The 231312-nt window shown below is 43.2% G+C and overlaps 4 protein-coding genes across 8 annotated transcripts; 3 read left to right on the forward strand and 1 right to left on the reverse strand.

The window, feature by feature from the left end:
- Window positions 1-346: 346 nt before the first annotated feature.
- Window positions 347-7612, forward strand: tmem218 (transmembrane protein 218). The gene is made up of 3 exons (XM_055046702.1): window positions 347-739; window positions 2074-2176; window positions 7174-7612. Exons 1-3 carry the CDS (start codon window positions 621-623, stop codon window positions 7306-7308), a joined length of 357 nt encoding a protein of 118 aa, XP_054902677.1. The 5' UTR covers window positions 347-620; the 3' UTR covers window positions 7309-7612.
- Window positions 7613-12877: 5265 nt separating this feature from the next.
- robo4 (roundabout, axon guidance receptor, homolog 4 (Drosophila)) lies at window positions 12878-33537 on the forward strand. Of its 2 annotated transcripts, none has more exons than XM_055046904.1 (19): window positions 12878-13081; window positions 19800-20126; window positions 21359-21516; window positions 21739-21859; window positions 22483-22621; window positions 23496-23623; window positions 24936-25051; window positions 25130-25361; window positions 25460-25581; window positions 25997-26168; window positions 26252-26449; window positions 26548-26590; window positions 27835-27947; window positions 28406-28726; window positions 28813-28917; window positions 28993-29128; window positions 29962-30189; window positions 30256-30602; window positions 31578-33537. In XM_055046904.1, exons 1-19 carry the CDS (start codon window positions 12880-12882, stop codon window positions 31757-31759), a joined length of 3390 nt encoding a protein of 1129 aa, XP_054902879.1. In that variant the 5' UTR covers window positions 12878-12879; the 3' UTR covers window positions 31760-33537. The 2 variants fall into 2 exon arrangements, with proteins under 2 accessions (XP_054902879.1, XP_054902880.1); XM_055046905.1 differs by lacking the exon at window positions 12878-13081 and adding an exon at window positions 17842-18001.
- Window positions 33538-40731: 7194 nt separating this feature from the next.
- On the reverse strand, window positions 40732-198256 carry robo3 (roundabout, axon guidance receptor, homolog 3 (Drosophila)). Of its 4 annotated transcripts, XM_055046880.1 has the most exons (26): window positions 198103-198256; window positions 106986-107312; window positions 79156-79313; window positions 77799-77919; window positions 75859-75997; window positions 75582-75709; window positions 66452-66576; window positions 63996-64167; window positions 60660-60865; window positions 55060-55141; window positions 53884-54052; window positions 52024-52312; window positions 51726-51942; window positions 51275-51399; window positions 50954-51137; window positions 50452-50682; window positions 49943-49982; window positions 49669-49808; window positions 49309-49593; window positions 48642-48786; window positions 47975-48166; window positions 46097-46290; window positions 45895-46002; window positions 45118-45285; window positions 43833-43975; window positions 40732-41576 (listed from the first exon to the last, which is right to left on the reverse strand). In XM_055046880.1, exons 1-26 carry the CDS (start codon window positions 198254-198256, stop codon window positions 41565-41567), a joined length of 4254 nt encoding a protein of 1417 aa, XP_054902855.1. In that variant the 3' UTR covers window positions 40732-41564. The 4 variants fall into 4 exon arrangements, with proteins under 4 accessions (XP_054902855.1, XP_054902854.1, XP_054902853.1 ...); XM_055046879.1 differs by lacking the exon at window positions 40732-41576 and having other exon boundaries at window positions 41587-43975; window positions 46097-46287; XM_055046878.1 differs by lacking the exon at window positions 40732-41576 and having other exon boundaries at window positions 41587-43975.
- Window positions 198257-222677: 24421 nt separating this feature from the next.
- On the forward strand, window positions 222678-227741 carry LOC129370714 (myb/SANT-like DNA-binding domain-containing protein 2). The gene is made up of 4 exons (XM_055046882.1): window positions 222678-223127; window positions 223528-223783; window positions 223888-223951; window positions 224117-227741. Exons 1-4 carry the CDS (start codon window positions 222696-222698, stop codon window positions 225003-225005), a joined length of 1641 nt encoding a protein of 546 aa, XP_054902857.1. The 5' UTR covers window positions 222678-222695; the 3' UTR covers window positions 225006-227741.
- The last annotated feature ends 3571 nt before the right edge of the window (window positions 227742-231312 follow it).

The raw sequence follows: 231312 nt of genomic DNA on the forward strand, positions 1-231312 counted from the left end.
AAATGTAAGCTACAAGATCGATTTGCTGCTTAGAATTTAGCATGTTCGGATTAAACAATTTGATGTAAAAATAGACCGATATGTTAATTTTAACACACAACACATACATTTTTATTTATTCTTTTTTTTTTTTTTTAAGTCAAAAGGTCGTAGTATCTATATCTATCTCTTTGAGGGTGAGCGATAGATATGCAAACCCCGCCTCCCAGGCGCACCGTTTTGCCGCGGCGGGTGAAAATGGGGCGTACCCATACGTTCCTACTTCGTCGTGTTGCAGGAACGACGCATTTAATTGGACAGCTCGCTCACATGTGACTATCCAATTACACTCGAGCTTGTGGTTACTAGGAAGCGCGAGACGCCAGAAAGAGACTCTTCCCCATCAACTCTTTCTCACCTTACATTGCAATTTTCTGTCGCAACTTTTACAGAAACGGGATTCTGTTATCGCGGCCGCACGAGTCGCTTCTGCAGCCAGCGATGACGGCGTCCTCAGCACAGTCCGCGACCCGCTCGTTTAAATGCGACGGCAGGATTTGCCCAGCTAGCTTGTGCTGCTAACGCGAGCTAGCCACAAGAACAGCGACGACGCCTTCTTCCAGCTGCAGTTGTCAACCTCGATGACCGATATGACGAGCACCGTGTTGCAAGTCGGTACCGGTGTTGTCGTCATCGTGATCGTTTGGATCGCAGCTCTTGTGGTAGGGGCCATTCTGCTGAGAGCCGATGGATCGGCAAAGTGAGTCGAAGACACATGCACATTAGTGTGGGGCCAGATGGGTCACAAAGGGATTGTTGCTGTTTCTGTAAAGGTTCTGCAGCCACAATGGTGGCACGTATGACTGAACGACATGTTAAAAGTTGAGTCTGGCATACTGACAGGCCACTAAATAGTCCTGGCATGAAGTAAAAATAACATCCTCACATGTTGGCGGTTCATGATTGCAGTTTGTTGCAGTTGGAGGACAGGTTCAGTGTGTAGAAGAAGTCCAAAGGAAGCCAGAGTCGTAGAGTTTTAGAATTTTTCATCCATCAAATAAACTGAATGACAAAAGAAACATGCGATAGGATGGATGGAAGATTCAGCTTTTACTGAAAGTGGCATCTTGAGTTGGGCTTTGAGTATAGATAATAACCCAATACATTTATCCTACCTAACCTTTTGCTGCAAAGTGACCTGGCTAAAAAGCTACAGTTTTCCATTTACCTGGAAATGTTTTGCAGACGAACTGTCTAAAGTCTAGCTGATATCTAAACAGGAATGCGCCTATTCCGAGGCTTATTGTCATTTTATTGAGAGTATTTTAACCTTTTGCAACACATATTGGTTTGGAAATTCAGCAGAGGAGCAGAAGAAATCTTGAAGTCGCACGATGACCTGGAAAATACATGGATAGAGTAATGTGGGAGGCAAATAAGGTTATAGCAGACGACACTCACACCCTAAGATATTTATTTAAACTGTTTCCTTCAAGGCAAAAGTACTCAATTTCTTTATTGTGCAGAAACGGAACAAAAATTTCTTTCATATTGGAAGCAGACAGTTAAAACGTTAAGTCAATTAGTGGGAAATTCAAACCTCTTTGCTGTTAACGTCATTGTGTGCTGCCTGCTGACAATCCTGGGAACCGATTTTCTTTGGAGACGAACAAAACAGTCTGTCCGTCCTTCCAACTACTACATCTACAGAAATGAATTTGCACTGACATAAACAAACTATTTTAGCTCAATTTTGTTGAATCAGTGGCGCCCAAAGTCGATCCTTGAGGGTCAGCATCCTGTGTGTTTTCGTTCTCTCCCTGGTTAACGCACCTGGATGGGTTATTAGAAGGCTTAAGAAGAACATTGACATTCTGGAAAGGTTTTTGCTGCCACCGGGGAGAGAACCAGAACATGCAAGATGCCGGACCTCCAGGACCGACTTTGGGCACCACTGCTTTAAACGAACAGCGACTCAGTGGAATATCGTTGTCTTTGAATAGCTTTATTATGGCATAATGCTCAGGACACTGTCATTTACAGTTTTAATAAGAAACACAAACTGTTTGGTTTTTTTATGCTCGTGTCCCGCAGGTTAGGAGTCATCCCCACTACCCTCCTGGCTCTCACCATCACTCTGGTGCTGGTGTTTTTCCCTCGGAGCCCAGAGACGCCGCTTCCTTTCAAAGAGATAGAGGTAAACCACCAGCTGGTCAAACACTTGTGGGAGAAATACTCACAAGAACTACTGGGTTCTTTCTTCATAAATGTCTTCTCTGCCAGCACGGTAAACAGAGACTTCTCAAATTAGGATTAGAGACCATTCAAATGCTTCCAGATTCACAATAAGAAGCATTTACAGAACGTAGCTCATTAGAAAACTGAAGCAACTGTCTCCGGTGATCGTTTGAAGTATTTGAAATGTGTTATTAATATGTATTTGAGATCTTCGCTGAAGACCATGAACAAAAGAAGCAAAAACAAAATCTGATTCATGCAAACAAAATGGCAGTGAACTCAAGCACACAGTACATGCATGACACCATAGGAATGTGAACAGGTTAATATTAGTTATCCTGGTAGTGGGAAAGCAAGGCGGTTGTTCACTTTTTAAGTTTGATGGAAACACAGAGACTCAAACAACTTGAGCAAAACTACAATGTCCAGGAAGTCACTCCTGCTAATCCCCAAAGCCTGGGAGCATTAGCATTAAAAACTCAACCAGAAAAGGGAAAAAAAGTGAGCACATTTTGTTTTATGCTGTCAGGAAATGGTGTATTTCAGCGTGGATGCATCTAAAAGTTGTAGGACAATGGCTATTGAGGACTCTCAATCTAGTCACTTCAACAGGCTTCTTCTTTCCTCCTTTGTTGCCTTGGTAGTGGTTATGAGGTTATTGACATACATGCTGGATGACCCACCTGTAAACTTCAGTGATTTAGAAAAAGTCGAAAAGTTGTGCCTCAAGATATCATCATACATATTGATTGGTAAGCCGTAACATCTCACTTTAGGAAGAAAACTGAGAAATAAGAACCGAGGGCCTCGGTGAGACGTTTGCATCGGACCAGAACCGAGCAGCGGGAGTTCAGTGTTTCGCTCCGACAGTACGAACTCCCTCGCAGCTTCGGACAGTTTCTCCTCAAAACGTACCATGCTGTTCTCTGGCTGAAAAACACGCGGTGCGGTCTTGGCTGAAGCTGCAGCTCTAGAGCATTTGACGGTCATTTCATATTTACTCCATATCTGAGTAAAAATAAGGTGATCTCATAGCCAATTCATGAGGGACAAAACAGATATACTATTTTGTCCCCGCTGTCCTCTGAAAGCTCTCGGGTCTTTCCCATGATGGTGAAGAGGTTTAATTAAAAAGAACAAGTTATGATGGGGAGTATTTCTCTACAACTCATTGATGGATTGAGACTCCTGTTCCCTTTTTGTTGTTGTTTCCACTCACTGAAGGTATGAGCTCTGGTTAAGAGTAAGGCTGCTCAAGATAAACACCTACCCCAAAAGAAACCTTAATTCTGCTCTTCTGTAAGCCTTCTTCCACAGAACTGCAGGCCTGTAACTAAAGCCAGCGTGTGCGTCTCTGTGCATGTGCTCGTTGTGAAGGCCTGTTCTGCTTTATCTGAATCCAACAGCAACACAGAACAAACACTCCCCATGTTGCCTTCGGGTCGTGCCAGTAAGCTGTCCGGATTTGCCAAGCAAGCTGCCACCCCATCAAAATAGCAAAGCAGAGCCCTGTCCCGGCCAGCTCGTGCTTTGTATTCTCTGTACAGTGCAGATAGGAGAACAGCGATGCCGAGAGAACGGCTGCAAAATGGGAATTTCCGCTGAGTATTCCAAGTAGATACAGACCAAACTCTCTGTCGGACCGGGTTGGAATTGAGTTCCCAAGATTCTTCCGCACAAATGTTGCATCTCGCAGAAATACGAGCAATCGCCTAGAACGAGTCTGAATGCTTTAGCGTAGCCTGCACTCAATTAACTCGTCCCCTTTTGTCAGAATCGGTACCTGAACTTGTCATTTCCTGTTTGTGCCTTTGCGTTTCTGTGTGGATTAATATTCAGCAACCACGGGCTGAGACATGTTTAACCTCTTGCTGTTAAACAACAGTGAAATATCACAGTACCAATTAGGCCAGTGTTAGACTGGAGGTGGGGGTGGCTCATACAACACCCCACCCCCCACCTGCTCCTACCCAGTGGCACATTAATAAAACATGGCCCACACACTTTGGGCTCCTGCTTGCTGCGTAATTGGCAAATTAAAAAGTGAGATGTGTTAAATGCATTCATAAGAGATGGAATACATCATCAGCAGCTCTCCCAGACACACACACACACACACACACACACACACACACACACACACACACACACACACCACACACACACAACACACCCCCCACACACACACACACACACACACACACACACACTACTCCCATACCACAGCAGTCCTTATGAAATTTCTCTTTCAGCAGCAGTTGGGCTTCTGCTCGTCTTCAATCATACTGGCTTAAGGGTGTTTTCTCAGTTTGCATTCTCATCATCATGGGTGGCTCATCACTGAAATATTAACACAGACCCAGAGCTATCAGTGAAGCATAGAACCAGTCACTCCATGGCAACCTTTCCATCCTGGGGAGCTGCGACGTTAGACCTGAAGATCGTTAGTTTTCACGAAGTGCTGCCGATTTGCTTTGCGTCTCTTCATTGATTTCATTTAGGAGCGGCGCTACAAACAGCAGGATATAAACATAAAGAGACACTTTGCGCTTTAAGATGCCAGATTTTACCTTCTCCCTCGTTGTACAGCTCACTTTCACAATGCCTCTACTGCTACTGAACTAGGGTGTTTTGCTAAACATCAAAAATACGGAGATAAGCTAGATTCACGGATCTGTCATCTCGCAGCGTTTTACTGATGGGTCTAATTCATGTGAGAGTTGCATAAAATTTGGTCCAAATTCAGTGTAGTTCAGTCCACAACTCTATGGAACAGTCACATACTCACATTCACATCCAGTTACAGTAAATGGAGTGCAGGTTGATTCTAACTATGGTAAAATGAAATCAGAATCAGCCTCATTGTATCCAACAATGGACACAAAATAATAAGTCCAGTTCACTAATTTTGAAACCAGGCATTGATTAATTCCTTACTACAATCTACCTGCAATGCATGCAGCTACTATCAGTCCTAACTGAATGACAATCATGATAACCTATTTATGTCACGTTAACGAAGAACAGCTGAAAAGTTGCCGGGTTTTCTGGTAGAAATTTTGCTCCAACTCCTCCCTGAGTTATTTATATTTTCTTTGCCTGAAATGTTGAATAAACATTCATGTTGTTTCCGATGTCTGCTGGACTTCGGGTTGCGCCGTGTCAGCTGTTCGGGATTCCCTCCGTGTTTCCCCTCAGAAAGCACGAGGAGAATCCGCGCTTTCTGATTGGCTACCGGTCACATTCAACAAGCTGCGTTAAGCTCCCTGTCTGGGCAAATCCTGGATTTAGATCGGAGCGGCCACGACGCTCTACCATAACACACAAGTGACAATCTCACAACGAATAACATTCTAAGATTGTCGTTCGTGGTATAAAATCCTGTAGTTTGAACTATTGCATAAGGCAGTCGGATTCTTCTCTATTTAAATCTAATGATTACTGAAGGGCAACATACTATACAGACTTCATAATCTGCACTCTTTTGGTTGATTGCAGTATTTATTTCCACTTTGGCTTTATGTTTAGTTTTTATTCACGTACATTTATTGTTAATGGAGCCTGAGAATCTATTTTATTTTTGTTTTTGGTTGTTTTATTTATTTTGTGTATCAGTCCCAGTGTCAATTGTTCTTTTGAAAGTAAAGTGTATCTATCGTTGGCAGGAAATCGCATTTATTATTATGTAATTTCCATTAAATCAGGTCTTCAAACAATATTATCGTTCATCGCAATAATTTTTTGAGACAATTAATCGCCCAGCAAAATCTGTTATTGTGACAGACCTAGACAGCGCTGCACATTGATGTCCTAATGTCTCTCGGAGACATTAGGACAGCAGCACACTGCTGAAGCCCCGCCCCATTCAGCACCGTTACTCTAACAGTATGCATTATCTGGCTGCAGTGTGTTAGATATGGGTGTCCTGTTCGCAAGCAACCTCAGAGTATTAAATGCAGAACACATTTGGTCTCTCCCCTTCACCTGTTCAAAAGAGAACTGGTGCAAACAGAACTAGTCAAATTGTCACATAAAATGGAGTTACTGCATGAAGTCTTCAGTCTAACTTCACAGCTCACCGAGGAGAAAAGGCTTGTTGACCGTTTGTTTTGGGTAATATAAAAAAAAAAAGAAAGAAAGAAAGTCAAACCTGGATTTTTGCTTTTTAATTGCAGAAGGAAACAGGAAAAGTAGGATATGTTCTGCTCTGGAATGATGCCTTTCCTTCCCTCGATACTTTAAAGACACTCTGGCATTTAGGACATCAAACACCAGATGGTTTCATGAGGGGTTTCATCCCGTTCTTCCCGCACGCACACATCACGGTGACTTATTGGTTCAGTATTCTCAGCACATTCTCCAGATCCAGAGTGCAATCGTGCCTATCCCGGTAAATGTCCCCTGTTCTTTGCAGTAGCTGCTGCACGGACCTATGTTGCCCTCGGACAGAATAGCATTCAAGTTTTAAGAGAACCATGAATTTCTTACACTGAAGAAATTCATAATTTTTCTAACAGATACTGTACATCTAAGTAGATCATTTCTGTCGGATTTAATGTTAGTTAGTCTCAGATAAATGACTGCAGCCACGGTGTCTCTTTCATTTCAAACGTGGCTCAATACTGACTCACACTGTATCTCTAATAGCAGCAGACCTCACTACAGGGAGCCACAGTGCTGCTGGAGGTAGGCATGTACGGAGCCCTGCCCCCTTCAGCAGGGAACGCTTTAATCGCTGCAGGTTCCCCACAACAAAGAGACAGTAAGGAAAACGTTCAGACACAAAGCCTCAGCATCCATCTGTTCGAAGTCCTTTCATGACACCTAGTGGTTAATTGAGGAAATACTGGAGGGGAAAAAAAAAGAACGGTCATGTTCCTGGTTCAAGAATGTCTTGAAAAATGTGTAGCAATCCTGTATGACTCCAAATCCATTCATTCTTTCTTTTCACTACAGATAGTCGACACCTTCTTCATTGGCCGCTACGTTCTCCTGGCTGTGGTGGGGACAGTTTTCCTGGTGGCGTTCTTCATGCTACTGCCCTTGCACTTCCTGGCGCCGGTGCATGCTAAGGCTCTAAGGATGTACTAGGAGGCCAGCGTCATTGGCGGCTGCAGGGTCACATCCCCCCAGATACAGAAAACAGGGCTGAGGAGGAAGAAGAAGACCCTCTTCCTGTTGTGAAGAGCAGAACTGGAGGCTGAGACTGCTCTGAAAACGAATGAGGAGAGCCAGCAGTCTCTCAATGAACTTCTGAAACGCCTTACATTTCTTTTTTTTTAACTTGTAAGTAGCAGTGTTTGTCACAAATGTAACTTTTGAATTGTTTTTTTTTCTTAATTTCTAGAGTCAGTTTTCATCTCCTCTAAATAAACTAAGAGGTGCTGAGTGTTTATGTCCTGTGGGTGAAGTCCTTCCCTGTCACACTGTTTTTTTTTTTGTTTTTTTTTTGCCATGTCTGGTGTTTCATCAAACATAAACAAAATAGTAACAGAAAGATGTGAATCGCATTTTGTGGAACGTTAGTTCTGGAAGTACAGCACCTGTTTAGAGTATTCACCCTCTTTAATGTTTTAGTCTTTTATTTCTTTTACAATGATAAATAACACGTCACCTTTCTGACACAAAAGTTTACAAAAACATCTCTAATGTCAAACCTGATTTCCACAAATTAATGACAGCAAAGTAAAAATATGTCATAAAATTTCACAAAGTTTCTAAGTAGTCTCAATTCTCATCTCCCCTCTGTGCTCTGTCTGGGATTTCTCTCATTGAGCTAGATTTCTCCAGTTGAATTTCTGTTGGGCCCATTGGGGAACAGGAAGGAGTCATGAAAGATGAGGTAAATTTTATGGTTTAGCTTTGCAGTCTGCCTGTAGAAGGTTGTATTTTGGCAACAGCAGTGGAGGAAGAGAATGAAGCCACTTAGCCATGTGTTGACCATGCTTCAACAGAGCCCACACCCCCAGCAATCGATTGTTTCTCAATAACCGAGGGTCCAGACTCTGTACGAAGCAAAGTTTTTTTTGTTTGTTTGTTTGCTTTTTTTTACCAGGCTAATTTCAGAGAAGAGGACAAGTGGTTTTTGTTTCCTTGCTGTGCATGCTAACAGCTAGTTGAGATTGTCGACTAGCTTTTAGCAGTGCGGCCTGAATGCTCAAACTTGTAATCTTAACTTTTCAGAGCTTCTGTGCTTTGATGAAACAGATGAGTTGTCAAAGCCGGGCCCAGCCTTAACATCTGTCTGGCGCGTTACGATAATTACATCTCCAAGATCACATCAGTTTGATCCGAAAGCTATTTCCTGAGCATTTCAGTTTGACACAATGAAATCTTTAGCTATGGTTACTGACATTTTAGAGTGCGGTACGTCAAGCTCCATGCCAGCGATCACCAATCTGAAACAGTTGCGAAGAATAAAGCAGAAAGCCGTGTAAAAATATTGAACATTTCCACAGTTACTATGTAATTTATCAGGATTATTTTTTTTTGTTACCTGTCTACCTCTGAATAAAATCCAGTGCAGACAGTGCATTATGTGTTTCAAATTGAAAAACGACACATTTCAATTCACCTTTTATATACAACGTGTTATGATAAAATGAACTCATTTAACATGGATAAAAAACATAAACTTTTGCTTTGAGGTCTAATTACTGAGTTATTTAGAAGTTTTTCATCAAAATCACATCAGCCTTAGTTTTCTTCGCACCCGGATTGACTTTCAGACATTTTCAACACTTTCTTTAGCATTAATGTAGCACACTTGTTGCTGACACACATCTGGAACCTTTGAGGTAAAACGGCGCACGCCATTTCGCTGCGCAGGTGACTAACAGGTGACTAACAGGTGACTCCAGTGAGTAACAAGGTTTCGCAGCAAAAGGCCCCAATTACACGAGTCCCTCCTTCCCTCCCCAAATTCAGTTTTGTAGCGCGAAGCTGGAGGAGATGTGGAACAGAATTCCAACCACGACGATGAAAGAGAATCTGATGAATCAAAACCAATCCTGTTAGTTCCAGCTCACATCTCCATACTGTGTTCCTCTTCTTTTCTTTTTTTTTTTTTTTTTTGCAGAAGAATCCGACTGACTGATTTCACACAAGCTTGGGAACTGGAAGGGGTCGGCGGGGGCCACCAGGGTGGGATGGTGGATCTGAAACTATTCAGCGACGGGGGGATTTGTTACCTCTAATTGACCGCATGAGTACCACTAAACACGATCTAAGCGGTCACAGCGAGAAGCACCGGAAGAGGCTCAACGCAGGCAGCCAATCTTCTTGCTTCAACTCCGAAGGAAGCCGATTGGCTTTTGACTCGTCCCGCCACTGCTTTTGGCTTTTGTTTTCAACATCCATGAACAATGACACTGACACAAAATGAGATTTTGTTTGTTGAGACGGTTAAATCCCTCATACAATTTGGAGTTAAAATTCTTAACATAAAAACTTGTCTCTAATTGAAAAGTATCCCCCCAAAAAACAAACACAACAGCAACAAAAAATAACATTTGTAACTTCTTGTCCTTTTCAAGCCATGTCTCGGAGCATTTCTCCACTTCCTCCCTTCCTCTCAAACACGGTCTCGCACTTCCTCATTTTCCCCATCCGTTCCTCTCTCCCTCTGTCATTCCTTTATTTTAATCCGAGCGAGAATAAGTGTCTCCCAGGAGTGGGAAAATGAGCAGAACAAAGCATGTGGGGGTTCGAGAATCATTTGGAACTGGAAGATGCGGTCTTTGTGGCGCAGCCAGCTGGACATATAAAGAGACGGGGGAGGGTGGTGGTGCTGGTGGTGGTGGTGGTGGCTGTGGGGGTGACGGTGAAAGAGAAAGCAATGCAAAGCCAAAAGAGGTGTGAGCAACAAGCTCCGGGTGCTTAATGTTGGGACCACAGAGGGGACGGGGTTGCATTCCCACCGGGCCAGAGCCGGCATTCAGACGCATTCAAGCAGAACTTCTGGCTCGCGGTTCACATCTTCAGGCCTCTTGCCCTCTGTTTGGGATATGGTTACTGTCACCTCCCCACGAGATCCCCAAACCCCCAGAAAATCCACTGGTAAACTTCAGACAAAATGTTCACTCTCATCCCCGAAGGACGCCATTCGGCCGGTGCTAAATCGAGCAGATGGCAATGTTTGCAATCCGTTCACAGGGTTTGGTAAATAAAATCTGATTGGTGCTCCGTGTGGTGGCTGTAAAAATAGGAACGTAACATGAAATCTGATTTCACTAAGAGTGTAGCTGCTGAGGAGTGAGAAAAGAGAACGCCATGATGGACCAAAGCTTTATGCCGTGGCTACAGATTTTTTTTTTTTTCTCAGGGTTTTTATGTGCAATGAAGGAAGCTATTTTTAGAGCACTCGAGCTCTTGGAGTTTTCTCTCACGAGAAAAAATGTTTAACTCTAACGGGTCTCTGTGGGGCAAGATGAAGGCTCAGAGGGGGGTGAGGTTGCCCTCTAATGGCCCCATGGCTGTTCAGACACATCTCCCATTGAGGGCCAGAGAATGACCCCCTGAGGGTTTTTATATGACAGTGCTGAGGCAGTGTATGGCTCAATATACACCAGGATTAACAAGCCAATGGATACACACCTCAAAGGCCACAGCATTAGAGATTAACATTCTAACTGAGGATTACAATAGAAAATAGAAAATTCACTGTGTGTTTGGATGTATGTGATGTGATGGTAAAATAATGGTTTCCTGTTAATCGGAAATTAGTTTAATTGTCCATAATTAAAATAAATTGCTTTAAATTCCATTAAATTTGAAAATAATTTGTGTTTTAAATGAACATTATACTGTGGTGACCCCAACCCTAACTTATTGATTTTTTTTTCCTCAATGATTTTAGCAATGACTTAAAAATAAAAGCTGTCTTCACAGAATTGAAATTGAAACGTGAGGACATTTTTAAATAACGTGTTGCCGAAAACCAATTCCAAGCAAAGGCATTTCATCACATTTTGTCTAGTATGAAGCTGCCTGGCACCAGACCAGTCAGGGTTCTCATGCTGACCTTTATCCATTGACCTCATGACCAACAATGAGTAAAACCGGACCAGAGTAATGGATGAAGATGACCCTTTATCACTGGGATAGTCAGAGGATCATGAATCGCAGCCACACCCAAAGCAACACCACCGCATTGATAATAAACCTAAATCTGAGCCGCCAGGATCTCTGCCTGAGTGTGATACGGGACCGCATCGGTCGTCTTGGATTATTTTCTGACTTTTTTTTTTTTTGACTGAAACAATAGAAGACCAGAATTTCACCACCTTGCTGATGAAACTTTCAGACAATGTTCAGAGATTACCAGTTAAATTATGCCACGTCGTCACTGGTTATTTTGCTCAGACTTGTAATCTTAACTTTTATTTTCTTCACATGACGTTTAATTAGTTTTCAAAGTGCGTCTTTGTTCCTTCATTGTCACGTGAAGCACTTTGGCATCATGTGTTGCTCAGATCAGCGATTCATGATCCTCTGACTATCCCAGTGGTAAAGGGTCATCTTCATCCATTACTCTGGTCCGGTTTTACTCATTGTTGGTCATGAGGTCAATGGATAAAGGTCAGCATGAGAATCCTGACTGGTCTGGTGCCAGGCAGCTTCATACTAGACAAAATGTGATGAAAAGCCTTTACTGACACACGAGATTACCTCATTGTTGCTCTTTTGTCAGACCCTGCGATTCGGTTGGGCACGAAGCAACTTTCTCGGATCCGCAATCTGACAGGAGGCAGATGTTTGCGAGTTGAATTCTGTGCGGAGAAGATTCACTGCAGCTTCGACTTTTCTACACCGTCTTCATTTTACATCCATCTAATACTGTTTGCAGGTGGACGTGATGAATCTGTTTCCTCCCAGGCGGCCACTCAAGCCACACAAACTGCATTTGAATTGAGGGAAGACCATCCAGACATGGCTGACTTGCTACTTTTGTTTGGTTGTTGCAGGCAAGCCAAGATGATGTATGAGCCTCATACTGTGCAGACAGACAGCTACAAATTTTCCTGGCTAGTTGACTGGTGGGAGGCTGGGCTGGCGTCGGGCGCAGGGGGGGCTAGCTGTCAAAAGAAAGCAAAGGAACTGTTGTACGCGTTTCGTCGTCTTCGAGGCTCATTTCTCAACGATACTTGTGTTCAAAAATGTGCGTCCGATTTGTCTTACCTTTGATCAGATTGAATGCTGATTCAATCTAAGTGGGGGTATTCTGCGTTTTTGTTGGGCTTTCGTGGATTTTTTAATTTATTTTTAAAATGAGCAAATCTAAACATCTATTTTGCTTCAAAGCATTTCTCCCGCTGATCTGATTTTCAGAGATGGATCCTCCTCTCTCTTTCCCTTCAATCAATCAAACCAGAAGTCCCATCCGACCAGATGAATGGCGCTCCCCCTCGCCTCTCTCAGCATGGGGTCTGAAACTTGCGTTTGATCACTATTTGGCCCTCCTCCCTTTAACTTTGCTATTCCCTGGAGAAAAAAAAAAAGAAGAAGAAAAGAAACCCACAGAGGAGGGAGACTGGGATGAATGGAACATCTAGACTAACATGAGGAGGAAGAGGAGCTGAAGGAAATGAAGAGCGGGATCTGAACATTTAGCTTCCAGGGACAGGCTGAGGGTTAAACAAGAGTTCGACTTTTCCAGTGAAGATGCTCGTCCGTGGGTGGCTTCTTTGCGTATTCTGCCTTCACACCTCTGCCCGGTACTCACAACAGTGTAAGTTCCACAGCGTTTGTCTAATGGAAGCGGAACTGCTGGACGGGAGCTTAAAGAACCCGCTCACAGAGCGTATCCGTCACAGCGTGGGACAACAGGACACACCTCACAGACACAGGGCACACCGAAGAAAAGGTAAGGCTCAGGGAATACGCCTGGTGAACCAGCCAATAGGAGACTGACGTTGATTCAACTTTGGTTTGATTTGTCCTCGGATACATGACATTTTGAATGTTTCTGTTAATCAAGAAGTAAAGGGATCAGAACAATTTCTTTCAGAGCAAACTTGTCACTAGGCAAAACTGACAGAATTCATTCACTGACATTGTTATATTTGCCAATGTAAAAGTTTCTTCATCAGTTGCAGTTCTCTGAAATCTCAGTTTTTATGAAAAAGTATCTTTAGAAATTGTAATATGAGCAGAACTGTAAAATGCATTAGTCTTTAGCTTTCTTTTGTCTTTTTTTCATATTGAAATCTATTTATTATTACATTTTATGTTGGTTACTTTAGTGAAAATGTAGGTTTTATACTCGGCAACAATTGTTGCCGGTGGGAAACTGAATAGTCTGCATTATACAAATATGGCCTATTTATACATATAAAAAATGTTGTAAGAAAAGTTATGACATGCATAACGTTTTATAACAAAGAATGGTCACATGAGTGTTCAGAAATATTTTAGATACATATTCACTGAATGCCACATCCTGCAGATGTCATTGTTTCAATGTCCCGAGTGACCTTTGACCTGATTTGGTCATTTCACTAATGAGGCAAAGTGAGGGGAAAATGTCGGTATGAACAAACTTGCATCTGAGAGGACATTCCCCCTGTTGCACCAGAACAAGCACAAGAGCTTTGTCCTGAACTAGTTTCAGACACGGCGTCATCTTGTCGTGGTCATTCAGTGAACAGGCCACACTGTGTGGAAAGGGCTGGCTTTTGGGGGGGGGTCAGGGTGGAGTTGGGTTCAACTGTGGGACCGTCAGTGATGTGGAAGACGTCATTTTGAGGTTCTTTCACGTCGAGAAGATCTAAAATATCTGATAGTTTAAGCAGTGAGGGAACAGCAAGCAGAATAAACAGCAAAGCTATGGACACATAGCACAGAGCTGTCTATGTATTATACTAGCAGAAACTGGTTATATTCACTCTTCTAATGATCAAAATATGGATGAAGGGATGAGATTTTCCTTATATATCAGTAGAAGACACTTGAAAGAACGTATGTTCAAAATATTTTATTTATATTTGTTTATTAAAGTATTTTACTGACTTCCTCTTGTTCAGGTTTGTGACTGACATTTACCTCCAGCGTTACAGGCAGGAAGTCAAGAGGTCTGGTCATGTGACCTTTCACACTAGATGCATGAAATTGATACTGCTTAGAGTCGACTCACTGTTATTTTATCCAAAAACTTCAATCATCTGCCAAAAGTCAAAAATCATTTTTTTAGAGCTTCGAGAAGTTAGAAAAAAAAAAAGCCTGGCCACAATTGTTGCCGGTGGGATTAAACGGGTTGATTTAGCCCCATTGGAGGGTTTTCCATCATAAATGGCCTGGTTAACGTCATGCCACAGCATCTCAGTTGGACTCAACTCTAGACTTTGTGAACAAAGTATACTCTGGCTTACGGTCACAAAGTTATGGTCGGACGTTTTCCTTCAGGAAAGGCATGGATGTCATGGAGATCCTGAAGGGGCAGAGCAGCCCATGCTTGAGGCAAGTGAGGCCTACGGTGCTTTATATGTTGCTTTTGTTGCCTCCTGGACGAGCTGTCAATGCACTCTTGGTGTACTCTTTAATGGCCAGCCACGGTAGGGAAGGTTCACCCAGTTCCACGATTCCTCCGTTTGTGAATAATGGGTCTCACTGCGATTAGCTGGAGTCCAAAGGAAGTGTCTTTGTTACCCTTTCCAGGCTGATAAATGCCAGTGACTTCCTTAAATTTCTTTAGCTCAGGTCACAATGAATGTCCTTTCTTTTTCGATCTTTTGCCATGATGTCAGGCAGATGCCATTAAAGTAATTTCTTCATTCTCGGTCGGGCTGGGTGGCCTTAAAACAACATATTGAAGTATGTATTTTACCGTGAACGTTGTTGAAATATCCGTTAGAACTTAATTAAAAGATATCCCGGAAAGACATTCAATGTCTTTTTTTGGTTTTCACGCTCAGGTTTTATCTTCTTCAATTCACAAACGTCAAAGCACTGCGCATGTTTATGTCGACTTGCTTAAAACGCCATTCGTTTTGTCGAATGCTTCACAGATCTCAATGGACTTACGTTACGAACTCACTGTGAAGTCACTGTTTATCACACTCTTCACCACGGCTGACACGTCCTTTCTCTTCCGCAGCCCAATTCCCCATCTTTCGCTCATTTGCTACACTGGCCCTGACCTCGTGGTCAACAGCTCAGAAAAGAGCCCTTCCTTCAGCGAATCTCGGCCTCACAACATTCCCATGGGTTGTTGTTTTGGAAGGCGGGATTCATCCCTCATCCTTTCTAAAGCTTTTGTTGCCGCCTGAAAGCTGGCTGATGCCGAGACCATCAAGCCCACGTTGTTGGATCAATATAAACATCCATCACTTAGCCTCGCTCCTTTCTACGCCTCACAATGAACAGTTCACTACACAATGCTTTGTTTGTGTGAGCCATTGGAGGGAATGAACTAGTGGTAGTTCACTTATTTCTGGGTCACCCTAGAAGATTTTGTTTATCAGGAGGAGCGTTACTTTTGTGCCGCATGCGCTGCAGTTGCATCCAGACTCGTCAAACTTTTTTTTTTTTTTTGCGTTGTTAGCATTAGCATTATTTTGTGTTTGTGATTTGAGTTTTATTAGAACGTCGGTGGCAACCAACGCAAAATTGTGAAGTGAAAGGGAATTGATATAGTTTGGATTGTGTATATATATCCTGGAACCATGACAAAAAAAAAAAAAGATGAATAATTGGTCAATCAACTACTATTGTTGAAAGAAAGCGACAAGAATCCAATTTTTGGATTGGCTCAGATCAAAACTGACGTATTACATGGAGACATATCTCAGAATACCTGCAGCGTCACCAAACAGCGGTCCGACAAAGTTCTAACGTTGAGGTCCATAAAATGCACATCACAACTTTCAAGCTTTTATATGCTCGTCCTCCATTGTATTATTTTCCTTCTCCTTAATGCAATTCAGCTTAGTTATCCAACTTCACCTCACAACCAGGGTATTCTCATGGCACTTTACAGAAAAAGTCATTTCAGTCCAATCGCAGACGCATTCCCATTGTTCCTAATGATCAAACAATGCACTAAGCTCAGTTCATCATTAAAAAGTTTGCATCTAAGCAGTTTGCACCAAGGCATGCAGCGACAGTGGAGAGGAAAAACTCCCCATGTACAGGAACAAGCCTCCAGCAGAACCGGAACCCGGCTCGGTGCGAGCGGCCACCTGCCACGACCGACGAGGGGTTTGAGATCCGAAAAGAAGAAATTGAAGAACTGCTGCAAGGTTCATTTCTATGTTAATAAAAAATAAAATGTTGATGGCAGGAGAGGGAGAAGGTTTAACTGTCGGCAGCGTCGTCTCAGCCGATGCTCTCCTCGAGGAAGGAGCCACTGCTACACAGAAAAACAGACCAGGCGTACCCTCATCATAAGGATCAGGCCAACCTAACCCTTAGGATGAGGCATTAGAGGCAGAGCCAGGGTTACTCCCAAGCAAAGCATTCCTGTGTTGCATGAAATCCAAATAAAATACACTTAGGTATATGCAATAAAGCATGCAAGACACTGGATGTAAACCAAGTCATGTTGTCATTTCTATTGTTTTCATGTCCTGTCCTTACTCCACAGCTGTGTGAATTCAAACAGCACACAAAAATCATTAAAACACACGCATTTGCACATAACAGTTTAAAGAAGAGCTGGTTTAAAACTCAAAAGCCTTAAAACGCGCCGTGGTGTGTGGACGCAAAGTAACAGACTGTGGAGAAAATGTCCAGGGGCAGGAGACCGTGAAATGCAAACAAATCAGATGAACTCCGACATGAAGTGCCTCGTAAGGGCTGACATATGGCGGGGCTGAGAGATGCACCGTTTCCCTCTATTGTTGGAGAACAAACGGGCCAAGAAGCGTCCTGCCTCGTACAGTGATGGTGGCAGAGCTGCTCCGACAGAAACAAACCAAACAACAGCAGAAAGTTCAACACATCTGCTGCTCAAGTTTTCATTATGTGGCTGTGATAAAAAATGATATTAATTATGTTATTTAATTATATTAAATTAATAGTGAGACTAAACCTGTTGTGATTTTACAGTTCAAAATCAGACCAAAAATCCTTTTTTCTGGTCTGATTTTGTGGACTTTGAGTGGTTTATTATTGCTGCTGTGACCCAGCAGATATAACATCAGACAAGAAAACAAACTGTTAGAGCTCAAACTCAGCTTGTTCAACTTCTTGCATGTCCCTTCTGAATGAATTTGTCCTGGTTAGTTTCAACTAGTTTTACACTTTCATTTCAATCGGGAAGCTCTAAAACCATATGCACGACCAAAGCAGAAGGGAATGCATCAGAGGCTCTGAAGCTTGACATGCATCCTACCGGAACCTGCACGCTGTTTTTCAAAATAAAGGCACAAGACTCGCTGGGACAATAAAAAGACGAACGGGCTTGATTATCTCACCTCGTCGACAGTTCAGTGAGACACGACCGCACAAGGGTTGAAACGTTCAAAGCAATGTATCGCTTCTTGCTGTGAACCACGCCGGCCGGCGCCTTTTATTTTGAAACGGAGGCAAACCGGAAGTTGTTGACTGCGCGTCGAAGAGACTGTTTAGCTTTTGACGCTCTTTTCTCTCCAGGAGCGCCAAGTCAGGGGGGGTTAGTGGGAGAGAGTTTGTCCGTAAGTCTCAACGAAGACGAGTTAAATCCCAGCCGGACCTGAGAGTCCAGATAAAGAGTCTCAGATCATATTTTTACTGTTCAGGCCCCTAAACATGAGCCAGAGTGTTAGAACATGTCTAGTCGTCGCGCTGTTTGGGTCCCTGCTCTCCGGTAAGTTCACAACAATAATGGCATCATTTTTCTCTAAAGTCAATTTTGATTTTATTTTATTTGCTTCGCGTGTCTGTGTGAAGGACTTTTATCTATCTATCTATCTATCTATCTATCTATCTATCTATCTATCTATCTATCTATCTATCTATCTATCTATCTATCTATCTATCTATCTATCTATCTATCTATCTATGAATTATTCAGATGCATTTTGATGCATCATACTTCATTGACAGTCTGCCTGAAAACTTCAAAAAGAGGCGCAATTTACCTCCCTCAGGTTTTCCAGAGCCGTTCCTAAATGAAACAGGGCCCCAATCCGCACTAGGTTTAGGGAACCATCTGTTGAAAGAATGGTTTTATTTATTATCCGAGTTTAAAGTCGGCGATCGTTCCCCTGTTCGTAGTAGTCCTGTGAAATGATTTATCAAAGTAAGGTGTGCCCTGCTGGTTTCCAATCTTCTTCCTCTGACCGATGATGGAAGAGTTATATTTTCATTTATTTTTGAGCCGTGCGAAAATAATGGCTGACACTGTCGCTTCCTGTTTGAAGTGTTGTAAACCGTAAAGGAAGTGGAAATGCTTCTAGTGTGTCGGATGCGATGGGATGAAAAAAAGTCTTCCTAAATACTCTTTGGTTTCTTCAGAGTTCTGCGGTGCGTTTTGTTTGACTTGACGTTCCTGAGGCCCGCTGGTTCCCCGGTTTCCTCTCATGTCAGGAAGCCTATCACAGTCTTCCTGTTTCCTGCAGCGTGGTCATCCATGGGAAGTCCCGACAATGGCATTCCACCGGCGCTGGCTGCAAATAGCCATTGTTTGGGAGTAGCTGGGGTTTGGATGTGTTAACTGGAGACATTTTCTTATTGTGAACCATGAACTCAGAGATGTGCAGCTCTGATGGCTGTTTGGGTGCGACAAACTGACCCCGGTCAGTATATGAGCTCAGTTCAACCAGCAGGTCAGGTGGCATGGATTGAGCTTTTAGGTCCATGCTGTCCAAACTTTTTGTCAGGTGGGCAAAAATCATCAAGCAGAAAGTCAAATTATTATTATTATTATTATTATTAAATCCACCTTTTCCCCTGGTTTGCTTTTTACCTGCTTAACTCTAAATTAAACATACATCATTTTTTTTAATGCGAATAAAGCAGTTATTGTAAGAAAGAAACGCGTGCATGTGTGCCTAAATTCAAACGGTGTCCAGTTTGCAAGTTCGAAAGACGAATGCTTTGTGATGCACCTAAGAAGATTTAATTAGTCATTAATAATTTAAATAGAATTAAAAAAAATAATAAGAATAATAAAAAACATCTCCCATCTTTTCAAATTAGTAACTTTCTTGAATTTCAGTAGGGGGGAGGGGGACGCACGAACCCACTCCATCAGCCACAAATGGACTTTGGATACCTTTGATTTAATAAGTATGCAAATTTTTTTTAAAGAGTCAGTGTTGGGGCCTTTGGTGAGCTTTATATCATATTTTATTTATTTCTCCCCAAACTAGTTTTAGAGTTGTAGATTTATTTAGTTATTTATTTTTAAATTCAGATTTTTATCAAGTATGTAAATATGTATAAAACGTACTTCTATAACTTTTTGTGTCTGTATTAAATATCAACAACTCAAAGAAAACATTTTTTCAGGTGAATGACTACTGATTAAAGCAACAAAGTGTGCCAGCTTTACAGATCGCTTTGTGCTCGAGTTGCTTCTCATGACATGTTTCACATATAAATAAAATATAGTGTTATTTATACTTTCACAATCATCTGCGTCACCTCTGTGACCCCTGCAGGTAGCAGAGTCCGGGCCGAGGAGACCGAACCCCGTATAGTCCACCACCCCTCCGACGTGGTGGTGAGGCTGGGCAGCCCCGCCACGCTGTCCTGCCGCGTGGACGGCAGCCCCAAGCCGACCATCGAGTGGCTGCGGAACGGTCAGCCGCTCGGGACGGACAAGGGGGACGGCCAGGCGGTCCCCATGGTTCTGTCAGGGGGGAGCCTGTTCTTTCTAAATGTGGGAGGGGGCCAACGTGGCCAGACCCACGAGGGCGTCTACGCCTGCGTCGCCACAAACAGCGTCGGCAAGGCGACCAGCCGCAACGCCTCGCTGTATATCGCAGGTGAGATGGCGAGGGGTCTTAGCTGCAGCGGTAAACCGCTAATAAACTGAAATAAACATACATTTTACCCAATAACATTTCAAAACAGTTATGTGTTACATCATATGACAAATATATATATATATATATATATATATATATATATATATATATATATATATATATATATATATATATATATATATATATATATATATATATATATATATATATATATATATATGCTTTTTCATATATATAGCTTTTTCATTCAGTTTTTTTAATACTTGGTCCACAGTTGGTTGTTATTTTATCTATTTAAAATTATTTGTGGGATGGATTTTGGGGTTTTGGATTAGAAAAAAAGTGCTGTTTTCATTTTCTGCTTGAATTAAGTATTTTATGAGCTAGAAGAAAACCCCAACAAACAGGTAGCTCCACTTCAGACAGTTTGTAGTAACCGACAAACTCTAAAACTTGAGCCGTGAAGTTTCTGACAAAAGGAGACAGAATCTCAAAATCTTATTATCTCAAGACAATATAACAGTAAACCGTCTCAATACGAAAACAAGCTCCATGTTGTTGTTTTTTTGTCATATGATGATATAATAAAGTTTTGGCAGCACATTGAGTTCAAGACCTTACAAATTAATCTAATGCGATAACGAGGCTGCCAATGCAGAAATGTCTAGCTGAGATTTCTCCATATACTCAGAGAATAAAACTAATTTATAAATGTATAATAAAACTGTTATTATGCCACAAAAGCTCCAAATCTTCTCTTTAGATAACAAGAATATAGATAGTTTACAAAATGAGGTTGACTATTTATGTTGAAATACCAAGAGAATCATATTGAGCTCAGGATTTCACTGTCTCAGTATGGCACATCGACACTGAAATCATGTGAAAATCAACTAAAATTACATTAAATATTTGCCAGTATGTGTCTAAAATGGACCTTAAAATCTGACATTTTGAAAAGGACAATTTTTAGAAGATTAAATTGATCAGGTATGTGTGTTTCAGCATCAACTCAGTGCTTCAGAGATAATTGTTTTAGGGCAGGCGGGTATAATGAAGGCATTCGCAGGCAGAACGCAGTTACTGTGAGTCCAAAGTTTCACGCAAGACGGTGTATTAACTGAAATGTTGGGGACCACTGCATTAGGTCCCTGACAGAGTTTCAGGGCCAGAGCGAAGCCCGTTGTTCTGATCCAGCTCGGTGTAAATGTGTCTCCGTGTTCCTGCAGCCCTGAAGCAGGAGTTTAGCGTCCAGCCCAGCGACGCCGAGGTGGCAGAGGGGGAGGTGGCTGTTTTAAACTGTGGCCCACCGACGGGACATCCAGAACCTAACGTCATCTGGAAGAAGGACGGTGTCCCCATCAGCAACACGGACCACCACTACACTGTAAGCAGCTGCTTTGATTATGGAAACGTGTGAATATGTTTTCATCCTGAGGTTCGTGATTCCAGGGCAGAGTTTTGACTGATCCTCACACAGAAAAAAACAAATGGATCACAATCTGTAAAAGCAGTCCCTGCGTCCATGTGCTCCATGCTTGACGGTGGAAATAAAATGATCCACAGATGCTGTAGCTAGTTGATCTGTGCTGCTTGCTTTGCTCTGCAGAAGCTGAGTGGGAAGCTGATCATCGCGCCTGCAGAGAAGAGCCACTCTGGCTCATACGTGTGTGTGGCCCGGAACATCATGGGAGAGAGGCAGAGCAGGGCGGCTCGGCTCTCTGTGCTGGGTGAGGCCCGATGAGAACAACTGGGCTGAAGGCCCCGACATGCTTCATCCGACGCGGAACAGCTCACGCATTCGCTCACACCTTTCATACAACAGGGCAGACCACTGGGGGACACCTCCCCGCTTCGGTATACGTCGCCCCACGTCCCGTGTTTTGCTTTTACCAAACGGTCGTGGAGCTCGCGCCACACTTTCACAGTGAGCAATGACTCTATAATTTCCATCCAGGGGTCATTCACCATTTCCCAGTCTTATTTTCAAAGGAGATTTGATACCAACACCGTGGTCTGAGCATATTTCCACATTAAAAAACCGCAACAAACTTCTGTCCAATCACACCACACTTTGCACGGAGCTCTGTTGAAGCCTCGTGTTGAGTTCGGCTCTCTGCAAACCAAATGACACAGTTTTCTGTGGCAATGAGAGATGATTTCAGCACTTTGGATGAAGTATGTTGTTAAGCTCTACCTTTTTTTTTTTTACTTCATTTGGGTTCCTTTTTAACCCCCCAATGGGGAAAAAAAAATACCTCTCTCTTCAAACTTGTGACATATTTACACTGACTGGGGTTTTTGCTGTAGCACTTAAAGCAATTCACCAGGTTTCTTCTTTTATCTGCCGCAGGTAAGCCTGTGTTGGTGCTGAAGCCAGAAAACGTGTCGGTGAGGACGGGAGAGTCTGCCCATTTCTACTGCCAGGCTAGAGGGGACCCTCCTCCTACCGTGGCCTGGAGCCGAGAGCAGGGGCCACTTCCCAACGGCAGGTAGACCGCCCTCCGTCTACTTTGACATCTACTGGACCAACACTGTGTGCTGGTCCAGTGTTGGACTCTGTCCAGTGTCTGGCCTTCGTCAGTGACTGTTGGGATACACCCAGACCCACATGTGACCTTTAACCCAGTATGTATAAAATGAAGGAATGAAAGAAGAGAGCATCTGCGCTCCATATTGTTGCAGTCCAGTGTATTTACCTTCCTTATAAGTTGGATGAATTTGAATAATTTACCTTCGTAATAGATGAATTACTATATTTGTGACGTTCAATGCTTTCAGTTTGTCATTTGGGGAATGTAAAATGTGCAGGTCCTTGGATGGAGTTTTATTATTTTCCAAACTGTTTCAGTTTACAGAGCAAGAACTCCTTAGGCTCTCAAATCAATTAGGGATGCTACTAAAAGATAAACCAACAAACTAATCAAAAAAGTATATTTATGATTAAAAAAAAATCTTAGGAGGGAAAAACAGTTAAAAAATATATTGGCAGTCTTTGTTGTCGTTCTACTCCTGTTAAATTCACTTTAAATGCTTGTACTCTGGGTATTCACAGGGATTAAGGACCACCACAATCCGTGAATAGCAAACATTTACAAATAATCGAGATCCCTCTAAAAATGTTTGCCAGCTTCCCAAGGTGCAATTTCCTTCAAATATTTATAATTTTTTTTTCGTAGAGCAAAGACATATTTTCTATAAATACTAAACTCTGAACAGGAGGTGGTCCGCTGAATAGCCCGCTAATAGTTGGGATCACAAGTCTCCTCAGACTTGATGGTCTGAAGGTGAAAAGTATGAAGAACATCTGGCTCAGAGTTCTTACTCGAGACCGTCGATTCTTCCCTCTGCACGGTTTGTTTCCAGGTATCTCATAAACCCGGACCAGACTCTGCAGCTCCATTATGTGACGGTGCAGGATGCTGGGAACTACACCTGCACTGCTGCGAATCATGTCGGTGTCGTCACTGCGGTTGCACATCTTCAAGTTGAAGGTGAGCTTCTGTTCTCTTCTTTTACATTTATTTTGCAACTGCTTCATGTTAGAAAATACCTGCAAAAACAGACAAACTTCCCAGAAGCTTGTTTATTATTATGTTATTACTTCATGATAATAAATTCACAGCAGACATGGTGCATGCTAAGAGAGAGCTGGTGCTTTGAAAGCTAACTTGTATTCTGCAGCGCAGATGAACGTGAATTACCCTCATGCTATTAGCTTGCAAGGATGCAACAAAATAAACCAGATTATCATATAACAGTGTTGGGAACAACTGTTCCTTTGAGTTAATATTTGGGATCAACATAGTAAAATGGTCCATTTGCGAGTTCACAGTTCATTTGTGCCGAACAGCGCCTCCTGCAGACCAATCCGCATACTGAACATTTCAGAACGTGATCCTTTCAACCTGACATGGCGCCATTCCAGCTCTATGTCTGTTTCTTCAAGCTAACTTATGATGTTTTGTCAAGCCACATAAAACTAATCCACACACACACACACACACACACACACACACACACACCACACACACACACAGATCTCCGTTATCTTAAAACTAATGTAATCGTGAGGAAGGGAGAAATAGTACACATAGAATCTATATATTTCCAGGATTTATGAGCCTTCATATTTATTATTTACCATTTCAATTATTTCTTGTTTTAATTTGAGTGCAATAAAATATATTTAACAACCTGGCATGTAGTCACACACTAATCCATTTACTTGTTTATTTGACAGGCTGTAAATGCGCTGGCACATTTAAAAATAACACAGTCAAAATAAGCCCATGGCACCAAATGCAGCACTATATGACACGGCACAATTATATAAAAAATCAGTTCCTAGCACAATACAACAATGTGGCATAAATGGGTTGAAATGTTTTTTTGTTTGTTTGTTTTTTGTTCTTCAGGAATTGTGTGGTTGCGTCCATCCATCCTTCCATCTCTCTGTCCGTCTGGGCTGGTGTTTGTCCCCAGCAGTCATTAGGCAGGCGGCTGCTGTTTGACTAAGCAGCAGTGCATTTTCTTCTGCTATAGTCAGGCTAACATTTTGACATGATTAGTTATTTCCATCTAGCTCATGAAAAATGGTTTCCTTGGAATGAAAGTTTCAGTGAGGTCTATCTGATTTAGTCTTCTTTTAAGCCGAGCCGCGACCTGGCTCGGTAGAAATGACCTTCCACAGTCCTCACGATGGGCGAAGTTGCGACTTCTGCTTTCAAGCTAACTGTCGTTTTTTCTCTGTAGACCACTTGATGCTTTCTAACAAATGTTAATATGAAACATTGGCTGTTGCAGAGGCTCCAAGCACTGAACAGAAAGACTTCCACAGGGAGCTGTCAGCCTTACGAGTGACTCTGGAGAATCTCACCATCATCGCCTCGGAGTCCAACGTTTCCCTCGTCCAATGGAAGGTATGCGAATCCTGTTTTAGAGCTTTGTGGGTGGAGTGTATGAGTGTTTGATCTGTGTTTGGTGTTTCCTGTGACCAGCTTCAGTCCCTTCCAGCTCAGCCGCACTACCTCGACGGCTTTGAGGTTCTTTATCGCCCCCTGCTGCCCGTCAGCTCAGACTGGGCAGCGCTGAGGGTCTCGCCGCCGGGCTTCCAGGCTCAGGTCGGCCCCCTGAAGAGGGGCTATAAGTACGAGTTCAAAGTTCGTCCTTATGGGAGCAGCCTGTACGGAAGGGAGAGCAACACTCGGCATCTCCGAGTCCCTGAGAGAGGTGAGGGAAAGCTGGCTTCAGAAGCCCTCACCTGCACCTTTTCCTCTGCTTTTAGCCACCAATCAAACTATATTTAATTGGTGCCGCTTTTCGTGCAGTGCCCAGTGCGCCCCCTCTGGCCGTGTCCATAACGGTGAACCATGAGCAGAACAACACCGTCCATCTGAGTTGGGAGCCTCCTCCTCCCGACAGCCGCAACGGCGTCGTCCAGGGCTACCAGGTGACCGCTTCGTCTGATTCCTCTTCATCCATCGACAAACGCGTCATCAGCTGAGGACTGTTCTTCTTTTTTACCATCACATGTCATTTCTTTCTTCCTCGCTGCCCTACCTACTTCCTCTTAATATTCCTTTCTTCTTTTCTTCATTAGTTCCTTTGTTTTTTCCTTCCTTCATGTCATTCTATAGATACTTTCTTCTTTGTTTCCCTCTGTCCTTTTATCCCTTCTTGCTTTCTTCCCTCCTTTTTTCCCCTTCCTTTCCAAGAGTGAGCTTTTTCCAGAGTTTGCTGCTGATCCCAATCCAGTTAGGAAACATTCAGCTTTGCTGTTTTACCTGAGAATCATTCTAAATCGTGTTAGCAGTGTTTTTGAGACCACGAGCTTCATCTCATAAATGTGTGAGCTGCTCCTTTAGGTTTGGTGCGTGGAGTCCGACGAGCAGCAGTACCAGAACTGGACAGTGGACAGCGGCCAACACAGCCTGGATATCTCCACACTGGAACCCGGGAAGCAGTACTGGGTGACCATGGCAGCGGTGAACGGCGCTGGAGTGGGAACGCTCAGCGATCCTCACGGATTTGTCATCAGTGAGACCAGCAGCTTTTTCAGCTAATTCCTCCATCCTGTTCCTCTCTGTATCTGCCCACTCAGGATGTCTGTTTTTACTCAGAGCCACAGCTAGGGGGCGCCTCAGACCCAGACAGCCACAAACAGGATGCGTTTCCCGTGCTGGCCCTCCTCCAGGACCCGGTGCTGATTGGCAGCGTTGGCGCCCTCTTGTGGTGTCTTCTGATGATTGCAGCTGTTTTCCTGTTCAGACGCCACAGCAGCGCGGGTCAACTGTCACCTCACCACAGCAAGGCCAAAGGTGACTTTTCAAAAAATATTGACCGTGTGCTGGAGGCCGATCTTTCTAAAAAAAAACAAGAAATTGTGTCTTTATTTATTTGCCATTTTTCTCCCCAGGTCTGCGCAGATTGGCCAGTGAAGATCTTATCATCAAACACAGGTGAAAGTTAAACAGCATCATGTAGATTACACGTGTAATAAGAGATGAGCAAAAATCAGCTTTCTACTTGGACTTTTAACAGAATATGTTTAAAATAAAACAGTTTATATAAATCAGTAGGGCTGCATAATTATATCGATTACATGATATTTATAATTTTTTTGTCCACCCTCGGAATGTGTCAATTTTTCATCCGGGAGTATCGATACGCTAAACCATGGTGTTCCCGCCTCCTTGAGTCTCACTTTCAGCTTGTGCTTTAAGTGCACATGATAAACTACACACCACCTTTTTGATTGTGTTAATAGCCCAAGTAAAACCAGAGTTATGCTAAAATAAGTAAACCATATTTTTTCAGAAAGTCAGAGAAATGTCAAAAACCGGCTTTTCCTGTTATGTGAAAGGGAATGAACTTCCAAACATAAAAAAACAAAACTCAACATTAGATTCCTTTGTTCTTGGAAATCTCAAATCGTCAATAAATAACGATAGGCTGTATTTTGTTGCTAAGAAACGAAGTAAAGTGACAGAGAAGCGGAAAAGGAGCAGCGGCAAAAGCGACATTAATGCAAAGTTTGGATGTTGGAGCGACAGGTGGCATCAACTTGGTAATTAGTTTTTAGCTTTAGTGGTTTCTGTTCTGTACATCAAGGATTATGTGAAGAATGAACACGCAGCAGGCAGTGGTTTTGTTTTGAGCTGGAAAACAAAGAGGGGAAACCAGCAGCTGATCGATCATTTTTACTAGTATCAGAGACTGAGAGGACGGTGAGATCCCGGGGGTCTGAGAGGCAGCTACTCAGAGACCCCAGCAGGCGGCGCTGTGCAGCTGCAGGGAGTTGATCACTATGCAGCTAGCAGTAAACAGCTTACAGCCACGGCTAACTCTGGGAGCCAAGGAGAAAAAGCCTTTTCCCTTTAGTCCAAAAGACTTTTTTACTCCAAAATGCAGCTGCAGAATGTCCAAAAGAAAAACAGAAGTGCAAACATTTGCATATTGAGAGTCTACAAAGGCTGAATTCAATGTCTTTGTGCAATGGCAATAAAGTAAGTCTAACTCTTGCTAACATAGTTTCTATTTTTCTTCTTTTTTATGAAGTCCTGATTACTTCTTCTGATGTGATGTTATGAGAAAATACTTCTAATTATTGTAACTATATATAAAAATCATATCAAAAACTTGTTTTAAAGTCCCTGTTGATGTATCGTTTTTCTTCAACCAAATCTACCTTTCTGTCGTGCAGGATGGCCGCTCCAGATTCTCCGTGGACGTCCGGTGGCTGGCGGCCGCCCTTCAACCAGAAATACCAGGACTTGTGGGCCCAAGGTCACAGGCATCCTGGGATCAGGAGCACCAGTAAGCGACACACACACGGCTGAGAGCACGTGTGCGTTTCGTTCAAACAGTTTCGTTTGAACGAAACGGATATTTAGCTGATATTCAGAGGGGTCCAGTATTTTACGTGGTAATCGTCATTGTATGAGACATTGCATTCAGACAGAAAAATTGAGACGAGCGAGGAGAAAAAAAAATTCATCACAACTAATGTTGTCATAACAGTTTTTAACTTTAATTTTCTTCCTGATGTTGTTATTGAAGTTTAAATGAAACAGCAGATGGGATTGTTTGTCGTTTAGCATTTGGGTTTTTTTCTTTGCGTATATGGGAAACTTGAGTTTAGTCGCTTAAATGTGCCGAGAAAATACAAAAAAATAAATTGTAATAATGTAAATCAATATAATATAAAATATTATAATAGAGTATAATACAATATAATTTAAAAATATAGTATATTATAATTTCTGTTCGTCCAGGTCTTCCAGTCTCGTCCAAGCAGGACGGCAGGGTCGTGGACTCAGCTGTCCCCATGGTGACCGACAGCTGTGGAGTCTACGGGACGTTTTATGTGGACCTGAAGGGCAGCAGCCTGAAGACCTTCAGCAGCCCCGGACGCTGCTCTAAAGCGCCTCACGCCTTGCCTGTCCAGCAGGGGGCGGAGACGATCCAGATCTTCACCCAGCCCGACTCCAAGTCGTCGTCCCTCAGCAGCCAGGAGGCTCTGCCCTGGAAACAGGCCATCCGTCCTCAACCAAAGATGGGCGTGCTGAGGGAGAAGAAACCCCACGGGAAGCCAGGTGGTGATGCTAGCATTTATTTTTTGGGGGGTGGGGTTATAGTGTGATTTTTGATTCCGGTTCATTCTGACCCGTCTTCTCTGCAGAGCTGCACGCAGTGAACAGCGTACCGGTCCTGTCATCCAGAACCCAGGCCGGTCCCTCCAGAAGCTGCAAGCAGAGACTCAGCCACGTACCAGCAGGACGCCACGGTACACAGATGTTGTGCTTCTGTCGCACACAGGACGGTGCTGGAGCATCATCATGACTTCCTTCACTGTGTTCAGGTGGCGCTGCGCAGGGCGGGGAAGGAGCTGCTGGTTCCCGCTTTCTGCATTGCTCTGCCTCTCTGCACTTAGTGGACCTGCTGCCCCCCCCACCGCTGACGACCGCTGACAGAAACACCCTGTCGTCAGACGAGGGGTAAGACACGTCAGCATGGTCCAGATAAAAATGACGGAACAGCGAGGAAGTCAGAATAGTCAGAAAATTTCGCCAAAATACAACTTCTGTTTTTTTGTTTTCTAAAATGTTATGACCTGCTTTCATTTGCATTGCTTACAAAATGTTAGCATGAACACACGTTATTTTGATAAAATGACAAGTCAGTTTCTTAGCACCATGTCAACCAGCTGCTCAAAGCCGACCACCTGTCTGGAAGCTAGTTATCACCATTGATGTGATAAAGAAAGCTGGAAGGAAAAAAATATATATTGCCGTTAAAGCTGCAGCCAGGAGGAGGGTCTTTGTGCTCCTTGCTCCCTGCTGCACTACACCTGGTTTAACCCAACCTAGCCTGTGACAAATTCTAAGCATGGCCACTGATGATAAGTTGTTTCTCCACCAGCAGCACATTTAGCAGCGCGTACACGTGTTTGACAGCGCCAGCACCCTCCTCCTGAGTCTGATTTCTTCTTTTTGAATGGGAACCACAGCACTGAGAGGAGATGAAGAAACTCCCATCTTCTCACAGATGATCTGTCTCATACGTGTATGCCGTCACGTGGTGACAGTTGGAACAAACACGGAGAAAAAATGTTGAATAAGCTACATACTGCAGCTTTAACGGAAATAAAAGTAAAAAACAAAAAAATAAGTCCTTTCAAAAATATGGGGAACCAACTATAATGAGAGTTCACAAAACGAACTAAAATTACCTGGTAGAACTTAATTAATAGAGTGCTTAGCTGCAAGACATGTCAACCGTTTTCACTCTTACAGATTTCATGTTGTTTGTTTTTTCTAACTGTGTTCAGTTCCAGTCATTCCACAAAGCTGACAGAGGACCTGGGCTCCATCCCATCAATTAGTCCTCCATCAGGTTACCATGGACAAGCAGGACCCAACAAGCACAGCGGCGCCCCCTACAGCCACCTGTCTGCTTCGTCTTACTCTACGTTAATGGAGGCTGAGCAGAGTCCTTCCCTCACGGCGCAGGAAGCCACTGAGTACCTGGAGCTCAGTCCTAACCCAGAGAGATACAGGTAGGGATGTTTTACTCCTCGTTCTCTCCAGATGTGTGTCCTGACGGTCTGCCTCTGCGTCAGCAGCGTTCTGCCAGAGCAGCGTCCCTCCCTGCCCCACAGCTTCACCTCCACCCTGGGGAACACGTGTGGGCCAATCAGCTCGGCCGAGTCGGAGGACGGCGCGGCCGCCGGAGCCCGGCCGCTGCCGGCGGCGCTGCGTCATTCCGGCCTTCACAGCTCGCCGTCCTCCTGCTACAGTGACTGGGACAGCTCCCTGTGGAACACCTGGAGCTCGGCCATGGACAGCAACATGGACAGCAACCGCACCAGCCTCATCAGCTCGGTGGACAGCTGCTACACCAACGACAGCGCCGCGTTCGCTCGCCTGCTGGCCGCGACCGCAGAGACCATGAGTGCAGCCTCGCTGACGGGTAGGAGGGAGAGGGGAAGTTAGTGGACACACACACAAGCTCACCTGCGCAGACACACACATAAATGTAACTCAGACGTATAACGGTACACAAAATAAATCACTTTTGCGAGCTTTAATCAGCTGCAAACAATGAATCTTTTGAAATCAGTTTAATTTATTGTGGTTCTCAAACCTAAAAAAAAAAATAATAAAAGTAGAAAATGAGAACTGACTGGAGGTTCGGCTGGAATTTTCCCCATAAGTAAAGCAGAAAGCAGACATTTCTACTTTATATTACACAACTACTAAAACCATTTAAAAACCTCTCGACATTCCAACAACCGAGTGACCCAGCTGTACTCGAATGCAGCATGCATGGCTGTTGCTGGATGTGTGCTGGATAGATCTTCTTCACCTGACTGAAGAAGATGAAACCAAAGATCTCACAGTTTGCGGTGCAAGATGTGATTTATTTGTCTCTCCTCTAGATGGCGCCACTCAGCCGTGATGGCGCCATCGAGACAGACAGCAGCACTTCAGTCCACCTGCCTGCAGTATTAGATTTCACGTTTCTATTAAAATTTCTACTTTCCACTCCAGAATCAGCATAAACCAGAACAACAGTTGATGCATCTGATTATTTAAACGACCATAACTCGTTCGTATGTATATGCATTTGTGCACATGCCTGCTGCTTGAAGAGAGATGAATTCATTCCGATTCCTGCTCCCACTTATTTAAAATCTTTCATCAAACTGAAGTCTCAGATTTCTGCCCCTCTTTGTCACCTCATCCATCACTCTGCCCGTTCCCCACAGGATTCATTCCGTCCGTCAAACTCTCACTTTCGGCTCTTCTCCGCCGTGACTAAAACCACCTTAACTTCTGCTGACACGTGGCTGAACGGCCACTGCTTCTTTCATTTTATTCTCGTGAATCTTTTTGAGTCGGGTCGACGTCCTCAGCGCGGATTGTTGTCTTGTTCTGTGTTCAGACTTCTCGCCGCCGGCCTCCCCCCTCAGCGCCTTGTGCCCGTCGTTCTGTTCAGACGGCGACGCCTTCAGGGAGCTGGAGCCCATCCCCGCGTGGGCCTGGAGCATGGCCTGGGTGGAGGAGATGGACGCGCCGTACGGAGCTCACTATCCCAGCAGAAACACGAGGCCCTTCAACACTTAGAGGTTCTGCTGGGACCGTGTCAGTGAGGACAGAGGGAAACTCTCTGGATTGACCCGACGCTGCAGGTGGAGCGTTTCACCAGCCGGGTTCTGAAGATTCATTAGGAGCATTTCACTGACACTTCCACTGGAGATGCAAGCCTCATGCAGTTTGTAATAGTTTTCTTTTTTTTTTTTTTTTACCTCAGGGCACTTTAGCTACTACTTTGAATCTTTGAAATGACTTTCATGGTGCTGTGGAAGTTTTTTCTTTTATTTTTTATTCGAATTGTTTTCCCTGAAAAGGAGCATAATGAGACATTTCCCTGGGGAGGTTCTTAGCCTGGTTGTTCTCAAACGCCCAGAGAGAGATGCAGCGGAGACGGTGGAGAGAGACAGTCTCAGAAAAACGCGCTTCTTGTTTTCATGTGGGTCTTTGCAGGATTTCATCAAGACTGCGGTTGGAATCCATTATGGCATTACGGTTTTCTTGTGGTTGAATGAAAAGGATCGTATTCATGAAAAGGTTATTTGAAGAATTTTGAACGTGTTCCTAACCGTTGTCTTTTCTATTGTCTTTGGCACTTCTCTGTATGCTGATAATGTCCTAATTGCACAGTAGGCGTTGGCAGATACCCAGTCATTAAAGTTAGCAAAATAAATGCTATGTATATGTTTGAAAGTTTGATCAGAAAGAAAGAAAAAAAAACACCATCAATGTGTCAGAATCCCTCATATTTAATAACTATTGACAATCTGGACGCTGTCACTCACCTCTTAGTTTCTCGTCAGTCATTCGCTCTCTGTTTGAGAGCATGCTGCTCCAAAACAAGTTGACTGCTAATCAGGCTACTATTGTAATCACACTGTGTAGCTTAACACATGCAGTTCTGACATTTGTTTCTGAACTACTTTTTGTTTCGACCCATCCAGCCAGGGCCACTTTGTCCGCAATGCTAGGCTATAACGTGTTTTGATACGACTCGTTGATAACTTGGATTGCTGGTCCAGCTCGTTGTGTGTGTGCAGACAGAAGAAGCCGTCCTGCTCCATGAAATCCAGTGGCACATATTCAAGATGCAGTGAGAGCAGCTCCCTGCACTGCAACCTGTGTCTGAGCACAGCGGGCAGAGTTAAATCGCATGACACGCACACACACACACACGCACACACACACACACACACACATACACACACACAGGAAGCCCCCAACAGGACACTTCAGTCTCTCTATTACACACTCTCTGAATGTCAGAGTAAAAAGTGCAAAGGGCTTAAACTCTAAGTAGAACATTCTGATTTGTTCAACAAAATGGTTGGGTAAAAACTGTCTTATGGTTTTGTAAGCCCTGCAAAAGAAAATCAGCTATGATTGTAAAACGTGAAAGGCCTCCAGGGTCTGTCTGGAGTTGAGTCTGACATGTTCACAGACTGTAGACCAACAGCAGGTATCAGGAGCTGCGATCTAGATGCCAGGAGTGAATTGCAGCGACTCTTCTGGTAAATACATTTTTTTTAATGATTTTATAAAGTTTACATTATTCTAAAGTGCACATTTTCCTTATTAGAGATATAAACATTTAAAGTGTAATAAAGAGTTTAAATGACTGCTGTTGGGAGTATTTTTGTGTATTTAGAAGCAGATCTATTTGAAACTCGGGCTTTGCACCCAGACAGATGCGTTTTTACTAATAGTAGAAAACTTTAACATTTAGGAGAAAAAATCTGCTTTGTATTTTGTACATCTTGAATTAAAATGTGATTTTATAATATGAAATAAAAAGAAAATGTATCTTTTAATCTGAGAAGAAGTTTGTTCACTTGACTACAGTTAAGTTGTTCGGTAGCGAAACTGCTACTGAATAGAACTTTGAACTTTCAGAGCGCAAGACGTGCGGCATTTTGATTTACATACTAAAGAACTGAAGCGTCTGCAGGAGCCCAGTATGTCCTCATAAACTGCTTTTTGAAACGATTAATGTGGCTCACCACCCAGGGTGCCAATCCAACGGGGGCCTCCACACCATTCTGATTTGCAAAACCTTTATGTAAACTCAAGGAAAAAAGGGGCCCTCAGGGAGCCACTATTAATGCACGAAGCATCAGGGAGCCTCTCTTTAAAACTTTCAGCTCAGTTTTTTTTTCCCCCTCAGGGAAGTGTTATAGTCTTCTTCCAGGGCGTCTTGTTCAAATCCAGAGAGAGACAGGGAGAGACGATCCCCACTGGTTCCCTGTGCTGTTTTCTCCTGCTGGGAGACGTGGGAGCCACAGCAGCAGATGTCCTGCCAGGCCAGCCATGTTAACGGACGTATAATATCACTCCAGACGATCCCCGTGAGACCTGATTTCATTGGCCCCCTGGCAGCCCTGCACGGCCTGCGCAGAGCGGGAAGGTGACGGTTGGAGCTGACTCGTCCGTCTGACTCGATTAACCGAGGCAAACGATGCTGCCGCACCTGATAAAAGGCTTCTAGTTGCAAACGCGCCGAGGGGAGTAATTACACTTTCGTCTGTTTGCATTCGGAGCTAAACAGGAAGCGCGTGATTTTGTGACTTTCTCACGCGCTCACCTGATGCTTCCTGCTCCGAACAGATTGGGCGCTGATGAATCGGTGAGAGCTCTCGCGGAGTCGGCCTGATGTCGTTCCGGTAGAGGAGCCGGGAGGTCAGCCACGACTCCTCCACTGAGCCTGATTAATGATTTCCTCGACAGCAGCTTGTCGTGCCCCAGCAAAGCACAGCGCACTCTTTTTTTCTTCTTCTTCTTCCTTTTTTTTCTCCCCCCTAATCCGTGCCCGTTTGGGTTGCTTGAGTCAGACAAGACCAAGGATGTGGAGAGGAGGGAGAGCTTTACCATCTGTTTCATTTAGGAACTGCAGGGCAGCTCCTGCTCAGGGCTCGCGATTTATATGTAAAAAAAACAAAAACAAAAAAAACCCAGTTTGGAAATAGCAGAGCTGAAAAGCAGAGATAAACTTCTGCACGTCTTAACCAGGCCGCGCGGCTGCTGCTGCGGTCAGATTAAGCGAAGCCGACCTGCTGGTCAAAACAACCAGAAGACATGAAAAAGGACACGCGAACACACAAGGCTCTGCCCTGAACCCACGTCTGACCGGATTGTTTGTGCGTTTTATTTGTGCAGCATCCTGCCACAGGGATCAGCCCGTCTTCAGCGAAGACCATATGTTTGCACACGAAGCCCCGAGCTCTTCTGCACAGCACACACAACCCCGCAGTGAAAAACTGTGTGTCTGCTTGTCTTATTAGTACTCACACACACTCACACACGAACAAGGAACATCGCCGTTGGGATTTTTGCATCACAGATTTCAGTCTATGCCAAAGTACCAGCTTTATATATGTATATACAGCATGTCTACAAAGCAGTGAGGCGTGTCAGACGCTGCCTGAAACCATCTGCACACTTTACACACACCGATGTGCAACTTTACAGCGCGGCTTTTCCAGCAGTCAGCTTGTCTTAGCAAATCAATGATTCTCAGACTGACAGCTACTTGATGTTTGCAAAGGTTTGCAAAAGACCATTTGAAGTTCCTCACATTATTTTTTTTGTCACATTATAACCACAAACCTGACAGTATTTCCCTGATTTATTTCTTTCTTTTTATGTTTCACATCAAAAAGAGATGGAGTTTCTTGGGCAATCGCTGCCAAACAGCTCAAGCTCAGGCAAACTGGATGAGGATCTGCTGAGATTAATTGCCAAGTCTTGCCACGTAATTTTATTTGGATATAGCTCTGGACTTTGATTGGACGGTTCTTTTTCTTTCTTTTTTTTTCAACATGTTGTGTCCTTCAGTGCAGAATTGTCTGACGTTAACTCCATCGCATTCTTGTGGCAGCCATATTGGATTTTTAGGTTGAGGACACATCTCTAACCTTTCAGCAGTAATTTTAGAGTTCTGCTAAATTTCCCCAACCCATGAATTTGGACGTTGCAACATCAGACGTGTAGCATCAGCTCTAGACTGTGTTTTTTCTTTCCCTCTGCTGCAGTCCTCCTCAGTTCACACATTCATCTGTGCAGGATCCTTTCACTGCTGAACAGACCTGCCTGGTGGAGGTGAACCGGACGTTTTTGTTTCAACTCTTTTCAGATCTTTCCGATTCAGGTTGGTGCTCAGAGGGAGGTGGGAACAGGAATACATCAGTCACACAGGTTGGATTTACATCCACAGTTTGTCATACCAACAGCTCCGGGCGTTCATTTGGATCCAGTCATTACGCTCGCATCTGTATTTAGAAAACACGGCAGAGCTCTATTGATCCGTGAAGGAAATCAGGCTGGTTTCGCACGCCGCCGTCGGTGAAGGATATTAGAGGCCGTGAGGGGGGGAACAGAACACCGGGAGCAGAAACCTAATGAGGAAAATAGCTGCAGTGGTGATATTGGCGAAGCAGTTTGCTTATGAATGCATCTTCCATGTCAGTCCAGAGACAAGCAAGAGCAACACAATCACGGCGTATTCTGAGGTGGAACGTGGAACACAAGCAGCAAACCGCGTAGGACTGCATCGAAAGATGGAGCTGCTAATAGTGGAGACGTCCTCCCTCTGTCAGACAGAACGACACACACACACACACACCGCCATGTTGACTGACAGCGGCGCTCAGCTGAGCTGCTAACATTGTAATCATTCAATTAACTGCAAATCAATAACAGCCTTATGGATGAGGAGTTTCAGGATTGCTCTGTCGCTCACACACCTTTCTGACTACACACCCTCTGCTGACTGAACGTCTGCTGTCAGACTCCCGCCACGACCGCAGACGAAACGTCGCGGCCGGGGCTCGTCTGGGAGACAAGTTTTGAAGTTTTCCCAACTCGTTCACGTTGGACGGGATCGTGACCTAAATGCTAAATGTGTCGCGCCAGCCCACTCGACCTCGCCTCCACGCTGCTTTAGCGCCTCAATGGATGCGTGGCATCAGCCAAAAAAATAAAAATCTCCCAAACATCCATCTCTCCTGTCACCCTCCAAATTAACATGGAAATTGCTGCTTTGCATTCTGGGACGAGGGGAACAGAGATTTAAACACCTTCTTTTCACCCCTTGCCTCTGCTCGCTCTCGGGGGCCCGGGGCCCCTTTTTCTGCCGACCCGGGGGGCGTTCCAGCCATGACACCTACCCAGTGAATGAGTGAGGTGATTAATGGCTTAAGGGAGGAATGAAGAGAGGACTGGAGGATAGAGGGGACATGGGGAGGATAAAACGTGCTGGCTGCTGAAGGTCGGCAATGTAAATCTTGTCATGGCCAAACTGTGTGAAAGACCTACAGTACATTTTCATATGTTAATAGTGATGCCACTGATTGTGTGAACTGGTATGACTGTAACACATTTGCTCTTGTGTGTGAAGCATTTTACTTGCCGCATGCAAATGTTTTTTTTTTTACAAAAACAGTTTTTGACTGCTGAACCCCATCGCCTTAGAGAAAGAATTGAACGTAGCTGGGGGGAAATGATCGTGACTATGTGGGGCCCCTGCAGGTCGGACAGGGTTGCATGGAAAAGATCAAGTTGATCTCCGGTCTCACTCGTCATTCACACGTTAGTGAATGAAGTGGAAGCAGTCGAGTAGTGAGACCCGTTGAACGAAACCTGGACAAAGGAAACAGCAGTTTCTTCATACCCCAGTTCGTTCCATAGCCGAGAACCATGAGAACTCACTCATCCCAATTCTCCGATGACCTGGGAGCTGATTGTCCAGCATTATTTCAGCCAATGACAATTTAGTGTTTCGTAGACCGGTCGTGGTTCTGCAGCAGGTTATTACCGATACATCTGACGGACGCGAGCGTCATGCTGTTTGTCTTATTGTCTGCATTTTGTCTGTGAGAATCTCTGTGGGTTTCCCATTCCAGACTCGGCTTCCAACAGAAAACCAACAGCAGCCCTAGTGAGGGATCCACAGTGAGTGTTTGCTGAATGCAATTTATCCCGTTGAGGTCAGGCAGCTGCTTTTCACCACCCAGTGATCCTTCTTTGTGGTTAGCCACATCCACAGTGTCCGCCATAAACACGCTAACACTGTAAAACGTTGCAGCTGGGAAATGGTTAGAAATAATGCATTTTCTGGTGTAGTAGTGTAAAGGGGTGCACATATGCAATGATAAAAATCACAGTGATGATTTTTAGAATGATTACGATCATAGCCGCTGAGGTTACGGATACTGTATTTTTGTCTGCGGTTGTAATGTGACATGGGAAAGTTCAAGACGAGTGAACACGAGTCACACGCAGAGAGAAAATACGCAGAAATAAATAATTTAACAAGTTGTTTTGAGTCACAGGTCTGGCCTTTAAACGGACATCAAGAAGAAAACCAGCAATAAAAGAAAACCGTAAGAAATCCCAGTTACAGCGTGCAGGAAATGCAACTTTCTATTTTAAGTACAAAAATAAACTTGAGGGGTTTGGTTCACTTCACTTTGGGCAAAATTTAACTTAAATACACTGCAGTTGGTTAGATCGAAGCGTGTACTTGGCTAGAATGAAATAGTCAACGTTCAAACCTTAATCCCACTGAGAATCTGTGAAAAACAATTTCAACTTATTTTTGCATAAAAATGTGACTGAGTTTTACCGTTTTGGGCAGGAATGTAAGTCTCTAGAAGCTGGTAGAGAAGCTCCCAGTGAAAGGTGTTTGAATGAAGCGCTGACTCAGGTGGGCCGAATGCAAATGCATGCCACACTTTTTAGATTTTTTACAATTATTTGCTAATCTATATTGGTCCGTCACATAAAATTACAAGAACATGCTTGCAATGCGCTGTTAAAGTTCTTAATTTCGTCAAATTACAGCAGCGCTCTGTAATTATTCTGCACACCGGCTGCTGTATCCACAAAACAAAGACTCAGAGCGACTGACAAAGCAAATGCGCGCCGCACTTTTCAGACATTTGTCCCGCGTCGGCTCAGCTTAGGCCTGACGGCGACGCTGTGAGGGGGGTTTTACAAGTCACTGCCTGTTGATCACTCGATCACAGAGCTCTAACCAAACAACCAGACCCGGGGTTGTTTGCGTGTGGGTGTGTGTGTGTGTGAGCATGTCGAGGGCACAGCGAGCATCACAGACCCCCCATGGGGGTACGCCGCGCCTCGCTGGAGGTGAAGGGAGCACGCGGTATCCTCTCAGAGCAGAACGTTCCACCAATTTCATGCTCCTCAGTGTGCGCAGCTCTCATCCACATGCAATGCAGCGTAGAGTCAGACTGAGGCAGCGTGTGTGTGCAACGAGCAAGCAGAACGTCAGCAGTAACACAGTTTTGTTGTCTTTTTTAGATAGATCTTGCTGCTGCTGGAAAGTGTAAAGCGCTTAGTTTGTAAATGGAGCTGATGAAGCAGCTTTAAGCTGCTGCTTAGTGAGCAGTAGAACAGGCAGCAGCATTCGGCCTTCCTCCCTCAGTGAGCAGGTTGGTCTACTGTCTGTAGTTCAGCTGGATTTAGATCAGCTAAATGGGCAGAATCATGTAAAATTTACTGTTTTTGAGCTTGACATCATGTTTTAATGCTTTTGCCTTGTCAAAAACGTGCCTGGAGCGTTGCCTTGATACTTTCAATCATGTTTGAGAAATCCCTTAATCTCTTGTCCTGTGCAATTATGGATCTTGTCTTGTGCATTTGTGAATTACTAACAGAGCAACAGTCTTTTCCACCGTCCCACCGCATGATTCTGTTTGACGCGAAATTTAGCAACCTGGGTTCGGTTGGTAGCTAAAGGAACAAGACTTTCCACCAAGCTCAACTTTCAATTCAACAAACTGAATGCTGCCCAGTTTCAGCAGGCGAATGGCACAGAGTCAGATTGTGAGTTCGACTGGTTGGTTGTCCAAAGGACACAACCAGACACAATGGAGTTAGGAACGTTAATCTCAGAGGACTAAATTACCACAAACAAGATTGACAGTCTGGCAGCACTCAAGGGTCCAGCTGGTCATTTTGACTGTGACTTGATGAGGAAGTCGAGCGAGCGGCGTCTCCCTGCTGTCGCGGAGAATGAGCAGCTCAGGAAGTGAAGGGGAGAAAAAAAAAACAACACTGAATCATCCCAAAGCCATGAACAATATCTGTTTATTTATAAAATATCTTCTGTTTCCCACATGATTGCTGACACTGACTCAGGTACTTTAGTCCTCTAAAATTCAGGTACCAGGGTATCTAGAGGAAGTCCAAAGAACCTAAAAAGGTCAGAAAATGTGAACATACGGGCTCGGCCATGTCTTCTCACCAACATGAATGTTTTATCTTCCTTTAAGACTTTCTTATTCACACTAAACTGGCTTGATTGTTTTGGTTAAGGATGTGGTGTACATTTCTGCCCCACTGTGTTTTGGGGCAGAAATGAGAGGAGGACCGCTCACATAGATAAGAAGCAAGCGAGGATGCTTCATTGTTAGCACATATGGTAGTTTATGCTTTTTGTACTATTACAATGTTTTTCTAACGGTCTCTAATACCTAGCCTCGTAAAAACCGCCCTGTCGAGAACTGACTCTTAAATTTGGTGGCAGGCTGAATGGCTTCGTTCACTTCCAAACTCTACGACTACACTGGTAAAACGGCACGGAAAATCGACATTGTCGCTCACAACTCCTCCGCCTGTTCGCTGATTGGTCTGGAGGAAATTCAGCCAGAGAAATTGAGCTCAATGGGAGAAATCCTAGATGGGGCACTGATGAGAAATGAGAATTGAGGGGAATTGGGCAGGGAAGCAATCAGACAACTGGATGGAGAATGCATCTGAGAGAATAGCATCGCTTGTACTGTCCATCCATGCTTTCTGCTGAATTTCATTCCTTCTTTGATGATGTTCTTAGACAGGTGGCCCCGTTTGGTTCTCCAAATGTTGTCCTGGTGTCCTCACACCCACCCAGCGGTCTGTCCTCAGTAGGGGACAGTCTTGGGACTTGCTTGAACCCTTTCCCAGATTCAGGGCGTGTACAGCTTAAAAGAAGAACATGCCCTCAAATCTTGATCAGCAAATGTATTTTTATTGTACATTTACAAAACAACAAGAGTACAAAAAGTCAGCCCACAGACATTTGTTTTTTGTTTGTTTCAGAAGGAGAATAAGAAAATGTATTTTCAGAACTGCAGCAGCCAAGTCTCTCGGATGTAAAAAGGGGAAGGGTTGAGTTGGCGGTCGTTCAAGACGGGGGTACAATCAAACTTTCATAAAGCCTGTCAGTCAGCCAGCACAGCGCTGCAGAGAAACCAAAGGAATCATAGAGAAGTGTGACATTCGTAACGGACACCCAGGACGCAGGGATCCCGACAGGGAGGCGCTCGGGGCAACAGGCGTCGCTCCGGGTCGTTTTTGGCTTTTCCAACTCCTCTCCTCAACCAGCAAACACACTTTGTGCTTCTTATTTTCTGTTGTTTTGCCATGACAACAAGAGTGCAACAGTAGTTAATGCTTTACCCTAAAAGTTTACATATTGACAAAAAGAAAAAAAGTTGGCACATTCAAGAAAACGTTTTCCATGATAACACTTTTTTTTTTTTAGATTTTTTTTGTTTGATCATCATAAATACAATATACGTCTCTCTCCTTGTATCCAGAGCTCACAAAAGAACATTACAGACAGGTATTTACAAAGTAAGGAAAATGAATGAACTCAAAATCATAAATAATTATAGTAATACCAAAAGTCCGGGTTTTTTTTTACTCATTTCACAGCAGTAAGTGTAGCTTGATGAGAACTGGTAGCTTCTCCTCGTCTTCAGTCCGGTGTGTCGGTGGTGAAAAGATGGGGAGGGCCGATGGAGGCATCGCAGGTATCCTGACAGCTTCACTGAGCTCCTTATCTCATTTCCTAGAAGTAATAAAAACATACAATGTTTTTTTTTAATTATTTTTTTTTTTTTTTTTTTTTTTTTACGGGCGATGTAAAGCTTCATCGCTTCATCTTGATCAGCCAGGTATGCTGCTGAGTGCTCCACTTACGGGCTCATTTCTCTTTTCTTTCACTTTATGCAAAGATTTTAAAAATGCTCCCTGACATTTAAATTAAGAAAAACAATTCATTCGCTTTAAATAAATATACATAAAAGTGTATTGCTAAGGATCTATTCTTTGTGGTTTTATTTTTAGTAAAAAAAAAAAAAACATCTTAAAATTGGTTGCGTTTTAGTACTTCACAAAATTAACATAAAGAGTTATCAGGGAGGCGTCTAACTCTGCCATTTAAATTCAAAATTTAAATGTCAGAATGGATGATTAGTGCCAGATTTCAGACTTGTGGCTCTTTAGAAAAGACATTTGTTCCCATGTCTGGATTCAAAAGTAATGTTTTTATCTGGAAATTTGTACTGTGAGAAAGAGGTCAGGAAAAATGTGTGTCAGGTAACAACGCGGAGACCTAACAGACCGGTACCATCCCGATCTGAACCCACCGGACGTCTCAATGCTGATACGGCATCCTAAAAACGTCCTTTTCTTGGTTGCTAACAAACAGCTACATTTTCTGCGACAGAAATCTAAAACAATATAGTTTGTTGAGCTCTGTTGTGTTACATGTCACACAAAAAAGTCTGTGTCAGAAATGTCAAAATTCCGATTTTAAAAGCTTTGAAAAAGCCTGTTATGATTAATTTTGTTGCGTTAAAGTTAGCGTTTATTCATCTCTTGTGATAAAAGCTAGTGTCAGCTAATTTTAGTTAGCATTGTCAATGTTAGTATATTTCCTAAATCTGTCAAAAAATTCTAACAGCGATTTTTTTTTAAACAAAGTGTTACCATCGCTATATTCTGGAGTATATTTCAGTGGAAAATACATGTTTTTCGAATTTTGTAAGATTGTCTGACTCTTTCCCTGAATTTTCTTCGGAACATGTGCTTTGAAATAATTATCGGCATTATTGATGTTAAAAAAATGGGTTGTGTGAAACGGGAAAAAAATGCAAGTCAGGAACTGGAGAAAATGCTACATTATTTCATTAACATTTTAATAGAAAATGTTCCATCTGCCCCATCTAGGACCATCTATGTTGGTCCTAGACTGACCTTAAAGGTTAAAGGGCATCAGAAAGCAGTCAGACACCCCCACCCCTCACGAGGAAGAAGGAGCCTAATCCAGGCTTCTTGCACAAACAACTCAAACGTTGCGGGGGGCAGGGACATGCTTTCATGTCCATGGGAAGGTGTAAAAAGCCCAGAGAGGGTCGTCCGGGAGCATCTGGGGGGTCGGGTGGGGGTGGTCCCTGCTGCCCTGTTGATGGGTAGAAAAAGATACAGGATAGCTCTGTATGTGTGGTCATGGTTGCCACTTTTACAGGTCAGCTTTGTCTGTTCGCCTGACCCCTGACAGACTACACTGTCAGGGGTCAGGGGTTTTAGACCTGCACAAAACCGTACTGTGACACCTTGGGTTACAGCTTCAAAAAGAACAAATAAAGCACAACGATGCAGCGAGGAGAAGGAAGTGCTATAAAAATGAAACCACAGATATGTTCCAAATTTTAGGATACAACCTTTTTTATTTTTAAAATGGCAACAAAAAAAAAATGAATAAAATAGCAAATGTTCATGTTTTTTATTTGCATATAGTACATTGGGTAAAATAATAATCAATGACAAAAGAGTTTTATTTCCTTTCTTTTTCTCTTTGTTCCTATTCTTGAATGAAGACGTAGAAATTGAATTTCAGAGACGATTAAGCCTCGTAATGTTGTGGATTAAGCTGTAGCCAGACCGGCTTTCACCATCTACCTACTGTCACGTCTGACACAGTAAGTATTGTCTGTGCAGCTCAGAGTCCCTGCAGAGCTTTCCATTCCACTGGCGCAGCTTCCTCCGCCATAAAAGACACCGTCTCGTCACCGGAGCGCCCGCAGGGGGTGCATTTGAAGGAGCGCTCCCACGGAGAAGTGTGCCCTCTGAAGAGCACTCCAAATGGAGTGGTGGGCGTGTGCACTTAATCGTTTCCTACTGTAAAGCTTAGTGAGTAGAAAGTAATGCAAGATCTGCGAACCCAAGAGTGTGTGCGTGTGTGTACGAGTGTAACACTGTTTTTATTTTTGATTTACGTTTGTGTTGTTTACAAGTCGAGCAGAGATCTGATGTTTTCTACCTCGTTGTGTTTCCTGGCTGAGCTGAGGCCCCGAGAGCCGGTGGAGCCTCTGGAAGAGGAGCTGCCCGTGGTCGAGCAGTTACCCGACATCTGACTCCTGGAGAGGTAGCCGCTCTTACTGCTGTACACCACCACTTCCTCATCTGGTGGGGCAAAACAAAGACAAGACACAGAAACACAATGAAGGCTCCTGGTGAAAGATGCTTTAAAAAAAAAAAAGAATAAAATGTCATGTATCCTGTGTCAGCAGTGGTGAGCACAGTTCCGCTAAAGCGCTAACAGCAGAGCTAGTATTTGTATCTAGCGCCTTTTGCTAACACCTTAGCCTGCTTAGCTTCCCCCGTGTTCATTTTTCCGGAAACATTTGTGGCTTTCGGACTGAATAAAGTTTGACATTTGTGTTGAAGTTTTGGTTATTGACTGTTATAAATTTGTCAAGCAGTTTGATATTTATATTCACACACTTATTTTGAAACGGGAGAAAACGGTCTATGCAGCAGTTCCTTTGCGTTCTTCACCTGTGACGTGAAAGGCGTGTTCAAAAGAACACAAACATACAACAACTTGGTATGTTTGTGTCATTGACTTTACATTTGGACTATCAGTATGGAGGAAGTTGGTGCTTTAGCATCTACTAAATACTTTATTGGTGTAGCTCTTTAGAGCTAGCATAGCTAGCGCTTATGATTAGAGTTTAATGATTAGCACAGCTAAGTTTTTAGCTAGCGGTGCCCACCTCTGTGTTTCACTAACACATTTTAAGCATAACGATATCTGACTTGCTACTACTTTACCAGCTAGCTTCAGTTAGCTTCAGCTAGCTTCAGTTAGCTTCAGCTAGCTTCAGTTAGCTTCAGCTAGCTTCAGTTAGCTTCAGCTAGCTTCAGTTAGCTTCAGCTAGCTTCAGTTAGCTTCAGCTAGCTTCAGTTAGCTTCAGCTAGCTTGTAAAGTTGAGCTACTTTACCAGCTAGTAAAGTAGCCAATGACTGAACACCTGCATATTTCAGATACTCAGCAGCAATTTATGGATCACTGAACATGTTTTTACAGCCAACATCTTGCAACGTAACTGCTGAAGAGTCATTCAGAAAGAATGACACAGCAAAGTTGGTCTCACTTTACTCCCATGTGGAGGAGAAACACTGCAGTGCAGTAGCAGAGCATGACGCAGCGCTGTCTGCTATGGACCCTGTTTACCAACTGGACCCCCTGGAGACCGGTTCTGTTTGGAAGCGGGTCCCTCTAACCGTACGTGACGTGACGAGCTGCAAACGCTTCTTCTCACTGTCTGCGTGTTTGTGTCCCGAGCCTTTCCGCTGGTGGCTGTTGCTGCTGTACTCGCTCCTCTCCAGGGAGGACAGGGCGCTGTTTGCCAAGCTGCTGGTCTCCACACAGCCCTGGGGGCCCTGAAGCCTGTCCTCCTCTGGGGGGGGCTCCGGAGGTGGCGGGAGGTCTGAAAAACACAAAATGAGGAATATAAAAGAAGGAACACAAACCCCCCAAAAAAAACACAACGCTTAAGCCGTAATAAATAAATTCCTTCTAGTTTGCAAAGGCTGCCAGGCTAATTATAGTGTCTGTTATATAACAGCTGTATTTGCTTTCAAAAGAATACTTGGCTACAGTTCATTTAATTGCCTCACATTTAGAGAGCAAGAACATGGCAGAGCGCTTACGGCTCGGTTCTCATTTGGAAAATGAGTGAATTTGAAGGAGCAAAAACATTCTGCTTGTTAAAACAAAGAGCTCTGATTGTGACTCTCAGGCAGCCGGCCGCGTGTTTACTGTTCAGGATATGGCCACTCGGGCCTCTGCCGGTTCTCGCATCATTTCTGGGGTTTAAGCCGTAATTTATTTATTACGGCTTAAACGCTAGAAATGTTTGCGTATTTCACAGAGATCAATACATGGTCTCTGCACGTGTGAAATGTCTAAGTAGGATCTCTGACCTCCTGCCCTGCAGGCTACTGTGGTTTTCAGTGATACAACATTTCCTTTGCAAACACTTCCTGAATGCGAGAACATGTGAATAGAGAACAGCGGGTTTCTGAATGTTTTTCACCTCCTTGAATGTCTCTTCTGTACGCTGAGGTCTTGGACGCCTTTTTCTTCACTCTGGACTTTTGGTTGGGAGGAGTGCAGGTTTCTGCTGGAGAGGAGCGGCTGTGCACTGTGGCAGAAAGACGCGTTTTATGGAAGTCGCAGGCAGAAGCTGCTGAATGTCTGCGCGTGCGTGACCCCGGCGGTGCCGGCGGCGGCTTTACCAGGCGTAGTTGCGCCGTCCTCATTCACTGTCGGCGCCTGGCCGTGAAGGCAGCAGTGGGCGGGACTTTGGAAGTGCAGCGTGCCAGCCTCTGTTGAGCCGAGAAGCTGTTGGCCGCAGAGGCTGGGGTTGGACTGGGTGAGTGGCGGGCTTGGTGCCTGGGGAACTGGAACTGGACCGCAGGGTAACCTTCTGCTGTGGGATGGGAGGGCAACATGTCACTGACTGAGGCTGAGCTTTTAGGAAGTGGGGTTTGCAATGAAAGAATGTGGACAGTTTAGAATCTGCAGAATTATTCGTTGTCTGTTTTCTCCCATAATGACTGGGCATATCAATTTTCTTGTATCGATTGCATTGAGATATCGATTGTTTTGACAACCCTGATGTATACCTCAAACTTGAAATAACGTCACTGCTTTTACGCCGTCTGCGATTAAGTATTAAATACACGTCATGTTTTGTTTACAATTTCTCACACTGTTCCAAACTTTCTGCTTCTGTTTTTGTCTTTACTCTGTTTGTATTTTGCTTCACAAACCCGAGATAATGTGAAAACACCAAAGCTGAAGACTCAGCGTTTTGTTTCCATTCCCCCTCCCCCTACATAAATCCACTTCTTTATCAGCGCTTGCACTGTTTTGCTATGAATTTGGCAACTTTCCCTGAGCAGAATAGTCAACACTACATCAAATCCCCCGGTATAAACCGATCAAGATTTTGTTCAGAAAAAATTCTCACAGAAATCCAAGCAGACACAAGCAAACAACATGATCTTGTAGTGCATCTAGCAACAGCGTGCCCGTGAGAAATAAAACTGTCCTTTCTTTTAGTTTGTCCAAAGTTGTTCCCATTCAAGGCAGAGAAAGCATCAAACATCAGCTGCAACAAAATATGGAAAGTAGTTTCTGTAATATTCTGAAATATTTCAATCAAAAATGTCATTATGGAATATTCGGACAAAACTTTCTATGCATTATGCAATGAAATACCTCTCTTACAAAACTGGTTCTTTTTGCACAGCGGTGTTTGCAGTTTTCAATTATATATCTCCACTGTGAGGTGAAAATGGTCCTTTTCTGTCCTCTTGTCACCCATTCGGTTTGCGGCAGGAAGTCGTGGTTTAAATTTGGAGGTGAGGAAAACTGACAAACTTCAAGCAAATAAAACAATTTTTTAAAAAAAAAATCCAACTGCTCACAGCTGCATGTTTGCTCTGGCTTAGAATTATTGATATTTGCCTTGTGAATCAGACGTTGAGAAGAGTTTCATCTCAGTACTGCGCATAATGCATTGGTGCAAATTGACCTAGCATCAAGTTAGTGTACAGCTCAACATTGTGGAACAGCAGCGCTCGTGCAGTTTTTATTCTCTCTGTTAATGTTAAGTTTTAACACCAAACTTTAAGACAGCAATGATCAGCATGATGGGGAAAAAACCTCCTAAATTTAGACCACTCAGGAACTTTGAGACGAGTGGGCATCTGAATGCAATTAATGTGTCGCTATGATGCGTTGGTGTACTTTATTAAATCTTCCAGGCGCATGGTGACATTTTATAGCACAGGTATTACCTTCAGTTGTTATGAAAATGCTGTAGCTATTGAAAATCTGAGGACTTCAGCTCCAAGGTGGAGTTTCAGGTAAATACTGCCTGGGTCAGCGCTTAGGCACCTCTGAGTGGCTGCCATGGGAGATTCAAATGTCCTTCAAACATGCATGAGTCGAAGCAACTCTCCATTTTATGTCTTTGATTATGGAATAGTCTGACAACTTGGTATGAAGGTAAAACCAAAGAAAAATAAATGAGCTATGGGTGGGGGTGTTCCCATTTAAAAACACATTGTGACTTTTCTCTGAAACATGAAGTCTGGTTCGCGCACCGTGCCAGCTGCTGGTCAGCGGGGGCTCTGGCTTCCTCGTGGGGTGAAGGAGTCAGGGTCGCGGTGGACTGGTGGCTGTAGGAGGTGGCTGGCGAGGACGTGACGGTCCTCTGAGGGGGAGCGGGGCCGTCCTCGCAGCCTTCCATCAGGTACGTCCTCTCAGGAAGGGGCGGGCACCACTCCTCGTCCGACCTGCGGGCGACACAAAGGCTTCGTGCAGCATGTCGCAGCTCCGGCCGGACTCCTCGGTTCAGGAATACACTGACACAGAGCCGCTTGTTTGCTCTTTGGTTCCTTCAGATTCAGCAAGCCGTGAGGCTCCTTAAAGATTAATGATGTTCTTTCAGGCTCGACTCGAGTTAGCCATTGGCAGAACTGCAGGGGGCTAAGCTTCGTCTAGGGTGGCACTGCTGCTCAGCGAGTGATAAGAAAGATGCTTTGCTTTGAGGTTAAAGAGAGCCAGTGCTAAGGAGAAAAACAGCTAAATGACTTAGGCGATTGGCCGAGGCTGAGATAATCGGGTTGTTGAGGCCAGAGGCAAAAAAAACTAAACAATTCTGGGTTCAATACTCCATGTGCCTGGCAGAGCTGAGGCTGAATCTAAGCGATGGTCCAGCTGGGTAATTGGTAAACCTGTTTGTCTGAGAGAATCAGAAGTCTGCCTCACCCCATGTCCATGGCGTCATGCTGGAGCTGGCCGTCCAGCTCACACTGGTCCAGCTCGCCAACTGGTGGAGGCGGGGGCAAAGCCTCCATCCACGTCAGAGACGGGGTCTTCACCGCCTTCCCCATGGCCTTCTGCTTGGGCTTACCTTCTCATCCAGAACAGAAAAGAAAACCTTTTTCAAACAAAGCGCTGAGAAAATGAGTCACCCCACCATGGGCAGATATTCCTGTAGCATCCCACCTCCAGGATATAAATAGAGGCAGTTAATTTAGTTTGCATCAGGGCTTACGCTAATGATCGCTTTAGTAATCGATTACTCAAACGATTATTCTGGGTGATAAAAGACTTGCCATATTCTGCAGATGTTTTATTTTACCACTAAAGACTTTTTAAATAAAATATGGATGTACAAAGATATACAAATTATCAAGTAATTTAATTCCCTTTTTTCAATAAGAAAGTAACATATTTTATGTTTTATGTATTTACAACATGTAATATATTAAAAATGTATTGGGAAAGTAATATGTTAGAACATACAACAACATATTTCCAGTAGTACATCGGAAATTATATTTTATATTTGCCTTCCGTAGCGGAATTGCATTTTATTTGGGTTTTTCCTTTACATTTACATTAAGACCAAATCAAACTCAAGCCGTCTTACCAGCGCAGCGATCCGGCTGCGCGTACTGAGCAGGCTGGGACGGGCCGGGCTGGTGGATCCACTGCCCTTCGTCCTGCTGCTCCCCACTAAACGCTGCCCCCTGTGGCTGACTGGAGAAGGGCATGATGGAGGTGGTGGCGTAGGGGGTGGTGGAGACGTTCTGGCCGTAGGTGAAGCTGTGCAGGTCCTCGCTGGTGGCGTCGATGGTGCTGTAGATGGGACCCTCCGTGGAGCCCCCCATGCTGCACTTCTCCGTCTGATTCAGGTAGTTGGAGATCCCAGCTTCTGTGTGAGGGCGGAGTTTGTTCTCAGCAAAAGGTCGGTCGCTTCCCTTCAAGCGCGAGGTGACGGCTCCCCTACCGTTGTAGTATCTCTCAGCCGCGTTGTGATTGGCCGTGCAGCAGTTGACGGCCTCCTTGCTGCTGTGGACCAGGTTGGTGGTGGGCCAGGAGTCTGCCAGCCACGGGTAGTTGCCCATGTTGCCCCCCAACACGCCAGGCCTGCAGAGACATTACGGGTTCACCGGCAGCAGGATGCACAGGCTAACAGAGAGCAAACTATTCTGGAAGAACGTTTTCAGACACGAGGAGAACTGATCACACGAGATTCTTTAAAAAGAAGCAATTTGAGTTACCGTCCAGTGAGTCCTGACGCCTCAGCATGAGGGAACCCCACTGCAACAAGACGGAGAGAAAATAAGGTTTAGGGGGAGCAGGGTGACCGATGCACCACACTAAGAACACAACATAGAATACTCCACACATTCTCTTCTATGTTGAATAGGAAGGAAGAAGTGAATGAAGGGATGGAGGGATGACTGAAAGAAAGGGGAGAATGACATAAGGAAAGAATGAAGGACAGAACTATAGAGCTTCTACGAAATAGAAATAACATCTAGAAATAAAAGTATTATTGAGCCATTGTTTTCTTTTAATCCACCCAGATTATCACAAAGTCCATTTTTATTTTTTTTACCTCAGATAAATATCACTCCTCAAAACCTAATTCCATTTCCTGTGCCTCTGGCAGCAATACGAAATCCTCTCACACAGGTAATTCCTGCGGCTTCTTTCATAAAGCGCCCGCTCAGACATCAGACAGACAGGCGGCAGCAGACTCCCACGTGTCCCCGACCATCCTGACCTGCCGGTGTGTAGGCGAAGGACGCCGTGTAGTGGCTCAGCTCCTTCCTCTTCTTGCGGCGGCAGTAGATCCACAGGCTGAAGCCCATGAGGATGACCCAGCAGGCGCCGCCGATGCCCGCGATGAACGCCGGCTGCTTGACCACGTCGGTGATCTGCTCGGCCAGGCTCACGCTGCCCTCTTCGCCGCTCCCGCCGCCGCCTGAGGCAGTGGGCTCTTCAGCTGGCAGCTCTGCGGGAACAAACACAGACGTGACGACGGCTGGATAGCACATTGTATAAACCAGGCAGCAAGATTTAAACGGGCTGAGATTGTTTGACCTCACATTTCTTATGGTCTCACTTTTGGTACATCACTGACATGTGATCACATAACCAGCTAAAATCACTCATTCATCTCAATCGGAATAACAGTCTTGCTGTGTGAACTGGGCCCAGGCCACAAAGCACAACATTGTTTTCCTCCTTAAGCTAAATTTCCTGGAAGTGTGGAAGAAACTCACTGATGAGAACAGACACCGGATGACTGCGAGTGCCGACGCCAGCGCCCGTCACGGCCGCCACCTCCACCTGGTAGAGCACGCCGGGAACGAGGCCCTTCAGCACCGTGGACTGCGTGGCCCCGTCCACCGTCCGGTTGAGGTAGTAGCGCGTCTGGTTATCGCCGCCGCTGCCCACGCACCAAACCTGTTGGGACGCACTGCTTTTTATGCTCACACTGAAACAGCTGCTGACTGATTTGAAGAAGCCTTTTTTGCTGTTTTTTTTTGTTTTTGTTTTTTCTCCAAAATGGAGGAGATTTTACCCGGGTGGGACGTGTTTACCCGGTACTCCTGGATGATGCCGTTCTGCATGTCGCTGGGTGGAGGCTCCCAGGTGACGCTGATGCTGGAACTGTTGTTGAGCTTCGCTGTTGCCACTGTAACTCCCCTGGGCGGCGCACTGGGGACTGTGAGAGGAGGCTGATGTTTTATCGTTTAATCAAAAGGAACGGACTACTGGTGAAGCCATGTAGAGAACTACATTAAGCTCCACGTTTGTTTTGGCAGACTTGGGACTCAGGCAGGTCGATCCAGAGTCTGCTGAATTTTGCACCAACCAATAAAAAACCCCGGGCTGCATAAGTCAGTGAATGGGGGAAGAATTTAATGAAACTACGGATCAATAGAAACAAACTTAAACTGCAGAATAAGATAATATGGAGATCTGAAAGACCCTTAAAGCCCTGCAGCCTCACAGAGTCCACTGCGCTGATCGGTGAGAGCAACAGATTACCTTCTTCTCGAGTTCGGATCAGCAGCGTTCGGCTGTCCTTGCCCTGGAATTCGTCGAAGTACGGACGGATTTTTATGTCGTACTCAGTTCCTTTGAGCATGCCGGTGAGGACGGTGCTGCGCTCTGAGGGTGAGTTGATGTCCTGGAGGAGCCAGGTTCCCCCGCTGGGGCGGTAGAACAGCCGGTAGCCCTGGACGTACGGAGACTGGCGGTCCACCTAAACACCAACCACACCTGGGTCAGCTAAGGGAGACACAGAGTGGAAGCGAAGAAGAAGGGAACTGCGCGAGTCACTCACTGTCCAGGACACTCGGACGGAGGTCGTAGTGAGCATGACGGGGTCCTGCAGCTGGACGGCCACCTCTCCCAGCTCTCGCTGCACCTGCCGGTGGTCCACCCCTTGACCTGTGGGACTGACGTCCTGCGTCCTGACCGGCTCAGAGATGGGGCTGGGGTCGCTCAGGCCGTAGGCATTGACCGCTCGGACGATGAACAGGTAGACGGTGTTGGGGAGAAGGCCTGTGATGGTGTGTGTTTCCATCTTCACCATGTCTGCTACAGTCTGCCATGTGCTGCCTGCTGATTGACTGTGTGGGGATTAAAGGGAAGTTAGAAGTGCTTACTTTATGAAGGAAGCATCACTTGATGCCCTGGGGCAATAAAGTCCATGGATTACAGAGTAACGTCCACTGGCATTTCAGTACTAAATGTAATATACAAAAAAACCAGGCAGTTTATGATGGACAGAGTGTGTGAACAAGAGTTCTCAAGTCTTGCCACACATCCTTAAAGGAGTTTCGGTGTGGACTTTGACTGGGCCATTGTCCCTCAGCAATATGCATTTGTGTTCCAACATGTTGCAAAAGTGCGATAAAATTGATCAATGCTTCTGTCAGCAGGAGTTAGAAGGAGACAGATATGGAGGAACAGGAGAACCAAGTTCTATTTTACTTTTGCTTTTTCTGGTGCGTCTCCAAACGGAGCTTCTTCCCCATCTGCTCCTGACTGACGTTTGTAGTTGTGGCGTAGAAGTACAAAATGTGCAGCTCATCATATTGCGTTCAGGAGTGGCGTTCGTTTTACAGTAACAACAATAACTAATCAAAATATTTCAGGGTGGTTCAAGGGCCTTTTTGGGATCCTTCTTCTCAGATGTACGATACGTGTGACCCAGATTTGACCCGATGCAACTTCCTGTGTCAGTGAGTACTGGACCGTTGCTTGTAGTGATGGAAGGATGTCAACAGGAAATGAGGGCTTGCTCTGGATTATGTGGCCCTCCCCCAATGGAGGTGCTTCCTTTCTGCTGGACCCTGCGAAATTATTCCAACTATATAACAACTATTGAACACCAAGCAGGAAAATTACTCATGAGAACACCTGCAGGAGGCCCTTTCAACTAGAATTTGTAAAACTCACACAAGGTCGGAGTAGAGATACAGTCTCAATAGGAAAAAAAAAAAAAAAAAAAAGCTTAAAATATAATCTTGAAGATCAAAATTTGAGCGGTTCACCTCGGCAACTGAGGGAATGAAATTTCACCGTGAAAAAGCCCCGCATTGGTTCCTTCAATAGGTTTTTCTGAAGAATCAGTTTGCATCACTCGCTGCCACGGAGGACATCTGCATCTGATTAATCTCAGCCAGAGTTCCCTCTGCATCGAGCTGGAAGGATTTATTTTCCCTTGAAGCGTCTCCCTGTGTGGTGGTCGCCCCTCCCCACCTCGCTGAGTTTAATATAGTTGTAATTTATCCCGGGTGGACGACATCTCAGGTGATCCTGAGTACTCAGCACTTCAAAAAACCAAATTAACCCAGTGACTGGTGAAACAGGATAACCTGACATCAACATTTTTAATTGTCTGACTGGCTTAGTCACAGCTTTGTGGCAGAAGATTGTCAGTGTACTTATTCTCCTGTGAGTGAGCTAAAGGTTTTTAATACAGCCTTTCTTTAAATAAAAGAATCACTCCTCTGGTATCGAGATGACATTCTCTTATTCCTTCACCATTAGCTATTGATGTAAAGGAGTTTAAGCATCCGTCAGAATCAATTTCGACTTCATTAATGTCTCTGGAAGTACCGGAACCCAAAGATCAGAAACAGCATCCTGAATTGAACAGGAAATGCACAAAAAAAAAAAAAAAAAAAAAACTCACCTAAAGGCCTCAATGATGTAGGAGGTGACAGCAGCTCCGCCCTCGTGAGCGTTGGGTTGCCAGGTCAGAGAGACGCTGTTCTTGGACACGTCTGTGACGATGGGCTTGTGGGGCGGACCCGGCAGCTGGAAGGGCTCGGTGGCCTGAGCGGCCGACGTGTCGGCGCTCTCTGCGCGGCGGAGGGAAAGAGCCGTCAGAGAAACCGTCTCCAGGACGTTTACACGATGCGGCTCCAAGGAAGAAGAGGAGCTTCGCTCTTACAGCTTTTACAATCAGTCTAGCATTCGACTGCAATTGCCTCACTAGAAACTTCAGCTTGACCTTACGCTGTTTCTCTCTCTTCCTGTGCCAGTTGTGAAGTTTCCTCAACCAGAAATATTCCATGTCCTGAAGAGTTACAACAGAAAGCCAGCAGACTCTCTGAGCTGAAACAATAGCTGCTCACTGCCTCACCGGTGCAGCCATCAGCATGTTTCCAGCCTGGTTACAGAATCCCATCAGCGTTATTCTTCACATTGCTGCACATTTACACACAGACTGCCGGAAAATGTCCCCAAGGCTGCATGGGTTAATGATATACTTTGACATTTGCTCAATTCAACAGTTTTTTTTTCCTTAAACCAACAGCACACGTGACCAAATCACTGAACACGGTGCAAATGGTGACGCTTTCCTCTTCATCAGGAGTTTTCATTTTGGAGAATTTCTTTTTCTTTTAAATTCAGACAATCCAGAACCAGAGAGAGTGGATGATTCAATTAAGCATCCAACAAATGCTTAATATATTGAAAATCCATTCAATAAATTAGAATATTATTTAACAGATCATTTATTTTAGAAACTTTACCACCAAAAAAGACGTTAGAATAACTCCACTCAGATGAGTGTACAGCGCAGAAAATCTGCACAATTCACAACTTCTCCTTCTCTTCGCTGATGTGATATTTTTGACAGCCACAGAAGAAATTGTCTTGATTTTATCCTGGTTTTATTAAACCAGAATTCAAAGTACATATGGGAAAAAAAAAACTTATTTTGTGTGCATTTTTATCATCATCCCAACTTTTTTTCAGTTTTTCTTTCCATTTACGGTTGAACAATATTTCTGTGTTTGCATACTGCCTGGGGGGGGGAGCAGTCATTTGCATGTAATTAAATCACACAGAGACAATTTACCTTTGACTGTGAGCACGCCACTCCAGCTCGTCTCTCCGCTGGAGCTGGAAGCCAGGCAGGTGTAAACTCCAGAATCCGTTTCCTGGCAACCACCAAATTGTGCATCATTAGTTTGGTGCGCTTGCGTGCGCGAGAGAGAGCGCGTGATGGTGTGTTAATGCATCCATTACAAGTGATTGGGACTAAATGTCATATCTCTCCAACCAGAATGTTTGTGCTCAGAATGCTGAGCAGCAGGACGTTGGCTGGGATTGAAAAGCCAACACAACAGAGGGCTGATAACAACTTCACCTCTGGATCCCTTTCACAGCTCGGTTAAAAAATAAAAAAAAAAGCCTTTTCGATATTGTTTTCCAAAGCCGTCTGGCTCCCATTAATCCCAACACGTTTAATAAGTACACCTGAAATGGGACTTCAAGAGTCATCACCATGTTTCAGCTCTGGTTTCATTTGATAGAATTAGCTCAGTTGTTGCAGGTGTGAAACACAAAAGGTCGGATCACCTGTTTTGAATCAAAAATAAGCACAAAAACACGTAGCGATGAGGCTTCATAAAAAAAAAAAAAAAACATTTCAAAAAACAACGAGATTTATTTCAAATGAAACGAACATGGAGATGGAACAGAAAGGAAAAATTAACAGAGGGAAAGGTTTAAAGGGAAAGAATAATAAGAATAGAGAAGGGAAAGAAAAATAAAAAGAATGCAAGAGAAACCCAAAACAAAACTGAGAAACCATAGAAATACAAAACAGTAACAAATAGAACATCACCGAAACACCAAAATGCCTTAGTCTGAAAAGAGAGAAGTGGATTTAGTGAGGAGTAGATTTGTAATCAGACTCTTTCACCTGAAATCCCAATAAACCACCTAAAACAAAAACCAAAACAGGTATTATTAACTTGAGACAGTAGATGATTAAAGTGAAGACATCTTACGAGTAAAACTTACAAACTCTTATATTATCTCTGTAGGGAAAATAAATCTGAAAGCAGTATTAAATGTTTTTTTATAAATATATATTTTATCTGTATATATGGAGAAAGACTTGAAAGGTTTTTTTTATTTATGATTATTTTTTAAACAAACAAACAAAAAAACACTTCTTATAATCAATCACTTCTAACCATATTTGAACATTTCCCACCTAAATAAACAAGCTGTTTCAATTAACCGATTCGACTTTGGAGATTTTGTCAATCGTAGTTATTTCAGTGTTGCCGTAATTGAAATATTCTCAGCGGCCCCATTTGAAGTCAAAGCTGAAGTCAAGCTTGTGGCTTTTATGTTCCTCGTCTGATTCCTTCACACCAGAGGCGGAGAGCTGCAGGGGGGATCAAAGGACTGAATTTTAATGACCAGGGAGAGGTCTTGAGATTTCTGAGGCTCCCGTCTTTTTCTGCTCAACAGCTACTTGGTATTCTGGACAGGGCTGTCGTAATTAAGAGGTGTGTGATAAATGCGCTGTGTCTGTGTGTGAATGGTGGCTATTAAATATTTGGGGGGGCAAGCCAAGCGCTAGACGGTCTGTGAAATTGCTTGCAACTCGGGGAATGTTGGGGAAAACTCTTAGTGGGACTGAGAGGTAAGCAGTGACTCACGATGTGCAGCACCTCCGACCGGTTTTCTGAAGCTTCATCGTGTTGCTTCAGGGGTCTGGTTCATTTATACCCCCCCATATAGACTATTTACCTGCAGCTTGGAATTTAAAATCCAGCCAAATAACGGCAAACTGGCGAATGTCCTGGAGAAACAACAGAGAGAGGAGATAACGGAAACCTCCACTCCACACAATCCAATCCAATGCAGCGTCACCGAAGAGATTTTTGCACGAGTGTCACTGTCATTTGCATGAAAAAGCACATGAGAAATGAGATAAGGTAAACTAAATTTACTGGAGTGTCAACAGGACAGGTGAATAAAGAAACGAGTCATATCCAAATAAATTCCTATTCATGTGTCACCGTACAGAATCTGTCGACCAACAAAGCCGAGACACTAAAGACGTGTCACAACTCTAAAACACCCCTCATATGCACTGGAGATACTGACTTTCTACAGGTGCTGTGTGTGACGATACCACAAAATATGCAGACTAGTTTTGTAGTATCGTATGCAGACACTTTGTCTGTACTGATGAAGATTTAACCACCTCAGAATGCGAAATGACTGGAGTATTTCTAACCTGTCAGTTTCCAGCTCAAACTACTTTCTGGTGTAGATTAAAAATTATGAACGTGGATTTAATGTAAAAACAAAACATTGAGTAGTCAGTGTGACTGGAAAGACACAATGGATGGACAGACAGATAGCTCAACAAACAGGTGCATAGACAGGTGCAATACTTTTTTTGGTACTGTAACATATGTGGCAAGACAGGAAGAAGCATCACAGGTCGAATTTAACAAATTGAGCAAATGAATGCGAATGGAAAACATTGCATACAACAGACTACTTTAGAAAGGCACTGTTGTTGACAACAAGCAACGAGCAATTAGTGTGTTTTCTGGTTACGGACCGCGTTCGGTGAGACGTTGGAGTAGAAGCATGTCCTTGATATTGAGATCTCTCACCAAAACACACAGACTCATGTTGAGGGAGGAGGTGTTTTGAATGTGTTATTAAGCAGTGGCTTGTTGGCCCTGCAGATGCTTCCCAGCTGTCCAGAGCGCTTTGTGTTTAAGTGGGGAAAGGCGGCCTCGTTGGGTTTAGCCATCAACTGTTACGGTCCTGTTTGTTCATCATTCTGCAAAGCAGAACCCACAAACACCATCAGCTTTCACTTACGAACTCGCAGGCAGTTTTCCTCCCACTGCAAACCTTATACATTATGCAGAATATGTGCGCAGCACAGCCCATCATGACTAATGAGTCAGTGATCACAGCCCTCTCTTCTCCTGGATCTGTGGGCCAGCTCATCAGTAACAGTGACAGAGGAATTACTCAGGTCTAAGTGGCTTGTCAGGCTGTCCTGCAGAACGGGGGACAGGTTATTCCCACTCCCCCTCTACACGGCAGATCCCTCGCTCTTCCTCCTTTCCTCCTCCCCCCTTTCCTCCTGAGGAGGAGCTGATGTTGAGTTGACCTGGGAGGCAGCCGATGGTGCGCCGTTCCCCGAAATGGGAAAAAGCAGATCCCCAGATGGTCGTGTTTGATCGGTGGTGGGCTGGCGGGGTGAGCTGCCAAGACACCTGACTGTGAACGAAGGCTGGCAGCCACGGGAGCTGAATGAAACAGATTGTAGGAAAATGGGAAGAAGCAACAGGAAAAGGAGGGAGGAGAGCTGAACAGGCCCACACTTGAGAACGAGCATGCGAAAATGCTTCTATTTAAGATTTTGTTCACACTTTTGGGGGGGCTTTTAGGTCTTCTACCCTCACTGTCCGGCTGCCAGCCCTCTGTTCTGCAGCTCATAGAGGCCTGGTCATATTATCAGCTCATCTTTTGTTGAGTGCAGAAGGAAAACCTGATTACGGCCAGTAAGATACGCGAAGCGGGGTTTAAAGACAACTTGTGAACACAATTTCCATCTGTAACCCAATCACTCCCCATCTTAATCTGTTTACTTGTCCCCCATGTAGAGCTTCTGGTTCTCCCCAGGCTTTGTTTGTCTTCCACACCTTGCATTACCGATCCCCATCCTGTACCCCATGCCAGCATTAACCATTTAACAACAACACACACACGCGCACACACACACACACACACTTGCGCTCAAACACACACAAACAATCCCAGTCTACCTTGGCACCAGTGTGAGGGAGAGCAGAAGTGTGTGTCTGGCAGAAGTCCCAGGATAATGGCATCTCGTCTTTGCCAGGGTACAAGGAGCAAACGCACCATCTGTCCCACTGCAGGGGCCATGATCCAATCAACTTATTTATACCCGCTATTTAAGGGGTAAATGTTGGGTTGATTTCATGGTTGTCTTTAGGTTTGTATCACATGCTGCTGTCTTTGACGGTTCCTACAGGCATCATAGGCATATTTGGACCAAATGAGGTACGCTTCTATTGAGTTCCAGCTAATGCACAGATGTCTAATATGTACAAAAAACAAGCATGCTTAAATTTGCTTGTTGTTATCGGCCATCAGACTTGGAGTCTAAAATCTCCTTGCTAGAGCTTCCTTCCAGATATTATGATATCACGCAGCGTAATATCAGTAAATATTGCCTCATAAAAGCAACAGCAGTATCAGACAATCATTTCAGCCCAAATTTTCATATTGGTGCACTTGTAGTGTTTTTAAATAAGCTAATAACGTGCCTACAAAGCGCCAACTAGAAATACATAGAACACGTTTTAGTGTTTTATAATTATTATTATTTCCAGCTGTTGCAAGACTTTTGTAATTTTCCACATCATAATTATGCCTTGTGTGTGTATCATACAAAATCTCAATAAAACACATTGGTGCATGTTGACTCTCTGATAAGTGGGTCCTTTTTGACCCGGTAAGATAATGGTTATGCAACCGAATGATAAAATTTTACGCAGCAAGAACTTATACAAATAATTCCATCCATCTTCTGACACCCTTGGACTCTGCAACATTGTGAATGGCAATAGTTGAGCATCAAAATATGAAATTCACCGGGGCGAATAACATAAAAGAATGAATGCTGTCTGCTTGTTTAATAGGTTTGCCGCCCTCTAGAGTAAATATCTGTTTTTAGGCAAACTTTGCTCCATCGTTCCTCCTTTGACATATTTCATGTTTGGTCGTGTAGGTTGTATATCCTCTAGGTCAACACGATTAACAAGAAATCCAGCTGACCTGCACCGGACACGGTCAAAATGTCTGCTGAGCTAGACTTTCTGTTTGGACTCAAATAAGAGGATCAGTGTCTGGAATGGACTCACGGGTAAACATTTGGTCTTTTATCTGAAACTTTCTTCTTTTTTTTCTTTTCTTTCTTTTCTTCCTCATCACATTGAATCAAATTCTGCAGCTGAGCTGTCAATCCGAAAGGATTTTGGAAACGGAGCACTCCCAGTACCTCTTCTCTCTACATGCCGAGTGAGATTATCGTACTAAAGAAAGCTGTGCTCAGACTCCCAGCTACTTCTGCCCCCGGTCCTCTCCTTTCAGTCGGCCTCCTGCCTGCCCTGCTCCTGCACCTCCTCTCTCCCCCCAACTCACTCAGTCACTCCTCGCTTGCACTGATGCATTGAGGATTTAATTACCAGTCTCAGAGATCGTTACTCATTGAGAACCCACAATCAATTAATGCGTGAGCCTCTTCCAAGCTCGTCAAGGCTGCAGTGACCTCAGGTGCTGCGTTGCACGCAGGAGGGAATTCTGGGCAGAATGGATTTAATTAGCAGAGAGTCAGATGGTGTTAACGACCGTTAATGGCCTTCCACGCTCATTATCATGGCGATCGCACGCCGTCGTTCTCCACCTCCTCTCTACTTTTAAACACACACCATAACGCTGTACAGGTCACAGACTCCGGTTCCACCAGGTGAAATATGTTCATGTTGTATATATTAAGTACATTACTCAGACCGTGGACACGGGTTATTAGGTTCGGGGCGTAACAGGATGAGATAAAAGTTTGAAGTGGGCAGCTGAGTGGGAGCGCTGCTGTCTCACCTGGAGGCGGGTGATCTGAAAGGTGCCGTTTTCCATCAGGCTGACTCGCCCGTCGTTTCCCAGAATCCTCTGGCCATCCTTCTCCCATTGAATGCTGGGGATGGGGTTGCCCAAGACGTGGCAGTGCAGCTGAGCGGTCGAACCGGGAGCCAGAGTGTGATTGCCTGGCCCCTGTCGGATGATGGGAGGGACCCTGTCTGAGGGAGCTGAAGGGACAGGAAACAGCAAAGCAATTCAAGAGTTAGAGACAAAATGCTAATGTCTAGTTTTTCTTTTTGGATTATTGACATCTATTTAAATTGTTGATTGGCATCGCATTCCCCCCCGGCCCCCCTCGTTGATATCTTTTCCAGTTTGGTCATCACATAGTCTGCAGTTTGAATGGACAATGTCTCACCGGAAAATCTGCTGGTGAGATGAATCGATCGATTCTAAGCTTGACCTGCCCTGATCGGCAACTGGTTGGTCCAAAACAAAAAACAGAGTCAACCTTTTTCTACTGAGCGAATGCAAGGTTCTGATAGGCAAAGTTGCATGGATCTCATTACTCGTAGAAAAGGCAGGGTTAGACTCAAAGTCAGCTATTTTCAGTATCAGTGAGATATGAGGTGGGACTCGACTGCGCAACACAGAACAATGAATATGTTACATGTACAACTGTGGAACTTTGACATGGCTGCAAAAATAAGTAAAACTGCAAATCAGGAACCCTATTTGCTGTTAAATTATTGAACAATTAGACATAAGAGCTGAACAACAGACACTTACTGTTACTTATATGTTACTTATGTTGTTCAATCATCAGATTGGCGCAAAGTGCTATTACGCCCATACGGCTTTCAAGTGTTTCAGAAATCCCTGATCAATCATGGAACTTAATTGAAAAAAATTTGTCTTCGGAAATGTCGATTGTGGACGCTGACATCAGCATTAGTGACGTATGTGCTGTTGTAGCATGCTTAGCATCAAGGTGCTATTTTAGAATTGAATAACTTTGCTGATAGGCTAGCTTCTTTTAGCATGACATGAACACAACAATAGTCTTTTCCAGCGTCCAGTCAGATTGTTTTCTGAAGCTTAAATTAACTCAAAACGGGCCAAGAGAAACCTGGATGTCGTCCATCCAGGTTGTTTGTCGATCCCACTTGTGCGTCAGATTTACTGACGTACAAGAAACGGACAAATACAAAGGTTCGGGTTGGAACTTTTGCATCAATATTTAAATTTGCATTAACATTTTTTAATGCCTTTATAGAGCAGTAAGAAGCTATTTATCTATTTATAAGGAGGGTGCACCTTTTGTTTCTCAATTGTGCTGCAGGAGAGTGAGAGAAAGCAAAACCTTCAACAGAAAGAAGAAAGATGGCTGAATAGAAAACAGTCAAGTTTCTTTTTTTCTATTTTTGTAGATTCTATTAGTCTGTGTCTATCAAACAACATGTTGAAACTGGAAATTGTTGTCAGCCTTTCTTGAATGTTCTTGTAATATAAGAACTTAAAATTACTAACACAAACTGCTACTTTTGTAATGCTACGATACAAGGTGAGCTTGGTAAAACCTATTTTAAAATAGCACATCCTGTTTTACAGACTGCAATCGTCTTCTACTATAAATAAGTTATGACCACTCACAGCTTGAAGGCTGGCGAAACAAGTATTTGGATACAGCTGAAATCCGTATCTGGCTTTGCTGAAAACCTCACAGACAAAGAGATCTGAAAATCATCTCCACTCATTACTGTCCAAAGACTAAAATCGAACCTTTCCTCTTTGGCTTCCACTTGTGTCTGTGTATTCTGCCAAGTGACACGTAAAATGTTCAAACTGAAGAACTTCTACTCCCGAAGGCTCTCGGGTCCAACCTATCTGGTGTTTTGCTCCATTTTTAAAATGCAAATCAATGGCATAGATTTTTTCTTTTTTTGTTTTTGTTTTTTTGTTTAATCAGGCAGGACAATGTTGCTTTACCTATGAGAGCAACAGACCCCTCTGCGCAATGCAGAACAATGAATATGTTACTTGTACAACTGTGGAACTTTGAAATTCTGTAAAAGTCACGCGCTTCAGGACTTTTACAGAAGTCCTGAAGCGCAATCCCTGCTGTATTTAACTTCTGCTGAATGCATGTGAAAATCGGTTTCTTAAAGCTATAAATTATGATCAATCTTTAAAACAAGTATGCCTCCTACTGTTTGGTACTCTATGTTTAGTTTGTCATCGGTGAACAGATCTGCTTGACGTCAAAGAATACTAGATTGTGTTTGCAATCCAAGCAAAACAGAGCAAAACATTTTGCAGTCATTTTGCTCTTCAGATGGACGCCAGTCATTTAAAATGAAACTGTGCCTGCAAGATAAACAAAAAACAGTTCACAGTTGTTTATATATATAATTGTCTTCCAGAGACCAACCTATAGCTCAAGAACCTTTTTTGGACAGTCGTACTGTAGGCAATACGCGCGCCTTTCTAATATAAAACTGCAGCTACTATCCATGAAGATTGTAAATAGATTTCCTAAAGAGGAAGCTGGCTGGACGCTTCAATAAGTTCTGGGACATAAAAGCCAGACTCGTTCACCCGACTGACTGCAGTTTCCACCCAAAAGCCTTTTTTGTCAAACATAAAAACTGAAGCAGAAGTGGAATGAGAAAGCAGAGCCACACCAGACCGGCTCAGCGGCATAAATTCCCCCAAGTGTTGCAGGGCGAGTTAAAGACTGTGTCTAATGTGTTTTGCATGGAGGTAAGTCATGCTTTCATAGCCGCTGACGCGCAGTCACTGTGCAAAATTAGAGCACCTACTTCACACTGCGTTTAACATTCGCTTAAAGACGTGGACCACAACATCATTAGCATTCTGTGCCGAGTCGAGATCCGATATCATCAGCTAACTGGAGTCAAACTGGAAATGTGAAAAGTCAACAGAGGGCTTGCTGGGGAGTGGAGGAGGGGGTTACTGCAGATGGAGCTGAACAAAATCCCAGCTGATTGGGAGCGATGCAGAGAGGGAAGCATATGTTGCAGTCGAGTTATTTGCATAAAACTATCAGCAGTTGTCCCCTTTGATTACATCAGATTAGAGAAGAGATTGGAGAAGGAGGATATTTTCTGTGGAGATGGATATGAGAGTGTTTTTCATAATTCAGGAAGCTAATTTTAACGTCGTAGCGTGTGTAAACTGTAAATAAAACAAAAAATTAAAAAAACCTGAACACAAGCCTGCTGTGAAAGTGCGGGAAAAAAAAAAAAAAAACAAGGGAGGAATCAAAGCATAATTTCATTGAAAATGCAGCAAACTTCCGACTCTTAATACGAGTCGCTCTGTGCTCGGACTCACCACTTTCCACCTCCAGCAGGGCTTTCGTGAGGATGCTGCCGGCCACGCTGATGGCCTGGCAGATGTAGTAGCCAGAGTCTTCCACTTGCACGTCGGCGATGGTGAGCTCGCCGCTCAGAGACACAGAGAAACGACTTGCCTGAGAAGGCTCCTGGATGGGGAACAGCAGGATCTGGAGCAGAAGAACAAGCGGCGGCGTTCCTTGTGTCAAACGGTCGGCACTTACAAAAAGGATCTCTGGCTGGTGCCTGTCGACTAACAGAATGGTGTAAAGACACACCAGGAATTCAAATAACAACAGTGTTTCTCCTCTCGTTCTGTTAGAAGGGCTATAAAAACTCATCTTAAAATCATACTTGCACAGGAAAATGTCAGTCTAATTTCAGATGTCTGTCCGTATTAAAATTAGGGTAATTTGCAGAACTACAGCAGAAACATTTTGGGTCATGTGATCAACAACAGGATGTTACTACTGCCGAAAAAGACAAAGAAAACAACAGGAAGTGGTAGGAGAATGATGCGGCAGAATGTGTTTTTTTTTTTTTTAATGACTTATCACATGAACAAACATGTCCACATGTGATTTCAATTGTGTTTCCTAATTAATGTTTGTGCCGTTTCCTAATCAAAATGTGCTTTTTCAACGTCATTGGATTATGTAATATGTTTTGGAAAAGCATGTCATGTATCTGCACCATGATAAAACAGCGAGGTGGTTTTTGGTGATCTTCCATCACCCCCGACAGACACGTTCTCAACATTTCTGGAAAATATGAAGTAAGTTAATGAAAGGTTCTGGAAAGTAATAAAAAAAAAAAAGTTCTTCAAGAACAACCAAACTTTTCTTGAATTAAATTCAGTTTAATCGAATGCAAGTGGAAGCTCACGAAGACTAAAACGAGACTGAAAATTGCTTTCACAATGCACATTATGCACGTAGTTAAGTATAATTTTCTATACAACCAGATGTTTTTCAGATGTGCTGCGCTCAGTGTGGATCGCGGCGAAACCTGGTCAGCAGCGTCCGAGGTGAGCAAGGCTGAGCCGCCACAGGCCGCTTCAACGTGACGTGCAAACGCCACTCCAGACTCCAGAACCCTCTCCAACCTCATTCCCAGCACGCTTCCCACATACTCTCTCTCTCTCTCCTCCCCGTTCTTTCCTCCTTATGCTTTCTCCTCTTTATCTCTGTCCTCCACACCTTCTCTCCCACACACATTTTTCAGGCCTCCTCCAATCTCGTCCGCCCTCCCCTATAATCTATACCTGGAAGCCACACTGCGGGCTCCCACGCACTCTCGCTCTCGTCGTCTCTGAGCATTCCAACAGGCTGCAACGCTTATCACACTCTCACCCATTCAAACACACACACACACACACACGCATATATGCTTCTGAAGACATGCAGGCCTGTGCAGACTCACGCTTTGGTGAACAATGCACCGGGCGGATGATGAGAAGGCGAAGTGTGTGCGCGCCGTGTGTGAGTTAGAGTGGCTCTAATCTGCGGCAGGTAGCTACAGACGACGAGAGGCAGAGAGGAACCGGAGTGTGTCGAGTGGTCTGGGTTTCGGGAAAACCGTCCTGCGACAGGGGTTTAATTAAATGCGCCTCACAGATTTTTTATTTTTATTATCCGTTTTTCTTTGTTTTAGTCGGACTTGAATGTTTGAAATCGTCAAATAATTTTAATATCACACAAATATGAGTTCAGGATAAGAAAAGCGCAGCGTTCAAACGATGGTAATATTTTACTAAAGAAAGCAAAGGTGCCCAAAACACTCTGGTTATATGTGGAAAAAGTCAACACTGCCAGACCGTCAGAACCAAGAACTCACCTTTCTGGCAGCATGAAGAAGCTAAAAGATGTATATCAACGAAATAACATCAATGCACTGAAAAAAGTAGACATATGAGCTCAACGACAGTTTTTAATCTGTTAAAACTATATACATATAATATTAATATCCATCCAAGACATCTACATACTTGAATGGGATTTGAAAACAGGACATTGCTGCTGCAGGTTAACCAGCTGTGCCAGCATGCAGCCATTGATGGATTAAAAATTCAGTTTCTTCCGCTGAGGATTGTCATGCCCCGAATAAAAGCCATTCTTTTATTCGTAAATAAAAGAATGGCTTTTATTTACGTACAGCGTAAATAAAAGACGACTCCAGAGTTGTTCCACAATTCACGGCTGGCTCTTTGTTGGGTTTTTATAGAACCTGCATCAGCCCAGATCTCGCAGTAAGGCCCCTTTGTAGCTCAGATCGGTGACGTACAATCACCGATCTGAGCTCCGTTAACGGCCGCCCGCCTCTCTGCTGCTCAGACTCAGTCTCCATGCAGCTCCAGTCAGTCTCATTGTGCCGGAGAGCTCCTGCTAAATGCCTCAGAGGGCAGATTTATTCAGAACAGAAGGGGTTGTAGTGTCCTAACAGGCACGTTCTCACCTGGCTGCCTTCTTTTTGCCAGAAGACTGCAGGCGGAGGGTTCCCCTTAGTGCCACAGAGGAAGGTCACGGTCCGACCCGGAGCTGTGATCTGGTCCCTCGGCCGGACGACGATCTGAGGAGGAACTGCGGGGAAAGAAACACAGACAGAAGGGCAAATTTAAGAGCGGAAATCTTTCCCTGGTGTCATATCAACAATCTGCATGTCATATTTATATCCCAGCAGTGAGGCTGAGTGGATGAGCTGACGACTATTAACTGACAACTCTGTCACACAGGAAGAGCACAGACTGTCAGAGTCAACACAAGAGGAACAAAACTGCCACCCAGAACCCAGCACCATGCTTGCTGGACTGCCAGGGACTGGCTTGGTGTAGTTCTTCTGCTACAGTTCACGAACCAATTCAAAATGAAAAAAAAAAAAATCCAACTGATTCAAGTCATCCTGGACGATGCAACAAATAAAATAAGAATTTAAAAAGCTCAAACTTTGTAGATTTGTGCAGGTGTTTGCATCACGGTTATTCCGTCTCATTGCTGCTAAACCCATAACATAAAGAATTAGCACGGTTATTTCAGTTACTTCAATGGAAGAGAACTTCAGCAAGGACAAAGCCTCAACGCAATCAGGAACTTTTGAAAACTTTTAACGGAGTCTGGTAAAAAGTTCACCCCTGAGCCCATTGTTTTGTACAGTACTGACTGTGGTGAATTACAGGTACGACTAAATCAGACCGAATGTGATTGAATCTGCCCGTACGATTTAATCACACAGACAAATTTAAAGACAAGATTGTATTGTGATGAACCCAAGTCATCAACTCGCATATTGGTATGTATTTCAATCCGATTTTGATCCGTTTGTGCCGTGAAGCCTATTTTATGCTGCGCAGGAACTGAAATGCTGAAATGACTGACTGGATATTTTCTGCCGACAGGGGACGACGCTGTTCGTATTCACGGCTCCGCCTGCGAGCCACGATTTAGCCTCTGCTGCGGAAAAGTGAAAAGACGAGCTCAGGCGTCCCGGCGTCTGAATCCGGGTTTGTGGGTCACCTCTGCGATGAGGCTAATCAGACGTCTTTGAACTGGTGTCAGGCAGGAGGAGAAAAGGGGGCTGCAGATAAATGGCAGGCGTTCTCACTTTTTTTCTCCTGCTTGCATGTAAAGGTGTGTGTGCGCTCACATGCACAAAGACACACACACACACACACACCTCTTTGATTTGTATTGATTCTGTAGCAAAGTGACAGGCCTTCCTCCGCAGAGGGGGTGTGAATGCATAATGATGCCCTCCAACAGTCCTAATTGATTTCTCATCTTCCCACCTGATCTCCTGCTTCTCTTTCATTCTCACCCTCGATTAGCATAGAAGCGCACAGAAAGCTTGGACGACAGGAAGGAGGAGAGCCATTCAGCAGTAGAATGTGCAGTCAGAGTCTTGGGGAGAGAACAAACACGTTCCCGCTGCTAGCTTCTTATTTGGACGGGTAATTTGGAAAAAGAGAACCACTCTTAATTGCGGGACCGAAACTCCCGAGTCCCAAATGTTTGCAGATGAAGCAAACATGAAACGGCGTTTTCTTCAAACGCCCCATTCCAGCGATTGATGTTCAAAGAGGAGAAAACCAAAAACATGAGCGGGGCCACATCACTGACCCACAAAAGTTGGGCTTTTGCCTTTGATTGTTCCTTCAGTGTGTTCAAACTATGTGCAAAATCGGGCTGGCGTGAGGTAAGCCCGATATGGCCGCTCTTCCTCTTCCCATCTGCACATTTCAGAGAGATGGAGGGGCTGGGAGGGAAGGGGGGGGGCACAGTTTGGAAAACCAGAATAGTCAAAATTTTGCCTTTCATTAGAACAATAAATGGGAAAAAGAAAGAAAAATAAAAAGTCAGGAAGCCGGCAAGTGCTCAAGGCAGATTGATGTAAAGAATTAAGATTTTCTATCACCAACTTGCTTATTCTCCTCGATTACTCTCAGGCACAAACCAGACACAAATTTTAGGACTCAACCTGGAGGCTACAGGCGGGGACCCATGTGTCCAGAGGGGCATAAATCCCAGATCAGCAGCAGGGGGGGGCATTGCTTGGCTGAGCTGGTGAGGGTCATGTCCTGGGGTCAAAAAGACAGCTCCCTGTTGACCCTAAAGGTCCCCGTTGGCTTCATGTGGACATGAGAAAGTGATCTCGCCTTCACTCCCTCACTAATTCAGCGACCAGCTTCCTGTACAGCCTGATGCAAAGCTCTGAAATATTAAAGAAATGCAGAGTAATACCCATTCCTTATGGAAATCATCTCCAGGCTACTTCATACGCCTATAGATGTACATGTGTATGAAAAAGCAACAGAAGAACATTAAAGCTCTGGGCTTTGAAGGCCATTTAAGGAAAACCTCCACAAAAAAAATAACATAAAAATAAGCATTTCTTTCTCCTTCATACAAAACTACACTTTGTCGAACATTTAAAGACGGTGCAGAATTAACACGCTGCTCTGGCTGCACCGCACAGTGCCTGTCTGCAGAATGACAATGTTTGATTGGAGGAGGCAGGCTGGCGCGTCGCCGGAGGCTCCAATAAATAATTAGCAATAATGGGTGCACTCGGCACGACACTGTGCCTCAGATTTAGGGCAGCGAGGAACATTAGCATCCGCACTTGGGACTGGAAAGGGGGAGGATATAGATCGCAAACAGAGTCGCTGAAATATACATGACAGGAATCAGCAAACATTGTCTGCGTGTCACTTGTGGAGTTATTTAAGAGTCAGCCCTGCAGGCTCTTCGGTGCACCAGTGGCTCCTCTTCAGCAGGCTCCTATCGAGGACGGCGAAATTACTGTTATGCAAAATAACACATGAAATATCAGCTCCGTGTCAGCCAAGCGAGTGCTAAATGCAAAGGGAGAGACAAAGAAAAGCGTTTTGATTGAGTCGGGAGGCTTGTTTTTTTTTTTTTTTAGAAAAGCCCCGTTGCCACAATTGTCGAACATGTGGAGGGGCTGTCACGCCAAGAGTGAGGCGAAAAATAGACATGGGCTGCATGTTGGATTTCCACAGCATTCCAGACAAGAACTGTCAGTTCAAGAGAGGGAAACCTGGTTGGAGCGGGAATCTCTCGGTTACTTTGAAACGTCTGCGTTTCAGGCACATACGCACCAAATCCCGGTCTAACTCCAGAACAGTTACGAAAATAGTCGGTGGGCCACTGCTGTAATTATGTTGTTGTTGTTTTTTGTTTTTTGTTCTGGAAAAAGAAAAGAAATAAATTGTTGTCAAATGTTCAAGTTTAAATACTTGGTTAGGGCTGGATTTAAAAGAACAGCTTCGTGTTGAACTTTTTAGATGCTAAACAGCTACATGGTGATCTGAATGATCATGATGTTGGAGCTGCTCCCTGCTGTTTCTGCAAAAAAAAGAATAAAACATGAAGTCGACATCCAAAGGTAACCTAATCCTCAGAGCAGAGGTAGACTTACGGTGTGGGCTATTGGTGACCAAAACCGGAACCTTTATCATATTTTCAGCTGCTGTATCTCGCTTTCACATTGCAGGATGTCAAATGAGTCAAACCTTTTTCAAAAACCTGTTCCACCTGTTGGTCTGTACCGAGAACCGCCGAAGGAAACGACATGAAAACCTTTGAGGTGCAACTTTGTTCTTCACAAAATATTAACAAAAATGTAATGGTTTATTTTAATTATGCAGAAATGCACAACCAGTTTCAGCTGTGTCAGTGGAAGACCAAGGTGTGTCTATTAAGACACTAGTCCTCACATTGCTGTGATCAAGCTCGCGTATGCGCTAATAAATGTGCTACTGGCAAAGAAACAACTTCCTTCTCCAGGAAAACTGTTTATCTACAGTCATTAGTGACCACGGTAACTGGCCTTGGGTATTTATGGTAGTCTTTCTTGTGGGGAACCACATAGAACAAAAGAGAGGGTCTGAGCAGCACATACACATGTGAGATTGCAGCACTAAGAATCTAATTCTGATTCTGATTGGTTGTTTCTGACCTAATGGTTTATTTCTGCAGATGCCTCTGGGGATGGCAGAGGAGATGTTTACAGATCATATGTCTAGTATTACACTGTCACAGCAACTTTTCAAAAGGTTCTCATATCATTCTGACTTTTTGAGACTAAAATAAGAACACAGTTATCAGAGAACACAATTACTGTCCTGTTCTGTCTGGAAACCCAGAGCGACGCAAGAATAAAGACTGACCAGATGGTCCTGTCTGCAGACCGGTCACTGTAAGTTGTTAACTTGTAAGATGTCATTAATCCTAAAATCTACAATCATTGGGAGTCTAATCTTCCCTGATCCAGGCCACGCAACAGATTCTGAAATACCACAACAATTTTCCAAGCTTTCGTGGAACGAAGTCGGGACCAGCTGAGCCTTTCAGCTCAGCCACCGGTTTGATCAACACAGGCCCGTCGTAAACAAACCGAGGCAGGGAAGCGTTTCGGGCTCAGCTGTTCGCCACCTACCGAGCGCCGCTCAGAGATCAGAGAGGGAGTTTGTTCCAACGCTGCTGCATGAACTCGCCGTGTTGTTCAATCACACAGCAAAAGACAGACAAAGTGATCACAAGCCAAGGATGTTACCCCCATCTCTCCCGGCTCCCCCTTTCTCCTTCGCATGCATTACATATCATTTGCAGACACATGGCTAAACACACACACACACAAACACACACACACACACACGCACGCACGCTTCCAGCAGGAGCTCCTTCGGGGGCTTAGATGTGACAGGCAGCTGTCAGAGTCCCAGACACTGTTTCACACATGTTGCCTCCAACAAACACTCCCCGACACTACGACGACCCCTGCTTCCTCATAACACCCCCCCCACCCCCCACCCTGCTCTTACATTAAAACATTATTTCTTCCCTCAGACTGTTTTCACTCCCAAATGAAGAAAGACTGAGTAGTTGGTTATTTCCATGGAGTTATGCGTTGCAGTCAGGCTATAATTCACCGGAGCTTACACTTAATTGGAAGGTTTTTTTTTGGCCCCGAGCCGCAACTTATTCATCCAGCATCGATAAAGGGACTCAAAGAATGATGACGCTTTAAATAGCCCAAGACAAAAGCAACAGAAGCAGGGCTTTGATTATTTTCTAAAGTCGCAGCACCTTGGGGAAAATAGAAGAACAACACTCTGAGAAAGAACAATTCAAAGCCTCGCTGGTCGTCTTCAACATCTGTGTGGTCTTGCTTGAAAATAAAATGTCCTTTTCAGATTTAGGCGAGTAAGAGCTCTCTGAAAGACGAACCGATCAAATACAAACGCGCGAAAGCTCAGACCTGAAGGTTACAATGGAGTCCGTCTCGTTTTCTCTCTCGCTCTGTGAGCATTGGGATCTCTCTGGACGCACACGGTTTCAATCGAGAGTAGGATCAGAGGATTCATTTGGATCACGGACTGAACCGACGCTTCTGCGTTGCCTGGACACGCGTGTGTTCACAGTCGGCGTGCTATTCCGTATGTCGTTTACGATCCTGGAGGTAAAGTTCAACTCGGGTTATGAGAGCATCTGTCAGGCAGAAGATTTTTGGGCGGGGAAACTAAATCCTAAAATTTAAGCATTCAGCTGTCTCTCTAGCATTCTCCTGTCATCTGCTCCTTGAAGCCAGATTGGCAGAGAAGTTGAACAAAATCGCCTCAGTCAGATATCAGACAGCATGCAATAACTCATATTAGTCACAGTGCATTACAAATCAACAAGTGGAAAACAGAGAAGATGCAACATTCTCCATATATTTGTCCTGCCTAAAATCTCCCAAAACCTTTCAAGCATTACCCTCCGCTTGTTGCCATCACAAAATGTGTCACAAAAATAAAACAGACAGACATAAGATATAAGTGATATAAGCAGCAGGCTTATGGGAGAACGCGTCATGCTCTGATCAAACCAAACTTGAACTTTTTGGCCACAATCTAAGATTTGTTTGACACATGGCAACGAGAATCGACCATCCTGCCCACAGACTGTCACTTCCAACCTTCCACAGTGACTTTGAGTTCGCTGGGATTTTCTGCACAAGGTTCACACTTAATTGCATCACTTACCCAAGAATTTAAATGTGTTAATAGCTGGAAATCTTTATTTCACCTCATCTCTTCTGACAGGCAAAACGGGTTTCATTTGAAACCTTTTTTTTTTGTTTTGTTTTTTTTTACCCCCCTTGAACAGACACATTAATGTTAAGGGCATTTCCTGAAAAACAGCACGACGCCACTGTTTATATAGTCTGGACAGCAGCCGACTGAAAGCCTCTGCCTCAGTTTAAGCTCCTGACCTCAATTGCATGTTTGCCTTCAAGGAATGCAAACAGGAAGCTCCACACACCAGAACACGCAGGAGTTAAAACCAGATCTACTTTTTCTCTCGCCAGCCGGCTGAGATCTACCTCATGACACGAAGACTTAAAAACTGCAAACTGAACTCCACTGACTTATTTTCTATGCGGATATGCATCGGTTATAGCAGAAATAATGACGTGATAGAAAACCTGACGCACGACTCTTTACCGTAGAAGAATCTCGGACATCCCGTTTTGCAGACACACCTGGCGCACATTCATCTTCTTCCATGTAGATGCATTTCAATCCAGAGAGCAAATTGAATTCTCCGGGTACGTAGGATTAATCGGAATTAAACTGCAGCCGCGTCGCCTCCTTTTAATTCATTTGGCAACGGCTGAAGGTTTGGATTCTAAATGAAAGTTCCCTGGTATTAATGGAGGCCCCCGCTTCTTCCTTCCCTAGGTGCAGTCGCTCGATGACGCAGCACGAGAGCGGTGGAGATAAAAAGCCTTCCTTCCTGATCACAGAAGTGCGTCACCGCTAATTGATTATCCTTTTATGATTTCAGGAAGACGAGCGTCTGCGTTAGTGGCTGCCGTCTGAAACATGGCAACCTGAGAGGATCGCTCGCGCACACAAACAAGTGACGGAATGAAATGGAATACTTACGTGAGCGTCCAACTGCGATGGAGTGATGTGAGAGGAGGCGATGGGGGTGGAGGAGGGGGAGGGAGAGAACATTGAATGAAATGAGAACTTTCACACCCATCGCTCCTGACTCGCGCCCAGCTCATTAGAAACTCAAGAATTCGATATATTTTCATGTAACCGCAACCCTCTTCAGTGAGGAAGAGTCTGCCGGGGGGGGGGGAAGAAGATTAAAAGTGAGTTATTTTTACCATAAGTAAGTGGAGACATAATTCATACAGTTTGAAAGAAACTTTTCTGCAAAAGTAGAACAAATATGTTCCTATGACAGATTTGATCTGTTTTTGCAAGAGAGAGTGAGAATTACAGCAGATAACAGGAAGGCTAAACATAGCATAGCCAAGTTTTTTTTATTTTTTTTTTGTCAGACTATTGTAGATCAGATAAGTGGACAATATTTATTTTTCGTGTAGGTATAAACCAATTGATGATCTGCAATCTCCCAAACTTAAGGAAATTGATGCAGATTTATCCATCCATCTATCCATGGACGCTGTATGACAGTAACAAGCAAATTTATTGAGTTAAAAGTTGAAACGATTATCGACGTGACCGAACTTAAAACAATGACTCTAGTAAAGCTGAACAGCTAATCCTAAAAGAAAGAAACAGGGGAACAGGTAGTAGGATGAGTGATGATTCAAATGAAGACACAGGTGGAGATAAGAGGAGACATTCTGATCGGTGGTTTCACTCTGTGTGCGTTCATTTGCGTTCTGTGTGTGTGAGGGGGCGAGTTCCCTCTTGCACCCAATGCTCCCAGCTACAACAATCAACCCACAATCAATTTCCATTTGCCTAAAAGCAGCTGCTGGGAAACGTCTGCTAGTTAAATGTTCACTTCTGCACCAGTGTGTGTTTCGGCACTGCTCTGATTGTCAAAGCATTCTTGAAGTTATCATAATGGAGTGTATTGACATGTCTATCAGTCCGTTCTGTGGGTAGAGGCTGGTGTCTGTACCGAGTAAAAAAAAAAAAAAACACTAAATATTCTCTTTTATCATAGCAAATGACAGATTCCTCATCCGCTCGCTTCTCTTCAAGGGACCGCCTTTATTCTCAGGCAATTTCGCTGCTTTTTGATCTTAGTTGTTTCTCCACAGGGATGTCGAGTCGAGGCTTGAAAGAACCTTAAAATCCATTTTTTTTCCTCTTTATCTCCCTTTCAGCCGAACTTAACAATGCGTAACCAGTGAAATAACGTAGGGTGTTTTCATTGGCGACTTGCTATTAACTTAACTTTGAACATGTTTGCAACTTGACAGACTGAAACACTGCTTTGCAAGGCTTTTAAGAATTCATAACAAAATGATCAAAACGATCAGTTTATTCGCGATGTCCGATTGGCCAGCTGCTTGAGAAGATTTTCCAACTAACAACTGCGGTGATGTTTTTACGAAAGAGAAACACGGTGAATTGGAAACTGGCGGAACACCCATCTGGCTTTCAAAAGCAAAGCTGGGTTCTGTTATTGCCGTGAAGTCCATTCAAGCTGAATGGACTCGTCACACAAAGTCAGTACAGACTGAGCAATTTGGTCACAATTACAAAAAGCGGGCGTGAAGGCGCGACCTTCAAATGAATGAAAGCCGTCTGCCAAACATGGGGCAAACAACCATTTACACACACGCACACACGCTTAATGACAACTAAAAGAGACCAATTGACCTAAAAATCATGTTTTTCAAATTCTGCCAAGAAGAACACTCCAGTATTCAGTGTTTTTTTTTTTTTGCCGATGCCTGCAAAAAACATACGTTTGTGGTGCAACTTGCTGAGGGACATTTACGAAAGCTTAGTGCAAGTGTATCGTATCTATATTTTGGGGCCTGAAAGTAGAATTTTGACCCATTTTGAAGTAGATCATATTGTGCTCTCAGCTCTATATTAAAGAAACCACTGATGCTGTATGATAGTAAACTTCTGTCCCGGGAAAAAGAGCCATGTATGCAGGTTTTTAATGTCATTATGTGGACATTCAAGCCCACAATGACTGAGTGTAAACTTTCATTTAGAACTTCCTCTTATGTTATAGGTTGGCATGTTCTTTTTTTGTGCTTGTCAAAGAAATCCAGCAGTATGTGCATGGGTCTTTACCGTGTACGTGGAGGGTCCCAGAGGCCTCCGCTTTGCCCACGCTGTTCTCTGAAACACAGGTGTAGGTGCCCTCATCCTCGGCTCGCACCTGGCTCAGACGGAGGCTGTTGTCGCCGCGGATCTCAAACCTGCAGAGACACACCAACACCAGGATGACTGCCCAGGAAATCCAAGTGAAAAGTTGCCTGCAAGCGTGAGCTTCCCTTCATGCATTCATACATAATATCTGAATGCGAGATGAGTTTTTGAAGTGCTGGTGTTGTGTTTTTCTTTGTACCTGCCCCGGGGCAACTCTCCCTCTTCCCTCCGCCAGCGGACAGTCGGGGTGGGATCTCCATGTACCTCGCAGAAGAACTCCACCGTGTCATCGGCCAACACCACCTGGTTCACTGGTTGTTTGGTGAAGACAGGCCTCTCTGAAATCAGACAGCTGCTTAGATCTGCTGCACCCGGACTTGGTGGTGATAAACCCAAACACTTCAATGAAAACGTATTCTGCAGGAATATAGTCTCTGCTGAATAACATAGTAAGTTTTTTTTTTAAATATTATTTTTCTGAGTCTCAAATCCTCAATACTTCTCGAGGAAACAAAACATCTAAAATGGTTCCTGCGATTAGTCATTGGCGCCAGAGCAAAATTTGTGAATGTCCTTATAAATTAAAGGTCGTTGTTCTCAGCAGACTGTAATAGATTGTTTCGTATCCAGGGCGCGCGCCGTTTGTGGCCCATCGACTGGTGAGGAGAAGCAACAGCTCCCCTGTGATCCTGTAATGACTACACATGTAAAGAAAAAAAAGATCCGTGCAATTTGCCAACAATTTTAAACGGAAAATAAAGTTCGTTATCTCAACAGAGAACCTGACATTCGAGCATTTGTGGAGAACAGAAGTGGAGCCAGCAGGCATTTAAACCCCTGCATGCCTGGTTGGACTCAGACGTGGGAGATGCAAGAGAATTTCAGGGGATGAGAACTTAAGTGGGAACTGTGGTGGGGAAACAAGCAGGTTCATGCAAACAGTTCCCCGCTGACATTTTGTACACAGATGGAATTATTTATCACAACCCACTGCACAACCCATGATAACCAATGCTGTGTGAGCCGTGTGAGTAGAAGAAGAGTCTGGGAAGTCAATATGCAACCTGATTAGGTTTTAATCGGTTTTATTCTTCAAGTTTGTGCACACCGAGAATGAATTTGACCCCAGTTCAGCTTTACCGTCAATGAATACATTTAAAATAAACATATATTTATTTTAAAAATAAATAAATAAAAATGATTCTTTTTTTTCTATCTTGTAAACATCCAGTGTTTTTTTGTTTGTTTTTTTCTTACATTAGAGGAAGATGAGGTTGAATCTATGGCTGCTGGTTCGTGCAAAAGCGCTCGGTAGCACCGACATGGAGGGAGTAGTTGAAAAAGTTTGTGTCCTGGATGTGTGGGGTCTGCAGACGTGTTAGCTGTCCCCATTCCTGACGCCAACGATGCTGGACTTGAAGAATTCTTGAGTTTTTCGCCATCATAACATCAGTGAGCACATCATGACGTGTTCAATGGATTGTGCAGCAGCATACATAAACAATGACTTTACATGTGTGGTCTATATCACATATGTCCCAAATCGAATGGATTTCTTAAATATGAAGCAAGAATCAATGACAAATCGCTATCAGCTATTTTTCTAATAATTGTACCATCATCCTCCGATTATTTTGAAGGCATTTGACTCTTAGGGGAAACAACACATCTAAGTGAAGATTCTATGACCTGTTAGTCTCTTGAATCCATTAGGTTTATATTAAATACACCTAATGAGACATATGCACCCTGCAAGCTCTCATAACGATCATGATTGCTGTGAAAAAAAATTGTGACAGCCTGGAAAACACAAAAGTGTTACTGTTGCAATAAAGTGTATGAGGAGAACAGTGGCTGGTTATGTGTTCTCCACGATCGATATACATTGTGAGAAAGCTGCAGTCCCACTGAGCCGAAAGTCAGACAGGAGGAAAAGAAGAGGGGTCAAAAGGGCAACTGGGAGGGAAAGATCGATGTTCCACTCCAACAGCTGGCAAAGAAAGGGAAGTGGGTATAAAACAAAAAACCTCCACAGGGACACCAAGAGAAGATCCTCAACAAACTAATGTGAAATGAAAAAAAAAAAAAGAGGAACTGAATTCAGTGTGCTGTGATACGATCCATTGGAAAATAACTCACCAAATACGACGAGCTCAGCTGGATCGCTGTCTTTCTCGCCAACCATGTTTGTTCCCACGCACACGTACATGCCAGCATCGCTCTTTCTGGTGTTCGAAATCATCAGCTTTCCTCCTCGGATCTGAAAGCGACGCGAGTGAAGGAGGGAGGCGGTGGGAGAGACGAGCGGAAGGACATACGTGAGGACGAATGGAGAAGAGGTGGAAAACATTGAGACGGTCAGTCACGTTCAGTGTGTGGTGTGACAGATGGCTCCCTCTGCTAAGGCTTCCATGATTAAGGCTTCCATGATTCCAGCTCCAAGCTGATCACCAGGGAAATACTTTGCTTTGACGTTGTGCTGTGTTTATGCACAAGATTCCAAATCATTTGTTTCAGTCCTGACCCCAAGTGTTTGTTCCTAGGGAACAAACACACGGTTGAAACACAACTTTCAACCGTGCCGGTAGAAGGCTTGTGATTCGACTGGTCGCCTATGAACTTCTCTGTATAATAAAACATTCTACGGTGAAAGACGTCGTCAAAGAGCAGGTCTTGGTTTCGACACATAAGAATAATTACATTGTGACTAATGCCTGATTCGCTCTGTAGATTTCAGAATTGTCAGCTGATTTTCCACACATGACGTTGAAATGTCACTGCTATAACAGGTTTGGCTGTACAGTGTGTGGTGTCAATCACACACTGTGGTGTGTTGCATTGGGAGCAACACACCACACACAACCTGATTTCACTCACCGACACGCAGATGAGAAATCTCGCAAAATCTCTTGATGCAAAACGGGAGTTCAGAGGAAATAAACATGGCCGATATTTTGTGGACTATGTTCAAAACACACACACACAAATAAAAATGAAATAAAATGCAAAGACATCTACAACGTCCACCGGTCTTTCTGGAGCAGCGTGGCATTTGTTCTGTTTTCTTTATTTAAAACTCCCCTCCCTGTCTGATTGGCTGTACTTAGGGAGCGCCACACGATGTTGCGATGCTGAAACAAAGCAATAAATCGAGTTGAATATCCCCGATTTTAGATCAGAGCGGTCCTGACGTCCTTCCAAGCGGACCGGATCACTCTGAACACATCACAACAGGAAGGATCTCTTAAGATTATCTTAAGAGCCATCCTCACAATCATTGTCGGAAGAGGAGAATCGGCATAAAAATCTTTCTGAATAAATTAGGTATTAGTTTGTATTCACTCTATTATTGGACCCGGGCAAGACTTGGTAATTTTTGAATTAGGTCATGATATTTAAGAAGTGTTTATCATCCCGGATGCTGTCGTCAGCCTCATTAAAATCGCATCGTCGAGCGTTTTATGGTCTTGTCAGAGTAGAGCTGAAGTCTGCTTACAGTGATCCTTTCATCGCGATCGTTGACTCGGATGTTGTTTCTCTTCCAGGAGATGGTGGGTTCAGGATGGCCTCTGGGTGGGATGCACTCCATGACAGCGGGCTCGCCTGCAGCCACCACCACATCGCTGGGTGTCTGACGGAAGTCGTCTCTCAGGACTGGAGGCAGAAAAAGAGGATCAGATGCACGGTTAGAACGAGCGTCTATGTCGACGACGCCGGTCTTTTGTCCGCTGTGACGTGGAGGTCTTACAGAAACCCTGCATATTTGTGTTGATCAGGCTTTTCGACATGCACGATGTATACGGGAGTCTGTTACGTCTCCGCTCACTAGCACTTCCTGTCAAGAAGCTGAAAAGCACAAATCATGATGAGCCATCGTTGTTCAGACAGTACTTGACAGGACTGAATTGAAACACGGTGTGCATGTATCCCTGAGGTCTTCATTGCCTTCATATCATGAGTGTGGCATCCCAGCACATCAATAATGAAGGCTCCAGTTGCAGAGGCACACAATGCCCTGAATTATTCAGTCTGACCCAAACACACTCACACAGATACAGACACAAAGTCATCATCTAAACAAGCAAATTGAGTAAATCAATTTCATCAGCCACTGTAATTTACTTAGAATACAGAATTTCAGCTTGCATGCTTTCAGGGTAGGCGCTTACGAAACGTGAACATTATTTTTAGACCACAGAGTTGCTTTTTTTTTTAAATACCTCTTCAGTCGACATTGTGGGTCGTGCACTTCATATTTTAAGGGATCTCAGCTTGCAGATGTCCCTTACTTCAAAACAAGAGTCACAAACACAGATCCAGCCGCTATTAAGGAAGCACGACGGCTTGATTAAACAAAGCCACACGCCAACACCGCATAGCTGACTCTTCATGAGACTTTTAAAGCATTTTTGTTTGTAAGAGATTGTAGCACAAGATGTTACCGCACCGCTAGGTTTCACGCAATACAAGAGCCTCGTTAATTGGCGTCGGTGACTTCAGTTCTAGACTAAACATAGTTGAGAATGTTTGGACACCGTCGACCTCCTCTTTACTTTGACTTTACTGACGTTGCAGAAGGCCTCCGTCATCTCATCTCAACTAATATGCGCAGCGTCAAAGTTCTGCACTCGTGTTTTAACCAACATCCAATGTATATTTACTTGTCATAACCAGCTTTTCAGTGACATATGCATTCATCTTCAGTGTCAGAGTCTCTCTTTTAAAAAAAACATCACCCAATACGTCAGCTATGTCCTGATGATTATTGCAAAACTCTTGTAAGTTTTAAAATGAAAGTGACAAATGATGAATTTCGCCCATGGATCTCCTCATTGCTGATGAATCTTGAGGCTGACCTAGATATTACTGGCTTGTTTACCTTAAAAGCTTTAAGCCTACATCATAAATTAGCGGCTTTATTTGCACCGACAGCTGCTCACAGTCTTCTCCATATTCCAGCTAAATAAGCTGTCAAGTGCATCAGATCTCTGGGAGAGTACTCTTTAATGCACCGCATGTCCGTCTGACAGCTGAAAGTAACAGAATTAAAGCAATTTATTCCTGTTGCATAAAAGGTCTGCCTGTAAAACCTGGTAGATTTGCTTGGCAAAAGAAGAATTTCAGAAGCTAAAGTTTCCGGGAACGGCTCGTATCGTAGTTGAATTATTTCTTATCTTTTAGGATCAGACAGCATGTTCTTTGCACACGAAAAGATTGGCACAAAGCCCGCCTGATGCTTGATGTCTTATTGTCCTGTCTCACCGTGTTTAAAGTGGTGGAGCTGAAATTCCCCAAATTACTATAGAAAAACAAATTCAGCCGTAAGAACAACATGGTCCCATTATTAATGAAAGTGTCCAAAAGCACATCCAACTAGAGTACTTCTTGCTTCCGCCCTGGGATATCATTACAGAACTTTAATTTGAACAATGCAAAATATATATATATTTTTAAATCTTGGCATACGTCGGTGCCAGAAAGCGGTACATGAGTGAAATCTTTTTTGTCTAATCTGTGCGAATTATGTTTCATACCTACTGCCATCCATGGTAGAGTTTGATTAGGCTATTAATGACTGACAAAGGGAAAGGTTTCCTTAATTAATTAATTAATCAATTAATTAAGTAGATTCCAGAGAAGAAAAAAAAACTCATGTTTTGTTACAGGCAATAATTTTGGTTCTATTTCCTGAAATCTGCTTGATAAGGAACAAGGATCCAGATCAGCCGCGAGGCTCCCAGACTTCATGTGGAACGGCTCCTGTTGTCTGACTGGCAGAAGGAGCAGAAGTCTGCTGAAAGTTTCATGAAAAGAAATTCGCCAGAGTGCATGTCAAAGGAAAAACTCCTTTATCTCGTATAAATGTGGCCAGCAGTTCTTGCGTACTTTTTCTCTTTCCAAACTGACTCTAGGACAAAAAAAAACAAACAGATTCCTTAACTCCTGAAAAAGAAATGCATGGCTCATGTGCAACATTTCATTTGCAACTTGGAATTACACTACAGAAGAAGAAGCTGGAAAGGTTGTTTTCTGAGTTTTGTCTGGCTGCTTAAGTTGAAGTTCAGGAATTTTATTTACTGACAAATGCATAAAGAAAGACCATGCACTTTCTGTATGAGCAGAGATGAGTGTTTTGCTTTATGTGGAAGGTAAACAGAGAAATCGTTGGAACATTTTCAGCTCTGACGGGTGTTGGGTCTGTCAGAAACTCTAAATCTGATATTTTTCAGATCAGTGAGCACACATTTGTACACAGAAATAACCGATAGCAGGCCTCGCTACTGACATTCTTCAGTGTGGACGTTGGAGTGAGAAAGCAATGCAGAGCAGGTTTTCTTTCAGAGATAATAGAAAGGCTCAGCAGAACACGACTATTGTAAATGTTGTTGTTTTGGATTTTATGGTCGGCGGCTTTTTGGAAATTTCAAAGTTAAGTTGAGAACGTCCTCCATGGAGAAACTGTGCTTTAGATGATGCCAACTGTGCGCCTGAAATGTCACCGTCACAATAATTTTGTCTTCAAATGGCGCAGCCTTCTTTTACAGCCACTGCTCTCTCAGAAAGTGGTGCAAATATACCTAAAAGCAGCCATTAATCAATAAGGCGTCTAGGAAACACACCTGGATTCCATCGACGTCGGCAGGTCGACGTCTCACAAAGCCGAACGTCTGAAACCAGCCACACATCATAACTTCACTGACAAGAATGTCAAAAGTCGCATCCTAGATTCAAGTCACGTAAACACACAACGCAGTTTGTTTATAGCGCTAATCAGAGTCTGGTCATTAGCTGAGTATTTGTGTGGATTATTATTACGCTAACAGGACCCAAACTGCGATGAAAGCTGACGGGTCATAAAATGTGGACGATGCTCAGGCTTCAGGACGCAAACATGTCGCTGCGATGTAACGATGTCACAGAGGAGGCCAACGGCTCACAGGCCCAGTTCATTATCCATCCATCCATCCATCCATCCATCCATCCATCCATCCATCCATCCATCCATCCATCCATCCATCCATCCATCCATCCATCCATCCATCCATCCATCCATCCATCCATCCATCCATCCATCCATCCATCCATCCATCCATCCATCCATCCATCCATCCATCCATCCATCCATCCTTGTGAGAACATATAGTTCTCTAACACATCTAGCTATTTCAGGTACATAAATTTCTTTAAAAGCTAGAGAACTATTTTTTCTGTTTTCAAGATAAAACTGCTTTGTTGGAGGTAGTGAGTGTGCGTGTGTGGGTGTGTGCGTGTGTGCGTGCTTGTCTGTGTCTGTGTCATGGGGTAAAACAACATATTCTGTTTGGAATCATGAAAGAAGGACATATTAACACTTGAGAAAGGAAGAAAATGCCCCCATATTCAAACAGCCTGCTTGTCAAAGACGCCTGTCCTTCCAAGTCTTTGTTGGCCCCTGAGCCACTTTGCCGTCGTGTGTTTTGTACCTGTGTGTCTGCGAGGGATAAACTGGCTGATTGTGGGTTTAGTCGGACCCATACAGTGACGGCCAATTACTTTGCACGGCGCATCAGGGGCACACTGAATCCCACTGGCCCCCTGCGATCTCAGAATGATATGCAGAACCACACCCCTGACCTTTTTCATACCTATCACTGACATTTTGCTCAGTCACAATTCACATAGATTAAGCAGAATCGAAGTAAATTGTCCAGGATCGTGTCCCATCACGCAGCGTGAGGGTGGAAATGGGACAGCTGAGGGAACCCCCCCCCAGCAGGTTTAAATTAGCATGCGTTGAGGTTAAAGGACTGCTGTCATGACCTGTCACACAATATTCTGAATTCGTGGCTCTGGGGGAGTCTGATCGTTTTCTCTCTGGCCCCCGGCCTTCCCCAGATCTGAGCAAGAAAAAGGACTCGAAAAGTTTATTAGATACTCACAATTACCCATGAGGCCCTTTGGGGCCCATATTAAGTGGGTGCACTTTGACCTTTTCTTTAAACCCCTTCAACAAAGCCAGAGTAATCTGCACCACTGGGGCTGAACTGCGTTCTTTAATCAAAGCGCAGGCTCCGAGTAGAGCCCACGGGGTATAAGATAAGGAGGACCAGCAGAGAGCTGCTGACTTCTGGTTTCTCTTTAAGAAAAATAAAGAGTAACAAAAATACTTTTGCCATCCAATAAAAAATGTAACATATCTATTCGAAGGAAAACTATGATGTTCTTAAACACAACCCAGCGTTTAAAAAAAGTGTCATCCTGGTTATGAGACGGAGGCGCCTGTGAACGAAACCCAATTAACAAGAATTAGACTCAAGTTGCACATCTGCTCTGCCATATCGATATTAACTTTGTATCTTTTTTCATATTCTTTTTGTGCATATCTCAGAGTGAAAATGAACAAGCTGACAGCTTCTGTAGCAAATGCTGTGTTCTTTTCACAGGCTCTGCGCTTCTTCTGACCACAATTTTAAGCACCTCTGTGATACTCAAAAATAACAGAGTCCGTTTCACTCAGTGACGGCTTCCGCACCGATGACTATTAGCCATAAAACCCAAAACACATCCGCTTTGGCGTCCGATCCAAAGTCTTGAGATCAGGTCGGATGGTGCGTGCAGCAGTTAGGACGCGTTCAAGTCAGTGGGGAATTCGCAGTTCCACACGACTTGGTGTCCGACCGAGATCGACGTGGCGTTTATTGTGTTTGGAGCCACAAAAGTAATTTGACAAGAATGTTACACGGTATTCAGGAAGTCAACCATAGTGCCAAAGTAATGCAAGCAAATCATGTTACGCGCAAAAACGCAGTGCAGTTTAAGCCTGTCACAATAAGCAATAAATCAACTTATTGGAACAATAAATACTGACTTAAACAAGTTGGATCATTTCCATTTCCTTGATTGTTTTTCACTCTTTCTACCAAAGTCTGGATAACAAACAGCATCAGCCTGGAGCATGGTTGTGCTTCAGTGGCTATTTTATTTGATGTTTTGGGTTTTGGGTGTTCTGTTTGTTTCTTTTGGATGCTTAAATCGTCTTCCTGTTCGGCTGTTAAATGTTCATTCGACTTTAAAGTTTATTGGTCTTTGGGAGGCTGTACTTGCATTATTGTGCTTTCACCACTATGTCCTCTAACCTGAAAATGGTCTCAACTTGTCAAAGTTATTGTTTATCGCGATAACTTGGGCCAATACATCGCCCAGCAAAACGTGTCACTGTGACGGGTCTGGAGTCTCTGGAGTCCGGTGGCGCATTGACGGACCATTGAGTCGTCGCCTGTGTCAGGTAGAAAAAATGCTCAGAGGGTGAAAAGTCGGACGCAAGCGGCGTGTTTTGGGCCTAAACTCTCCAAAGACATCTTGGTCAGTGAACGCTTTTGCAAACGAAATGAACCAAAGAATTGCGAGTATGTGTGGATTCTGCGAAGAATAAAAAGTGACTGCAGAGGAGGGAGCGATGGTCCCTCGGTCTGCACAGCTTATGGAGGTTAGAGGAGGGGGGAGACGGATGTAAAGCGGTTCAGGCGTCGCTGAGGGGGATTGAGCTGGGCATCTGTCATTCTGTCATCAGACATCTTGTCCTGACATGAAGCAATCTGCTTTGGTGTGAACACACACCCAGAAGCAGTCTGATGTTTTTTTTTTCGCTCTTTTTGCCCAAGTCCAAACATCTTTCTCAGCCTCTTTTTCAAGCCTGCGGAGACACGACCGGCCCCGTCTACTGCGTTCCCTCTGAAAGTGGAGCGGGCTCCCCACAGCAATATCTTGCTCGGGCCCACCGGCCCTACAGGGGCCCTCATCAGAAGCCACCTTCCATCAGCCACTCTCATTATCCAGAGAGGACCCCCCTCTGATCCCTATCAGCCCTTACACCCCAACAACAGCCCACACAGGATATTGGCGTGTGCAGCGGGAGTGCGTGTGTGTGTGTGTGTGTGTGTGTGTGTGTGTGTGTGTGTGTGTGTGTGTGTGTGTGTGTGTGTGTGTGTGTGTGTGTGTGTGTGTTCTGGGCGGTGATGAGAGGCTCTGTGGAAGTGTGTGCGGCGTGTGGAGGGGAGTCGAGGGAGAGGGGGAGCCTCACAGTTGGAGACAGATGTCCGTGCCGCCGCTAAGCACCAGCCCACCCCCCCAATGCAAACACAGACACTCTGGTGGATGTGCCGTGTGGCAGCTGTGGTGGCAAATACAGCAAAACAGAGTATGCATTCAATATGAGGCTGTCTGTGCTACATACAGGCCGACTGTAATCCCCCCGCAGTGCATCAGCACACACACACACACACACACACACGCACACTCAGGAGAAAGCCTTTCTTCCGTATTTATTTTAGCCTATTGATTCCCCCACAAAGTATTTTACAGCCATGCTAAATGTCAGGAGATGGTCTGGCTCTCTGGAAATGATTATATGACCAATCATAAAAGTGAATCAAAGATAACAGTAAATGAAACTAAATCACAGTGAGATGACATTTTAATTACCCCATTCACAAGCCCAGTAGGGTGACCTTCTCTGTCCAAGCACTGCTCACTTCCCTACAACTGCACAGACACACACGCACGCACGCACACAGACACACACACTTGCAACCTGTTCATCAACGTCCGGGGCTCGCCCCCCTGCTCTCCCCAACCAAATCTGTCCCCTCCATCTTCTTTTGTCCCTTAGCTAGTCCCCTGGCAGGGCCATTTAGGCCACCGCTGCTGCTGTGCTTAGTCTTGTCAGCTGAGTCCATTTAGCAGCCCGTATCGCCCCGTTCTTGCCCGGCAAGTCCTCGGACCCCCACCTTCCCGCTGCCGCCAAACCTGGCTCCCCATCCGAAAGCAGCTGGTCCCATTAATGATGCAGACAACAACGTAAGAAATGATTTCCATACAACCCAAAAAAAAAAAAAGAGTCCCAGGAGTTTGGGAAGAACAAGCCGTTTTCTTTCTCCCTTTCTGGGTTTACTGGCTATGAAAAAAGAAGGATCAGTAAAGGATACAGCAGCTAGCTGACTTTTAGTTGATTCTGTGCTCTGCAGTATCTTTGTTGCGTTTCATGTCGGCAAGTCGTAAACATGGGGCAAAAACTGATTTCTCCAAGAAGGTGAAAGATGGGCTGGGGAACGTCAGATGATTTGAAATGGATAAACGACGTGTCTGTAATTTACCAAAAGGGTTCTGCAAACACCACTAGACATGACGGACGGACTCTTCGGGTGATCAGCGTCACCCTGTGCGTTGAAGCTTCTAACCTGGCAACTTTACGTTCACATCAGAACACTCATGACCTCCAAAATCTGAAAGCATAGTTCAAGCTGCATTCTGAGAACCTGAGACGCCGGAGACTCCTGCTGCGCATCGAGGAAGAGCCGCCTGCAGCAGCGGAAGGGGTGGGACGGATTTAGCTGTAATGAGAGGTGATGAGTTGAGTTTGTGCATGTTCCAGCATGCACAAAAAGTGGTCAATGTAATAATTTGACTCCAAGGTCCAACTGTGCAAGGTGAGCACAGTTCATCAGCACCAGCCGGTGTTCTGCAAAAAGACAGACGCAACTGTCTCTTTGCAGTCCACAGACTGCAGCTCAGCTCTGCTGCTGCTGAAGACGTCCAGGGTAAGGTTATTTTTTTTTGGTGTTGTTCTTTTCACCATGCATCACCATCTGTCTAAACTGTCATTTGTCAGCGTTTGCTGAAAACATAGTCAATATATATATATATATATATATATATATATATATATATATATATATATATATATATATATATATATATATATATATATATATATATATATATATTTTAATAAAGCAAGTCTATTTTAATAAATATGAATTACAGATCAAGCAATTATCTAATATTTATTCAAGCTTATGTGCACAGCAGGTGTGACAGAGACAATGTAATATGCAGCGTACGAAATGCAAAACAAAGCAAACTGCGTAAAAATAAACATAAAAATAAATTATTTTAAGAAATGAAAACGTCATACATATTGAAGGTTGAGATCACCTTAATATCAATCTATAACTCAGACCAGATCCATGAACCCTGCCCTCGTTCTGTGGGCGTCTTTGTAGGTAAAGAATGGCTCTTGAGTTCAGTAACATAAAAAAGGCTTTTCAAAAAGCTGCAGAGAAAGCCTCAAATGGAATGAGACCAGCCACAGTCTGCTTTTACTGGCTGGAGGTGGGAGCTTCATCAGAGACCCAATATGGCCAGGATGTATTTCTGAGCACAGGGAAGTGGATTATGTAAAAAGCTGCTGCTCTGAAGGTCGACAGGAAGCTCCTCAGTCTGGCCCAAACGAGCAAGTCCTGGCTCTCGGATGCAAATTACATTAAACCGACAAGCTATTTAACCCCAGAGTTCTTGAGCAAAACACAACAAATACAATCTTAACAGGACAAAGACGTCATATAAATTAATATGCATATCTGAATCCAGTTCGAAACTATTCAAATCAGTCTAACTCACAGCAGTGTGATGGAATCATGTTCGACAAGCACCAGGTCCAATTGTTGTTGAGTCAAATTTAACGGAATCAGGCCTTTCTATTCCCCACTCAGCTCCTTCAGACTAGCCAGTGGGAATTAGCAAACACCAGGCTCTGCCGAGCTTGTTATACGAACTACTTCTCAATGCAGCGCTGGTAAAAACGTCGTTGTTGCGATGACTTCCTGAGGGCAGAGTTTCAGGAAGTGGCTTTTAAGGAAACAGCGGCCCAATTTCAAGGTGTTAAATTACAAAGTCAAAATTCTCTTAGTCATATTTGACATATGTGACATTTTTCTAGTAACTAAAATGAACGTGGTTACTTGACTGTGCTGCAAAATGACATTACGTGCCTGGGAGACACATAATACCATCCCCTAGAGAGAGAAAGAGAAACTACCAAGCTGAAAGAAATCATGTCTGTGAAGGTGAAGGTTTCCAAGCGTTCCTAAACACTCATTAATAAGGTCTGACCCCTGCACATCGTCCTGCCACATAGCGAGGCAGAGCGAGCAGCATGGTCAGGATTAATGAGGTGCAGTGAGCTCAGGGTGGTGGCGGGTGGGGACAACACTTGGTAGAGATGAAAACTGGAGTCTGACTGCGGGTTTGCTCCACATGGACGTCGCATGAGGCTCACAAACAGCAGAGAGGTAAGCCTGTGTTCCTGAGGAGGTGTCCTCCGTGCTTCATGCGTGCCCGCGCATCCGTTCCAGTGATAATGAAGCCCGCAGACAATAAGCACGCCAAAGCAGAAACGGTGAGGATGATCGCACTACCTGTGTGCTAAGCTACTGTCTCCATGAGACAAATGGCCGCTGTTCTGCAGTCCTCCAAACACGATCCTGTCGGCAACCATGCTGCTTGTCAAGGTTATAGTCATTTGTAGCCACTTTACAAAACTGCAGCTCTGAAGCTGCTCAGAATTTTTTTTTTTTACTTGTCTTCATGTCCTGTCATTGTCCTCCTACGCGAGTCTGCTCTTCTCATCTCCCTTCAGTGCTTTATTTCATTGAGCTCGATTTCATCCTGGTCAATCGGTGACCAGACGAAGGAGTCATGGACCACGGTGTTGATTTTCTGCACACTGTCAAAACGTGACGCATCCGACCCTCACAGACATCAACAGGAGGCCAAGACAGTCAGCTAATTGTCGTTAAAAGTAAACGCAGCAGCATGTAAGCAAAACTTTCCTAGTTTTTCAGAATCAGGTAGGATTTCTGAAAGAGCTTCTACAGTTTCTATGGCGTCTGCATCATGAAATCACTGAAGTACAGTCACCTCACAGCAGGGGTCTCAAACTGCATTCCTGGAGGGCCAGAGTCATGCAACTTAGATGTGTCCCTTGTCCTGCGTACTTGGATTAAATTGTGACACAGTTGTTTCTGTTGCTGCATTTCCATTTGTAATTGTCTAAAGAAATTCAGTACTCTGTGAGAAAACACAATTTTGCAAATGTAGTGCTTTTTATTGACACGGAAACGCAAGAGAAATCAGACATGTGTATAAGTTTGTTCATGCAACAAGTCATTTAAAAAGATGCTGCGCCAGTGGCGACATCTGGTTGTTGATCATGTGACTCGTGTGACAAGAAATAGATGTTTCCATTGCAGATCTGCAAAATAAACCAATTTCGATAATGGTTATAAAAATAAATTAAAAATTTAGCTCATTGTTTTTGGCAAAAAATAAAAACAGTTGCTTTGAAATTATTGTGTTTCCATTCAGAATATGTATTTTTGATATGCAATTATATGGTCAACGGAAACGCAGTGCGTCATACAGTCAAGCTCTATGGTGTTCTGCTAACAAGCTAATACTTTAGCCAGATGCGCTGAAGTAGCAAAACAACTCCAAGTCGCAGAACAAGAGCTTAACCTCACTGACCTGCAGTGATAAAGAAAAAGGAGATTTTAAAAAATCCAGCTCTCTCGCTTTGTGACTTAGTCCTGAGTCCAATTCCCGGATTGGGGCCGATTGCTGCAAATCGTTTATGAACATGTTTTAATACTGTAATTCCTAGTGGGGCATGCATAAATCCCCCAACTCCCAATAACTCGCAAATCAAACTCTGCAGGGCTTTGCTGTTCGCCACTCGGCGAGAGAGACAACAGCGCGACTCTGAGCTTGAAGGAAGTTTTAAGAACCCATAGACAGACTGGAGTAAAGGGAGATATGTCCTCCAAAACAGCAGCAGGATCAGTGCCACAAAACGTCCAGACTGTTGAGACGTCCTTGAGAAAAATGATTATTTGTTTCTGATGCAAGTGTACTGCTGCGTGGCTGACCCTGACGTCTAAACCCTTGGAACCGGCGAAGAGAAACAAACGAAAAAAAAAAAAAAGAGAGAGAAACATTTTCTGAGCAAGAATCAATAAAATCGCATTATCAAAAAGCGCTAGATGTGATTTATTTCTTTGCCCTCGGTTTCTTAATCTGAATAGATGATACAGAGTGCAGGCCTGTGACCTCCGAGGAAGAATGATACGTTAGAAAGCGCGCCAGCCAAGGTGAATTCTGTCAGATCTATCAGCTTAATGATGGTACTTCTATTTCTTCATGGATTCGGTCCAAACATGTTTCTTTGATGATGAAAGAGGAGGGAAGAGACGACTCTGCATCGCCCGTTCTGTCTCCTGCAGTATATTTTATTTTCGCCCTCCTTCTGAAACGTAAACAAGCATTTATCTCCCGAGAACGCGGCGCTGCATCTCTGGAAGCGCTTACCCAAAAAACACGGCTCTCTTTCGCGCGGGCAATACGTCGCAAACGGCAAAACTGAAAACGTGCCTCGTAATCTCGTATTACCCAAGCTCCTTATGAAAGTTTCAGCGTGTTTGACGGTATTTTATTCCGCTCGAGTGGGTTCCCATTTCACAAAAAGATGAATAAGTGATAAGCTTTCGCTATTTCGGCTTGATCGACAAGGCGGCGAAGGAAAACAGCTCGTGTCCTTTTGAACAATAGAGACGTGTCTGCGAAAAGGCACCAGTAAGCAATGTAGGGTGTATTTTTGAATTTCAGATGGACGTAAGTGATGCCTTCAAAAAAAAAAAGAACAGGGGAACCGTGTTAAAGTGAGAGATATGTGTAAAAACAAGCTGGAAACGAACAAAGGCTCCAACAAAAAGTTGTTTTACACGTAATTTGACAGAAAAGGAAGCAATACGTCAACTTGCATGCGATAAGGAACTCAAGGTTTTATTACGATATTCTGTGGAACTGTTGTGATAATACTAAAAGTGAGGTTAAAAATCTTTTTTTATTATTTCTTTTACATGGGCACAGCCGTCCTAGTCCCTCAAACAGAGATACTGCTCTGGAAACAACACACCTCTTTGGGAATTAGCAAACTTTTAGGGCCACCGGTCACATAAAGAATGTGATTTGCAACACTAAACTGCACATATTAGCTGCATTTGATCATATTTTCTAATATATCGGTATTGCTATTGGAAAAAATATGGTGGACTACACAGTAAAAAAAAAAAAAAAAGCAATTCTGACAATATGCTCAGTTTTAAAATTGGAATTTATTGTGAAAACAAATCCAAATTCTTCCTGTGATGAGGATTTTATCACGACAAACGATAAGCGATACGATAAATGCCGACCCCTGTAAGGGACATGGGCAGAGAGGCACATGGTGAGGAAGTAAAGGTAATTCATGCAACGGCCTTTCACCGTCCTCTGCACCACCATGAGACCCCGAGGGTCACCTCACAACAATACCATTACAGAGATGGCCGAAGCTTCTGTGTGTGGTCAGCTAATAAAGCAATTGTCTGGCCCCCGAAAAGAGGATTACTTTAATCTAGTAATGGCTGATGTCGTGCAGCCTTTAGCGGCATGGTAACAGGGTCACTTAGCATTGCTGAGAAGCCCATTGTAAGACAAATAAAGCCCTCACTCACCCCCAGCACCCCGGCCTATCACCCCCTACTCGCCGGCCCCTTGTTGCCCTCAGCCGACCCTCCACCCCAATCAGGCCTACTGTAGTTCACCCATCTGGAAAAGCAGGAAGACTTTTTAAACTCGACCTCGGGGGGAACGGACAGCGGTGTCTCTTATCAATGGGCGCCCGCCCGCTCCCCCCACACCCAGTGGGCTTTAATGATTGACCGCTACACCAGAACGGTGGCAGCGACCACCTCCAAGAGTTCCACTTTAACAATAAGGCAATTCAAGTGAAATACTACCAGGGGGATTTCTGTTGGCTTGGGAACAACAACATCACTGAGGCCAAAAGGAAAGCGAGCTAAATTGCTCTCACGGCTCAAAACATGGATGAGAAACCCAAGCGGTCAATAGAAATCAACTATGAAGAAAAGACCTATTGCTGTTGTTGTAACCTGGTTTTCAGTCCCGTACTGCAAGATATATCTGGTTTACAAAAAGGTTGACATTTCTACAGGTTGTGGTCTTTGCACTGTCCACCTCCTGTGATACTTTGTCAAGTCAAGTTTATTTGGACAGCAAATTTTGTCATAAAAACATCACACAGTCATCACTTATGAAGCAATAAATATCATAATTTGTCAACTAGCATCAATCAAATATGTTGATCGATGTTTCACTTGCTACTAATCAGGAGCAACTCGAAATCAAGGGCTTAAAACCTTAATTAAAGGCTTGATCAAGATTTCAGGCCTTGATTTAAGGGAACTTGGTGTTTCTGCTGTTTTGCATTTTGCTTTACAAAGTAACTCAGTCAGAAGGAAAAGAAAAGCTTCCAAACCAGAAAGAAAAAAATGAGTAAAGAGCCTAGCAGGTGTTTAAATGTGACATTCTCTGAAACAGAAACTGAGCTCTATTTTTCAGCTCTTAAGAGTTTCGAAAGATACAAGTTGATTGTTTGGTAAGCCAGGGGGACAACTGGCACAGGAGTCCAACGATGCAGAATTGCAAGGAGACTAGAGAGCATGTTTTTATTGTTGTGGTTTTTTTTTGTTTTTTTTAAAGAAATGCTCACTTTAGTTGTTTGAGGTCTGAGGCTTGACTTGGAAAAACAGACTTGAGAACGTCTCTGGTATGGGCTACTAAAGGGGGTGGAAAAACCCACAACACTGTAGTATGTTGCTGAATGTGTGTATGACTTTGTAAGTTAAAAACTATACACATATTTATATGCATAGACATCTTAGGAATCTGGATCATTTGTTGTCGGTTCTATTGGAAGTCATGCGGTCCAGGTCTGATTCTGCTGTGTCTATTGAAGCGAAATGGTCAGAGGAGTGTCGCTTCTTCTCCTTTCCCAAAATTTGGAACAGTTGTGGGTTTGACTTGTTACTGAACAAGTCTGAAACCAGCCCACCCCCCCACCTCCGTTCCAGACCAGTTTCTCTGAATCGCACTGCCGTCCTTTTATACCGCACCGCATGATGCCAGAGAATCACCACCACCGGCTCCATTCCCCCTGGCGTGGAGTCCTGTCGATTTTATGCATTAGCAGCACTTTCACTGCTCACTTTCTGACCTTGTCCACTTTCCCTGCGGTGCTGAGCTGCCGGGGGAGGCGAAGAAGGTGAGGCGTCCCTCCGACATCAGCCTCTTTTGTGTGGAGTCGAGCCAGTTTCTCTGCGTCAGCTGACCTCCTGTCAGCTGTCTCTGTCCGCTACAACAAGTTGTGACCCACAAGGCAGGTGGTCATGTGTGAAAAAATAAAAAATAACTCCAAATTTGTTATCATATTGGAGGCAGACGGTGAAGCGAGGAGCCAAAGCACTTTCTGTCTTATTTTGGTCGACATGGGAATGCTTCAGCTTAGGGAGTGGGGGTGAGGAAAAAAAAAAAATCAATGACTGTGTTAAATAGTGAAATTTAAGAATCACCTTAAAGGGTAAAACAGCTGCATTCGGTGAAGGAGAGAAACAATGAAGCTATAGAGAGATAAAGAGGGAGAGAGAGAAGAGCAAGATTTCCAATTTTCCACCCCGATCAACAAACTTCAAAAACAGATGGATCCTGGAGCAGAAATCCATTTAGCTCCACTCGAATGACTTAAGCCCCCGTTGCGGACGTTTTTTAATTCAAAAAGTGGGAGTGCATCTTTACAAGAAATGGATCTTGTGCAAATACATGGGAGCAGGAATCAATAATGATTTCACACAGTTGTTCACCCTGCTACCTGCAATTTGGAGGCAGGTCAAATGTGCCAAAATCCACCTGAAATGCTTCTTTTAACACATCAAAAAAAAACTTGGATAATACAACAGGTGAATGCTTTGCTCTATAAAAAGAAAAAAATAAGTTGCAAAGGTCAACTTTGAGTCAGAAACTGCCTTTGGAAAAGTCTTGCAGCTGTTACCAGTCAGGCATTTTGGGGGAAGCAGAGAGCTGACAAAACTGTGAGAGAAGTGAACAAAGATGTCCAGAGCCTAACCGAGCGCTGCCTGTTTATCAATCAGCCAGTCAGATTATTTCAGACACAAGCTGCTCTGCGTCCGAAGCATGACGAGCCAGAACCTTTGTACTTTGCTTCTTCTGTGCCTGTAAGTCTGACGTGAAAAGCAACAAATGGGACTGACAGCGGCGGGTGAAAGCGCTGCTTGTCTGGACCCACTGTGGTGATCTTGCTTCAAGAAACAATCAGGAGGGGAAGCCAGGAAAGACTTTTATCGCTTTCACGTTGCACTAAAATGAGTTGGCCTGTCAGTGAAGCTGCTCGATTCTGAAATAGCGTCTCGATGCTAAACATGTCACAGCGGCTACTGTCAGCATCCACAGTTCACATTTCTAAAGAAGAATTAGCAATGATCAGGGATTCCACAAACACTTGAAAGCTGAAGGGGTATAACAACACCGATCTGATGGTTGAACAAACCAACAGATTAAATAAATGTACCTGATGTTGAGCTCATGTCTATGAAATCAATATTCTATCTGACAAAAGTGTTTTTGAATTCAACATGTTGCTCATTTTGCGATTAATTAATTGAATTAACTGGGTGAAACGTCTTAATTGATTCCCACCACCAGCTTTAACGTTTGTCCATTATGAACCATTCTGGATGTAAAAATGTTGACGATCATTCAAACTTTTCATGTAAGAATCTAAGTTCTCTAAAGACTACACACTATGACTCCTATTTTAGCAACGCTAACCATAATAATGTGCTAATTTCTAACATGAGCTGCTGAAGATAGCTGAAAACGTCGACTAATAATTTTTCATTTGTTTCGTTGTTTTGCTCCTTCACACAGGCACGATTTCTTCCCTGCTCATAAAGTAACGCAGTAATGAACACTCGGCAGGAAGACTAAAAAAAGTCATATTCTGAGAGCTACTCTCATATTTTGCAGAGCACAGAATGGGTTATAAATCAGCATTTGCCTCCAAAGCTCTACAAAGACGAAATTCTAGATAAAGAAAATCACTTAAACAATCACGGAACAAGAACTCTAAATACAACACCGGGTATTTTAGACAGCATGTCAATAGCGGTAGTCGATTGCTGAGCAAAGACTCGCTAAAAAAAGAACTGCTGCTGGCTGTATGATGGGGTGTTCTGTGTCAGAAGTAATTAGTTCCTCCTAACAATGCTCCAAGGAGGGAGGATCCACGGCTCCATGAAAGATGCTCTTCTGTGTCGGTTTTTGAGACGCCGGGCTCGCTCAGTGAATCTCGCTGTTTGAAAATGACGCTGCTCACAAGCCAACAGCAAACACCTCTCAGTATAGAAAGGATGAGCATAAGCTCCTTATTGATATGCGGAGACACTCGGTGTCCGTCAAGTCGATGCTAATTTGCCGCCGGGACATCAAGGAAACAAACATTTTATGATTTAATAAAAGACAAGAAACAATCGATTGAGCCCCCTCTTTTTAAACTCCTTCATGCAAGAGCTAAAAAAACGCACCAAAATGCAAATTTTGTTTCATTTTTATTATTCTTCGTTGAAATTTTTCCCATGTGCAAGGTTCACAAGCTGTTAAAAAAATAAATACATTTTTAAAAAACCCAGACGGTCGTGTCCAGAGTCCCACCACTTTATGACTCGTCCAAACAGGAAGAGGAAACTGCCCCGTGATATAAATAAGATCTAAAATGGATTTAATAAAGCCGGGAATATGCATTTTTGATAACCTGGTGAAGGAATTGAAATGAGACCTGAAGCTTGGAGCATGGACGCCCTGCATTTAGCCAGCAGTGGTACAAACAAGCCGTCCGGTGTGCAGAAATAAAAGCCTACAGCTATTCCACACACAGCTGACATTCAGACAATAATCACCATGGGCTGCTTATTGGGAAGCATAATTGGCTCCAATTACAATTCAATATGCAGTCCAAACAGCTTGACACACTGGTTCTGATTGTTACGACTTGACATTCATTTGTACACTGACCTTCCTGCATTTTAACAACATAGTGGAACCAGTTGCTGGTGATGCCCCCACCGCCCAGCAGACCCCCGCTCTCGGTTTTCCCCCGTGTTGTAATAATACTCAGATTGCCTCCAATTGATTTCCATGAGCCGGTTATTGATTGCGTTGGCCTCTTAGGCTTGCTGTCTGTCACGGATGACATGAAACTCCCCAGATGGATCCTGGTTCGTGTTGTAGGTGATGAACTAATGGATTGGTTTATGACTGCAGCCTTCGTACCAAAGTGCTACATGTGGTGCCTTCTCATCTCAGTACAGCCATATTTCTTCCAATCTATTCTCACTTCTGTCGTGTCAGATCTCGGGCTGGAAAACGTACCATGATATAAGCATGATATAGCATTGTCAACAAAGACAATTATTGAGTAGTTGTTTTGTTTTAAATATCTAGAATACTGCCAAACTACTGACTCTTTTATCCAAAATTTCCTCCTGAGCTGTTGCACTTATTTGATCCTTTTTATTGTTAATTTCACCCCGATGTTTTTGTTTTTTTTTCCTCAGCAGTTATGGGGCACGGTGGCAAAATGTGAAACAACTCAAGCTTACCGTGTGTATTCAGCTCACTGAATTGAGATGTCATAGTCAAATTGCCTACATTTCTTCTGATGAAATTCCTTCAGCTCCCACAATCCGAAAGGATACTAGCACGCTTGATGTTGGACGCTGAGCCACATTTCTTTTCCAAGAGGGTGGTAAAGTAACCTGGCTAAAGGCCCGACCTGCCTCTCAGGGTTTCACCGAGAGCAGCAGACAAGTCATGCATCCTTGTGACCAATTTCTCTGACTCTCAACTCTACCTCGAGTTCACGCAGATCTCTGAGGAGTGGAGCGAGTCCAAATACGTTGGGGGCAACGTGAAAATGTTGCTCTGCATGCAACAAGTTGCCGACTGGCTTGCCAGAGATGGAATGAGTTTGTTCCTTGACTGAGCCACGAAAGGTTGAGCAGCTAATACCTTTCCAGTGCCTACGTCTCCCAGAATGCTACGCAGTTCTGAATTGGAGTTCAGTGAAATTGTCAAAACTGTACGGATTTTCTACTGACATTGGTCACATTTCTATCACGATATATATTGTTTTTGTTTTATCGGCCAGTCCTAGTCACATCCAAAACTAAACGAAACAGATTACAGTGGAGCCTCTAATTAATATACGAAGATATAAGAATAGCTTTCAGAATACTACTTTTTCGCCTTCCTGCTGTGAGTCTTCAATAATTCATCACATTATGACCAGAGGACCCATCATACCTGTATGGGTTAGAGACCACAGCTGCCCATCAATAGCTAAAATCAATGCATACTTGAGGCTTCCTCTAAAAATGCTTGTAAATGTCTACTTTAATAGTTCACATACCCAATATATCATAACCCTATTGCAGTCTTGACAGATGAGGTCTATTGGACTGTGTAAAGGCTTTTGCCTCTTTTGTGTGGTTTCGGGAGCTGACATTCTGACAGGATAAACTCCCGCTTCTGACTGTGACATCTGCCGCGCTCCTCCTGAGCATCGAGCTAAGACTATGGAAGGGTCCAAACGCATTTGTACACAGCAGAAACTTTCTTGGCACTACAGCAAAAGCAAACATCCACAGTCTTCCTTATCTCGGCTATTTGGGAGTCAATCAGGATCAAAGAACGAGACTTTGTGCCAATAGCATGTCACGTAGCATCGTGCCTCGGCATGTCAGCCTCCCAAACTGCATTTTATTTCAAATAAATTTAAGGAAAAAAAATCTGTGAATGAGTGAATTTTCCATAAATAACTGAAGTGAATTACTTACCCTCCACATGAAAATCCGTGAATACTGAGCTGCGAATCATCTGGTGTACCACCACTCTCTGATCAGTTCAAAATAGTCTTGTAGCTCCTATTTTCTGTTAAACGTAACTCACAGATTTTATGTCTTCCACGCTAAGACTTCCTCAAAATATGCTTGCAACAGGCCGTCTGTGTGGGAAGAGGCTCTGTGAACCATTAACAGAACGGGACAAAGCATTGCTGCTGCTGCTCTGTGTGTGGTCCATGTTTCCTTTGGACACGTCTGTCTAGATTCAATATCGAAAGTTCTGTTGTTTTTTTACTTTATCCATCTGTACCTAAAAATTTAAGTTTTGGATCAACTACAGTATACTTCATACTAGCAGCTACAGCTATGGTCAGTAAATTTGAATCTGTGTTTCAATAATATTATTCTTTATTTAACATGAATCTAATGTAGATTGGACATTCACTGTGTGAACATAACTCTAAGCAAATCCCAATCCAGTAAACAGCTGAGTTAAATATAAGAGGGTGCTGTGTGCATGGCGGTGCTGCGATCAACCACACATGGCGATAATGGGCCATGATTGGACACGACAGTTGGACCAAGGGCCCTTCATTGTTCTCTCGATGGCCCCGTGGCCCCTGTTCCACACTGTCATTAAAGAGGGGGAGAACATTTATGCTCTTCCTCACACCACCTGTTGTTAACCTCTCTTCCTCCCAAAACTGTAATCCCTTCCCCCGACCATCCCACGGCTTTTGTCTCAGAAACCTCTTTATGAGATCAACACACACACACACCCGCACGCACGCATACACACACACTCATGGTGGTCACTAGTAACACTTGCCTTTTGTATGGTCTAATTAATTCATGGATATCCTCTGGAGGACGGTTGGCCAGTGTGTCTGGCTCGATGACCAGCAGACGGCCGGATCATACAGGGGGATAAGCCAGAAGCCCACAGCCTCACTCCCGCCATCTGATCCCCCCCTTTAGAAATGACCACCAGTTCGCTCTTTGACAAGGCCTGGACCTTCGGTCCCATTAGTGAAGCATGAACACGCATCGGATCCTTTCTAAGTTGTTTTAAAGTATTTGCTACAACAGTCCCGACACTGTATTCAACAGACGAGAAACTGATGCACTGTTTCTCTCATACAGCTACACTGAGTGACAGACCAACACATCGTGTCGTCACGTCCTTCAGAAAGTAGCCCACCCCTGCATGACAAACGTCAAAACAACTCAGTTACGCGTTAGCTTCTATAAATCTTGATTAAAAACAAACAGTCGGTCACCTAGTCTTGCTTTTATTTAGCTGATTTCACTGTAAGAACGGCCATGGGGCGTATTTGTGGATTTTCACATTGTACAAGGTAAAATAAACGTTCGTATAGAGCATTATGGGAAATCGAATCATCTAATTATTAGTTACCATGAAGAAAATGCCCAGCCATCATATAGCCTAACGTATAAAACAACTGGCAAGCATTTAGATTTTCTTTAAGCATTGAAATCTGCTCTGATTTAAGGGGAAAGCCAATTACAACGTAGTGGTATGAATAATGTGGCGTGAATTCAAACAAAGTCGGCGATTTGATCAAATCAACAAACACCTCATGAGGGAGAATGTATCGGTTGTTTTCTATGTTGGCTGTCTCCAAATTTTGTAAATACTGCTGTCTGTGAACCCCAACCAGGCCTTCTCTCGCAAAAATAACTTGGAAAAACAATGGCAGTTGTTCCTTTAAATATTCCTTTCTCTCACTTTATGACGCCTCGAAATGATGAGGAGACACAGTTGAAAAGGGTCAGTAATTGTGAAGTGGAAGAATAATAAAGTCTGACATTCTGACTTTCAGCTGTTTGGCGAAAGCCTCCGAGAGGCGATAGAGAACTTAAAGACCAAACAGCTTTTGGGAGATAAAGGAACACAGCAGAGGTCAGTTGTGGAGAAATTTAGAGCAGGTTTAGGTTCAAACCGAGACAATCCATCGTCCCAAAATGGAACGAGCACAACCTCCTTTACCACTGCAATGCAGACCTACAACAGTGTGGAGATCCACCTGAACTGACAGGCCAGAAAGGAATATCACGAATGAGAAAAGCAGACAAAATCTGTTGAAAGGACAGACATTTTTATAAATCTGGCTTTTAAAGGAGTGTTAAAAAACAGAAAGTCCTAAAATTATCTGACTAGTTGGCTACAAGCCATGAAGGTGACATTGTAAGGGTGGAAGATGATTCTTTGCACACTCAAATATTGAATTTAGTGGGTCTCCTGTAATATGCGACATGTGGAGAAAAATTAACACTGTACAGGAAACATGGCGGTGGAGGTGTTATGCTTTGGGGAGTCCTATGAGGAACAGTTTGTGGATCACCCCATCCCCTTTTCTACACGACTGCACACCAGCACACAAGCTGAGGGGCAGTAAATTGGGAAGAAGCAAGTTTAATATGGAAGAACCAGAGCGCCCTGAACCACAGTACAACAGAACCCAGTAGGGATGAATTAGAGCAGAGACCGTGAGTCAGCAAAACTTTGCAACTAAAAAAAGAGGTCAGGACTTCCAAAGTCAGGACAAAGTTCGACACCCACTGGGCTGAAACGTCTGGTCTGTTATAAATACCTCATCAATATCCAAACTGTCTGCTGTGGATGATGATTTCTCACTATTTTCAAACTCAAAAGCCTAACATGGTGTCATGCTACAACAAATGTCAACTACTGGTATGTCTCAGTGATGCTTTTCTGTCCCCCCAGTTAATGGACTAAGTTGTGCGACACCAGGAGCTCCACCCCAACTGTACAGTTCTATGGACCGACACTGAAGAGGGGCCCAGGGACGGTGCGGTACGAGTTGGTTATATCGGATGTTTTTATAATGGTAACAGACAAAACTGTGTCACAAACTGCACTGACTGCACTACAGCTCAGTGGAAATGAGGCTGTATATAATCAAACTTTAATAAAACATCTCCAGTGGGTTATAAAGCAAAGCGATACCGACTAATGTCTGACAATAGCCCAACTGATGAAAAGCCTCATGACATTTAACGGAGTTAAGGGCCCAACATGGTCAGAACACAGTTTGAGCTGTCGAAGCCGAGCGCTCGAGGAGAGACGTTTGCTTTTGCACACAACCTTTCGAGGTCCACAAGACACACCGAGCAGAGCTCCTGTGGAACCCTGCAGTAAACGTCATTGTGTTTGTCAAATGTGTGGTTTAGGACGGCACAGTGAACCCAGCAATCACGGCAGAGGGCAAGGACTATACCTAGGTTTTGAGAACAAGGTGACGCAATTTTCGTCACACGACTGCGACGCTGACAACAGATTTCAGCAATTCAGCCCGAACATGAGGAGCCCTTGAGACTCTGACTTAGGAACTGATTAGTTTATGCAAATGTTTTCCCTCAGTTTACGGCTCTCCTCTCACAAGCGGGTCTGTTACTGACTTTACTGTAAATGTTTATTCCAAGGCAGGGCATTAAGACTCCCATTCAGTGTGACAACTCGAAGTCATTTGCTGTCTTGCTGGTTATACAGCCACACTGACCTTACTTGTACTGCAGCAATGTCGGTGTAATCAGAGACTGATTGCAGGTGAGTAGATATTTAGCTGGAAGGGCACAGAGCAGTGCAGCTGCATCTGGCTGTGTAGGACAGCATGCCCCGCAGAGCTCCCATCACGGCCCATATGTCTACACAGCGCTACGCTTAATAACAGGGACAGAGGGCAGCTCCAGGACGGAACAGAGAGAGGAGCACGGAGGGGGGAGGACAGTGTACGAGTGTGTCTGTGGTCACCTTATCCATTTGATCAGACGCAGCCAACCTGCTCTCCTTCCGCCATAAATTCTTTCTAACTCCCTAAGTCCTTCACTCAAATTCGAATCCATCAACCCTGAAATCAGTTTTTACAGCGAGGGTTTCAGCCATTGTGTGGCGTGTGTGTGTACATGTAAGTATTTGAGAGAGAGAGAGAGAGAGAGAGAGAGAGACAGGGCAGCGGAGTGAGACAGGAGGATCTGGCTGGTGACAGTGATGTTCAGCTGCTTCCTTCACTCTGGTCTCCAGGATTACTGTGGGTGAGAAAGCTGGACTGGACTCGGCACGCACCCACCTTCACCTGTTAATGTCTCAAATTCTTGAAAACAGCTGCGATTCTGACCCTCAGGGCCTGATTGTTCCTGTTTCTCACCTCCCCCCCCAAAAAAAACCCTGGAAAGAACCCTGGAGGTGTGCCGGATTTCTGGGTGAACCAGCCCTTAAAGGTTATTCCACTCAGCTAAATTGAAAATGCTTCAGCAGCCCCAGAGCCCCCGCACAGTGAAATCTCCTTCTCTCCTCACATATCCGGATGAATATTTATGAGCCATAAAGTCTGGCGCTCGAGTAGCCCATGAAATGAACGCGTCAGAGAAGAAGACGCTAAAAAACAAGCCGGCAGGAAGTGAGGCATGTCACTCTGAAAGTCACATCCTGGTGCAGCCAGGGCACTGCAGGCTATTACATCTACTGTACTCTCTTTGCAAGTGTGAAACAAGTTCGCCTCGACTATGGACACAAACTTTATGGAAAACGTATCCAAGGTCAAAAATGATGACAAAGATATCAGCCAAAAGACGCAGCATCTGATTGCACCGTCATGACGGCAGCACATTGGAGTGGCTCTGTTATGTTAGCTCTTTTCTGTTCACCTTTCTTTTTATTAATGTTTTGGTAGAGCCGTTGCATGTTTGGATAATTATTTCTTCTAGTTTTGAATGCTGTGCCGCTAGAGGGAATTGTCCTCTTTATAACAACAGGGAGCAGCTGATTAGCATCTCAAAGACTCAGATAATACCTGAACTTCAACCCCAAATCCCAGAGGAGCAGAAAATGAGGCTTCGTGGATGCAGATCGAGACGCCAGAACAAAAGGGAAAATAGGCTCGAACCATCTTTTCCATTGATTATAACGGGCAAAGGATCATTACCTCAACTCCTGCGTCTCTCTGACCATATGGCCACAGGGAAATTTACTTCAAGAGGAGTGGCAAAAGCAAACGAGGTGAAGCATTTCATGTCACTTCTTACTCGTTTGATTTGTTTCTACCAGTACGATTACACACTTACTCAAACTATTCCAGTTGATTTTTGTTGACCAAATTATTGACATTCCAACGTCTCAGTTGAAATGAAAGACAGCATAAATTTTCTGTTCACTTTTTTAGGAGGCGAAAGAGAATCTGTCAGTACAACCAAGGTTTCCAAAGCCAGCGAATTTAGACGCAAAAGCATTATTAATGACTTTATTATAATGAATAGATTTGTCGACTTTATTCATTACTTTTAGTCATTCAAACAACCCTAATAGATTTCATCAGTCACCTGGCTGAGCAGAGCAGTTGCCTTGCTGGATCCGAGAAGTATATCGGGCGTATCGCCGCCCAACAACCAGTTTAGGTTTCGTGCAGACTGTGTACTTGGCGCTGTACCATAAATTCTGCACACACACACATCTGTGGGAGAAACAGTTTTGTGTGTCAAGCTGTGTAACAATGCCAGAGCTGGATCATTAAGAACAAAAGTTTGACACTCAGAAACCTTTAGAGATTCTGTGAATGTCGGCGTGAGGCTGAGAGGCAGCAACCAACAACGCGCAATGTTTGCCACTGAAGGAAAAACAGAAAGTATACTCAGAGAAATCAATGTGCATGGCACATTGTCAAACGTCTGGAGCCAAAAGGATTTTCTCTTTTATCATTTCAGGGGCATCCACGGACTGAAAGATGTCTGTCACTCATTATGGAAAGTGACTCAACACGTCCACCTGCTCCACCACAGGTGACGTTCCTACAGAAACAGAGGAAGAGCAAAGTGAGAAGCGTCTTCATGCAGTTGGACGGGGAGGTGTAGGTGACGGACACGCTTCACACATCCACGATATTTTTGGAAGGTGAAGAGTGATTCATCGACTGTTTGTCTTCGCAGGTAGGCAGAGTTGGGTTTGGGTACAACAGCGGGGTTGAATCCTTTCAGGAAAATGGACGCCTTGTCATAAAATCATTGGCAGAAGCAGTCTGAGGTTTCACTGATTTCACTGCAAATACTTGGAGTTAAGCGGCGAACCAGAGCGGGCCTGATTTAAAAAGGATTTATTGATTATTGATCTGTGTTTACAATGTGCATTTCGTGCCAGATTTTTAAATATCAGCTGAAGATGTTGATTGGGCAGCAAGACAGTCCTGAGTTTGAGTCCTGATCTGAGTTTATTTCTGGATGGAGTTTGCATCGTCTCTTTCGGCAAATGAGGGTTCTCTCCAGGCATCCCAGGTTTCCCCACAGCCCAAAAACATGACTGTTAGGTTAATTGGTTTCACTGAAAAAAAAATGTTTGCGTCTGCAGAGATCATCATTCAAACTACTTCTCAGCTCCTCAGATCGTTGTTAAACAGCTTAAAAGGAGAAGAAGCAAGGAAAGGAGGATCTTAAAGAGACAGAGGCCAATTTCAAGGCGTTAGATACGGCTATGAAGCGGAGTCAGATTTTTTGCTGTTATTTTTGTTTTTACAGCATTTTACTTACTGAAGGTGACAAGCTGGGTTCACACAGCAGAGGATGCAACTTAAATCTGGCTTTTTGTGGTCTCAACTGCCCAATTCTGATCTTTTCACCCCCACCCACACATCCATCCATCCACCCACACATCCATCCATCCACCCACACATCCATCCATTCACCCACACATCCATCCATCCACCCACACATCCATCCATCCACCCACACACATCCACCCACACATCCATCCATCCACCCACACATCCATCCATCCACCCACACATCCATCCACCCACACATCCATCCATCCACCCACCCACACATCCATCCATCCATCCATTTATCCCTTCTGGGGTTGGGAGGAGTGCTGGTGCCTATCTGTCTCCAGCAAACGTTTCGGGCAGGAGGTAGGGTCACCCTGGAAGGTCGCCAGTCTGTCGCAGCCCCACTCAAACACCCCGACAATATCTTACAAACAACAGCTGAAAATCATAATTATGGACTTATGAAAAAATTGAAAAAGAAGTGTGCCTCATAACATTTAGTGTAATTGAGATTTTACTGCTTTCGTTTTCCGACCACAATTTGAGTTGGAAGTGTAACCTCTCTCGTTTTAGCTGTTGTTTAACCACCTCCAGCTCTGTTTTGTCGCTTGTTGCAGCTGCGGGATTAGTCAGGTGCAAATCATCTGTGTTGTGTGATTGATTGGAGCAGAGCAGGGAGCCATGTTTGCACATATGTTGCGCAATGCTCTGTACTTGTTAGAGTCTAATTAATCTCTTTCTTTCCTTCTTCAACAAGGTCAACTTGCTCCTTCTCTTTGTAGACTGTGATAAGTCGAGTAACACAACTGTATACTGTGCATTCTGGTTTGATTTTCTCTCTGCTGTATGCACTGTAGGTTGATTAAACACGCCCATCGAGCAAATGATTTTGGCCCAAAATTCTGGTGTAAACTCTAAAATAGCTCACATCACAATCCCACCACTCCTGGATCCGACTACGCATCCTAACAGACGTCTCTGCAGAAGTTGCAGTCGGTGCTCCAAAGAAGATCATTTCTATTCATTTTTATCAGCTTCACCATCTTGTTATGATCAACCCTGTGGGCATTTATTGTTGAAAAACTTTACAATGGATCCCAAGACGCCGGCGTCCATTATGACTTCCGTAAATGGAGAGCTGCTTTGTGACGCCTACGTTCTTCTTCTGCGCATGCGGGTCACTTTGAGGACATAAACCCCTCACATAGTATTTATTCAGTCGTACGATCATCCACACACACACAGACAAAAAAAAAAATCTGATTTCAGCAAAAAAAAAAAAAAAACTGGAAAATACATAATACCCCCTTTTAATTAGAAACGGTCACGACCAGCCTGGCTCCGGAGAAAGAAAAACCCGAGGAGTCACGCAGAGTCCAATCTGACAGGAGTTTGTTGTATTTCAAGAAAATGGGATCTGGTGGTGGGAAGCTGGCGACTGCCCCTCCTCCTCTCCCTGCAAGACAGTTTCCCAGCCTTCCTGTCCAGCGGTGACAACCGCTATCTGTCTCTTGAACTGGCTGTCATCCGTCCACATTAACAGGACCAGGCGCAGAGGCCCGGCCGCGGCGCGACAGCAGGCCGGGCTCTGTGGAGCGGGTAAAGATAGGACGAGGTGTCAGAGGGGAGTGCGGGGTGGGGTGGGGGGGATTCAGGGTGGAAGCTGCCAGGAGATCTGACATCAAGGTCGAGGTCTGTGTTTCAAGTTAACTGAGCCGAGTGAGGCTCATGATAAGAAAGCATGGAGTCCTTTGAAGCGATGTCTGCTCTTCCTGACTCTCCCAGCGTGGCTAACGTTATTACCAACGAACTCTATCTGGGATTTAAATCCCGTCTCATAACAGGAGCCTCCGGGTATTTGACACCTGTTATACAAACAGGCACTTTAAGGCCTCCAACACCTTATCTCACCTACACACAAGCCTCCTTTCACACGTCACTCTTCATGCTTACTCTGACTGATTCTCTTCACAGTTCTGCATGTCAAGGAAGCCGTTAAGGCGTGACACGCCTCCATACGTTTGATTTTTAGTCGCAGTACTTAATAATCATCCTTCACACCAGTTTTGTGACTTTCTTTCTTTCCCTGACGAAGCAAGCTGAGCTCTGACATCACTCACTCGCCACCTCCAGCGACGCGTTGCGGCTGACGGCCTCGCCCAGGTAGTTGCGCGCCACGCAGACGTAGACGCCTTCGTCTGGTTTGCTCCGCCGCCCGTGGACGATCCGCAGGAAGAAGAGCGAGCCGGTGGGCAGCAGCATGCGGTGGGAGCGAGGGTCCTCTCGATCCGTCTCCACCCGCTCCCCGTCCTTGTACCACTCCACGGTGGGCGTGGGCCGCCCCTCGGCCTTGCAGTTGAGGGTCGCCGGTTCTCCCTTGGACACGATCAAATCGGACGGATGCTCGACGATCCGCGGCGCAGCATCCTCCAGCCTGGGGCGAGATCCTGAAGGAACAGAAAGGAACACAGAGTTAAAGTCGGCCTTATTCTTCCTATGGACAATCATGTATTGTTATTTTAAAAAGCGTGAAAATAATTAGTGACTGATATAGTACAGACATCTAGAGTACCTGGTGGAAAAATGACTCAGAAATAAAGGTTTATGCATTTTTATAAGTAACGTGGAACCTTCTAGATCATTAAAAGGTTGATGCATAATGTGGCAGGGCACCAATGGGCAAAAATAACATGCTCAAATGTCTTGCTTCAAAAACATCTAAATTTACACACATAACTAGTTCAGACAGATCAGTTTATGCTCCCACATCGAGGTAAAATAAAAAAACACGCAGATTAAAATTTTGTACAGCTTTGTGAGGCTGAAATCTCGCAAGCTGCAAATCACCAGCTATGAATCTTATTTTCTCAACAGATTGGAAGGTAGATGGAGGAGGAGCTGGTGTAATTTAGGATAATTGCCCCACATTGCCTTTTTTTTTAAACTCTATGAGAAAAGCAGTTATGTGGAAAGCAATAACAGCAACTTAAGCATCCTAAGAAATTCTGGGTAAATGAAGGAATACCGACAGAAAACCATGTGACTTTTATCTGTGTGTTTTGGATACTAGATGCTTGAGCGTAAATTGGATGTTTCCTCTATTTTCTAACACAGTGATCTATTTCTTTGTCACCATATCAATGTCTTTCACTGCTGTAAATTGCTGCAAATCTTCATGTTTTTGGAGTATTTATTACAGAGCTGCTAACCGCAGACTTCTAAAGAAGAGTCTGCAAAAGAAGGTGGTGACCTTTCGCCGTTCGTTAACCTTTAGGCTGAACATCCGACATTGCTCCTATGGTCCTACGACAGCGATAATCAGCTTTTGATTTGTTGTTTGAATCCGGTTCTGGCCAATAACAGTGTTATGAGCCATGCACACGCAGATGTGGCCTGGTGTGTGACATTAGTGGGGGAAAAAGTACACCAATACATTTTGCTTTGCTTATTTTGACCAACACTTGGTTCCAAAGCTTCACTGCTCCCTGAAGTGATTTTGTTGTTTGGTGATCTCTGTTTTCTTAAGGGTTCTAGTGTTTCCTAGAACGTTCCCGTAGTGGAAATCATTTCTGACCATGACTGGACCATGACTGAGACCTGTAGATCTTTAGATGCTGTTCTGGCTTCTTTTGTGACTTCCAAGATGAGGCATGATTTGAACTGTCTTCCTCCCTTTATAAATTAAATCATCATTTGATAACTCTTTATTCTGTTTGCTCAGGTTACCATTCTCAGATATTTGATATTTAAGTGTGACATATCTGTAGGAGGGAAAACGCGTAACTACAAACTGTGTACATCTATGCCTTCATCAACATATAAAATTATAAATAAGAAATGAATGACTTTTTCTTTTGAGTTTGGATGAATCTCTTGCCCGTTGGCGATGCATTCAAGGACCAGAAACTTTATTTTGAGCTGAACCTGTACAGCTTGCAGATCCAGTCAAAGGAACTAGTTCAAAGGCTCAAACTTTGCTGACACTATCTGATAAGAAAAGCAGTCAGGATTCCTCCAACCAGCAAATCCTTTCTAAGGTTTAGGAGGATTAAGACCTCCTCCAAAGAGTTTCTTGGAGATGGGGATGTAGAGAATAGTGTGATGGTGCGTTTTTCAATGCAATTACCCTCACAAAGATGGGAAGATGGGATGTTGTAACAAACGGAAATGGTCCAGAGGAACTGCACTTGCTTAGAGATTGAATGAAGAGAACAGCTGGGCTCCAGTCTGGAATTGTCTGACATGCACTGTATTTGCACATTTACATTATGCAATACAAAGCAACTTTTTCTTTTTTTTCACCTTGCAATTTCACAGTATAATTTGTTGAGCTAGAAAGCAGAAGAGTTGGAAGCCAGTTGGAATTAGGTCCGAGCAGCTAAGTGCTGCGAAGGCCTATTGTTTTTGTACTGTTTATTATTATTTTTCTTCCCACCTCTTTGGGGGGCTTATCGTATTCAAAAACTCACCAAACTTGATTTTGATTTTTAAGGTCATTGCAAAAATCGCACAAGAAACGGCTCAATAGCGCCACCTAGCAATTTTCAAAGGACCCTTTTCTATTCACTTACTCCATTGTAGACACATGAAATTTAGTACACTTGTAGAGCTCCCCAAGACGCTCAAAATTTACAATTAATGTCATAGTGCAGGTGTAACCCAGGTTAAAATAGCCTTCACTTAAATACAAGCCTTTTCATAACAAATAGTTATAAAATGCATAAATAGGAAATATATACAGAATAAATAGGGTTTAAAATAGTTTCAAATAAATAAATAAATAAATAAAAAAGATAATTACACAGTGTAATTGGTATTCATGTATGATATTTTGTTTGGTTTGAAACTGTGTGAGATATATTTATTTTGTCAGCGGTTGAAACGGTCAGCTGTGAGAAAACAAATCTCTTATTCTGAAGGGTCACATTGACGTATAGTCCAGGTAAGTAGCTCCAGCCAATTGGATTGCTGTGTTTTCTGGCTTTGGGAAGAAGGGGAGAGCGCGAGGCAGAACGAGAAAGAACGAAGAAGCGGAGAGTTGAGCTGAGTGGAGAGAGAAAGATAAGAGCAAACCGCCGATTGTTGACGCTACCAGCCGTTGGGAACTTTTTCTAATTTTTTGGAGGAGGAGCTCTTGAAATTCTTTTATTGACTACATTCGGAGTGTTGTCTACTGGACTTGGTGAGTCAAGAGCTGTATTTTGTTTCTGTGAAGAATATTTGTAAAATTATTTTATTTAATCGAGGCGGAAAGGTAAAGCAACGCCTTTCCATTAGTCTACGTTGAAGGCCGTTGATGTAACGGATGAGCTGAATTAGCGAGTATATGGCTTTATTCAGCACAGAGAAAAGTTAAAATATTTTTTTTATGCTTCTGGTTATTGAACCAGGCCTTTTTAAAGCTTTGCTGGAAACCGGACTGGGAAGATCCGAACCGATTGCCGAATTGGATTCCACGGACGAGAAACAAGATGGCGAGCGGTTAACCCAGGAGCCCTGTAACTGCCGTCCAGCAGGAGCTACGCCCTCTGCTGGACATTTCGAGTCATCGAGATTGGTACGATCTGTCCATGTGTCCTGCTAGAAAAAAGCGGATTCAAAGAACCGAAAATAACCCTTCAGGACCATCATAGAGAAAGACTGGTTTGAAGCATAAGTTATTCAGTTTTTTTTTTTACTGGATTGTTCTATTGTGTTTTTTTTTCTTTTGAGCTGCATTCATTTATATCTTTGGTGTGGAATGTAAAATTTTCTGTTGGGTCTAAAGAGAAACAAGAAATAGTTAAAAATAGGAGATTAAAAACCATAATTTCTTAAAAAGAACTAAACAACTAAAATAGATTTTAAAGGATTAAAATCAATTAGATTAACAGTATTAACTTGAACTAAAATAGATCCATAACCTAGGTATAAATAAATAGTCCTTTAAAACCTAACATTAGGTTTAAAATTCAAACAGGGATAAAATAAGTTAATCTGGAAGAATAGGGAACTATTTTGAATTTGATTTTGTGTCATTGTTTGTCAAATTGTCTGTATTTATGTTGTTATTTTTTTTCCTCTTTCTCAACAAATAATAAGCCGGCAGTTAAATTTACTTTTCCTTGTCTGTGGTCATTTATAAACTTGCATTTTCTACTCCAGTAGCCGAACCTAGCATTGGTCCTATTGTTATTGCTTTTTAACTGTAAACACGTTGTGAGTGTTACACAACTATCACAGGAAGTTGGCCATTTTGGATTGAAGTTCGGATTTTGACCCCATTGTTGATGTTTACACCCTTCGTATTTGATCGAACGTCTCCTAGGGATTTCGATTGATCGGCTTCAAACTTGGTCAGTCTGTTCATAAGGCATGTCCCATCTAAAGTTATCAAAACGGTGAGCTTTTGAGTATGCTGAAGGGGGGTTAGCAGGGGTCAAAGTTCACCTACTCGCCATAGAAAAATAAACTGCTATATCTCCTACACAGAAACTCACAGAGGCACCAAAGTTTCTGTGATTGATCATCATCGGATGTCCTACAATACCCTATGGTCGAATGATGACATCACTTAGGCCACGCCCCCTGAGAACAGGAAGTGTAATGTTTTACTGTGAACGGTCGCTATGTGACCCCTTTGACCTCACCAACATGAAACTGTGCCCAGAGACAGAAGACATGTTGGTGTATTGAGGATTCCAACTTCGACCAGCTTTGATGGAGCAGGTTGGAAAAACTTTGCGAGAGTGTCTGGCGTGACATTTCCCAAAGGAAAGGTTACATATAACCTAAAATGTTATATGTAAGCCCTCAGATTATTTTCGTTGGCTTAAAACACGGAGTAAATGTGGCGTTTTGTGAATAACTGTTATTTACTACCGCAAGTAAATGCATCAATTTGACTTGTCCCTACCTTACTGGTAAGTCAAGTGCAAAATCAAATTCAAGCAATTTGATTGGTTGTGATGGACTGAATTGTACTGGAGCTGTGCCTTTAAGCTAATTAATACGTTCTGTCAGTCAGCCGGCGACCGTTCATGGTCTAGATTCGTTGTATTCCGCTGTGGACTGTAAAATTTTTTTTTGCTAACCAGCTGGAGCTGCTAACTTTTCCTGAACATTTTGCCTGGTTTTTGGAGCCACAGAACCGAACCACGCTAAACCTTTTGCTTGGGTTTTGGAGCTGCAGACCCGAACCACGTTCGTGAGCCGGAACGGACTGTTGGAGCAGTTTTATTGCTGTTCGATTAAAAACTGGTCAATGCTGGTACATGTCTCTTGTTAAACTGCTTTTAAACTGTCTCTATATTCCAAGATTCCACAGAGAGATTCATTTGCGGTTTCAGAAAGTTGAACAAAGACATTAGTGATGGCAGAGAGTTTATATTTCACGACAGAGAGTGTTCTTGAGAAAAGGTGCATGGAGCTAGAGGAGGAGAACGCAATGCTAAAAACAACGGTAGAGCATGAAGCTCAAAATCCATCAGCTCACTGGCAGGACTGATAGTGACATGGGTGAGTTGATGACTGAAAATAGAATGTTGAGGGAGAGAAAAGAACACCAGGATCCAGGCACTGAACAACAAGTTGGAGGAAGCCAGAGCAACCATCGAGTCATTGAAAAACCAATACAGTCAATTGTGTGAAGAAAATCAACGGTTGCAATGGAACAATATTTCCATCAGACGGAAGGCACAGAATTCATTCAGGGAGAAGACTAGAGATCACCAGTGGCTAGAAAATGAGAACGATGAATTAAATAAAGAAATAGTAACGTTGAAAATAAAATTGGACAGGATAAAGACAAAGTCAACGAAGGCCCAGACTGCCGAGACAAAGGACGACATCGCAGAGAAGACGGCAGACGACACCACGCCAACAGTGTTTCAGAGAGTTGGGCGTGTTTTTGTTCAAATGTATAAGGAGGGTACCCTAAAATATTGGGTACCATCGTGGATTTTTTAAAAGTGCTTCAAATCTGCCATCTGAACAAAAAACAAATTGAGCAACATCTTGACAAAAACAAGCCCAACTCTGAAGCATAGTTGGGTCTCTTCCTGAGAGCAGGTCTGGGATGAAGGATGGAAGAGTTTTGGAAAGGAGGGTCCGTCTGATAGTGGAACCTCGAATTGTGGAAGAGCAGTGTGGTTTTCGTCCTAGCCGTGGAACACTGGACCAGCTCTACACCCCCAGCATGTGGACCGGTTCGCCACATGTGTTCTGTGGACTTGGAGAAGGTGTTCGACGATGTCCTTCAGGAAGCCCTGTGGGGGGGTTCTCCACAGAGTACAGGTATCTGTGTTCAGTAAACTGTTCACACGCGCACCACATCTAAGCTTGCATGTATCCCATCGTTCCAGCTTCACTCCCATACATGTTTATTTTTTAAAAAATCCTGCTGCTTTCACTGTGACAAGATCTCAGTCCATCAGATATCACCACAGTATTTCTCACCCAAGTAAAGTCTGACTCAGCACTATTCAGAACAGCACATAAACTAAATTCAAATCACAGCTATGAGTCCCACATGTTTCTCTGTGCTTTAAGCGCAACATGCAACATGCAACATGCTTACTACTTTTATTTAGTAGTAAGAAAAGAAGTGGTATTGACAGTGACCACAAAAAAAAATTATTTTTTCTTGGCACCTAACAGTGCAGCTCAACTCAACAAGGTTTGGGCTCTTTTTTTCCATTGCAATTGAGCAAAAGGGCTAATAGATGTGTCCATCATTATATAAGTTATGAATTCATATACACAGTCTGAAAAGTAGCACGACACGACACAACATTACGCTAGCTACATTCATATGCGCAAAATGCCCAATATTTAAACGTATTCAGATGAAATAATCAGAATGTGTTTTTTATATTAGCATTAAGTTAATCAGCCTGAACATGACATACACCAGGCTTTATTCAGAGTAAAAGTAGTGACATGAGTTGTAAATTGTCCTTAAGGAAAACATAGAAGTTGTACTTTGTCTATGGTGAACATAAAATCAAACACGAGCAGTAGTGTGTTGTACCACCAGTTACACGTGGGAGAGGTAGCAGCAAGCGCGGGGCAGCGGTAAGCTTTTAACCGTCTTCCTCGAATATTGAATAGTTTTTTTTGTCGCATTTTAGATGCTTGACAAAAGAGAAAAGAGGACAAGGAAGGAAATTAAAGTTTTTGCTAGAAGTGGGAGAACAAATAAATTGGAAAGATATTAGCTGTTAGCCAACTGCTGTTAGCCAACTGCCGTTAGCCACTAGCAAAGTTCAAGATGTCATCTGCTTTGACGCTTCCTACTGACACTGAGAGACGTTTTAAAGTCGCTAATGAGATAAAACCATGACTAGTTTTTCTGATTCGTTAAAAAAAATACAAAAACTTGATAACACTGAAATTGAGCTGAATAATTTGTGTTTTTACTCATTTATTTTATTTTATTTCGAACAGGCAAAAGTAAAATGAAGAAAGAAGGAAAAATAAATAAAAGTTAAATTATCAACATGCAATTTTATGTCATTTGTTCGAAAAGGAGCAGGTAAAAAAAGATACAGGATCTTGTGACGCCCGCTCCTTTCACACTCATCGACTTCTAATCGGTTAAATGTCGAAACACCAGAAACGCGCAAATTATTTCCACCTTACATGATATTTAAATCTCACATTCTCGTCTTTAAATGTACAACTACTTAAACACTTTTTACACAGAGTCTTTCTTTAAAACACGGACTCAAAATAAATGCTATAAATACAAAGGATAAAACTGTGCAGCTAAGTTATGGAAAACTATGCTATCCATCTCATAAAGTAAATATAATATGTGGCACTACTGATGATGATACACATCAAACACTTATAGATTAGATAACAACACATATAGACACTGACAAGAAGTATTGCTTTCTTTGTATAAATAATGATTGTTTTTCCCCCGGTGCTTCTCCTCCGACATTTGTGTGAGTTTTATCTGGGCTGTTCACCAAGCTGTAGTGTATTGTTTATTTATCAGGGTAGAAATAAACCACAGTGGTTAAGAGCTCAGCAGAAGAGCCCATTTAAGAGCTAACTCATAAATTTTACAGCGTGAGCAGCGGTGAGGCATATTGCGTGGAAATCGAAAGAAACTGGGTTTTTTTTTCTTAAAGAGGACCAGACGACCGTGGGAGGCAGAGCTAAGTATCAACAAAGAAGATCCAAGCGGAAACCACTGAACGCCATCTCTTATGGATGACACGCATGGCAGCAGAGGAGACGTAGGCTTCATGAAAAGATCGCTCATCCCAAACTGAAATGCTCTGCCATCTGTACATGGGCTGTCACCCACATGTCCCGATCAGTCAGGGAAGAGGAGGAAATTGTCGCCGCTTCCATTACGACTCCAAAAGATGTTCTTTGACCCCGGAGCCCTCCATAGGATCCCTTTGTGCTGCTGCAGGCTGCACATTAAGCTGACAGTGGAACGCTACTGATCTGCATGATAGAGACTGACTGTGCTGACACACATCTCAAGGATATTTGAATTTCTAAGACGAGCAGTATTCCCCAGCTCCCCAGCTCAAAGTGAGTGAAAACATACACAACGGATAGGGACAGGGCTGGAAAAGAGGAACTCAGATCTGGTTAAGGAGACAGCTGGAGTCTGCCTGCTGACGTTGAGAAGAGTTTCTGGTATGAACACCATGATCCCTCTAAGGACCTATTAGCTGTGGAGCACAGTGCTCTACAGCAGGATGGCAGCAACTTTAAGAAATACACACGAGCTAATGAAGCCACAGGGATGCAGCAGGAACGCAGGCTTTCAGCCTGGGAGTCTGATGAGAGAGCTGCGTGAAGGATAGATGAATTACTGCCAAAATAGCCAAAAGGAGAAAACGACTGACTTCAGAGAGATCTGGCTGCAGATCAGGAACCAGCTGTCCAATATCAGTCTTCGTCATGTCGCAACTTTCTGCTCAATCTCTGATTCATGTCCAGACAAATATGTGCCCAATGGAAAAGTTTTAATGGGTGGTCATTTATTGTATCAATTATAATTTATCGTGACACATTCATAATTGTGATAAGAACTTTAATTTATTTTTATTGTGATAAATTCCAATTAATGATGTTCAAAATCCCCCCAAAACTGTCTGTCCTGTTGGGATTTTTAGTTCTCCACAGTCTCTTCAATGAAACCACCAATAAACTTGAAAATGTGAAAATATGTGCAGATTAGTGATGCAAATCATAATTCTTTAGGTGACTGGGATCATAAATGACGTAGAAAGCGTATTACAAATCAGTATGTTTATAAAAGCAGTATTTGTGTGTGTCTGTGCCGTGCAATCAGGCATAAAGTTACCAGAAAAAAATAATGAATAAATTGGCTTTATTGCCACTTTTATCATTATCACAATAACACCACAAAATATCAGGATAAAACTTTATAGCCCACCTCTACTGTGTTTTGCTTATGAAAGTAATTAGCATTTGCTGAGAACAAATGTGACGTGTGCGAAGCTTTAGAAACTTACACCGATATAAACCTCCGTCTGCTTCTTTAGTAGCACAAGAAGTGACTCGGTGAATATATAAAATATTGAATATTTTAACAGATGTACTATCTACTGATATTGATCTGGAGTCTATCGGGACACATGTTGTTATTGATACGTTATCCAGCCCTACTTCACTGTGATCTTTGCATCAAACTCACACAAAAGTAATACAGCCGCAGCTTGACAACGACTTCAACCATCCTCGATCTCAAGATTTGTTTTGTTTTCAATAAACCAAATATAGAAAAGTTTAAACACTCAAGCCCCACACTGTTGGCTTAGTCACTTTAAAAGCCTTAAAAGGTGCAAAGAATGAAAGCCCGCACTCGCAAAGCCATGTTTCCATCGAAGTAAAGAAGCGTCCAGTTTATTTCAGTTAATTCCACTTCAGCAGCTCTGCGGCCTCGACTTGCCCCTCCTACCTGCCGAGGCCGAACTGACAGACTGAACATCAAAAAGACTTCATCACAAAGAGCAGCACTCTGTATTTATGCTATATTGAACCATCAGGAGGAATGCATACGCAGAATAAATTACTGTCAAACAGCTTCAAAGTCTTCTGCAGCCGCTTGAGATGAGGTGAAGGAGAGAAAGAAATCTAAAAAGGTGACAGGGAACTTTTACGCGGCTCAGAAACGAACGAGAAGAATTCAAAACAAAAGCAGCCAAGAGCATTGTCCTTTTCAGTGGCAGGAGTTGGCATGAATTTTTCTCTTTCAGCGGATTCGCAAATGTGTCAGCATGAGGACCATACCGGTGTGTCCTCATGTATCCAACTTATTTCACCATTTGCAGCAGCGGCCTTTCATCTTTTAACGGATTTAGTCCACGAGCTCACAAAGTCGCAGCACTGACGACCAAATGATGCTTAAAAGTATTTATGCGTTGCCATCCGTTACTGGATCCAGCTGACTCCAACTCAATACGAATCTTAAAATGTTCCAAACGTCACACTGACGAACCGCATGGCACATACCACGGCACTAAAATACTTTATTCAGAAATAATTCTCTGTCATCAAGTGACAGGTCAGATGAGTGACATGTCTCTCACGTGACAGTTGAGTCTTCGCTGCCAGACGATAAAGACCTGGACAGGAATGCTCAAAACCAAACTCGGACAAAAAGAAAGCCGCATAAATCCAGGCTGTTAGGTAAAGGAAGGAGGAAATCAAGTGGCACAGACACAAAGCGGAGAAAGGAGCTCTGTGGAAAGTTCACTTCGACATAATTTCACCTGACAAGCTATTTGTTTGGGGTGACAGGCTGTTAAATGCTTTTTCTGCACATCTGCAGCTCTGAAATGCTTCCAACACCGTATCTTTCCATTACAGCCGCTTACCGACTGAGACGCTGTCCTGACTCCAAATTACACCAGGAAGGATCGTTTGTCACCATCCATCCATCCTTAAAGTAGTTTAATAAATATAATCCAGGTTAGGTATCAGAATATTAGCGCTTAGCTCTAAAACAAATCCAAAATGGAGGCTCGTCAAGCTTCAAGCCTTCCATTTTGATATCTACTCCCCATCTCTCTAAGCAAATAAAACCAAGACTAAGCTGAGCTCACACACACGGTGTACCTAACATACACAGTCTTTTACTCCACAGACAGTATTCACTTTAAACTGAATTCCAGCAAGAGGGTAAAAGGAAGAGCCGCTCTTGGTGAAGAGGAACGGAGGAGGATGAGGAAAGGGGGGGATTATCAAAGGCATTGCAACAATCTTCCTATTCCATGCTCTTTCTTTTCACCATGGCTTCCCTTTTACACAGTGTGTTGTTTTACTGCTCTCTCGCCTCCTCCTACTCCTCCTATTGATTTTCACAGAATCCACAGGAATGCATTTGCAAAATCTGCATTTACAGTTGAATGTGCAACAGTCATGCGAGGTGGGCTGCAGAGCTTTCTTCTACGCTTCCTCCCACTCTGCGACCAACCGCGCACAACCGTCACTTGCATGACAATGTGTTGGATTCCTATCGACCCCCCCTCCGCTGCTTTAATTGAGTTGATACGAAGCCTCTAAATGAGTTGAGTCTTGCAGTGGGAAGGAAAGCTAAGGGTATTTGCCACCACCCTCTGGGAGCCTGTTATTTCGCTCCTGAAAGAAGTGGGAATCCAAATGTTAGTTCAAGCAGCTCCGCTTCCTGCACCTTCCAAAATGGCCACCAGAGGAAGTGAAGCAAAGTTTAGCTGAACTTTGTGTCAAGCTGACCAGGCTAAAGCAGATTGCTTTGCTTCTCTAATAGGAACAGACAGTGCTGTTTTTACTCTAAATATTGCCTCTCTGGTAAAACAAGGTTATCAGGGAGCTGATTAGTCCACTGTTCTTTTTGTTTTTTAAGGAGGAGTGAGGATAGATTTTGTAGGTGATTACGTGAACAATTTTCATACTTGAACAATCAAAATCTCTTTAGTGTCGCAAAGGGATTTTAAACTCCTCCAACAAATGTCGGATCATTAGAGGTCCTGACAAGTGTCTGGTTATCCTCCATCCGGAACCAATCAGAAGCTTTACTATGTTGTAGTGTGCCACTCTGATGGACTGATGGGGTGATTAAACACGCCAAGGCCTCAAGGTATGGCAGTGCCTAAACAAAGACTTAAAGTGATCCAAGAGTTCAACACATTGGCCTAAATGTTGGTAATCACCTGTTAAACCAAAAGTTAACATATGTGATACTTAGAAACTCAGAAATACTTAAAAAAATTTCTTGAAGTTGTCAATTTTTCACCTACAGAAGTTGCCATATTTTTATGCGTGCAATGTGGACTGATGGTGAGGATAGATAATAGTAGACTTGAGTCTATGAGCAAAACATAAAGTCAAGGTTGTGGAGGCTGATAAGGGCAGCCCATTAAATGTCTGGATTGAGGCAAACTGTTTTTATGAACCATTATACAGGAGATATTTGTTGACACAAGGTGTTGTGATTGGCCTGTGATCAAATCTTTTCCACGTTAGCAAGCGCTAACGACGCTAGTTAGAACTAACAATCTTAGCAGGAGCCAACACTATTAGTAGGAAACAACTTTAAAGATAACGAATGGATGTTTACACTGACATCGAAGCACCTTTAACGCCCTGCAATACAACATTCAAAGATATTTCAGAACATTTTTGGATCAAGTTAGAAACTGGAGCTCTTAGGACTCCTTTCTCTTTGGTAGCAACAGCTGCACAAACACCAGCTTTTTCAGCTGTCTCTGTCCTCCGTATCCTCAATTTTATTTCCTCTTGTCATTTCTACTTCAACGTCAACGGGCCCTAGATCGAACTGAAAAGGCGGAACGTTTCTTATTGCACAAAAATGACTGCTCTTGTTCGAGAGAGCTGGGAAGTTAGCACCTCACGCACATCATCCACCCTAAATGAGCTACAGCATAACAATTTTATTTTGATTTAGAAAACTAAACAGCCAGCAGTATTCTTGTACTGTTGTTTTTACATCGTAAGCACGTGCTTCTCAAATAAAGTATATTGACATAACTAATCGTGGATCCCTTTAAAGCACTTGTGCCACATTTTCTTCCCTTCATTTATCAATCAATCAAGTCAGTCAAGTGTACTTATATACCACATTTCAACAACAAGGTAGTTCAAACTGCTTTGCATCATAAAACACATGATACAAAGTCATAAAAGGGACCATGCGGTCAATTAAGAACTAAAACAACTATACCTCTTTCACAAAACTCAGGAAATTGGTAACTTTTCTCCATCAGTGAGTTTTCTGACAGGACAGAGAGAGTATGTGTGTTTGAAGTCAACAAATATTGTGTTCTGGCGTTTATTCCCAGCTAAAGGTCGGAAACAGATCGATCAATGCCAACTTTATTTTTGACTGAAAACATTTCATCCGTCTGATAAAGTGGCGTAAAAAGATAATAATAATTTCATGTAGAACTGCTTTGGAAGATGCCAATGAGCTTGAATCAAGTATGAAGAAATTTTTTTTTAAAAAAGCTAATTTGCCACTTAGATTGTAAATTGCATGTATTGAATTAGCAAGAATTGTTCAAGACAACTCCAGGAGCTGCAATTCAAACATGGAAGCTATTGATGAAGTGGTTGAGCGGATGTGAAAAAGACGTCTTTTTTTTTTACACCAGCAAGCACAATTAACACAATACGAATGAGTAGGGCTGCTGTAATTATCTAATCAACAATCAATCATCAAGCTGAGACGCCACAAAGAGCATAGGAAAGCGCGGGATCTCGAGTGTCTGCTAACCCTCCAGTCACTGCGTGTATATCAACAGGATGACACAATAACAGCTGTACCAGTAACAATCCCTTTTCACATAAGGAGCCATCCCTGTCAGCTCTGCAGTCAGTCGTAGACAGCTGCTGTCAAAACCCGTCAGCTACGGAATCACCCTGATGCACCGGTCCCGAGAGCGCTCCATTATCAGCTGGCTTGATCTCACACCGAGCTTCTAAGTGTCAGACTAACACAAATATCCCCCACCTACTGACACAGTCAGTCGCAGCAGCAGCTCCACCCACCAGTTTGCAGTGTGCTCACAGCTTCACAGTGGGCTCCTCTGGGGCTGGCGGCGCAGGAAAGCTGGGAAGCTTGAAGATTTGCCCAACTGGAAGGAGCTTTTGGTTAACATAACTGTGTGAGAGGAGTCTGGGCCTTTAAATGTTATATACTCGTCTGTAGAGTATGTACATACTTCCAAAAATTAGTGGAAAACATCGGCCTCGCTTATAGGCGTCAACGACTCAGCAATCTCCCAAAATTAAGGACGTCAGGGCTGACTTATCAACTGACTAATTTATCAGTGCACCCCTACTAGAAATATTGCTAATGACTTATGCAGAAACAAAACTACGTAAAGTACCATGTGATAAACCCCAAAGTGTCTTGAAAGTCTTGGAATTGTGACAAGCTCTAAATGTAGCGAGATTTTCATTTACTTACTGTGAAATAGGTTTCTATAATAGGATCAGTAAAACGAAAAGTTTTTGTGTGACATCATCTTATAGCTGCTTTATAGCATGTTGCTGGTTTCTAAAATAACAACAACCTAATTGGTTAAGGTGTAGGGTGGCTCGCCTATCATTTCCCACCAACGAGACCGGCCCCCAATCAGATCACAGCTCATAGTGATTCAAGGTGTTCACAGTTAGGCCCCAGGAGAAACACTGATAAACTCTGATGGATCATTTCTGAAAACAACTGTTGAGTAAAGAGAATATAAAACAGAATGTTTCTTTTGTGACGTATCAAGGCATCTTGTGACTTGATCCGATTTGCATGAAGCGGCAGCATTCAGAAAACATAGGACACATAAGAAGCCGTGAAGTCTTTCTCTGATTATTTGAAAGATGGTAATGACTTTTAATTGTGTTTGTACTGTACAATCACAGCTGTGTGAGAACCCATGTGGTAAAACGTCTGGCACCTGCCACATCGAGGTACATTACCCCTCCACTGTCATGAATTATATAGACGTTTCCCACGTTGCCTCATTCATTGCCTCACACTGTAGAGTGAGTTTGACAAAAAAAAGTTCTTCTAAAACTTTTCAAATGCATATTACAACCCCCTTAGCTGTCACGATGACACCGGTGTCCTCATGGACCCACTGACTTACTGGGAAGCATTTTCATGGTGACATTTAGAGAGTTTTACAAAGAGCAGCATGTTTTGGGTCTCAGTCAGATAAAGGAGGCGTGTCCAGGGAGGACGATCCCATTTTAACCTTAGCAGGACAGAAAAGGTTTTGACAAACAAATCAATACCTGGGCAAACTCTGTGCTAGAGATGCGACGAGAACTGAGCTGATCATTCGGGAAACATAAATAAAATAAAATAAAATCCTGATCAGTGAACTCCCCTAACGAAGCACAACCACATGACAACAATGGCGTTTGGCGTGGAAGTTGTTACTGGGCTGAAGAAGACTCTAAACCTGGTCGTTTTTAAAATGTCAGGAGGAAGAGCAGAAGCTGCACGACGTCTCTACAAAGGAAGAGATACTTAGACATGTTGGCTTTTTATTCAGAAGGCTGCAATAAAGATTAGAAGTAATACAGTGAAATTGTTCTGTTTTATCCTTTGGGAGAGTCCAATTCTGTCTGCCATTAAACATGCTGGATCAGGAAGCAGTCAATTTTAAATTTCTGTTTAGTTAAGCGAGTACAAACTCTACTGGCTACACACAAAGACTGCTGTTACTATCCCCAGTTTCACCTGCAGACATTATAAAAATGTTAAATGCCAACTCTGTATTAATTATGTTGTTGTTCGAAAAGGCTAGTAAGAATCCAGTTTAACTGCGGAGCTGTGTACTATTGACTGCTCTCCCACACAATGCAGCATCACCTCTGACATTTGAGAAAGTGATACAACTGTAAAACATCCAAAGGTCCACAGCAGAGTGGACCTTGCTAATTAGAAACATTATTTACGTTTTCACTGAATGACTGTAGATTGGAAATAAAGCCAACTTGGTTTAGGCAGAAACTTTCTAATAACACTGATCATGGTTTTTAATGTGCCATCAAGAAGCAGAACTAGTAGAAAGTAATGAACTCTAGAATTGCGCCGTTCACAGCGGCGGCCTGTTGGAATAATAAACTCGTTCCATTTGAAAACTTCTCTTCACTATCCCCTCTGGTTTTGGACGCTGAGAAGCCGGGATGACTTTTCTCTTGCTCTTTTACTTTCGAACAGCTTCATGAAATGTAACTGCGGCGCCAAGGTGGGGATGTTTTTACTAGTGGGAGTTGCTGATCAGCATATCTGATGCTCACTACCTGAACTTTGGACCCAGATCCAAATCATAAATGAGACTTTATGCAGAGCAGGACAGAGAGAAGGAGGAAGTTCAAACCATCCCCTCCATCCGTCTTTATTGGCATGGATCAAATCCCCTACTCCAACGTCTCGGTCTAGTTTAGAAGAGCGTCAACATCAAATCAGATGGATTAGGAAGGCTAGGCAACTTGCCTGGATATGAAGTTGTTAACATGTCATGAATGCAGCAAATAAAATAAAGTATTTTTTGAATTAATTGAATAGAAAGTGATCAGTCAGCTAAAGCTCAAGTCAGATAATGCACTACAGTGTGTGTTCGAACACAGAATCTCGTCATCTCCACTATAACCGCTTATTATGCCAACATATTTATAATTATTATGTTTGGTTAATTAACACAAAACTAATAGGGAAAATAAAAAAAATCTGTTAAAATAGAGGCTTTATTTTGAAATGAGAATGGCACAAATGAATTAAACAGTACACTGTAAGTGTTTGAATGTCAGAGTTTTTTTTTTTTTATTGTATTGCAGGCGCAGGAGACACACATCAGAGGTGTGAAAAAACACTCTACCGAATGACAGATTAAAAGAGCAAGCGCGTCGTATTGATGCAGTTAATACTGAAAATGTGAAAATAAATCTTGATTTTACGAGAAGACAACATAGAAGACAACTATTATTTTTTTGATAATAGTTATTCTCTTTATAATATGAGACTTAAGAGGGTAAGACTGTCTTTATTTTTGAGTTTAATTTGATTAAATAAGACAATGTTACAACGGAGGACAGTTTGCAGTACTCCACGTCTATTTCATAAAATGAGCCACAATAGGAAGATAATGGTGGGGGCCATCCATCTGTCTGTAGCCTGAGGACGGAGGCTCAGGAGGGACAGTGTCAGCCTCCACTACCCCCCTCAGGCATTTGCCCTTTAGACCTTTGAGGAGAAGGGAGAGCTGACTTGTGCTGTCGGCAGCGGCTGCTGAAAGGAGTTCCGGCTCATTACGGTGACTTTTGATCACTGCCCAGCCGTGCAGACTCTAGCACCCCATCGTGTGTTTAATGTGCTCCTCCGCGCTGCTGAGAGCGTTAGTATCATTGGAGACGAGCACCTACAGGTTTACAGAAAGCGACAGATTGAGTGTCTTGCTTTTATTCTTTCAAACTCGAAAACTCCAAAAGTGTGCCCTGGTTGCATCATAAAGATTGTCAGACTGTTGAGTAATGGATACTTGGAGCGTTGGAACCTGGAAATGCTATTTTTAGAGGTCTGCCTAACCAGTGGGCTGTTCAGTGACAGGCGTCTCAGCGGCCTGCCTCAGCATATCTAACCCCAGTGTTTTTACCTTATTTCAGATTTCTAAATTTAGTACACTTTCTGTGACTGAAAACATATAGTGCTACGCATCAGAAGTTGACGCCGTGATGACAGAAAACGGATGTTTACGTCTTAGCTCGGACTTGTCAGAAAGCACTAATTAAAATTTTTTCCTCGAATACTCTGCAGTTCCTCCTGTGGATGGAGCGCAGCTATTGACAGTCTAATTGATCTGTGAAGAACAGATGGGCCGGCAGGTGGGGGAGGCGGGCGTCACGCTCAGCGTTTGTTCTCCAGAACCACTACAGCAGTTTCTCCTGTGTCTCTATTTCCTCTCCTACAAACAGGAGAGGAAATGTGCCAATCCAAAAGCAGTGGTCACTACATCGCCGTGTTATGAACAGAATCAGACTGGAGAGTATTCAAACGTAGCCATTTTGGAACCTGCTAGTTCTGATCGTCTTCTAAAAGGTCTCAAGGTGACGTGGGTTCTGAACGCTAGCAACAGCAGGCTATCACTAGTATTTTTGCTAGCTTTAGCTTTTTAGTAATTTGAACTTTTGCATGGGGTTTTGCATAATTAAACCGTGTATAAATGATAGCCTGCACAGCCAGCATTACCTTCATAGTTCTTTTTAGCTTATGGCTGAACTAATTGCTTTTTCTGCTTCATATAAATCAGATCAAGATATATTGACTTTTACACACACGGTGTGCATCTCTTTCATTCGACTTTCAACTGATTTCTGCCAGATAGACGGCAGCTACTATATAATGAGCCTCATGGAGCATCAGGAGGCTTGCATCTTCTATTTAGTTGATGTTTATTCTGTCAGGTGACTATAGTTTTCTCTTGCTTATCAGAAAGACATGCACCTCTTTCGAAGACAGTCCGATCCCAAAATAAAGTGGGAGATGAGTATTGCTCTTTTAACGTTACATTGAGCAAACTCCAAGCAGCACGTCTGTTAAACAGCTAACTGCAGGCTGGACACCTGATTATTTCATCTGCTTTTTTTATGAAAGAGAAAAACAGAAATAAAAGTGTAGTATTTTGCAAAACAAGCACCTCAAAACTGCAGGTAAAGCAGTTTATTATTAAAGTATGTAACTTTAATAAAGAATGTGTTTTTTTGTTTGTTTTTTACATATTTGTTAAAACTGTCATTTTGTAGAGACAGTATAATGTGAATCAGACAATCAGTGACAAGATGGAGCCGCCGTCATGGTTTTCACTTTCTGACTGAACTGAATCATGTCCAAATTCCTGACCACCAATAATGAAGAAAGAAGTCTGTAAGTGGACTCGGTGACTGTGCGGTTTCGGCTGCATTCCGCCCAACGGCACTTCCGTCCCTAAAGGAAAGAGGGGGCTGCAGAATCAGAACCGTAATTACAGCGCGGGTGCCATGGTTTGGTGCAGCCTGTTTGATCTGGTTGCTGCTGTGTTTGCGGACGCACACGAGACAACAAGGGGGTCGTTGCAAAAACCCCAGCCGGGAAGTCCCTTCGCTGAAGTGCCTGGCAAACACACGGTCCCTTGATGGTCAGCGGGGACGGAGAGTGCTGTGTTGACTGATGGAGACAGAGATGACAGGCAGACAGCAGTGTCACCTTACTGACCAAACAGTCTAATGAGCAGAAGAGTGAAATGTGACTCTGCCCCCACAGGAACAGCTCCATCAGATATCAACAGGAAGCAGAAGATGAGCAGGAAGGCCGGCTCTTTAGGTTCTGTCCCAGGGAAATTCTGTTCATTCCAGAAGCCTGTTTAAGCCCATGTGAATAAGACGCTTTAAAAGGTACAGATGTTAGCATCGTCGGTAGAAGGAGCACGCACTTGTTTTTAAAGGCAGTGTGAGCGTTGTGAAGGTGAACCTGATGAGCTTCATTCCACCCTTTGTAGTCTCTGAGGAGCGTGTGAAGTCACTGGAGGAGCTTTTTCCACAGATGCTGAGTTCATCTGCCCTGGTTTCACTGCCCGTGTTTACAGCCTTGTAAAGGGAAGCCTCGGCAGCGGAGCACCGCCAGCTGAGAATGCATCGTCACTGGCTCTGTCACGTCTCTTTTTATGCAGCATCATAAGTCGACCGTGCTCTGATGAACACGCTCAGTCCTGTCCGAAGTTTATGTACACGGTTCACAGGCATGAATTAGGGCTGGGTAATAAAAACGACAACGGTATCTTATCACAACAGACTCGTGGTCAACGAGGGACAATGTTGGCGACGGCGATAGGAGTACGTCACTAAATCGGTGGGTGGCCAATTCGATTCTGCCTCTGCTGTTGTGTCGATCATTTCAGGCAAGCGCCGTCGGACGCCGTTGGCCGCTCAACTTCCTCCAGGCAAGGTAAGAAAGGTTGGTGGTACCAACTTCTTGGTTACCTAGCAGCAACTTCTTGAGTAATATACACAGTGGCAGTTTTATGTTGCCTTTCACATACTTGAGTGTACGTCACACCTTTGAGATTTGCGCATACTCAGCATGGACTCAAAGCGAACATCCGCTGAACGCGTTCAAAGAATTGTGGGTAAGAGAGGAAACACTCAAGTCACTAGCTTTGAAGTATTTTGGACATGTAAAACAAAAAACTAACCAATACTTATTGATATCAACCGATATAAAATATCAGTTAATATCAGTTAATCTTGACACTTCTGTTGTCATTGCTCACCTTTGGCTTGATGAAGATTTGTATGGTAATTTCTCACCTCTTGTATGGCAGTACTCAGGGGATTTACCTATAATCACAATGTCCATCCATCTATCCATTCATTCATTCATCCATCTATGCTCCTATCTATACCCACTTATCCATCCAGGGTGCTGGGGGTGGGGCGCACACAGGACAAACAATGATCCACACACACACACTCATACCTGAGGGAAATTTAGGGATCAGCCCAAACAGCTGCACATAAGCACAAGCCAATCAGAAGTGTCCTCTCACGTGATCAGCATCAGATTAAAGGACCCTAGTAAAAACGCTCAGGAACCTTCCAGGAACCACCGAGGCTCAGGGCAATTAGAAACTGGAAGCTGCTGGAGTAACTAAGGGAGTTTTACATTCCTGCCGACCAATGACGATGCTCCGGCTCCAAAAACCACCTCTAAGCTCAGCGGACATTTGCAGCTGCCCACATGGACAAGCCACTTACCTTCTGCAGAGATCATTTAGCATAAATCACAAGAAACATCAAACTGTTCGCTAGAAGCCATGTATGTGGAAGATTTGAACCACCCTACATTATGAACTGGGGAAGAAACTTTCATTCAACGTTGTGCACTGGGTGAAAACTGCAGCGTAATCTTTCCCTAAATATTTTCACATTCAGATCTAATCCATGTTAGATACACTGAACATGTCAGATTAGCCAAACAAAACTAATCTAATTGGGGTTTTTTCATAACAAAGTAAGGACAATGGCAGGAACAGTTGGTTTAGTGCCATGAAACCCATCATGTAGGATTAAAGGTGAGGGATTAAAGCATCATCATCATCCCCATCATAAGGCTTTCACACTCTAGTAAACAGACAATAGAAGCTTGTACTCCTAAAAGCTGAAATTAAAATTAATGTATGCCTGTTTTTAACGATGGTCATTTAAAAAAAAGACCCATTAAACAACATGAATCAATGCTCTCTGTTGGAGTCATGCCACAAGGGATTCGCTCAGGCCCAGGCCAAGACAGTCAGGACCCACATGTCCAAAACTCTTCTCCACAATCAAACCAAACCTTCAAACCGTCAAAGACAACCCCAACATTGCCCCGCCAGCCAGCAGGGCTGGATTTAACGTTTTTGTCTGAATGCTGCATTGTTGGCCATGATAGGCCAATCTCTTCACCTAATGGGCCTGGTAATAGTGATAAATGTGCATTTCTGTGGGGAGCAGATGTGGGTGTGAAGCCGGCGTCCCCCCTGGGCAGGACGCCGGGGTGAAGCTGCATTTGGGCGGCTGTGATGTCTGCCGGTTTAAGTGGTCTTTAGATGACATCACCAAGACGGATTACAGCTGCTGACATAAACGCCAAGTGGTCACTAACTGACCCACTGACTGACGTTTGTCTGCTTTTCAACTTTTTTACAGAAATCTGAAAAGTGTGGCACATATTTATATTCGACTCCTTTTCATCCAATACCTGGAAAGACAAAAAATAAATAAAAAATTAAGTGCAGCTGCACCCAAAGCTGCAGGACCTCTGAGCAGGAAGACACATTTGACAGGCATTGCACTTTGTGATGTCATAAAACGCCGACAAAATCTATTCAAAGTTTGTATTTTTCAAAGTGACAATGCCATAAAATGAAATAATTTAAAAAAAAAGTTTAACGGGTATGAATTATGTTTCTGCACAGAACAGAGGCGCGGCTCCATCTTACCAGACGCCAAAGTTTCCAGAGCAAACAAAAACAGCACAGGAACCAAACGCAGGCTGCTCTCCATCATGCGCTGAGATGCTTCATAGGTAGACCAGGCTGCTGTCTGACAGTCCTCAGAGCATCCACACCGTGGGAGGGACAGCGAGGCTGTTCAGCAGCGGCGACCCTGTTATCCAAAAGGAGTTCGCAGCTATGGGGAGAAATCTGCGCAACCAGCAGCATCAAGCTCCCCGGGCAGCATCCTGGACGAGAGCCGGAGTTCAAACATCCCACACGGGTAACTTTTGTCCCGGACCGAAAGCCTCCCGTCTCGGGTCCGCTTCGGGATGGTCCGCGCAAAAAAAAAAAAAAAGAAGAAGAAGAAAAAGAAGAAGCAACGCGCAGGTGATGAGAGGAGAAGCGGCAACTGGCCGCCGCGACCCGTTATTGAGAGGGGAATTCCTCCGCTGTGAGACAAGCAGCTCGGAGGGGAGACGAAGTCATGGCGGAGAGAAGAAGAAGCAGAGCCCCGGTCAGACGCGCAGCTCCATCCCGCTCCTCTCCGCTCAGCTCCGCTGCAGGGACTGACTGAGCCACAGCCTCATCACAAAGCAGTCGCGCGGTCCGGGAGCAGAGCGCACGGAACGCCAAGCTGCCCGCCCGGTACTAGAACAACTTCCGGTGGGACCTTCAAAATAAAACCAAACAGCAAGAAAAGGGTCGGCCTGCAGAGAGACTCACAGAGTACATTGCACACATAAAGTGCAGCTACAACCGAAGACATAATAATGTTCTTATTTTGGACAACATTGCCTATTGATTAATTAATTTGCTCTTCTTTACTGACGAAAATAAATATTAGATATTTATTATACTGCAATAATATCATAAAGTTTATGTTTAAGTCGTGTCGGCTATATATATATATAAATATATATATATATATATATATTTTTTTTTTTTTTTTTTTTTTTTTTTTTTTTTGCTACGACTTAAACATAAACTTTGATTTGTTATTTTTTTTTTATTTTACCCCCTGCCGCTCTTTCCGTTGTTTACCTCATAATGTTCAGCTTCATCAACCCAGAGCCTCGTTAAAGGGCCAGCGCACTCAAAATTAGACTTCAGCGGAATTAAAGTTTACTTCTCAAGCCTTGCATGACGACGTGAGGGACTGGCGGTTCACCTGCAGTGCTGTGAATCCCACTGCCCTGCACCAGACTGCATCTCATTGTCTCGGGTCATCCCTTCCTTCACGGTGCTCATCCTCCTGAGAAACAAGCACCATCCTCAGAAAGCGGACGCATGATTATTGTCAGTGACTCCTGGCGTGCAAAAGTGACCTGATATGCCTGCACGTGTTCTGCAGCAAAAACCGTCAGATTATTATTTATTTTTTTTATTTTGTATTTGTTCATGTTTGCTTGCTGTGGCAGAAAAGAATGTGACATCAAACGCAGCCCAGTGAAAACAATGTATACTTTGCCTCTTTTAACATGGTAACATTATTTGTTTTTGGGGGGGTTTTTGTGTGGTTTTCTTGACATAAGAAATGATAAATGATAGCAAAATCTACATGGGTACACATCAAATCCTCCCCCATGTTCTGGCATTGCCGTGAAGGTAAAATAGATTTAAAAGAAATGAAACTGAAAAATAGCGCTGTGCTACGGTTCAGTCTGGTTAACCATGTCTGTGGTCAATTCCGGTCACCCCCCACAGGAATGCTTCGAAGAAACAGTGCTGTGGACTCAGAAGCAAAGGTGTGAAATAAAATTCACTCCAAATAAAGCACCAGCAAGCAATTATGAGATCTGACTGACCAAGGTCACAGTGATGCAAAGGAATGAAACCATAGAGGTACCATTAGGTCAGTTCTAAAATCTAAAGCATCAGTCCTACATTGAAATCTAAACTGAACTGAAAGAAAGACGGGGAGATATTTTTGTGACTTCCTGTGGCGTTCAGGACCAACTGCAGCCATTAGAGGGCAACCTGGTTAACTCCAACACACGCAGCTTTGCATCTATCCAACAAACAGACATATGGTCAAAGTGTGTGTTCACCCTTCAAATGGATAGAAGGGATACAAAAAAGAAGCCACCTTGGACAGCAGCCTTTCAACAGAGGCACCTCTGCGTTGATCTGTTCCTGTGATTCCAAATTGTCACCCGGTGAAGTTTGAGGCTCCACCGCATCAAGGCGCTGCTGTCGGAACTGAGTTCAAAAATACCGACGTTAGTTTTGTCCCCATTGAAACTGAGGAGTTTAAAGTTGTCCAAGGTTTTCATTTTTGCACACTGGTTTCATGAAAAAACAAAAAAAACAAAGGCAGAGAAATATGCATGTCAGCCATCTTGTTGACAGTAGCTCAGTTGCATTCGATGGAAAGTGTTTATGAGTGTCAGTTTTAAAACGCCTACCACAGCTTCTAGATGTTTATTGGTAGCTTTTCTTTTTCTCCCAATTATTAAGATAAAGTTTTTCGTTGCAAGTTGGAATGGCACTTGTGAATAAATATCGTAGTTTGTGAAACGTCCCCAAGAAGCAAGAGCTCGTCCTGCGGGGGTCCATGAAGACAGACATGTCGATGATTTGGCCCCGTAAAGATTATACTCCCGCCACAACAACATTCATGGATGTCGGCCAGGTTCGGCGCGGGACGTACACGGGTCAAAGTAAAGCAAGCTTTACTCGCTTTCATGATAATCTTTCTCCACGTTGGCTGTGGCTGATTGTTTCTTCAAAGGCTCTTGCTCCACTCCGTACGTTTTCCTTCATGAATATTGATATCAGTGCAGTTAAGGCTCTACCTCAATGTATCCAGCACTAGCCTTTTCTTTTTGAAGTCACGATATCAAGCATGTGGCCGATGACAGCAGGCTCTCAAAGCCGGCTCCCAACTGGAAACGCAGACGAGATGCTGACAAAAGTGTGACTCCAAATGCAAATTTGCCTCACGTGTAAAACACATTCGACTGGGCCGCATTTACAAATCAGGCATTAACATAAGCAGGCACGAACGTGTCCAAACAAACTCGAACTTCACTTCCGAATGTCACTATTTATCTGCACACCGGCTTCCCTCGATGTTGATGGAAAGCGAAAAGTAATATCACAAGCGCTTGAAGATAGGGCCAGCCAATGAAACTTGACGTGGCAAGAGCCTCAGCTCTGCAATGGAGCAATAAGCAATGATTGGGTGGAGGGCTGTTGAGCTGAATAAATATTAGGGGTCAGGCAGACGTAGTAAACACACGGCTCTTGACATTTACAGAAATGCTTTGGATGGTGGCATGCATGCGGCGCTGCATACTAAGCTGCATTCTGCCTGGGACTGCTTCAGCGCGCCGCGTGCAACAGAAACAGCTCCCCTTCGCCGAGGTCAGGGGGACTGAGAACAGATCCTCTCCTCGTGGGTTAACAACATTTTAAACGCCCCTGATATTCCTTTCATGTTTTATGCATGTACATGTTTAATTTAATTGCAGAAACTGATTAATTGAGCATCGCTCTGTGATTGAATAAAACATGATGAGGCCCTCCGCTAAACGCGTTTCCGCTCGTCTGTGACTGATGCTCCCACTTTGCTGCCTTCGTCAAACATTTGGCGTGGCTGTCAGCGGAATCAAGTACTCCATGAATTTAGACTAATTATCCACATTAGGTGCTGAATTACAATGACAGCCCATCAGCATGAATTGGTGCTATGCAGCATACTCACAGCTGAGCCATACATCATACAATCACTCCCACTTTGCAAACACAAAGAGGCCGTTTTAGAATATTGCCATTCAGTTAAAGGGGCAGCATCGTGGTTTTTTTTGTTTGTTTGTTTTGGGGGGTTTTTTTTCCCCAGGCACATTGTACCATTTTACCGCAAGTGGCTATTTTAATCTCAGCTGTTAAACGATGTTATATGACTCAAAAAAAATGCGACTTTGTAATTTTACTCTTTGAAATTCGTCCTCTGTCTCTTTAAAACCTCCTGCTCTTTCTTTTTACCCGCAATGAGCTGAAAGGTGCCCCTCAGCAGACTCTCAGTACCACCAGGTATTTGCTAATTGCTGCTGGCTAGTCTGAAGGAGCTGATTGGGGGAGTTGCAGGGACGGGCTGCTCTGTGGGGCGGACGCTCCGAAGATCGGAAACTGCGGGTCTGAGGAGGAGCTGTGCCTCAAAGGCGGAGCTAGGTCCAACCAGGCGTTTTGCACAGCTGAATGGTTGCCACGGGAGATTCGGGGATCTCTCAAACATGCATGAAACACACCAGGTGTGTTTTTGATAATGGAGTAACATCATAACAAAATGTACAGCTCCAAAAAGTCAAATCTACATAGATACCGCCTCTTTGAATCTATAGTAAAGGTTTTTACGGAAAGGACCAACAGGTACTCACCCATCCAGAAAACGTCAGGATCAGAACCATAAAAAGCTCCACAGTTCCTGTAAATTAACACTGGATTGTTCAATGTTTTTGTTTTATACTTGATTTTGAGCCAGGGTTTAGTTCTGTGGAGTTTATCTTTCTTTCTCAAAAAAAAAAAAAAAAAGCTGCTTCAAATTTCAATCCTTGTGTCTGATTGCTTATTCTTCCTCCCCTGGCTGAGCAGCTACTATAGACAGTGTGATTATTCAGGACTGTAGGCCTGATTGAATGACTAATTAATAAGCACAAATATCAAGCACCCACTTTTATTTCCTGGGAAAATCCAACGTTGGCGGTGAATGACGTCTAATGAGAAAATCAAAACGCCACTCGGATATATTACGCACGTCGTTTTGAGCTCCAAGGTAATCAAGCAGCAAGTGAGAGTCCTCTTCACATGCACCTGCAGGTTGTTGGGGGGGTGGGGGGGTGTTCGGGTTATGTTGCACATTTTTTTATGAGCACAAGTCACCTCTAGATGGATGGATGGATGGATGATTGAGTCAAGCACTTCCCAACAGAACTCCCTTTATATTTTCATATTTATAGCGCGTTGTGCTGCTGTCTTTGTGACAGAGGATCGGACTCGGCAAGCAGCAATTTGTAGGTCGGCTGTTAAACGAAGCTCACTTGGTACTGAGAGGCGTGACGACACTATACCACCACCATCTTCATACGTTTGTGTTGTTTAAGCCAAATTGTTGCCTTGTAACTCGAATATTGCGACTGGATTTAAGAGCAGTGAAATACTTCTTTGTATTTTTTTTTTTTTGTAATTTTTCAGACTGGTAAGTGCTGTGTGACTTAAACAAGGTCCGATTGTGTTTGTTTGATTTTTGACTTAATTTTACGAGTTTGTCCTCAGATTTGGCATTTCTAGTTTTAGAAAAACACACAAGAGGAATTCTGCTGTTTGGATTTTGACGAATGTAGAAAAAAATGATGGCGTCAGAAACTCGTGCTTCTATGCCTGCACTGTTATGGCGCCAAATGTTTATATCTTTACGAGTTTTGTCTTGTTTTTTTTCTCTTTTTTTCCGTTTTGTCTTTTTTATTTCAGCATTGTGTTTTTTGGTTGTTGTTTTTTTTTTACACATTTTGTTTTTTTAATTGTGTATGGAAAGATTGAAAATGGTCTAAGTAAATCTTCTTAGCATTCTAAATATAATAATAAACATCAAATCTTAGCTGCTGCTGCCTCTAGGCTCAGCATCCTGTCTTTCCAGACGATGTATCCTCGTACGTTGGTCATAACAAGTGGTTGTTTGAGCTCCGTTGTGCCTTTCTGTTATTGCCTCTAACGTGTGCCATCAACAGGATGTCTTTTTTGTTGTTGTTTGTTTCCCAGAGAACCGATGCTCACTGGATATTTTCTTTCCGTCAGACCACTCTGTAAACCACAGACACGACTGAGTGCAAAAATCCCAGTAGATCAGCTGATTCTGAAACACGGCTTCCACATTTAACTTTGAATTTTAGCTGGTTCTCAGGATGGAAATATCAAATATTTTTAGTAACTGAGTACTCCCGAATAATTCCTCGATGACTCAAACGTGTGTACTTTTTTCAAAGTGATAACTAGTGCTAACTGGTAAAAACTTTGTACCAGTTTGGAGCATCGTGTGAGATGCTCCGTCGGGAACATTGCTTCAGATTTGATTATTTTTATGGTCCATGATTGAGTCTTAAACATCGTTGTGAAGCATTGTTTTCTAGTCTATCAGATAACAGTTTGCAACAATGACATTGCCGTTACGACTTTGATGCACATTATGCTGCAGTTTATTCCATGCATAGGTCTTTAAAGCTACCACCACATAATCCAATAGATACATTTGAACTTCTCTTCTGTCAAAAGGCAAATTTACAGTAAATTACTTCTGTTAGTCGGTTTGTTTGTTCAGATCCTACAGCTGGTTCTAAATTCACTGAACTGCTGCTTAGGTAGACCTTGGTTTGTCATTTGTGTTAACGGTAAATCGGAACCGGAGTTCATCAGACCATAACAGTGTTCTTATAAATATTCACCGTTTGTTCATGTATGATTATTGCAGCAGACCTTTTCTTTTTTTGTTTTTGTTCTGACTCTGTTACCTCTCCCAGAACATTCCTTCCTGGCTATAAATCTGTCTCATGGACAGCAGTGATGGAAGGTCTGACGTTGTTGGGAAATTTCAAGAGGTGTTTTTTTTTTTTTTTTTTCATGCTTACATTTAGAGCTGGTGAAATAGAGGAGAGAAAGCTTCCCACGCAGATTTGTCAAACATTAGCATTTCTTAAATACCATTGTTTAACACGCTGTCAAAACAGTAAACATCGTTGAAAGTGTGTTGTTTTTTTTTTTTTTTTTTTGTTCGTTTGGGGTTTTTTTAATATATTTGCTCTGACCCTGGGTTGAGATTTGAGCTTCAAACACTGATTTTTCACCTGCTAACGCTCCCGCAGCAGCCAAACGCTCCCTGCGCGGCTAACCGCGGAGGAATATTTAATAGGAATGTGAGGCTGGAGCGCAGCTGTACTGCTGCCAGCGCTTGAGGCGGAAAGCAACAGTGTGTCGAAGCTACACTCCCTCACATGTGGGCGAAAGCAGGTGCTGATTGATCTGACGGTGCATTACGCCGTGGATAATAATTCCTTATTGTTGATTGTTGGGAATCAGCGAGGCAGAGGAGCAGGTTTCCATGTATTCCTATTAAATTCATATCACCTGTATCTACAGCCATTCATATGAGACCGTCCCATCTCTCTCCTCCATTACTCTCAATGGGAGCACCAGATGTCTCCACCTTTTGTGACCCATCACCGCTAATGGGAGCACGGACCCTCTAAGAAGCTCCAGCAAATACATTCTGTTATAGATTAATTGATTAAGAGGGTGGAGCTGCGAGATGACAATATATCTCTTTATTGATCTGCCTTTCAATGAGATTGGCTGTTACCCAACCTCCCTGTGGGAGAGGGAGAGAAAAAGAAAGAGAAAGAAAGCAAGAAGAGGAGGAGATGGTAAAGCATCACCTCCATTAAAGGAGCAACTAATTTCCTGTTTCTTTTGTTGCCTGGATTCAGATCCTCAGTGCGAGTAAAAAAAAAAAAAGAGCAGCGGACTCAGTAATGCACGTACGCCGACTGGAGTGATTTTTCACATTTATTATCTCACTCCTCGCCGTTTTCCCTCTCTGGGCTTTCTCTTGTCTCATTATACGCAGATCCACCTATCCAGCCTCTCTTTTATGTCTCAAGACCTCTTTGTCTTTCCCATTTCCACATAATGAGAGGCCCCCTATTAATTTTGGGGCTGCGAAGCGAAACGTGCCCTCTGTCGACCGCCTTCCCCCAACGCCCCCCTGCACGCCCTCGCCCCCACAACGAAGCGCTATGAGTGGATGAAGATAGAGTGGGCAGGGGTGTCCCCGTCTGTTTGCCACCACACATCATAATGAGCAGGGCAGATTGGAGTGTCAAAGGCGACATCAGGTCTATCTGGTGGGGCTCAGCCATTCAACTGGTTTCATAAAATGATTGGATTTGGTTATGAATGGAATCTGTAGAGTGTGTAATAAGAAAAAAAAGCATTCATGACGTCTGTTTATGAAGTTAATTTATGATCACAAGAGTTTCCAACAATACTCACCCATTCCTTACTAAGTGATTTTGTGTTTTTTTTTTAATAATTATTTTTCTTTCACCAATGCATTTCTTTTGACTAAAATTCATTTTCATGTTTTGGAGTGACCCACCCAGAGTCCTGGCTTGAATTTGAGAGAGAACAAATAGTCAGATCTGAAGATGATAACACGGAGGACTTGAAGTTCATCACCAACAATGGTCCATCAAAATACCAATAGGGATCAACAGAAAGCTGAGAAGTACTTAGAACAAGGGTCTGACTGGTCATTGAGAAAGGTAGAAATCCATTTTCAAATGGACGTTTGAAAATGCTCAGAGGGAGGAATCTCTTTTGCTCCTGACACTCTGAGGTCAAACATTTTCTTCAAACCTCCAGCGGCTAAGCTCCCAGTTCAGTGAATGAGGCTGCGTGCAACACTGGCCCCGTTTGGTTGTACACTTGGCACTCTTTGTCTCATTCCATTAAGTCCATTTTCATAAAGTCCAACTGCAGATCATGTTCCTTTAATGTATGTGAAAATACTGCATCATGCAGCGCCATCAGCTTACGCATATTGCCGATCGGAGCTTGCTTGTTTGGTGTGAAAATCCTGATGGATTTCCGATTTGCAAAGGAAGCAGGTCCAGCCAAGTGAGTCATGGCCCAGACTGGACCGCACAGTCACATTTACCTTGGAAGCACAACATCAAAACCGCCTTAGCGCCAGTTTTAGGACTTGTGATCAGTCACGGTTCCATAAGCTGTCCTTCCTGTATAAGAGCAAGTGCTCGCATGTTTTACTGATCTAGAAGAGGCACAGAAATTACAATAATATGTAAATAACCCCATCACAAGGGTCGTTAGTTAGTTAGTGCAGCTTTTTAACCATTGGTGCAAACATCACAGGAGCAGAGAAGAGAGAATAGAGACTATGAACAACCGAGCAAGTAAGTATTTTGAGCTTTATGCACGTTGGTGTCAAATCACTGCAATTAACAGGCAGTAAATGAACGTCATCTCACAGTGTGATACCGAGTGAGAGGGTGAACGCTTAATATCTTATTCACTTTGTATGATGTAGATCAGGAGAAGTCAATCCACGGACCAGCGATGTGTCCGGAGGATACGCTTGCCTCTGGCCCGATGACTGATGGAGACAAGCGTCATCCCCCCCTCTGCAGAAGCAGACGGAGAAGTCAGTATAACAGCAACAAACAGCAGCTCTGCCTCGTTTTCACCTGATCAAACATTTTATTCGACATATTGTACAAGTCAAAAGTTAACGCGCTGAACCACAAAACCAAGGAACGTGCCAAACCACAGTCCAGACGCACCCAGTCCGCCCCAACATACAACTGAAAGCAGCATGTGAGAAAACTGGATTTGAACTCGAAGCTCCATTATGAATCATAAACAAGTGAAAACTGCAGAAAATGTGTGATTTAAGCAAGCTGATGAATGCAGAATGGAAACTATAGGCAACACACACACACACACACACACACACAACACACACACACACACACAAACTCATAGAAGTCTATTTTTAAGCAAGAGAAGAAAAAGTCTACATTTTTATGAGATGTTTTAATTCTCTCACATAAGCCAAGACCTATCAGTATGGGTCTATAATGAAGGAGAAAGAAGAAGGAAAAAGGAAATGCTTGAGAAAGTCGCAGTAATGTGTCTGTGCTCTTGATATCAGTGAAATGAGGAATGTCTAGTCACATTGTGATGCGCATTCAGCGTCAGAATGAAAGCAGACGTGTGAGGGGCCCAGGTGCAAGTTTAATCTCGGAAGAAGCCACTTCAAAGTCTCTATACAATTTCCATAATTTGAAGCTTCTGCATCTCTATTTTTTGGGACTGTAATTGCGTGAAAATCCGAGATCACCAGAAGGTACGATGCGTCACGAAAAATTGACTTCAATCTCGTTTTTCCTCAAGATTGCACTTTTAACTTTTCTTTTTATTTTCCTTTTGAAAAAAATAAAAGCATTACCCCAAGTCTGAACTGACTGAAAGAAAGATACCGTTAGCCATGTTTTACAGGAACTGACAACTGATACGAAAGGGGGAAGCCATATGAGAAATCTTCTGAGTGTAATTCAAGAAGGTTCTGTCAGAAGAGGTTTTATTCCTGGCTAGTTGCAACTGTGAGAATCAATGGCAGAGCCACGGCTTTCTCTTTCGCTTCACAAAGGCAGCAGATTGCGTACAAGCTGATAAAGTTCGAACGCTGGTTTCCATTTGCTGCGGCCCACTCTCGCCAGAGACGATGAGATTGCTTCCACAAATGCTCTAAATGTTGACTCGCAGCAGAAAGTGCAGAAACTGTGAAATCCCTGTTGCAGAAGGAGTTACAGTAATGCAATTCAATCATTTCAGAATAGCAAAGTTGCAACCCAAACTTATATTTTTGCGATGGCCTCTCCAAATCGCTGATGTCCTTTGTAGCCACTTTAGCTGGATGCTCATGATTATCGTGCATCAGTGCAGGACACGTTTCACTTCGGATAATGACTCTGCCTTCGCAGCCTCGGTTCTCATCTCCGTAGGGTCTTTGGTTTTTGTTCTGGGGTCATCCTGCACATTTCACACCAAAACACATCCATCTTCAGGACACACAGAACCCATTCCTTCCTAAGTGGTGTGATGGCTTTCCATCATGTTCACACGTCCGCATAATTGGTGGAAAGATGAATGCAGGACCTTGAAGAGCTGGTAAATTGTTCCTAAAGATGAACCAGACTCTTGTGCGTCACCTTGGCCTATTTCTTTTAACTTTCCCTTTGTGTCAAACGAGAAGGCAGTGTGTGGCCTTCAGGTACGGTACATACACAGATGTGCCTCCGAGTCTCTCAAATGTGTCAGTTAACCCAGAGTTTCTGTCACAATCTGGACTTTTAAAGAAACAGTGTTCGTCCTACGTGTAAACTCCTGATTTTGAAGATATTACTAAATACATTTCTGACACGGTCTTTCCATCGTTACAGCGGTATTTGGCAAACAGGAAAAAACGTTGGTGATTCTAACGGCCCTAAAATGAGATGAAAAACACAGAACGGAGTGAGCAGATCTGCAAAATGGTCACAAACTGTTTTGAAGCCAACTAAAATCGACGGATTTTGCCGCCAAGAAATGCGTCAAGCCTTCATTGTGAAACCTCTTACATGCGCCGTTCATTCATTCTGCTTTTGCCCGATTTGGATCGTCTCATTTGCCTGAATGTAGCAACGTCACTTCCTGTCCGTAACTCAACGCGCGAGACGTGATATCGAGGCAGTTAGAGCGTCGCTGGCCTCGTTTCATCAGGTCGTCTTCTTTCCATCTGACAGAGCTGATAAGGAAATATATTTTTATGTGAAGTTACAAAAGGAACCTTATTTTCAAACTAAAATGTAAGTTACTTAAATGACGCATTTGGATTACGGGGGCAGGGAGGAGGAAGAAAACGATTCCATGTCGCTTCCAGGACAAAATACTTTCACAAATTCACCATTGTAGTTCTGCTGTGTTAGACGGAGCAGCATGTCACGTCATTTTTTCTCTCTCTCTCTCTCTCCCAGCAGTTTTTGGCAGAAGAAGTCCTGCTTGCTCAAAATAATCTTCCTGGCAGGCTCCAAGTGGTGTCAGGACGGAGGGTCAGAGCGTGCAGCCGGCTGCCACACTGCGCTGCCCTGTAATTTAGCCTCCTTTGCTTCCCCACCCCGCAGAGCTCCCATCCGTTCGTTTCCTGCGAGATGAAATGACTCTTCCAATTCCCCCTGTCTGCAGCAGAGCAGCAGAGGAGGAGGTGGGGTGTGTGTGTGGGGGGGGGGGGGATGAAGTCGCGGCAGCAATTATGGAGAAGCCCTCCCCTCCTTCACCTCCTCTCTTTTCTCCTCTTTCCAACACACACTCTCACAAAGCAAGGAGAGAGCCTGAACAATTTTTTATTTTTTTTTACTGCTCCACAGAAAAGCTCCTTTGGCTCCATTCTGCTCGCTCCTCACCTGGTGTTAACATGCAGCCTTTGCCTTTTCTACATGTCATTATGCTGTGTGACGGGAGCCATTCAAGCCCAGCAGCAAGCGGCCTCACCGGAGGAGCCTTGTTTTTAGGGGGAAGAAGTGGAATGTGGCGGCAAATGGGGTGAAATTGCACCGATTCGCCAATTTGCACTGGACTTTAATTTTACCACCAAGAAACTATAAATATTTTATTTTTAGGGTCATGAAAATGGTGGTTCCGGTTTGTTCTGGTTTACCCTTTTTTCTGGTTTGTCATACCTGAACATCTAAACCTGAAAATACCAACAATTCCTTTGCTGAATTAGAAAGCAACGGTAAGAAAACACATTTCGACGGCCCCACTGATTACTGCCAGAACTTTGACTCAAGAAATTACTTTACCTCTCTGACGACAGAGAGAGAAATAAAATCTGCACATCTCATCCAATTTCTCATGAATCGTTCTGACTTAGGAAATCAGAATCGCACATGTTCACGTCTCAGACAATGTTGTTTCGCAAACACTGGAAAATCCTAGGAGCTTTGTCTCCTGCGTTGAGTTTGACCCCCATCTCACCGGCCTCCAGCTGAGAGGTAAGCCAATATTCTGTTATTACTTTAGCTGTGTTCGATGCAAAATAGCCCATTATACTTCCAGGACAGAGCTATTGGCTCTGGCAAATTGGAGAAGGAAAGTAATTACACAATGAACATATGCAGCCGGCTCGTTTGTCTGGATTGAAAATTGATCTAATAAAGTAGAAATAACGCAGCAGAGACGTTCTGGTTTTAATGGGAGAGGCGGCGGAACAATGGTCCGACACTGACCACATGCGATGCGGCAGCTGCTTGCCGAAAATGCTCCAGTGGCAGAAACAATAAAGGTTTCGAGCAGAGATTAAATGCGACAGTAGGAGTGAAGGTAATGAGAGCAAAGTCGCAGTCAGGAGGGAAGGTCACAATGTCCAGGCCACGTTGGAATCAAATACTTTTGGGAGATCTGCGACTGCTTGTGTTGGGTGAACAAAAGGTTTTGGAGAAGACCTTAATCTGCTTTCGAAAGAGAGCTAATTGGCCACGCCTGTCTCCTGACAAAACACACCATGTGCAGTTTGAGGTCATTACAGTGCAGAGACGCGTCGCTCCGACCTTTAGTAAAACACGACACCTGCAACAATATTTTGTGAGCTTTCCTTAACAGAAATGTTCTTTTTTTCTCCCAACTGAATTCCTTTCAGGGGTAAAAGCCAAACACCCAGGAATCTCAACGGGAAATGAAGCAGTGAAAAGAATCTCATGTTAAAAAAAAGAACATCAATAACACCTCAGAGCTTGATTTAAATTGTATTTGGATGAACTACCAGGCAAATTCATGGAGGAAATTGCAGTGGAGAAGGTATGAAGGTGTTAGTTTCTGATGTTGCAGTGTGTGTGTTTATACTATAGTGCACTTCCTAATTTGGGAGCGGTTTCCCTCCGAGACAAACGGACTAGAACTTGATTACAGCAAACTAAACGGGACAGGTGTGAACACACCCTACAATATTCATCCCCCAACCCATAGAGGGCGCTCTGTGGTTTAGAGTACATTCTTAAATTAGTACTTAAAACATGACATGTACAGATTATTGTATTAAGAAAAGTCCTCGGGAGAAGCATTTTCGTCGGACCTACTTTTTGTTCTGTCACAACTCTTTGAAGGAAAAACTCCTGGCATTCAGTCATGCGTTTTTGTCGGGTCGTTGATTGTTCGCGGTTCCCTTCTGTCAAATTACATGAGCAATTTCTTCAGGTAGAAAAATTAACTGCTACCTAAAAAAAAGAAAAAGTGTCTAACAAATGAGAAATTATGTTCCTTAAGCTGAAACATGATATCCAGAATCAGATATTGAAGGGAAAAAAAAACAAAAAACAGGCAAGATCTGCAAACGCCTACAAGTACGTAAAGTTTTCTTTTCTTTTGTTAATAAAATTAGTTATCTTTCTTAAATGCATTTTATTCTGCTTCAACTAAATCAAGCACACAGTTGGAAGTTGCATGACAACACATTACTGGATCATTTCAAACCTGTAAAACCTCAGTGACTGCATCGATTTCAAAATAAACCTCCGGTGCTGAAAATCTCGCTTTGCTCCGCGTGTTCCACAGAGCCGCGGGGGAAGCTCCTCTGGCTCCAGTTTGAATAAGCCCAAAGGCCCCTTCAGGACCTTTCTCTTTTCACACAACTCAGGATTCCAGTCCTCTCTGCTCTTTCCTTCGTGACGTCCTCAGCCTGTCTGTTGTGCAGAAGCAAAGACGTCAGAGAAAAGTTGCTCTGCTCCTCCCTCACAGCTCACTTCTGCGACTGACAGGGTTAACAGGAATATGAGACGCTGAGGTCGGGGAACGGGGCATGAAATATTCCACTTGGTTTGGTTACCTCTGAGGGACTGAGAGATACCTGTGCCCACAGGGACAGTGATCAATGTCAGGACGAGGGAAGGAGGACAGAGTGAACCTCCCGTGACGGCTCGCATCGACAGTACAGAATGGAGGCGACACGAGAAGCCGTCTGTGTCAGACAGATGTGTAACTGTGACTTTCAATGGGATAGTTGGATTTCTGGCCTTTTTTAAAAAAAAATAAATAATAATAAATATCAAAATAAAGGTCAGCGTAATAGAATTTGAGAAATCTCTTCTTCAATCTTCGTAGAATGATGATTGGAGCCTGTGCTGACAAAGACCACAAAGGCGCAACTATTTAGGCACCTTTGAACGCACACACACTCCCATACACACACTCATAATCATGAGTCTCATGCCTCATTTCAGCCTCCTGTCTGTCTCGTCAACAGCGTTTTTTTTTCTTCTGTCATTGTGAGAGACGCCTTTATTCCTGCAAACGCAAGGACATTGCTTGACTGTAGGCTTAGGAGAGCTGCATCAAAAGAAAACCCTTTGGAGACGGTTGTGGCTTTTTTCCTCCCTGACGGAGAAGGAACCAAAATCCCTTGTTCAGTTGAAATTATAGCTGGATTACTTTTGTCCCTGTACAACAGCACTGTCAGAAGAAAATCTCCCCAAGCTAGATTTATGACTTGCACAAGTAGGCACACAGCGCATTTGCAGTAAGTCTCTGCGAGAGGGTGAAGGCTGCTGTCCCACGTCTTGTTTTTCATCATCATCTTTCCTTGCTTTTGTCTCCTGCACTCCCTAATGATGACAGGAGTGTCCAGGTTCTCAGAGAACAAGGTTTTCGCCTGACTGTCTTGCCTCACGGCTCCGGTTTCTCCGCCTTTCCCATCTTCTGATTTACTACGTCCCTGCTGACCAATGGCGAGGCGAGATATAGCTTGAGGCAGGGAACACGGGGGGGATTCATTGTTCCCTTTCTCTCCCACTGTCTGTCTTTATTTATGACACCTCCAGCACGACCAGGAACACGCCATGACCCCGGGGGCAAAGCTAACCCACAATACCCCAGTGACAACCTCTCCCAAAGCCAGACCGTTCGTGTTTTTGTGGGTCTCTGATGGATCACAAGACAATAGCCGCTCTGCTCATCGCTGTGAGGGAGTCAGATGGGGTGAAGCCTGGGTGAATGAGAGCGATCACGGCACCGCGCGCAACCAGGGAGCACATGGGGAGAATGATGGTTATGATGGAGAGTAAAGGGGAGAGTAGGAGGTCCAACGCTTTAAGCGTGACAGTTGAGTGTTGCCGGTATCATCTGACAGCATCCCTCGGGGAGCGATGTCACACGTTTGGTTTTGTTGTTCAAGCAGACAGTCTGAAGGGCAGAGAAATGAAAACCTCAATGCTCCCCTCTGCCAGCAGGTAATGCGTTACTGACAGCTGCTACCGATGATGCATCGTGAGTTGCGGAAGTCCTGATTTTCCTCTGAATCGCCACAAACAGATGCAGTTTCACGGTAAATGTGTCTTGGTCAGCTGTAAGCTGATTCGGCATCATTCTGAGTACTTGGGACATCTATTTTGGTCTCTCGCGAAATTAGCTGGATCCGCCTGTGTTAGCAGATCAGTAGCAGATTCAGACGGTCTCCAACAAACGTGGAATCACCTGACAGAACTAACTAATCCACTCAGTAAGTGTAAGTAACTTTAGCTTTGGTAATTAGCAAGAGTGGAAATAAGGAGAATACTCTCTCCTGGGTATTGCTAAGACAGTTTCTATTGTATGTATTAATGCATGTTAAGGTATAGGTAAGTAAATTCAACTTCGGGCCAGTGGGTTTCTTTGTGGAGTTCTCATTGTGGATGGGTTTTTTTCTGGGTCCTCCAGTTTCTGTTTCTTTATCAAAAGTATCCATTTTAGGTTGAAATGAGTCAATGCACCCACCATGTTCATTTCTGAGTCAACATGGTGGTTGCTTCCTGGTCCCCCTGCAGTCCTGGACACATTAAGGTCCTTGTGGAAAATCTTTACTAAATTGGTGTAGCTGATCAGTTTTCCAGTAAAATGTACATTTTCTCCATGGTTTCCCAGAATTATTTGCATCACTATGTGAATTCTTCCAAATGTAGCTGGCGACAGACTCACAGCACGTTTTCCAATTCAAATATTAATGCGTTTACATAGATTTTCCTGGCCCCGTGGCTCAGTAAGCAGCTAGTCAGTGACATCATCTATTTTTACACTGGGTATAGATTTTTAGTCTCTGGAGGATTCCTCTTCCTCTGAGAAACTGTCCCGATATGGAAAGACTCGTATTGAACACCAGAGACTGGTGCCAGAAAACAAAGGCGGTGACCGGTTTGTAGTGGTAAATGGCCTGCGTGAGCAGAGCCGTTGAAGCAGAAAGCAGCGTGAACACCTGTTTGGCCGAGCTTTAGAGCAGGTGTTCGGGCCAAAGAGCAAAGGTCACCCAGAGCCCGCAGGAAGTGCTTCACCGGGTCTGTCGGCTGGAGGGTCGGAAGTTAAATACAGCAACTGATATCAATCACGCGTACAGCTGTTCAAACAACTGTTTTTGCATGTTATATGCACTCCATTACCTCTTCCTTAGTCCTGTGGATATGAGGGACTACATGTGCCTCACATGAGGCATGTGAGGCACATGCCTCACCCGGCATGTGCAGCTTAGGCAGGATTTGCCGCCACTGCAGACTTCCAGTTCGAGTCCAGGCCCATCAAAGACTTTCTATAAGAGAAAGGTATTCTACACCAAACCACTATCCACAATTAAAATAGGCAACAGCAACATTTTGCATAGACCAGAGGTAAAGAGAAATGTTACGAAAGAATGTCAGATAAGCGTTTTGCTGAAAACCGTCCAAGTAAAACTTGCATCATTCTGACGCACATCCTGAAAACTGTGGCCTGATAGGGAACGTTTGGTTTTATGGAAACGATTACGTCCATAAAAGACATAAAGGTTTTCTGCAACTTCAGAACTCGATTTGAACTCAACAATGAATGCATGGAGAGTTTTTACTGGTCGGGTTCCTGGGACCATTCATTTGAAATGTGTGATTTAAATGTCATGTTTTCATAACTTTGTTCATGCTGGTGTCCATTGTAGATTATTTGACTAGATTGTGTGTTCTGCCTTTCGTGTCTTTTAAAGAAAACTAAACTTTGTGCCATTGACTAGCATTCACAAATGTAGTTTTGACTAAACCATTATCATCATTTGACTGTTTTTGGGGTTTTTTTGCAGATGCTTATTATTACCCCATGTTGAAACCATTTTTGTAACCTGTCGCCTTCAATTTTTGATGATTGTTTGATGTAAAACTGCATTTTAAAAAAAACAACAAAAAGGAAAAGTTGATGAGAATGATTGTGTTTTGTCCTTCCAATAAACATGCATGGGGTTGTTGGCAAAAAATAGGGAATAAAACTTTCATTTGTAGAAAAAAAAAAAGTTCTTTATGTGTTTAAAAACTTGGAACATTCATCATGATTTGACGGGGACTCAAGCTGAGAATGGCATTCGTATTTACAGTCATATTCAGAAAAAATCATTTCTTTTCAAGCCGATTTATTCTTTATTTCTGTAACTCAACTGACAAAGTAAAACGCATTGTATAGATTATAAGTCCACAGACTGATATGTTCATACCTCGACTTCAGGTAATTATAATGACTTTCTGCTTGTAGCTCATGAAAACATATTTAAAACCAGGACAATAAAGCACATTTTTATTACAGGAATGTGCACATAATTAAAAAATACATTTAATACCTACTTTCAGGCTGTTAAGTTACTATTAGTTACCTTTGAATACCGTTTCAAAGGGTACTTTTAATGCTCATTGGAACGCCTATACTATACATGCCATTTCAAGGCCACACAGATGCTTATAGTAATAACAGTTTTTATTTCATAAAGGGGCTTTGAATGTTATTTCTTTTCACAGTGAGTCAGTTTCACACACAAAGCCCTCAAAGTAACATAACTGGACAAGTGAGCGCTGTTTGTTAGACATCAGTGGAAGGAAAAGAGGCCTCTGACGCGCCTCCACTCACGGTGAGGTCAGCGGATTGACCAACCGGGGGGATGAATGCAGAGAAGTACAGGGAGGCTTTTGGATGGTGAACGTGTGTGTCAGCTGCAGCTCATGGGTTTAACATCCTCACTTCACGCTGCAGCGAGAGGGAGAATAAATGGCAAGCCGAACAACAAACGAGTCATGAAAGCATCAGCTGCACAGAGGCCAAGCTGTGTGGGTGCAGAGAAACACGGTTATCTCTCCGGTGCGTTTTCGCTTCTTCTGATGGTCTCCTTCCTGAATGGGGCAAATCGTAATAGTTCTTGTTTTCTCTCGAGCGTTAAATACGAATCTGACAGGAGGAGGTTACTATAAAAAAACAAAACTGGCCCTCGAACATAAAACAAGGACAGATGAGACACGGTTTTATGACTATTGCTTCATGTATTTTTAGCAGACAGAAGAGTGTAGTCAGTGTTGTTCATGCATTAAGAGTAAGTGCATCACTGGTGGCTCAGAGTCCTGGAGAAACCTGCAGTTGTAGATACTGTCTGCTAATGAGTTTTGTCTGCAGATGTGTTTATCTGTGGACAGATGTGAGATCTTTTTATAAAAAATTTATTCCTTCTGGCTGCTGAGACTACGCTGCATCATTCATCAGTTGAAAACCTGGGCAAAAATATCACATACCGACAGAATCCCATAGCCTGACACAAGAGAAGGTTCTATTGTTGTGGAAGTCCTGCTGCCTGGTTTCGGTCCGAAAGAAAACTCACCCGTCAATCATCAGTGTGTGGTTGCCCCAACAGCCCGCATCATAAAGGTCCTGGAGAGACTCCTGTTGGTCCGCTCGAGGAAGCAAACACTTTGCTGTTTGCTTTCTGTCACGGAATTAGAGCTGAAATCAAAACCCACAAGCCAGGCAGGACTATGAGGATCATGCACTTTGATTTCACATTTCAGCTCAGTCAGAAACTCCAGAGGATGAAGGTGGAGGCCTCAGCAATCGCCTGGATCCATGACTACCTGACAAACTGAAGGACTTGCGTGTGAGCAGCACAGGAGTACCACAGGGGACTGTACTCTGACCATTACTTTTCACTCTGCACACCTCAGACTTCCAGCACATGTCAGACTCCTGCCATCTACAGAAATACTCGGATGACTCTGCAGAGACTTTCGATGACGGTTAAGAAGCAGAGTGCAGAGCGCTTTGGAGCATGCTTATCTCATCTTGAACGTGAACAAGGCAAAGGCAATAACTGCAGATGTAAAGGAAGACGAGGCTGTAGATTTGGTAAAACGCCATCACATTATGCCTTAGAAGATGAAATAGATTTGAAAACAGATTTGGTAGAGATCTTTCGATGTGAACAATGTTTGTAAGTTAAGCTTCACAAACTTTGCATATTCTGATCATACGCTTAGTTTTCTCCTGGACCTCAGTTTATTCTCGTCTATCATTTCTGAGCCCCATTTAGATTGACGACAATTCTTTGGTGTTTTGGCATTTAAGATATAGAATTGACGGACGCCTAAATAAAGAAAAATATAGTTTTAAAGTTTGCGTGGTCAGTAAGAACATTAGAAAGAAGCCACTTCCTGGTTATTGTGGCTCCTGATCTGTTCAGTAGCTGCCTGCATATTAATGTTTTGGATTTGCTTCAATGAATATTTTCAACTAAAAACAATCTCATAAAAACTATTACAGTTGCTGATTGTGAGCTCCTGTACTCAATTCAGACTGAGCGGAAACGATTGCCAAAAAAAAAAAATATATATATATATATATTGGTTTTCCTTGTATGTTTTTATGTCTTCCATACCAGCCAAGAGAAAAAAAGTCTTTATACATGTGCCAAGAATAGCAAAGCTCTCATCTCAAATTCATTATATCTGCAATATGCGCCCTTTTCCCTGCCTGCCTTCTTCGTGTTTGAAACAGATATGGAGCTTCAGTAGATCAGAAGGATTGAGTGCTCAAAATACAGCCACAGGGATCAGTGGTAGCACACAGAAACACAGATTTATTCAGCTAAATGTTGCGGCAATAGTTGCAATTTAAACAAAAAGTGGATTTCTGAAAGACGTCAGAAGAGCATAGCACGAAAAGGTCTTTCAGGTAAACACAAACAGAACCAATTGCAGGTTTCTTTGCAATTGTGTTCATGTCAGCAGAGGCACTGCGCCTATTTTTCTTATTTATTTTTAGAAGTGATAGGACATTTAAAGTCTAGACGACACATTTGGGTCGAAGTTGCAAATAAATACATTACCAAAAGTCGACAGATTTCACTGCATTTATTTACATTCTCGTATATGAAATATTATTAATTGCTCCTTCTTTTTGATGACATCAGAAAGATTATGAAAGCAGAGCCGATCTGGAGAGACGGAGCTGTGTTACGAACTGAAGCATAATCAGGACAGTGAAAATCGAAAAGTTCTCTTTCAGCAAGGAAAGGCCTAATAATGTGTCGACGTTTTAATGGACGGCAAAGTTGGATTTGCCGTCCGACTGTAACATAAGCTAAGCTAAAAGAAGGGTCCTTCACTTTACCCTCAGCCTGCCGTTCTAATCCCCTTTTCAGATGTGATTACTTCCTTGTTCGCCTCTACCTGCCCCCTTCCTCCCAGCTGCCTCCACTCTTCTGGTAATTAGCTCTTCTGGTTCCTTTTGTCATTTCCACTGTACCCTCAGTATTTTCTCTTTTCTCTTTCCTTTTGGCGCTTGTTGGATTCTTCCACTTTCTCCATGGTTCCCTGTTTCAGTTTTGTTCTTCTGCTCTCTGTGTGTTCCACTCATCATTGTAAATACAGTAAGGAGATTTTTTTTTCAGCATGATCCTTTCCAGATTTTGTCTGATCTACAGTCTGCCCTCTAACTCAACATTCATAACATTTCAATTGAGTATGTTATTGTTTTTTGTTTTTTTTTTCCACTGAAATATCCAGGGTATATGTCAAAGAAAACGTAGAAAACAATTTAAAAGTATTTGTCGATGTTTCATGTTTTGCGCATGCTTATCCGGAGAAGATATCAAGACTTTTTGCTAACAAAATCCACTGCCTTCACCCTCTAATCAGCTCAGATCCTAAATATCGCATCCAGTCAAGAGTAAATATCCACTTAAATGTTTGTACAAACCGCGGACAAGATGATGGTGTTTTTAAGGCAACTAGGAAATGTGGAGAAAACCCCTTCCTGTGATGCTGGTGTCAAAATCTGCCTTGGAGACCCAACATATGGTTGGATGGAAGGACAGAAAATGCAATAAATGGACCAGTGAAACTTTGACTGTAATATTCTTCGCTGTTTGCAGACGCTGCTAAAACACATGCGATCTGTGATTCATCCAACATTTCTTTCAACAATGTAAGTTTGATTTGATGTGACTCTTACATTGTAGATACAATATCTGCTTGTCAAACAAGTTCAGTTCAAACGTACGTTCTTTTAATATCAGGTCACTTAGGTGACGAATAAAACGAATTTCCAAGCTGTTGGTTTCAGGATTCTAAAATGAACGCATTTGTACGTTATGAAGAGACACACGCTGTATCTGAATAACAATACAAAGGCCATGTGTTGGTCCATCTGCCGAGGACCCAGAGCCCAACAGCACCTCGCTTTGACTTCTATAAATAAAATCATAGGCCTCGTCTCACAGGGGCCAATAGGGGATACCCTCCGGACCCCTCCCCGCTCTGAAGCGCTCTTTTTGTCAGACATCTCTTTTCTTCATTGCTGTCTGGGCCCCAGTTATGGCTGGACAGAGGTCACTTCACTTTCATTTCTATTCAAGTCAGGGAATGAATTGTAATTCCGCTGGGCCGCACTGCAACACATATCCATCTTAACAAGTCAATTCATGTCTGACCAGCTCTGTGTTTTCCACAAATCAGCTGAAAAATTGGCCACGGGTGTGAAATCACATTCATTTATGCTCGGCCCGAAAATCATTGAGTTCAGAAACCAAGCATGATTGGACACAGACAAAACAAAACGACGGCGCTCCACTTCGACTAAACAAACATGCAAATCGCCAGCGTGCGGATCACGCGAAAAGATGTTTCATCAGGTTGCTTCATGCCGCAGAAGTGAGTCTGTATTGACGGCGTGAGCTACACACGCGACGCTGCAACATGCACTGGTGGCGTTAACCACAGAACTAATAGAGGTACCGTGTGAGATCTCAGCCTTGAGTAAAGCCGACGCGAGAACAGAAAACAGCAACAAAAAACACAACAACGATGAAGTTACATTTGGAAAGCGCTCGCAGAGACCTCTCATAAAGAGAGGCTGCGAAATAAGTCAGCAAGTAGCTGCAGCTTTCGACGCATGGACGGAAACAGTGAAACGTAAGGGAGAGCAATCCAGCTGAGCTCTGTACAGTGTGTAATGAATTATTTAGGATTTTTAAAGTTTGGCTCTTTTGGGATGCTGTGGATGCTGCTCATGGCGGAAAACAACATCCAGTATGGATCCAGATTAGTTGGTTGAATGGCGAGTTTGTTGAGGCTCAATACCAACGTAGATTTATACAATCCTAAACCAGACGATCTCAAAAACATGCAGTGTTTGCATGTATGCAACGACGCATACACACAATGTCCTTGAACCATTCTCATGGTTGGAATTTGGCCACAATTTACTACAGATTCTGATTTTTTTATTCTGGAGAAAGTGTTGCTAAGGACCTTCTGATGAGACTATGCATGGAATATAGAATATTAATATATCCTTTAAGACTAACGACCAGCATAATATTTGCCACCTTCAAAAATGTGTTTAATATAAGTTCTGTTCACTTAATTATGTTCTCTCACAAACCTCCTGAGGACCTACCGTGTACAGTTGGTGCTTTACCCTCTTCATTCGGAGGCAGAGACGCCTGCAGTGTAAATCGGGGCATAAACAGAGGCGGTTGCATTACATAAAGTCATTCATATTCATGTCTTTGGCAACTAAGAGATGCTAGAACATCCTCAGCAGCTGTTCTAGCAGTTTGGAAACACCTTTACCTGCCAACACCCATCTCTGTCCCAAAAAAGTCCCTTTGAGACCAAAAAAGTATTATTGCCTTGACTTGAACTGAATTGAATTAAATTGAAAGGTAGCACCAACAGACAGACATGGCTATCGAGACATGCTACAGTAGGAAAATCTTACAAGGCAGCACAGGCTGATAGAATTTCTTTATGTACCCAACCGTGGGTACTGGCGGTAATGTTTCCTCCTGTTCCCTCCTTGGTTCCAGCAATAACATTTAACGCATCAGTCAAAAAAAATATGCGTCATGAAGAGAAAACAAAAACATGTATAAGTGGCACCATCGGCCAAACTGTGAAAGGAAGTGCGACTTGTCGCCGGGAAAATGCAGCACTCATGCATAGTTTATATTCAGTCGCTTGGATTAGCTCTGCAGACACATCAGAGACAACAACCCTCCTCCTCACCTCCAGGTGAAGATGGATACCAGTTAAATACCCCAGGGCCCTTTTAGGGCCGGGCATTAACATGCAGCATGTGTGTTGCAGGTACAAGTGATTCACACCCGCGACTGAAAGCAGGCCTCTGAGATCGCATCTCTGCGTTTTGCTTTTCATGCAGCCATGTGGGCGGACAATGACACCATCAGCAGAACTGCTTTTTTTTTTTTTTGATGCTTTTTTTATGAAAATCGCCAAGCGATTCAATCACCGGCCTGTCGTCGTTCTGCCGTGGCCATGAAGTGCAAACCACATCAATAAATCCCTGAACTTGAAAAACACAACACATTTAAAAGCGCGATCACTATATTTGTTGTTGTTTCAGTGATTTGTTGAAGTGTTTTGCACTTCAGGGCCTCCGTACTGTTTAGATTGTCCCGCTTTGAACTTCCTGAAATCGTTTCGTCCGCAAAAAAAATAATCATTGAACGGAATAAACGTGAGTGAAGTGAAGGTGCACATAAATATGTCTCAGAACTGATTCCATTCAAATTGCACCGTTAATGCAGATAAAAATGGCCCAAAGCTACGTTTCTGCTGGCACCATAATATAAAAGAAATACTGCCTACTAGAAGCACGTGAAGCTGAAAAATATTCAAACTCAGTAGTTTATGAAACAGCTGCAGTCAAGATTTGTCTCACCAGTGGCATAAGTTTAATTCTTAGCATATAAATAGCAAATCTGATGGGAAATAAAATATCTAATATCAGATGAGGGCGCTTAAGAGCATTTGTTTCTGCACAGAAATCTGTGTTAAATAATCTTCTAAGTCAAATCCCAAGAAATTGCTTCAGACTGAAGAAATAACTTTTTTATTTGTCGTTTTTATTTAACCTTTATTTTACCGGGGGGAAAAAAAACAAACAAAAAAAGAATAATGGGTTTGAAAACCTCTTTTTCAAGGGACTTCTGGCCAAGAAGACAAATACAACACAGAAAATAAGCTTTAAAATAACGCAAAGGATTAAATATCAGTAAAAAATAAATAAATAAATAAAAACAGCTGGTTGGAAACAGCTGCAATTCGGCCTGAACAGCCAAATAAATCTGTGGTTCAGCGATTTTGTTTTTTTTTTAAGGACCTGAAACGTTTTATTCCATTTTTCAAAATTATTTTGTCCAAATCAGGCAATGGAATCAATGCAGCGAGACGTTTTAATCTACCTGTCTGAAAGGCGGTTTGGAGAAAATTGGCGGCAAATGGCAGCTGTAGAGCAATCACAGGCAACTTTCCGGCGTCGCACTGAATCTAAAGCAACCACATCCCTGAGAAACACTGACCTGTGACTGTCTGCATGCTCTGATTGTTGGCTTGTTCAGCTGGTCTCACACGTGTTGACCAAAAAAAAAAAAAAAAGAGGCGAGGAAAGGTGATTTTCTGTTGATAGCAACTCGTCAGCAGGCTCTTTGTACACACACTTAAGAAGCTCACTAAGTACAACCACCAGGTGTTCATGCTGCTCCTCCTTTCAATTATTAGGCCTTTCTCAGACTATTGTCATTTTGTGAATGAACTCTGGCTATTAAGTTCAGAGTGAAATGCTCATATCCGACCATTGGCAAAAGCAAGTTAAGCAAAGCGAAGATGTAAGAAATAAAAACAGATGTGACGGTGTGAGAAAACAAACGCTAGCCTTGCGTACTCTTTATGTCAGAGCACAGAGTTCAATCTCCACCAGAATCAATTCCAGCGTCGGTCTGTGACTTCAACACGTTGAGTCGAACCGGTGGAAACAACTGCATGGTTTTGCGCCTCCGTCTTGGAGGTCGTCAAACATGGATGCCGGAATCTACCACGGTCACGAAATACTTGGCGCCTGCTGACAAAATTGCCACATGTTTTCAGGCGACGTCAGCGGCCGAGCTCGCTTCCGGCCAAACAAGTCTCTGCTTCAATGGGTGTTCCGGGAGCCGGTGTTCTCCACGTTAGATGGGACCACTCGTTGGACCCGCAGTCACCAGGTAACGGCTAATTTGTTATTCATGAAAGCCACTTATATGGAGGCGCCCTCAGCGGCACAGAAATTGGCCATTTACGCAAATGGAAGACCATCTCTTTGTTCGCAGCGACCATTTTGGTTGGAGTAGGTGATGGCGATGGCAAAACGTGGGAGGAATAAAACAGTGCGGACAGCAATTTCACGTATGCACACAGAAGCGCTTTACAGTTTTATTGATGTGTGTGTCGCAGGGGTTGGAAGCCTCCATTAAAGCTTCGGACAGCGATTAGATTGGACCAAATTACTGTTTGTGTGTTTGAAGTGTCCTGCCAGGTTTGGAAAGTAGCTGGAGGTAGGGATGAAGTGCAGATTGTCACCAAAGCAGCTGGAGAGGGCTAATAAGGCCAGCAGGGGTTGCTATCTGTATCAGTGCATGTCTGGCTGGACCGGGGCAAAACATGGAGACAGTCATCTGGAATTAAAAAAGGCGGCATGTCCCTGCTTGAGCGCGATACGCCATCTTCTCTTTCTTCTTCTTCTTTCCATAAAGACATATTTTGCTATTCAGGGCATGAACAGAGAGCATCTCCGCAGGTAGCTGACCGTTGGTCTTTAGCTACCTGTCAGAGGGAAATAAATGGAACGCCACCTGCTGTGCCTGGGAGTGAAGAGCGGCGCAAGTCTGACTCTGCGCTGAGCTCTTTGGCTCCCGCTAAAAGAACGGAGTCCCACCTCAGCGGGTTAGTGCACACAGCAGAACATTTAGTTTTACAAAAGAAGAAGAACAAAAACAAAAAAAAAAAGCCTTTAAAAGTGCAAAAAGGAATGCCAACTTTGTTGCCGTGTTATTCATTCTAGACTTCTCGGAGGAAAAAAGATGCTCTCATTCCTCTGGCATTCAACAAATAAAAGCAGCGTATGTAAATACGTGGCTTGAACTGTGCGTCTGCTCTAAGTTCAACATTTTTCATGCATCCTTGGGGATGAGAGGCAGCAGTTTTTTTCTCGTGCACGGTTACGTGGCGCCTAACGATCTTTCTCAAACACACACTCCCCGGGTGGCAGAGGTTAACTGGCAGCGATGAGCAAAGAAGGATATGCATGTATTTTCTATTTCATTTGTTTGCCTCCAATACCTGACAACCTGTAAAAAGAAGAAGAAGAAAAAAGTCCACGGGACGTGAGCAACACAGAACAGAGAGAAAGAACAGAACAAAGCGTGTAGTAATCCAACCAGAGTGCTTCAGTGTCTAAATAAAGGAATTACGATTCCAGCATCAGCACCCTTGTCATGTTGCTTTATAATTGGCAGGCGGACAGATGGGCTTCGTGTGACACTGTTGTCTTCATTAGCACACCTAAGTCGTATTGGTTTGGTACCAGCCAAGAGCGGCGATGGCGATCGGCGCGCAGGGCCCCCCTCCCCAAGTTTTGTGGCCGCGCAGCAGATAAAATCCAATTAAAGTGGAGGAATCAAATTAAGGTAGCTGCATCTGGATATGCTAATTCCTGACTGGTGTGCTGCTCAATCTAATTCCCTCCCAATGGTAATTTTTTGACAAGCGTGCCGCACGCGTGTGACGATGGACTTCGGCGGCGGCCCCTCGCGGGTGTGTAATTTGGTGGAGCGTTTCATTTTTATTGGCTAAATTTCAATTAAACACAAGTGTGTCCTGGTTTTGATCATGGAAGGACGGAAAATGGCAGCTTGGTGTAAATCTGAGCACGGCCTGACATGTGGCAGTTTATGTGCGTCTGGGAGGGAACTTTTTCATAAGCTAATTTGCATGCGGGAGGCGACGCCGTGGCACAGTTGTTAGCATCACAGTGGAAGGATACAGATCGAAGGGTGAGTATTATGTATTTCACAAACATATAGTGGCATTTTATAGCTCAATCAAGTGACTAGTTTACCTGAAAATGCTTTAAAGGAATTTTACCTCCTAATTTAACATTTTCAAATTGGGCCTCTGTCTCTTTGAAAACTTCAGCCCCACCTGCAGGATGTCGTCACAAAGCCACTCCTCCATTAACCCGTCAGCAACGTTTTCATCACTGTTGCACTGTGAAGGAGGAGCTTCGCTCTCGGGGGGTGGGGCTCGGTGCTCCCAGGCGTTTTGTTTTGGTTGCTCTGGGAGACGCGAGGGCTTGTCAAACATGCATGAAAGAGACTAAGCAACGGTCCAGATATGTTATCGTTGAGGAAAAATATAGCACGAAGTAAAGCGCAAGAGAGTCACGCTTTCATGATGCTGCGACTTTAAAAAGAGACTGGATACATTTGCAGGGTGCACTTTTCAGATTTCCCCGTCTGTTAAATGTTCTGGGAATCGTGCATGATTTTCTTTACGCTCTGTCGAAGAGCCATTTGCGAAGAGTCTGGCAGATTTCTCGGCTCTTACAGCACTTTGGAGGAAACAGCTTTCCATATTCTTAAAACGGTTTAGTACGGGTCTGAAACCCGCCCCCCAAAAAAACCGTGACATCTGACAGAATGGAGGCTTTCTCGGTAGACTTCCTCACAACAGAAGTTTCGACAGTGAGGCTGCAGCAAAACATAATCTGGGATTTCACTAAAGTGAAGTGTTTTTGAAACGTTCAAAATGACGGAAAACAGAGCCGAGGTATATGCTGCACCTTTTATCATGTCAGTTTTGTTGGTGGAATTTAAAGAAGCTCATTCAGTGCAATTAAAAGTAAATATTATGCTCTCTGGGGTTAACTTTTAAATACGAGTTTATTTGCTAAATGGATGTTTTATGGATGCAGCCAGATTACGCGCATTATTTCATATAAATGTGAAATAAATGGACAAGGAGTGGGAATGTTGGTATGTTTGTACCTCCACTTGCTCTCTTGAGTATGCCAAACAGAAGTTTTGACATTACGCTTCACGCTGAAAGTATTTTTGCACGTGCCCAAAAATAAATAAACAAATAAAAATCACTTGAAACTCTGATGAAATACATAGAACTTTGCGGCTGTATACTAAAAAAAAATAAAAAGGGGAATACTTTTGGAAGCTGCTGTATGGCGGTGACCTAATTTTTCAAAGAGGAAACAAACGCACTCCTCTCCAGACGTAAATACAGCGCGTTTTACGGCGCCAACGACAGCCGCAGACATGCGCGTGTCCTTTTCCGTCTGAAGCTATTAAAATGTAAAATAATTCTCCGCAGAAAAGGGCGGCTTGGCCCAGCCGGAGGTACGGCGTGGACCTGGGGGAAACGCTCAGCCGAGACACGGAGAACAACAGGCCAGAGCAGAGTGAAATATTAATGCTTTCTCTGCTGGTCACTGGCCTTACAAGGTCATCTGTTCCCGTTTCATTGTTGGAAAGCAGCCTGACAGCAGAGGCAATTGAAACTGAGGAGATTTCCAGCTTGTCCTCACTCAAATTAAACCCGGGAAGCCGTGACTCTTTGTTGCGTGACCTCGGTGCACATTGTTACCTGCGAGGATGGGGGAGGTGTGAGGGGGGAAAGGAAGGAGGGACGATGAGGAGAGCTTTTTCTTCATTTATTTAGCTCTTAATGCTTCCAGCACGGCCGTTCCACTGTGAGGAGTGCGTGTCAGTCTTTGGGAGTGTTTGTGGCGATCTGAGTGTTTTATGTGAGCAGTCTCCCTCTCGTTGAAGGACAGGCGCGATCAATAGAAGCAATCAATGCTGCATGAAGGCTGGATGGTAGACAGTTGCTGAGGTTGCCCCCCACACCCCCATCCCCTAACCCCCCCTACACCCTCCTCCCTTCTTTACCAGCTGCAGTAAACAAACCCAGAAACGCACGTAAAATGTACTGCACATCCCAGGATTCACAGCAGCCGCAGCACATTTCCAGGAGGATGCCTGGAGATGAGAGTCTGGCGTCGCACAACGAACAGTTCCCTTTCATTTTTCTCCCACGCGCCTACATGTGCACACCATTACAGCAAACTAACGTCTGACACAAGCACAGAACGCTGGCCACTGATTCCCTGGTCTTCGCCCAAATAATGATCATTTTTTTACTCCAAAATCTGCAAATACAATCTTCCTTTTCTTATCACTCCACAATCTGAAGGATTCCGTTATACAATATAAAGTTTAGTTTGTTTTTGACACTTGTAACCCTCCTTTTGGCCCCGTTGATGATTTTTCATCAGGTCTTTTGGAGGACGTTTTTGACCCAGTCAGGCCCTCCCAGGAGTCTGGCTTGTGTCCCATCTGCCTTCAAACACGCCGCCGTCCTCATCAAGTGTCCAACCTGCATCTCTGTCTGCTTTTCCTGTTTCCACGGCCATTCAAATCTCCCCTTTGTATTAAAAGCGATGAATAAAAGTTGGCTCGTAACCAGCTGCAGCCTCCTCCTCATTTAAAGTCTGGGTGTAAAACAGTAGAGTCTTGAACTGGTTTATGTCAAGTCATAATTGTGGAATGAAAATATTTTTTGTGTGATTTAACCCGAGGGGTACTGCAAGGCTCCATTCGAAGTCCCAACAGATTTAAGAGTTTTTACTCCTCATTATGGATGTTTACATTTAATTTCTATGTACACTGGTTCTGATTTCTTCTTTTTCTAGACTTTTATCATGTGTCTTGTTGAGTCGTTTGCATTTTTGGACAATTATTCCCTCTTGGTTTGGATGCTGGGCAGGTGGAAAGGATTTTTTGTTGTTGCTGTTACAATAGGTAACCGTAGGAACAAATTGTCATTTGTACAACTGGAAGCTCAAATGATGCCAAAGTTAAAGAGTAGCGGCATAAGCTAATGAGGTGAACCACCAGTGTTTGCCAACAAGAAGGAGTGGCATTCTCGAAGCGTTTGCTGCGCGAAATCACCTTCGATATTGAGCTGTTATCATGACAGTTATCAGCATCGGTCTTCAGTCAGAGGTCTGTTTGGATTTGCTTTGAGACTGACTGCTACTGGAGCTCCTTCCTGTCCACAGTATTGCCATCCACAGCAAGTTGTTGAAGATACTTTAACCATTTCAATGAACTGAATACATGCTGGTCAATTATCACTGTTGTGAAATGTTTTGACTCTTGGTCTCAGTGCCACCGAATGCTTTTGCATCTTAACTCTGAAGAACGCAGCCTCGGTTCCCAAACGTTAAAGTTAATCACTGTACATTATTGAGTTTTTCGACAGTCGTTCAAGAGGAGCTTCCACACGCGTACCATAAACACACATGGATGTTTGGGTCATTTGTCTGCATTTCAAACGGTTATGAACAACACTGAGGAAATATTCAGAGAATCCATCCATCAACAGATAAAAAATAAATTTATCAGTGTGAAAAACTTTGCACTGTTAAATAAATGTGAATAATGATAAGAAAAAAAAAATCAATCACGCTTTGAGTGTCTTTTTTCTTCCAACTCGTCTGCCCTTCAGCCTTCCTGCATAAATGCAACAGTTCATTGAGTTAGCTGCGGCAACCAGAATCGCTTACAGACAAACACCGGAGGAAAACGAACTCCGAACATCAGACAAGACGAAAACAAGGACAGGACGCCATTTCAAGTGTCCCTTTCCCCCTGCCTCCTATACGCTCTCAACGCCGTCACATGTCCTGACGAAATGACACCGAGAAACTCACTTTGACTCCCACGTAATTAACACATTTTCACGGCACCAGCCTTCAAGAGCCCAGAACCGTTTCGGGCAACGTGCCCGAGCAATTTTGGGCCGACATTGAGCGGAGGCGGTGAGGGAGAGAGCTCTTTCAGACGAGCGCTCTGATGCCCAAGCGCAGCGTTTAGCAGGGCTATATTAGACCACGCTGGCGTGTTCAGGCTATGTGAAAATGGGCCATTTGATGAGCTCTGAGCCGCTGCCGTCTCCCTGAACAAGCTCCACATCCAGCATGTCCCGGAATGTCCAAAACCACCTCGTTGTCGGTCGTTTATTATATTACATCCTCCAAATTACGCGAATTCTGTCTCTGCTTACGTTTCGAGTGATCTTGCTGGAAACCTGAGAATGTCTGGTTTGTGACACAAATTGACTTTTTTTTTTTTTTTGCTGCTTGTCCCTCGTGGCAGCAGAATCTAATTCACTGTAAACTGACTGACTCTGTGCCTGAGGGCGTCTGACTTTTCTGTATGCTTCTAAAATTTGAGTGTATGCACAGTGGGGACATATAGACCTCGGTTAGAAAAAAAAGTGGTGCTTTGCATTCGATTTGAAGCCTCCGGCCGGGGAAGGGAGGGTTAGTCACTGGACGAAGAGCAAAAAGACACCCCTGCCAATTTGAACAGGATTTCAATGATATGGTTCCAAGACTCAGTTAAAGTGAGGAGAATCGCGACTGTTGCCCGGCCGAAAAGCTAATCCAACTAAATTAAAGCTTTGCGCAGCTGCAAAGTTGACCAGCTTATCACATGTAGACACCAGTTTTCAGAACGCTAAGGAGGTGCTGTGGTCAAAAGTCCTTGCAACAAGCACAATAAATGGTATATTAAAAAAAAATTGGACTTTCTCATTGCTGGTTTGTGTCTATAAACGCATCCTTGCTATCTTTCCACGCGCTTACTTCCAGAACGTTCAGCCGTTTTAGTCCGCGCTCTCAGGATGTCACTGTGCCGCAGGTCCCAGAGGTCAGAACTGAACCGGGTCAAATCGGCGCTGAAACGAGCCTCCCCTGCCACCTGGAAGAATTTAAAAGTCACCATCTCTTGTTGTCTTGGGGCAATTTAAATCAATTCTAAAGAACAGAAATCTGATCTGTAATTATCTGATTTCTCTCGGTTTTTGTGTGTTTAGTCTTGATTTCTTATGTGTTTTACGCTGCTGCTGCCTTGGCCGGGTCCATTGTGGACAAGAAGTTTTCAATTTCAATGAGTCGTGTTTCCTGGTTGTATCAAAGATACAGACTTGTCTCCAATTAAGAGAGAACAATGGACAATCCAGTTCCTTTCTATTTCTCCTCTGTGCTGTTTGCTCCATTGTTCAGGTGATGCAGCTTAAATTAGAAACCGGATGCGTCTAATGACTGCTGTCATCTGGTTTCAGACCTGAAGCTTTGCAGCGTCATACCTCTCCTCATCATGCAGCACAGTCTACTTTGGGAACGCTGCTTATTTTAACATGCATTCTAGTAGAACTGAACAATGCATCAGGCGAAGACCGTCATGCATAGCACGTGGCGCGCCTGTGCGTCCGTCTACGGGGGATGTGTTTGTCCTACTTTGTGAACGACAAATACGTGGTGGGGAGCAGTAATCTGCATCTGAAAGTTGTTTTTGGAAATAACTGGTGGAAACAGCCCTTCAAGGGGGAAGCAAAAGGTAAGTGGAGGTGCCGAGAAAACGATAATGACACGTTTTAATGAAATCCCTGGAGTGGCGAAACGCTCAAGGGATGATTGGAATCAAATCACCCTTAGTTTCCTCCCGTATCAATCCGACTCGAACAACTCCCATTAGCTTCCCCCTCCCTGTTTTTTTTCCACCATTTCCACGAGTTCTCGGTTGTCTTTCTCGGGTTTTTCACGGCCGTCTCCCTCCGTTCTCCTTACCTGTGTTGCTTAATCGTCATGCCAGTCTTTAAGAGAACAAGCCAAATTGCCACTTTCTCTTCAGTTTACATCGCCATCTTCTAATGTTCCCTTCTTACTTGTTCAAAGCCTCTTGAAGCTCCATACAAAAACCTTGACTGTTTTGAGTAAATTTTGCTTTGTAGGACAGAGAAATAAATATAAAAAATAAAAGAAAGTAGCCTGCAGCTGAAAATGCAATCAAAATGACACATTTTCTTAATGTGTTTTCACAGATAAAATTCTGAAACACTGTGAAGGGATTTGCATTCAGCCGCTGTGAGTCAACAGTACTTTGCAGAAGTCCATTTCTCTGCATAGAACCGTTCTGTGCTTTGGTGAAACCGTTCCATCTTAGACTTGGCTCCCATGTTGTTGTTGTGAAAATTGGTCTCTGACTCAAATCTTCCACACCTCCATTTTTTTTAAGGATGACCGCGCGTAACCTTTACAGGAATCAACTCCCTGTGCCTGCTGATAATCACAGGGTCACCATGAAGATGGCGTGTTCACAGACTAATGCGAAATGTTGCTTCCCCTCCAGGGCCATAGGATCAAATTGGGTGCTTGATGTTAAAATGATCCACTGTTTGTTTGTTTTTGCATAAAATCAATATTTAAAAAAAAGCATTGTTTGGGTTTCACCTTGCTTTAAATAATCTCCTTGTTTCCATAAACAAAGCTCCCCACTCTCTCCGTATCCATAATCACCAATACACTTCTGCGAATTTCCCAGTTTATGGCTGATGAGGGACAGATTCTGCCCCCAGGTCGCAGCGGAGGCGCAGCATTAAAATTGAATCGTGGCCAGGCACAAATTTTAAAGGGAGCAGCGCGAGGAATTAAACCGACATGGGGGACAAAAGGAAAACCCATAAAATGGAACCTCCTTTTCTAAATGAGTGAGGAGAGAATGACGCGAACGCGTTTTTACGTGCCACTGATGTGAAAGCAGGGGGTGTCCACCCAGGGTCCACCTGGGGGCCCGTCCGGGATCCCGCGTTTGCCAGTGACAGTCGGTGCCGTGGCAACAGGCCCCATCCCTCTGCTGCTCCTCCTCAAAGAATGCGGTGTTTTCATAGAAACTCTTCATTATGCGGCGGAAGTGGGAGAACAAACAAAAATCAACCAATTAAAGCAACAACAAACCATTAAACACAAGCAGACTCCCAATTTATCCTGGAAGCCTGCTGAAGGTGCTCAGGATGAAGCCGGCTTTGGGTTGCGCGGCGCGGCAGACAAACAAGGATGGCAGAGAAACTATAGCCACCGGAGTGCCGCAGTCCCAGACGACTCATTAGCTACTCCAGGGGTAGGAATAAATTTAGCCTCCTCAATTAGCGGAGAGGCTGGGACGTATGTTTAGCTTCCAAACACCGAGTCTTCAGAGGACACCTGTGCGTCTCCTGCGCCTGGTGAGCGCGGCTCCTCGGACCGCATGCGGCCCGGGCAATTAATAAAACATTACAACATGTTTCCTTATCGTGTAATCCAGCGATTATCTCAGCGCTTCAACACCCGTGGCAGCTAAAATAATGGCGAATATAATCAGTATTTACCCGGAGCCACTGGTGTACTCCGCCTACGTGTGTGTGTGCGCTGTTACCTCTGCGCCACGGTGTCTTTAGGCTGATTACAGCAGCGCCAGAGGGGAATACACCATTGTTCATGTTATTTATGAGCCTCATTTAATTGGGCTGAGAGCAGTGAGGCACTGCAGACGGTGGAGGGCTGGAGAGGATGGGGTGGGGTGAGGTGGAGGGGGGCAGCAGGTAGCAGAATTGATCTGGATGAGTCCAAGGCGGATTGGACGCACAGCGTGACGGGTCATGAAGCCTGCGACAGATCCCGTCCCGTCCGTCATCTTTGCATCTCTGTTCGTTTGGGTTGGCAGGCTGTAAACCGCGCGCCCGCCTCATTGGGCTCGACGATCGCACGCGCTGATGTCTCTGTTGGATCCATTGGCCATGTGCCCTCAATCAATAGCAATGAACGATTGCGGTAACGCATTTCATTTAGAGATTTTATTAGATCCGATTCGCGTTGCAACCGGTGCTGGGAACACTGGGGAAATTAGGCCTGCGAGGCTTCAACACTCACTGTGAACTGTCTGGTTATTTATAGTTAATTAGTTAAAGTTTCCATTTCTCTGAGGCGCTTGGAAGGGAAGTTTGGTCAGTGAGAGGACTGCTTGTTTTCTCTCTTTATTTTTGGATGACTGTTTTTATTTTTTATTTTTGTTTCTGTAAAGATGACTCTTCCCGCATGCATCAAGAAGGAAAAAGAAAACAAAATAACCAGATGTTTTGGTTTTTTTGGAAAACTCATAGCATTTCAAGCTTTACTCATTATGCAAAATATTAACTCCAGAACATTGACTCGTTCTCCTTATGCCCCTGAGTTTGGGGTGTTTTCAGGGTCATTTTTCATTTGGAAGAAGCTGTTCACCCCAAACCTCGTCGTCCTGACAACACGCTTCCAACATTTCACATAATGAAGCCTCTGCCTTACCGGCTGCCTCTCCGTTTGCTTATAGATGCCTCCAGCTCTGCACGGGTCCACCAGGTGAGCGGATCTCTGGTCAAGGAGTCACCGAACTCTTGACCAGAGATTTGCTTCGCCTTCCCTTTCTGCTTCTGATTTTTCACGGCTTTTCTTCTTTTCTCTTCTTTTCTCTCTCTCTGTCTCTCTCTTTCTTATTTGACTTCACAATGAACGCCCTCCCTTTAAATCAAATATTCTTCTCGTTGACCAAACAGAAGCAGTTTCTGACTCTTTAACTCCATTTCTCCAGTGTGTATAAACACCCTGCCAGCAGCAGGACGTGCAGCGGGTAAGCTACATGTCAGGGTGGGATTTCTTAACGACTTGTGTGCACTCACTTAATTCCAGACATTTTAACCAAGCTGCTGAAATTAAAGGCTGCTGGGTGAAAAACAGAACCAGTCGGCCTCACAGAAGTAGATCACAATACTTGAGCCAAGCGATAGCTATAAGCATAATTGCTTTGTGCTTTAATTAAATTTGCTTGGTAGTAACAAGTTCAGGCAGCGTGTTGACGATATGCGTCCCTTGTGACCGGCTGAAGCTTTCAGCACGTAACTTTCATAAAATATATTTTTCTACGCGTTTGCTGAAAAAGTCAACTGTTGTGTTTCGATGTCTCGTGACATACCGTCATGACTTTTAACAAACGTAAAAAAAATAACGTATATTTGTTTTAATAAAAGTTACATACTGAAAAATAGTTGCTCTGCTCGGCCTCTTTCCTCGTGCTTCTGTCAACGAGTCAGACACTCCAGAACTATTTCTTTTCTTTTTTAATTATGGATTGTGCTTCGGTTGTGCAGTGAAAGCACTAAACCGATGAGGAAAAAAAAAAGAGTAAAGTAGTAAAGTGAAAATGGTTTGAAAAGGAAATGACTAAATGATTTTTGAGATTCTTAAACAGCTTTGTGAGGGAGCATCAAAAAACTGGAGACTAAAAAGAAAGCAAAAAAAAACAGAAGAGAAAGCCATTGGCAGAAATTGTAGAGTCAATTGAGACGAATAGAGCCGGCCGTCATGGAGGAGGCGGAGGAGTGGAAAAGCCTTGGTGTGGAGAGGCAACAGTAACGAACAGAGCAGACTTTACGTCTTAAGGACGGTTAGGTCCCTCAGTGTCTGCAGCAAACTGTCTCACGTCTTCCATAAGTCTGCCGTGGAGGGTGTACTCCCGTCTGCCATCGTCTGTTGGGGCATCAGCAGCAGAGTCGGGTCAGGAACTTAAAAAATGTCCTGATAAAGGAGGCTGGTTCTGCTCCGGAGACTGGAAAAACACCAGTCTTCATAAAACTGAAGGAAAAACTGAATGTCGGATGGCATCAGGATGCCATACCCGGAAACAAGCTTCTGAGTATTAATGACGACAACAAGGAGATCCATCACAGCCCTGATGCTGCATATCTTTAAACCCAACACTCATCTGCATATCGGCATCATTCTGTACCATTCAGATCGTTCCCTCAGGCTGCCTGACCCACTGTTATCGAGTCTGATTACAATTTAGACCCTGTTCTCATGCCGACCTGAACTTCCTCTCAAACATAAACACGCACATCTATGACTTTCCATCCCTCCTTAATTCCCACTGAAACTCGATCAAAGTTGTAGAACAGCTTCTATTTATTCCTATCACAGACCCCAACTCCCTCCACGCTCCCTCGGTGCTGCTAATTACCCCCCTAAAGAAGTTAGAAACTTGTATCTCCATGCATCATCTTCACGTCTTTGCTCTCTGAATTAGATCGAAGAAGGTTTCTTGGCTTGCGGTCGAGTGCGTGAGGCGTCTTTGCAGGCGACGCGGCTCAAGCACCGACACAGGCTCCGCTCCACTCAGCTCTGAGAGCCAATAAACACGGAGCCAGATAACGACGACACTCTGCTGCTTTGTTCGTGAAATAAATTGTATGCGTCATTGTGGGATGGAGTATGATCAATTGGCAAGCAAATATCTGCGAGTTGTTAGTTTTTGGGGGTTTTTTTTCAATATTATCTACATTTGCACAAACAGTGTTGGCAGTCTGTTTGGAAAACTGAGCTGCTGTCAGCTATAAATCCAGTAACGGTAAAAAAAAAAAACAAAAAAAAAGTGCTTGAGCTTTAGTGTTTCCTGCTCCCTGAAATCATTTTAGGCTCTAGAATCTGGGGAGTGATCTTCTCCATCTCTGGTATTGACAGTACTTGTTCCTCTCCTCAGTTCTAATTCCTGGCGCTTTCATCAGTCGCCACCGGACAGAGAAATTAAATCTTTGCCATCTGAGTTTTGAGTTTGCTGACGCAGCCTTGTTTTTGGACATCAAAACAGAGGACGGCTCGAGAGGCTCAGGCCAGTCATTTCCTAATGAGCTGTTGGCAGGTCAGCGTCGCTTCATCTGTCCAGATAGGAACCGCCGGCGGATAATTGGCCCGTTTCATAGCTGGGATGTTTTCTCCGGTCTGAGATTCTGAGCATTAACGAGCTGACTATCACAATGCTACTGGGGTCAGTTCAGATGATGACAAAAAAAAAAAGAAGACAGGAACTGATGACGCTCTCGCCGAGCTAATGATGTCTGCCATTAGCAGGGGAGGACTCATGCTGCCACTGTCCGCCGCAACACACTCCGACAGGAGCTGGGACAACAACCGCAGATGTGTAGAAATATGTAAAGAGCCTGAATTTGATGTCTGTGTACTTTACTTCCATGACGGTATGCAATTAAAACTTGGCAAATTAATGTAAGACCTGTAGGATGCGGCGATGAGTTCGTGGTTATTTCTACACATTCCCGTAGCCATGGCAAAAAGATAAATGCTCTCTTTCGCTTCCGTCGTTCTTTGAATCAGGACATAGCAGCAGATGATCTGGTCATGACTTCATCGGGAATTTAGCTCCACACTCTTTCGGTGCATTGAGGGTTTTGGACGTTAATTAACGCACATCTTTCTTAAAGTCTTGCTGAGGCGTTTCGATCAGGAGGTCCAGACCTTGGCTCGGCCGTTGCAACGTTTTCACTTTTTGATCCATTTTCTAATGGATTTCCTGATTGGGGTCATTGTCCTGTTGATGTGCCAGTTTTATCCCAGCTTGGGTTTCTGGACAGATGCCCTCTCGTTTGGCTGTAGAATACATAGCTACAGTTCGTGGTCCACTCGGCCGTTCAATCGCTCACCGAAAATGACCCTGCTGCACATTATCACATTATCTCCTTCCTTCGGCCTTGTCTGTCCGAAGGACACTGTTCCTGAAGTTCTACGGTTTTGCAAACCGAATTTGTGCTGCTATTTTCTTTTGAAAGACAAACGTCCTTTCTGCTGTTCTGGCAACCCGTCCAACGACCGATGAATCCTTCATCCGAAAACAGTTTCACCCAGAACTTACAGATCCTCCTGCTGTCTCTGTGTGATTTCCTGAGGAATCAAGGTGGTGAGGAGGTTGAAGTCAAAGTTTGTAGCCATGGCTTTTGTGCAAACAGAGGAGCAACAAGAAGCTTCAGCAGACAACAAGAAATCCAACTAAAGTGCAAACAGTGATTTAGGATTTTTTTTTTTTTTGGAACTGTTTACCTCCATCAACCTGCGTGGTGTTTATAATTTCGCCAACACGAGCGAAAAGTTTGCCCCTCCACTTCCCTTGAATTAAACCAAAAGTCATAAGCTATTTGGTCTGATTTTTTATTTTTCAGTCTCTCAAGGCAGACACGGTTATGGTTCTGATGATGAATAATTAATAACAGTTCATACATAAAAAATATTAAATAAAATAAAAATCTAGTAACAATTGAACTCTGCTGCTGGATGTGTTTTTATCGCGTTTTCATACAATAATCAACATTTCCGCACCAGCAACGCTGCAGCGTCGACTGCATCAAGCAGCGGCAACCGATGCAAACAGCAACGATGACAATCAGCACTAAATATTTAGGTGGAAGTTTTCTGATCCGGAAGCTGTGTGTGGCGTTCCGTCATCGGAACCGGTTCAGAGCAGAAGAATCCTGGATCAGAGCGTCTGATCCAGGTGAGTTCCACTGTGTTTCTGTGAAGCTAGTTTCATTAATGAAAGCTGACAAGGCCATGGTCAGTTTGATGGGTGATTTGTGAATGCCCAGAGGCGCCTGGTGGGTTCCAGTTTGAACTGTAGCGGGAGAGGGGATTTGTTCTTTTTGCTATTTTTCCTCGGAGCATTAAAAGGTCTGACCGTGGGGCGAGAACGCCTGCTTTTATGTATATTTGTCGAACCTGGGAAAAGTGCGCTGCTTTTCTACTGTTCTGCCACTTCAAAGTCCTGCAACTGAAACAGCAGGATCCTTCTTTTTACCACTTTTAATTTAGATCTGGCTTTGCTTTAGTGCGGAAGAACAGTGAGTGCTTCACTCAAGTGGCTCTGACATGAATCAATGTGAAGCTGCAGGGAGAAATACCGTCTAATCTGCAGACTGGACAGAGGGTCTCACAGTCTCACTGTGTTTGTGATGTCTCCGTCTGCGGCGTCTGCTTTGTGATCCGTCCCAGGAGTTTGGAAGCCTGTGACTTGCGTTTGATTTCCGCTCGTGTCATTTTGATTTTTAGAATTGAAGCCTAATGCACCGAGGTTACAACATGTTTCACTGGGCTTCGTTTTCTGTGGAACCTTCCAGACACATTTCCGTCTTTAATGGATCTGAATTTCCAACTTGAAATGAATCAGGGAGGCTTTCTCGTTTGAAAAATGTGCCATTTTTGTAATATTAATGACGTTCTGTCAGACTCTAGAGCAATACTCCAGTCTGCCTCGAATCGGATGAAACAACTTGTTTACATGTCTGAAAAATTGGGATGTTTTATTTCACACGATATCGTGCTCGACAGTCGGCTTTAGTTTGCGGCTCCGCCGTCTGGCGAATTGATGGAGATATGGGAGACTGTCAATACACTTGAATGTTTGTTGGATGTGCTACCAAAATAAGGAGATTTCAAGCAGTAAAGAGACTTTATTTTGAGTTTGAGGATTTATGGTGATTTTCTTCTCCATCTTCCCTTCTCATTCCCTTGTTTATATGCAGCCGTTGGATTAGATCCCAGGGAGACCCTGAATCAGCAGGGGGGATGCAGATCCCTTCTGGTCTGCACACACCTTCGGATCTCAGGTTTGAAGAAAGAGAGGGTCAGTTTAGAGAGCGACAACCTGGGTTTTTCTCTGGGAAAATTGGATTTCACGTGACAGGAAGACGGATTTAAGTTGGATTTGTGGACAATGAGTGGATGAATGACCGCAACGATGTTTTCATCTTCTGAAATTGTAGACTTGGTTGAACTGAAAGAGCTCGGATTGGTAGCATTTCAATTGAATACTAATAGTTTTTTTGAATTTTTTCTCTTTTTCCTGAAAATGACTGCATTTTGTTAGCATTGCATGTGATTGCCAAACTGCAGTATAATATCTCTTTCAGCTTTATTTGCTAAAAAGAATTGATGCAGTAGGAAAACGATCTGTAGCATCGCATCATATTCAATAAACCAGAATATCATCAAAAGTTTGAAATCCCGGGTCATTCGTTTCAGTTTGAAAGGAATGACTGAAATTAAATGCAGTAATTCAGGAAAAGTACAGCATTTTATTTCACTTCACTAAGTAAATCACATCATATTACTCCCACAAGACTTGCTTGTTTTCATGTCTTGTTGTCCAATTTATTAACACGATTTCTGTTCACAGCTGAAGAAAACAGGTAGATTAAAATATTGCATCAAGCCAATTACAAACACGCTTAATAAAAAGTACATTTAGTGCCACTTGAAGGTTATTTTAAAAACTTATTTTTGAGCTCATTCAGTGTGACTGCTCTCGCCCGGCACCTGCCTACCTAATCAGGCCGTAAATAATGTAAACAGCAGCTAAGCCAGGCTGAAACATTCCACTACTGATTGGCGCTACAGGCACACATGCATGCGGCGCCGCAACAGAATCGACCCCACTGCAGTTTTAATATGTGACCCTCGATCTGGAGCCAAGCTCTGGGTACAAATTTCTGACTCAAAACGGTCCGAGGGAGTCAGACGTTCGACTGATCGGCGGCCAAACTCTTGGGCAATCTGATTGGGTCGTTAGATTTGCGATTGGCATGACGTCGGCCAATCAGCTAAAAGGGAGGAAAGCGCTGGTCAAAATTCATACATGATTGAAACTCGCATGTAAGCAAGGGAATTGTTTGGTTTTGTGTGTAAAAGACCCTAAAAGAAACAAATGTTAACTTTTATTGCTTTTTTTATCTGAACGTAATAAGGTAAAATTCTTAATTCGCTATTTATTGGTACAAAATAAAAGTCTGAAGCTGACTCCTTTTTGATGAAGTATTATCTGAACACTTACGAGAACTTATGGAGAATTGTGACTGAATTACCAAAATATTGGTGAATGTTTATGTGCACAAAAAGAAAAGTAGAAAAGCGCGTCACTCAGAACGAGAGTGCATCGAAAGCCAAACATATCTATTAGACAGGACAGGCCTGGCTCAAGCTCGCCTTTATTTCTGCATATTTAGACCCATCCAAAATATATATTTTAATTATCCATCATGCATGGCAAGACAGGAAGAAGACGGGAGACTTTCCGAACTTGATTTTAGCTGGACAGGTCGACTGGTTGTGCCGGTTTCCAGAGGTCAGCCTTTAATGTGTGCAAGGAAGAAAAAAAACCTGTAAATGACGTCAGCAGGAAAAGTTATTAAGACTTAAAAGTAATCAATTACTTACTTGTAACTGAGTGATTCTTTTGGATGAAGGGTAATGAGAATTAGTGGTTGGTTGCTATTAGGACAATAGTCGCTGTCTTTAAAGCACAGAGAGGCTTGTGGGGAGGAGTTTTATAGATCCCGCTCTGCAGTGCAGGCGGCTGCCTTCTCATTTCATCTCTGACTCATTCTGCTTTCCCTCCATCTCTGCGTTCAATCTAACGTTACTAGACTATCTCCCGCTCTCGTGAGGCCTGTGTCGGCACCGCTGCTGGATGGGGATTTCCAAAGTTATTATCAAGGCAGGGTCTAAGTAGCTGAGGAGGAACGGAGTGGGAGAGAGACGAGACGCGGGGTTGGGGGGACGGAGAGAGACGACGATGGAAGTCGCACAGCAGGAGAAATGAGAACCGGTGCGGTGGATATGTAGGCAGAACAGCTTGCATTAGTTGTCTGACATGTATATTCAGACATTAAAAGGAATATCCTAATGTGACGTGCGCTGCTCTGTTTATTCATGTGTTATAAAGGATTCACGAGATTCAAAGTCTGTTTAGGCCGTTTAAATTGAAAACGTGGGAGGTTTACGTTGACTGGTTTGTCATGTGGAACGCACAACGGTAGAGCTGTGAGTAAAAGCAGCATTCACTACATTTTTAGGTTTGAGAAGGTTTAAATAATGATTCAGTCTTTGTTGGCGGGAGGAGTTAGCGGCTCAAACGGAGTTAAATTGCAAGAAGGACATGTGGATTCTCATGAATGAATCGTACACACAGACGAGTTGACACGAGTTGAATAAAAGATGACTAATTCAACGTGCGGCTAAACAAACGTGTTGGACCAAACAAGAACAAACAGAAAAATAGGTACAAATGCAATAAAGTCGGCGAGGAGAAACATTTTCCACCCAGAACCTTAAAGGAGCTGAGAGAAATACTTTGAAGGCTTAGAGCCCCATTTGGAAGTCTGCGCTTCTGATCAATACCAATGGCTTCTCAATTTTGCTGTGCAATGAGTTCTCAATAAAACCCGTGAAGGAGCATTACGCCCCCCCCCAAACACACACACACACACACACACACCCCCACACACACACACACACACACACACACACACACACACACACACACACACACACACACATAGATCTGCCTGCTTCTGAATCCAATTCCAGAGACAACCCCAGCCTTGTCCATAATGGATTCCCTATTTCATAGAGCTGGGCTTGTGTTCCTCTGGCGCTTGGTTAATATTTCAGCCAAGTGTCCGTCCTCCTCGCACAGCCCACTTTGTTGTATTGATTTATTTGAGCATTCCCTCTACCCACCTCTGTGGTGGGAAGACGATCTATTATGGAGTTTAATACCTCGCTTCTAGCTCATTCTATCTTGTTTTTTTTCCTCCTTTGCGTTTCCAGAAAACATAGCTCGGCGCTTGCTGTGCTCCCAATCTGAGCAGCAGTCAGAAACAGCGGTGTCAATTATCCGGGGTTAAATTCACCAAACAGGAAGAATCTCGTCAGGCAGGAGGCCCATGGTGCACGCCGCCTCGTTTCTGGCTATATATAGACGCGCTGCGGACACACGGTGTCTGGAACGAGGGACTTCCTGGTTTGGTGGGAGAGGAGGACAGAGACCGTCTCCGGATGCGGGATGGATGCGCTGCTGGGCAGGAGGAAGCCTGCTGTCCTTCCTGCATCCTGCATCCTGCATCCTGTCCTTCGCACCTGCTCAGGTTCTGAGAGGCAGTCCCATTTTTAAAAAATACTAAACCAGCTGAATTCTAAGCCTGGAGGTTGTGTTTCAATCAACCTAAAAAAATAAATAAAAAAATAAAAACTTTGTTTTTGACCTGTCCTTGAAACTCTTTTTCTGGCATCCAGCGGAATAAGAACGGCTAATAACCTAGATCTGGTATCAAAAATTATCAAAAGCACTTCCACATTATCTCTAAAGCATAGAGCTCTCATCGTTGTACAGCATGACTTTTCTTTCTGGTTTTTGTCAGCGTTTTGCAGTCAAATCTTGTACTTGCATCTCGGATGCGTTATTTTGTGAGAGTTCAGAAAGCAGAGCATCACAGTGACCTATCCTGCAAGCGTGAAGCCTCCACCTGAGATTCTATCGGTCTAAACACAAGGAAACCAGATAGTCGGGTTACACAGGCAACAGCGAGCCGCTGCAGAGCTTTTGGGGCGCAAGGAATAGGTATAGGAATAGGAATAGGTCTCACCACCAGACACGGACGCAGTGCGTGCGTTTCAAATCAGCCGCCTAACTCCAAGACAGAAAAATAATCACCTCCATGGGATCAGGAAAAGAAATCTGATGTACCTCCACCTGAAAGAACCTTGAAGTCCAGCAGGAGTCGTGAGTTTAATTGCACTTCTGAGAAATCTAGAATCTGAATTTTATTGGGATGATTAAAACTGAACTGAAGGGTTTTTTATATAAGTGGATATAAACCGAAAATGAATTAACATTTTTATCCCATACTCCACACCTCCTAGTGGGAGGGATTAGCTTTTCTCTCCGGGAAAGATGTACCCTGGTCAGGTCACCAATCCATCACAGAGACACACAGAACGAATAACCATGCATGCACACACTCATACAAAGGTCAGGTGACCTAATGTTCACATAATTTGACAAACACCTGCGTGCTGAGACCACGTTAGTTGCATTGTTCTAAAGAGGCCCATAGAAAAATATTTAAAAAAAACAACTTTCCATGCTTTTAATCCAGCAACATGTCGCTCAGTTGGAGTAGATTTATGATGCCGAAGAAAAGCACAATTATGACTAAAAACAATAATTAAACTTACAGTGACGTGAGGTCGCTTGAACAGCAGTCTGAAGAGCACCTTGACCCGCTTTGCAATTAGGGTAATTCAGCTGTGAAAGTACTGTACATAGTTCTCGTCGGCTGCAAAGACAGTGGCTGAACATGATAATTACACAGTAAATTACGGTCCCTCTAAACTGGATTACAATAGATCCTGCAAGTTAAATACTGCAGTCAACCAGCTGTACATTTGGTGAGCAAATTACAGCAAAATAAGTAATTCACAGTGAGAACGCAGGGCGTGTGAAAGCGACTGCTCACAGACGCTGATTGGAAGGACTCCAGCTCCATCTTGTTAATGGAATAAGAAATCATGGTGATTATTCCGCAGAACACTTTTCGGCACGCTCGCCGACCCGCTGCGCGGCGAGAGAGAAAAAGCCTCAGACTCTGACTGCGTCGCTTTATTTAACTGGCAGCCGTTCCTGAGTCACTCCTGACTGCAGGTCAGTGCGAGAGTGTTTTATCACAAAGGCCTTTCAATGAGCGGACAGGCAATTACACACAGCGGCAGACTTTTCATTTTTCTTTTCTTTTTTTCTTCAAAGGTCAAGAGGCCAGAAAAAAAATTGTCTATAGACTAACATCCAAACGCAGAAAGACCTGAGCATTACATGCCGTCCATTTAAAGTTTCAATGCACGTATTTAACAGGCAGATGTTAAAATACATATATTTATAGTTCATTTTACATGATCGCCTGAATATCTAAAAAAAGCTTTAAAACAGTTGGGGGTTTTTCCTGGTTATTATCAGCCCTTTATAATGACTTCATAATGACAAAATGTCCACTTTCTTGTCCATATCTAAGGGTTTTTTTTCTTGTTATTTTATTTAGTGGCTTTTATTTGATACAGAATTGACAGAAAAGTGGGTTGCGAGAGAAAGCGAACTATTACTTATTAGAGCTCAGTCATATCTACACATTTCTCTGTGATGTGTAGTTTGGGAGAGATGGGTGCCGATGCGTGGCTAACATCCATGCATACAGGTGTCAGGCGTTGATGGTGATCTAATCTAAATTACTTGAGCGGTTCTAAATGTCTATTTCTACCCAGCGTGTTCCACGTTATCGTCCAAACAAAATTTTACTGACAGACACAAAAAAAAGGTGAGCTTGACTTGAAAGGTGGGAACCCCTCGGTAAAGACGCTTCCTGAAATCCCAGTCCAGATGAGGAGTTGTGAGGATTGTGACAGGCTGACCGTCTCAAGGTTTTTCTTCAGAAGACGTTTGGTGACGAGCCGCTTCGTTCCAAACTCCTTCTCTTGGCTAAATAATGTCAGAGCAACTAGTTAGGAAAGTTTTCTGGCAATATGTGGAGGGTGGATGGGGTTAAGCGGTCAACGATAAAGGGTCAGTACGTGTATGTCAAGCGGTTGACCTTTCGCAGGTCATCTGATGCCGTCAAAAAGAGTTGACATATGCCGAGGTAGGCTGCCTCAAGGACTCATTACATGACTTGATCCAAAGGCCTTGAGCCTTCAATTAGAAAGCGATCACCCTGTTATGGAGTCATGCGTAGAGAATATATTTCCATCTATCATCCATTTTCAATGCCTACTTATTAATCATTGACTAAGCATCGAGGGTAAAAGGTGTTGTGGACTGCTCCAGTCTGTCACTGCGCAACACAGAGACTCAGGACAGGCAACCAGGCAGTCCGTCTAATTTCAGTGTTACTGAACTGCAGGAGGAATTCACACATGCATTGGGAGAACCTGCAGAGTCTTCAAAAAAAAAGTTTGGGCTTCTTACTACGAGGCAATAGTCCTGTGGAGCATTACATGTTCTATCCAACAAGTAACAGTTTCATTTGAACTGGCCGGGGATCCACATAAATCAAGAAGCAGCATTGCAATTATTCTAAAGCTAAAAATGAAAAGTTGCTGGTTTCAGAAAAACATTTAAAAACAGATTCGAAAGCAGGGAGTTCAGCCATTGATCAACGTCTGCAGTGTGTTTACTATGCACCGCTCTAGTGATCTACAACCTGAAGCTAAGTTCTGACTCTAGTCTGGAATTTACTTTAGTTATTCTTTTTTTTTTCTTTTTTAAAAAGCAACACCAGAGGAAACCCTGCATATTTCCACTGATTTCCCTAAACAGTCGTCCCCTTGTGAGGGAATTTGGCAGACGTGCGCGCAGCATGTCCGTGTGCAGCAGACATAAATCAGGCCCCGTTGGCTGCAACATATATCAGAACTTTATTACCTGGACATCGATCGGGCCTCAGACAGGCCAGTGATGGGGGCTGTGGTAAGGGGGAAAATGAAATTCTGCCTTTGGCGTTTTGTTTCGATATAACTAACTAGCCAAGCGGCGAAGAGAGAAATGCCTTCGGTTCTCGACTTATGTCTTCCTTAATCCATCAGAAGTCGACTGGCTGTAAACCCTCAAGGACGAGGTGCCTTTTTTTTCTTCTTCCTTTTTTCTCTTTTTGCACTAAACAATAGTACTAAAGTTGTGGTTCAAGTGGCTGTGGTAATGAAAGGTGGTCTGAGTCACAAGCTGTCTTCCTTTTTTCATTCCTGAAGCCTTTATGAGAGGCAGACTTGCTCCACAAAACATCACCGTCCTGTGAAAATAACTTCTGTAATCAAACTATGTTCACCTTCAAAGAGCAAACCCCCAGTTGAATTAGAAAACGCTGCTTATTGTGTCAATATGCGCTTTTTGATCAAAACGCAATTATTCATACACAAACTCCAATTAACTCAACTAAAGCTATTCATCGAGTTAATTAGAGTCCCGCCATGCAATTTATTATCGACACCCAGAAATAATGACGTAAAATCCTGTCCGAGAATATGGAGCAACGAAACCGCGAAGAGCAACGTGTCATACCCGGGTCCAAAAAGAACAAAAACAAAATTACTTTGACATATTGGCCTATAAAAAGACTACTACATGTCATTTCTACGGCTTTTGGACTCAAGTGAACGACAACGAGAGCAATTATTCACAGACAAATCATGGAACAGTGGTTAGTCTTCGCAGCAGTGGCAGCTGTTGTCTAGGATGTCACAAAAACAACAAAAAGCTCAGAGCCACAGCCAAATAACCGCCTCATTTAAGGCCAGTGTTCATGACTTAATTACAAAAGAGTGGGTGTCCAAAAATGCCATCCAAGGAGGAGTTCAGACGGCAGAACCGCCGCCGGCCTATTTTTGGGCAAAGATTCTGTGGGCTGATGAGACAAAAGTGGACATTTGTTATAGAAAAAGAACATCATCCAGACGCGCAAGGATGGTGGAGGTGGTTTGATGGTCCGCGGCTAATTTGATAATTCAGGTGGAGGACAACTTGACATTATGCTCACAAACTCAAAAACTTTTCTTGGGAGGAGAAGGGGGCCGTCCAGCTGCTGCTGCCAGCGATGGAACCGTCATTTTGTATACTTCTTTTTTTCTTTCCTAATTGAATCATCATTTGGACATTTCAAGTCAGACTGTTAAAATGTACTTGATGGTTTGAAAGATTTAAGCAGCAGAAGCCACATTTATTTTTTTATACATCATTTTTTTTGTATGAACAACAGTGCGGAATAATTTCATGCCCTGACAAGCTTAGGAGGATGTAGACTGTGCGTACGCTTCAAATGACAAATATTGCAATTAAAAGAGGAGATATGACTCTGAGATAAAAATAAATAAATAAATAAAAAAGGCTGTTTGGCTCCAGTGGGTCTTTTCATGCACCAGGCACGGCAGCCGTTGGGATTCTTGAGGTTTCACATTTAAAACTCAAGACATTGATTTTAAGACGAGTCCTGCTAAAACGAGCCATTGAGGGAGAGCACTGTCAGAGTCTCTCAGGGTTCAGCAGAAGAAAAAAAAAAGTCTATTTACTTAGCAAGAAAAGCACACATATGAGTGTGTACATATACGCACCTCCACGCAACCGAGGAGGCACACGTACACTCCCGCGCTTATACCCGCAATCACACACAAATAGAGGATTTCAGATCAATGGCGGAGGAGAATCGATGGACGGTGGGGGCGGGCAAAGCCAAATTGCTCAGGGCGAAGATATATTTAGAAAGGTGAAAGACTTGCGAGTGGGACGGCTGTGGAGAAGACAGCGGTGAGAAAATGAGAAGGAGAACTGTGGCTACAGGAGCGGTTCTGTTCAGCTAATTGATAAGTAAAGCGCCGCTCATGGGGTGTGGGGGGGGGCCAACCAGATAACATCCCACCTCCCCAGGGTTCCGGTTCCTGGAGGCGTACCTCACCCAGACACCTGCACAAATGATCAGACTGTTCATTGGTCTTCTTCAAGCCAACGGCTCATCCTTCTTTGTTAAGCCGAGCCAGACTCGCACAACCTGGACACGTTGTCCGTCCATCATAGAAACACACACCTACGGGCAAATTATAATTAATTAAACTAACATTGATGTCGGATGCGTGGGATGAAGACAGACTACCTAGAGGGAACATGCAAAGTCCACACGGAAACCCCCCTGGCTGTAATTTGAACTGAGCATTTATTTGCAGCCCTAAGAAGTCATCCAGCAAAAAAAAAAAAAAAAAAAAAAAATCATGTTCTCAGAGTAGAAGGAAGGTGTAGTGAAGTCATTTCTACTCTGCAAGGCGTAACGCTTTCAGCTCCAAAGAGGCAGAGCTGTCTGTCTTCGCCCGACAGTTCAGTCTGAACGCTGAGTAGAGAAGTGTTGCAGGCTGAAATATTCCTGCAACTCTGTCTCGGTGAATTCTACAGTCCCAAAACTCCCGCTGTGGTCCTGTCAGCGCTCCAGTCTGATTCATTTTCTCCTCGCCCTTTTTCTGGGTTCCACTCCTCCCTCACATGTGAGAAGTCTGCTCAGCACCGTATCAGAGAATGGAGATTTCTTTTTCTGGCAGAAATTTGGGCTTTGCTCAGTCAGCTAAGGATCCTTCGCCAACTCTTCCACCCACTTTGTCCCTTCCTTAAATGGTGAAGGAGTCTCAGGCAACAAGTCTGCAGATGTGATCGCTGCTCACCATGTCAGATGTGAGGGGATTTACAGGTGGAAGCGCCCGCAGCAACTGCTGAGGCGACATCCGGCCAGGCTGAAAAAAACAAATCTTGCTTTTGTCGGGCAACGCTCCCATAACAAGTGTCAAGAAGTGGGAAAGAATGCTGAATCTGAACATTACAAACTTCACCTCACAGCCATGTCTGCCTCCTGCGTGTGCTGTCAATCTGAAAGGGTTGCAGGAAAACAGCTTTGCAGAGACAGAGCGTGTTGGTGTGAAGCAATGAGGGAGAGACTGTAAATCAACTGAAATCCACTAAGAAACTTCAGGTGAATCCAAAATCTGGAGCCTTTTGAAGGTGTAACTTCTGGCATGTGGACATGTGATCTCTCCATTTTCACTCAGAATGGATGGATGGATGTTCTTTCGAATGTAATTCCCTCATACCACACGTCTTTTAACCCACGAACGTTACAACGTGAGACCTCCATGTTACAATTTCTCTGTCCAACACAGACTTATTTGGATTGAGATGTGGGAAGTTTGAAGGCCAACGCGACACATAAACTTGTGGTGCTGCTCAAGCCATTTTTGCTCCCATTCTTCCAGCCACCCTGTTTGATCTGCTGCAACAAGCTCCTGCAAGAATTTGAGCCTCGGTGACTGGATTTTGGGTTAAACTAGACGGACCAGTCTCCACTCTGTTGCATACATTGATCAGTCTCGGTCGTCCACGGCACAATGCACACTTGTTCCCTTCAACGTCCAGTCGTTCTCGCTTCACTCTCCGGTGGTCATAATGTTATGCTTGGTGCATCTACCTGCAAACGGTTAATTAAAAACACTATTCTCAGTACCAAGCAATGACAAGCAAAGCGTTTTTCTCCTCTCCATGATCAGAAAAAGGCTGACCTGAGTTCAAAAGCTCAATGCATCTTTTCAGATTCCTTATTTTTTGGGGGTGAAATATTAAGCTGACCTTTTTAAATTACTTCTCCACAGTGAATACTTACAAGGAATGCACTTCAGCTGCACCTTCAAGCGCCGGGCGTGATGAAAGATGCTCAGAATAAAGTGTGAAAATAAGGCTCAAGGCTGAGCGGTAATTAGTTTCCCCATTCAAATTTCGGCTATTGTGCCTCGTCCTTCACTTAATGTAGACTTTGCGGGGAACATTAATGGAGGCAGCATTAGGAGCACATCCATAAACATTTCTGCTTTCTCATCTCCATACGGACAGCAGAGAGGGCCCACCCACACAAACACACACATCCACAGGAGCGGGAGGCGTGTTCGGGGTGCCATGGAGAGTGATGGATGAAGGTATGTCTGAAGGCGGAGCGGGTCAAAAAGGGCGAGCGACTGCGATAAAGGCAACGCCCCGTCACCTGTCACTTCTGCCAACAGAACCCTTCGGATCCTCAGCAAATGTCAGGAGGGAAACCGTGGCCTGATGGGGGGGACAAACGAGGCTTTCTGTCGGTCCCTGGAGCCGCAGTGATTTCGGACGCGTTCTTGGACGACAACGTCTCCACGAGTCGAAGGGCTTTTTATTCCGACGTCAAACGGTTTTCTTCAACCAGACGAAAACGTCTTCCTTCAATGCAGAAAATGACGTCCTGGAGCTGATGACCAACAAAACACATCTCTTCACGGACCTCTGCTGCCACCTGGTGGCTGAAAGGAAATAATACCCCAAACCTCTGCTGTAATCAACATCTGAGTCACAAATTACATTTCTGAGCATTTAAAAAAGGGCACTGAATCAAGGTGAATGTTACATAAAGATCTAATGAAGTTAAAATATACATTATATAAATATACATTTCCAAATTGATTTGTGATGTTAGGGGAAGCAGACCATAAAGAAATACTGTGAAATTACGATTCTAAAGTTTCACACGTCTTGCTTCCTGACTTCATACATATTGATTTATCAAACTGTCTGTTCTCTGTGTCACTTTGACTTTTTGTGTTTGATGAAGCCTCGCTGTGGTCTGCAATGCACACGCAGCATCAGACCTGAACTCAGTTTTGAAAATTCAGTTGTGTCACATCCCTGTATTTTGTTGAGATTTGGTGTGATAAAACAATTCCGGTGTATCGTTGTCGAGTGGAATGAAAGTGGTTGAGTGCTTTCCCACAAAGTCACAAAATAAATAGCTGAAGTCGCATCAGACTGGTTTGCAAATCATTCATTTTGAAGTGTTGCCACAGATCCTCAACATCTGTCTGGATGATGCTTTTTGCTCTTTAAAGTTCTCCATAGAAAAGTCGGGTACATATAGAGATTGAAAATCAGTATCGCCGTAGCCACGCATCACAAAAAATTATTATTATTATTTTTTTAATCCGTAAAGCTTTTGACTGCGATGGATGAAGCAGGTATGGATACTTTTGCTTCGCACCGATCAGTCTGATCGAATCATTTGGAGAGGTTTCCGCTTACGTTTGAAGCAACATTCTGTTTTAACTCTGCAGCTGCTGATATCCTGCAAATCAATCTCCAGCTATACTTTATTTATGAATGCACCAACCACGAGTTGCCCAAATGAAATGAAAATGATTGCCGTTGAAATGCTGTGATGTCTTACTGACATCTGGTGGTAGGGTCTGGTACTACAGGGACAGCTTTGCCTGAAGGAATGAAATTCCCATGGGAATTAATGATGAACTCGTCTCCTCTCCCAGCTGACAGATGACGTCAGCTGCTGTTGAAAATGTGGAAGAAGTCAAAGGCTTAAAGGCAGACAACAGAAACAGTTAGTCAAAAAGTGTCCAACAGAAATAAATCTTTTTTAAAAAGGTTTTATTGGCTCTACTGGCCTTTATTTGGGTAAGGGGAGAAGGGGAAGACATGCTGCAAAGATCTCAAGGCCGGGAATCGAACCTGCAACACAATGTGTGGGTTGTGTTTAACCCCTGTGTCACCACATCCCTTCTCCAACAAAAAGTAAAAAAATAAAGACATTAAAAATACCTTGGGTTTTCTTTAAGATCTGAACAGAATACACTTCACAGTTTGGGCCACTAGATGGAACCAAAGATGTGCTCAATTTCTCTTGCTGAAATAAACGAGATTAAACAAAGAATTCAACGTGTAAAGTACACCGTTATTTTTGTTGTTATATTGACATCAATTTTATTGATTGCGCTCCACTGGTCACAAAGTGAATTTGACTTGATATTGAATATTTAGGGCCACTAGATGATCAAACTGGTCTGTAAACAAGGATCCAGCTTCATAAATGTAGTGATGCCTCTCAGCCCGTTTAAGGGCCTCTTGCCTTTCACGGAGAGCCGTCAAAGAGATGCACGTCGCCTCCGACATTTCCTTTCATCCGTCACATGCTTATTGAATTCACATTTTTTCATCTTTCGGGAACCTTTTGAAAAGCCAAGAGTGCGGAGGAGGAGGCGCTGTCCCTCCTGAAAGCCTGCGCTGCTGGACGGTGGACGCTAATTGAAAGAAACAGTGCCGGGCCACATGTTCTGAAGACGCATCATCTGGCCGAGGCGCTCCAGAGACGCAGCGGCGTGACCCCGCTCCTCTCCTTCATTCTCGTCTGGTGTCGTTCTGCTCAGCACTGAAGCTGCTTTCATTAGACTTCAGAGGCTCTCAGCCCGAGATTCAGCAACGGGGATAAAACTTTGCAAACATGTTAGACAGAAGTTGATGCACAGGAAAACATTTAAATACATAAGCAGTCTTCTATATTTGTGATAAAATGATGACATTTTGTCAAGCGACTGGTTGATTTTGATGCAACGGTTCAGCTTCATTCATGCTGGATCAGATCTCTTTTGCTGTTGTTGTTTGCTTCAGATTTGTTGCTTGCAGTCGGTATTGTGTTCAAGTTAAGAGAGAATTCGTGTCAGGTTTTGGACTCAGAGTGCCAGAAAAAGCCCACGTTGGCTACAAAGTCCAAGATGGCGGCTTGTGGAAGGATAGCAGTTGAAGCTGTAATCCGATTGAAGACCAAACATTACGAGAGTGAAACAAATGTTGAATTTTGTGGAAAATCTCTCCCGTTTCTCGGATGTACTAGATGCAACCATTTCAAAGTTTCTCATCAGATTTAGGTGAAAAGTCCGTTTTCACAGAGCCTTCAATGCCGAGACTCATCAGAGACCATTCTTGCTCTTGCTGCAGAATTTAGAAATGTTAGGCTCTGGAATAAACTTTTGAATGTTATCAATGTGTGCTGCTCAGGAGGTGATTGTTCAACCATATTGGATTTCAGTAAATATTTTCCGCTGCAAATGAACATGAAAAGGTTCTTTTACAGACACCGGTTTGGGGCATTTAGCCACACTCTTCCGATGTGGATTATATGCCGACGAATGTCGCTCAGTGTTTTGATTCACGGAAAACAACTGAAAAAAAAAATACAACTTAATCTTTCAAACTTTGTGGAATAAAACGTCTGCTTCAGTCATCAGGCTTTAGGGTAACAAAGCAGTCGCCGGCGGGTTTCAGTAGAAACGACGTCCTCACAAGTCAGTTTAACGATGACGACGGTGGGAATATTACACGTAAATGTTGACGCTCATTTGGTCCCTTTACCCGTTTTTCCACATGCAGTTGATGATCAAAGGAATTCAAACAGCAGCAACTAAAAAGCCATGATTTATTTATTCAAGTAAAAGTGTGTTGTTATTGAAGCAACTTTTTATCATAAAGTGGATTAACTCCTCTCTCCGGGATCAAAGTACTTGCGTCGCTTTTTGTGTTTTGTTCATTTACAATTCTGTTTCATGTTGCTTATTCAGCCACTCGTTTGCGCATATTATAATATCATGCAGCTTAATCCTCTGCCCACTGCCTGGATCACAGCTGACAGTAACAGAGAGCAGCTTTATCCAGGGGCGGAGCTGTTTTCAGGGAGGCCAATCGCACTTTCATTTATGGCATTTAAAGGAATCTCCAGTGATATAAATTATTACTCAACAGAAGTAAATATATCCTAACATAAAAAAAAAACAAAAACAAAAATGTAGTTCCAGACTGCGAGTTGAGTCAAAGCGGGAATCTTTTACACTCTGTTTGCAACACTTCCTGGAAGAATACACAGCAATACACTTTGTTCTCCGTAAAAGTGATCTATAGGTCAACAGGAGGCGATGTCGCAGCTCCGCCTCAGATTACCGCAGTTTGCTTTTCCAGCCTCGGTCCTGACCTCCTTTGTCAGCAGGTGAACACAACTGCACTGCGAGGTCAGGCGGCATCATCAGGATGTGACGCCTCCATGCGGAGATGTGGGTGTCAACGTAATGTTAATCAGCTGCTGGACTAGTCTGCCCAAGTCTTTTTTGTTTGTTTGTTTTTAATGTCCACCTTATTCCTGTGACCCAGGATATTTGCATGAATTACAAACTGACATTCTTGCGTGTCAGCAAATCAGTGAGCGATTTAAAATAGTGCTGCCAATCAATTAAAAAACATAACCACACTCTAATGCTGTGCCTGACTTTTATAGCACAATTGAGTGACTTGTTAGACCATGTTACATGTATCAAATAATGGTGTTTTTACCAGCATGGCGCTGCAAAGTAGCTCGAATAATATGCTCCGCACTCTTGGCTTTTCAGTTACTAGTCTGGCTAGTCTGAAGGAGCAGAGCAGGGAAGTCAGGAGGGAGAGTTTCTCTGTAAAGTGAGCCAAACAGGTGAGAGATGGAGAAACACTTGTTGGCATCAGAAACTGCATTTGCAAGCACTAAACGCAAAACAGCTTACCTCACATAAAGCAGTGTTTATACATTGGGCTGCACAATTTCCAGGCTAGTAGCATTGTTAACTCATGTCAGGAAGGTCTGGGGTTAATATTGCAACCTGGTCTCGTTTAGTACGGAGTTTGCATCTTCTTGCATGGAAATGAGACCAGTCCTTTCAGAGGGAATACCCAGAATACATAAAATTTGAAACCAGAAGAAAAACGGTTGTTTCATTATTAAACGAGTCTATGAATAGACTGTTGGCTCTAGATGAGCACAGTAATGGTATTCAGCATGCCAGAGAAATAACTCCTTCGTGCCACCATTTGTTCATTAATATTTGATGCATGATTTAAGTCATGCTGCACACAGATTCAACAGCTGAGGCTGGAAAAGGTGAACATTCATGGAGGTGCACGGCGATTTTCTACGACACTCAGCAATTAGTGCTTTGAATGCCAATTAATCAACATATTCAGCCTGGATGTATGGTCACATGGAAATCCCTGCATAAACACCCAGACGAGTAGAATTGCTCTGACTGCATGAAACACTTAATTCCAGTCTTTGTCTCTCTCTTGTAGTGTTGGATGCAGAGTAACCTGAGATTAATTTTAATTACCAACATTTCAATAAAATGCAGAATATTCAAATTTTGACATTTATTAAAATGCTGCTGGAATAGGACGCAGTCACGTTTGGTCGTTTTAGTCCAAACGAAGCCCCTAATTAGACAAAAACTATTCATATCCCTGTGTGGCAGAACAAACCCATTCTTATGCAGGATGTTGGATGAAGTTTAGTACCCGGAGAGTTTAAAATTAACTTAGGGGTCAGAGGTCATTCATCCGCTGCCAAGACAGGAAGTCTTGCGTTCAGGATGCAGCAGGTGTTTCTTCTGTAGCAGTTTTAATTCCCAGGCATGAGCTCCGCTTAATGACTTTATTAGGCTTTACTTTCATACAGACGAACCGGGAGGCACATTATCATAAATATCAATGAAATAATGAACAACTTAATGGGCAAAAAAAATGCCTAAAATGGTAGGAAAAAGCTGCTTTTAGTAGTGAACTGAAAATAACAACCTTTTTTATTATTATTACTTTTCTCAAAAATTTAAACCCCAATATCTTCTAATGCATTTCTATATTCTGCAGCTCTAAAAACCAAATAGCTTTTTCATTATTACTCGGTGGGACACTTTTGTCTTTAAATGAAAATGGTAATATAAAACTAATAAGGCGTTAAAGTTCTGTCTAATCCTGGACATATGTAAAGAATTTTAATTGGTGAGATAAATCATTTCAAGAAAAAGTATCAACATCATGGATTTAATCTGGCTTTTAATGGGGTTAAAATATTGATACAACAGCCTGACGACTGACTTCTCTCAAACATTTGGAAAAGTTGATCAAAAGACCCAAATTAAAATATTGGAAATGAATTTATCTGTAGTGATTTTGGAGAAGGTTTTGGAAATGGATTTTTTGTTTTGATTGACTCTGGAGAGCAGAAGTTATTTCATACAATGCATTGTCTTTTTCATAAAAACAACAGAGACAAGTAACTTATCTGACAGGAGGACACTAGCGTCCTCATGGACCCATTGACTAAAATGTAAGTGTTATGAGATCATGGGGAAAGATCAACACAAAAGCTGGAAAATAATTTAAAATCTTTAAAAAAAAAAAAAAAGTAAATCAATAAACATTAGAGACCAGACCAGAGGAAACTTCTTAGGGTGAAAAGGCCGGGCGACAGACAGGGTACGTGATGAGAAGCCTCAACGTGTCGAAAACTATTTTAAAGGATCAATAGTTAAAGGTGAAAGAAATGTCAAGAAAATCGCTTCTGAGAGTGAGAACTTTTAAGAGTGTCGAAGGTGAGAAGCCAGAAGGCAAAGAAAAGAAAGATGAAAGACAAAATATGAGGGAAAACAACTGTTTTGGATTCTGCTGCCCATCCATGTCTGGTTTGATTTTTAGAGAAGGTCAGTAAATACACACGCATGCTGCGAAACACGCCATGTGAGGGCAGATAAGGGGAGCCACAGCGATCGGATATTACATTGTGCATTAAAGCCACGTAACCAGGCAAACCTGCAATCTCTCCTGCACAAAGCCAATGACCAAAGTCTGTGATGTTCCCAAGTCTCAACATGTGTCCAAAATTCATACTTTCATATTTAGGCTTCTAATATTGACTTTGACACAATGTGCTTTTGTTACTATCACTGTTAGTTCAGTAATTGATTTCCTGCTGATAACAGGATTCTTGTGCTTTTTTTTTTTTGCTGTACCTCCAGACAATGCCATATATGTTGTAAGGATAAAAAAAAAAGATTTATTTTCACTTTTCAGTATCTATGACACAACCTGAAGACTGGGCTGTTTAATATGTAACAATATATAAAGATGCAGATATTTATGTATTATTCATAAATGTCTACAACATGACCACTACAATTCAGAGACAACATGTACAGCCCTAATGTACATAAACACAAGGGACCCAAAAAAATGCAGCATTAATGACCGGATAATATTATTACTTGATCACACCTTACTCTATGCAGACTCTATGTCTGTTTAGATGGTGATTCACCCACCTCAGTAAAGAAAATAAAAAATATTAGGCTTTAGTACTGGAAGGTATGTTAATACTTAAATATGGGGAAAACACAATATAAAAAGAGACAGGGATGGCACAGTGTTGCGTTAGCTAATGCAACTCCGTGAATTCAACCCAAAACACACATTGATACGTGTGTGTTTTGGGTGTGTGTCAGGGTGTGTTGCATGTACCAGAGCCGTGGCAGAACTCTCCACGCAGTGTTTCGAAGCGTCAGGAGAAAGATGAGGTGTCTGTTATTTTAGACGAAGTTGCGTCGTTTTAATCAAATGCTGAAATGAATGTGAGAAGAATGGAAGGGAGCAGCAGCGAGAAGTCAGGGCTCTGGACGAGTGCCATCAAGAGAAAGAGATATTTTCAGTCACTTCCAGAAGCGAATTAAGATTGACAGCTTGACTTTGCGTTCGCAGACCTTATTACCATAAAGCTATTTATTAGGCTGATTTTCCAGCCTGGGAAAAGTCGACACAACAGAAAGAAGCAGGGGGAGAGGTGGGGGTTGGGGGGGGGGGGGGTTTCTCCGTTGGAGAAGGATGGGAGGGGGTTGAGAGCATTTCGCCAGGGAAACAAGGTGGGATATTGAGGAGTGATTTGGAATAGTGGACATCCTTTTACAGGTGGAGGATAGGTATCGTGCATTGGGCCAAAGGTCAGACAGGAGTATCGCGTCTTCTGTGTGCGCTGTGGGAAATGATCACACTAAGATTGAGTTGAATGTGTCACGTATGTTTATGATAGTTAAGCAGGAAGTGATTCGTTAGCCTCCACGGTTCCCGTTTCCTGAAGCTACACATATTTAGCATTCAGTGAGTGTGACTGTAACAGCTTAACATACAGCTACAACCCTAATCCATGTTAACCCCCTAGTGCACCAACACTTCCTGCAGCTCTTCATTAGCACTAATTAGGGTCTTACTGCTGCACATGGCAGGGGGCTGCTGATACCTTTCACAGCAGCGCCGCTGAAACTGGTCGTTACATGCAGGGCTCAGTTCTGCAGAGTTCAATTGTCAAAACTTGGGTTGCACCAGCATTCACAAAGCAGACGCTCTGCTTCATCAAATAACATCCACCAACAACAAAGTTCAGTTTATTGCAACTAAATGCGTAAAATGTAGAGACCCCAAAGGTCAACTTATATATGAGAAAAAATGTTGGTGGTTGTGAGGCTTGGTGGAAAAGTTGACTATTTGTAGAAAGAAGTTTGGGGAACCGCAGCCAGTTGGGTAGAGACGATTGGGTTGTAGGGAAAAAGCACTGCAATCCCAAAATACTAACCGAATCATCTATTTTTGAGTGAAATTGGCCGAACATGGCTCTAGCCCAAAGCATTTTGAGACAAGAAAAGCGCTATATGAATTTAACCTGCTCTCACTATAACTTTTAATAAAATAACTCCGGACCAGAACCGGAGTTCTTATGACTATGACTACCTGAGCAGGGAAACAGATCATGGGATGCTACACAGCCTTAACACAACCTGAATCTTTTCAGCCGGATTCTATGAGTTGGCATTCAGAGCCACGTGTGACCAATTGTGTCACGGCACCGTTCCTTCCCATCCGACGGATTCACTGGATCATTTACAAGCAGGATGTGATGCAGAATGGATGCGTTTCCCGCTCGCTCTTTTGGGGTGATTGCTCTGTTCTTGCTTACTTTTTTGCGGAAAAAAGTAAGCATTATTATTAGCACTTCTATATTCCTGGAGAATATAGAATAATACAAAAAGATGAAGCGAAAAATACAGATGAGGTGAAATGAAGTGAGGCGCCTCAAATCTTCTCACAGCTCACTTTACTCTGCTGTTTCATGAACTCTATTTGTCCAACAGGCAATAAGGTGAGCGAGGAAGACGCGACGCAGATTTTCAATTTGTCATGATGCAACGTCTGAGTTTAGTCAAGTAATATTTGAGCTGTGATATGGATTCCATTTTAATATTCATTATCATTTCACGCTGAATCTCTGAATGAGGTACATGAATGCAACAAAAGCGACACGAAACGGAAAGGAAAGTGTTAAAGCGCTCCGGACTAATCCCACTCAGAGGCATGGGATTGGTTGTAGGGCAGATGGAACGGACAAAAGATCCTTCGTCACACTTTATGAACGCCGAAGCTGGGTCAGTTCTGCTGTTGTGAGGGTTAGGGGTGTTTGTAGACGGGTTAAAGGTCGCGGCTTTCCTGCCGACCTCTGAGTCATCAACACACTTAACCCCTTCATTGTGATCGACTTCTCGTCCCGGAGCTCCCAGATGACTGTCGATGCCGTCGTTGTTAACACACTGCGGTGCAAGTTGTTGAGAAGAGGGGAGTGTGAGGATAATGGATGCACGACTCCACTGGGGAAAATGACTTTTTGGGTCTTTTGCAATGCAAAATGAAGTAGGGCTGTATGATTTATTGATTCAATTGATTCATCTTACCTATGCTTCATTTCCAGAAGCATAGGTAAGATGCATTGCTTATACTTAAAAATGTTCTCCAGATTTTTCTTCAAAATAAACAAGATGATTAGGAATGTTGGAGGTTCAAATAGAATAGTCAGGGTTTGTTTACCTCCAACTCTTTTTCTACTATTGGCTGACATTGCTCCCTTTTCAGGAGAAGAATGGCTTATCTTGCAGAAGAAATGGCACGACTTCACACACTGCTTTTTTTTTGTCTCCCAGATAAGATGAATTCCTCTGGAGAACATGGTATTGACCCCGGGAATCAGGGATTGATCCGACGGTGGCGGTAAAACCAAGAAGGCTGATGTGCTGCAGTATGAGCTACGGTACAACGAGCCACAACATCATAGAGAAGTATTCACACCTTCTGATTTTTATTTTTACACATTGTCACATTAAAACCATAATCTCCCATACAGAGTTGAGAACAGGGTTCACAAATTGGCACATTGTTGAGCGTAATAGAGGTAATGAGATAGGTTTGTCCTTTTTCTTTAAAGAAATACGATCAGTTTAAAGGAAATTGACTGCATGTTGCAGCCAAATTTACAGCAGAATGGCTAAATCAAATCATATTAACACGTTAGAATGGCCTAGTCAAAGTCCAGACATAAATCCAGTTCACAATACGTGGCAAAATTTGAAAAATTGTATAATAAGACTTGTAGCCGAAATTGCAGCACGAGGTGATTCTACAAAGCAATGAAGGATTTTTATATAGAAAAGAATTTTGAAATCTATCGTTATGCCTCGTCTTGTTTTCGTTCCACTTCACAATGATCCTACATTGTCTTAAGTTTGAATAAACTGAAGTGATAATAATATTTTTGCAAGGCACTGTAATGCACTTTTTGACCTTCCGATTCTTGTTTCGTATATTTTTTCATGGCTTTCGGGAGGGGATCAGTATTTCACCCGCAGGGCAACACAGAGAGACTCTAAGCAGTCTCTGATTGACCTGTAATGTGTTTTTTGGTGGGGTTAGCACCTGCTTGTTGAAGTATTTAAAGAGGTGGCATTATTGAACTTGGACTTTTTTGAACTTGAGCCCATGTTATGATGTTATCAATCATCAAAAACGTACCTGGAGTTTTGCTTGTATGAGAAATCCTTTAATCTCCCAAGGCAACCATTTGGAGGCGGCTAACCGCTTCCTTTCAAGGATGCTATTTCCTCAACGCTCCTCCTCGTAGCTGCAGTCTTCAGCTGAGTTTCTGACTCACAGAGAACCCCGCTCTCTCCCTCCCTCCCTCGCTCGGCTCCTGCAGACTAGCAGCAGCAAACGCCTGGTGGAACTGAAGCTGAACTCGTCATGCCAACAACTTATCAGGCCAAAGCTAGTACAAACCACTATAAACAGAATAATGGATGAGCATTGTTGTAATCACATGCTTTTAGGGAAAAGGTGCTTTTAGGGAAATGACTCGTTATGTTTCGTTAAGCCAATCACAAATTTCCGTTGCGTAGCAGAGTGAAACAAACTCACCCTCCTAATTTGCAACGCGATGAGAAGAATAACAATGACCAGATATAAAGGCAGAGTAATACAGCACAGCAGTGGTGAGTTTAGCTCTAGATGATGAGGTGAAGAAGATGCTTTTTTTTTTTCTTTTTTCTTTTTTTTGAATGGGATAAAAGAAAAGAAAATTGCAAATGGCACCCAGCCTGCTTCCATCTGAAACTGAGTGGTGCCATTCTCTGTATTGGAGAGGACATCATTTTCATTCACTCCTATAACTCAGTCAGCCACAGGAGCCAAACTGCATTATCATACTCATCACCGAGGCTTACGGCGGCCGACCTCCTAAAACACTCCAGGAAAAGAATTGAGCCACCCTGACATTTGGAACTCCAATCATCTCCACATTTTCCTTGTCCTTTCTCTTTGTCTGCTAATCCGATGAACCTCATATCACATAATCTATCGACGTCGCCACAAAATCGGCAGGTAAAACCCTAACTGTTACCAACCCAGGTGCCTCAGTCATTATTAAGACATGCAGCTTAGACTCCTGTTTTATCCTTCCCTCGCTTTACTTTCTACATCTTCACCCCATTCATCTTTACTTCAGACGCTGCCTCATTTCCATTCCGTGCTCAGCTATGTAAATATTTCTGCATATCATATGAAATCCAGCAGGGAAGCTGTGAATGCTCTGCTACAGTCCCTGGATGATCAGGTAAGTCTGGTGGCGAATAAATGAACATTTTTAAATATCTTTGTAGGTTTGTCATGTTGTAAGACGGAAGAAACATATCTAATTCAGGTTGTGCAGTTGTACTTTCCAAATGTAAAGGTATAGAGTACCATGTTTAATTGCTCAGAGTCTGTTATGCACTCATAAAGATTCATTCACGCTGCCATTCAAAATTCCTGGAGTAGTTCTAACTAACACCAGCCTGACCTACTTTCCTTTGAATTTTTATTACGTTCCAATTAATTTAGTAAATCTGACCTCGTCCGACCTCTTGGGGCCACTCGGTGTTGAGAGCATTTAGCTTTCACTGACAACAAGATATTGACGTCATGGTCAGCAGTGCAGATTTTAGTCTGTTCGTCCCAGAACATGGTCGATATTCCTCACAGAAGTGACATGACACAACGCTATTAGATCAGTTCCTCCAGGATTGCATGTTTGTTTTGTAATATTTTGCATTCAAAATCACTGAATTTGCTCTTTTTTTTGTACGAGTACAAAAAAAAGACATTTGTTCCAAACATTTCACAGTGTTGTACGATTCTTACATGAACAGCAGAGATCATGCTCATCAAATCTGATTTATAAGCAGGCTGCAACAGTGATGTGGTCTGCAGAGACGGATCAGAGAGTGCACTAGCTGTTTGTGAGAAGTCTGACCCTACTGTGCATTTTGGGTCTGCTAGGCTTCGTGCCATCTGAATGCCAGGTCCAAATCCCTCCACCTACTGTTTTCCGCCGGTTTGTCTGGCCCACCACCCCGGAAGCCTGCCTGGTCATCAGCCATTCTCTTTCTACCCGTCTACAAAGGGTCTGCTGCGACCACAGCGGCGTCGACACAAGCTCAGCGAGAAAGGTCACGTTTAATGATCCCGGCATCGTGCTGGCACTGGAAGCCGCTTTCACAGGAAGTGTGGAGTCCGCGGGGGGAAGCGGTGCTTGTGGTCTGCGCCTCCCGCTGACTTTGAATTAGCATTCAAAGTCAGAGCATTTGTGTATTTGCATCCGAGGTCCATGTGATGCGGGTGACCGAGAGAGACAGTGCCGGGGTAATGGCTGGGTGTCTGCAATGGCAGAGCTGAGCAGAGGAAGATATTACGGGGGACAACTGCTGGTTCCTGGAGGTTGACTCACACCATGAATAAAGATGCTTGTCCTCTCAAATAGCTCCCCAGAAATCTATTAATAATGTATCTCTACCAGTTGGATGTTCCAAGAAAATACAAGAAAACTGCTACTACAGCAGGGAGCGATGCAAGCCAGCTTTTCCTTTTCTTGAGCTGTTTGTTTGCTGCTGCCGCTCCTCTGCTGGAGCTGACTGCAGCCACGCAGCGCATGCACTGACATCAACGTCAGCGGCAAACATCCCTCGGTTTTACATTCACCCGAGGGTTTCCTGCTAAAGGAAGCTTAACCTTATCCCGGTGGGCACCGAGTCCCTCAGTTTTGTTATCCCAGAAAACATGTTTTCTCACAAAGTGAACAGGGTTTACGACGTGAAGCTCTGATTTGCACCGACAAACAGCCTGCTGGCACTTTGGTGTTTGCGCAAGTGGAAGTCGGTCGTGAGCTACTTTTTGAGGGATTTGCATATGGAAATAGCGTAATTGCCCTGAATATATGCATGCAAAGAGCTGCCAAGTCCCTGACAGTTCTAAAGAGAGAAGAGCAGAGGTGAATCTACTTGACCTCCGCGAAAGGACAAATGGCCACATTAGTGCCTGTGAATTATTTTACATATACACACAAACATGTAATTACACAGCAGAGCAGCAGGCAGAGCCTTCCCCAGCTTCCCACAAACCCCTGCTCATGTGGCGGCTCTTGTTAACCACTGGTTTGTCACTAAACGATGTAGCTCAGCGTTCCCAGATGTCCCTGTTCCATGCAGCCGCAAAGATCAGCTCCTCGCTGCTTCCGCTTTCATACATCCCAGCGACAGGAAGCAGTATTAAAGGCCTGAAATGAAACTCAGCCTGAGTTTCATTGATTAAACTTGAACAGTTTGGAGTCAACAGAGCTAACTCACTTTGTCTTCCACGAGTTCATTGTGTTTTGCATATTGATTCACAAGCACAAATATCCTCCTCGGAGATTTCTTTCTGACGCCTGCTCCTTGGAGAACACCTGTCTGAGCACCTTTCCTCCTTTTCCTTATTGATTCTGAATGCAAAATGTTCATTTGGATCCTCATTTGCCATTGCTGTATCACTGGGTCCACATAAAAATACATTAAATTAGGACACAAATGAATGCAGGGACAAGACAAGAGGGCAAGTGCACCATTTGCTCCAGAACTCAACCCTTGTCTTTCAGTATTTGGCAGATATTCAGTGTTACTGCGGTTTGTTTTAACGAGCAAAATGACGGTTAAATATCACCGCAGTGGATGCGGCAAGTCAATGGCTCAGTGCAATCTGCTGGGGTTCCTTAGTAGAAAATGTTTTCAAGTAATTTCCATCATAAACAGAGCCGAATACAAAGTTTGACAACCAGGATTGATTGAAATGTATGTATGACTGAATTTACTTTTTCTCAAATGCCTCTGGGTAACCTCCGTTGTGAATCGGCGCTATAAATAAACTGAACTGAGCTGAATTTCAAGGCAACTTCCTGGTAACAAGATGGTTCACAGTGGCCATAGGTTCAGACATCATCTTTTTGTTTTGGTCAAAACTTCATTTTTCTCTTTTCTGTCGATAAAACCATTAAAATGTGTCAAATGAGCTGCTTACGGTTTCATGGATTCAGTCCGTCAGTGCTTTTATGAGCTAATGTGATCATTGGTCTACTGCAGCTAAGATACTGACTGCACACAGATAATCTCTGAGACACCATCTAAAAATAGCTCTTGCACTGTTGAAGCATTAATTCTCTGCAAGTTCTTTGCCATTAAAATTCAACCAAAACAAATTTGTGATTTTTAAAAAAAAATTTTTAGATTTGAATCAATATTTGTGTAGCGAGCAGCCACAGCCAACTTTAATATACCTGTTTCATTTCAAGCTATTTATGAATTGCGCTCAACTAAATAAATACGATTCAAGTTGTTATAAATATATTTTAGCTCAACTGTTTTTTCTCTGTACTTAAAAGGAAACTTAATCAGTATTGGTGAGAAAATTCTATAATTTTAAAAACCTAATATTTATTCATCTTTCAGCACTTTCTTTTTAATGTAGGTATAAAACGTGGCTGAATACAACTTTAATTTGTATAAATGCAGTTCTTTAAATGGGAAACTCTCTCAGTGACTTCCTCTTTATCAATGTCGCCACTTCAGCACCCCTACAAAGAAACTGAAGGCTGATTAGCGGCTGTCAGATCTCATCAGGAATATTCCTGTTTTTTTTTCCCCCTAGTGGTTGTAGGGAAGAAAAAAAAAACAGAGACCATGCAGTAAGGAAGAGTGTTAAAAGAAGTGATAGGTAGAAGAGCCAGACCCAGCAGACTGCTGTAGTGTTGTGATTCCATGTTTGAGTGCATTGTCCATTATTTCCCAAATTGGTTATTGGGCCTCATTGATTTTCTCATCCCTCTGAGCTGCAGGTCAACCGACTCAAGCTGTTCGCCGACTGTCCTGCTATCGAGCTCTTCACGGTTTGACCACCGGCCGCCAAAACCCCCCCTCCCTCAGATGGGCAGGGAGATATGTCTCAATTATGGCTTATTATTCTTCTTTTAAACACCCATATGGAGAATCAAGACAAAGATATGAAATAGCAAAAACAGCTGCTATATCGACATTCTTGTTTGTGGTCATGTGGCCAGTCTGTGTCCTTTCTTGTAATAGAAAAGCCTTTTATTCTTCATCTCACTGATTAGCAGAACTACTTCTCCTGGCTCACTCCTCATTTCAACTGCTTGGATTTATTGATGCCATCACAAGAGGAGGACTCTGCCTCTCTGAGCTCTGAGCAATATGAGCCAGGATCCTCATGGAGCACGGCTGTCTATCAGCCCGCCGGTCGGCGCTGATCTGCCTCAGATAGATTTCCCTCAATGGATTCATTGTCCCTCATCGACTCTCGTGCTTTCTTTCTCTATAGATCTAAGGGAACCAGCCCCATGCTCAATCTGCACTCTATTATAGTGTGAGAATGGAAAGAACAAAAAATTTTAAAAAAAGAGAAAAAGGTGTGAGGGCGTTACAAGAGACGCCTTACAATGAGGCAGGTCAGGGCTTCTTGAAGTTGGTTACAAAGACAGGGAGCAGGGGCAACTGTCAAAGGGCAAATGTTATTCCCATCTGTAACAAAACAGCCACAAAAGTGGCGCACAAAAAAGCAATGCTACTGGTTTGCTCTTTACTATCAGTTAAAGGACACAAGCTGGGAACCAGCAAGGAGTTTCTAAAACCAAAGCAGAGAGGAAATTGTTACCTTTACAGCAAATAGTATGTCCAATATATATTACACTCACCTGGCAATGGTGTGCATGTGTGTGTGTGTGTGTGTGTGTGTGGGTGTGGGTGTGTGTGTGTGTGTGTGCGTGTGTGTGTGTGTGTGTGTGTGTGTGTGTTCTTGTATTTGAAACATTGTAAGGACCATTTGTCTATCACATACCACGTTGTGGGGACGAACTGCTCCTCGGGGACCAAAGCCTGTTCCCTGCAAGGGGTTACGTTTAGGACCGAGGTCTGAATAGACTTTTGGTCTAGGTATGTACTCTAGAGTAAGGGCGAGAGCTAGAATGTAGAAATGAATGGAAGTCAGGGCAAAGTCCCTGCAAAGATGGAGAAACACATATGTGTGGGTGTGTATGTGTTTCATTGGTATTCATTGACATGGAATCTAAGCCAGTGTGCTCATTACAGCTGGCATATCAAGGTGATCTGTTGACTTAACTCAACCCTTAATACAAATGTAAATGATAAATAGCCATGTATAGTGCGTTATCAATTTCGGAGGACTCCAAAGTGCTTCATTCAGTCATTCACACAGAAGAGGCAATATGGATGGCCGATAGTGTGACACGCTGCCATGCCCTCTGACCACCACCAGTGTGTACTGATCGAGACAACAGAGGCAGATGGGGTGGAGATCAAACTAGCAACTCGCCAATTGCGGGATGAACTGCTACCACTATTGTCCCAATGCATGTATGCAGTCAAAATAGCACAGCAGCACACAGCATGGATACACCACAGGAGGTCATTAGCCCTCCAACGTATGCACACCTTGATACCAATAACAAACAGGCACTTGGGAGTTCCACCTGAACAAGAATCCACTGAGCCACTGAGACTGAGGGAAGGAAAAGCCCAGTGGCAAAACTTAAGGAGAAGTGACAGCTTCAGGCCAGCGGAGCTGACAGCGGACAGCTTCATTTAACAGAGTAAACAGGCTGCTGTTCATGCTTCTGCAATCTACACTTTATCACTTGCAGCCCAGATCTCTTGAGATCGGCATTCGTTTCCTCCGTGAACAGAAATTTTCAACAGGACAAAGAGGTAAGCGAAGTGAAGGACATGGAGTGGAGCTTTGTCAAATGATCATGGTTCCCAGTGAGAATGCCACCAGCCCAGTGGACAGCAGAACCATGAAGTAAATATTGAGCTTTATTCTCATTATCAATGTGAAGACACATAATTAGTACTGACACTCTGTGGGCATATTGATATCGAATTCTGTCACAAAATCCAGTTATATCTTTTCACCTCCTGTGAACAAACTCTCATTAACTTTTTTTTCTCTCTCGACAGAATCTCCAGCACAGTTCCCCAGTCCAAACACAACACGGTTTGCTTTAAATAAGCGCTGCTGTCACAGCAGGTGAAGATGTGAAAACTATCTGAATGGACTCACCGTTGGAGCCTGTGAAGTTTCCCCAGTCAAGCAGCGAGCTGTTAAAGGAAGCCAGAGACTCGTTGAAGAACACGTCGGTGCCGTTGGATGGGTTTCGGATGGTGTCGGTGAACAAATTCATCTGCAGCAGGGTCTTGATCAGGTAGCGCAGCATCGTGCCCCCAAAGGGACCCTCAGCCCCCCTGCCCCCTGGCTGCGCTGCTCCCTCTCAGTTTGTCCTGAAAGTGAGTGTGTCTCCAGCTGACTCTCCTCTCCCAGCTCTCTGCTAAGATGTTTCCATGCGTTGGAGAAGATACAACAGAAAAGTGTCAAAGTGTCAAAAAAAGAGAAATCAAGTTGGTCGTAATTAGTTGTCAGTCGGAAGTGGGGGAGTGGGTGGTCCAGCTGGGGGTCCCTCTGAGCCTCGGATCGGGGCTGTCCTCTTTGTGTCTATTGTTCTGCTATAAAATAACTTCACATGCTGTCTGCCGCCACCCTGAACAACAGCCTCTTGCCGCTGTAAAAGAATCCAGCGATGTGATGATGACCCCTTCGGATTGTTCTCCACTCAACAACCCCTCCCTCTAGCTCCTCCTGTGTCCCTCCCTCTCTCCCTCTCTCCCTCTCTCCCTCTCTCCCTGTCTCCTTCCTCTCCCTGTCTCCTTCCTCTCCTCCCATCTCTCAGCGATGGGGTCCCCGGGGGGACGTATAGGACTGGAGGGGGGTCCAGAGGGGAGATAGAGAGCAGGTGTTGTTGGCAATAAATGTTTAATTATTAGATTCATAATCATCCCAGGAGGCTGTGAATCAGGGTGGCTGAGGAAAGGGGCTTGAAAAGGCTTACAGTCACTGTCTCAGTTATAAACGATGTGCATTCAAAAATGTCATCCGACACGCAGAGGCGCTCACTTACACGATGTTTCAAGGGAAAGCAAATATGGGACATGCCAGACTCCTGCGGTGTGCGTCGAATCTGTCAAAGTTTCCAAAACAAATGCTCCGCCTGGCAGGAGCTAAAGATGGATCCAAGTTCCACTGGATAAATGTGACGCAATCAGAGACAAAACTTTTTGCCATGTGACATAATAAACCAAAACTTCACTGCAATAACCCAATTGGAATTAACTCTGAAAGTATGCTTATGACTAGATCGAATTAATTATATCATTCAGCATATTTATTGGATGTTTTTCTTTCTTTCTTGTTTGTTGTCGTGAATATAAACAAACTTTCTAATTTTTTACCAAAAGCGTGTGCTCTTTTAGGAAATCTTTCTGAAATACTAAATGGTGAGCCAATGACTATCAGCATCTAAATGAAAGCTATTCACATACTTTTATGTTGACTTTCCATATTTTGTCACATTGTAACCATAAACTTAAGTTTATTTTACCGAAATGTATTCAATACTCCAGCAAGAGGTAAAACATTACTATGACATGGAAGAAAAATGTCACATTTGTTGTAAGATTTCAACATTTCTGAGTGCATAATGCAATCGCAATATGAATCCATCTCATCTGTGCCTCAGAGGTTTGTTAGAGAACAAACAGCATCATAAAGACCAAGAAATACAGCAGACCGTTAGAGAGAAAGCTGTGAAGAAGTTTCTAAAGCTTGTCCTAGTTCTCTAGGATGGATGCAATATGCCAAGATTTTAACATCTCACAGTTTATCTGTTCCAACCCATCATCTGAACATGGAGAGAGGATGACAGAACCACAAAGGTACCAAGATGTCACCATAAACATAAACTCATAGACTGAGTTCCCATCACATAAGCAGCCAACAGATCCATGGTACCTCAGGAGGAGCTGCAGAGACTCACAGCATGAGGGCTCATTAACGCCGGGCATCTTCAGTCCACTTCGATCAAACTGTAGAGCGTTTGGTCTCAAAAGTCTAGTTTGTTTTGGGGAGGTGTGACTGTGCAAATGAACTCTAATGTGGACCAGAAAAAGCCTCCCTGAGAGCTTAAGTCTCTATTCAGGTGAAGCGACATTCAATTGAAACTTGAAAACCGATGCCAACAGACGCTCTCCATCTGGTCTGACTAAGCTTGAAGTCAGTAGATGTGCAAAGCTGGTAAAGTACACCAGGTAGTTCTATAACGTTCTGCCTCAGGGGAGTTGAATATACATGCATGCAGACCACACATATCATATTGTTAATGATTAAAATTAGTAAAATGCTTTTCATGTTTTTCATTCCCTTTTCAGTTTTTCTCTCTGCCTTGTTTCGGTCTGCCACATAGAATCCCACCAAAATACAAATTGTGGGGAAGTTTAAATGACGTGAACATTTGCCAGCATTAGTATTTATTTATTTATTTATTATATTGTGAATTTTCTATAAGACTGGCTCAATCTTCTTGTTTTTGTCTTAGTTCAGTTTTGAAATCAGAAATTGAGAGCATATATTGCATTAGAAAACCTCCTGCAGTGAAGTCTACTTCAGCGTTTTTGGCAGTCTTGTAGTAAACAGATTGCATGCCTCCATCATGTGCCTTCAATCACGCTCAAGCTCTTAAAGCCTTAATGCATGGCCCACATATCATCATTGACATGCACGTATGAACATGGAAGTACGGTCGCATGTGGCACTGGGACGTCCCGCTGACAGCTTCAGTGTGACTCCTATTAACCATACCCGTCCCCCATCAGGGCCTTGTCCTCCTGCTCCATCACCGTGTCAATGGGAGTTTCCCCGAGAACAAAGCTGCCGTGACGACCCCTGTCCCGTAGCCTCTTTCTGGAATCTTTTCCTGTCCCTTTCTCATTTTCCATTCATGGGGTATTCGTGCCAGCTACACAAACACGTATGGCGTTAATGGGGATACAACACGGGAATTACACGGAGGAGGGTGTGCCGAACCGGAGATCGATAGCCCCTGACAAGTTGGATTGTGATCATATTTTGGTGAGAGTGAAGTCATCTGGCCAGTGGGTTGTGTTTTCACATAGGCATGTTTTAAAGTCTTCAATAATTCTAACATGTGCTAAAGTTGGATCCATCCGTTAGCTTGGCCGGGCCTCCCAGAGACAAAACAAAGAAGGTAAAGAACATTCTGGATGCAATGACAATTATTCAGCCAATCCAAAATCTTCATCTTCCGATCAAGTTCAGGAAACAAAAACTATGGAAATACCTGTTCCACTTTTCCCCGGTAGACAGATCAGCACTGCTGCAGAAATAAGTATTTTCACTTTGGCCTGTGATAAAAGGGCAACTTGACCAGAATGTGAATATGAGGATTGTACTTCATGAACTGAATTTAACTGAAATTACATGAACTTAGTGTAAGAGAACTAAACTGGACAGTTGTATTTTGATTCAACTGAGATTAATTGAATCAAAATTGAATTAAACTGAACTAAATTATTTCAGTTTATTTGAATGGAGTACTTTAGCTCATTTTGTCTCTGTTATTTTAAATCAGTCTCTTCATAGCCCCTTTGTTTTGTTTTGTTTCTGTATTTGGCAAATGATAGAAATAGACAGGCTTGTTCACCTGATTCAACATACACGACCAAGAATTTTACACTTTCTCTGCAAGGGCGCAATGTTTCTGGAAAAACAAAAGCGAAAAAAATTAAGAAAAAGTTTGTGAAACACTACTTCTTTTAACAAGCAGGAAGGGCCGTATTCGATTCCAAAGGCGGTCATGCAGCGACCTTTTGCTTTATTGAGAGGACATCTGTTAGAAGCTTGAAACCAAATTTAATGCAAATCCATCACACAGAGTGATGAGTGGTGGCACACTCAGTGTTCTGCTTTACATCTGCATGTGAATGCTGAGTTGGATGCAGATGAGTCATTAATGTCCTGTTAATGTCTTCCTATTGTAGCGCTATGCCTATGGCAAACCTTAAAAGATGCCATCATACCATACAACGCACAAGCGCAAATGTGTCAGCATTTGCTTGTTAATAGTTGTTTATCATGAGTTTGAGACCTTTGAAGCAACAGAGGAAATCCATCGTTTATATGCTGTTCATTGACAGAGTCCCAATTTAGTGACATCCTGCAAGATCTCAGCAAGTTCTGGTAAAATCCTCATTGTTAGTTGTGGTGCCTCAAGATCCTCAGCATTGCATTGTGCATTTGCTAATCACACTGCTTTTTACTGACATGTTTATCACAGTTAAACAAACCGAGGAATAAAGATTGGCTGGTAACACAGCAGAGAGATCTGATGATACAAGAGTCTCACTCAGTGGCGCAAAAAGTGGGTATGCACTGTATGCAACGCATTGGGGCGCTGCACTAGAGCAGGCGTAAAGACGATGTGGGGGAATTTTTTTTCTGGTCAGCATTTTATGTACTTAGCAGCAGTGACTCTGAAATGGTCAATAACAGAGGGATGTAAATCAACACACAGTTAAGAGTAGTGAATCATGATGTAACCCAGAAAAGTCTTTGAGCATTATATGTCCAGTAATAATTTTACATAACTCGTATAAATGTTTATTCTCACACGTAGTTCCCTCTCATATTTGCTGTTTCTATTATGTCTGCGTGTGAGATGAAGTTGGCTTATTATCTGACATATCCTGAGCAGTGATGCATAATTGCTGCCACCACTTACAGTCAGAGAGACATCAGAAAGGTAGCAATGTGTCACCACACCCCACGCTACCAAGGCTGAACATCTGTGTCCAGGTCTGGTGTTGTGCCCTTTGGGGTCACGTGCTGCAGTTTATCCCCGTCGGGAAACTCTGGGCTCGGGCAGAGACAGCTGGATGCCTCCCAAGCCCCATCTCTCCCCACTGGATCCAGATCCCGAGTCCCAACCAGCTGCAGGTGTGCAACGGCCCCGCCCCTTTATTCACAACTGACATCTGAAAGGGAGTAATAGCAGATTCTTTGTTGGCAGCGAAGTGCTGCTGACCCGGACTGGCAGAATCCATCATTAGAGCTGGGAGCACACAGCTGCCCATGTGCCAAAGTGCCATAATTGGTGTCTCTGTACCATACACGTATCTGGTTGGCCATAAGGAGAGGCCCCCAGAGTGAAATGGCCATCATTTCCCTGTAGGGAGCTGTGTCCAATCACGTCTCTCCAAAGCAGGCTGTCCAGGAGCCCTGCTGATAATTTCCTTATTTCCTCCAATTGCCTCATAACTTCAAAGTCAACTTCAAAGCATTCGGACTGCCTGCAAGGTATCAGCCACAATAGCTTATATCCAGACAAGCCTTTAACACCAGGTGAAATCTTTTTGTCTCCATCTGAACCTGGTTGAGCTCATCAACAGTCAGATAGCAGACTGCATAACTGGCACTGACAGAAGCAATATGCTTCAGCCTGGGGATTATCTGATCTCCAGAGGTTTGAAGTTACATGCAGGGCCACGAGAGGAGGAAGTTAAACAAAGCACTGGCTGCACCTCACACTAGGAAGAGCTAAACCCTCAACAAACTCTGGATAATTGCACAACAAAAGCCCAATTAGCCACAACCCCATGGATATTTAGAATGAAAAGAGGGACCTGTCATTTAGCCCGCATTTGCATCTCATGAATCTCCATCAATGCCTTCATATACACATTTTCATTCTGCACTTATTTTCATATTCCTTTTATTCTCAGATTAATGCAGATCAATGCAAAACACTCATTTAAATATGCATTAGTATTGTAAGTGGGCCCTACCTCTCCACACTGAGGGTGGTAATTTTGGTAAGTCCAGGACCCGGCTGCTCCTTACCAGTGCTCTTACTAGCTGCTGCCATTTACAGGTGCTTCCTGGAAACTCCTTTACCAGGCTGATGAGACCTGCCTGGTGAAGATCTTTCAGGATTTCATGAGGCCGACTGAAATGCTCACAATCAAGTGAGACCGGACATTGGAGCTCACTCCAATCACAGACTCAGAGAGAATCTCTGCTGCACCTCGGCTGAGAGGCCTCTGTCATATTGATTGGAGAGAAGAAAAGAGATTTAGCGATTATTTGTGAGACACTGAATTTAAAGGAGGAGAGAACTTTTTCTTCTTTTTTTTTAGCTTGATTACTTTCCCACAGTGCTGAGCCCAGCAGACAGCCAACTTCAAAGAGGTTAAGCATTGAGAGGGAAAATCAATGGTAAGCACTGGTTAGTTTAATAAGCGCTCATCCAGAACCTCTCTGCATAACGTTCACTACTCTTAAAATAGAGTCAAGAGTCAAGCTTAGTCTTTCTAAAGCTCATTTGTCATGCTGATAGTCAGAGGTGGGCAAATCGATTCAAAAATATTGATAATACAAAGTTGGTACCGGAATTGGATTCATAGTCCTGGGGCTAGATCAATGATTACATTTCAGATTCCCTCTCGAAACTTTGTTTTTTAGCATTTCTCAACTGTATCTCACAAAAACTTTTGCTTTGATTAGCTCTTAAATATTCAGTTGCTGTTTTTTCTTCTTTGTTTCTGTTTATCATGATGTTAGATGAAGTGCATGGGCATCTATAAGTTTTGTCCAAATTTTGTATTAACTAAAAAATTCAAAGAAAAACCCAAAAAAGCATCTGAAGATGAAAGGTTTGATAATATATATTGGTTAATTTTTTTTTTAAAAAAAGGTCAGTATCCGCATCCCTATCTGTGATTCTGGCCCTGTATTTATTTGGCATCAGATTGTTACCATTGCGCAGTATTGCACAACTCTTATGAAAATACAATCATGAACACATAATCTAACTTTAATTTAAGTTATTCCCTGTGCACAGCTGGCAAAACTTGGAATACTGCATGTTTAAGGAGCTTGTTAATCGTCAACGAACAGAAATCCAACTCTCTCAAGTCGTAATTGCAGCTGATTGTCAATCAGGGACGAATGTCATTTTTGCTTCAATGAAAATGACAGTGAGAAATGAATAAACCTCGCTTTGGCTTTCAGGAAGACTATATGTGCCCTGAAGTAAAAAAGAAAGTCTATACATTTAGCATTTGCACCCAATGAGGTGCATCTAGCAATAGATCCCCTGAAGGCAGCTAAAATAACTGTACCATGGCCCAATGAATACCACCCCAGCTGGGCTCCCTCCTCCATGTGTGACCGATGGGTCGGGGTCTGTAACAGGTAGGCTCCCCAGGTGCAAGAATATCCTCATGGATTGCTAAACTATTGCACCCCATCTTGTCAAAGCTGAGCTTAATCGGTTGTGGGCGGCTTCTGGTCAGTAATGAGCAATGAAGGCATGCGGAATTGGGCCTTGCCGATCTTCGTCCCGTTCTGGCAGTGGAGTATGGATTTTAACCATCTGGCTGCGCAAGAGGGGAGAGGAGAGGCGCCGATACGCCTGACGGATGACTTTAACAAAGACGTGGCAAGAGAGGGGGGCGTGTCTGCGATCACAAGCTGAATTATAGTGAGTGCGGGTCTATTGTGTTGCGTGATGGGTTGGTTATTCACAGCTGGGGCTATCTAAATTGTTCTTTTATTCTGCTTTATTGAGGCCAGAGGGGGTGGAGAATGATTAACAAACAGCACAACAAGGCCGACTCATTGTCAACCTTTCCCTCTTAATTTAGTCGCCCTCCATTTATTTTTCACCGCTGTCTGGGACGTAAAGGCACAGGCCTTGCTTGGTTAACTGTGAACTCTTTTGATAGTTTTATGATGTGAGTTATGAGCCAAACTGTTAAGTTATGTTTTCTCTTGAGTTTTATCTCATTGATAAGTTAAATATACCTGATAATTATGGGTTGTAATATGTATTTTTTCCTTTTTGTTTGAATGGGAACAAATTGTTGGAACCTTTTTATGTGGTCATGGGAAAGTGAAACTTTTGTCATTTTCAAAAAAAAAAAACAATAAAAATGAGTCAAATTACTCATCCCCGTCTCGCCCCCCGTTTCTTTCCTGTAACGCCGTTACTCTACTTCCATCTGCTGTCTATTTGCATCCCAACTTCTCAAGCCCTTGGGCATGAGTGGGAACAAGAAAGGCCCGATACAAGCTCGCAAAATCTCTCAGAGGCTACCGGTCCCTCCTGCCACTCCATAAACCAAACTGGTCAGAGCTTTCATGGCAATTAGGGAGCAGCGTGGCTCCTTTCCAGGCAGCCACTGATCTTCCAGTTTCACAAGTACCGAAGCTCTCACATCCTTCACACTGAAGCCATTAGCAAAGGTGGCCCGCTGGCAAGGACTTAGAGGTGGCCTCTCAGGAAATGACTGTGTCTCTGATGGTAACCCGGAGTAAGAGAGAGATCTGAGAAAGTTGCTTTTGCAGTGGCAAGAGGTGTTCAGACTTCTGAGCTGACGTTTCAGATGGCGGAAGAAAATGTTTGAGGATCTTAAATATATTTAATGCCAGCCTAAATAATTGAAATAACTGAATTTTGAGTAGAAATGTTGTGGTCAGGTTTTCAGTAGACATACGTCACAATGACACGGACAGATAATTTCCACTATCTGCTATTGTATGTGGGATGTGTTGAACCAGTGTAGCACTTTGTTTTCTGGAAGGAAAGGCTGAGCAAAAGAACTTAAGTGAAAATATCAAAGAATGGAGAGCAAGAGCTGCACAGATTTCCGCCAATAGTCACGAGAACAATGCAGATTTAAACACAACCCAGCATTTAGCAGGGAAATAGCACGAGCCAAATTATCACCCAACCAATACATTCTGAATTTTTCAATAAATTCAACAGCCATGCAATGTAGTACTTTCAATGTAGTAATAATCTGCATAGAATATTCTATGCAAAGACAGGAAGAGCCAAGATTCAAACCACCAACCTTCTTGCTATGAGCTGATGATGACTGCATGATGACCTCCACGTGTGTCCTCTGGAGTTTCTGACAAAGTAAATTAGGTTGAACTGTATTAAATGCAGTGGAGAAATCACAGAATATCATCCACGCGGAGCTGCCTGCTTCGTCCAGATGACAGTAAGTTTGTTGAAGAAGGTTTATGGCGGCGTCTTCAACTCCCGACTCCTCAGCAAAAGCAGCTGAACCTTCGGGCATGTTCTGGTTTACTCTGTCCTGCTCCCTCAGATCTACCTGATTTTTTAAAATAGTTTTATAAAACCGAAATATCATACTTTTCGCTTTAGTCGTATATTTCTGTCCACAGATTAAACGTGGGTAATTCAAGAAATATACCAATGAAAATACACGCTGAATCAAAGGTCCACGTGTTAGAATTAAAATGAGCTGAGATTTATGTCATCTCACATTAAAGGGACTCCGACAACTCTCTGCAACTCACGGCATTTATCTAGGAACGTATAGGCTTTACCTCCCAATTCTCAAAGGCACAATGTACAGTGCATCATTTAATTAAGTCAATGAGCGTTTCACCAAGGTCATTAGGAGGATCTTGTTAAAATTTGCTGCTCCATCAGTGCAGCCATCAGAGACTTGTGTGACTTGAGGGTTTTTTTTTTTGTAAAACTTTTTTTCCCGCTTGCTGAACTATTAGAGAACTGTCTTAATTTGCTTGCTCAGAATTTTACCAGACGTGTATTTTTATCTTTAACATATGTGGGGGGGGGTTAGGATTAGCATTTATATCTACAAGAAGAAAAGAAAATCAATTCTGGACAGTAACATGCTAACGAAATCTGAACATTTCAATTTAAAGTTCCTTAAAAACAAGAGCAGATTTTCTCCAAATCAACTTCTCTCCATCTTGAAAGTTGCAACGCGTCCAGTCACCCTCCAGGTACCAAACCAAACAACTCTCACTGTAGATATGCAAGGCGCTTCTCTCTTTTTATTCACATTTCATTTCCCTTTATCACCGTGCACTGAATATGTAAAAATCACTGCATGTTTTCCAACTTGGATTCAAACAGTCGGTGCATTTTACATCCCAGCCATTATCTCTTTAAAGTGGGAACTAAGTGAAGAAAGCATCTCCCGTTTGTTCATCTTTACAAAGCTCTTGTGTTTGTCTACCCAAAGCTGTGAGTGATTACTGCTCATTGGAAGGGGCAGGCCTTTAATTAGCCGGGGCTCCCTGGGGTGTCATTACCACAGGGGAATCTCGCCCCTCTTTATTAGCCCATTTTAATATTTACTAAAAAAGAGATACAGAAGGTGGGGTAATTTGGGGTTTTCAGATGGGACACCCGCTCCTGTGAATATGTATGTGGCATGTGAAGCAGTTGAGGGAGTATGGTGGACAAGCGCCAGAGGTGATGGACGAGCTTGGCTGGGGCTCATCTGCGGCCCAATCACGTCCCCCGCCCCTTTAACAAAAGGGCCTCCATAGAAAGTAGAGACAGAAAAGAATATTATATTGTTGTTTTTTTTTTCATTATTATCTCTATGAGAAAGGTTTAAAAAAAAACATTTTGATGAGGTGTCAGCCTAAAGCCCATGTGGCCAAAATCCACAATGATCTGTTTAAAGGTAAAACGTCTAACAAGAGTTGTTGACAGACTGAACATCGTATTGTCATGGCAAAATCACCTCTTTCGTAAGCTATAGATGGTCAGATCCATCAAAGCTCCGACTCTAATTCCAACCAAGGGCAGACCCGATCACGCCCGATGAGTTCTTAAAGGCTGATTTCGTTCAAAGAACAGCAAGAAAAGAGCACATTTCACTCAACGTCTATTTGTGGTTGTCAGTTTTCAAAGGCTTCTGTTATTTTCTTCAACTCAGCGGCTCATTTGAAGCGATATTGAATACAGCGAAGCATCAGGAAGTCTGGGTAATTACAAACCTCCAAGCATATGCTTTCTTTATCCCCGTTTCAGGAACAGAGAGATTAAGGTATGATGAGACATATGACACATATGTTGTCAAGTGTCGACCTTGAAAAGACGCGAGATGCAACTTTTGCCTCTGAAGTGGATTCACTGAGGCATCGAGACTCCTGAATGCAATTACAGCAGGGCGTTGCATCCCTTTTTTTTTAACTCTAATTGGCCACAGTGTGTTTAAGTGTCGGATTTTCAGGCGTGTAGAAGAGGAAGGGTTTCTACCTGGCAGCTGATCCCCCCTGAAGATATTAGCCTCATCCTTCAGTCAGATCTACTATCGCTGCTAAATCTGCAAGAAGAGCAAATGCGACACTACAAACAACAGCAATATCTCATTTTAGATCGTCTCATCAAAACTGGTGAGGTTTCATGTCAAAAAATTTTGTTCTGTTAATACATAAGACAGTTATTAGACTTGTTGAATCTTGCCATTGAAGCTTAACATATTTTATTTGACACAAAGGTCAAAGACGGAAACGCAGCAATTTCGAAAAGGCTCCCGTTTTTCGATGAAAAGCTTTTGCTGCAGGATGAGGTGACCTTTGCGGCCACTTCAGAGTAGATGTGTTTCGCAAAACTCCAACGGAAGCGCTTATTTCGCATTACATGAGCCACGTGATCAACAATCGGATTTTACTACTGGCAAAAACGACAAGTGAGAATACAGGAAGTAGTAGGGAGATGCACTATGCTAAAAGGTAAATGCAATCAAAGCAGCCTTTCACATGCCAGCAGATTTCTTAGGGATCAAATGTATTACAGTGCAGCAGCAAGTTAAATCAAAATCTTGTAAAATAAATAAATAAATAAATACATTTATAGAAACTATTAATTTCTATTAAAAGTAAGCAATGCCTTAATTGCTAATAAAGGAGGGATTGGAAATTTAAAGGATTCCTAACTAAATCTGAATTTCTACATATTTTTTGATAAAATCTAAACCCAAATACACAGTTCAAAGTTCTCCCATTGTTTCCATCAGCAATGTCCTCTAGTGGTAACTCAATGGTAGCTTGACTCGCCTCCCACCTCAAAAGCTAGCATGTACGTAGCTTTGGTTGGTTGTCACCTCTTATTCCCCTTGATATTAGCCAGCCCTGTTCTAAGCCGATTCCATAAAGCCAAAAAAAAAAAAAAAAGGCTTTTCCTTTCACTTCCTTTTTTTTTTTTTTTTCTTTCCAACCACATAGGGCCACATGTGCAGCTCAGTTTGAGGGGCATTAGTGCTCCATGGTCATCAAAGGCACAGGATATAGTGGGAGGAAAGCAGGGGTATAAAGGGACTCGGTTGGGTGCCAAAGCAGTCCCCTCTGCACCCAGCGCCTTTTAATTAGCCTCACAGCAGGAGCACAGGCACCAGCACACACACACAACACTCATCACTCACACAGAGGTGTATGAGTACACACACGAGCTTGACAGTTGCATATCTTTCTTCTGCTTCATTAGTTTCTCTAAATAAGTCATTTAGTCTGTGCCAAACAATGTTCTCTGTCCCACTGATTTGGAGAAGACAACGGAGGCGCTCTGGCATACCCAGAACTTTAAATATCGTCTCTGTGTAAGTTTTCTTTTTTTTTTTAAATGCAAAGATGGAAAGCAAATATATTTTATTGAAACTGTCTCGCATGAATAAATTAGGGGCGAATCACTCACCAATAAGACGATACGTGGTAAAAACGCTCACAGTGAGCATTCATTCAGAGACTGAAACGAGTCTGCAGGTTTTACATTTACCTCTGAATCTTCGTGCTTGAAACTTGAAGTAAAGTAGCTGACATTTTAATGAGTATAAACAATTATTTTCACAAACTTCTCAGACATTTTAACTCACCAACAAAACTGAAACAGCCAAGCTAAAGAGCATCTTTCTCCTGACAGAAAAGTAAGTTATGATTTGTTATTATGTACTGAACCCCACTGCTGCTCTAACATTTCCACAAAGGAGACACTTGTGTAAAAGGGGCAGCTTTATATGTTTTCAAGCCACATAAATCAATTAATAGTGCAACTAAGTTGCATTCAGTTGCTATAGAAATGCTGTATAAATCAAATATCACTTAAAAGAAATTTGACTTCCTAATTTCACACCTTGAAAATGACTTCTGTCTCTTCCCAACAGTCCACCTTCAGGAAGTCGTCACAACATCGCTCCTCTATTAAACCTTTAACAATCTTTTTTTTTTCTTTTAACCAGGGTTACTCTGAGAAGTGGCTTGTATAATGAGATCGGCAGACATGCACTTCCACCCGCTGTTTGCTAATTGCTACTGGCTAGTCTGGAGGAGCTGAGTAGGGTGCTCTGTAGGATGGAAGCTTGGAAGCTTAGAAACTGCAGCTCAGGGGAGGAGCTTCATTGTTATAGTCCGTACTCGGAATAGGTGTAGCTGATCAAGGGGTAGACGGGACAACGCAGAGACTCTACAGAACCCAGAAACCAAAATCAACACACAACAACAAATCCTTACAAAAATGACTAAAAGCAAGTGTGAGCGCGTGTTCTTCTGTTGGGTTAATGTCAGGGCTGTGATTTTACATTCTAGATGCTCTTCCTTCATTTCATGAAGGCCGTGTGTGCGTGTGTGTGGATGTGTGTGTGAGGTCTACACCCCATGAAGGTTATAATGATGGACTCTTTAGACTCCAGTCACATTAAGGGAGGATTTGGCAAATCAGCTGAAAAATGGAAGGTTGAAAATACCTGGTTATTCAGGAATCTGTGTAATCATAGGAAGGACATTAGTATTATTCAAGGTTGTGATAGAATCCGGAAGGTGAAAAATGAATATCACTAAATCTTTCATATAAAAACGATCAAGCTTTGCTGTTTTCTGGTCTAGTACTGTTTTGCTGGTCAAACCAAAACTTGGTGATGGAACAGGTTGAGGTTAACTTGAAGAAAAGTACCGTGGATTTTAAAAGGTGGCATGCTGATGTGATAATATGGTCTGGTCTTACACTCTTCTTTTTTTTAGTTCTCCGTCACATTAAAGTTGAATGCTGCTGCAGTTTCATTGGTTGATAAGATTATTAGAGTTAAACCGCGAGCTTCTTCCTTGAAGTCAATTATTCACGTGCAGAGGTCAATTTATGCCAACGAAGCATCATTTGCAATGCAGTTTTTGACGCAGAACTGGCAAATGTTGAGTTCGATAAATAGGCCCAGTTTGGTGCCTCCACTGATGGCACATTCTGACTTTGGGAAGTTGCAGGAAGAAGGTCACCGTTTGCAGTGGACTTATGAAGTTCACAATGCTTCTCATATCCTCCTTTGGCTCATTACTGCTCGTCTGTTTAATATGTCCAGTACGAATATGCATCACATAAACTTTCTCATGTCATCAAAGATATAAGATTCGGAAAATTCTTTGCCAGACCAGCTGCAGCTGGTTTGTTCGTGATCATCCTCAGGCAGCCATGGCTCCTTCAGATGATGGATCGGGATCAACTGTTCTTTCATCTTGTATGTCCACATTCTCATTTGATCTGTCATCTTCCATCTTCACGGGTGCAATAAATTCCACTTCTGACACCAAATATTGCACAGAAAGGTGACTTGATTGAGCAACGAAAAAGAAGTCAAAGTTTGTGTTTCAGTCTCCAAATAAACTAGATTCCACAGTGCCGACACATCTGCGGTATGCCACGTTCTTCGCTTAATAAGTGTGTGCATTTGAAAAGTACGATTTGAGCAAGAGCAGAAAAAAGAGGATTGTACCTTTTCACCACCCTGGAGAAATGAACTCTGCCCTGTTTTAAACACTTAAAAATGTCACAGAAATGTACACAAAATGTTTGTGTACATTATTTATTTTATTATTTTTTTTTAGCGGGGGAGGAATTAAGTTTGCCGTTAACTCATCATTATGTTTGTCCACTGATGAGGTGTCATCTCCAGTGTTGCCCAGAGTGGACAGACCAGAGCGCAGTGGTCAGGTCAGCCACAGAGGCTAATGCTGTATTGAGCTGTGGACGGGCTAAGGGTCAAGAGGCCTGGCTGCTTCAGCTGCTCTGCACCTGAGCTCCTCTAGAGATGAGGCAGTGAGGGCTGGAGGGGGGCTTCACTTTACCACCGAGAAGTACATTCATTCATCATTAACTCATCTATTGAGTCCTCAATTACTTCTAACCATGGAGACTAATTTAAATGGTCGGAAGTTACAATCGGCAGTCCTTCAGTCATTGATATTTACCCATTTTCTCCGTGATTAATTTAATATTAAGCCTTCTGGAAGACGCAAAACAACTCACTGCTTTTTATGATTTAAATAAAACTACCCCAAAAGATGGCACGCTGGCAAAAAATGTTTTGGAGAAGAGATTTCGTACGGTCGTCTGAAAATGACCACATCAACATGCCAGGCTGTCCTTTAATGCAAGTCAACCTTAACCAGAAACAAAGCGGCTCGTTGCTCAGATTATGATTTATTGTTCTCCTTTGCGATGACTTTGCAAATTATATCATCACCAAATAATCATCTTGATTCAACATTCATGAGATGTTAATGCGCTGAAGAAGGCGAGTCATTTCCAAAGCTGCCTGTGATATTTAGGTTTAATTAGGTAATGGTACCAGCTGCTGCTTAATCTGGACCTCAGTACAACTTTAGTTCATCGTTTACATGTCTTACTTTGTGGAAAGACAATATAAGCGGAGCGAAAACAATTTTTCAGAATGTGTCACAGGGAGGTTTATTGTAATATTTGTTAAAATTATCTTCTGATCTAAACCAAATGGAACAGCAACACATTTTAAGAGTCTTAAAACATCAAGTGAACAAAGAACAATCCTTCACTCGTGCCTCATTCTACTTTATTATTGTACTTAAGATTTGTTCAAAAACTTGGATTCCCTCATTTCCAGGCAACCCGCCCCACACACACACACACACACACACACACACACACACACACACACACACACACACACACACACACACACACACACACAGACACGCACTTTTCTCAGAGGCAGCCAAGCTTGACATGGCTTTGGCCCTGACCCAAGGCTCTACCTGGATGTTTAGTTTGGAGCGGGTGGAGATCAGATGTTTTTGGTCATACAGCACCTCTCATTATGTCTCCTGTCTCATCCAAGCAAACATAATGAGACAGTGTTTAATGTCCAGAGACCCTCCACACCCCTGATCTGTGTGTGTTAAAGCTCGTCAAGCCAAATTACCTCGACGTCTCGTTCGCTGACGGCACCTGGGCCCCCTAGTAGCTTGGAGGAGGCTAGCCGAGGGAAGGGGAATCCGTTGGGATTGTTGAGTTGGGGGGTGGAGGGGGGTGAAGCTGTGCCCAGCTGGATGAAGTCAAAGAGCTGCACCCTGATTGGTGTGGCTGGGATGAGAGAGGCGTTTGAATTTTGGCATCGGGAGAGTCAGTGGGGGACTCGTGGGGGTTCTTTTGTCTGAGGACACGTGTGAGAATCCAACATAGCAGTGCTGTGGAGAATGCCAGAACCAAAGTAAATTATCCAGAAAGGTTCAGCGGTAAAACCTCAAACTTCTGTAGTGGTCAGGACTACTTTCAACACCTGACTGGGATACATTTGAAATTAAACAAATGTAGAAAGATTTTGTTTTAAAAACCTACTGCATGAGTAAGCTTGGTGTCCATACTGACATTTTGATGATCTGATGAAAAAATGTCCTCACACAAACAAACAAAAAACTGTGTTCAGTTACGTTGTATTTTCTTCTTTGTATTTTTGTCACATTAGAAGCAAAATATTTCTATTTCCTTTAGGATATTGTTTCAATTGGGAATGTCTTTACACATGTTTTGATGACAATTAGTGCAAAATGTCTTTTTGCATGACAGCTCAGTGTCGTTCGCATTGCGATTTTACTCAAGTGTTACCCTACAGCTGAGACAGGATTTCCAGGATGACCGCTCTTTTTGAACTTGAAATGATTAAGCTGAAAAACTCTTGCAATTAGAGTCAGATAAGTGGGAAGAAGTGATATAATTTAGAATCGTCAGGGTGGATTTATGGCACCATTTTGAGGTGGACTGCATTTTTAATGTGGTGGTACAAACACACAGTGGGCTTCAAAGCTGGGAGGCTGAACAGATGAAACTCGGATTACTTTAGTTGAATGTTTGAGTTGATTGGTTCATCAATAATTTAATCTGCACAATCTATTCCCTTTACTCATAATTGAATAGCTTTTACTTCTAATAATGAATATAAAGTGCTTGTCATTTAAGGAAATGTAGAATAATGAAATGATGGTTTATGCCTTAGCAGTTCTAAATGAGTAAATTCAGCATCTTCCTGTCAACTGGGGACGTTCAGCCAATGAATCAAACCTGCTCAATATTTCATACTGTTTTAGTTTGTTGGGAAAAGTGGAAGTGACTGAATCCTTGCTGACTGAATCCAGAATGCAAAAATGCAGAGAGCTTTTTAAGAGCTCTAAAGTGACTTTTTAATGTGCCAATTCTAACACAATGCTTCAAAGTGGTGACTCGGTCTCTTATCATACCGAGTCTTGATTCAGGAGTCGACCCACTTCATTCTCACATGCAACAGACTTTTGCAGACGCTCTGTAATGGAATGAGAAGAGAGGACTGTATCAATGCAGCTTGACAATGGATGAGCACAAAGTGCATCATGTGAACTCGTGAGGTCAGACACTTCATTAGCGATCTAAATCTCTCAGTGTAACCTATGTCTGCAAACAAAGAGAGAAAACCTCTCCTCGGTTCAACATGAGAGGTGAGGTCATGTGTTTTTCAATTGGGTGCAACTGGCAGGATGCAGCAGTACATCAACTTCCTGAGTATCAAAATGCAACCAACACTAGAGGGCATTCCTAACCAAATGTTAGCAGAGAATGACTCAGAGCAAAAAGGGTGTGAAGAAACTTATCTCATTGCCAACAAATGTAAAAACAAAAAGAAAGGGTCTTGACTATGAGGGGGTGAGCCGAACCATAAGCCCACCAGGTTATATAAAAAGCATCTTGTTCTCAGTTAACTCAGGCTTCTGTAGATCACCATGGTCCCTATGTCATGAACCATTGAATCCACTGCCATCCATCAAGGCTCCATACTCAGGTCCGCTGTGCTCATTTTGTGAGCCGTGCTAGCTGTCCATGGACGGTCCAGATTTCATAGTCCAAACACATTTCTCGTGACGAATATCTTCATTTCCCACAATCTGACAAAAGATTTTACCATTCAAGTTCCTGTCGTGAAGTCTTTTTTCCTTCTATATTTAGATTTTTGATGGGGTTATAGTGAGGAATTGGCTAAATTGATTGCAAATGTTTAAAAAGTAGCTCCCTAAAATCAACAATTGTGATCGCAAAAAGAATAAATAATTGCAAAAAACATTTGCAAAATCCTGGAGGAACTTAGATTTATTTATGTAAAGGCGGCACTCAAATCTCAAACACAGCCAGCGCACGGACAGCTCCACTCTTCTAGGGTGGGAGGGGACATGTTGTTGGGAAGTTGGGGCACAGAGCAGCAAGAATCGAAGAATCACTGACAAAGGCATGTCAACAGAAGCTTGACACACACCGGAGAAAAAAGGCGTGAAAGATCAGTCGCACCAACATCAAGGACAGACTTTCCTGTTGCAGGACTAACATGGAAAACTGGACTTTATCTAGTTTAGGAGGCCAGGTCTGATCCCTCTTTTTTGATTGACTTACTACAACATCCTCTAGAGAGGATGTCACAGATAGCTTAGCTCCAAATGTTCTTTGCAATGGGTTAAAATGAATTTGAGCTCATTTTAGGATTTTCATCAGGTTATTTTGAGTCTGAAAATCCTTCTAATTAAGAGTGCGGAGCACGGAGGATGGACTGTTTTTATATGCCAGTCAAATAACTTTAAACGTCTTTGGAGAAGACCTGCAGGCTGATGCGCACGCAGGCCTTTAACGGCTGAAAACATCAAATAGACGTCGACAGGCCGCACTTGGACTTTATAATCATCATGCCACATCACACGTGTAACGTAATGAGTCTGAAACCCAGACTGCATTCAGACACGCATAACCGAAAGCACTTGAGGCAATTCCTGGCACTGTCATTAATACTGAGGATCATGGGGAACAGATGTGTCTCGATCAAAGATGAGCACAAAGACAAAAATAAATCCATCACGGGGGTGACAGGGCGGATTTGCCTATTAGCCTGGAGCAATAAAAAAGCTGATTGGTAGACCTCTCTGACAAAGAAAGATTGTGGTTTTGTTTGTTTTGCATGACTATTTAGTCATTGTTTAGTTTTTTGTTTTTGTTTTTTCAGATCAATGGCACTGCAGTGATTAAGAAAGTTTCCCAATTCCCTATTGGCGAAGATTTGAAACAAGCCTTTTCAAACTCTTTGAACAGAACAAAGAGCACACACTCCTCGTCTACCGAGATCAGCAGCCAACACGAACCTTCCCACCAGTCCCCTACCATCATCTATGCCAAAAGTGATATGGCAGCTATTGCTTACACCCAGCAAAAACAATCACCCCTCTGATAATGAGCCTGGGATTATGTCCACAGTCATTCTCTAATTGGCACAAAAGCTAAAGTCAACCTTCAAATTCATGAGGCATCAGCAAAGCGGCTCCGAAAGGTGACGTCTGTGTCCTGAACGTGTGCAAATAACATCTCATTAACTTTAAGTTATGTCTGCACATGTCCACAGAATATAATGGCCTTTCCTTGATGGTACATAGATCAACATGGACCCTTGCTATTCTGTCTCAATGTGCTCTAAGGAATGTGAATGCAAATGAGGCCATGGAGGATTTGACCTTTCTTCCTGCTGAATGTGTCGCTGGTGTCCAGTGCATCCGCAAAGCCTTCACAACACTTCACTTTGACCAGGTGTTGTTACGTGATGGCCTTATTTTAAGGTGGAATGACTCAAAACTCTAAGCTCCATGCATTTTAGCAAATTCATTCAAATGCAAAACAAAACCAAACAAAAAAATCGCATGTGAACAATTATCAATACCCTTTGCTTCTAACTTTGTTGAAGAACGTGAAGGTCTTCTTTGGAATCTCTTAGAAACTTGGCACAACTGCTTTGGGAAATTTACTCTCATTTTTCCCTTTAGGTCTTCAGTCAGCTTGGAACGGCAGATACTTTTAGGTGTTTCTAAGATGAGAAAATTCACAGGCTTCTACTGGAGCAACTGGTTTGTCTGGTTGGCGGTTCTATGTGAGTCAGTGTCAAACTGGATGATGAATCGTCACCTTATTCTGATGTCCAGAGAAACTTGGAGCAGCTAATCTTGAAGATTCTCCATCTATCAGTCAACTCACCATTTACGCAGACAAGATGCCCAGGTACTGCAGCAGAGAAACTTAGCAGCGATCGTGTTAGTCAGGTGACAAACAGAATATGGCTCATCAAGATGAAGTGCTTTGATTTCAGCCGGAGAAGTTCAATTTTGACTTATCGGACCAAAGACTTTTGTTTTTCCTGGTCTGACACTCTCTAAGTTGTGTTTTGGGACAATTCAAGCCGGCTGCCATGTCCACCTGATTATTGTACGGTACTGAAAGTGCTGCTGCATTCAGTTTTGAGTGTCATGGCGATGTTGATTGATGTTGCTAGAAGACACGTATGCATATAGGAAGGCAGGAAGCTGAGTTAATGCAGAGAAAGGTATTTCACAACAAAAAACAAAACAAAACAGAAGCTTAATAAACTGAGTTCAATATTTAAAAAAAAAACTAATTTAAAGCCTCATGACAAAGACACTTAACATGTGGGGTAGATAACATGAAGATTTAGCAAAAAATAGTAGGAAACAAAGGGCTTCTAAAAGAGGAAGCTGTTTCCTGGGATAGGAACCAGATGATGCTAAATATAACTCAACCCAAGAATGACTAAACCCAGGAATGGTTGTACATAAACATGCAAGGTCAACAAAACGTCATCGCGCTATGATCGGCGAAGGCTGTAAATACCAATGCGCAGACTTTTTTTCTCAGATGTTTGCAAAGATTTTCAAAAAACATTTTTGTTTTGATATGGATACAACCAACTGACTACATGGAGAGCATAGAGCCTTCATTTTGAAATGATGAGGCAATTACAAAGTAAAAACAATATGGCAGCACAAAGTGAAAAGCAGCTTGCTTACGTACAAGAAAAATACAACACAGGGGAGCGATATAATTGAGAGGAGTTGATGCTGGACAATATGTGACATTTCATTTTATGACTAGATGGGAATCAGTGTAACTGTAGCTTTAGTGTACAATAGATTTGTGTAGGAAAGAATAAGCTGACGCTACAAAGCACACCATTTGTCTCCCAGTAAAAGCATTTGGTCATGATTGCATTGTCCAGATTATACTGGTTTGATATAAACTTTTTAAAGTACATTTTCCAAAGACACGGTTTCAGCTTCCATGACCGCCTGCTCTTTGAGGTCGTTCGATTAGCTGTTGTTGGATCTAGTTTGATGTACCCAATTCAGTCTGCCATCCAGTATTTGAATCATTTCGTTTCATTATGTGATTTTGCAACATTAGAGACAGAAAGGAAACGAAGAATTTTTGAGGTCCTTTGGTTAAAAGTTGATTAAATCCACACAAAAACCCAGTTGCCTTTGGGGCACCATGTTTCTGGTTCATTTCATCCCTTCCAGACAGAAAACGCTTCACGGATGTGTCATCTGTCAACAGGTTTTGACATGAAAAAGGTTAGATCGTCCACTGCCTCCTGCCTCTGACCTTTATTGGACCGCAAGTGCATGAGAGCGAATCTTACTGTCCTTCTGGCCAGGTCAGGACCTTACTGCCCAGAGACGCACACCGAGTCAAACAAGGAGCAGATGGCAGTGCAGGCCTGAATGACTCTCACTCCCTGATGGAAGCTTATCAAACACAGTCAGTTGAAGGAAACAATGACAAAGTTTATTGATCGGACCATCAAATGACCAATTATACACTAAAATCCAATGAAAGGTCTTGCTCCCTGCACATCCCTGCACAGTGGTGACAAAGGGCTTCACTCATCTGAGAAAGTGGAGAGTGAACCTCCCAACAATATGGATTTTTGACATCCTGTGGTTTAAGTTACAATGTGTTTTTTAAGCAGTTGACATACAGAGTTATGATGCTTTGCAGAAGAATTCAAGTTATTCAAATGTCTCCATATTGCGCCATCTACAAAAAATACTTTAAAAAGTTCTTCCCAAGAAGTAGAAGAATAATTCACACATATGCGTGTCTGTGTGTGTGTGTTTATAAAATGCTATATTAAATGCTGCAATAAGCAGTGGATAAGACAATTGCTTCATGCATACTGATTGTACATTGATCATTTCTGAATCGGTACTTTTAAATGTCACATAAATTCACAACACTGGGTCCGTATTCATAATTTAACCTCTGAATAAATTGAAAGATGAAAAAAGGTCACTTGTTTAGACATACTGAACTGAAATCTAATTGCAATCTTTTTTGTAGCAGCAGGAATATGCTCACATATGCAAAAACAAAAAACAAAAAAACAAAGACCCACAGATAACCACCAAACTTACCCTACTTCTAACTGGGTTACCTAATGTAACATGGTAGGTAATAGCATGTTACTTGCTATTAATAGCATGGTAGGTGTTCAGTTGCTTTTCAATGCATTACAATATAAATTCTGTCATAATGACAGTTTTGAGACTTTTAAGCAGGCAGAGATTAAGGACAAAGAGAAGATTTACTAAAACAAGGTGATGGAAATAGCCAGTGTTCAGGTTCAGGTCCACAATAAGAGGCGAGACGGGTTTGTTTTTGTTTTTGGGGGGGTTGATGTTGGTTAACATCAAGTATGGCTTACTGTTGCTGAAAGAGAGAAAGATCTGGAGGACAGGGAGTTTGCCCTCAGAGGAAGTGGTGGGTAGTGAGAGGATGGGCGGTGCAGCCAGGGTGAGGCTGCTGCCTCAGAAACCCGCACCTTCTTTAAATTCCTCCTGATTGCTTCTGATGAGGAACAGCTGGAGATCAAACCTGCCAGTCACTCCCTGCAAAGGAGAAAGTAAAGGAAACACACGTACACACACACACCAACATGCACATACCCTCTGGATGAGGAAACGTGTTTAAAAATGTACAGCTGGTCATTGAACATTTTTACTCTCCGCTCATTTCATCAAGCCATCGTAGGTTTACGGTGACAATGTCACCCTATGCAATTCCACTAGATTCTCATCTCCCTTCAGTGCTTCATCCCAGTGGGACAAAGCAGCAGTTGTATTAAACAGATAGCAATGCCAGCAATGAACTCAAATATGATAAATGACAAAAATCAAACAGAAGTTTGTATGCAGGGCCGGCCCAAGCCTCCATGGGGCCCAAAGCAAAATTTGGTTTTGGGGCCCTCTTGTTCTGCTAACAATGTGGACTGGCTGCAATCAGAGATCATTCACACACCTGCTATAAACTCATTGCATCTCTGTCAGTGCTGTTTATATTATATGTATAATAGGATACATTTATCGACCAACTGATTTATGGAGCAGTTGATTTCTGGGCGCCGGTTTCCTTAATTTTGGGGGATCGTGATCGGCCAATACTTACACGAGAAGCCCATCTTATCCCCTAATCTTATCTTTGTCAGCAAAAATTTTGAAATTGGCCTCTGTCCTCGTCTGCTCTGCAGTGAGAGGTTTGACAGGCCGGCCCACCAGGTCAGGTCTGCACATTTACAGTTAACCATATTCACCCCACTGTTGCCAAGTCGGTGACTTTCTTGCTCTATTTAGTCACATTTCGGACAAAAGAAAATCATAACAGCCAAAATCTAAATTGGCAGGTCGGGCTTTTTAAAGAACGGTAACCAGGGATCGGCCAGAAAACTGCAATCGGTGCAGTGCTGCACACATATTCATGAGATTCTTTGATTGAATTCATTTCTCTTGAGCGTTACTCCAGCGTTACTCCAGTAGCTAAAATTTAATTTCCATCAGGTCTTTCTCCCCTGAGAATGTGGATCGGTGCAAAATGACTGTCCTCAGCAGCATACAACTAATCTCCAACTGCAGCACAGAACAGCTCATCAATGTAGCAGCTATGTAGCCTAATGGAGGCCATTTTGCTAGACAATGTCAAACATTGAGAAGTTTTAGTTGTTATCAAATGTTATCAAACACGGCGTTTAAAAGCCAAAACTACCTCAGAAATATAAAGAATCAATCAACCATGAGAATCAACTCATTTCAAGTTTAAACTCAGTTTCACACAGAAACAAAGACCCGAGCATAAATGTTGGTTTGTTGAACTGAACCGATCCAGGACGCTGTTGAGCTAATTTTCTATGAACAGCTTTACAAATCTTTTATTACATTACCAAGACACATTAAAACAAACCTTTATTTTGGCTATTTTATTTCTATTCTTCCTCTCTTTTTTTCTCCCTTGCTGTAGGATAAGTCCTATTTTGAGACATTGCTTTGCTTACTTATCTTCTGACCAGAGCTTTGGACGTTTGGATCCGGCTCATGTTACCGGCGAAGCCTGCGGTACCTACTGCGGCCACCAGGGAGGCTCCCAAGAGCAATTTTTATCAATAAAACAATGACTTCTACATACATTATTAAATATATATTATTGTAGAAACAAACCACTTCATAGAGAAATTGTGTGTTTTTGATATTATAATGACATAGAAATTATTACAAAAAATAAATAAATAATGGCTGCTTAGTATGCTTGTGCCTAGGGCCGGCCATGTTTGTGTGATTTAAATATTATACCATGAGAAGAATGTTTTGTGTCTTTTTAAATATCTGGTTTCGACTGGCTGTTTTATTGGGTGTTTAATTCTGAGAATATGAAGATTTTGACCGACTGTGTGTCCTTGTTCACAGCCTCATTTTCTCCGAGCTCCTCTAACGCAGCATCTCCTTCCCGCCCCCCTCCCCTTAGCAACAGAAGCAACATGGCGGCGTCCAGTACCGCGGAGCCCTCTCAGGAGATAACGGCACCATTAAAGATACCGAAAACCGAGGTGCCGTCTCCCGAGTCCGAGGATTTGAGCGACAGCATCCAGTACCACTCCGACCCTTCGACACCGAACCGCTTCTCGCCTCTGAACGTGGGCTCCGGGACCGCGGGCCGGACGGCGGCCTCATGCTCCTCCAACAGCTTCACCGCCTGCCGGGGGATGTCCTGGACGCCGTCCGAGACGAACGCCCTCATCGCGGTGTGGGGCAACGAGCGGCTCACGGAGGCGCGCATGCAGCAGCTGGAGGTCGCGGGCACCGTGTTCTCCGGGAAGCCGCCCGGCCCCGCCATGTACGAGCGAGTGTCCAGGGCGCTGTCGGACCTGGGCTACGAGAGAACCCCGTCCCAGTGCAGGGAGAGGATGAAGGTAAGGAACCATGACAGCGAGCTGTCACTGTCACGACTCCGACCTGTCATCATGACACCGAACTGGGTCCGCCGACTGTGTCACACTGGAGACGTCTTTCACCACAGAACACCTCCTTAAATCCTGGTGATGCTTCATGAACTGGGAAATATAAAGTGCTGCTTTATCTTACATGTTATATAAATAAATCTTTAGATATTTAGGCCCAGGTGAGCCATCAGAGCCAGACACTCTGTTTGTTAAACAGTGAGATTTTCTATAATTTGGTCCAAGCTTTGGTACAAAGAAGATGTTTTATGCTGTCATTCATTTTGGGCCATAGAAATATAGATGCTGCAGCTGGGTGAGCGATGTGCCCTTTCAAAACTTAAACTCCTCGCCTCTCCTCCGTCCCAAACAGACACTTCGGCGCTGCTACAGCCGTGTGAAGGAGCATGGCATCGGGAAGAGGAAGAGCAGCTACACCCTGGAGCAGCTGGAGAAGGTGTTCGGTCAGGGAGGCTGGGACTCTCAGAGCTGCGCCCCGGTGCTGATCAACAGCAGCGGGTTGTACCAGGAGATGGAGTCTGACGGCAGCACGCTGGAGGACTTCTCGCAGGAGGACTGGTGCAACCAGGTGTTGGACTCGGCCTTCCAGGAAGCAGACATGGACACCGGTGGGATCCGTTTATATCTATGGAAAAAGCCACTGTGACCAAATTGGGTGGATGAAATTAATGATGCCATTATTTTTGTGTCCCGTGTTTTTCCTCCGGTTTAGAAGACCTACAGGTGCCTAAAAGCAGAGCTCTGCAGGTTCAAGCAGAATTGTCTGAATTAACCCAGTAAGTTTATTGTTTTTAAATAAAGCCTGTTTTTACATGACTTTAGTGAATTGCTGTTACGTCTCCTCACTGTGAGAAGCTTGGTATTAAAATTTTACTAGATTCTTCAATCCAGGTTCACTGCTGTGCACTACCAGTTACTACTGGTTCTGTGACTGTGTGCAGGAAAAGGGAGGCGATGCAGACGGTGATCCGCATCCTGGAGTCTGTGCAGCTGAACTGGGAGCATTTCCAGACGTGGACCGAGTTCTCCCGGCTGCACCTGTCCAACAAGCTGGCCATCTTTGGCGTGGGCTACAACACACGCTGGCGCGACGATGTACGCTACCACTACGCCGAGATCAGCTCGCAGGTGCCGCTGGGCAAGCGGCTCCGGGAGTACTTCAACCCGGAGAAGCCGGAGGGCCGGGTCATCATGACCAAGGTCCAGAAGATGAACTGGAAGAACGTCTACTACAAGTTCCTGGACATCACCATCAGCGAGGCGCGCTGCCTGGAGCTCCACATGGAGGTGGACTGGATCCCCGTGTCGCGGCCGCCGCTAGCGAGCAGCAAAGGCTCGTCCCACTACCTCCTGCCAGGTTTCGTCCCCAAGACGCACGGCCTGTACGCCATCGGCTGTGAGGCGCTGCCGGCCTGCGACGCCGCTTGCACGCCGTCTCCTCCGGCCAACGACGAGGAGCAGGACGACAGCAGCTCGCCCCGGCGGGAGGCGGAGAATGGGTCAGAGGGCAGCGTCAGGACTGGGCCCGCCGTCACGTACTGCTACCTGGGCGTCGCCGAGGACAGGACCATCCAGCAGTGCCTCTCCCAGCACTTTCAGGGACCCGGGAAGCACTGCGCCTACGGGGAGCCGTCCGGCGTGACCCGCTTCCTGCAGGAGAACGGCGGCGCCAGGACGGATCAGCAAGGTGGAGACTCGCCGCAGCGCTGCGCCGTTTACGTAAAATTCATCGAGGTGGAGCTGGACTTCCTCTCGGCGGGCTCCCTGGTGGAATGCCTGGAAACGGCCGTCGGTTACTCCTTAAGGTTCAACAACAAGGAAACATTGTAACCACCACCCCGTCGGTTTACAGGTGACTCTGCAGCTCTGGTGGTGGCAGCGTCATGCTGCGGGATGCTCTTCTGTTTAAGCAGCTTAGAAAGAAAAAAAAAGTAAAGAAAAGGTAAATTTTTTATTTCCTTTTGTCTCTGGCTGTCATGGAAACAAGCGTTGACATGTGACGTTCATTTGTGGCTGAGAGATGCATTTATGTACGCGTCACCAGTTAAATGCTGCCCACCATAATAAGCTCACGAAGTCATTCAGAATACTAAATCCTTCAGTTTCGACGCAGAGTTTCATCACAGTTCAAGTGTTCAAACTGACAAGAGTTTCTAAATGAACAACAGTTTCTGCCTCAGTATGATTTGCAGCACTGACAACGGCGCTTATTATTGAATATTGTGCACTAGGATTCTCCAGCTGCTTGTTAGGTTTTATGTGACATGTCTGATCAGGGAGAGCAGGGCTGGAGGAGGTGGGTATGTGTGGGCGTGTGTTTGTGTGGGCGTGTGTGTGTGTGTGTGTGTGTGTGTGTGTGTGTGTGTGTGTGTGTGTGTGTGTGTGTGTGTGTGTGTGTGTGTGTGTGTGTGTGTGGGTGGAGGGAGGCTTACCCTGCAGTATGCATCTGTCTACCTCAGTAGGATGTAGCAAACCACGCAGTGAGGGACCACAGCTGGATGTATTCAGAAACTGCCTTCACTTGGACTGTTGGTTTGAGTCCACAGAGCATCTATGGGTAGAGGCGGAGTCATGCCTTACGTTTTGCACATGTGGCGGGTTTAGCAGCAAGAGATACTTCCATGCAAACTACAGAACCATCGCTCCACGGCCGGACGCCGTGAGCTGGCGTCAACGGAGCCGACCGTGGGTCCGGACGAGGAAGCAGGATTCGTTGTTTTGCAAACCAGAACCAGAACCGTTATTCAGGTCAGATTAAGATCTTCAATGTTTACTGATAACTTGTTACAGGCCAGGATTCCAATGACCAATCTGTTCCCTGAGAGAGAATAAATAATAATTATTTAAAAAAAAAAAAGAAAACAATTTTACACCCGACCAGAAACAACTTTCTAATGAAGTGTCTCTGGCAGCCTGAAGTCGTCTCCTGCAAACGTCTGAGTCACAAAATGATCAGCCCCATTCTGTATCTTTTGACACACCATTTCATTCCCACATAGTAAGCTATTGTAAATCAGTTTTATGTTACGATAATAAATGGAGGCAAATAACAAAACGGTCAAATGTCACATTTAAATTCGTTTAAGTGGATGTTTTGTGATTCACAATCGTTCCATGTAGGAGTGCACTCATTGCAGTTTTCTGGCCGATCACGGATCTCTTAAAAAGTCTTACCTTTTCGATAAGACTTTTTATTGGTTTTTAGCCCAAAGCCAATATTTTTTGTCTGAAATGTAGCGAGAAGGTGTCCAAGTTGGCAACAATGGGCTCACTGTTAACTGCGAACATGCAGACATGACCTGAGCAATAGAGGACAGTAGTTAAGTTCTAGATGTTGAGATAAAATCAGCTTCACATATAAATACCAGGCAATCATTGATCTGCCAAAATGAAGGAGATCAGGGAGGCTCTATCGGTGCACCCATAGATCTATTGAGTTTTGCATCCCTCCCCACATCAGACCCCAAATCAACTATTGAAAATTGATATAAGTTGTTAAAGGGAGTATTTAAAAAAATGTATATTTTATGAAAAAAAAATTTTGACAGAATTGGCAGGTCAGGCATTTTAAATATTTGCGCTCCACCAGAAAATGCAATCGGTGCACTCCGTATATGAAAACACAAAATGACCAAAACTGTGCAGCAGCGACTTGCAACTGTGTAAGAAGCTGGTTGAGATATTTCCAACATTCCCAATGAACCAATTAAACATGAGCACATCCATCAGGAATAAAAAGAAAATATTGGAATCATTTGATCTATTTAGAATATTAGTAATCTGACTGATTAAATTGTAAAATCCCAGGATTGTATTGACTTCATAGTAGATTGATGACATAATAGTGGCCACTGGAACCATGCAGTGGTTCAAATAGATCTCTTGAAGGAGTGGGCAAAAATTAAAAGAACATTTAAATCCAAAACAAAGCCGTGAGGCGCTGTTGGGTCAGAACTCACATCCGTTCGGAAACAGTTCAATCCTCTCCTGCATGGGATTTGTTCACAGTTTAGTTTGCAGCAACTCAGACCCATCAGAAAAAATAAATAAATAAAAATAACGGTTCTGGCTCTGGTTTGAAAAGTTTGGAGCATCCCTTGCTGCAGCCGCTGGCTGGTTGGTGATGTAACGATGTAATATTTCAAATGCAGACAACAGGAAGCGTTTGCCGTGTTCAGAAGCCGGCCCGACAGCACTGCGGCTCATTCAGGGCCTATAATCAAGCTGAACCCTCGAAAAGGATCTGCAGGTTACGTGCAATGAATGTGCCAGAAAGCGACTGCGGCACACGACAAAACGTGGCGTGTCCATATGAATCTATGTAATGTGAAATACCATATAGCTTATATAATATATATTTGAGAACATCGGTGTTCTTGAGCATTCCAGCTTTTGTGAAATTTATTAGTTTGGGTCATCAAAGATGTTAAAAAATATGATATTTTTACCTCATAGATTTGATGCCATGTACTGTATGTGCTTGTTTCTAAGTCACCATGTTGTCTGTTTACATGTTTGAAGAACAATAAATGGGGAACTCTGTGGTTAACCACATGCTAAAAGTAACCGGTTTGTTATTTATTGGTCTGTCACGATATTTTTTTTCTGGACGATAAGTTCTTGTGATTAACAGAAATTTTGTTTTGGGGGGATTATCTGCAAATAATGTGCTGATAGTGGCATAATTGTGCAAGCTCACCTTCCCAAATTACAATAAACTGTTTACAAAATTAAAGTTTGACACTAGAACTGGAAGATGTTTTAAATATCCAAAATGAAACACAACAATCCAAAACAACAAATAAAACCCGGGGCAGAGGCGGGACACATACTCACAGTTGACGTCTGAACAAAAGGCTGTGAATATAGAGGGCTCCCTGTCTGCAGTGGTGAGACGACGACATTGTGACAACATGAGAGGAGGCGCATGTTAGTCACAACACTATTACACTACTTAACTGTGTTTCATTGAGACTTTGTGTGATACAAAGTAGTGTATTTATCTATTTATCTGAAGGAAAAAAAATTTCAAAATTGTTAAATTCACTTTGACGGAAAGGTAAGACCCAAGTTGTAATTCCTTCTTTTGACCAGGAGATGGCCCTGTGTAGCTGTTGCAGAAGCTGCTTGGTCCAGACTGTTTAACAGAAATATAAAAGCCCAACAGAACCTGCAAATGGAACCTACAGTAGTCTGATAGGAACTGGTGAGAACGTGCAACATCAAGACTGCATGTTAATGGTGAATCCAAAATGCTTCCCTCTACTGCCCAGAATAGAAAACTTTATGGGACAGCACTGGACATGTGTGTCGTAGATTCTCCACCTACTCATTTAACTGATGATGGCCTGTGTGTTTGTCACTAAACACTTAGAAAATAAGTCAACTAAATAACTATCAACGCATCTCACCCACTCCATGACGTACTGGCCGTATACAGCCAGCCTTCAGCCAGAGACTCATTTTGCCAAAGTCATTTCTGCCTGCTGCCTTCAGGCTTTACAATGCCCAAGTCTGTGCTAATTGACTCAATTATTTTCTGCACTCATTTATAGATTATTTATTGATTTATATATATATTGCATGCGATTGCTTCATTATTTGTTTATATCTAGTCATTTTGAACTATTCGCTCTTTATTATTCACTAATAAATATATATGTATATATATATATATATATATATATATATATATATATATATATATATATATATATATATATATATATATATATATACACAAAGTAAAATATAAACTTTGTATTTATCACCTAAGATGGAGTAGCTTTCAACAAATTCCCCTAGGGGCCAATAAAGTATATTCTATTCTATAGAAATGAAGAACAAAAGTAAAATCCTGGAACCCTGAAAATCTCAGCTGTGTTTCTCAGCTGCTCAGCCGTTTGCTAATTCAGTGCTTTTAGAATCAAAGTAAGAAGAAACTTTACAATAGTTAAAACCCACCTGCTGCCCTTAGAGTAAATGTACAAGCATATTTTGAAAGTTATGTTATTACAACTTAGCTGGAAGTACCCAAATAAAAAATCCAGCTTGGAGCCCCATAAAGTGCTGGCTCTCGTTCCAAGCGACGTAGATTATAGTAGTTCAGTCAAAAAATTGGAACTCCGTGGTGCTGTTCCTCTATTTCTTATGGTTCTGAGTCTACTATTTGTTACTCCATTTGTATGTTAATTCAATTGTCAGGACCTGTTAAAACTTGGGATGCACAGAACCATTCTTTTTTCACTTCCGATATACGGATATGTGAAGTTTTGTATTGGTTGATACCGATTCGAAACAGAAAAAAAGTACTTAACTGATTCAAAACGTTTCTTTTTTTTTTAAACAGACTTAAATGTACTGAGTAACAAGTTTGTTTGATAACTCTGCATCTTTAGGCTCTTACTTATAGCTTCACAAGCTTGATAAAACATGCAAACACAACAAAACTATCTTTAATTTGTTCAGTCCGTGCTATTGAAGTACAACGGCCAATGTAAAGCAAACAATAAAGAAATTAAAACTGACAAAAACAATAGGTTGACTACCTCCAAACGTCAACAAATCTTCTTCCAGATGGTTCAGAAAGTACAACTAGAAATTCTAAATACAATGTAAAATACATGAATAAAGCCTGACGTTGCTCAGAGCACCAAGCATAGAACTAGACTGAATGGATCTGCCCTTATGGATCAGGCACATCGCCACCGATACCCGATCTAGAATCTCTTCTCAACATCGAAGCGGTTATATAGGTTAACGTTGCATCTCTAGTTGATACACGCCTCCTCAAATCAACAGGCACGTTCATTTGAAGCTTCTGCTTGAAAAAAATAAAAAAAATCCAATTTAGAAAGAAGCACAGAGGCTGTTGGCCACAATACAACCGAATCTCATTCCCACATGAACTGAACTCTGCTACTTTGGATTTAATCACAGCATAACCCTTGTTGACCTCGCATAAATGAGCAGTCCACCTGTGTTAGCCTCAGCATTGTTGCTGAGGCAACAGAGTGACCCCAGAAAATGAAATAAAGAGGACTGACCACTTGGCCGAGCACAGGTCAGTCCACATCTTTCTATCGGGACGGTGAGCTCACCTTGGGAATTCACGTCAAGCTGAGGCCAGTCTGTTTGCTTCTGCTTTCAAGCCTAAACCTCTTCACACATGACGGAACAGGAACTGGACATTTTCAAGGAAGAGACAGGAGGAGGGGATCGGGATTTAGTTGCAAGGTTTTGGAAAATAGGCTTAAGAGTTTCAAAAAAAAAAAAGCTTGTGACATTGCATTTAAATTAGATGAGTAGCATGTAAATATGCCTGACTGGAATTCCAGTACCAGTAAATTCTTCTCCTTCTTTTCAGTGACCGGTTTGGGTCGAAGCAGGGAAATAAAAATGTTACATCTGGAGTAGATTGAGCTGTTTTTGGTTGACATTGCACAAACATTTTCTCATTACTGCAAAGTGATTAGATGTGACCGTTTAGCATTTGCTTTAAAATATATTTTCGTCACTGTAAAAATATATGCTAATGCTGGAATTCTCTGCAGCATAGCAACTGATTTAATTGATTAATTGACAATTATCAGAAGTATGGGTAACTACGGCTGGCTCTGCCAATGCTCCTATTCCTGTCATCTATTTTTGTACCTAAATTTTCTTCAGCGTCAATAAAGGTGAGCAAACATTCAATTGACTTTATCAGAAATAAATGCAATGTAATGCAAGTCAATTAAACTTAATATTTTTCTACATATTTTTTAATCATTACACACTTTAAAAAGAAAGAAAAAATAGACGGAAATTAAACAGTTTAATGTAGGATTTCAATAAGTTTCATGTTGAAAATGTGTGATTTGGAAAAGTGTTTTTTTTTCTGCCTTAAACTATTTTGTAATCATTTGTTTGAAATTCTCACTTTTCTTAAAAACAAAGTCTTTAAGAAGACGAAATTTGCACAGAACTTTAAGTTTTTGTCTGTCTGACGATATTTTAAAATATTAAATCTGGGGTCAATTTCAATTAGCTAATTACGTCAATCAAAAAAATACATAAATAAATAACCCAGTTTAACTGCATTTCACTGAGCTTTCTTTTCTTTTCTTTTCTTTTTTTTTTTTTTTTTGTCTTTTCC

This window comes from Poeciliopsis prolifica, unplaced genomic scaffold, assembly GCF_027474105.1.
Source record: "Poeciliopsis prolifica strain line A6 unplaced genomic scaffold, Auburn_PproV2 SCAFFOLD024, whole genome shotgun sequence".
Lineage (NCBI taxonomy): Eukaryota > Metazoa > Chordata > Actinopteri > Cyprinodontiformes > Poeciliidae > Poeciliopsis > Poeciliopsis prolifica.

Excerpts from the sequence above, each read along its gene's own strand:
- tmem218 (XM_055046702.1), top strand. The coding sequence starts at position 621 with ATGACCGATATGACGAGCACCGTGTTGCAAGTCGGTACCGGTGTTGTC. Across the intron at positions 740-2,073 it reads AGAGCCGATGGATCGGCAAA|GTTAGGAGTCATCCCCACTA; the intron begins GTGAGTCGAAGA and ends CGTGTCCCGCAG. Across the intron at positions 2,177-7,173 it reads TTCCTTTCAAAGAGATAGAG|ATAGTCGACACCTTCTTCAT; the intron begins GTAAACCACCAG and ends TTTTCACTACAG.
- robo4 (XM_055046904.1), top strand. The coding sequence starts at position 12,880 with ATGCTCGTCCGTGGGTGGCTTCTTTGCGTATTCTGCCTTCACACCTCT. Across the intron at positions 26,450-26,547 it reads TCACCACAGCAAGGCCAAAG|GTCTGCGCAGATTGGCCAGT; the intron begins GTGACTTTTCAA and ends TTTTCTCCCCAG. Across the intron at positions 28,727-28,812 it reads GAAACCCCACGGGAAGCCAG|AGCTGCACGCAGTGAACAGC; the intron begins GTGGTGATGCTA and ends TCTTCTCTGCAG.
- robo3 (XM_055046878.1), bottom strand. The coding sequence starts at position 198,256 with ATGCTGCGCTACCTGATCAAGACCCTGCTGCAGATGAATTTGTTCACC. Across the intron at positions 107,313-198,102 it reads AAACTTCACAGGCTCCAACG|GATCTCGCCCCAGGCTGGAG; the intron begins GTGAGTCCATTC and ends CTGTTCCTTCAG. Across the intron at positions 75,710-75,858 it reads GGAGAGTTGCCCCGGGGCAG|GTTTGAGATCCGCGGCGACA; the intron begins GTACAAAGAAAA and ends GTGTCTCTGCAG.
- LOC129370714 (XM_055046882.1), top strand. The coding sequence starts at position 222,696 with ATGGCGGCGTCCAGTACCGCGGAGCCCTCTCAGGAGATAACGGCACCA. Across the intron at positions 223,784-223,887 it reads GGAAGCAGACATGGACACCG|AAGACCTACAGGTGCCTAAA; the intron begins GTGGGATCCGTT and ends CCTCCGGTTTAG. Across the intron at positions 223,952-224,116 it reads GAATTGTCTGAATTAACCCA|GAAAAGGGAGGCGATGCAGA; the intron begins GTAAGTTTATTG and ends GACTGTGTGCAG.